Source organism: Onychostruthus taczanowskii, unplaced genomic scaffold (genome assembly GCF_017590055.1).
Source record: "Onychostruthus taczanowskii isolate IOZ18803 unplaced genomic scaffold, ASM1759005v1 scaffold4, whole genome shotgun sequence".
Taxonomy (NCBI): domain Eukaryota; kingdom Metazoa; phylum Chordata; class Aves; order Passeriformes; family Passeridae; genus Onychostruthus; species Onychostruthus taczanowskii.
In genome coordinates, this window is record NW_024501459.1 from 13,679,782 (window position 1) to 13,968,139 (window position 288,358).

The window sequence follows — 288,358 nt, forward strand, 5'->3', positions numbered from 1 at the left end:
CTGTAAACGCAGAAAGCACTACGGCCATTCAGGCACACGAGTGGAGTGAGAAGTGGAAGTGGGTTAGGGTGAAGCTAGGAGTGTCCTCCTAGCAGAATGTGTTCCTTGCTTGTGCAGAAGGGAGGATTTGAGCCTGCCCTCCAGAATCACCCACAGAGTTTCCAACCAAGTGTGGAGGAAAGGCCAAGATGGCAGCAGCCTCCTCCTTCTCCCTCTGCTGAAGATGCATTTCATGCTGCTCTCTGAGCACTCAGCGTTATAATTCCAAGTGCAAATTTTACACCAAGCATGAATTACAATGACTTGAAGTGAATCTGTCATGTTCATTCAAATCTAAGTGAGAAATTTGTCAACTAAGAGATGTGGGCAGCATGCAAAGCAGAATATGATAGAGGAAAATGAAAACTCACTATCTGCTAATGAAGTGGGGTTTGTGTTGTTACCTGAAAATTTTCAGAGCAAAAAAACCCCATTCAAGACTTTCGAAACTCAAGACTCTTACAGGAAAAAAACCCCAAATGTCTGAAAAACAGATGATGAAACAAGTGTCTTCTCAGCTGCATAATCAAAAAAAGGTGAGAGAAGAAATCTGTACAATTTTAGTAATGAACTTTGCTCATCTGGTCTGCGCTTCAGAGTAAGACAAAATTACAAAATGTAGAAGAAAACACAGCATGACATGTAGAGAAGTTCCTGATTTTGGCAGTCAGACAAACAGAGTTGCAGAACTTGGTTCATACTGCCCTCAGGATTCTCAGCAAAATGATGCATTTCCATTTACAGCTGCAATCTTGATATGTATAAGTAGCATTCATTTGGTGCACATTAGTCGTACGTGTAGTATATATAGTGATCACTGAGAGTATTCCAGGAGCTGGCTGGGCTGGGCACAGGGCCACAGGAGCTGCTGGGCTGGCTTTAGCCTTTCTTTATGTTGGCAGGAGCTAACAGAACAGAAATGTTCTTTATGTCATCCTCTTACCTGAAATAAGAATGACCTCCAAACAAAAATTCAGAGTGATACCACTGCCCAAACCAAGACGCATGCAAGGCCACTCAGGGATCTGCAGCATGTGGACAAGATTTCACTGTGCACTCCTGTGCATACATTTGTGCACATTTGACAGCAGAAAATGTAGAGAGAAACAAAAAGGAATGCGGCCATGAAGAAAAAAGGGAATTTCTGGGAATAGGAAGCAACCAGCAGAAAAGAGTACACATTTATTTTTCTGTATAAATGGCCCTAGAAATACTTGCTTACATTATCAATTTCTACTCTGATAAAAGACTGGAGTTAAAAACAAGAATGGTTTTATAGACAGAGGTCATGCAACTGTGGCATTGTGGCTGTTCAGTAATGAATGCTGGTGGTTTCTTACTCTGTGTTAAGGACATGTAGTCTCCACATATTCTTGGTATATGCAGGTATTACAGCTATGAATGCAATTGCAACAGTCCACCACAAATTTCAGAATTCCCTGCTCTGTCTTTGCAACTCTGCCTTTGGGAGTTGTGCAGAACTGAGGCAACGTGCAATGGGCACAGGCTACCCCAAACAGAGACTCCTCCAACAAACTGGGACAACAACTGCTTCACCAGAGGCCACAAAGACTAGCAGCAGCCTAAAGCCGTTGGAGGTTCAACCCTGCAATTTGTGTGACTGGGTCAGTTTATGTCAACCCTTGGGTTTCCAAACAGAACACTAAGCTGGATTTGAAATAGTGACCACTACAGCCTCCAGAAGCTACTTCTCTAAAGGTTATCCAGAGGAAGGTTTGATAAAATCACTCTCTGTTACCCTACTGTGAAATAACTCTTATTCTGCCCCAAAACATTAACACATATACTTCCTCCCAAATCACTCTTATTGAAGTTTGATCAAGTATGTAGCAAGAGTTGCATTCAACAGACAGGATTTCTTTGATATTTTAAATCCCTCCTGGCTTCTTAAATAACGCTAGTGATAGCACAACTCTTTACCTGGAGGCTAACATCCAATGAAATTAATGTTCAAAATCCCCTAATTAAGATCACTGAGATGAATGAGCAAATTATAGCAACAAAATAAGCTCACATTGCTTGTTTCCTTTCTTGCTTGGATCCATACTGATTTCAGAAACAAAATTTCAGTTTGCAAAACTATAAAAGGATCTGCTGAAACATGCCCATTCCTTCAGAATGGTTATGCATTTACCATGTGATTCCTCCTAGCATTTTGGTAAATATAAATTATACTAAAAATATTCTTCTTGACAGATCATGCATCAGATGTATCTTGAAAACTTCCCATATCAGTTGATGTCAGACATTGGAACAGGCTGCCCAGACAAGTGGTGGAACCACTACCTCTGGAAACGTTCAAAAAATTTGTAGATGTGGCACTTAAGGACATGGTTTAGTGGTGAAGATGGCAGCGTTGGGTTAACAGTTGGACACAATGATCATGGAGATCTTTTTCAAACTTAATAATTCTATGATTGTGTCTGAACTGTACCTCTTGTTTCAGAGTTATGAGAGGGCAAGGGTAGGAAATTAGTTTTCTTCTGTTTATTTGGTCAAAGGTTTTCTTTTAGCCAGAGGTGTAAGAAACAATCAAACCACTGTGTGTATGGCTAAAAAGCATACCGATAAAAAGGCATTTCAGCTTTCCTTTTTCTATGTTTAAAAAATACAAAAACCTTTAAAAAAGAAATTACAATGGTTAACCTATAAACAGGTTACAGCTTTTGTATACTGTGCTAAACAAATTTTGTTGGACCATATGAAGACTTGCAGAGCTTGGGTGGCAACCTGGCCCACCAGCCAGCCGTGATCTAACAGAATTGGTCCCCATTTCTGCAGTGATGCACTCTTATCCAAGCACCTCCCATGTGAAGGCAAGGAAAGGCAAGGAAAGGAAAGAGCTGTGGCAGCCTGGAACTGCCTCTCTGGTACCCTGCTTCCTTAGGGATCCCTTTTCTTCCCTCTGGGGACAGACATCTGTGTACCCAGCCACAAGAGGCAGAGGAGCTACAGCAGCCTTCAGTGGCTCCATCACTGCTCACGTGGCCTGCTCCTGCAGAAAGATGAGCTGTCTGTGGGTTTGGGTAATACACGCTTAAGCCAGTGTGTGTTTTGCTGAATTTTGTGCAATCTGCCAAATAACATACATATAAAAGAAACACATTGTCACTAGACAGTCATTGCAGACAAACGAGGTCTATCATTAACTATCTTAACGAATCTCATTTCATTCCAACATTTGGGGAAATATTTTAAGATTAAACAGGCTTTCTTTTGCAATTCAGTGGTAGCAATGGCAAATTTCACTTTCACTCAGCACACCTGCTAGGCACTATGCAGATCACAAATGATTGTGCAGAATTCAGGCTTGGATATATCAGAAATCAAAAGTGTCCTTTGATAACAAAAGCTCCAAAAATATATAGGAAATACCACAGCATGATTCTTTGGTTGTGTGTTCAAACACCCACTATATTTATCTTAAATATATTTACAGAAAACTAAGACCTACACTTGGCCAACTACATTGAAACAGCTTCTTTCCATTTTTATGAACCACCAGAGAAAATTTAGTCACATGCATTGGAAATGGGAGCTCTGATTAAAGCAAAGAATAATCTCTAGTTCCTCATGCAGACGGAGATACAAGCTGGATGTACTGTAACAGATAGTAAACCCAGTATCAGCAGCAAACCAGCCTGCACTGCAACTTGGAAATCAGAAACCCTTGATGTTGTTCTGTATGAAACACCATCCTAAAAGCAGCACCACAACAGCAAGCTTTGGACTTCCTCTGTGGAAAATCAGCATTCCTTTGGCATAGTATGATGGACTCTGAAATTCTTTATACAAGAATATGAACACATTCAGTTAACCTACAGCTCAGTTAACCTTCACCTTTAAATCTAAAGGCAAAGAACTAGATAGATGAGTGAATAAAAATGGAGCAAGAATTAGGTACAATGTGTTTACTGTATTTTATTGATCTCATTTTTTACATGACTAAGTGGACAGAAAATTTTCATTTATTTCCTGAGGAAGCATTTAATTTATGTAATTAGTTTTAGAGCACAAAGTGCATCTCTTTGCAGTAAATTTACTCCTTTTGCTTTGTTTGCTTGCTCTCTACAAGTCCCAAAAGCACTGCATCAGCTTCCAGCAATGTTGTGTCACTGGCTGCCCCCAAAAACCTGGACGTCAGTTCAAGATCCAGCAGTCTCAGGCGTACTCGGGTTCCTCTCTGATATTTTCTGTGAAGAAAAGGGGAGAGGGGGAAGAAGGTAAGTTTTGTTAAACACTGGTCCTGCATTTCCTAAGGCTCTCTCTTCTCTGCAGATCTAAGTAGCAGCCCCACAGAACACCAAGCACTGCAATGAAGTCCAATCCTGTTGTAATGTCATCAGCTCTAAAACTGCTGGGACACACTCCGTACCACCACAGAGCCAGTCTCTGCTGATACAATCCTGCCATCAAAGAACAGACACCACCAGATCCCACTGTGGGAATGCAGACTCTACAAAAAAGCAGTTTATTATATGGGAAACTGTTTGTGTCTTCCATCAAATATTTTACTGTATCATCTGCTATCATGCCAATAATTATCTGCAGGACAACATATCATCAAAGGGGAGGAAAAGTCATCATTACATCACTGGTGAAATAGCTATTATCAAAAAGTACAATGCCAGCTAACCATGGTTTATATTTCCAACCCTAAGCCTCAGGCAAGGAACTTTTCTTGTCTTGTCCCCTCATCCAAAGAGTGGGCATCATCTGCAAGTTTTTTATTACATATAATTAAAAAGAAACCCCACAACTATTGTAATGAAACATTCGGCCTACAGGCTTGGGTTTTATTGTTTTATGCTCTCTTTTTTTCTTTCCTTTTCCTTTTAACTCAGAAGATGTGAGTGTTCAATGTGTTTTTAAAACAGACCCTGTGTTAAGATGGCAATGCCAAATTAGTGAAGATATTTAAAATACAAGCAGGTTTTATAATGCACCTGCAGAGCTACTGATAGAAGTCCAGCAATAAAACTGAGAACTATTTTTCTTTTGAAAGTTCAAGCTGCACTTTTTTTTTTCCCTAGTTAAAGCATAAAGAGCTGAAGATGCAGCAGGCTTGACTACCTTGAGCAAAAGCAAGAGAAAGTTTGAAACATTCTCCAGTTACCAACAGAAAAAAAAAATGTAATAGGGAAGTCTGGTTGCACCATTTCCATCTCTGCATCCACTGCTGCAGTGAAGAGTATGGCACAGCTACCAAAGACAGAAAACAGCTTTTGTTTGGTTGTTACCTAAATAGCTGGAAGGGATCCATTCTGTCCTTTTCTCTGAGAAATATATGCATTTCAAAACAGGATAGTTTCACCACTGATGAGAATTATTTACAAAATCTAACATGCAGCATTTCAGTGTTGCTGAAATCAAAAGAAAATGCACAAGACCTTAAAGTGGATAGATCTTCCAGGATTCATTAGGCTTATTGAGAGGAGAGGTCCCCAAAAAAGTTTTGGGATAAGAAGGAGAATGAAGAGGAAAGCCCCTCATTGAAGTATCTTAAATGAAGATCAGCTGACTAGTAGTTTTAGCCATTTGGGTAAATGGGAGAAATTCCCAGAAAATTCTGTAGCATAAACCAAACCTTCACCTTACTGACAGGTGCTGGCTATGGGTTGCCTTTGCCTTTGCCTCTAACCATAAAGTTATCCTGATCTCTAACAATACCTTCAGCATAAAATAGCAGACTTTACTGCCTTTATCAATGTGGGACGGGGTGGGGGGGGGGGGGGGGGGGGGGGGGGGGGGTGGGAAGGGGCAAAAGAAGAGGGAGAGAAGGAAATCTGAGGGAGAAATGGTCTGTTGAAAATAAGGTGCAGACATCTTTTAATGAAAAAACAGGAGGCTTGGAAAAACAGAAAAGAAGAGATACATGTAAAGCATGTGACAAAAAAGCACTGAAAAGACAGGGAAATTGTGTAGACATCTAGGAAACTATACAATATACAGCAGAGACAAGAAGAGGAAAATATCACTGAAAAGACAGCATAAAACTATTAAAACCTGACACTAAACTCAGATCTTTGAACTACAGAATTCTGTGCTGCTTTAAAAGAATCTTAATATATTTTAAATCTAATAAAACTTAAGACTGACACTAGTGGTTCTGTAACAAATTTTTAAAGACCTGTCATCCCTCTGCCTTTTCTTCTCTCTTTCCTCCTACAGGAAAAGCAGCTCACCGGTAACCTACAGCAGGAAGCTGTTGAGAAAACTACCTTCAGGATCCAACACATTTCTACAGAGATTGAACTGAATGAGGTTTAAATTGAATTAGAAGTCCTTTCTCTATTTGACAGCCCACAGTGGGAGAGATATTCAGCTCCATCTTTGTAAATGAAATACAAAATATTACTTTCATCATGCATCAGTTCCTTTTGGGCAGGTTGCTTGACTACCGTGATGTTCTACAAGTGAACACATGAAACTAATTTTTTCTAATCAGGTCTTTAAAAGTACTGTTTATAACCAGGGAAGTCCATATGGAAAATCTGTGAAGAAACTGTACTTCTCATTATTAATGCATCTAATTTTATAGAAAATGAATAAATAAATAAATAATCTTAAGCACAACTGCCCCAATTTTAGTTCTGCTCACTGAACAGTCTGCAGAGAACTTTGCTGCAATTTCTGGACATGACTTTAGCGTATATTTGTAATGCAAAATCCAAGCAATTGTATTTTTGTAAGAAGAACCACAATCTTCAATGCTGCTTCAGTAACTGGAAGAGATTCCAGATACTTTAATCATTAAAGAAGCTTTTCCAGTCACAGCACATCTGCTTACAAAAAGATCACGATGAACATCTCTTTGAGGAGCTGACACAACTGCCAATTTATATGAATATAAACATTTGGGTTTGTGACAGATGTTCCCTACAGCTAAAACACTTCAAGAGTATGTGGATGATGTAGAAAAAGCAGAAATATGTGCACAACATGCAGTGATGGTCTATCCACCACATTTTAGAGCAAGAGGAAATGATAGGTTGCTCTATGTCTAGCAATCATATTCTGTCCACAAAGGTATTTATCCTTGAAACAGATAAAACTATCCTTTGGTTAAAGCAGAAGCTTGAAGCAGGACCAGAAACAAAGCAGGCATTTTATTATTTTCAGGAACAGTGGCCTAGGAGACACAGGACACCAGTGTAAAAGGAAAGAAACCATCTACTTACTCCACTTTGCAAAAGGACTCACTTTATTTTTAAGTAACAATGCTGGTTTTCAAGATCATCTTATCCAATGACCATCAGCAAGTACCACTGACCTTCACCCAACCCCCAAGCACTGTGTTTCTCAAGGATTCCCGTGTTTTCCTCATACTACTTCCTATTGCCAGGTAAAAGTATTAAATTCACTGAGAAGAGACAAAGGTGTTTAGTTACATTCATAAATGAAGGTGTAAGAATTTCTCTAGAACTTAAAAAAATTATTTTACAAGTAGACTGAAAGCTGGATCCACTTGCACAGAATTTATTTACAATAGCTATGAATTTTAACCCTTTGGGAATCCCAATTTTGAATGGAAGGACCCCACCTAACACCCACATTCAGAGGTGGGAATCCAGCAGCTGCTGTTGCTGAGCCATGACCCCTTCCCAAGCCAGGGTCCAGAGCACCCACTGAAGCATCATCAGAAACTTTGCCTGAACCTAACCAAGGAACAAGGGTCCCAAAAAGCTTTCTCTGTTTTAAATGTGTACCTGCAGGTTTCTCTCCAGCTCTTCTGGCGTGGGCAAAGCACTAGGTACGAGGTGTACCTTCCCTCAAACATCCACTTCCAGATGATGTTTAGTTAAGTTAGAGGCAACCCAAATAACTGCTTCAGTGCTCTTTGTAATTTTTGAACTGTCATGGAGAAGAACTAGAAAGAATCAAAATGAAAATCCTTTTCCTTGTTTGAACCATAAGTCTGTGCAACCACACATCACCAGTGCAACACAGAATATAAGAGCACACAGAAAGCACACAGCACTGCCTTGCTAATGGTGCTAGAGAAATTTTAAAAACAAATCCAAAAATTAAAGTTTATGTCCTGTTGCTACATTAAAAACAGGGCCTATTATCTTTGCATGCAATATTAAACTACTGTGTCTTAACTTACAAAAAGTAGGTCTTCTCTTAGCTAATCATATGAGTAGAACAGTGAGCACTTCCAGACTCAGGCGACTTGGAAGCTTCCTTCTGACTGTCTCTATCACTTTTATTGCAATTTAGTCTCTATGCTGATCCTTTCCCTTTTGCACTGAAGCTTTAAATCTCTCAGAACTTTAATAGTAAATTAAAGGGTTTAGCCAAAACTCCTCAAACTCTTCAGTCAAGATTTTAAACTTGTAATTTTAAAGTAATTTTACTATGTGAAAGATATATGAAAAAACAAAAAACCCCAATATTTTTACATAATAAAACTGGAGGGGGAGGATATGGAATGACATATTTCAGCTCCTGCTAATTAAGAATGCTGGGGGGGGGAAATATTTTTTTAACTTAAAAGTCATTTCAGGTTACAGCAAAAGGTATACAAATGCAGCTGCCTTGGATGAGCATGTTAAAACAAGGAGGCTATAACTAAAAGTGAGGATCCTAATTATACCAATTTTGGCCAAGAAAATGGGACAGCAGCTTTGCAGATGTGCAATTTTACATGCAAAGGAAGCATCCTTATTACTAAATGGCATTAAGAACTTTATTCAAACTCTAAATTATAGTTGTAGACATTAAAGCATTTTGTTAAACTATCCAGTATTAAAAACTGCATGTGATCACAAATTAGCAAGCAGTCCTATTTCTATTAAAACAAATCAAGTTATTAGTTTAAAATTTAAGGCAACAAAGCTTCTATTCTTGGAAACATTGCTACAAAAATAACAATGCAATTACAGAAATGGTTGAGTCTCGCTGGGTCTTGGCTGGCATTTCCCACTCTTTTCAAAAGTGCATTCACAGATACCTCTTATTTCATACTGTAAAAATACAGGACTGATATTTTGAGACAAGAGGAATATTTTGGCTCATATATCCTCTACTTTGTTAAGGATTTTCAGTCTCCATTGCCTCCTTTTGGAAAAATAACACCTGCAATACAAAGATGAATGAACTTGCTAGGGCTGGGTGTGACCATTCTCATCCAATGTCCATTCTTCAATCCCCTCTGTCCCACCCCTCAGGAATGTGAATTTCTATAACACGTAGGAAGGAAACTTTTAAAGCTGGGGTTTAATTCCTACACTGAGGATGTAACTTAGAGAATTTGATTTTTTTTACACTTTTTGCATCATTATATTTTAATATAATCACTGTCCCCCAGCACAGTGATGGCTTTCTGCAATGAAAGGAATCCTTGGATTATCTTCCATAAAAAATCAATTAATATAAAACACTCCAAAGACATGGTTAGAGTCGAGCCATGGTACTCTCAGTGAATGCCATCAGAAGTCTTGATGCCTTTCATTTTTGCACTGAGAATTTCAAAGTGTGTTTTTCAGATCCATTATTCAAGAGGTTTTGTTTCAGTGCCTTAGCACAGTACAGAACAGTTTACAAAATTCAAAACCTTTTCACTTTCCCTTTTTTTTTATTATGTGAAAGACACCACATTATCAACCTCAGAAAAAATACAAGAGCAGCAAAGGTAGTGAAATAATTTGACTATCACTTTCTCTCCAGAGTTTGTATTCACTATTCTTACCACCTTTCAAATTCACTCAAAATCACCCTGTAGCTCCTCATTAGTAATACTGAAATGATAAAGCATCCCCAGAAGCTAACCCACCTCTAACTGCAGCCAGCAGCAAAGCAGTGCAGCTGATGTGGAACAAAGCTGTGTGTGGAACAATTCATTTTGATTCTAAAAAATGTTTTGAAGCATTCCCAGACGCTGCATGAGCCCACACTGGTCTCAACTTTATCAAGAAAGGGATGCCCTACAGCTGGCTTAAGGAGCACAGTTCTGTATGAGTTTTGTACAGCTCACCCTCCGATGCCCCACAGTGAAGGAGCTCTGTGAAAGCACAACACTTCCCAGAAACTTCTCCCTCACTGCCACTATACGCAAAATTCTTGTTCAGAGAAAATATGGATGAAAAAAGCAGACTGCTGTCAAGCTGAAGGCAGCACATTTCTACATGAAAATCTACATCTTGTAAAGTGGCTTTTTGCAGCGAGGCACACATTGCACATGTAATGATGGAGATGGCAATCCTGCATCCAGCAGGTCCAGACAGGAGTCATAACACACACCCTTTCCCCTCTGAATGAGCTCCTAAGCATGGCTGGGGCAAAAAGGCCAAATCCTGGTTTTGTACATAGCAGAGATGGAAGAAAGTGGCAGCAGAAAGGTACCATGAATTTGGCCCAGAGTAGAAGAGACACTGGGAGAGCAGTGTCCTGGGGCAGCATGCTGCTGACTGCCTTTCTTTAAGGCTGTTCAAGAGAGGACAAAGAACATGCATAAAAATGAATAACCATGTAAAGATCTTGATCTGTTATTAAAAAGATTGAGCTGTCTATACAGAAAGAAAATATTGGTATTAAAAGGTGCTTAAATCTGTCTGGGAAAAGCCTGTAATAATCAGGAAAGCAAAGTCCAACTAATGCAGATGAGAATGACAATTTGCAAATAATATTGATGAACTAATAGAAAAAAACTCCAAGCCCTGAGACTTTTCAGCCATTGATGGCTTCAAGTGAAGAGATGTCAAAACAGACATGCTAGTTCAGTTCAGGATAACCTGCTGAAATGTCATGTCTCATGATACAGTGAAGTCCTGAGAGATGACCTGAAGGTCCCTTTTGGCTTAAATTTTATTCATCCATTATTTATTACCACAGCATCCAGTCATTCAAATAAGGGATGGATGCTCAAAATAGGATTTTCAAAGCATCTCTGTTCTCTGCAATCAAACACTTCACAAAAATGCTCCAAGGTTGCTGGCTACATTCTGTTAGAAAATGCAATCTCGCTTCTTGTGACTCATCAACCCATTACCACTTCAGCTGTATTTGTTTCCTACTCCATTTGTTTTCCTCTTTCCTTGAACTAAGAAAGCAAACACGCTGTCATTTCTTCTGAGCTATTCCTGCTTGTGACACCTGCTTAATAATTTTTCAGAATATTTTTGCTCCTTCTGCCAAATCCATACTTCTACAAGGAAACTGGCTACACTCTGCTAGATAGAAGCAAAGATCTAGATTACTCTGCTACATAAAAGCAGATAAAAGCCTCTCATATTCTTGAAAGCATTTAGCAGAATGCTTTAAGAGTGTGTGAAATGATCAACTTAAGCAACTGCCATTGTCACCCACTGTTTTGGACCAACAGTGCATTAGCAGATCCTATGGCAAACATCCTTAAAACAAGCAGGTTTTATTCACCTGAGGAAGTCCAAAGCTAAACCCTGCTTTACACTGACCACCGTCTAAAGCAGAAATTGGAAATGAATACACAAAGAGATTGGGCATACACCGTGAAGCACTTGAATAATCCCCGCAGACAACTGGAGCTTACAGAAGTGCTAATATCAATGCATGTATGGGCACTTGGGGGAAAAAAACCTACTAAACAGATTGGTACAAGCAGCAGAGTTTGAGAGTCTGCCCCATTGTTAGGGGGTAAAATAATATCTCTAGTTATGCTTATGGTGCTGTTCAAAGCCATAATTTGTTGGTCAAGCCTTGGCAGCTTCATTCTCTGGGACTCAAGTGCAGGGACCTTGTCACTCCTCATTGTTGGCTACTGAGATGCCAGATAGCTGACTGAAAGTGGCACATAGCTGAATGAAACATGTACATTTGCACTCCTACTGCTAAAAGAAGGTAAATGCAAAGCCTGACAAGAGTTGTTTTATAATTGTCACAGAAATGCATCAAACAAGCCACTGTGAAGACACTGTCAAGCTCGGCTATTACCATGATATCAATAATCAATGGCATTTGTGTCTGTGACAGCAAAAGAATACAGCCAAAGGTGTCAGATATTTCAATCTAATTCTGTTCCAGTCTGGACATTCAGAGTCTCAGTACAATTTCTTACTTGTAAATCACTTCTAAAAAGTAACATGCTTGTCCTCAATTCAAACAAAACCCAAAGCAGCCAATATTTAATTAGTAAAGCAAGCAAAAAAATTATCTTTTTGTAACTTTTGCTACAGTATGTGCAAGAATCAATTTGCATTCACTAAAACTTCTGGTACGGGATCATTCCCCTTTTTAGGGAAGGAATCAACAGAATAATCTGTATTTTATAATGTACTTCATATCACATCAAAGATGAATGCTGTAACCTTTTCTCCATGGCACAGAGAGGTAAGCTTTGACAAATGAAACTTGAAAGAGGAGGCTCCTGTCATCTAAGAACTTGTATCACACATAGTCATGTCATCATATAGTAATTTATGCCAGTTGCTTTCTCAGCCTATAATGTAAAGCATATCCTTTAACTTGAGAGGAAAACGAAAGAAAAAAGAAATATGAGTCTTTAGTCCAAATTTTTTTATTTTTTCCACTGTTTAAACTACAAAATTAACTATTTTGATTAAAATATTGCTTTGTAACTTACAAAATGTTAAAAAAATAACAACTATATATTTAAATATATATTAAAAATTAGCCAATGATTTTACAAAACACTAAAAAACCCCATAGCCCCTTATGCTTATAGGCACCACAAGCCAGGCAAACTGCTTAAAAGACGAAAGATAAAGGTACCCAAGTGGAAAAGAAACAAAAAACCAAGCTCATGTGAAGTATGCTCTAGCTCACATTCTTCTATCCATCTTTCCACAAGTAATCACTATTGTAATTCCTACCCCTTCTCTTTCCCATGCTGAGACCTTGGCTCAGTCAGATACTTTTCATGTACGTAGTCCTAAACCTTCAGCCCTCCACCGTTCAAATTCACTTTCCACAATACTGTCTTCGTTTTCTTCATAGATGTGGTTCCAATCTTACTCCCTTTCTACGCCTACTCCATTTCCTACATTGTAACTTCTCTGGCCTCTCACTGTCTCCCTGAGATCTCAGACCAGCCATTTTCAGTCTTCTTTTTCTATTCCACAAAAAACTATCATACATATTTTCTGCCCCCTCTTACTTACTGCCTCCTCACTCATCCTAGTCCCAGCCCATTAATCCAACCAACCTCACCTTCTTTTCAGTTTCTTACCCCATCATAATTTTCTCTCTCACCAGTACCAGTTAAGTTCAGTTGTCTTCCTTTTCTGGCAGTGCTTCTCAGTTTTCTCACTCAGCTGATTCCAATCCCCTCACACCAATCATCCTGGCAATTCTCTTATAAGGGATTAAAAATAGTACATTTTGCTAATTCAGACATGGTTCTTACCAAATCAGACTCCCCCTTACTACCTTGGGTAGTGATACTAACTAGGGAACAATGACAATGAATTTAAAAACCTGCCCAGCTTTGGTGCTCAACCCTCAAGCATTTTACAGTTTGGAGCGGCTGTCACACAGGAGAATCCTCAGCAAACCAGGAAAATTCACATACTGTCAGGTTTTTGCAGACACATCATCTAACCCTGCTCTGATGATCCCATCTGCACTGATGGAAAGGACTGTACATGGCCTTTATTTGTATTTAAACCTCATCACAGCCATAAATTTGATTTATTTTTTTCTTGGGACAGCTGGATACTGAAGACATGTAGGGACAGCTAAAATGGCTGTTCCAGGGAAGTGAGTGCTGGTAACCATGTTAATGTCAGGGCTGACATACAAAGACAGACAAAAAATAGAGCTGCTGAACAGCTGAAGCAGATACCTGAATTCTCAGTTCAAGTGAATGCAACAGGAGAGATGCAAAATGTACTAAAGATGTGGGAAGACTGGGCACTAATGGTTTGGGGTCTCAGAGGAAGAATGGGCAGGCAGAGAGGGGTCTGGAGGAGATAGAGGTCAAGGAGTACAACTTTGGAGAATGTGGGTGAGGTCTGTAGAGAGAGTTGATGGGCTTGAGAGAAAAAGGATGAAGAACTGGATGGGTCTCTAAGACAAGAGGAGCAGGACGTACTACGTGGTTCCTCTTTATCATAAGGCCAAGGGAGGACTGCTCCTTCCCAAAGGGCTGCTGAAAAGTACCAGCCTCTTCCCTGAACCTCCTTCTTCCCTAGTTTTTCCCCAACTCAGTCATTCTCTGCTCACTGTGGCAAAAGTCAAGTCATATTTATGTAACAGTTGGTCTGTAAGATGCAGCATATGCAGATTGCTCAGACAACTGCAAGACACTCAGCTAAAGATTTTACCTAAAAATGTCTGACAGTATGGTCTGAAAAAGCTAAAAGAGGATAAAATGGGATCTGGCAGAGAAAAAGTCTCTCTGTAACAACAGATTATAAAGCTAACTATTTCCAGTGCTCTTAAACCATCTTGAAGCATCACGAAGTGTGCACGTCTGGAACAAATGCCTGCATTTCTACACCAGAGAACATTACCCAACATTTTAAAGTATATCAAATAATATCTCTTGACATTTCAATTCTTGTTAGTATCCATTTATATGAATGCCTCAAGAACAATCTCAGCTACTTACATTATAAGTGAACAATACAGACTAACACTGAACAGACTTTTTGATGAAAAAGAGTTAATGGTGCTCCTGTAAAATGAACATTTTCAGATTTGGTCAGGAACATTTCTTTGTAAGCTAACACTTGCCTTATTCATTCCTATGGCTTTCACAGTTAATAAAAGTCTATTCAGAGACAACATGAAAATCTTATTGGGGAATGGTGAACCAAAAATGCAACCAGTTTGACACTGTCAGTTTGATTTTCCAGATCTGGCAAGGAGGAGTGTGAAGCACGGGGAAGGTTCACTTCTCTGCAGAATGCTACGCACTTGCCTTTGAGAGGAGCAAATATTTCATGGTCCACTTTCTGCTAAAAAAACCTAATATATTAATAGATCTTAATCAGTGTTAGGAAAGGGACAGTGTTCAAATGTGTTTTGGATTTTTAAAATATGTCCTTTGTGAAACTGTGAAATGGATGAGGAAAACATATAAAGAATATCCATGAAGAACTTCATGGGTCTAGGCAAGGCATTACCAGTGAGAAAGGTCACCTAACAAGCCACTCACCTGCTGCACACAGTGACTTCAGGAGAGAGCTCAGATTGCCAAGGGCAGCTTTTAGAAATGCTAAATGGAGGGGAAGGGAAAACCACCCAAAAGAACATGAAACAAGGTATTACCAGACTATTAAGATACTAGAAATTACAAAGGTTGACCTAATGCCTATAATGCTTGAGGCTAAGGAAATATGGACTATCAGTGAATATAACTATCATAAGGAAGCTTTAGAAATGAAGTTTTTTGAAGAAAATAAAGAAGAAATGAACAGTTGGATTAATCAAAAGAAACAGGTAGGCAAAAATGGCAGTTGCAGGTTGGAAGTACACAGGGAGGGGCCTCCAGGGAAAGCTGCTGGGTACCACATCAGAATGTGTCCTGGGCTCCTAACACCAAAGACAGCAGAAGGGTAGGAAGGGTTTCTAAAGGGAATTCTCTTTAGAGGACACTGACACTGAAACAGGAGCATACCTACAATTTTAAAGGGGGGAATGAAAGAAGAGGGAAAAGTTTAGAGTAAGTGTAGTCTACACAATTCAGTGAAATTGGAGAGACAAACAAGAAATAGGCCTCAAGGATGAAAAAAGCTTATTTAAAAATAGTAAAAAGTAGGTGTAATCATGATAGCAGGTCTGCATTCAGTATGGGGAATACAGCTGGAAATGAACTAGCAACTACTGTTGTGACACTCTACAAGGACAAGAGCCATCTTCCTGATCTACTTGTTTGGCTTATGCCTTCCTCTATAACCACTTTATTGTCTTCTGCTCAGTTGAGAGAGAACCACTGCTAAGTTCTTATTAAACACAACACACACACATGGACTGAGAAAAAATACCAAATAAGGCTGTGGGGTTTTTTTCCTAGATGTGGAAAGATGAAAGAAACTTAAATTATTACATCTTTCTCCACAATTAGAAAATTAGAGCTAGATAAAGATACTTGGGGGAAAAGAAGAAATAGAGATTCTGTCATTAGAAGAAACAACTGAGAAATAAAAGAATTAATGATTATTATAGAGAGTCAGGTAACTTTCTACTCTACAGTCCCACCTCCAAATTCTTCCTAGAAGCAGCTTCTTTGAGGAATTCTTCCCCTATAAGCTCTTTTTGGACCCCATTTGGTCCACCTTAAACTGTGCAACATTTCAACTGGATCTACATAGGTGGACCTTTCACATCAGAGATTTATTATGGGAGTACAAAACTGTCAACCGAAAGAGTCAAAGTCATGACAAAATGTGTGAATATTTGAAGAATGGAGATTAAAATACCATTATATGAACAAATGGAACTTAATTTACACCCCCAGCTTCCAGGTCTGTGTTCCTCATGCTTGATACCATCACAACAGAAGAGCTGGATTCAGAGCTTTAGGCAGACAATATCATCAACTGCGCCCAAAGAAGCACCATGTTCTGTGGCAGACTTTAGCACAAGAAAGAATTTGAACCCTCTTTTGTATGTGTACAAGCTCAGACAAACACTTAATGCTATTAGTTTCCAATGTTACTTAGAAATCAATTTAAACATTCTAAGCTGTTTTCTTAGACCCTTTATTCAGAAACTCCAGAACAGATGTCCTAAAAATAATTTAGAAGAAGGTCTGTATCATATCAGATCTTCACAACACTAAAAAATGAAGAGCTGAAAGTACAACTGCTCTGTCAGAGCCCTCTCATTAGCTCCCTACATGCGGCTGCTGAGACTTGTACTCAAGGCAGCAGAGCTGCTGCAGATGCCTGGGACAAATCCTGTGACCATCCAAACTATGCCAACCATACCTTGTGTGACTGCTTGCCAAGGAGAGGGTGTTATTAGCCAGGCTTGACTCAAACAATTCACTGCCCACAAAGCTACTTTAATGTACTGTCTCTACTGGGGTAAAAAACACAGTAATCCAACAATACACTACGATACTTTCCCATCACTGCAGCAATTCCCACCACAGGCAACACTTTGTCTCCAACAAAGAAGCCTCACATTCTGTGCCTGCAAAAAACCCCTATCCATACTGTAGGGATGCCAAGAGGAACATCTGTGTGCTCAGAAGGACACAAAATTGGCTTTTTGTGTGCGTGTGTGTGTGTGTGCCTGGCTGAAAGAGATGGGGGCAGGGAGCTCATTGACAATAGCTTGTGTGACTGCATGGTAAGGAAATGTTCTTTCATTCCCTTCCTCCTTCTTTTAATTTATTTTTTAATCTGAACAAGGGAGTCAAACAGCCACAACAGTTATCAGCTACTTCCCCAAGCCCAGTGAGAAGGGTTAAGTTTCTCCCACATGACTAGTTTTGGCCTGGATTTATTTTTACCAGAAATAGTTTCTTTAGGCATTAAACACCTACATTCACATTTCATCAAATAATATGAGGATTCTGGGTCTACTTGTCCCTTTATCATAAATTATTATGACTGTAATAGTGAAATCAATTAAATGCTGAACTACAGATAGTAAAATGTCTCCTACATGATGGATGCATTCATGGGCTTTGATTATTAACAAACTGAAGTTTAAAAAGGAGGGAAAAAAAATCAGACAAAAAAAGTACAAATACTACCGGCTTTCGGAATACTGGGTTTGTCACCTGGAGAGCAGCATAAGAGAATCTAAACCACAAACTTGCACTACCATGAAATTAATGCTGTAAAGCAATGAAAACCAGTCCAGTGGAAGCAAATTATTACAAAAAGCCCCTCTACAGAGAGCAAAGACCATCACTTACCTGTAAGTATTTTTATTTTGTTTTTATAATGCCTACTTTATTTAAAATTTAAACAATCCAACAATTCTTTACTGATGGATTGTCCTGGCCCAGTCTCATTTAAATATGTTCAAGTTCCTGGCTACATTCAAAAGTCAGAAGAAACTGTAAGGATTTTTTCCTGGAGCTGTGCCTGCTAATGTCACATTCTCATTTGCTTCCTGCCCATTCTCCAGCTACTCTTGTTCCAACATGTGTGGTGCCATCTAATCATCTGACAGAGACCATTAACTCAAATCACTTCATGCCTCAGCTTTAATGCCAGCACCTCCAAAACAGGGAGCATGAGGCCAGGGAATCAATTAGCAGTGACTTATCTGTTTCCCCAAATATTTGTAACTCTTTAGCCTCTTTCAAGAGTCTGAAATTACATCCCCTTCCTTCTGAAGGGGAAAATGGAGCCAGGAGATGCAAATCTGGAATAAAACTCAGCCTTTCAATCTTCCTCTCAAACACTCACATTGCTAGGAACATGCTTCAGCAAAATAGGCAGGTTTTGACATACCTGTTGCACATCAGAATAATAATTTTCAGGTAATAGTATGCACTGTTATCTTAGTGTGCCTTCTCCATACAGAAAACTGACTTAAAGGAGCTCCTACAACCCCTGTCCACAAAGCAAGGGAATAACAGTTCTGTCCTCTGGAGAGGTGTCCACAGCATTTTACTCTGGATTTGGAAACACCAGTCTAGCAATTTAGGAAGCTCAATGCAGAGAGGAGTGACTCAGCTGTGCAGAGTTCAGGTCTGGCAGGGCCCCCTGGGTGTGGAATTAGTTCAAACACCTATGACAGCCTCTTGACTACCCAACCACACAGATCTAAACTGCTTCTCTGTGATGCCAGACCTGACAGAGCTGCACTAGACTCCCACTGTCAGGGGCTCCAAAGGGCACAGTGAAAGTAGATTTTCAGAGAGTCAGTTCAGGACAAAGAAAATTTTTTAGCTCTAGTTTAGCTCTGACCCTGCCAAATCAAGAATGATTACACATTTTTGCACTGGGCTGCACTGTCCAGAAGGCTGTATTCACCCAGGTCTAATAACACCTGAATGGGAAGAGTCAGCTCTATGTCAGCCAGTTCATCCTGCTGGAGCTTGGGATGTGAATGGCTGCAACACAGCACTGCAAAAAACCAGCCCACACCTGGAGGGGCTTGAGGTGACTGGGTGCCAGCATCTGCATGGAACCACTTGAGTGTCCTTCCTAAAACATCCTGTGACAGCCATGAGATCCTGGCAAATGGAATGAACTGGATATCTCCATCCCTATCACCTTGGAAAAGAGGTGACTGCAAAGAATGATGTCCAAATTAGGACTCATTTAGATAAAACGCAACTAAATATTTGACTAAAATTGGAGCGCTTGCTTGAGCTTACAATGCGTGAAAGAAAAATGTTTCACTTGTTCTATGCATGAATAAAAATTACCAGAAAATAAAAATAATTGCTTAATACAGAATCTGTGTATGAACAGACAATATTTTTTAATTCTTATTTTGCATTTTTCAGTGAAAGTAGTATGTGCTCATAAAACCAAGATTGAAATGTAAGTCAATTGCAAGAAACTAATTTGATTTTTAGACAATTTTCCTTCTCCCTCTCATAGTTATTGCGAAATCCTCCCAGTTCCAGAGCATGACTGTGTTAGGTATTGCACAAATGTGTACAGACAGCAAATCTTGAAATATTTGCAAACTAGTGCTTGAATTCTGTAAGAGCTGTGGTCCACGTCACTGATATGGATAAACTTACTGATTTCTGTAGGATTACACATACAGCTCTGCAATGTGCCTGCACAAATGGCTGCTGAACTGGGGCTAGAAAAAACCAAAACAAAACTAAACCCCCCCAAACCAAGTAAATAATGAAGAACAAATGAACAAAGTAAGGAGGCAACATCTCTCACTTGATGGACTTTTTTTTCAGAGCAGTAAGTCTTTCTTATGAATGTAATACATTTCCACTTCACTCTGTATTTTCCTCCAAACTTTAGACACTTTAACTGATACTCCCCATATAACTTCCTTCGCTGCCTCCTTCTCCTTATCAGCATTTATTTGATTTTAAAAATGGCACCAAAAGTTTCTCTAGTTGGTCTTGTGGGATACAAGCACTCAGAATTTTTTTCCTAGCTAATGCTCATACCAGCTCCTAGAAGACCAAGCACCTTGGTCTATATCCTACATTCCTGTACTCGAGAATGGAAGCTGTTAAGATTTTCTCTCATTTTCTCTCTGTTACCTGCAACTGCTGTACATTCCGTACATTCTACACACAGCCCTTGATAATACACAAGCAATATTCAAGTCCCCTTCCCATTTTTCTCTGCAAAAGATTCCACTGAACATTTATGTTTATATTCTTAAAAATAATGAAAATATGTTTCAATAATCTAAAGATGTCAAAAACTTGTAAAAATCACGATGCCTTTTTATAGATGCAGGAAACTTTTACAGCAAACTAATTGTGTCTGGTATGTTCACCTTTAGTTTCTCACAAAAATCAGTTTTGTATTTTAATAGGTTTTGAAAATGTTCTGGAATAGTAAACTAAATACATTCTGCCAGTGAATTACAGACTTAGAATGGTGGCATACATGAACTAGAGTGGAAATAATTGTAAAGAAGCCCAGCACATCCACCCATCACCCTTCCATCTACTTCTCCAGATCACACACCCTTTTTGTTTCCCATTTTAAACCTTTTACTCCGATTTTCTTTGCCAAACTGCCTTGAAAATCTCACTGCCTTACCCTACCCCAAAAGATGAGTTTTGCCAGTGTTTCATATTAGAGGGATCTTATTAAAGCAAATGAAAACAAATGGAATATTCAAAGTTCATAAGCCTGGAATAAAAAGGCAACCCAAAATGTTAGAAACTAATCTTGTACTAAAGGCAGTCCTCCTTTCAAATGCCAACTTTATACTAAAGATTCAGTAACACTAATAAAACAAAGAACAGGCTTGTCCCAACCCATTTTCAAGTAAGCTCTGTCACTGAGAAGAGACTTGCTTAACATTTCCATCTATCTCAGAAGATGGACACTGTGGTTACATTTGTTAGGGAAACCAAGGGAGAGCTCAAGACTGCTTCCGTACCTTTCACTTTGTTAGTCTTTTCTTTCCCACTATCGTCCAAGAATTCCATCTCCTGTTATTGCTTATCTACTGGTGGAACACGGTAAAACGCAATTAATCACGATAACAAAATCCTATTCTTGTTTGTGAGTAAAACTAATTGTGGTACAGTATTTCTTTTCCATCACCTTAGAAGGCGCCTTGCAGCTTTCCCACAGTATCAAGTTCCCAATACATGCACACACAGAGAGCACCCTGCTGATGACTCATTCCAGCTTAACCTACCTTTTCAAACAAACTTCTCCAAACAATGTATTATCTGCATTTTAAATGGCAGGTGAAATTCTACCACTCTCCCTATAAAAAGGACAGGGAGGTTTATTGTACTCCACAAAAGATTTAAGGGAAGTATTGAGGGTCCAAACAATTCGTAATACTCTTGGGGTACAAACAATCATTCTGAAAGTTTTCTCACATAGGGAAAAGTAAAAACTACACATAAACGATTTTGCCTATTAATGTGTCAATTCCATGAAAATGTTATCAACTCTGAAAGGATTTACTTGTGCATTTTAAAATACTCTGCCTGTAGTAAATCACATTTGAAGCCAGTGGTGTTAGTTATAACATTAATGACCACACAAAGTAAGAACAGGCATTCAGCCACCCAGGTCAAATTCAGTTTCTCTTATACTTGGGAACAAGTTCAGATTATGTGGGTGATGAAATGCCTGCAGAGCCCAAGCAGGGCTGAGCACCAGGAGGCAGGTACAGGTTTAGGCTGCTACAGGACTGATCATCAGCACCTGCTCAGCCATTTATCACCTGCAGAAATTTTACCTGCAGGCAGGACAAGTGCATCAGTACCTGCACACAGAGATTCACCTCCAGAGCTGTCACCACCACCGCACCACTGCACTGATGGACACAAACCTTAAGCTGAACTCCAGGGAGGCTGACACTGTTTCAGCACCTCCTTTATGGAAAAAGCACACTGCACTCAAAGCACGCTGCACTTGCACCCTTTCAGACCCTGTCCTGGCCACAGGTCACTCTGTCCCGTTTCAGCACTAACCACACTTAGGAAGTTACATGAATCCTCAGAAGAAACTTAGAAGAAAGCATGGTGCTTAAGCTGAGGTTATTCAACCCCAGTGCTGATGGATGCAGACAAATAACACCAAGAAAAATATGACAGTTAAAAGGCCACTACTCATTCCACACTGTAAATAAAAAGTCTTCAATGGAAATTTTTAAATACTTGATTTGACTTTCTTTTTACAAAATCTAATCTATTTGTTTTGCCTTTCATAGGCAGAACAGATTTGATCAAAACTTGCCAGTAATATGATATGACAATACAGGAGTAATTACTGAACCTTAATGTGTCACTTTTTCCATAGGAATATTTTTAATTTATGAAATGTCCTTTGTATGATATATAAATAAAACTTAATATATAAATACACAAAAAAATTAATATCTAAAAAGTCAGTTTTATTTAACATAGGATTTTAGCAACTTGCCACACTTAACACCCAATAAAACAGCAAATAAATTCAAGATTGATGGCTTTGCTTCACCATCTGCAGTAAAAACCAGAAAGAAGCCACAGAAGTTTTAGAGTTCAACTAGCATTGCAATTACTGTAGGGTGGGAACCCAAAATCCCTGGCAGGGGACTTAGGTTTGTCTGTGGATTGGATTCTCTGTCCCAAGAGCAATTTTTGTGGGCAAGAGACACAGCAGCATAATTTCTGAATGGCAGTGGGGGACCAGCCACTGCAGACTGGGGTAATGGTAAGACAGCAGCTGCCATAACCTTGGTGCTGCAACAGACACAGCAAAGTGGCTCTGGGAAGTCCAAGGGTTCCCTTTTGCCACCTGAACAGTTAATGCCCCACACTTGTGTTGTGCAATTATACAGAGAACAGATTTAGCTCCAAATAATTATTTCAGGCATTTTTTTTTCCAGCTTTATCAGGCATAATTTGAATGTTGCAGCCTCACTCAGAAAACCAAATTAGTTTTGCTGGAAGGACTGGAGAAGAGACCAAGGAAGCATATACTGAATGTTCCTGGAATACTGTCATAATAGTCTGGATGTCAAATACATGCTTATCCATCTTGTAACATAAAAAATCAATTCATAACACTTCTGTCATTTGACAATGCAGTATAAGCACCACTCTGATTACAGCTACATTTAAAGTTCATACATAACATAATTGTCAAGGTTCACAATGGACTAAAAATGTTGTATAGAACTAATATTTTGTAGAAATTTGTACAAAGTAAAAAAAAAAAAAAAACCCACCTCATAGAAATTTGTACAAAGTAAAAAAAAAACAAAACCCACCTCATAAAAAGTAGGTCTGGTGAAATTAAAGAACTTCATATTCAAACACCTGGAATTTATCCTTAGTTGATTCTGTGGATGTTGCAAAATAAAAAGTTTCACAGCAAACTGCTTTGCATGATAATTGCACAGGTTGTGCAGCAATATACAGGTTAGCTGTTTGATATCAAACACGGGTAACTAAACTGCATCCTCAAAAAGATTAAAAATATTTAGATTTTTCAGAGTAGCAGTATATTAGCCTGAAAAATGCCATCCTTCAACACATGGGAGTGAGACTGTTCTAACTCAAGCTGCTACAGTGTGTCATACTAAGTAATGGGGGAAAAAGTACCTTAATAGCTCTTCAGCATTTTCAAGACTTATTTTGTGATTCCGATATCTAAAGAGCTTCTATGCAATGACTAATCAACACATTCAATGATGACAATATACCTTCTTAAAAGAGTTTCCCTTTCAGTATTCAACTGGTTTGTGCATGTGTGCATACACAAGTATTAAAGGAGTGACAGATATTAATTAAACTACAACATGTGTGTAGACTCGTACCAGATACTGCTATTTGATTGTGATACTGGATGCTCACATCTTTTTGGGTTTTTTTTCCCTAACATTTCCAAGCTTGAACAGAAAACAGCCCAGGTACAAAGCTGTGAGTAGTGTATCGTTCTTCAATAAAAAACATAGATGAAAAAACAGGAAACTGGACGGCCAGAAGTTGAGAAACCACAACAAAAGCTTATTTCTTGTTAAATAGCACAAGCCTTTGGTGAGCCAGAATATATGTACTGAAGCTGCAGTTTAGCAAAGCCTGACAGCACATTGTTTTAGAGATAAGGTCATATGATTGACCATCTCAGCTTCTTCCAACAATTATCGAGCAAATGGAAAGGAATGAGAGCTGACTGAAACGCACAAAATCAAACTGAGGTGGCAGAATCAATCCCAGGTAGCAGTTGTATCAATAATTCAGCAAAGTACTTCCCCATCTCACTCCTACTTATTTCATGGTCATTTTAAAAAGAAGTTGAGCAGATTACTTTGAGATTTTATTTACGAGCATTTCTCATTCATCTGGATCACTTGCAAGGTAACACAAACTCTTCTAAAAAAGACAGTATTTTACAAGCAGCAGAAAGAAATATTTACTTCAGGAATTTTCAAATGTTTGCTGTACTTACTATATTGAAATGTTGGATTTTCAACTGCACTTACCTCAGAGTGTCTCAAAAGCAAGTCCTCTTTAATGAGCAGCTACTTTCTAAATACTTGACCAAAATCAGAGAAATTAAAGGTGGGATGAGAAATCAAGTCTTACCTTTTACACCAAAGGAATAGCACAATGAAAAATTCACCTAACTTGTTTATAAGAAACTTCTGTGAAGGAAAGGTTTTTTACAACTGGCCCTGGGTAAACCCTCTGACAGTTTCACCATCCTAACAGCTGAACTTGTTTACCAAATATCTAAGCTAATTGTCTGAACCAAGCCATTTTTTTTTGTTCTTCCTCCAGCCAAGATCAAAAGATATGATCGAATCATCTTCTCTACTAGAAATAGGATTTGAATCCATGCACTAATTATTTTCATATTGAAATGATTAAGAAATAAATGTTGAAATAAACTCCCTTTAATACTTTGTTAATTCTGGTATTCATGACTTGAAGGAAAGCTGTAAGAAAGTTAAGATGGCAAAAAAAAAAAAACTTTCAAAAGCTAAAGATAAAAATGAAACATTTTCCCCAACATTCACAATTCAGCCCCTTAGGTAAACATTCAAGTCTAATTCAACACCAGTGGTTTTACGGCTATAGAAGTATAGCATAGAGCAGAAAGAAGAGCCTAACTCTTCTAAATCCCAGTTCAGTTTTCTCTTCTTCCCCTGGGAAGATCAGCACTACTACTAGCTGTTACTCCTGGCACCCCATGCAAACTACCATCTGACACTAAAAATGGTACTTGATTCTCTAATCATACGACTGACAACTGGCACAGTGATCAAGGCACGGTGAAATGCAAATCATTCTTTTTCTGGCCAGAAGAAATAAAACAAGTCTAGGTATCACCTTTTCTTCCTGCTACTATCAATCCTTCCCCACTGGGCTGTAGGACGTGAGATTCTGCTGTTAGTGTCCAGTTGCCTTTGGTCTAGAAGAACCAGTATTCACTAAAGACATCCGTGTATGTGTCCAAATGTCTGCTACCTTAGCTCAGTCTACATGGAAATAAGAAGTAAGTATCAAGCAAGTAGCATGAGGTGCCTCCCTGATGAAGGTCACCCTGTCAAATTTCAAGGTATTGTCCAGAAGCTGGACAGGCTAACACTACACAAAAAAGGCAATATAGATTCAGAAATGCTTGACACTTTCTGCAGCACAGAAAGAAAAATAAACAACCAGGAAGGGAAAATGACAGTGGATAATTTTATTCCAAGTATTCAAAATCTGACAGAATTCAGCAGGACAAGTAACAGGAGATACAGACCACGGGGTATGAGAGAAGCTTACTTAGGGAGCACCACAATCACTTCTGCCTACATGGTACAAACAGATGAATACATTTAACAATTGCTTGCTAATAATGAACTGCCCTGAAGAGTTGCTTTGCTATGGGAACAACTATCCCACATCAAAAGAAACTCATTTGTATATCAAAGGAGAAATTATACTCAATAATAATGTTTCTTTGAATTGGCGCCTAAAAATAGTATTGGACAAACTAAACTTTTGGTCTGAAGACTTTTGAAGAGAGAAGTGATTTTCATTATAACCAAAAAACAAAAAGAAAACACTTTCTCACTCGACATACTGCAAATACCATAGGAAAGAGCAGAAACTAATTTTAACTATGTGGTGTGAGGAGGTGGGTGTGAAAAAGAGGAAGACTACTTCTTACGCGTACTTCAAAACCTCTCAGCAACATCAAAGGAAAAGCATGCCACATTCTTCCAAGAGGTGTTTGTTTACACTCCAAGAGCAGCTTATGGTGCGTAGGACTCCCAATCCCATGGAGGAACGTGCTCCCGTCAACGCTGAGGTCCTCTCACGCTTTCCTATTGACTCCTCAAAGACCTCTTTCATTTCGCTATCCCCGCATGAAAGCTCGATACTCAAGAGGTGCACAGTGCTGCACCACTGATGCCTGCTTTGCCCACTCAACAGAATATTAAATATCGCCTTGCTTATTCTCTCTTCACTGCTTTCCTTTTTCCAGAAGCACTTTGGTGCTCTCTGCAGAATTTTGCTACTCCATTCAACATTGTCCACGAAGTCTGAAGTAGCTTAGTTGTGGGCTTTATGTCACTTACCAATGATGGCATGGCTTTATGTCACACACAGCACTTTCAGGCTTTTCACTAATCCCCATTCTTCTTTTCATCTAAGCCTTATGTTACTTGAGAATTTGACAGGAGGAAGTTTCATATGGACAAGGCATTCTAAAACCAAGCTGCCACTGGCTGTTGATACCCAGATGAAATACAGCAGAGTAGAGCTTTCATCTGTCAAAAGCTGCACCAACCATGATGCAAGTGCTTAGTCTTTTTCTCTAAGTGCAGAAGTAAGAGCTCAAGGTTCAAACTCATTAGAGTCTTTAAACCCCACAGAAGTATCCTGAACAAACAGCCAAGTGCTACAAGCCAGAATAGACATGCACTAGCTCCCATTTTACCTCTGTTTACGAAAATCACAAAAAGATGTTAAAACTTTTCTGAACAGATACTAATTCTACAATTAAAAGAGGTAGGGCAAGCAAGGTTTTAACTTCAGTATAAAACTTCAACTCAATTGGTTAAATTTAAGCAATACAGACATTTCTACTTTTGAAAAAATCAAGTCACATGGTGACTTTTGTCACCAGTCTAAACCCATAAACTGCAGAAGAAAAAAATGGTAGGTAATTTCAAAATATCGAATTACTTCCATTAATTGTATACACTTCCTAATGAAATCACATGGTTTCGCAGCCCTAAGCAATATAGCTTAGAGATGAAAAGCCAGGCCATACCCTCCTTGTTTTGAAGTCTCTCCACTCCTATGAGCTGTTCCTAGTAGGAAACACCCTTCCTCCAGCTGTAAGGGCAGCTGAGCAGCTGCCTTAATAACCAATGCCAGCTCCACATATTAATACATAAAAGCAGCTGCCTGCCTGCCTGTGCAGCTGAAGGAAAAGTGCTGGAGGCACAGGCCAGTATCTAATACTGGCTCTGATTGCAAAGGCAGCTGCTTGGTTCATACAGCTGCAGGAAGAGTGCTAGGTATCAAAGTAAGAGGAGAAATGGAAGATGAAATGGCTCAAGCTGTGTAATCATAATTCCCAGAATTTATAATAGATACTTGCATCCTTAATCTCTGATCCTTAGCTGCCCATTTGTGAACTGGGGTAAATATGGGATAAATACGCCTCTCTGCTCATAGGATCCTGAAAAATTACATCCATTTGTAACCGTGAAGCATATTAATACAGTGATACCCTACCAATGCCAAGAAGAAATAGGGAATTCTATCTTTTTTGTGAACTATTCAAAGCATGGCATAGCTGTTCATTACACAAATACCATTCCTTCTGTACATTAAACATATACTGTGTATGTGTGTGTATATATATATATATATATATTTAGTCCTATATTGGGGACTTAGAAAAATTTAAGATGAAAATGAAGCACTCCTCAGCTCCTGGTGGTTGGTCAGATTTTGAAAACAGCTATAAGGATCTCTTTGATTGCTTTTTGAGCATGCTTGTGCATGAGAAGAAGGGCACAACACACACAAATTAGAGAAACGTGCCCTGTTTCTCTGCTCTGACTCAGTAGGCAGATGTAGCAGTCTGTATTCACTGCATAACATAAATACTGTATGCAGCTTTCACTGCTTTAGGAAAAAGCAATCTCCATCACTATCCTGCAGCTGATGACAAACAGTGGACAAGTTATATCTTCAAACTGGTACAGAAATTGCATGTAGTTACTAGCACAAGGGACTTTCTGATCCCCTTGATTGTTGAAAGTGCAACTACAGGGCTAGCAGAACTGACCAGCTCCTTTGAGCTGGAAAGGAAGAAAGGGCACAGAACTGGAAAATAGATGGAGGCATCTCAGAATCACAAGATCTAAGCTGTACTTCAGTGTATGAGGCACAAGAATCAGAAGTGGAGGCAAATCTGAGAGCAGAACACAGGATGAGAAACTTAGCCCAGAACAGTTTTTTTCTCTTGTGCCACTTCTTAACTTTGGGTCTCATCTCCAGAGTGAGACTAGGGGGATGCTCCTGGGTTAGAAAACTCTGATTCAGGAACAAAGGACCTCTGTGAGAACCAGCCCAGGGCTGACAAAACTGCTAAATTTCCATGCAGTCAGTCACCTCTGACTCAGGCCCACAGTACCATAGTACCAATACCATGTCCCCCACAGCTCTCCAGAACACCCCAAACTTCATTTAGCTTAAGCTGAGATGACTCACCTTTCTATGATTCTGGCTTAGTTTCTGAACAAATGTCCAGGAAACCATTTGGAAATTGACATCTCTACTCTCAAGCAGTCACATACAATTACTGGCTGGAAAATGCATACATGCAACTTAACAGCTCCCAGGGCTGCTGGCAGAATACAGTGACAGCCAATAGTTGTATACTGACTTACTAGAAACTGGGCCTTTCAAATGTTTCCACAAGAAGTACCTGATACACAGTGGAAACTGTCTATCTTCAAATCATCAGAAATATTCCATGTCCCCTTGGATTATTCCACACAGCACTATTAAGAAAAGAAATAAATTGATCAAGAAGTTTTTTAGATAAAGAAGTCCTACACTTTTCTTCACATGATTAAAGAAGACAAGGAGGAAAAAAAACACAAAGAAAATGAAATCTTGTAGTATTACTAACTACCCCTCAATTTTTCTAGGCTTTTGGCGAAGTTTAAAGATCATATACCGAAAATTGCACACCAAGAAAATGAACAAAGCTTCTTTAGAGGTACTTTGTATCCCAGCTTTGGTCACCTGTAACACATTCTTCTTCAACTTTACTGCCGAGTCATTATGAACAATTGAGCACTGCAGGCTGCTGCTGCAGCAACCCATGGCTGTGTGATGACCCATCACATAAAGTACCTCGGGTCTTGCTGTTCATCTGCTCAAAGGAGTTTCCTCAGGTCAGGTCTCACAAGGTGATGGCTTTCTCCCCAGTGCTGACAGCCAAGGTAATACCTCAGAGATGGGCCCTTGCTGAAAGATGTCATATTTCACAGGAAACATTCATATTCATACTTGCCTACGTCCTGCTCAGTAATACTCCTACTGCAGATAAACCAGCAGTAACATAAACATTAACAGCTGTATACCGAACATCAGCCAGCAGATAACACATCATGTTCATGAGTAATGACTGCCCAAATACAACCCATTCCACTGAAAAGCCCTCCCCATCACAATCTCACAAGAGACTGAGACCACAAAGAACTATCACATGGCATAATCAGCACATGGCGTAACCAAAGAAGCTCAGGTGGGCCTTTGTGGTTTCAATCTCCTCCATCCTTCTTTTGGCTTTCCCTCAAACTGAGGATATAACACTACATATTGCACAAAATGTGCATTTAAATAATTGGTACCATTATGCATACCTGCAGTGCACTGTTTTAACACAAAATAAATTTTTGGTATCAAGTCTGGTATCAAATTAAGTGAATTTATGAGGACAGCTCTTCATTGTGCTGCTGGCTGTGTTTTTATGTTTCAAAACTGAAGCACACAGTAAACAAACCACACTCACTTCTCATTATAGGCCCAATTATACATAAAACTGGGGTTGATAATTAGTGCTTCCTACTCAATTCCCAGCCATTCACACAACACACTTAATGAAAGGGAGCACATCAGTGTGTGACATGCCACATTTTTATCAATACCATACATACAAAGGTAAAATTAATTCCCTGCCAATAATATTATCTTCCATTACTCTATTATACAAGAACTCCCTTGACTCTTCTCTCTTAAATGAAAGATTTTTGTAATTTCTTCCCAAAACAGGAATGGCATTACCTTCTTTCTGGAATACATCTGTTGCATTGAATGCTAAAATACTAAAATACACTGAAATAAAAACTGAGGAAACCAAGTAAAAACTTTCAAAATATTTACAAAGCTGAAGATTTAGAGCAGAAAATGAATGACAAGCTACACAAGCTGAAAGACAACATCAACAGGGGCAGCAGGTCGAGGAAGGGGATCCTGTCCCTCTATTCTGCTTCCCTGAGACCCCACCTGGAGTACTGCATCAAGCTCTGGGGATTCCAGCACAAGAGACATGGGCCTGCCAGACCAGGACCAGGGGAGGATCATGAAAATTATCAGAGGGCTGTAACACTCCTACCAAGAAAGGCTCTGAGAACTGGGGCTGTTCAGCCTGGAAAAGAGAAGGCTCCAGGGGAGACCTCATTGCAGCTTTCAACATATAAAGGGGGGCTTATTGGAGACATGGGGACAGACTTTGTAGCTACAGGAAAAGAGTCAAAGGTTTTAAACTGAAAGAGTTTAAGAGTTTTCAGCATGAATATAAGGAAGACATACTTAAGATGACAGTGCTGGAACACTGGAACAGGTTGTCCAGGGCTATGAAACCAAGGCCACTCGGACGCAGCTTTGAGCAACCTGGTCTAGTGGAATGCGTCCCTGCCCATGGCAGCGGGGGGAAACTGGATAGGCTTTAAGGTCCCAACCCAAACCATTCTGTGATTCTATGATTCTCCTAACTGAACACCAGACTCCTAATGTGAGCCAAACCACACCAGCTCTACGAAAAGGATGACTTCCCCCATTCACCCAGAACACCAATGAATGATACGGAGATTTTTAGCACATTTTAGGGTTTTCTCTAGTTTAGTTACATTTAGAGAAATAATGGCTAGAATATCCTGCTGATGGGGACTCTCCTGCTCTGCCAAAGACTCTCCGTTTTATTATCATCAGGCAGGTAGTGAAGTATTGTCTCTATGGTAACAGACAACAAGAAGACTGATGGGGAACTGGAAGATATACAGGATAAGGAAGAAATAAGAACAACACTCTTCTGCCTATCTCTGAAACAACAGCTGTCAGCAAATTACACAATCCTAGGTAGCAAAATCTCATGTAACAAACACTCCCAGGCTCACTGCAGAGAGGGGCCAACTCCCAACATCCCACTACACAGCAATATGCACTCTGTGGAGAAGAGAACAGTCTTAAGGTGCTGCTCCTCCATTCATAGCACATAATTACTGTGCTGCTTCATACAGGTAGTTTTCATTATAGTCTACAAGTGGCAACTCCAGCTTGTACACAGGTTGGGAGAATAATCTTTTTCCATTTTCTTTTCCTTGGTACTGTGTGTTTCTACAGATCTCAGGAGGAGTCAATACCCTATTAAGCTTTTTTATTTTCTGAAATTAGTTTTAATAGGAACCTTTCCCTACAAACAAGTATAAAATAGAAAAAGCCCACTAGTAATTACAATACACAATAGACATTACCTACAGAGTTTATAGCAAAATCTGTATTTTTAAAAGAAGACATGCAATTCTGTATGAATTTGTATCCAAAACATAAGAAAACATCTGTTTACAGGACCATATACAGCATTTCTATCTTAGTATTAAGAAATATTTGTTATATTTGTTAAAACACCAGTCAGTGTTTAGCAACTGACTGAGGGACGATGAAATAACTGCAAACTGTTATCCATGATGTTACACATATTAAAGTATTAACCCTTCTAGCTTATTCTTAAAAACCTTAAGTAACCAAAAAAAAGAATTTAAACAGTAATGAAGACGGCAGTGTTGAGTTCTTCTTGCTGTAACGCAGAGGAGAAGAATCCTGCTGAGATCCTGCATTACATCACAGTTCTGAAAATTGGCACAAGCAAAGGTAGATGCTTCACTTAACTCCAAGCTGCTCCACAGTCTGACCGTGTCTGACTGCCAGAAAACAGATGCTGCAAAGCCATAGCAACATTTATGCCATTTATCAGAAGAGTCCTTTGCAATTATGATGTGAATCAATGAATTTCAGCCAGGAAGAATAATGTCTCCTGGTTAAAACACAGACATTATAAATTCAGTTACTTCCTACTCCTGCCAAAAATGTCCATATTCATGAGCATCTTACAGTTTCCACACTGTAATTTTTTTTTTTCCATAAAATGGAAATAATAGTTTACTATAGCACTGGGAGATTGAAAAACATGTTTCATTAACATTTCAACATTCCTCTTGAGAACTGCAAAGTCAGCGACAGAAATTAGTAATTTGACATGACAGCTTGTACAGAGATACATCTTACTGACAGCTATTTGTACAGCCTAGGATATGCAACAGGCCGTTCCTCCTACAATGTCATCAATCCCTCATATGAGATCACAAATACAAAAAGCCATTTTATTCCACAGAGGAATCAAACAGGCAAGGTGAAATGATTCCTATCCCATAAAGCCTACAAACTTTTAATGAAAAGTTACTTGAGCTTTAAATAGCAGAAGGGAGGACAAATAAAAATAAAAAAACAGGTCACAAAGTTCCACAGGATGTATTTTAAAAAGTACACATTATGTTAATTCAGAACAATTTTTTAAAAATTAATACAGACTGAGGTTCATTGGAATTATCTCCACCATGAGGTAGTTGCAAATAATATGGCAGGAAAAAAACCCCAAATATCTCTAAGACCAGTCAATAAAAGAAAGTAAGAAAAAAGTAGAAGACAAGGATAGAAAAAAAACCCCAATTTGTTCTGCAGTCAGCATAGCTGGGCGTATGTCTTTAGGGTTCCTATAAATGTGTATCCATATATTTCTGTACCACAGGCTCTGCTGGTCTAATGCAACCTAAATATTCAGCAACTCACCCCATAAGCCAGTGAGCTCCTCTCAGGCCCTGGCTCCTTAGCTCTCCTCCTGGTAGGAAAATGCCCTTACAGAAGCAGCACTCTCAGGAGGTTCAGCCCAGTGGAAGCAGTGGCTGCAGGTTGTGTCTCATAGCAGGCTGTGAAACCCAGGGGCTGCTGCCACGTTTCGTCTCCTCTGTCCTGCTCCCACCACAGACCACACAGTTACACATTTCAGTGAAAAAGCTTTTAACCTTTAAATACAGTTTGTTTTCTTACAGAAAGCTTACAAAGGAGGGAATGCTGATCCATTTCATGCATTACAAGCTATTTGGAAAAGAGTTGGGTTTTCAGGAAATATTTCTGGGTGCGATGGAGTCACAATTTACAGTGAGACACTGCCAGTCCCAAGAGGAAGCAGGAGAGATCCAAGGCTTTTATCTATAACAAGCTTGCTCAGCTTGGCTTGTGCTCCCAGTGTGCTGGTGAGGAGGGCTAGCTCTCCTTGCACAACAGCACTTGTGTCTTCCCAAGGCTCCTCAAGTTCCCACCAAGCTCTTACTCCACAGAAGAGAACAGCAATGTACTTGTTTGCTTTACCATACTTTTTATTAGAGAAGAAATGTTGTTTTCAGGGGATGTCTCAAAAATAATTACGTAGAACAAAAGCATCTCTTCACTTAAGGATTATTACCTAAAGAAACTTTAAATTTTAGCAGTGTAACAGCCTATATAAAAAATTGTTCATAATATTTTGGATGTCATCCTTCACCAGCCCCCCTACTCTGTCTTCTCCAATTCCAACATATGTTCATGTCTCTGCTTGAGATAATTTTTGATAGCAGGCAAACTAATTAAACATTCTTTAGAAGCCACAGGGCTGAAGTCACCGTGTGGTGACTAAACATTGCAGCTGTCAGGAGAGGCAAAGTGGGTTCCCATCCTAATCCTGCGCTGACCTCGGAGCCGAGCCTGAGAACCTGTCAGAAAGGTGCTCTCACAGCACAAGACAGCGAGCAGCAGCTGCTTATGCTCAGCAGGCTGCAGCCAGTCTTTTTTTTTTTTCCCTTCTTTTTTTTTTTTTTTTTTTTTTCCCTTTTACTTTTTCACTGTCACTCTGGATATGCAGAGCACAAGCACATCCCTGTTCCTGGTGAGAAGGAGCTGCCCGTGAGCTCAGTTTCTGACATGCATAAGGCCAGACTGAGATGAAACCCAATGTCCCCTAGTCAAACTGTGGGCAAAAATCCATCACCCACCTTGTGCATGGGACAAGAAGCATCAAAGATGCATTTTAAGGTATTTCCCAATCCAATTAAATGTAGGTACTGGAGAGTGTTAACTCTTTTATGCAATTAACAATAGTATTAAGCTTTTTTCCCTTGAAAAATAAAGAAAATTCATTTGAAAAGTATACTGATAATACAAGCAGAATTCTTTAATCATGCTAAATTAGTCACTAAGCATAAATATGTGGCAGAATACCTCACATATTTTAATGTGAAGGAGTGATTTTTTTAAAAATACAAGGCACAGAGAAGGCACAGAGACAGCAATCCTTCTAAAATATTGTAAATATTTGATGCAGATATAATAGTAACTCACAATGAAAAACTTGACAAACAACAGATCTAAGAGCTGGAAAACCTGAACCACAGAATTAGGCATTTGTTCAAATAAACAAACCTCAGCAATTCAGCTAGGTAGAATTACTAAATTGACTTGAGGACAGCTGTGTTCTGGCTGAAGATCAATAAAGGAGGTGGCTATCAGTGGTGATAACACTGGTCACCACACATTTATCTCTCTTTGTGGCACCTTACAGAAGTCTAATTTTCTAAGAATGCAAATGTGATGACTGTTTATGGACAGCTAATTCTAAAAACAAGAGACTGAAAGAGGACTGAAGAGACTGAAAAAGTACACTTTTTTGTAGAAGTTACTAAATACAATTTAAAGAACAACTCAGCAGCTCAGTATTACTCAGCACTGACTCATCAATTTTGCTTCCAGTTCACTGCACAGTCTAGTTCTTGTGAGCTATCCAAGTTATCTAGTTATGTCAGGTATCCAGAATGTTCCTTTGGTACCATGAGCCCATCCTTTCGTCACTAGTTAAGCAACTCAACAATTTGCCTCCAGTTCAGTCATAGAATCAAGAAATGGTTTGGGTTGGAAGGGACCAGAAAGATCATCTGGTTCCAAAACCCCCTGCTGTGAGCAGTGACATCTTTCACTAGACTGCTCAAAGCCCCATCCAATCTGGCCCTGAACACTTCCAGGGACAGGTCATCCACAACCTCCCTGGACACCTGTTCCAGTGCCTCACCACCCTCACAGCAAAGAATTTCTTCCTAATACCAAATCTAAATCTATCCTCCTTGAGTTGAAAGCCATTAGCCCCTGTCCTATTAAGGCCCTTGTAAAACATCCTTCTACAGCCTTCCTGCTGAATACTGGAAAGTGCTATAAGGTCTCCTTGGAACCTGCTCTTCTTCAGGCTGAACAATCCCAATTCTCTCAGTCTGTCTTCACAGAAGAGGTGCTCCAGCACTCTGATCATATTCATAACTCTCCTTTAGACCCTCTGCAACACGTCCATGAAAGCTTGAATACATAAGGCAACAATGAAGAATCTCAACTCTTTCCAACCCAAATTCTGCAAATTTGACCTGTGTATTTCCCGGTTCTGTACTAGTGGGGCATCTTGTAACTGAAGACTCAATGTTGGTTTCAGTGAAGAAAAACTTGATTATGCAGAGTGAATTCCCAACTGCACTAAAGTCTCACACAAAACTTAAAGAACTACCTTGTGATATCCAAGACCAAGATATTGAAAAAAGTGTTATGACTGATACTGGTCTGAGCTCAGAAACAAATGCATCTTAAACTAGCCAAGCAGGGTTACTGCTTTTTTCTAAGGTCGTTTTCAGACTCTCTGCCTTCTTACTGTTTCTCAAAGGCACATGACAAATGTAATTTAGATGACAAAATGGTCAGACCTCCTCTAAGTGCTGGGAATTGAGGAGAGCACTTGAATTCCACCATTGCCTGTGAACAGCATCTTCCTGCTAATTTCTGGGAACACATCAAACCCCCCAAAGACTCAGGCTTCTCAACTGTCAGAGAATAGGAGCAAGGTGAGTAACGAGTGTTTAGCAACAGCTCCATCAGTCTTCCAGGCATTAAGCAACCCTTGAGGAAGGAACAGCTATAAGTGTCTTGGCAAAACAGGTTACCAGAAATTCATAAAGTCTCTCCTGTGATCAGCAGACTGACTTATGAAATACAGCACTGTATTAGAAGATATTCATCCCTTGGACTTAGAGGCATTTCAAGACACAGAGCTTGGATATATAAAAGATCTTCTAGTGGGCAGATATCTATTATTTAAAGGTATTAATCACACTGAAGATCATGGAGTTATTTATTCCCTAATCAAAACTTAAGTTCTCAAGACACAGGCTCTGAAAAGAGTGTCTGCCTACATGAGAACCACCCTGCAGCACACCTCTGTGTTTCAATGCAAACTGCATTCCTTTAGCTGGGGCTCTTTCTAAGAAACATACTTAACAAATGAGATACAAATTAAAATCTGTAAAAACAAAATTCCATATGAAACTTTACCCCTGTGAAAAAGAAAAAGAAACAAGAGCAGACTGCCTGTGACAGATGTTAGCTATTCCTCCCACAACATTATTGGAATGTGCACACGTACATGGTGATTGGTGCAAGAGATGGGACCTGATAAAATAAAACTCCACTGACCCTAATCTACAGAGGGATGTGAGAAAAACTCAGCTTTTAAACTTCACTATTAACTTCCAAGTACAGTTGTTATCATTATCCATCATACTGAACTAATACTCAAAGTGACTAATACCTCAAGACAACAGGTTTATAGACTATGAGCAGCTGAGCCTAGATGCACTGACCATACAACGTAAGGCTCAATGCCATGAACAGCCCACAAAATATCTATTAAAACTGTGAGAGAAGTTTTAGGCTTGATAACATCAGTGTTCGCAGATCAGTTCTTTTAAATAACAAGTGAGATTCCTGAATAAATGCACAGACTTTTCAGCCAGGGATTTTTAACAGGCTCGTTATTATCTGAATTAAAAGATGTTTCTCTCATTAATAAAAACTTTTACTGTAAAAACATATCCTTTTTTCCTTAGAAGTTATCTGATTTATTAAAAAGAATATTACAGAAAGATTTTATACTTCTGTCAGAACATATCACATATGTCACTATATAATAAATGCTTTCTGCTACGATTAAAGTTGGCTACAAAGCAAAACGTTTAAAAGCCGTACTTTCAAATCAAGAAAAAAGGAATACCAGAATAGGAGATAGTCTGTTAGGGAAATGGCTGATTGATAAAATGGGGTATGTAGTATATTGCCAGCTGCTCCAGGTGTTTGCCTTCAGAGGGAGGCTGTGCCACTACCCACATAACTATAATCATTTGCCAACGAATACCTGACAGGTGCCAACTTCAAGTCTGGGTAATACACAAGCATTCTTACGAGCAGCACTGCTGTGATCATATCCTTCTATCAGCTGCAGGATGCAAGAAGCTAAAATAAACTATTCAGGGAGAAGCTTGCCACGCTGCTGGACTGCATTTGTGTGCGCCAACCATCAACTTGTCCAGTCAGAAAGTTCTGTGTACATTTAATATTTTAAGGGGAGAAAAATAACTGATTTGAGGAGGGGGAGAACACAGTATCTGCAGTGGGTCTTTTCAAAATTAAACCTTCTCAAATTTCATTTTCTATTAATGATGTTGATTGACTAATTACATTTTAACCCTATTCCTCCTCAAACAATAGCAGCTCCTTATTTCATTTTCACATAGAAACAGAGCCGCGTTCTTGCTCTCCATCTGCTGGCTCCACAGGAGCAGTTGACCATGACTTCCAGAATACGATAAGGAAGCAAGGAAGAGCAAGGAACAAGATGCAAAAGGTTTATCCTACACCCCTTACTATTAATATTTGATGAAGTTGTGTCTGTAATGAAATGAAAGCAGACATAACAGAACCAGGAATAATCCCAGAATTAATCAGACAGAAAATATGAAGGCGATGACCTGGGTTTTATGACTTCAAAGAATCCACTGTTTTAATCATATTTATTTCTTCTGAATAAATTTACTCCAAACTGGATATCTGTTAAGAATGCTATTTATTTTTATTTACTATAATAATAATTGTGATTATCATTGATTTATATTACTGATATAACATTACTGACCTCACAGGCTATGTTGTGGCATACCCTGGAGACTTTCTACTTGATCCAAGTGTTAATTTAACAGTAGTCTTCAAAATAATCCCACACACGGAGCCTACCACGAGAGCTGCTATCCAATTTCTTACTGACAGTTTCTAATAAGCAGCACACTAAGTTATTTTTCAAAGCTAATAGCAGATTTTAAATTGTACTTACATATTTGCATCTTTGCATGTTTATGAGAGACAAACATACTCCAGCACACAAGCTAACACAGAGTTTTAAAAGATGGACTCACAGACAGGCGGGATGGGCTAAAGGAGCAGACAGTGGTTAAACAAGGTGGTTTCATCTATCCAACAACCTCTGATGTGCAGCATGATCAAACTTCCTGTGGAGTCAATGGGACTACTCCAAAGAAACTGCTTCTCTGGCTTCCTTAAACATTTCTGTATCACACAACATTGCTCAAGCTGTGGGCAGGAGTGGCCCAGGTGGCAAGAAGAAGGTTACTTTTAAAGCACTCTAGCAATGACTGCCAGCATTCCACTGACATTCTTTTAAGTTTACACATATCTCATTTCTCACCCACTGGATTTGCCTTGAATTTCCTTTTCCTCTTCCCTAGCACAGGGCACTAGTTACCTTGTAATAATGGGGCAATCTGTCCAAGTGTTCCAAGAGCCACTCCAGCCTCTACAAGGGAAGGAGAGGCAGTCCTTAGATGCACTTCTGCCTTCTTTTTCAGTGGGAAAACTAAGAGAGACTGTGTAACTCAGATTAGATGGATTGGTGTGAGGCTGAAAGCAGCCAAACTACTGATCTGTACTGCTTCAAAACAGTTCACTTGAATTTGCAGAGGGTTTCACAAGGTCTCTTCCAAGGAGATCGTAAAAAAACCCCACCCCACGCAGAACACCATGCTAAGCTGTAATGGAATAAGAATGATAATGATCACATCAATTAGTGGAAAAATAAAATCAAGCATAAAGTGGTTCATTTTCTCAATAAAGGGAAATCTTCAGTTAAGTCTTACTGAAATTTAATACTTCAATCTGTGTACAAACTCCCCTCCTCTTAAAATCAGTAAGAAACTTAAACTATTTACATTAATAAAAATACTGCTGGTCAGAAGGAGTTACATAAGCTCCTCACAGAGTATATATAGTGATAAGGATATAAAATGGCAAATGAAATTAATCACAGGTAAATGTGAAGCAGGTCACATTGAGGGAAAAATATCTAAACTTCATGTGCACACTTAAATATTTTCTCTTGCTCAGAAAGAGTATTGTGGGGTTACAAGAGAAATTTTAAAGAAAACATTTGCTTCAGACTCTGATGCAGTCAAAACCTAAATCAAGTATTTGGCTTTACCCAAGAAAAAGAATACTAAACTGAAAATATTTTATGCTGCTGCACAAAATAATGGCTTTAAAAAGTATCCCCTTTATTGACCTTCTTGCTTGTGAAAGGATATAGTTAAACTTCCAAGTGTGGAGAGAACAGTGAAAAAAATATCTGTGACTATTCAGCCTCAAAAAGAAAGGACTGAACGGTGTGACCAGTAGCCCCTGACCCTGGGTAAACTTCAATTTTGTGTGAGAAACAGGAATGTATTTGAATCTTGAGTCACGGAAAGCTCCAAGTGGGTAAAATGGTTCATTGTTGCTTCTAATGCAGGAATAAGCAGGCATTAAATAAAACTGGCATAATAAGCTAAGAAAAAAAATAACTTCATTTATCATACAGGCTGTGATACTCTGCCATAAGTTATTGCAGGTGCTGAAACAGTTGACAGAAGTTCAAGGAGTGTTTTACTGGGGCAGGGGAGATCAGTGAGGGGCTATTAACCATGAGAACACTACCTCTTGCTCTGGAAGCCCCTCCAGCTGGAAGCTGAACAAAAGCACTGCACTGTTATTACCCTGTCTATAAACGTTCCCCAGGCACTGGCTGCTGCTGGAGACTGGGTACTGCAAGAGGTATTGCTGTCTTACCCAAAATAGCTGTTTTTGTGTTCTTGTTTCTGCCACAAGAAGCCACAGGCAACCACAGTGAGAGGCTCTGAGGGTAGACAATCAGCTCCCAGGCTGGCTGGAGGGAGCAAATGCAACAGCTCAGCTGGGAAGTTCTTCTTTTTCTCTCAATTCCTTTTTCTGCATCCACTCAAAACACCTTAAAAACCCCAATTATTTTCAAACAGCCCCAGACACGAGTTAAATAGTTGTGATTAAAGGCAACTTTAAAGGTAGTTTCAAAAGCTACCCTTAAACAAAAATATTTAAAGGCCCGGAATCTTATCACTTACCTGAAAGAAAAATTCAGTAATTGAAAAAGAAAAACACAGACAGCCTGGAAACTTTCTGTTGTTCAAACAAAAATGGAAAGTGTCTAAAAATCACTAGGATAAAAATACTGATGTAAAAATTAAGCACAAATCTAAACCACAAGTAATTCAGCAAAATGTTGTTCTTTCTCCTCACCAAGAATGCAACCTTTAATTGGTTTAAAATTTTTAAAACTATTTAAAATCGGTATAGTTGTACAACTTCTTTCATTTGAAGTAATACAAACCTGAAGAAGCAACTTAACAATGCATGACGAACGAACTGTTATTCCTTTCATGTGCTTATATCTATTAAAATGCATGCAACTGACTCAGCATTTGTTTTAACACAATTTAATCAAAACCAAGAGAAACTATGTTTAAAAGGTGCATTTTCACTGAACAGTGTAGATAAGTGCTTGTCCAGAGCTAAGCCTTTATTCTGAGGGAAACCCTCCATACCATACTTTATTCATTGCAAACTCCCTGTGACTGACATTCACCTGCCCTGGCAGGAGGTCATGCACATCATCAGTACTTTAATGAATTAAAACATTCTCACAGAGCAGTGTGAACAGCCACAAGTGTCCTTTGGCTCTGACCTTTACCTCTGTCCCAGCTTGAGGATATCACAGACACACCTGGCAGCTATGGGGCTCCTCCCAAGCAAATGAAGGCAGGCCAATGCCACCTTCCCAACCCATTTTCATGACATCTACAGACCTGAACCACCAGCAGGCCTAAGAAATCCCCTCAACAAAGTGAAAATCATCTTGTCAAAAGGACAGACTCATTGGTTTCTCAAGTGGAGATGGAGAGGAAGGATGGAGTAAGGAGCTGTATGGATCACCATCATGAGAAGGGTGAAAAAAGCCATCATGGATCAAAATAACACTAATCAAAAATACCCTTTATGTTTATCCAAACAAGTTATTCTTTATTACTTTCTTCTTCTTGGGAAGGGGGGAGATGTAGACATATATGATTTTCTTTCTTTATACATAGCTTTTAAACTACAGCAACAGCATGACTTTGCAGAATCACTGTCTACCATTTGATTCCCCTCTCTGCCTATGTCCAACACTTTGCAACTGTACCTTCCGATTGTCAATAGCTTTTTTCAGACTCCTTCTTCAACCTGTCAACTTAATTTTGAAGTCTAAGGCCATATTACAGTTTAAAGGAACCAGAAACTGGATTAGCAGCCACTCTCAGCTGGACATCACCTCCACATTTTAACGAGCACACTCAGGATTCTATCACCCTGGTCAATAATGAAAACAGGCAGCTACCATTAACAAAGACAGCATCCTATGGAAGCAAACTCACTGAATCTTTTCATTCAGACAATGAACGATCCATTGATATTAATGCACTATGGTTTTAACAGAGTTTTGCATGTGTTGTATAGCTCCTGCCTTCCTAGTTTGCTATTAGGCGCCAGGGAGATGGTACAGAAACATTTATTGATATCAAGCTTCTGACATTGACTTTTCCCCTTCTGTCCACAAAATGTGTTGACATTAAACATTGAGAGTCTGAGTGAAACACATGCTACATACCTAATTTTCAAATAATTTAGCTATGGAGTTTTTCACTGTAAATCTTCATTACACATTCCTATTTGTATTTTCTCATGGTAGATCTTATCGATCCTCAGCAGTTCTTTCATAAAGCAACTGCTTTCAGATAACTGGGTCAAATTGCTATTTTTACCAGTGTCTAAATACAAATTTACATAGATCTGCTACATTCCTTAGAATAAAACACACATGCAAACAGTTAGCAGAAATATATTTAAGTACTGCCTTTACTCCTCCATTTTTATTTAAAATAATTGCACAAACATTTGAAAAAGCAGATCAGACCACTGACTGTCCAAATATTTCTCCTAGAAAACATATGCAGAAAATGTAAACACACAACTTCTGCCATAAAATTAACTTGAAAGCAGCTGCATGTACCCAAGACCAGTCTGGTCAGAAGCAAACATCCATGCTCAAGGACACTGTAGGAAGGGATAACCCATATCTTCACCAGGCAGGGAAGAGACACCTGCCATGGCATGCAGCTGAGTGCCCACACAAGAAGAACTGGCTGTCCCAGAATTATCATGCAGGTGGGTAAACCCCTCAATTCCTTAAACTCCAACCACATACTGGAAAATCTTCCACAGGACTCAAAAATCTTTGCTATCTGAGCTTACTGTAAATTGAAAGAGATCATCTTTTTTCAAGCAGAAGGTGACCTTTCTTCATGCAGTAAGACCTAAGCAGGTGATGTTCTTCACAAAGAAGGTCCTTCTCATCTCAAGCAGCCAGGGCTGTGATTGAATGCTACGGGAACAGCTCCTGTTTTTTGCTTTGCAGGGTGGGCTATCACTGCTAGAAAGTTCTGATGGGTTCATCTGAGATGATGCATAATCCCAGGCAAAAAGTCAAACTTGTGAATAGAAAGCATAACAGAGGAGACAGCCTTCCAGAACTATTATAATCTTATTCAAAGTAGATTTTTATCTGGGCAAACTGAAGATTCCAATTCATGGCTGTTTTTCAGATTTCTCTCCACACAGCAAAAACCTACTCACACAGGTCCACAATGGTACCCACCAGCCTGACACATATGGCCAGCACTGGCACTGCCACTCTGCAGTCACTCAATAGGCAAGGGTAGAGTTAGAGACTCCAGAAATGCTCCAATGAGGTGCTAAAATAATAGATTATTATTATGCACATAATTGGCATGAATTAAATGACCATTCAGCTCCTCACTAATTAGCAGGACTTGCACTATGCCGTGACCTGCAAGTCACTGATGTGATTTACTGTGAAATGCAGAGATTTAAAGAGACACACTAGTGTGGTTTCGATTCAACCTTGTTATTTATTGTTAAGTATTAATACCAGTAAAGACTATATTGCACTGTGGTTTTGCACAGTGAGACTGCAATGCATTACTGATGCCATTGTACCTAAAAGGAGATAATTCTCAGGCCTTCACAGACTGGATTTAGGTGTTTAATTTCCACGTAATTTAGAGAGAAATTGAAGAGCTCAATTACTATTTGTACCTCTGGAAAATCCCTCAAACTTACAACACATTTTTCTTCTTTTCTAACACAGGTATGGGAAATTTCAGCATTCACAGAGATACCAAGGTGCAGTCTTATGAATTCTGGGCTTTTTTTACATTGTAAAAAGCCTTTCTATGCACTTTATGGACACACCAGCGAGAGAAGTACCCTACTGCCTTTCTGAATGTGTGTCTCTACAAACACAATGTTATCAGCTCCGTTCTATTCCAAATCTGTATCTTTGTACTTCCCATTGTAAGATCCAGCAACCTAGTCCTGAAATTATAAGTAGGTTTACATTAATTTTTTTAGTAACAGGTTTGGTGTTTTATTTTACATTTAATCTGCATCATCCATCCTATGACAATATGGAATTAATTCAGCAATTTAATACTGTACTTTTCCTACCAGGACTGTAAATAGCCTATAATGCTGGGAAAGAAGTATCTATTAATAATTCTTAAAAGTAAATCATCCTCCTTCTTCAAACACATGCAGTAATTCCAAAATTGAAAAGCATCACCAGAGGTCATCAATGTTTTAAAATCTTCTCAGCCTCAAACTTCAAATTCTTCCATTTTCCTATTTTAAGGCAAGTATGGCACTCATTCCCTTCAGTGTGCAAAACCAGATTTGCTCTGCAGTTTTCACTCATCTCTCCTTCAGCTGCAGGCTACTATGTGCAGCAAGTTGCTGTGAAAGCTATTTTATTGACAGGTATCTCCCCCCTCTCCCCATCTCCACATCCTTTCTTTTAAAGTCTAAAATGGTGAAGCTGGATGGGAAAATGCTTGGCTGCTTTGTTTCAGGTCTGAGCAGTATCTTGCTTTCCCATAACAGGTAGGCAGAGGCAGAGTGTGCTGCTGAATGCAGGAGACTTTGCCAGAGGCTCAAACCACCGGTTACTGCTGCTGTCTCAGGCACTGCATATTTCTACTGACCATGGCTCTTTGCCAAGCTCTAATTAAGACACTTCAGTATGTCAGGGAGTTAACCCTCCACTACACATACCTCCTCCAGAAGCACCAAGGATAAGCATCTTCCTCCTAAAAATCCCTGAGCAGCTCTCCTGTTATCAGTGCTCTGCAGTCTCCAAGCCTTTAACATTTTTACCTCACCAATTCCACAAATGAAGGTGACTTAATGAGGTAGTTGGCATTGTAACTTTTAGCAGCATTTCTAAAAGTGAATATGCATTCCACCTGCACTAATCTGGTGTGTATTGCCATGTATATTTTCATTCAAAGAAAAGTATCTCAATTTCTCAAAAAGCAGAAATTCTTTTTAAAAAAATCAAGCAAGAATAGCCTGGTAAAAATTCTTTACTCTCCAAATAGTTTTTCATTTTATTCTTGAAGGCTGCAGAGCAGCAGCAATGTTCTTATAAGGAAAATGAGGAAATCTGAAGAATCCAGAACTGCATTTTTATTTTACAAGAGATGAAACATAAAGACACTTGCTGATCTACCAATACTATCTATTGGCCTCACACAAAGAACAACTGCCACTGGACTGAATGAGGGGAAGCTGTGACAATAGTCAGAGGGGGTAAAAGGAAACCCATGCCGAGGCTGTTTGCATCTATATTGTTCAAAAACCCTGTTTAAGCCCTGCATCCTGTCTGTACATAGAAATCTTCCCTAATGAAAAGCAATGTGACTGAAAGAAAAACTAAGTCAATTTCATTCTAGTAACTAGGGGGAAAAAATCATCTGAATTTGAATATGGGAAATGTCCACACACAATAAAACACCAGGAAAAAGCAAACTGTATCAACTTCTAGAGAGTTATAAAACCAGAAAATAGAGTTGACTAGCCAGCGGCCCTCATACTGCAGAGTATAAAAGGCATTCGTAATGGAGCCTTTGATTACTTTGCAGAAATAAATCTTGAATTTTACAAAGTCTAAACAAGGTAATTTGTAAGCAAATCCCACTCCTTTGTTCTTACTGTGCATTAGCCCCAGTGGCAGGAAAACCAGAGCTGTCGTCCATAAACCATTACTGATCTGATCTTGGTTGTGTACAAGTTTTTGCTTTTTGAAATTACGTTCTTTGCTTTAGACAGTATGTTAACAACTAAAATATCCAATCCTCCCTATAGCTGTGTTTCTCTAAAGCAGCACTGAGTTCTTAATTTCAACACATCCAGAACCCTACACAGGTTACATGAACATGCTCGTAAGTTTTCCCATTATTAGACAATGCTGAACATCACCTAGTGGCCTTAAGAATTGAGAGGGTTTTTTTATTTAGTAAGAATAATTTCAAATGTTTTGTGCTATTTCAGTTTTCTGCTGAGATTAATGCACTTTTTAAAAACCTGAAAAAAATTGTTGTGTAAGGAAAATGGTTAATATTCAGCTGGACAGAGCTTACACTTTCCTACAGGCTTGTATGAAGACAAATCCTGGAAGGAGCAGTGGTAGAGGAAAGCCTTCATCTATAGGTACTGTACATTCCTATGCTTCTCTGCCATATTTTCTGTATAGCTGTAATCCACAATTGCCATGTATGGGAAAAGGGCTGCCCCACTCGGTGCTATCGGAACATTACTTCTCCTACTCAAAAGGTCTGCCCTCAAATATATTTTTAGAAAGGTCATTTCAGTTTCCATAGAGTCCTTTTGAACTCACAGGGGCAATGTGTGCCAAGAATGCTGGATTTTTTACACATTGGTTATGATATCCTAGGGCCCTTTGTTGAAACAAGCCAACCAATTTCTCATATAAACTTTTTTTCTTTTTAATCACACTTTATTCACCTTCTAAGAGAAACTAAGGCCATTTAAATTATGCCTATATATGCACTATATGTAAATTGCATAAATATGCATCATATTCAAGTTTAACTTTACCAGTAAGCATAACAACTTCACAAAGGACCTGAGAGCCCACACTGAAGTAATTCTCCACCAAGTTCCAGGCCAGAATGTTGAGTACACATATTGCAGGTAATCAGCCTTCAGTGCAAATCCAAGAACTCTGTATTTCTGTTCTCTTATTTTGTCTAGAACTATAAGAATTTTGTCTATGATGTCCTGTTTGCTGAAACAGGAGGTTGAACCATGTATTCTATGCAAGACTTCACTTGATTACATTGATGTTACTACCCTATTGCTCTGAACTACTGAGCACACAATAATTCCTATATCTAAGTTTTCAACTTTTCTTTCATTATATAGCACCACCTTCCAAACATACATGAAGGCTGCAGTGGTTAATGTCTATTTCAGTAAGTTGGGTGAGATATATAAAGCCAAGTCAACTCAGCCTCCTTGGAAAGTGTATTCTTATAACTCATTTTGAATTACATAAAGAGACAGCTGAGAATTACAGCTGAGACATCACAGGATGCACATGACATCAAAACTAGAGTACTCAAATTAAAAGTTTGATCAAGTTTTACTTATTAGGTAAGACAGGGAAAAAGACAGTTTAACCAGGAAGCTTCTTGATCTCTGCTAACAATTCTCATTTCAAATTCATCCTGACTTTTCATATTTGAAAAGGTTTTCATATTTGGAACAGGTTTTCTCTGTTACAGAATTAAAGTATTTTAAGGAGTGTAAGGCATTTACAGACCTCTGCAGGATAAATCTTCAGTCTCATTTATCTCCTCTACAGATAATACAGTTGAAGAGAACACTGATTTAGACAACTGAGTCCTTTAGATTACATCATTCCTTGGTATTCCCTTTATACTGAAAAATAACAGCAGTACTGAAAAGGAAATAGTCTATTTTGAATATTCATTTTTAAACAGAGAATTGGGTAAGACAAAACTACTGAGTTGAAAACAACAAATTCCTACAACTATTTAGTATTTTTATGAACTTAATACATCTTCCAGGGAATGCACAAATAGAACTTTCTATGTATTTGGAAAAAACTGTGCAGAGGCAGCAAAGAGGTTGTATATAGTCCTGGTATAGCCTAGAAATGTTGCTAAGAAAATTTATTCCTTCCTATAGCAGTAAGTATTGAAGAGCCACAGCATCAAATAACTGTGAAGATACAATTTAACTGTCTTCTGCTGGCAGATGGACTCAGTCTTTCCCGACTGTCCCCTGCCTGAAAAACATGGTAATGCCAACACATTTCTACATACACAAGAAATATTTTTGATTTGCACATTTTAAACTTGCTTTTTTTCATAAGAAACTCAGTCCATTCCCTAGAGGTCTGTAAGGACTAGAAGAAGGTAGAAATCAAGTAAAAGTCAACTGACAAAAAAAGAAAGAAAAAGCTAATTACATAACAGATGCCTGCACAAGGCAATTTGAGAGATCCACAATACAAACAAGGTTCCCTTGAAACTGAGCAGACCACATTTCCTTCCTCCCTGCTCCATGAATGAAGAACCAGCTCTCTGATCTCTAACAGTGGATATACCTTTAAAGGAGAACATTTCACTCTTTTGGCAATTACAATCCTCCCATAATGTTAGAAGATCATATATTGGAAGATTACATCCATATATCTGTATCTACATATTTATATCATAACATGTAACACCTACTCTCCCTGTTTCCTGACAGTCCACATTGTAACAGCACTTCAGAATAATTGACTCCTAAGGAGCAGCACTGGGATGCAAATGCAAGGAGAAGCAGATAACCTGCAAGCAAGTGATCCCTTACAGGAGGGATTTATCAGATGGCTGCACTTCTCTCCTGCCCGGCACCCAGGGCTGCCCAGCACTGGCAGTGCTCCGAGCCTTGATGTGCCATGAAAAGTCACCCAGGACCTTGTAACCCTGTCAGCTAATTTCTACAGTGGTTGTTATCTATCCCAGAGCTGAAAGTGGTGCAGGACAGAAAAGCAAGCTGTTTTAATAATTCTGTATGTTATGTTGAGATCTCTTCCCTCAGTAGAAAGGGAGAGAGCAGAGGGGAATGAGAAAGAAGATGTGTCAGACTAATTTACATGCAAATACTATACCCTCAGTTCCAAAGCACATTAAAAGAAAAAACAATTTCCTAAAATAATTTATGGCCAGGACTGTTTTATCACCCTTGTACACTTACCACTAAATTCTGAAATGCTGGCTTATTGATAATGAAGGTCTGTTATCTGGAAATCCTGGAACTCCTCCTATGGAGACCAGAACCACTGTAAGCTGCTTGCAAAACAATAAATGTGGCTGTCTGCAGAATTGTTTTGTACAACAGGATGACAGGAGTATTTGGGTCCTTCTTCTGATCTAAACCCCTTAAATAATAACTGGTTCTAGAGCCCAGCAAAGCCTGCAGCTATGGGAAAAATCTGATGCGTAAGGCAGCAGAAATACCCAAGCAACTGCACTCAGACTTATTTCTGCCTTCTTGGATAAAGTATCCACCTTGTTGACCTGTCAGTCTTGCTAATCCACCTTCTATTTTCAGTTAATATCATTAAAGTTCAGCGTTTGAGATCCTGGAGGGAGAGGCGAGCACTCCATCCCCTTTTTCCACGGGGCGGTAACCAGATGTCAATGGCTGCAGCTGTGACTACATAATTACCTGTTTGCATGAACGCGGACCGCAGTTTAGATTTAATAGGTCAGACGACAATGCAGCAAAACGCATTTAGCCCACGATTACCCCTTTTCAAACATTCTCTCGCTCGCAACTTCGACCCTGGGAACATTGCGGGCACAGACTCGGGTCAATAAGAAACATTGGCCGGCACAATGGGGCTGGCCTCAAACAGCGCTGTTGACAGACACCGGCACAAAGGCGGTGAATAGAGTCCCCCTCAGTTCTCACACAGAGCGAAGAATGACTCAGTGTACTGCCGCTTTAGTGCTCTGTTTGTACAGTGTATACAGCTTTTGTCCCCCGCCACTGTTCCACGCTCAATGGGGGCTAAAGAGCCGAGGAAGTGAAGGCGGAAGAATGGCTGGGCGCTCACCCCGGCCGGCAGCGGAGCTCGCCCCGCGCTGCGCGGCCGCGGCGGGGAGCCCGGCCATGGCGGTCACGCGGCCGCGCCGCTGCCAGCGCTCCCGGGCGCGACAGGCTGCGAGACCGCGCGCTGCTCTGGAGACAGCCCGGCGCTTCCAACAAGAGCATTTCATCTCCTTCCGAAACACAGGAACCTGCCCTCCCGCCCTTCCCTCCCACCCGCACCCAATTCAAGGCTCCCACTTCGACCGAGGCGAAAAACAGCACGGGATTTGGACTTACAGAAGCCCTATGTCCCTTCCAAAGGTACATCAAAGACGGAGCTGTAATTTTACATCCTCACCGCAAAGGCTCAACGGAACTGAGAAGTGGAACAAGACAACCACAGCTGTACATCTGTATTTCACACACATTTAGATTGTGCAAATAATAGGTCAGGGAAAATTTAACACATCTATGAGATTGCACATGCACCTCTATTATTAGCGATCTATTAGCAGAAAAAAAAATGACTTCATGTAGATCATTACTACTCTTCAAATAATGATTTTTGTCAACTTTCCCTTTATGGGAATGGCACTTCTATTATTTACATTACCATGCTTGTGAGCATGTTTAAGAAACCACAGTAGCCCTCTAGCACAACACCAGAAGTGTTACCTTCAGCTGCTTCCTATCACAGAATCATCAAATGGCCTGGGTTGGAAGGGACCTTAAAGATTATCTAGTTCCAAACCCACAGATGTGAGCAGGGACACCATTCACTATACAATATGCAAAATGTGCAGACCTTTTTCTATGGAGTGAAATCTTTTCTTGCAAAGAGTATTAAGGTTTTTGAATTATTAGCATGAAGCTAATAAGAGATTTAGCAATTGCTCTTTAATTCATGCAGACCATACAACAGATAAAGTCATACATAATGAAGTCAAAAAGAAAGAATTGATTAGTAAGGTTTAAAAATGTGAATTGATTTAACAAAAAAATAAGAAGGGAAAAAAAAGAAGAAGAAAATTGTATTCTGAAATAAATAAATCCCTGGATTTCCATGAACAGAACACAAAGAATATTGTTCATTTTATCACTAATAGCAAAGATAGTAACAGCATGTTCTCTACTGCTCCTTCAATTTCAGTTTTTAAGCTCAAAATACTAAAATGTTATTATGTTAAGCAGCTAGAGAAGAAAGCTCCAGAACACTAAAAAAAAAAAAAAAAAAAAAAAGTGTTTAATGCCAGAAAAAAGAATTGAACACACAAATTGGAAGTTTCCTTATGTGTGAGCTAGTCAGCAAGATTTTACGAGTCTTTAAGTTTTGACTTTTAGTCTTGGCAAACAAGTTGAGAGCAAGTAATCTTAAAGACATGTGAAGACTTTATCCTCAGATACTTTATTTTAGAACAGCACAAGAATTTCTAGTATTTATACCTACAGAGAGCCTTATTTAAATACGGCAGGCCTGCCTGCTCTGCACACTAGATGTAAGACATATGACTGCACTTGAGTATCCTGGCACTGACTATGTAAAAGTACTGATGCCAAAGTATGCCTGCAATCTTATCAAGGATCTGATCAATGATGTTACTGAACAGTTTTTAATTCACTTTAAAGAAGGAAAGTCCTCACCTTTCAACTAATATTATGATCCTTAAATATCTTGCCACAGGCAATTCCACTCATATTCATGGATCTAAAAAGGATGATGAGCAAAGCTAGAAGAACTAACATCTAGCATGATTATTTTTTCTTATAATGAATGGAAAATTCTCAGAGAAAGCCCTTTCAAATTTGATCTATGATGTGAAAAAAATGGAGACAAACTCTACCAATTTTAAATGGTAAGGGATGAGGAGCAGACCAAGAGCTTGTGGGTGAGGATTAAACTGACAGCAGGGACATGTGACATTATAGCCTACTACAGGTCACCTGATCAGGAACACCAAGCAGATGCAACATTCACAATCTCTGACCCTCTTGGGGGACTTCAACCACCCCAACACCTGCCGGAGGGACAGGCACAGCAGGGATAAAACAATCCAGGAGGCTCCTGCAATGTGCTGATGGTGATGTCCATCAACAAAGAGGAGCCAAAGAGGAGAGGTCACAGAATCATGGAATGGCTTGGGTTGGAAGGGACATTAAAGATCAGTTCGTTCCAGCCCTGTGCCATAGGCAGGGACATCTTCAACTAGACCAGGTTGCTCAGAGGCCCATCCAATCTGTCCTTGAATGCTTCCAGGCATGGAGCATACACAACTTTCCTGGGCAACCTCAGTTGTGCCTCACCACCTCAGTGCCTTACCACCTTCACAATGCAGAATTTCTCCTGATATCTAATCTAAATCTACTCTCTTTCAATTTGAACATATTCCCCGTTGTCGTGTCACTACATACTCTTGAAAATAGTCTCGCCCCACCTTTCCTGTAAGTTCCCTTCAGGTACTGGAAGGCTGCAATTCAGTCACCCTAAAGCCTTCTCTTTTCCAGGCTGAACAATCCAAATCATTCCCAAGGGGCTGTGCTGGAGAGGCTTGTGGGTAATATGAACCCAAGGGCAGCCTGAGCTGCAGTGGCCATAAAATGGTGAAGTTCAAGGTCCTTAGGGCAGTGGGAAGGGCTCACAGCAAGCTCACTACCCTGGACTTCAGAGAGCTGACTTTGGCCTGTTCAGGGATCTGCTTGGAAAGAACCTTGGGATAAACCCCTAGGGGGAAGAGAAGCTTAAGCAAACTGGTTAATTCTCAAGGATCACTAAGAAGAATTTAGGCAAAAACACCAGAAGGCCTAAGTGCATGACCAAGGAGCTCCTGGACAAACTCAAACACAAAAAGGAAGCTTACAGAGGGTGAAAGCAGTGCACCCTCAGCAAGTTTTCCAATGAATCCAAGCTGTGCAGTGCAGTCAACACACTGGATGCCATCCAGGGAGACCTTGACAAGCTCAAGAGATAAGCCCACGAGAGCAACACAAAGGCCAACAAGGCCAAGTGCAAAGTCCTGCACATGGTCTGGGCAATTCCAAGCATAAGAACCAGCTGGGCAGAAAATGGATTGAGAGCAGCCCTGAGGGGGGAGTATTGGTGGACAAGACACTCAACATGATCCAGCAATGTGACTTGCAGCCCAGAAAGCCAGCTGTGCTCTGGGCTGCATCAAAAGCAGTGTGACCAGCGGGCCAAGGGAGCTGATTCTGCCCCTCTACTCTGCCCTCCTGAAACTCCCACATGGAGTACTGCACACAGCTCTTGGGCCCAAAACACAAGAAGGACGTGGACCTGTTGGACTGAGATCAGAGGAAGGTCACAGAATAATCACAGGATGGTGAAATACTGGACCAGGTTGCCCAGAGAAGCTATGGATGCCCCATCCCTGAAGGTATGCCTCATCCCTTCAAGGCCCAGCTGGATGGGGCTCTGAGCAGCCTGGTCTAGGGAAAGGTGTCCCTGCTCATGGTGGGTGGGTTCAAACTATAGGATCTTTAATGATCCTTCCAACACAAACCATTACATGATTCTATAATAAATCCCCTCCGACTTCCTTTCTCCATTTTTGTTTTTTTAAGCCTAAATCACTGCTTAGCATGTTAGCCTAATCTACTCTTACCATACATTATTCCTTTCCACTCACTATAATTTAGTTTTGGCTAAGTGCACCACTGGTGTGTACTTCAGACCCAAGCTAAGCATACTCCTAATAATAAATCTCGCAGAAGCTACTATAATTTAGTTTTAGCTAGTGCACCACTGGTGTGTACTTCAGACCCAAGCTAAGCATACTCCTAATAATAAATCTCGCAGAAGCAGGCAAGTATTTCACAAACCGCCGCATTACAGCAATGCCTTATTCAAGTCAAAGTCCCAGAAAAGGATATTGTATTTGCTGCCACGCATCAGTGCTGCTCTGCATCCCCTCCCAGGCTGGCAGCAGCAGCAGCTCTGCCTCCTGCCAAGCAGAGGATCACAGCTTGTTTACTGAGCTGTGTCTGGAGGAAGCAGAGCGCGTTTCAGTCTCGTCTCCAGCAGCTCTGTCAAGCCAGCTGCCAAGAACAGTCTTGAAAGGCTTCAGGGGAAACAAAATCTCGTACTTAGGTGGTAATAGGCTGGTCTGGCACCAGCGACCCAAAGATGAGTGAGGTGGCACAGGCACTACTTGATCTGAAAGATTAAAACTTCAAATATATAAAGTCATGGGAAAATAAGTAACTGAACTCTCCAAGTGAAAGGACAGATTAGCAATCAACTTATAATTACCACTGAGATTAGGATCTCTACGTTAATACTTGAAGTTAATGAGTACAAATTGCAGATAAATTAAACTCATATGCTACTTACAATTCCTTATGATGTATGGAAAAGACCTGAAAACTCTGATAGGGTTTTCACATTGCAGATTATAATTTTAAAAAAATTTAAATATTTAAACTAATGCTCCATTACATCCAGAAGATTTCAGACAGGTTAAACATGCATGTTGAGCATTTCCATAAAGAAATGCTGTACATAGTTTTATAGGAATCATGAAACTCATTCAGTAAGATGTCACTGCTTTTGCAAGGCCTGCTAACTACTCGGAAAATAAAGAACATGAAGTTTCAGACGACATGTACACAATCCTTCATTTCTTCTAGTAAGATCATTAATCAAAGAAAAATTGCTTAAGCCTTTTTCCTGTTACCCTACTAACAAAAAGTCACCAAACACTAATAAATGATTGGCATTTTTTCTTGTACCCAATGGTTACTTCTCTGCCTTTAGAGTAATATCTCAGTTTCTTCGTTAAATGGGTACATGCTCATACAGTGTGACCACATTATGTGTACTTTTCCATGTGATCAGAGCCTGCCAAGTCTCAAAGCAGATTATTCAAAATATAGCTTCAGTATTTTTCAGAACAATCCCTTCAGTATTTAAAGAATTGGGGGGCTGTTGTTATTTCTCACCCAAGCTGGGACTGGATTTTAAGTTCTTTAGGCAAAAAAAAAAAAAAAAAAATTGTTAAATGCTAAGACAGGAAAACAGAAAATTTGCCTTTCTTGACAGCTATCACAGAAGGAAAAAGAGCTTTGGTGTTGTATTAAAAAAATGCTCCATGATTGGTTCTCATCATACTTCACATTTCAGTGTCCATAAATCACAGCTACATTCAGCAAGTTCACAAAGCAAAGACATCTGCATCCCTGTTTGGCTGCTATCGTGCCCAAAATGCTGACAGAGCCATGGCAGCAGTGACCACACACAGACTCCAAAATCTATTAAGGCAAGTTTTAACAGCTACTGAATACTCTTAGAACACTTTCTCAAACCCCCTTTTTTCTTTTTAAATATATGGGTCTTTACTTACACTGCAGTTCTTCCAGCACAACAGCAATACCTGCCTAGAATTTTAAATTCTATCTTGAACACTCTATCTTTTTTTAAGAAAAGTCAGGCAAGCAGTCACAACAGCAGGGTTGTCAGCATTATCAGATGCTCCTTACTCAGTAAGGGTATATACATACAACCTAAGTGTTACTTTAGTACTATTGTCTCTGCTTCTTGCTCCAAAACATTGGGTACAAAAATTATACTCATTTGCTATTCCTGTCCTCGCTCCACACAAGTGCATGTGAAAAGACAAGACGCAAGACTGTGGGTTTTGTTAGCATATTAGGGAGCAGAAAAGGAGAATAATTTAGTCTTAAATCACAGACATGTAATAAAATGTTATTTATTTTTGCCTCTAAACACCATGCATTTTTTAATTCAGAATTGCTGTGCTGCCTAGTAGCAGCAAAGCAGCCAAATCCCCTACACAGTCTGGCAACACACAGCCTTAAAAGCCTTACCTTACTTTGTAGGAATTTACCTGGTTTTGTGCCCTGGTTGGATAACAGCATCTAAACAGGCTGACAAGGAGTTACAGAAAGCATCAGGGGAAGAAAAGCATCTGTCATGGGTTTGGTGTGTAGGAGTAACAGAATTAATTTTATCAGTCTTTTGGGCCTATTCCAAGCTGCAGTAAACACCCACTCCTCCCTCTGCTCAACCATCCCTCTGTACCAACTGATGACTTCAAATAAAAATATGTGACTAAATAAATGATGAATGGCCAGAGACAGCTTTTAAGTATCTCCAAGACTAGAGACTCCACAACCTCCCTGGGTAACCTGTGTCAGTGCTCAGTCACCCTCACGGTAAAAAGCTCTTTCCTGATGTTCAGAAGGAACCTCCTGTGTGCTGGTGTGTGCCCACTGCCCCTGGGCCCGTCACTGGGCACTGTGGGTAAGAGCCTGGCTCTGCACTCTCTGCCCACTCACTTGAGGTATTTCTACACATGGATGAAATCCCTCTGAGCCTTCTCTTCTTCAGGCTGAACAGCCCCAGCTCTCTCAGCCTTTGCTGATCAAAGAGATGCTCTTGTTCCTTCAGCATCTTAGGGGCCCTTCACTGCACTGTCTCTTGAACCACTGGACACAGCTCTTCAGGTCTGGCCTCACCAGGGCTAAGTGAAGAAGGACTGCATCCTGCCACCTGCTTGTCTAATGCAGCCCAGGACACTGTTCAGTTTCTTTGCCACAAAGAAACTGCTGCCTCATGTTTAACTTGGATGTCCACCAGGATGCCACAGGCCTTTTCTGGCAAGCTGCTTTGCATCCCGGTGGCCCCAGTATGAACTGGCGCCTGGGGTTGTACCTTCCCAGGGGAAGGACTTCACACTTCTCTTGCTGAACTTGATGAAGATCCCTCACACCATTTTTCCAGTCTGTTGAGGTCGCTCTGCATGGCAGCACAACCGCCCTGTGTAACAACCCCTCCAAGTTTTGCAGTCTGTGCAAACTTGCTGAAGGTACATTCTCATCCCACCATTGAAGTCACGAATGAAGATGTTAAACAGGACTGGACCCATTATTGACCCCTGGGGTACATGGCTAGGTACTAGCCTCCAGCCTGAGTCATCTTCATACTATATAGCAGAATTGAGAAGAATTATCAGTGAAATAATTCTGTTCATCTCCAGCTTTACTAATATCAACAATTTTATTTGTTACAGAAGATCAATTGCCATTTTCAAAAAAGTTAAGTTTAATTAAAAATTCCTAATCTGACAAATTAAAAAAAATTATGTGAACCCAAAAACGAAATAATGCAGAAGACACAAACCAAAAATAAAATAAAAAAAACCATTAAAATCATTATTTGTGGAGCCTTGACTCATGCCTTCTAAGAGCTTGAGGTTGATATATATTACCTGCAGTGTTTCCCTAGCTGTGTTAATTCCCTGCTCAGACTCACTTACTGAAACTCTTCCAGAGGGGTGAATAATTACCACTCCATGGTTATATGATAGCATTAATTTTCCTGAGTAAGATCTTTGTTGTATGAAGTCTTATAATTCACATTTGGTCCCAAACATCATTAATTCAGTTTCTCAACCTAGAAACTAAATAGCTTCTGTCTCTGGGCAAGTCTTCGCCTCTCAGAGGATTGCCATGCAGAGCACGTGAGCCAGTTTAGGCCAAGCTTGTCTCCCAAAATGAAATCAAAGGCCACATCAGCACAGCACTGCAGCTCAACTCACTATGCTGGCAAGAGGGTTTAGTGCACAGTTACACCCAAGCTAATAAAAGCAGTTATACTGCTACAATAACCTGGACTGTTTTTTCATCTAACCCTTACTTCTGTTACAAGGTACAGGTCAAACTGACCAGACTTTAAGCCATAAACATCTGCAGCTTGCTCTGTGGTTTAGTCAAGCACAGTTGCCTGTACCCCTAAAAAGTACCACGTTTTTATAACTGGCAGGAGCCACCCACTTCACCCAGAGCTACTGTGATGAGTGAAATATGCTGGAGAGCATTTTAAGAGTTTTCAATAAAATCCATAATCTTCTGCATCTGGACTGGCTGGGAGTCTGTGAACCTTGTCTAGCTATTGAGAAAATTAATTATACTTTACTAGAGGTATTTAAGTGAAATTGTGTGCTAACAGCAAGGCTTTCTCAAAGGTGAGGGGGGAAAATTCCTAATATGCTGCACACAGAGATTCAAGTAATTTATTCTCATCAATCTCTGAACAAAATACTAGAAACAATTTTAATTCTTCTGCCAAGTCATGAGTTTATAATTCTAGTTTCTGCAGTTCTTGACAGCTAGCACCTGGATTAGGGGAAAAGAGAAAGTTTAACTACTCATCTCCTACAGACAACACTGAAGCCTTCCAGTGCAGGAATAAGCTTCCCAAGACTTTTTTTTCTATTGTGTATGTGTGCACGTCCACATATGAGAAAATGTGTGGCTTAAAGGGTATTTACAGACTTTGACATTGCCAAAAAAGCTCCAGGCCACCTATGGTCTGCTTTGTTCTCCCAAGACATTTTACACAGCATATTCCATCTCTCATTTATCACAATGCCCTGGGAAAACAGAACTGGTAAAACTTTTTTTATCAAAAAATGCTACTAGTTTTGTGAGAGTTTTTCTTACAAAGGTCATTGAATCTCATAAATCACTGCTACTTTAAACTAATGATAGAAGCAAAAGCTAAGGATAAAAATTGATTAGCAAGCTCATGTGCACTGCTGTGGCAATATTCCTAGGTCTGTGTTGTATTTTCTGTATCAAATGCTGCCTAGGGTGCCTCATTAATATGGACTAGTTGTACTGTTGAAAACCAAAACCAACACCTGTCCCATGATATCATTACATTAACTAAACTCTGAAGTACCTCTCTAGGAGGAAAAACTAATAGTGTAGTCCAAAAAAAAAATGTTTACAGACTTTGGGCTCCAGGAACTTTGGAAGCACTGTCCTGTGTATTACAGAACTGCACAAAGCCAACACCTCCATTTGTGGTTGAAAATAACCACTGAAGAATGATATACAATGGGTGGCAAAAACAGTCACAATTGTAAAGTAACCAAGCAAATAATAAGCTGTGTCCATAGGGGATAAAAATGCTATAATTTCCAAAATGCATGCTGCTATAAATAAGTTAGAGGCTATTTGCTGCAGCACACTGACCAAGTTTGCAATCACAGAGCTATTCTTCGTGCCTGTTTTTAAAACAGCAAGCTGAAATTGTTCGACAGCAGACAGAGTGGCACCACGTGCATTGTTTGGGCTCGGAGCGATGGTGAATTGCACTATATGGAAGCTTTGTAGAAAAGGCAGCTCCTGCCACCTCCTCGAATTTAGTCCTCTTCAATATAAATAATAAGGCTTCCTTTTTAAGTTGCAGTGTTGGTATGTGGGAACAGGACAACATCATCAGTCCTGCTTACCATTTCTCCCTGGTATTTGGGCATAGTTGGAGACCAAAGGCTGACCAGAGTGCCAAAACCCAAGTTTGCTGATGACTAGTGAAAACCACCTTGGTCCACAGAGAATTTCAACATGACATTCTCGTAATTTTCATCACAGAAAGAGACTGGTTTTCACAATGTGGAGACCGGCTGTCTGGTTATGTTTTCCACAAAAGATACAAACTGGAAGAGATTCAGGAAAGTGTGTGTGGACTATTCATTTTATACTTCAGCAAATGTGAACAGCTCATAATTATTTAACAATTCAGAAATTATAACATAGTCTAAGTTCATCTTTCAAAATGCAGAGGAATTTTGTCCTCTAATAACAAGATGCTTACCTGATAGGTAGGAGAACTTGGAAGAAGGACCAGGAAAGTACAAAAACTGCTTTGATTTCAGATAGCCATTTAGTGTTACAAATATCAGCATCATGGCACTGATAGACGTAAACCATTTGACCTTATAGGCATAAAAGAAATCTCTGTCACAGAGACTTACAGATTCTCCCAAGTTGCTTACTTATGTCAGTACTTTTTGTTTTTTAATAGGCAAGAAATATTTCCAAACAAATGAAAAAACAAAGCAACATAAAAAAATCTGGTGACAAAAGAATAAAGACAACTTTGTAGGAAAGACCAGGTAAGTGGTCATGTTGACTAAATAAATTATAATACCAGGTATTTTAATAAGTTTTGTAATTTCTGCTTTAATTATGCATAAATGAGCAAAAATTATTTTGAAAACTTTCCAAAAATGTTAGAAGGAACATAGTAGAAGGAACATATCATATACTGCTGAAGTGCAGCAACCTCTAAAACATGGCAACTGCTTAAAAACACACAACAGAACTGTAAATTCTAACATTCAGTAGCATTGGTAGTAAAGTATTGGTATAAAGCTGAGCAATAATTTGCAAGCTGAAAAAAGACTAACTAACTTGCATAATAGATACAGCAATACAAAATTGTAATTAATTAGAAATGCAACTACATTATATTTATATTGGAAATATATATTAACAGTCAGTATTGAAAAAAAGAATACTGAGAATGAGCCTGGATCAGGTGTAAATAGTTACCAATGGAGCACATGAATGAGGGAGGGAGGAAGAGAGGAAATGCATTTCCTGCAGGAGACAAGACAAAATTTTCACAGTAGCTGTCAGGGAGCAGAGCCTGGAGCCATGAGGGCTTGTCTAGGTTGTTATTCTACACCACCACACATCACTGCCAGAGGTGGAGTTATGGGATTCTCGCTTCCAGGAAGAAGGGCATGGCTTGGTCAAGAAAAATCATAGCAGGAGGGGGAAACCCTGTCATGGGATCCTCAGTGAGCATCTGCATATAAACCACCCATTTTTGTACAGTTTTGTTACTAATATTGTTGCTGTTACTGTTGGTGTTCTTATCTCACTGCTACTTCCAGTAAATTGCTCTTATCTCAACCCTTAGTTTTCACCTTTTTTTCAACTCTATCCCGAGAGCAAGAAGTGGAGAGGGAGGAAAGAGTGGAGAGCAAGCAAGAGGCATCTGGTTTGAGAGAGTCTTGGGGCAAGGGGTCACTAAACTGGGGAGTGCAGTTCCTAAACCATGGCAGAGTACTTACACATTCTCTCAGTCTTCTTGTAAGATTTTTTTTACAGTGTGTATACTAATAGACAAACCTGTAAGAAAAAGACTGATCTGTTGGGAATGAAAACTACAACAAAAGGGATGCAGAGAAAGGAAGAAACCACTGACTTAATGCCAATGAGCTAACAGCAATAATCTGAACACCTAAACAGAATGAGATAACTGTCAGAACTGTGTTCATTCCCCTCACATACCAAAACTAGCAATTAAAAATCCCACATTTCTCAGTGGACCTGTTTTTCTAAACAACATCACAGAAATCAAAAGTGATTTTCCACACCAATGCAGCATCCTCTGCTTTTATTAGTAACTTCAACACACATAAATAATTTTAAAGAAATCACTACATTTCTATAGGTTGCCAGTCTCTTTCACATGACCTGTTCTTTCTGCATCGGCGTAAGTTTGAAAATGGTACTTGCAAAAGCATCATTTACTGTATTATTTACACTGCTGGTTAGCAATTTCCTTCTTTCCTGCTGAGAATTACATATTACAGATAAGTGCTATTTTGCTGGCAACAGACAGCAAAAAGGAAGTAGACCACTGTAAAAACAAACATGTAAAACTAAACATAGCATTACTGCAGCAAGTTATGTTTTCTTTATGTATCACATTAATTGCTTTTTTTTTTTTTTTAAAAAGCAGTAATAGTTCCATCAACATTCAAAGCTTGAAAGCCAAAGGATGTGCCAGGCTGGCAGACCAGCACCACTCTAGTCAGCAACAGTACAGGACAGGGAATAAATATATACTCTAGGGAGTAAACATGGTTAAACATGGATTTGATGCCTGTGATTCCCCTGGCAAAGAAGGAGCAAATGCCTTGGGAATGGGAGCTGAATGCTAAGTCTGTCAATCAGTACAGCCTTCTGCCAGTTTTTTGGTCATTACATATGTTAAAGGAAAGAGTTAGAAAGTTATGTTTCCAACATCTCTCTCTAAACCTTTTCACAGTAACGCTGCACCACTGCAGACAGAACAGTCAGGGCAAGGAGGGTTCAGCAAGCAAGGACTCAACCAGACACTGACATGTCCCCTTGTACGAGGGTCCCTGCTGCACCGAGAGCAGGGTGCTTTGTGTGAGGCAGCTCGTTCTGGCTGAGATGCACTCGTTCAAAAAGCACACTCACATGGCATCAAAACAGAGTAGGGAACTCCAAACTTACCCTCCAGCTTAACACATGGTGACTCTCTTTAATACACAAACTGGAACTAAACCAAACAGTGTCTTACTCAAATCCTTTCCCATGAAGAGTGTCTCTCTTCATGCACCTCTTTTTCTTCTCTCAGAAAATTGATTTTTTAATCTTACAAGATCTTTTAAACAGTTTCCCCTGTTACTTGCAACATAAATTTAAGACTGTCTTAATAAAATGAATGTGCTAGAAAACAACCAGCCTTATTCACGTTACCTAATCTAAGAAACCAGATTAGTTTAAACCGGATTCCATTCTGACCTTATCTATAAAATATTTTAAAAATAGAACAAAAAGAGAAGAATTTAAAATGTTTCCCAAATAAAATTCACCCTGGCAGTCATTCAAACAGAGTAAATATTTTGATACAATTTGCAGAAACATTATTAGGTAATATTTTAAGGTGCTCATTAAGCTGTCATGTTCTAAATCACAACCGGCATCAAATGATTTCTCCCTTCTCTGCTATTTAAGTTTGGCAAATATGCACTGTATAAAAGGTGTCAAGTAAAATTGCCACAGGATATACTGGAAATCCCTGCACCAGCTGCATACTCAAGCATAAAGGAAGTGTCTTTCTGATCCTACAGCCTGATAATACTGGAGTTGCTGGAGGGTTACAGCAGTCTTTGAAAATAAAGCTTCATTACACTGGCATGGAGAGGTGCAGTTTAATCCTCTTTGGAAGCTGGTCCTACAATTCCACATTTTAGAAAATTGCTGAAAGCCATTGTGCTTTTGATGGGAATTGGTCATTAACAGTACAGGTGCAGACCATGCAAGAGGCAGTGTCAGCACAATCCCTTCCCATATTTTCTGCTTCTCAGGAATTCCATCTGATAATGACAGAAGCAGGTTTTAACAGCACCTTTTTGTCATGGATTAAGTTGTTGCTTATTTGGAGATGTAAGACAGAAACGTTCTTCTTTAGGACTTCAATTCCTCTGCATATTAAAAGAGAGAAAAAAATATATTTTCTTCCCATTACTGAAAAGGAATCTTACTTTACTACAGACCCTTTCTCATTTGTATAAACTTTGGATATTTAACAGAATTACTGTGCTGTTGGTATAAAATGCAAATTTAATAGAGCATTTAAATCAGACTGTATCAAGAAACTTATTTACTAATTGTAGTATATATTTAATAAGTACAGCACATACTACGTGAGATCTTGAAATCATAAGGGTAATAAATACTCCCGACACAGTAAATAAAACCCAAACAACAAAATTACTGATATTTATAATCAAATACATCCTTCCCTGACTCCAGTGAGATTTTACCAACAATATATTTGATCTGTAACAAAGTCAATGCATTCTTCCAATCTCTATACCATCAATGTTGGTAACAAATTGTATTTTCTATAATTCTATGAAACAGATGTCCAAAAAAAAAGGATCCAAAAAAAAACAATCAACAAAAACCAAACAAAAATAGCTAGAAGGTTCTTCAAATGCTTATTCAATTTAAATTTTGCATTACTGTTCTAAGGTTTCTTTTCCTTAAAGTTTATGGTGTTTTGTTTGGGGTTTTGGTTTAGGTGTTTTAGGTTTTTTTTAAAGCTGAAATTTCTTTTGGTAGAACTGAGGAGAAAAAATTTATTTAGCTACTTCAAAATTTCCAAGTGAGGGACACCTTTTTTTTCCGGTTGCTTTTTTACCCAAGACAGTCTTTAGGGTGAAATCCTTTCTTATGGCCACATGGTGGTAGCACTACAGGGTCTTTCACCTGGACATTCCAAGAAATCACAACTGTTAGGAACAGGACTGAGCAGTTCAAGAGAACAAGTTTTACACTCAAGAACCTTTTGTTTCTTTTTGAGTAAACTGCAGCATTTTCAAACAGCACAGGACATCATATAAGAAAAATAAATCTGTATTATAATATCAGGAAAACAGTTGAGTCCTGGTAAGAAAAAAGCCAAATGACCAAGGAAATATCAAGGAAATATCAAAAGCATATGTCCTCAAGAGATACCTCTTTACATAAATGGCATAAGATTGCTTGCTACTGCAATTTTTTTGCAAATTCAGGTACATTTTAGAAATTCCAATTCCAGAAACACAATGAATTGGAAAAAGTTGGCAAGAATTATTTAAATTATTTGCTTTCTTATTTGATTATTTTTATTTAGAGGATTAGGTCTTCCAAATAGCATTTAAACACTTAAATAGTCTGAGAAAAAAATCAGATTTGTGGTCTGAACTGAGGAGAATAGGGATTTGAATCAGTCACCTACACCTCAAATGAATGCTATAAGTCATTTAAATACAGACTAGCAACACTACTATATCCACTACCACTAAATCCTCAATATGTAAATGCTGTCTCTACTATTTTGGGAACTACCACCTTTAGTACCAAATGTAACTTCATTAAAAATACCCAGGGCTAATAAATTCCATCTCTCCATTCCCATTCAAAAGCACTGAGAAGGAAATATAAACAAGTTTTATAGGGATCTGCTTGTTTTTATCATTATAAAAGGCAGCCAAAAATATAACTGGCTGAGATCTTCTCAGGCCCAGGCTTATGCTCCCAGCGTTCAGTGGACAGCTGACTCCAAAGCACCTGCTCCAACACGAGTTCTCCTGGGCCTCATCTTCCCCTGGACCTCTGCAACGTGCACCACAAAGAAAGGTCTAAGTTACAGGGGCTAAGATGAGAGCAAGGAAGGAGTGGACAGATGCTTGTTTGCCTGTGAGCTTTTTAAGGAAGAGGTCTTTCATTCCTTTCCCCCAGCTTGGTCTTGCCAGCTCAGTATTCCAGACCACCAGGACAAAATAGTAACGGCACACAAGGAAACAGCGAGTGGTGGGTTAAGCATTCACCAGGTGAGCGAATTACAGTTAGGGATTTGAAGATAAACACAAAGCTGCCCCCTCCCCAAACCTGGGAAAACCTGTGCAAGCAAACATGGGTCAAGGCAAAGAGGCTACAGTGGAAGCAAGAAAGGGACATGAGAGCATGGAGCCTTGCTATGAATCATGCAAGGAGGCAGTTCAGGGCCATGGGCCAAAACTGGAGAGAAGACCAACAGAGACTCATGGTGGGTGTCTGCTGTGGGCAGTGTGATCAGAAAGAGAGAGTGGATGGAGCTTCATTCAAACAACCAGAAGCCACCTCAGGATTGCAGGCCTTGATTGTCACAGGGCACTTCAAATGTCCTGATGTGGGAACAAACATGGAGGGGAGCAAGCAATCGGGGCGAGTGCCCTGGTGCCAGACAACCCATGTAGGACAGGTTTTCTGCGGGACATGTTACACACAGGAAGATAAGAGGTGCTTGGGAATGTGATAGCTGATGTCAGTCTCAGCTGCAGAGACCACCAATGAGAGCTTCCATGCTGAAGAAAGTGAGAAAGGAAAGTGGCAGGAGACAGATCTAGGCTTCAGGACAGCAGACTTTGGGTTATTCAGGGTAGAGAAGCTGTCCTGACATGGAAAAGTGCCCAGAAGACGTCAAAGATCTGTAAGGACAAACTCCTCAATGCTTCACCAGGGTCTGTCCCAACGTGCAGAACGAGCAGGCCTGGCAGAAGGCTGGTGCAGCTGAACAGGGAATTTTGGTCTGAACTTGACCACAAACGCAAAGGAATGGTGAGAGATTGAGACTAGTACAGAAACACTCCTCAGGCATGCAAGAATGGCATTGGGAAAGGCAAAGCTAATCTCGATTTGAAATTAGCAAGAGATGCAAACAGCAACAAGGGCTTTATCACCACAGTAGCAGCAACAGACTAGGAAAATCTTTGCCTGCTGCCAAATGGGATGGGCATAAAGGACTCAGTTCATCCTGGGACATCAAACACATTTGCTCTGAAAGTCACAGACCTGTCAAAAAAAGAAGCTGACTATAAAAATGCTCTGATAAAATACTATTGCAGACTTGCACACAAACGTGTGATTATTTCTGTTAAATCTCTTTTTGTTAAATCAACCATTGCAGAACTGATTATCACAGGAATCATATTTCAAGTTTCAAAAACAGTGATGTTGCAAACAGATTAACAAAGATGCACCTCGTCTCTTAGGGGAAACAGAGGGAAAAGAGATGGACTAAAATATTCTGATGCTATGAATTCAAAAAGATGGTGTTTTGCCTATGTATTAAAAAACAAGTATTAAAGCAACCTGGAGACAAATGAAATAGACAAGGGATCTTGAATACATACATAATTATAAGGTGCCAAAGACAGTTTAGAAAGCTTATAAATGCTATTTTCACTAGAATTCATTGCTTTCTTATCCGCTAATTACAGTATTCCCCAGTACAACTGTTTTAGTTCCACCACAGTTGCTCTACTTCAGGACAGAGTGAAACTTGACATCAAAATGTATATAAAATCACCTGCTACAATATGGAATATCTGATCACATTAGCACTGATCATCTGCTAAGAAAAGTGTTATCACAAATAACGTGTAAACTCCCCAGTATATCACCTCATGCATCTATGCTTACCAGAGATAGCTACTGCCTAAGGAGACTACTTAACATGGGATTGAAGTTCCATATCCACAAAACTCTCAAGTATTTTAATAAACAGTGCTTGACAACTTTTTTCCTTTTTTCAGTCACTAAACACCCAGTAACTTCCTTTGCTCGTCATAAGTTGGAATAATATAGGTAGCAATAACGCAAATGTGTAAAGGAATCTGAATTCCAGACAATGATGAGGTATGCAGATCTGTTTATGACTGGATTTTCATTCTGCACAATACATTAACTTCCACAGTTTAAACCCCAGAATTCATACAAACTATCCAAGGTCAGTCCAGAAGATGTTCAAGTCCCTTTAGCTAAGCATTTCAGGATGACACTCACAGATGTCAATCACCTACCGTAAAGTTTATTACTTACTTTCCATCAACTTCTGGTCTTTTGCACACGCAGTGAAACTTGCCACCAAAATCGATGTAAAGATCATCTTCTACAACGTGGAATATTTGACCAATGGCAATTTTATCTTTGGCAGGCCCCATCTGAATTAAAGGAGAGCGTCTCAACATGGATGCAAAGGATTCTGATTTCTCTGAAGGAACCTACAGATGAATAATAAAAAAGAAAAAAACATTTCACAAAACATTCTGTCTGAAGGAGGATTTAGATTAAACTTTCAACATACAAAAAGGCTTCATTCACTGAATAGCAAGTAAAGGTTTTACATGTTCATCACATTATTAGCAAGACTTCTAAGGAAGCATCTGGCACACTTCTCCAGCTCCAAACATTTAACACATTAAAGGTAAAGTTTTCATTAATTCAGTCAAGGAAAGCATAACAGTGTGCATCTCCTGAAAACATCTGCCAGTTCTACTACTGGTTAGGTAAGTTAATTTAAAAATCAATTCCAAATGCAGGAGATATTCCCAAAAAGAACACTGGTCAGCTCTTCATTATCTCCTCAGTGAAAACCAAACCTGAATTAGTACCTTGCACCTATTCATGCAAGTATTTAATAATGAATAATACTTAAGTCTTTATTTTAGAGAACAAAACTACTTTTCAAAGGCAGCAAAAGCAGAAAGGATGCACAGGACAGATCTAACATTCAAAAAAAATTTGAACCATCACTTCCCTAATTTTTCACTCTACAAAATCAAAGTACTAAATAAACAAAGTGTCATTTTTTTCTCATAGACCTTTGGGAAAATCCAAGAACATAAACCTTCCTGCTATGCTTCATGGAGTGAAAGATCTCTGTGCTGTAACCTGAGAAAACTTACCATCATCTGCTGGGTGAAAATATCCAGTGATATTAAAGTGAGACTTAATCTCCCACATGCCATCTCTGATATCCTGAGTATGACCACTTTTTAACATTGTCACCTTTGAAATGCAATTAGTAAGAAAAGCCTGCTTGCTAGGAACAAATGAAAAGGGATAAGAATTTTGGGAGCAACAAATACGCAAAAGTGAACGTAAGGAAATAATTTTATAGATAGCTAAACAGATTTTAAAAATTAGAACCTATTAACTTTCCTCACATTTAGTATAATTACTTGACAATAATTATTTTGTGCAAGATTTCAAACTCTTTTGGAACCAGCAGAAGAACTAAACTGAATAATCAAGCAATTAATGGTTAAGAGCTCTGCTGGCTTCAACAACACACTTTCCCATTGACTGCTTCAAGTGGATGCTGAAATTCCATCTACATTTTATATGAAGAGAGAATAATACCATCATTTTCCACTTGTACTTTTGGAAACTTTTATTCTTAGAGAAGTCAAAACAAGAGATAGTTTTGAATTCCAGCTCTGCTGGAAGACATAAACAGAACGGATTGTTCTGACAGGACAAAGCCTCGGGAATTACAAGCTAGAGATCTGACACCTGGTACATTTGCTGCCTCAGAAACAGGAACTGTTCAATGCAGCATCCCAAGGACAAGGGCTGAAAAACATGTGCATACGTGCACACAAACCACAAACAGAAAGCATCTGGCCATGGTAAACCACAAACAGAGCAGCAGGATCTTACACAGGAAAGCTACTATCATATAGGGTTCTAAACACAGCATTGTTTGAATTTTACTATGTATTCTAAATTCAAATAGATGACAATTAATTACGGGGGATGCATTTGAGAGTGCACCAAGAAAAAGATGCAAAATGCTGGACACACTAAGAGGATGTATTTAAATCAGATGATCCACACCACCAAATGAACTGCCTTTTCTTGCACGTAGATAATTTGAACAAAGCCTGAGCTAGCAGAGAGGATCAAGAGAACTTCTAAGTTTGGTCTGAAGGAGATTTTCCTGTACTATTCACATAGATGTCATTAGCAATGACATCTGAACAGACTGAGCAACACTGAGATTTTTTGCTAAGCGCTCAGTACAATTCACAGTGGATGAGCAATTACACTCACTAAATGGCATTCACCTCATCCATGCTGCCTCCATACAATGGCACACTCGATAGGGCTCTCTACACTAAAAAAATCTCACAGCACTTCATGAAGATGAGTACACTAATATCTTATGGATTTCCGGTTTTCATCGCCTAAAAATGGTCTATTCCACTTAATAACATCTCTCTTCTTTTTTTTTCCCCAGCAAGAAAAAATACAGATGAAAAATTCTCCCATGTGCAAACTTGCCTGTGAAATAATCTCTGTACACAGCAGACAAATAAATGCTATCTTTATACAGTGACAGATGTGCTCATTGCTTACTAGAAACAGATTAAAGTAAAATACAGATGATAATGTACAGAGAAATTTTTTGCCATTCTTCATTGTGGACAGTTTTGCAAGAAGCCACCAGGAATCTGTTAGAATTTTATCAGGAGCCTACAAGTCTGCAGCCTTCTCTATTCTGCATCCTGGAGAGGAACTTCTCAAGAGCACAAATAGCTGATTTATGTATAAAATAATCCTCAAGAGACGCCATTAGTTACTGCCATCAAGGACTCTTCTGTGGACATTCTAGAAATACAGTGAGATAAAATGCAGTATTTTCTCCCATTGTCTGCATAACCTACAGCAGATCTCATTAAAGAGTAATTTATCTCAACCATTTAAAGAGATTTAATGACATTTTGAGTGCTTTCCTCTACAATTTCTAAATCTCCTTAACTGGATTCTCCACAGTAGCATTACAGAAAAAACAGTATGACTGTACAGTAACAGGGCAACACTCTTTATTAAGCACTTTACTTTTCTGATTCTCAAGGAGTGCTGGCCATGCAGCTCTGATAGATGATGCATTGATAACATGGCAAGTCACAAAAAACTGGAGATTATTACAAAATTCAGAAGCACAAATGGTACATTTTTTTTCAAATACCTGAAGTATAAAGGCTTTTTTTTTTACCCTCCTCCTCCTTAAATGCCAAATTTGTTTAATTTTCATTCTAATTTCTGAATTTTAAAGTATTTTTTTGTACATATTTGAATACCAACCACTTTCAGTATGCACAATTCAAAAAAAAGCAGCAGCTCTTTCAGGAACAGAACTCTCCAAGATGATACATATTAACCACAGAGTGGGAAAAGTCATAGACTTAAACCCCAGTAGGATCCAAACAAAAGAAGTAACTCCAATGGAGGAATGCAACATACTATTTGTGGAGCAAAGCCTATGACTGTACAAGCAGGGTGGCCCTATCCCACCCACTGAGCAAAATATCTGAAAACCCAGGCTACATGCTTTATGTCTGCTTGCAAAGGCAAGTAGAATGCACATTGGAATGTGAGAGATACAGATGAGGAGAGATGGGAGATTGGTAATCTGATTGCTACAATTAATGGGTGAATGACATATTAACATCTAGCAGCATGCAAAGAACACAACCCTCTGTAACTATCAAATTGGTTTTCCTCAGCACTGTCATCCCTAGCTAGATGGACCTTTCTGTCCCAACTTAATTACATAAAACAACAAAATGGAAAAACCGACTTGCAGTAATAAGTTACTGTGAATCCTCAATAGCTAAGGGCCCCAATAGCTTAGATATCCAAAATGGGACTGGAAAAGGCCTTGAGCAACCTCAACTACATTTATCCTGCTTGGAACAAGGGGTCTGAACAGATAATCTCCTGAAATCACTTTCAACATGCACTATTTTACTTAGGAAAGATGACTGGAGCCTGCTACAAAGAATATTAAAACAAAACTCAACATATTAAGCTCCCCACTAAACGAGTATATATTGATAATGTACTTATTTGAACAAGCAATCTAAAAAATTCTACTATCTACTAGCCCAGCAAACCTTAATTTTCCATACCTTATAACTATTGGAGGTGTGCACTTTTGCTTAGATAGAAACCTAAATCCAGGAATTCTGTTAAGCATTGAAGGCATTACTAGGGTAACAGGTCATAGAGATTCATGCAGTTTACTTACTAAATTTCTCTCTTTTACTACTTTTTACTTGAAAGCAACAATCTGTATTTAAGTCAGAACTCCATCATGCAGAAGAATATCACCTTAAAGACAGCAGGACCAGCTCAGACACTACACCACAAAATCTGACATCCAACAGTTACCAGCCTTCCATCCAGAAGCAGCCCAAGAAGCGCTGCCTTGAGAACTCTCCTGAATTTCTCAAAGAACAACCATCAAGCTTTGTTTTCACCAACACAGTTTCCCTGATACTGATGTTATCCCAAGAAACAACAATCATGAGGAGCAGGAAGTGAACTGGCATGACTACAGTGACTGAAAATTTAACATATAAGCATACAAGCAATTGCATCTCAAAGTGTTTTCTTTAGGTGCTGACTTCTTTTGATATATTAAACTATTTGTTCTAATGCTGATGAGTCCTTCTTGAGAAGCTCCATGTATATTATTCTCCTCTCAGAATAAAACCACTCAAACTTTAGGCATCATGCCTTTAACTCATTTCAGGGATGAACAGCTCTCAGTCTCGCCTTGACCAAGTAAGTTCATGTAGCTTCTCCACCTTCAACTTTGAACATGTTCACAACTTTGTGCCTAGCAGTAACCAGTGATTCTTAGAGCTTTTCCAAAGAAAAAACTCTGCTTCCCATATCAGTAGGAAAAAAAAGTTTAGGGAAAAATATTTTTAAAGTGTAAGAATGGACATTAACATTTATTACTTACTTACTCAAAATTACAGCCAACATCTAGTACATGCCTGAGCTACATTTCTTTAAAACCAACTAAGCTTTGACTATTCAGGCTCATTTTACTGTACAGCCATTATCTACCAAGACAGCATTTACACTAAATCTCCACACCTCGAGTAGTCACAGACATTTTGTCTCCCTTTCTAAAGCAATTCTGCACTGAGCAAAACATCCTGCACTGCCCACCTTGGGTCTCTACCACCTGTACTTCTACCCAAGGGACAAGGTGACATACAATTGGGTTTTTTTCCCTTCCTACAATTTTTTAAACCCTGTCCCACAGCTTAGATACATCCTGAGATCCAGAAAACCATTAGTGACCACCTCAGTATACAGCACCAACTACAGTATTATACAACCTACTCCTGTGGAGAAGATTTGTGCCTACCATTACTTTTCCACACAACATAAACTATGATTCTGCAGGGGTTCACCTACTTGTTTATTATCAACAGATATAACAATAAATAGTAAACAATAAAGAGGAACAAAATCTGATCAATACTTGTACTTGCAATATACATTACATGACTTGCTTCTGTAGTACATGGAAGTGTGGAGAAGCTGTGAATTCCCCATCCCTGGAAGTGCTTAAGGCCAGCTTGGACAGGGCTCAGAGATACCTGGTGTAGTGGAAGGTGTCCCTACCCATGGAAGGATGGTTGGAACTAGATGATCCTTAAGGTTCCTTCCAACTCAGCTCATCCTATGATTCTATTAAATCAGAAGTCTAAGATGAAATATAACTCAGGAGCATCTTTTGGACTTGAATGTGAAGAGTAATGCAAAGACAGGAACCCTCTCTTCTCCATCTCTATTCTAGTATTTGACAACCACTGGAAAAAGTATCAAATTACTTGTTATTCTCTTATTTGCCAATGACATTCGTCTTATGCAGTATTAAGGAAGACAGTCTGCAAATTGCTCATTAATATATGCTGCTCATATACATAGACAACACATAAAATAAACACCAGCATGATGCCAGTGCTTCAAAAATGTATAAGGCTATTTTAGAATTTTTTTGAAGCCCAATGTTTAATTCTGCAATATGTACCAATGAAAATTTTAAGATACTATTATTTTAAAACTCCACATATTTATGGATAAAACAGGTGAAAACAGACAGGTGAAACTATGAACAGAGTAGAAAATAGGAAGACTGGATTAGTCAAAGCTGTATAAGAATAAACAAGGACACAGAATTTACCTAGCATACACATAAGTAAATATAAAAGCCATAAAATTCACCTACTAATAATAATAATAAATAACAGCACATCATGCCACATACAGCAGAGGCACAAGTATAACCAAAGACAGCATGAACACAGTCCGTTCTTTAAAGTCCACTGTCTGTTTTACATTTATCCTCTCAAGAATACAGCTCTTTTTCCTCCCCAATGAGTGGCCTGAGGTTTTGTTCCAATAAAAAAAAAAAAAATCAAAAAACTGAAGTTTATGCTGTTTCCCCACAGATTCAATTTACAACCCAAAGTGGGCAACCACAAAGGCAGGGAAGACCTCTTCAGTTTCCTTTAAACAAGAGACTTTTCCACTTTATTCTGTACAAAAAGATTAAAGTGAAGAACTGATTTAAACTCCTAGTAAACAAAAGGTTTTGAAGACTAAATACTGAACAAAGCTTAAACAAAAGCAAGATTTAATAAAACTACTGAAGGGAAAGAGTCCAAACAGAAAGCATAAAACAAGGATTTGTGATTCAAAGCAGTAATTTAGGGAAAAATCTAAGTTTAATGACTGCAAAGCCACGAAGAAGAGCTTTGAAAGCAGTCAAGGAAAAAACTGGAAGTGTCCCTGCTAGATATTTACAAGACATACAGACATATATATATATATATATATATATACAAGATATTTATAAAAAACTTCATATTAATCACGTCCTATGCAACAGTTGTTCAAGGCCAAATTTCCATGAAGGCAGCACTTCCACACCGTCTAGCATGTTATGAATTCTATAAGGGAATTATTTTAGTTATAAGGACTCTAGTCTAATATTAATTATTTAATATCTACAGGCCAGTAGAAGAAATAACAGTGTAACTAAGAGTTCCAGCAGACACCATATTCCTTCATTTCTTCTCAGTTTGAGTAAGGATTTGAACTGCACCACCAGTGGTAGAAAACTCCTAATTCTATAGTTTTCAAATAAACACAGATAGTATTTGTACTCAACTTTTTAAAGTAAAGTTTTGAAAAAAGTAGGAGAGGGGAGAAGAAAACAGAACCACTTTTTAATACAATGTGGTACTACAAAAGCGATATTCAAGAAGAACATGGTAAGCATCAGATTTTCCTCCAAAACTGTAGCATTTGGAGGGAAAAAAATCTTTCTGATTTTATGATGAGAAAAAGCAAGGGAAACAGCTCTGTTTTGTCTATAAGAGGATGAGGTAAATTGACTGCTATGTATTCATTCTTTATTAAATTTTTCTTAAATTTCAAAAACTTTGCATACTTCAGGTTTTAATTGTCCAGAGTTATTTCTTATCATAATTTTAAAACTGCAAGTACCCCTAAAGAAGGACCAGAAAGCAAAGCAAACTTCTGCTGTTTCAATCAAAATCCATACATTCTCCTCAGCACAGTGAAGAACTATGGTTTTATTTTAAAATGCAAACCACACAAAAGTTGTCAGCTAAAAAGGTTGGAAGAAGCTGAAGTGAGGCATTGAACCATCCCTTGATGAGGAGAAGTAACTAAGTGTTTTGGCAAAGCATCACTCCAACTTCCCTCCTGATACTAAGATTTTTGGTGGATTTTAGATTTTATTGTCAAAGCCTAATAGTATTTTGTAAAATCCCCCTCATAAAAGCCCTGAGTCCTTGTTTTTGTTCATACTTCAGGATTAGGCTTTAAGGAGCACAGAATTCCACTCTCACTGCTAATGTGAAGGTAAAATCTTGTAGTGCCTGCTGCACACATGTGCTGCAGGTCTCAAAGTCCCAGCATACCTGTGAGCATACTGAACTGAACTCTCTGGAGAAGAGCACCCTCTCCTCTGTGGAGTGTCTCAGACAGCATGATCTACTCCATAACCCTTCTTTGCAACTTGGACAAAACAATCTGACAGTATTTAAAATCTTAGTTGCAAACTTAGAGCTGCTCTTGCCACGCCATTTGAAATCAGCCAAGCTATAAGCACTGGAATATGAAGAATATCCTACTTAGTTATCAATTTAGACCTAAATAAACTACAATAACACTAATTAAAAGCCTCTAGGAAATCCCATTTAGATAGTTACATCAACTGGATATCCAACTGCCCTCAAAGGCTGAAAACACCAAAGGTAACGCTGGAATAGAAACTTGGATGGATGTTGCTTTCTTACACACACACATTATGACTGATATTTTTTCCACAGAATGGTTTGGGCTGGAAGGGACCTTAAAGGCCACCTGGTCCTAATGCCCCCTGCCATGAGCAGGGACATCTGCCACTGGACCTGGTTGCTCGGAGCCCCATCCAATCTGGCCTTGAACACTTCCAGGGAGCGGGCATCCACAGCTTCCTACTCCAGTGCTTCACCACCCCCACCATTCTTCCTTTTGACCAACTCAGGTCCACCCTCTTCCAGTTTAAAACCACTGCACCCATCACTACAGGCCCTACAATAAAGACTGAGAGGGACTTTTTACTTTATGTTGAATGCACACAGAAAGGTCTTCCCAGAGCCTTCTGTTCTGCAGGCTGAACAATCCCAACTCCCTCAGCCTGTTTTCTTCACAGCAGCAGTGCTCCAGCCCTGCTATCATTTTTGTGGCCTCCTCTGGACTTGCTCCATCTTTCAACCCCATAACTGGATGGAGTACTCCAGGTGGGGTCTCACAAGAGCAAAGGGTATTTATCAATTTTCAAATCCACAAATTTACCTGAAAGACACGCTTGCTAGGGTAAATGCAAAAGTCTCTGGCTGAAATTCAGTGCCTTATGTCAGTCAGTCAACCTAGATGGCCCCAGTGATCGTCTCCAGCCTAAAAATCAATAGTCTAAGATTCAGTTACAGAAGTATGTGTTATACTTTCAATAACACAAATACCATGCGAGCCATAAAACCTTCTGGCACATAACTCTTAAAGAAAAAATGTAAGAACTGTACTGCTTCACCGACTTCCACCTAGGAAGAACTAACTAAGAAAGAGGCTACTGCACAAAAATATATACAGGGTTACTTTGAAATTCATGTAATGCAGGAATAAATTATTTTCACAGAAGAGTATCTTGCTTGTATTCAGTTCCTGTTTACCAACCTTTCTTATCCTAAAAAGAAAAAATATGGAGAGTACTAAACTGCAGTTTTACCAAGAACAGGATTATTCATATTTAGTAGCATTGTCCAAAGGGAAGCAAACACAGTTATAGGAAGTTATAAGGGTTGTCATACTTGGCAAAGACCACTGGAAGATTTTGCCTGGCTACAGACACAAATGTTAAGCCAACTTTCCATAGTGAAATTATACATTTTAAAAAAATGTTTAAAATCATATTTTGATTGCAGATTAGGAAAGGATTACACTTCAATTTTAAAAACAACAAAAGTTTCATCATACACTACTGGATATAAATGTATCTTCATTAACAACCTTCCATCAAGGTCCATATTTTCATACTTGCTGCAATGCTGACTGATGAATACAGCATATTCCAAACCTAGTTTAATTTTTGCATACAGAACAACTTCTAATTAAAAATATCTCAGCTGTGTGGAGAACACATGATATGCTTGAACGTATATATTTGTATATATATTGCCTTCATAATAATGAACAACGTAATACTGTGAAGCACATTTTTAAAAGAGATGCAAGTAACAATTAACCAAATACCTGTAGTACTAAACCAGTAAAATACCATGGTGAAGACTACCTTTGTCTCTCACAATTACATTTTTCAAGAAGGATCATGTAGATCTCAAAAGAAAAAGAAAAGATCAGAGGAGTAGGATTTGGGTGCTGTGCCTAATATTCAACAGGTTTTTCCAGAACTGTACTTTCAGTATCAAAACTTCTTTGTTGTCTAGAAATCTCCATTGTTAAAACTATTTTCAGCTTTTTCTCTATTTGAAGATGGGTGCTTCTTAACCTTATCACTGAGATGCAGTATACAAACTGTCCTTCAAGTCATGAAAGAGCATAATTATTCAGAATATTTTGTAAATGTATTTAACTTACCAGTGCCTTACTACATGCTACTAAGTCGAGTGTAGCAGTACTGTTCACAAAACAAATGTAAATTTTTTCAATTAACAGACTCATCTCATCTGTCCTACAAGAAATATTGTGCTACCACAGTAAATGCAAATAAAGGTGATTTTTTTTTAGTCAATTATGGCTATCCCTGACCATTATCAGAAAAGTCAAAAGTTTACACTATTGTGTTTGGGTCTGGGTGTTTTGGTATTTGGTAAACAGTGACACACAACTAAAATTTAAAAACATACTCTTTTTTCCTTTCACTTTCACATGTAACTGGGCATGTGCTTAGGAGGAATAGCATAAAACATTAGAGGACATCTGGGGAGGGGAAGGTCAGTCCAGCTGTATCACAAAAATTAATCATCTGCTACTTCTAGATCCTTTTTTGAAACTTTTTCATCAATCAGCTGCCCATTTAAAACCAGAAAGTCATATTGCTAACACACTATAATGCTACCCAAACCACCAAGGCTTACCCAACATGGCTTATAAATGTACAATCTGCTGCACTGGTTGACTCAATACCAGCTTCTTTGTGTTTGTAGTAAAAGGAAGGTTTTCCATTTATCTTCACATTTTGACTGGATACACAGCAAAGAAACTGCAAAACAAGACTTTCATAAAGAATTTCAAATGCAGCTTTGAAAATATGCTGTTGACTAGCCAGGTGGATCATTTACTAAACAACGCTGAGCTAAGATTTTATTTCACAACACAAAATAGCACAGAATTTAGTCACAATAAAGCAGCTTGTTTTTTCTTGAAATTAAATAACTTCTATATAGAATTTAAAACATGAAGTATTTATCCATATATTTCTTTCAAGGGTAACTTTGTAGCAAACAAATAGAACATTAGCATCTAAATCACAGAAAGTGGGTGAACCTACTGCAATGGATTATGTCAAAAAGAAAATCTAACCAGATGAGCACACACAGTCCTGAGAACAGCCCACGGTGTTTTGAGCCCAGAATCTCCATTTATCACTACCCTGCTCTTCCTGGCACTTCTTTTTTTTCCAGGTTCCCGGGGGACAGTATGCTGTTTCAATAGTTATAATAGGAGAATAACTGGGCTCTCCCACAGCAGCAGGGGATGTAAATATCCTGTTGATAATAGTAACCACTGGAAAGGATTTCAATTCCTATTTAACTGTCACATTATGGTTGCATGCACCTTCTTCCAGATATCTCACACGCAGTCAATCAAGCCCAGGCAGCTGCCATGCACTTCCTTTTCTCCATGATACTGGCAGTCCCAAGACAGTTTAATTTTGGGGATTTCACTCTGAAAGCCAGTCATCAAGGGCACATCACCTACCACGCATGGACCCCCAGCAATGCCAAAGCAACCAACTCACCAACCCAGAGCTATCTGAGGGAGCAAGTTCCAGAGACAACTCCTCCAGAGCTGTGATCTTCATCTTCCTCAAGTCAACCAAGGACTAAGGGCCTTCCCACATGGATTTGTGTCCCTGAGTACACAGCTGTGATAGGCAGCAGTGACAGTGTTACTGTACTATAATTAAGTCCTCCAAAGGGCAGCATGCATCATTCCTTTGTTGCCCAACATCAGAAGTCCTGTCTACTTCCTTCCAGAGAGTGTCACTCCATGTGAGTTTTACAAAATCCTGTCATGCAAAGCAGGTCATCTGACTGACCCAGCCTTCAGCTGGGACAAATCCAAGTCAGAACAGACAAGTTTTGGTGCCTCAGCCAGAGCATTCGCAAGACAGAACTGCTCCTTCACAGAGGTCACAAGAAGGACAAACAGGTTGATTCCTACTGTAATACAAACCAGCATTTCAAGCAGATCCAGCTGAGAGGATGCTGAGAAGGCTGTGACACAGTCCTTATTTAGCACAAACTTGAAAGCACCAGGACGAGTTCGCAGCATAGCATGAGCACACGTAACCCAAGTTTCTCAAACACAGAATTACAATCTGGCAAAGCAAATCAAGAGAAACTTCCAGATCCCACAAACCCCACAACTGGCATGTCCCTCTCTCAGTTAGTCACAGTTTTCAGCACCTGAATGCTGGCCAGAAGATCATCCACCTGAAACAGTGACCTCTGTGCTTGGCATATAGGTTTTATAAAATGCTGTTATATTTGTAATCAAACAAAGAATGTTATTTATTAGTTAGTTATTAGCACTAGCAAAGCGCTCCAGTCACACAAAGATTCTGGGTATACTAAGAAGTATTACACTATGAAAATTACAAGTGAAAATTGCACTAAATATTAATCAGTATTTTTGCTCTCAAATAACTGCAACTTCAGGGAAATCATCTTCTAGATGTTAACCTAGGTGGGAAGACAGATTGAGAGAAATAGTTCCCATCAACTATTAGATTAAAATAATTTAATTTTTTTTTACTATTTTATTTCAAAACATCCAGTGTCACACATTATTTTAACCTGAGGATGCCCAGATACTGCACAAAAAGTCAACTACACATTCTTTATAAAGATACCCATGTAGCTTTCAGAAATGTAATACATTCCTTTTAAATTGTCACTTTTGTGTTTTAGTTTTTAATTTATCCCCTAAAACATAAACAGATGAAACAGCTCTTTACATGACCTATGAAATTTATTTTTTTTTCTTCCTTAATGAGTACTGATATTTTATTTTTTAAAGAGTGACATTTAAATACACAGACAGCTTCCTCAAATTTACTAATCCTTTCAGCAAAGAACCTGTGGCTAAGTTAATTTAAAAACATGCATGTGACCGGAAGAATAATTTCTAATCTCTCTCTTTCACAAATTAGATATTATAATGTGCTGATACCAATCCAATCCCTTCCATCTGAACTTTAGACAAAATCAGTTACGCTTCTTCTTAACAGATGCTTTCCCTTGGAACACGGTATTCAAGGAATTAAATAGGAAATCCCTCAAACGTGCTGCTTTTGCTGCGGCATCTGGAAACAAGCAGTGCCCTCTGCTGTGCCGGGCGGGGATGTTCACCCATCCCTGCCGGCTGGACCCACAGCCTGGCCGAGCCAGGGGCTGCAGACCCCTCCTTCTGAGCAAGGACAACTTGCTGCTCGTGTAAGGGGTCCCTGACACGCACCTGATGGTTGTACCCTGCTACTCTCACGCGAAAAATCCCAACAGAGCAGCTTCACCACCCTGTGTCATACAGAGCGGACTAGCAGCGGGGTTCACTTAACAACAGCCCAATTCTACCTAAAAGGACGCTTGACAAACTTCATCACTCCCACTTGAAACATTTTTAGACTACTTAGTTCCCAGTGAAGAAAAATGTCCATTTATTCTTAATTAGTTTATTCTTACATTTTCTTCAAACTTTGGTAACTGAGCTAACAACACAGCTCAAAAAACATTTCTCTACCTGTGTCAAAAACCATCTCATCCTTCCTAAAGACAAGGTTTCCTATTTCACTAGGCAAGCAACTTTAAACCATTAATGAAGGTAACACTTAAAGCATTTGGTCTTTCTAAAAGATTTCGTCAAGCAATTCCATAGAGGAAAAAAAGAATTTTAAACCTGGCTTTTTTTTCTTTGTTGTTTATAATGCAAAACTTAAATATCAAAGTGCAGAAGGCAAATGCAGCAAGAAGTGAGTTGCCTACTGTACACAAATGTCACATGGGTTTATCAGGACATTTGGCTTACCAAGTTGCTACCTTATCAACAATTTTAATCAACATTTAGATGCTTTGTCTGTAAGTTTCACTATCAATAAAACAGTAACAACAGAACTGTAAACTCAAGGTGAAAGCTAAAACACAAATCTGAACCCCTGTAAAATTACCAACACAGCAGAGACACCACCAGGCAGTTCTGAGGTAAGGGCAGCAGCACACATTGCTGCAAAAAAACCTTAAAGAGGTACCTAGGAAAAGTATCACCCTGTGCTTTTTGAATCATCTGAAGACAAACACGTGTCAACATGCCCATTTATCAAGTTTATTTATATTTGTCTAAACTAAGCCACTGCCACCCAAATATCAGTCAGCTGATCTGGTTTCAAAAATGAAGGAACAGCTGACATAGGAAACCCATACAGGAGCTGTTATCAAGCCTCTTCCCAAAAAAAAAAAAAAATAAAGAGAAAAACAAAGAATCCAAACACCAGCTCTGGCTCTTACTGGATGAAGCACAGCAAAAGACAGGCAGCACTTGTCAGCTGAGATAAGGAACACAAGTTTTCCTGTGACTTTAGCTCAGGTAAGGGATGAGCAAGATCACACTCCTCTTTCTTCAAAAATCAGATCCTGCAGGTGCTGGGACCACAGGAAGGAACTGCAAGTAGAGCCACCACAGCCTCTCCTAAGATGAGTGTGTGCTTCTCTTAGAAGGATCTTATCAAAAGGTCTATTAAATATTTGAGTTTTACCATTAGCATCCAGTGCCTCCTCCCATAAGTACTACCAAAGTAGCATCAGGGTTGCTCCCATCTATAGAAAGTTTATTTACCAAATAACATACTTTCTAGCAATCAAATAGCTGCTAAAGTGGTGATAATGGGATTTCAAGAAAGCTACACTAAATGAACAGATTACACTGCAGTCAGATCCCTTTCATTTCCCTCGTTTCATGCCACCTGCCACTGCTAACTCATTCTCACCAAAACCCACTCCCCTCTTCAGTAAACTACTCCAAGAGCAATCAGTGAATAAACATTAATCACACTCAGACTCACTGAGCACTACCTGGGCTGAGAACAGCATGAAAGTAGACTCATGGTAATCTTCACCTCATTATTGTGCTTTGAACACGACTAGGCACTGCAAAGCAAGCTATTTTCCTTCTTCTGTTTCAAGTGAAAAAGTAGCTCAGCAAAGTGCACAGAAATTCAGAGTTGTGGTCCAGATATTCATTTTAAAACCCTAGTTTGATTTCTAGAAATGCATTATTTGTATTTGTCTATGCAATTCACCTGTTGTGAATAAAATGTAACCTCTGAGTCAGTTAAGAAGCTGTAAAGGCTTGATAACAATCCACTTACAGATAGAAAGATGTTATGTAGATAGAAAATAATGATTCCAGCTACTCACTTCAACAGAAAAACAAAAAGGGCAAAAAATTAAATCCCCAAATACCCAGAGTAGCATTCAGCTACACCAAGTAATTCTGTTCCTAAACTCTTTTGTGGACATCTCCTTGGACACCACCTGAGCCCCTGGGTTAGGCAAACCTCTGATCTTTGCACAGCCAGCCTTGCTAGTGTGGATTTTCAATGGAAAACAGAATGTTATAGATTATGCAGTAACTTGGGATATCAGGTCTTGGATTCAGTGACAGGCATTTCCCGTTCTACACCTGTGGTACCAAATAAGTCCTGACATAATAATTCACAGCCTTAATCTCCATACCCTACCAAACACATTTCAAATAATCTCAGATACAGGTGTAGTCAAAAAGAACTCAAAAAAGTTACAAAAATATGACTGTCAAGGATAAACACCAGCATGGGACCACTTCCACCTGAGGAATAAAGAGAGGTCAGGGGTTTTCAGCTTGGAACAGATATTCTGGAATGTGTCAGTACACACACAGAGCTGTCTTCTGTTTCCTTACCTGTCTGCTAATGGGCACTGTCACAATCTGTGGGAAAAATCAGCATGACAAAACTCAATGCACTGCTAGAGAAAGTGATGGTTATTCACAAAATCTCTAAGTTTATTTTACCACTCCCTCTCTCCCAGGTTCCACCTACTCACATTTTCATACCCTGGATTCCCAACAAGCATCTGGGGAAAACCCATTTGGGTACAACACTGAGGATGAAGACTGCCAGCTATCAAGGCCTCATCACACCTCTGACATTATTCCTGTTTGGCAATGATGAACTAGATTTTGGACAAATCTTTTACACCCTCCAGGAGTCAACAGCTATTGATGGGGTGGTCCTTTGCTCCAGAATTCTACTTACTGCAGCCTCAATAAATAGCAGACTGCTGCTCATTATCTCTCTCTCCATGACTGATTCATGGTGGAGTAACAGGAAAACAAATGGCACGTAAGATGTGAGACACAATCCTGTAACCTTCCTTGTGCTCTTCAGGAGCAGGGTCTGCTCCTGACGAATCATTCATGCTGCAGCTTACCAGAGTGCACACCTTGCCAAGCACACCATCCTAATTTTACAGCCAAGGACAGCTTCCCAGAGAAATGTGGGTTTTCACAATAACATGCAGCATCCCTTCAACCCTCGTCCTGATGTTTCTTATGCTGGCTTCACACACATACAATTCTACAGGTGTTTCATTTATAAAAGCCTTTATATTTCCACTAAAAGTCTCTGGAATACTGGTTTAACAGGTCTTTGATGTGACACAATAAAATCATTAAGAAATTTTCCACATCCTCCCTGCCAGCTTGTAAAAAGCCTGAACACAGCTTTCTCCATGCAGCAGTACCTTGCATTGTACACAACCAAAACTGATTGCATGCTTTCTACATTACATTTTTGTAGGAGCATCTTAAAAATAAATATGAGCTGTCCACGTTTCTGCAGGCTACTTATTATGAAGGGTGAAGTGGTGAGAAGAGAAAATCAGAGTTGTCAGGGATGGAAAAGATCTCTGGACATCACCCAGGCCAACCCTCCTGCCAAGGCAGGGTCACCTGGAGCAGGTGACACTGGAATGTCTGGCTTTCTGGGTTTTGAATGTCTCCAGAGTGGGAGACTCCACAATCTCCCCAGGCAGCCTGTTCCAGTGCTCTGCCACCCTCAGTGCAAAAAAGTTCTTCCTCGTGTTGAGGTGAAACTCCTTGTACTTTAGTTTATGGCCACTGCTCCCTATCCTAGTGGTGTCGCTGGGCACCACTGAAAACAGCCTGGCACCATCCTGTTGGCACCTGCTTTGAGCTATTTATATGCATTGATGAGATCCCCTCTCACTCTTGTCTTCTCCAGACTGAACAGGCCCAGCTCCCGCAGCTTCCCCTCGTGAGAGAGATTCTCCAGACCTCTCTCCATCTTTCTAGCCTTCCGCTGGTCCCTCTCCAGCAGCTCCTCCTCTCTTTTGTACTGCCGAGACCAGAACCGGACACAGCACTCCACATGTGGCCGCATTATGGTCGAGGACGCTGCCCCGGCTCGATCCCCTCCCGCCCTCACCTGCCGGGGACCGAAGCCCGCAGTGCCGCTGCCCGGGCGCTGCTCCGTTCGCGGCGGGGGAGTCTCGGCGGCTCCCGGCGCGGCCCCGCTGGCCCTGCGGACCGCGGGCAGCAGCACCCGCCATGGCCGGGCCGCGCGACCCCACAGCGCCGCCGCCATCACTGAGCGGGGGCGGTACCTCCGCCGCGCGCGCAGGCGCAACGCGCAGGGCTGAGGCGGGCGGCGCCATCTTGGGTGAGGGACGGCGGGGGCCGCGCTGCCCCCCGGCGACAGCGACTGGAAGGGAGGACAGAGCTGAGGCTGCGCCAGGGAACGGGGGATTGGACATCTGGGGGAGTTTCTTCACGGAAAAGGTGATTACGTCTTGCGAAGCTCAGAAAGGGAGTCACCATCCCTGGAGGTATTTAAGGAAAGACTGGACGTGGCACTTGGTAGAATAACCGGAGTTGGACGGGACCCACAAGGATCATGGAGCTCAACACCTGATCCTGCACAGGAGTCACACCATGCGCCTGAGAGCATTGTCCAAACACTTCTTGAATTCTGTAAAGCTTGGTACTGTGACCATTTCCCTGGGGAGCCTGTTCCAGTGCCCAAACACCCTCTGTGGTTTTGAAAAACCTTCTTGTAACACCCAGCCTGAACATTCCCTGACAAAACCTTCTGCCATCCCCTCTGGAGCCCCCCTTAGTGCCATGGTCTAGTCGATAAGGTGCTGTTTGGCCACAGGTTGGACTCCCTGCTCTCAGAGGTATTTTCCAGCCTACCTGATTCTGTGATTACTACACCAGCCCTGAAAGCAGAGCTTCAGTGGTCACAGCAGCCCCAAAGCCACCTGCACACGAGGAAAGGAAGGTGTGGGTGGAGAAAGATACAGCAAATCTCCTGGAGTGTAATCATGTGTTACAATAAAAGGATCACCATGTGGCCTTAAAAAAAAAAAAAAAAAAAAAAAAAAAAATACATCTTAAAAAAAAAAAAAAGCAAGCGTGTTTCAACCCCTCTGGAGCCCCACTTAGTGCCATGGTCTAGTTGACAAGGTGCTGTTTGGCCACAGGTTGGACTCCCTGCTCTCAGAGGTATTTTCCAGCCTACCTGATTCTGTGATTACTACACCAGCCCTGAAAGCAGAGCTTCAGTGGTCACAGCAGCCCCAAAGCCACCTGCACACGAGGAAAGGAAGGTGTGGGTGGAGAAAGATACAGCAAATCTCCTGGAGTGTAATCATGTGTTACAATAAAAGGATCACCATGTGGCCTTAAAAAAAAAAAAAAAAAAAAAAAAAAAAAACTTTCCTTCAGAAAACAGAAAGCTCAGCTCTGGACTAGATTACTTTTCTCTTTGTCAGTTAGATAAATAAATAAAAGACCCATCCAATAAGGATCATGTTCCAGAAGAACCTGCCCTACATGGTACTGACCCAAAAGAGGAAGAGCTCCATTCTCTCTGTACCACACTATTCTCTATCTGTTCCTTTGTTAAGCTGGAGCCGTCAGAGGCTGAGGGAACATGTCAACCTGTTTTCTGAACTTCACAATGTAACCAGGGCAGTTTAATTTTATGTAGTGGCAGAGCACTTGAACAGGCTGCTGAAGAAGGTCCTGGATTCTCACTCTCTGGAGACATTCAAAACCCACCTGGGCACAATCCTGTACAACCTGCTCCAGAGATGACCCTGCCTCAACAGGGAGTTTGGACTAGATGAACTCCAGAGGTCCCTTACAACCCTAACAATGCTGTGATTTGTAATTTTATGTAAGCCACAAGAAGGCAACCTAGGCTCAGTCTTCTCTAGAAATGCCAAGCTCAGCCATGCAGAGTCCCAGCAGTACAGTAGTACATATCAGCACAGCTTTGAACCAAACTTAAAGGACTGCTTCCATTAGAAATGAAATTTCCTTACTTATTTACATTATCCTTCATGTTCACAGGACAATACATTCCTCACATACACTTTTATTAAGCTTCTCACATTGTAATTAAGCACACATTCTACATCTGACATGCTAGCAAGGTTGTCAGGAGCCAACTTTTTTTCCTCCGGACACCTGTGGCAGTTGAAGTTTCATGGATTTCACACAAATGTAGCAAAACTTGTTTCCAGTTCTAAGCAAGGTGACAAAATGTTCTAACCATGTGGCAGAAACACATAGAACACAAGGAATTTGAGGAGTACAGCAGACAAAACAAGATGTAGGAGGACAGGTCTTTAGGAGAGCTACGCTGAGCCATGACACTGTGCACCTCCCAAAACAGGCTTCTGGGGTTGGGAACAGGGCTGTTGCCTTAAATACATAAAAAAAGAGTAAGATGGTGTAGCAGATGTTTCCAGGGTTCAGCCTACAAGAGAAACAACATTAGGCTATCGGAGCAATTATCTTGATGACTACAAAAGAACCACTTCTGGGGTCAGGCTTATTCTTCTATTCCATGCTTTGTTAGTGTGAATATGACACCACCACGTGTGAATGAATATATTTGTGACTGGTCCAATGCTCAGAAGAGTGTTATCTTACCACAGTGACATCCTGTACAAAAAACAAGACTGAAAATGCCATGGTGACTGAACCAAACCAGCACCATGAGGCATCTTGCTTCCATCTGCGTCGGTCAGAAGTTTCTGAGGTGGACAATGCATGGACAGATGGTAAGTTTCGCATGTTCTATCACCTATCCACACCTGCTGTATGAGGAACATGCTCAAAAGACAGTACATTCCTATTCATGTGTGATCCTGCTATAACTTGTGTAAAGCCTGCTGAAACTGAAGTCCTTTCTTTAGCTGGGAGTGATCCTTCCTCCTTGTCCGGCCTCCTAGTCCAGTGTCCCTTGCAGGCAACACCCAACTGAAACAATCACAAGGCAGCGAAGTAACAAGCTTCAGTTTGACAGCAGCAGTAGATTCATAAGGATTAAGTTGAGCAGTAATTACAGATTGAAAAGAAAATACGTATCCACAGTATCTGTACAATATAATTAACTTCTCAAAAGAGTTTTTTTCATTGCTATATTTTAAAGGTTGTCTTCAAATTACAAGTAAGTCCTTTAAATGCTTGAAAGGCATAGAAATTCCCCTTCCCACACAAAACCCCAAACAATGTATTTTAGTTTCAAAAATATTTTGAACCCACAAACAAGCTTGGTATCAGTTAATCGGGTAAAATAACTACGTGCTAAATAAAAGCACATCTGGTGGAAAGAGCGCAGAGAATGTTACAAGTGTGCTTGGTTTTTCCTTGCAGCATCTGGCAGTGGGTAGCAGGACAGAAGCAGAAATCTCAGTGGGTCTCTTCCTCTGTCTGTTCTGCAATAGTTTCTGTGGCACTGGCATTGGCAGCAGAGTTGAGAACTTCTCCAAAGTCTCCCCCAGCAGGTTTGCTTCCTCCAACTTTAGACTAGAACACAGAGAGAGCCCCAACAAAGCATAGTAGTTAGCTGGCATGTCAAACATGCTTAACTGTACAAAACCAGTACGTCTGGTTTAATAACTCTCTTCAACAAAGCAGCTTTTCCAGGTCTAGGAGACCTCCACAATATTCTTACAACAAGTCTGTACATATGTGACAGGAAACACTCACCAGCAGATTAACACAGTGATCTCCCTTTGACTTTGAGGTACTTGAAGCAGCCCTGATTCCAGAGTCCAAAGGTTGATACACCCTCAGTTACAAGTGGATAAAGGCATGAAGCCTTTCAAACCGTGAAGTCTTTAAGAGATTCAGAGTTAAAACTCGCTACTTTATTTCTCAAGAAAGAACTTTGGACAGTTTTGAGTCTCAAGAGCAAGTCCCGAGCTCTTCAGAGCAGCAGAGCAACTATGTTACTTTCTCCATGCAACATGTTTGCCTTTTCACTTCGCTCCGCAGCATTTGCTCTGCAGGACTGCAGCGGAGGTGTAAATGCCAATTAATTGCAAGGGAAGGCCCAGTTCCCCTCGCTATCACTCTCATGCTTCTTATCAAGCCCAGTGTGCCCAGGAGGAGTCAACTCTGGTTCTGATTATACAGATTAGTTATTTTTGAAGTGAGTTTTTACCTGGAGAAGTTATGAATGGTTGTTTCTGGCACTTGAGGTTTTCAGGAGTGAAGTTAAAATTAAGGTGCAAAGGCCTTTTGTCTTTTATGCCAGAAATGAGAGATGTATCCCAAAGTATTTGCATGTGTAGGATACTAGTCCCTAGACAGGCATGAAAGAAAAGCCTGGAAAATTCTGGATACCTAGCATTAGGTATGAATTATTTTGCATACCTAATACTAGCTGTTTGTGCAGGTTAGCTGGCTGTTAGTTCTTCTAAAGGCATCCTCCTGTATGAGGTACAGGCAGCCCATTACTTCATTTACAAATCATTAGGCAGAGAAACTGTTCTCACAGGACTTAAAAAGATGTTCCTCTAAGCACCTCTTCAACAGTTTACCAGTAACTAAAAAATAGGCTGCCCAGAATCCACTTGAGTCTTTTCTCCACATCCACAGCTGCACAATCACCAAGGTGTTTCAGAAATTCTTACCTTGAAGTTTTCAACTTTTTCCTCAAATGATTTGAAAGTAGGAGAATTTCTACAAAAATAAAAATAAGGAACCACAGAATTAAAACCACATCTAATTAACATAAAACATCACAAAACAAGCAGACAGTTCCTTTTTCCCAACAGTAACATGAGATTTGTTTGGGACTCTTTCCCTGTTTTAAACATAGCCCAAAAAGAGTTTACATCTGGATCCCCCCAAGTACTACAAAACTAAAATTCAAACATACTCAAATTGCAGGCTCACTTTCATCTTTGGCAACTAAACATTGCCAGGTCCAGGATCCTTCCTACCAACATGGAAGGGAGAACTAGCAAGTATTTTAGGTTTAGCTTATTATTCCCAGTCATTTCAAACACATTTCTGGCTTAAAGCATTTATTCAGAAAATCTTAGTCATCACTTCTGGTTAGCTTAATACATTAGTGCTGAAGACAGCTCAGAGTTTTTTCACTTTTTATAGGAAAGCTAGTCAGTTTACTTTGCTACATGTTCAATAAATAAAACATGGTTCACAGTGGCATTTTCTGCTAACATGTTAAATTTAAGTGAGACTCCCCCTTGCCTTTAAGTGCCAAAGGCAGCTGTAATTACAAATAGTAAGCTCTGCATACAAAAAGCAGGACAGCTTGGGATTTCCAGTGCTGAGGACTGGTGTATAATTCATTAGGGTCAGAAGAGTGGCTTAATGCTCCAAGTAGTTGTCACTGCCACGTGCAAATTTGTACACCATTTTGTACACTTTTTCTGCCTTTACGTAGGATGGAAAATGCTTGCCTTCAGTGGACCAGAACTAAGGATTACTCAAAAAAGTATTATATAAATATTGAAGACAAGGGTGTTATTCAAAAGAAGCCCACAGCTTCCCTTCTTTCTTTGCTTGACATTTGTGCAGGTCAGCCACACTTAGCTGCACTCTTTTTCCTTGGGAAAGCACACAGTGACACAGTGCCAAGCAAGTGGAGAGAAAAGGCAAGCACCCCAGATCACCATGAGACTTTTTGTGAAAACACAGGGGTTTTTTTACTCACTTTCATTTTCAAAAATATATGCCAAGCTACTGCCTTTCAAACTTGGAATCATTTAGTAACATTACACTCTAACAGACAGGGAAAAGCTGTTGTAGTTTTCCAAACAGTAGGGAAATGTCACTTTCCAGGTGTTTGATAACCACCTCCATTAACCAGAAATAAAACAAATTTTATCCTACATGTTAGTACAGGAAATCCACTACAAAGTTGGTTGGGTTTTTGGTTTTTTATAAAACTATGTTAGTTGACTTAAGTGCAATCTGACTTGATTCCACACATGAAAATAAATAAACCAAACAGCTGGATTATGCATACATTACCTCATAATAGGCATACTAATTGAATGTTGTATGGAGCGTATACTAAATGCCAGCATTAAGAGAAAAGAAAGCGACAAGTTAGTTTAAGTATTACATTGAGAAGAAATTGGCTTAGAGAGCTGACTTCTGTAAACTGTCTTTGGTGAACAGCCAGACAGTCTTACACAGTCTTAGTAACTGCTTGGGTTTGCTTTCTTAAATTGTTTAGCCATGCACACACACACACAAGTACATCAGAGCAAAAGCTGCAGCAACCTTTTTCTCTTTTAGAAAGATTCAAGTGCCATGCTTGTTAGTACTTGTTCTGCTTAGCTGCAACAGTCTGTCTGCTCATTAGGTTTCTCAAGCAACAGGAGTCATGCTGCATTTACAGTTTTGGCAACAGCAAGTAGTAAACACTTGAGAGTCTTATAAATCAGCTAATCTTCCTACTGAAAAAATTATCTACATCCAGAAGGCTTCCATTTACATTCAGTACAAGTTCTTTACACTCATCAGTACAAATTATCTACTCATCAATCAACAAAAGCAGTCACATCAGCCAGTATTCAAGGTCGGGTTTATGCTGGGAGCAGGATAAATCCTGTGCTCTGAAATTCATGCAGGATTTCTATAACCTGCCAGTGTTCTATACAGTTATTGTTTGTCTAGCAAGAAAACACATCTACTCCCAGAAGCTAATTGGATATAGATGAAGGAGCTCCTGCATAGCCTTAACACCACTACTGCACATCTAATTTAGTTCCATACAGGAAATCCCTGTTTACTGCAGATAAGAACAGGCCTTATACGTTAAGTAATTCTTACCAAATACCACAACAGTAACTTAGAATTATTACAAGTGATGATCACAAGTTTTCATGACTATATATAGAATGTCAAAATTTGTCTGGGCTTTATGTCTTTCAAGAGAATACTTTCCAGGCAGTTGCTGGGGAAGGAGAGGAGGGAAGGGAAACAACTCTCATAAAATGTACCTCCAAACTTACAATTAGCATCTCAGCACAATCAATGGAAGATACATTCACAGAAGAAAAAAAGTTCTATGTTTATCACAGAAAAAGTTTTAAGAGATCCTTTATGAGGGCTCATCAGTAAAATACCATAATAGAAAGAAAGGTTGGGATCCCTTAAGGCAGATGCACAACTGCACGTCGATTTGTAGTTACAGCGTACTGGGAATCAGACACACAAGGCCAGATGCTTTCTTGACACTTCAGTAATGCACAGCTATGTTTCATCTATTTCCCCAACCCCATTTCTCCTGTGTTTCATTCTTATGGATGGTCTGGCTTCCACAGGCTTTTCCAGATCACAGACAAGCTGATTGTCTTCTGGACTGTAATATATATTCTTCACTGTGATGTGGATTACTACAAGTTCTGGGCTTGCTACATGGCAGGTTTTATTACAAAGCTACACTGACACTAACTAATTTCAGTCAATGTTCAGCCAATTTCCCTCATGCTGCAAGAAGTTTCTCCCTGCAAGAAGTTTAAGGCTAAAGAGGCTTAAATACATATATTTAGAAACTGTAGAACTGCTCACACTAAAAAACAACAATCTATAGTGAATAACAGACGTTTTAACAGGTGTCTACAAAAGTTTAGTTTCATCTCCACCATCATTTAATAGAAGAACTATTCATATATTCATGAAGACTTTACTTGCTGCTGGACAATACATTTCTGTATACCCTCAGTATCCAGTTTGCAAAATAACACCGTAAGATATTACATAAGTGTTATCATACAATGATCTGGTTTGCAGGAGAACTGAATTAGATAAATGCAGTTGATTTTTTTTTAACATAAACCATCTATTCTTCAGGTAATGCAAGGGGCACAATTAAGCCTTGAACAGCTTTATGAAGAAGAGAACTTGTATCTCTTTCCCAAATGACAGAATGCCACACTAAAGCACTCACTCAACTAGGCCATCAACCTGGGCAGTTTGAAAGACAAGCCCTCTTTGCGATGCTCGAAAGCAAACCCCGAGTTTAAAAAAGACAATAAATAAAAAAGGCACAGTAAGCTGCTCTCCAGTCTTCCATGTATTTTGTATTGTATTAAAGCTTTCTTATCCTCTACACAATAATTTTTAAAGCTACTCCATTGCCTCATATTTTGAAAAGGCACAAGGAGGTATGCCAGAGTCCCAGGCTAGAAAACACAGCTTAACATACACAGTAGCTAGTTACTTTGTAGTTAAATTTCCAGCTGATATGCTGATATCTTATGGTATTTAGGAATCCATGATCATAGATTAGTCTTCTAAAGCAAGCAAAGAAAGTTATTCTGGAATCTCAGAGCAAGGCAAAGATGGACTTTGCTCCGTTATAGGGATGCAGTGCAAGAAGAGCCAAGTGGAAAGTCATGACTGCTCAGAAGCTACATCTTGGTACTACTACTTTGCACAGAATACTGATGTGGCCTACAGAAGGAAGGTTAGCTCATCAAAACTTCAACAAATTCTTATAAAGAGAATAAAGGTATTAAGAGAAACCTAAGATGGAACAAAGTTCATTTTCATCATAACAAAGAGCAGAGGAAACAAATACAAAAAGGAAGCAAAAATACTCCAACATTGCACTACCAGTCCTCCCTTCCTCTCTATTTCAGTAGTTTCCAAAATCACAGCTCCAGCAGCTGCCTCACTCCCTTTTGCAATTCCCTATTACATCACTTTGAAAGTGCCCAAATAAATATCTGTGTGTGATGTTTGCTGCATGGAATATGTAGAAATAGTCCAACATGGAAGAAATCACACCACTACAGGTGAGAAGTCCCTCAACCAAAACAATACAAGGGAAAGTGAAGCCACAATGAAGCCAATGCAAGAGTGTAAGAACAAAAATGAACCTGCATATTCAGTACAAGTTCAAGTATCAGGCCCACCAACTCTAACTTTCAGGAAAAAATTTAGGCATCTAAACCTTTCTGAAGCTCAGACTTACCCTTGAGCAGTCTTATAAGCCTCAGACCTGAATTCACTGGCTGAATTCCAAATGAATTTGGTTCTCACGAAAAACATGTTGAATATTTTGTTTCAAGCGCAACAACAACTAATTCTTCACACTTTTGTTTTCTAAACACAGCTACCCCTGAATTTGTAACAATACCTTGCATTTCCATCATCACAATTCTCCCTGAGAAGCACACCAGCAGACTTCTCTGATACTGTTATATTCTCTCCCAGTAGCCTAGTTTCTGCTAGAGTACTCAACACCCAGAGAGCCACTAACTAGAGTAATTAGGACACTCTTAAGGTATTCCTGAAGTAGAAGACAGCTCTGAGTCTGTGCTTGTGGTCCAATAGTCCAATACTAAGTGGGGAACACCACAGTCTTACAGCAGAAAAGTGACTCCTGTTAAGTGAGCAGCTGAGCTCTGCATTCAGAAGGAGCAGAGAAGTCTTCCAGGTTCCCACTGTCTCACTGATACTGAACAGGACATATTTGAGACTTGCTGCTATTCTTACACCTGATCAAACTGAGCTCACTTCAGAGTCTCAGTTCTCATAGTATCCTGTGCCTCTGCCCATCACCTCCCTTGGGACAACAGCTCCCAGTTAGTATGCTAGGAGCCAAATCCCAACATCTTTACAGAGATCCTACTGCTGTCTTTAGCTCCTTAGTGGGGGAGTACAGAAAAGATTAAGTCAGACTCAGATAGATGGGCTGAGAGGAAATGGACAGAAATTGTTACACAGGAATTTTAACTGCTGAAAACACTGAGTATTTGCTTAGATCAAAGTTAATGTGGATGAAGTAACTAAAATACTGGCATTGCTAAAGTAATCAACTCAAGGATTGTTTCACTGGACAAACTATGACCAAAGAATGTATAAACTATTTTACATTTAGATTCTAGTCATTTAGTTAGAATCACAATGCTAAACAGCATTGTAATAAACACAATTTATAAAAAGGGGAAAATCTCTACTCTGCCACGGCACAAACACTGTACAGACAAAGAAGTACTGCATGCCATTGACCTCAACACCATATTCTGTCTCCTGATAAACAACCTTGCAGAATCATTTTAGTGGGTTTCTTTCTAACAGGAAGAAAGACTAAATAATTAATACGTATACTCAAGATTTCATGTTCTGAGATAGGTACCAGGTGAACATGAAGAAACATCTTCCCTGACATTAAAAGGGCTTCAGTTTCACCCTTACTAACACTGAATAAAAGAAGAAATAACCTTTTACAGACAAAACTTAAATCAAAAACTGTAATGGAGACAATCTGACTACATGCTTAGTTTGAGAAGCAATTCTTGTGCCCACCTTACCTAAAGGAATGTGAAAATGCCTGTAGTCTGCACAATGCCAGAGTAAGCATTAAAGAGAGAAATGAAGTTCTGATAAATCTGAAGAAAAATCTGTAACTGTGTAGCTGTACTCAAAGCATTTTCTCACTAGACTTCAAAAAGCAAGAAGTTAATGGCAGCACTTGAAAATGGCTGATTTTATTACACTGCTGCCAAAGCAGCAATATTCTGTGAGAATGTGTGAATTTTTATTTGCCCAATAACTGAAAAATAAGTTTAACAACAAGTTACCTGTGGGATGAATAATTGTATAGGTTCCAGTACTAAGAATTACATAATCAAGGAATTGTAAGCTAAGCATCTGATTGTACTGCATCCAGCAGAATTTTTGCAAGCAGCTCAAAATATTCTAAAAATTACTTGGCAGACTTACCTAATGTGTATGAAAGACTGTGTCATTTGGCACAAAGACAAAATATATTATATGCCAACAATAGTTCAGAATTAAAAAGTGCCAGAAGTCTCTTAAAAATGTAATAAAATCAAGCCACTTCTATGAGGCAGAACAGCTTAGAAAGAAATAAAATAGACCTGGAAGGAATTGACACACAAAACAAAAACAAACAAACAAAAAACCCAAACAAAAACCAACAACAACAAAAGAGCAAACGAACATAATACAAACAGTTAAAGATAGTAGTTGTTTAAATATAATATTCCACAAGCTGAGAAAGAGAGCAGAAATGACAGTGCTATGTGTACCCCACAGAGGCAGGCAGACAGTGCCACCTGCAATCTCACCAGAAAATAAGAGCAGCAGTGGAGGTGGTAGCACACATTGCTTTTTTTGCCTACATAAAACACACACCACAGAACTCCTCAGCATCAGTGAGGACATACAAGCAGATTCTGCAGTGAGTCTCTTACCTCCCCTACAACAGCTGCTGAAGGCTCTTGATAGATTAGCTTTTAGAAGCACTAGGTATGTCAACAGCATAAATTTATTGATCATCCACTTAAATAAAAAAATGCAATTACTTGCAAAATCCTACCTGACATCTTCAAATTTCTTGGTTATGACTGAACCAACAGAAGAAAAAGCAGCAGAAGCCTTCTGACCAGCCTGAGACAGGGTTTCTGACGTTCTCTTGTATCTGTGTTCAAAAAAACATTTAGGTTTTAGTTATTTTAATAAGGAAACTTTTAGTGTGTGTCTATTTGTATTAAATGCAGCAGTACACTTCAGCTTTGGGGCCAAATGGAGAACCTGCTTAAGATATTATTTTGAGCCTTTGCAGCCCCTTCTGGCTGCAGCATCTCTGCCAGCTCTGACCAGACACAGTTCACCAACATGCACCTACTACCCCACCCCTAGAACAGATGCTATCTGCTATCATAGGATTTATTAAAATACAAAATAAACTCACACAGAAAACATCCCAATCAAGAAAAAAAAAACCCACTCAAAAATACAAAAGAAAATAAAACACAAATAAACAAAACTATGCCCACACACTAAAAAGGTCTATTTTTTTGTGCCAAGTGTCTAAATTCTTGTACCGCACATTTCTGTCAATAAAATTCACCATAACAAGCTTGAGGTACATCTTGTGACATTCTGTGGTTATTAACTGCAGAAGGCAGCTTGCTCTAGACCTTAAGCTAACAATTGTGTTTGGCAAGAACAGTAACTGTGACTTCATACTCTTCCTGCATGGGCTCAGTTTACAAACGCATTTCTGTCAATAAAATTCACCATAAAAATTTTGAGGTAGATCTTGTGACATTCTGTGGTTAACTGCAGAAGGCAACTTGCTCTAGACCTTAAGCTAACAATTGTGTTTGGCAAGAACAGTAACTGTGACTTCATACTCTTCCTGCATGGGCTCAGTTTACAACAATTTTTCAGGGTGGAAAAGAAGGGTATTCTGTTGGACTTAGGACACCTTGGTATCTCAGATGTATCAGACAGACAGAAGTGTGTTAGAATAGCCCATATTTTGGTCAATCATTCTTCTTTCACATGAGATATAGCTTGCAGTGTTCTTCTTTTAAAAATGTCTACGTTGATTTACCCAGAGAAGTATTAATACACCTAAACTTTGTGTTATATATACTCATTTCACAAGAACAGAGTGTTTAGACATGACACAAGATCTCAACAGTTTTCACTTCAACAGTCTAAACAATCATCATGAGCTGGTACATACGCTGTGGTTGATGTAACATCTTGCCAGCTTTTGGTAATGTTCTGCTTTAGTTCCTGTAGTGAGTTAATTCCCAGCTTTCTCTTGATTTCTGCTAGATGCTTCTCTTTGGCAGCTAGCACTTGTGAGAGCGTCTGGATTTCCTCTTCCACCTGTGGCACAAGAGTTGTTAACAAGTGGTTAACAGTTAACAAGGAATATACCCAACCATTTAACTATGTGTTTCTTTAATGCATCTACTAGACATCAGTAATGGGAGGGCAGAGGTTTTTAACGTTGCCTCACAGTCATTCCTAAATACTAAAAGGGAAATCTAACAGATGCTACAAGAGCTAGTGAGAAAGTAATCTACCTGCAGCTTGCTCTGTTACTGGAATATGTACAAGGAAGTTGGTAACTAAAAGACTGCATAGTTAGAAATTATTACCCATGATATGTAAAGGTTGAAGATTAGCCAAACCCGTGACAATTGCCAAGCCTGTATTCTACTTCCACGTCAGAAGATATAGCAATGTGTGACGAGTATCAGGAAGCTCAGAGCATGTCTGTCGTACACAAATTTTGTCCCCTTGCTTCAACAGAAAGGTCTTTTTGTGGCTTAAGCCAGCACCTGTAAACCGGATCCAGCCACAGGAGCACCTTCCCCAGAGCAGGTGTGGAAATTGTGGCAGACTGAGCTGTCAAAACTCACACAAACACACAACACAGCACCTGCTCTGTTAGAAAGCTGTATTTGTGCACTTCCTTCTTTACTCGGATGGCCACTTAAGCCTCTCCTGGAAACATGACCAGAGGTGTCAGCACAGTTCTACGATGCCATTCTGTGAGCTTTATAGAAGTGACAGAGTCACTAAGGCCATACATATAATAAAGGCAAGGGCATCCCTCCCATCCTACTTCCTCATCCAGGCAAGGTGACCCCAGTTTAGACCAGCAGGCTGCCCACTCATTTAAGCTTCCCTACAGGAGTACAGCTCCTTACTGTACTCCTTACAGTATCATCAACGCACTGCTGTTTTGGATATCTGCCTCAAGTCCAGCACGACATACCCTAGCAGGACCAGCCCACCCTCACTATCTTTGGCATGAAATGATACTCAGGACTGCCAAATACAATAATGTATTAAATGTGCTTAATTTAAAGCTAACCTTTGTTTGCTAACCTTGGGCTAAAGTTAGCCTCTTTCATAAGGGTCCTAAAGTCCCATAAAGCTACTAAAGCAAAAAGACTGGCTGCTTAATAGAGCTTGACTTTGGCATGTATCAGGCTTGAATATTTGCCTGTCTGCTCTTCAAAGAATGCTACTTTTTCTCACTCTTAAAAATATTCTGTTATGGACAAGAACAGTAACATGGTCAGACACTAGCAGTACAGTGCCTACACAGATATTACTACAAAGCATTCTTCGTGAAAGAAACAGTTTTAGCTACTCCACACCACTTGAGACAATACTTGGGTTTTGGCTTCCAACCATGTTCTCTCTGCTGATTTACCCCTTCTCACTCAAGGAAAAAAAAATGGTTAGGTATTTATGTATCTTAGTTTAAAATCTGTACATTCAGCACTTTCAGCTTAATTCCCCATCACTAGAATTGGCTGTTCTTTTCTCCTTGACACCCTTCCTTCCTATCTGTGCAACACACAGGAATGCCAGCTTTAGACACTCACTAAATAACTATGCAAAGCATTAACTGTATGTTTAAAGATAACATTATCCCATATTTTCATTATCAAAATAAGTTTAAGAGCTATTTGCAAAATAATTACCTTGGCAAGCTCTTTTCTTAGCTCATCCCGTTCTTCTTCTGAGAGTGTTTCTGCCATACTGACTGCAGCAGCAGCATCCTCTCCAACCTCAGGTATAGAGTCACTCCTCAGCAGCCCTTGAGATGAACAAAAAGCATTAAAAGTCAGATTGTCACAAGTCTGCCAAACAACAGCTAACACTAGCACACAGCTTTTTTTGCCAGTGCACGAAAAACTGATGATAGGACACCAAAGTCATGCTCCCCAACTACAGGAAGGAAACCAAAGGCATTTTATTTTTCATTCTATCAAGGTGTATTAAAGCTCAATATAATGGCAACTGCTGCTATAATAGGAGACTGGAAACCTGTTGAAAACAACACTTCCCACTACTCTGCGCAGAAACCAAGATGCAGAATGCTACATCCTGACCAGTGTTTCCTACGCAACTTTGCCCAGGAGTCTGTGCACATTCTGATCTCTCATTCATCTGGCACAGAAACTCTGGAAGTGCTGGAGATGCTCAAGGCCAGTGCAGAGGCACCCTCCCTTACTACTCTCTGGATCAGATTATAAAGTGTCCATTCTGAGCACACTGGGTGCAGCCACAAGCAAGGTTAACAACAGTGAAAAAACTACTGCACTGCAAGTAGGAACTCTGTACCCTTCTTGAGCTCTCTGTCCCTAGTAATTGGGACCACAGTGCCTAGATATCATGGAACTAAAAGTTGCAGATGTCATGGAACTGGAAGTAAGCTGCTGGTTTGCACCTGGACCTTAAGACAGATGGGAAGCCCAGAAACAGAGCTCGGGAACAAAAGGCTGTTGCTTCAAAGCAGGATAGTACTGAGAAGGGACTGATAAGAATATGCATCCACTCAAACTGCCGCCTCTTCCAAATCCAGAAACCAAAACTCTGCCTAATTTTCCTACATAAACCACAAACATCCCCATGGTCTTCCTCAACTTTTGCTTTCACAGCTTCAGTGCAAGGAAAGAGGATGATATTATTTGTATTACTATGATACAATAACTGTAATGATTCAGTTTTTTACTCCTTAGTGCTTGTAGTAAGACCATTTTAAACACCTTTTATGCAACAAAATTTCCAGCAAAAGATTTCCCATTTTGAGTCTTGGTAGCTGACACTTAAAGTTTGCCAAAATCAAGGAATTCTGTTCTAATTGCAGGGAGACTGCATGCTGGAATGATTGTGGATTCCCAGAAGTAATTCTCTATTCAAGACATAAAACACCCTTACAGATAATAAAAAAAAAAAAAAAGAAGCCAAATAAAAATCTTAAAATACAAGAGGAAAGAGATCAGGATTGTCTGTTAGTAAGGAGCGAGGAAGAGTGTGTGTATGTATACATATATGTGTGTGTGTATATACATATATACATGTGTGTGTATATGTATATGTACATAAATATATCATTAATCTAAGTTGAAGACACATTAAGTAACATTTCCTATTAATCACTATAGAAATTAACCATCTAGCCAATAAAATTCCATTCTCATTTCAACAGCTTCTGATGGCACTTCATACTATCCCTGGGGAATCAAAAATTCATTAATCACCACTATAATTTTGCTGTGAGGTTTCATATCAAACAGCTACATCACAATCAACTGAAAAACCAGGGGGAAAAAAGATTCTGTGAGTCTGTAATTAGTTGCATGCATTCTATGAAACACACTCCTAGCAGCTGTCAAGCTGAAAAAAGAAACCTTGTTCTTGGATCAAATTACTGAACTCAGGTAAAACTCAATTCCACAAATTCTTTCCAAAATGGCATGTTGTCTGCCTGTATCTGTGTCCAGAACACTTGTCCTCTAGAAGCACACTGCTACCTGGACCAGACTTTTGTGTTACTACCGAGTGCACTGAGAAGGAAGCCAACAGGAAGAAAATTAAACCTCATTCTGCATTTATTCATGAGATCTGTGTCATGTTTTCCCAGAGATTAACATGTGTCTTCTACACAAACATAATGTAGGTCCTGTGGGTTTCCCAATACACTACTTTCTGTCAAAAATCTAGGGCAGTAAGAACTTCAAAGTCTAACGCCCAAACTAAAGCATAGCACTATGGCACCTAAAACAAAGGATTATGTTTCACCATCAAATAACTTTTGTTTTATGCATCAACATATTTCCTTAACAGTTAAGAATGCCACACCTTTTTTGTTAAATTGCTATTTAACCTATTAATTACATAAACCTACCCTGAAGGAAAACAATTTGAACTGCATTTCTCTTCCACACCCAACACCCTCTCAGTATGTTCTACTGTGATTCCTGACCTTGCTCTCACCTGCAGCCCTTCAGGGACCACCTGCTTGCCATCACAAAGCCATTTCAGAAAGTTTGCAAGTACCAAAACCACCCTGACTCCAAAGGCATTAGCACAACCAGCTGAAAATCTGTTCAATCTGATTATGAGGAGTCATCTGGATTAAATCACCAAAAATAGATCAAGTGAATCCACCAGTAAGAAAACACGCCAGATTGTCTCCTGCAGCAACAGCTTCCATTTGGGGAATGTAACTTCTCTTTGGAAAACTCATTTTTAAGACTGTTCTGCTTCTTGCCTACCAAATAGAATTTAAGAATTTTAATTTAATACAATGCTAAGAAGCAAGGGAATGATCTCTCCTCCTCTTCACATTCCTAGAATTTTTAGGCAAACAGGAAATCACTGCTATTCAGAGCACTGATTCTGCAGAGTTCTGCACAACTGACCATGCCTTCCTCTTGCCTTCGGAGCTCCTCCCATTTATTATTTTTTTGAGCTCCACATGAAGTATATGAACATCTTCCCACCAATCTTCACTCTGGCACCTCCGCACTCTCTCCTGTCACTGCTCACCCCTCTGTTCCCTTTGCTCCCATTCCTCAGTTCAATACCTGCAGGACACAGGGATCACCCATGCTATGGGAAAGGCTGTGCTGGGCTGTCTGATCAAGGAGCAGTTGTCTACACAGCTAACAACCCACAGACCTCCACAATGGTGTGGCTACAATCCAAATGTATCCCATAAACTAGGGCTGACAGCCAGTAAGATCCTGGCTTTGAAAAAACTTCATAAGGAAACATGCACAGCCCACCTTAGATCTTTCTATGAGGCATGGGGCAAGAAACCAGGAAATCAGCAATCAGCCGACAGATTTAAATGCTTCGGCTCAAACTACTACTAAAAGAGCATTTTTCACTTGTGGTCTTTTTTTTGCCAACAGAACTGTCGCTATTATTATTTTATATTGCTATGTAAAATTATTATTACAGCTTTCAAGTTGTTACCTTTCGTTATGTTAGTTCTCTTGCATCATTAGATTGTGAAGGACTTAAAATTCAGTCATTTGGTACTCTGTTATAACCAAGCTTAACTGAACGTTTCATGTCTCAAACAGAATAAAAAATCTGTTTGGAGGAAAAAATCATAATGACTTAGTATTAGAAAACTTACCTAGCTTTAAGTCAGTTTTTAGGTCTGTATTTCTAAGATTAACATATCTTCCCAGCAGTTTATTAGATCTACTTTAATGAACCAAATAAAGACATGAGCAAGTTAGTTATTAGGACTCCATGGATCACATTCAGGGAAATGACATTTAAGTCCCTATTATTCTGCCAGCGTAGGCAAATCATTAGAGTAATTCAATTAACACTCAGTTTTTCTGATTTGTGGTTTGCTTTGGCCTGTTTCAATCCAAGTTCATGTTCTATTTTGACCAGCAGTCCCTACGTCCCCAGCCTGAATTCAGAGATCAGCAGCAATCAGGAGCATTCCTGAACTTTAGACAGACCAGAGTACGCTTTTAGTGAGGCACTGACAGACACCCAGCCCTCCCAGATCCAGACTGCAGAGCCTGTGGACTCAACTTTTGTGTAGTTATCACTCTACAGTTGGCAAAGCTAAAGAAAAAAGGTGGTTGCTATAGTTCAGGAGAACAAGCTGTTGCAAAGTTATAGAACCACTCTAACATTTGAGTAACATACAGTATTACAGAGCATATTTATTCTGCAGTATAAAAGAAAGATCAGATTTAAGTGCTTCCCGTTTATCTCAGTGAAGCAGCCAAAGTGAGACATATTCCTTCAACATGGGGCAGAAAATTCTTGGGCTTCTCCCAAATGCTAGGTATTCATTCAAAGCAAATGAAAAAGAAAATAAAGCCCAGAAAAAGCTGGTGGTAATAGTGATGCATCATCACCTGACACAAACAGCTGCTTCCCCTGTCCTTTAGAAGAGCTGGGAGAAGCAGTAATTGCAGAAGTGAATGCTGACCACTGTTTCCCAGTAGCCCCTGGCTCAGCAAGTTCACAGAGAGGGGTGTTATAGTTCACACAGAGGTTCCCCAAGGGACGCATGTTTCTTTAAAATTTTAAGCAATAAGCCCTGCGTAACTTTGCTTTGCCACACCGGAAGTAGGTAGAAGCTTTCTATATTTAAAATTACTTTGGAAGATTACATCTGGCAGCAAGGAATAGAAAGGAATGACAACAAACTAGGATTGGGGAGTGTTGGGAGGCACAGCTAGAGGTGTTCTGTACAACAGTCCACCAGCAAGAAACTCATAGGGTTAAGTACTAAAAGGATGCCACTGCAGCACAGCATAGGGCAGTCTCAGTGCAGTTCATATCTGCAGGTGGAAGGTTTGCAGCATTTTAAATGCTAGGTGGAATGAAATAAAGGTTTTAGAGGGAATTTTCATTAATCAGTGAGATTTTCGGTATTAAGGCAAAAGCAGATTTTAGACTATACAGAGCTCTGAAGTCCTGCTAAAAATGCAATTTCTGCGTCCTCCTCAAAAAAAATCTAATAGACAAACTAGGCAAATTATTGCAATCTTGCAGAAGTCTTGTTCCAAATTGTTTTTGCCACTTTGTTTTCCCTCAAACTGCCTTTCTGCTGAATAAATAACAAATAATGTAAAGCATGAGATATTATCTACATGGCACACTGAAGAACACACTGCCAGAATTAACAGGAGGCCAGCTTTTATAGATTTTTTAATTTGAGAAGCTTTACAGGTATTAATTGCTAAGCATTTTGTAGAGATTTTAAGGAAGGAAGAGAAAGGAGTTACCAGACTTTGCCAGTGTAGGTGATCCAGGTGGAGAAAGGTTTATGCCAGGCGACAAGTAAAGATAATTTCTGTTCACTCCAGCATTGAAATCGAAGGGTGATTTGTAATCCTCATATAGATCCATGCCAGACAGCTCAGTGCACGCAGCCATCCTCCTCTTCCACTGAAGCATTCATCTTCACTTTTTGGGGCAACCCAGACAGCAGCATTCAGAAACCCTCCATTTCTCCACATGACACCCACTGTGCCTCCTTGGAGAATCCAGCTCTGCTACATATGACAGAGCCGTCCAGCAAGTGATTTCTTAGCCATCCTGTAGCTGCTGCTGTTTACATGGCACAAAGTTAAGTTCCTGTAAATTTATAACTGAGGCTGTACTTCAACAGACCGTTCCTTTAACAAACATTCACAGTGCACCACTCATGGCTTCTGGAAGAGCCTTGGTCCTCTGCAGAACTGAATCAACTGTGTTCAATCGTTTAAATAAGAAAAGGTCAGCTGACTGCAGCTACACCAGGATATCCTTAATCTTCTAGGACACAAAAGGATTACCAGCCTAATCTATCCTATATACCATCTGTGTTGGACTTTTTTCTCTGATTAATGGAAAATTCTGTGCGCATAGCTATTTCTCCAGCTGCTTCCATCAGTGTAATAACCACTAGTGAGAATTCAGTCTCTGCTGCCCAGGTATCACACCATAGTGCAAGTTCAGAACAGGAGAGAGCAGCACTCCTCTCTGAAGGCTGGCCTATAAACACCACCTAGGCTTACTGATGAACATTCTAATGTGCATTATGACTTTCGCTCATGAGGCTAAACACATCTGGGTCTGAGGGGGTTTTGTTTTGGGGAGGGGGTTGTTAAATATTTATGAAGTACACTTGCTGCTTCAACCAGCATTGTTTACAGCAGCCAGTAACAGCAGTAATGCATCACCTGAAATGTATTTATGTTTTGACACATATGCCATAAAGAAAGATCAACTTACAGAAGCCATCTGACTTCATGCCAGGCCTTCAAGATTCAACTCTGGGAAGCAGAAATGCTTCTTACCTAAAAGAGGCATTCAGCACAGTTTTGCAGCACTTCACTACATTGTTGTATTTTTATTTCAAGGTCAGCTTCTTTCACTGAAAACACAAGGTTACTAGCAATGCAGATCACCTATAGACCTGAGCAACAATTTCCTCCCAAACCCCACACCTTCACCTGGGATCCTCACTGCAGCCTGCACACAGAGAAGCATAATCAAATGGAAGTTAATCTTTGCCTGCACAGTAAGGACAGAGATGATCAGGCATCATTCCAGAGAAGTGAAGGAGCCTTGCAGCATTCCGAAGTCAAGTCCAAGCAAAGTAATCTCAGTGTACATGACTTCTGGAATTTTAACTTCCCATTTCCACTGCAGTCAGTCAGTTGCCAAAGGAACAGACCTTCCAGCTAATTAAAAAGCAGATCCTTTAGGCTAAAGACCTACATTCATTTTTGGTGCAGAGTACCTGCAGGCTCATAACAATGAGAGTGCTGGAGCCTGAAACACAGGTCTATGCTATTTTCCAAGCCCACTGAAAAGAAGAAAATAGAATGCCCCTCTGCATTTCTGACACGTGGCTGTGACATCTGCCAGAAAAACTGCAAAGTTCACCTGGCAAAGGTCAAAGCTTTAGTCACAGATTGTAGTTAAAGCATCCACAGGCAGCAGAGAACTGTAACACAACTACAGTAATAATATACTCTATTAACCAAGTTTGTTAATATGAACAGCTACAGATTGTGCTTCACAACTTTCCCTTGTATAACTCAGCAGTCAGGGGCTGCCTTCTGTGCAAAAGGCTCAGGCAGTAGTTGTGCTGAGTTAGGCAAAATGACAAGTTATCACATGTGGCACACAAAGAGCTGGGCGTTTTCTACCATCACTCTCCCAGCAGTGAGAGAGAGAGAAGGGGAGGTTACACCCTAGGACTTTGCCTAACCCTAAATAATCATTCACTTTAACACTGGTCAGTGCTAGCTGGCTACAACTGCAAGTAGCTACTATAGGAAAAAGAACCCTTTATGAAAAACTGTTGATCCCTGCTAACAATCAAGAATACCATTTCCTAGGCATTTCCTGAAGCAAGCATTACATCCTTGTTTTTATAGGAAATTCCCTACATTCAGATTTACCCATTACCAACCATTCAAAAAAATCTGGTACTCTTCCTATATCTTTGTAGTGCACAAGTTGGTTTCATGTCCCTAGAGACATTTGGATTGCCAATCTCAACCACTGACCTGGCCTGCCACCCCTACTGACGGAAATCTGTGTGGGTCAAACTCTTCAACACCTCCTCAGTGTAGTCAGAGACACATACAGGATGTGGCCCACTGCTGGAACATACATTTGGCTTACAGGGAAGATTTGCTGAATTACAAATGTGAGCCTCCACCTGAGAGGCTGAATTCAGCTTTTGATCCTCCTTATGCATAGCCTGAGCACAAGCCCAGAAGTCACCCAAGACAATCTCTAGTTTTTAGAAATATTACAGATATATTACTGTTCTAAAGTCACTGCCAAGAGAGGGACACCATGCAAGTGCTCCTTATTTCAAGGTCCTCTCTTTGCTCAGTTATAGTGGCCATACAGATGGGTTGCTACAGCACCTATCAAACACATCACCTAAACACATCAGGCTCCTGCTCTCTCACCTGCTGGAGTTTACAGGAGTGTTGCTCCTCACTTTTCTCAGGTACAAATCCTACCTGGTGATGAAGGAAGCTGTTTTGCTGAACAAGCTTCTTCCTCATCACTTAGGGAAATTTAACGGTCTTCTAACTGAAGTATTAAGTCAATCTCTCTGTAGAAAGGACTGCAGTCCACCCTTCCAAATCTCCTGTAGGACAGCTTCTAGGCTGTCATTGCTAACTCATCCACTTCAGGGAAGACAATCTTTAGTTTTGAGAGATCCCCTGCCAGCCATAACAATTGTTTTATCTGCTTCTTCCCCAGAAGTTCCTTAGCACATCCAGGGATTCAGGGCAGACCAAGGCAGCAACTCCCCCATACTGCCTAAAGCCAGTCTAAAGAAGATTGATTCCTCCTCCAAATGCACCACAGGGACAGAACCTATCTCTCTCCAAGGGATTTTCCAAACTCAAGTGATGGCCTAAGGAAACAAAACAGGATGGGGATGACAAACAGCAGCTGCACTGAACCAAAAAGCAAGGTTTTTCTCTGCAGTGTGAAGTTTTCTGACCAGTTTAGCAGCTCTTGACAGCCACAGCAATCAAGATTTCTGTACACTATGAAAACAGGCACATTATGAGGCCTTTCTAAAGGGCCTTCCCCTGACCAAAATATCCTGCTGGACTGGCTTCCTCTCATTCACAATAATTCAAAGCACTTGCAGCTGGCTGGAGGTGGAACTGAGGTTGTAGAGCCATACCCTAATAGATAGATGCTGCCTTCCCAGGACAAGACAGACACACATTTCAGAGCTGAAGCTTAAGTTTAGGCTTCTGTTACATGGCTTAGAGTAATTAACCATGCATCCTCAAGTATCTTTGTTCTTTGCCCTGCACTGCAAATTCAGTTTTACTCTGTACCTTGGTAACAACCTTGGTTGTTACTGCAGATACCAGCTGCAAGGTCTTGATACCTGCAAAGATCTTGAAGCCTAAGGAAGGAGCTGTTCCAGACTGAAGTAGCAGTGGTTCTTTGCTTACTGTGCCAGAGATTAAAACCGAAGATACTGCCGTTCCAGAACAAGCATTCATTTGCCCTTAACACCTCACGATAACTTAGAGGTTAGTACTTAAGTCATCTATGGCATTTTAGAAGCTGGTGTCTGAGAGACTGGCACAAAGGTAGATACCTTCTGTCAAGGATGCTTGAACCAATCACTGACAAGTTCAACTGAATGTCACAAAGTTGACAAGACTCAGCAAAGTATTACCATCACAATTTCTACCATTAACCACGTTGTAATCTCCTCTGTTAAGGTTACAGAGTGTACTTAAAGCTTTCCCCGGTAACTATCTAGCATTAACAGTCAGTACAGATTGTGCACCTCATGAATCACAAGGAAGGGAACTCCCTCCACAGCTAGAAAAGCTGTTAAGTTTGAGCAAACACCGTTCACCAGATATCTGCCTGCTTAGTCTCAGGCGTGGTTCTTTCTTCAGCTAGCACCTGCTACCCAGGTCTGCAGCTTCCACCTTAACCTAAGGCTCTAGCAACAATTTAAGCAATGTAATATAGTATTGAAGCACTTCTACCTTCATGGCAGCTGAGCAGGGATAGGATGTTATGGTAGCCTTGTGGAGAAGCTGCTTTTCCCACACACAGGTCTAACAGAGCAATAGTTTGTTTATGCATGGAAACCTTATATCCCTCTTTCCCTACAGAAAGTAGGATGAAGTATGAATGAGTACTGCTGTTACACAGGCCCTTCACCACACTGAACACGATCCTGTGTTCGTGTCCTGATTGTGCCCAGAGCTGCCAAACTTGCGCACAACTCATACTTTTGGCAAGGCTATCATGTCTCCAGCACTTAACCAAGCAAGCAAAAGAAAATGAGGGAAAATTATGGGAAGACTTTGTTGACAAAGGGAGGAAGAGGTGTGAGAAGCACTTGCTCCTTGGGGGCATAGCAAAAAGATTCAGACTCTTATTTCAAGGTTGCCTATGGAGATTCAATTGCCTTCTCAGCCTATACTTGGTTTGAATTTCAACTTCTGCAGTCTGCTATGACACAAGACTGATAAGAGGCCTTCCAGTAAGTGTGTCTGGGGCAAAGATTTCCAGCCAGGTGGTCTTCCACCACCCCCATCTTTCCCAGGTAGTTCCCAATCAGGCAGCAACAGTCAAGATCCTCTCCCCACTCCAAAGAGTTTTATATGCATAAGCCATTTTAAGAGCCATAAATCTACTTAAGCATCTTAAGCCAGTCTAGATTCTGTGGCATCAATTTGATCTTCAAAGTCTTACCAGTTTACAGACAAGTAAAGCCTTTCAGCACCTGATCTGAGGCCTTAAAATTGCATTAAGAGAAAAGGATGCTGTGAAGCAAGAGGACAGAAGCCCAAAGATTAAACAAGCCTGAAATTTGTACATTAGTGCTCCTATCACATTGTGCTCTCTCCCCTTCCTTTAACAGCAGACGCTTCTTTCAGTCCCCTGAGATTTGTGCATGACATGAATGGAGCTGCACAGCTACAGCAATTCCTGAACAGTACAAGTACAGGCTTCTGCAGGCCCGTTAGAAATGGTCAGCAGAATGTGGCTGAAGGGGTTAAGTATCTGCTGTCTTCTAGCAGGGTACAACTCAACACCATGATATTAATCTCAGTACTTCAGCCTCATCCACATGCTTTCTCTGGACAAGCTCTGCCTGATACAACCACATCATTCAGTACAGTTCTTTGTACGGAGATACCTTCCTCAGTACTTTCTTTAGCCTAAGTGCTGCCTTCACTTACTCTTATTAAAACAAAGAAAAAACCCAAAAAACCACCACCAACAACAACCACCACCTCTTTGAAGATGTATCTCCCTGCAACACAAACACTTCCAAATGTTACAGGTAGGGATCACACGGTTGCCAGTGTTGCTCTTCTCTTAAAGCAAAGCCTCAGCCCACAGTATTTCAGACAGCTGACGCAACATGTCTTGGCGAAGGCAGCAGCTCTCTCTCCTCTCAATCCAATTATAAACTCAGACTAATTTCCTGAGCTCTTGTGAGGGAGTAGATCCACGCTCCAGCATATCCTGCGACTAGACAAGCTGACACTACAGTAAAATACTTAACCCATTCATGTCAGACAAAATTGTCTATATTTGCACATATTCTCTAGCATCTTTCAAGTGTTTCAGCATTTAGATTAAGCAGAAATCCCAGATTTATGACAAAGCTGTGTGTCTCAAACAGTGCTCAAAGCTCACGTTTGTCAGCTCCAACAGTAACAGGTGAAAATCTTTCCAATCTATGGAAAAGGACCAGGCCAAAGGACAGAGTACCACCCCAGAATCAGTGATCAGAGTTTTCACCGACTTTGGAGAAGTCAGATCAAAGCCTGCAAACACAGAGGAACACTTCCAAGTGAGATTAACAGAGTTAAAACACTTTCAGGTAGACTTTAGAGGAATGTATTTAGTTATTTCACTTCAGCCACTTATCCGGGTTATACTGCCATTCTCTATAGACTCTGATCCCTCAGGCAAGAGACTGACCCTGTCAAAAATGTAAAGAAACAGTGCTGAGCTGCAGCTAGATGATAGCTGGAAAAGATTAGGAACACTGCAGTGCAGAAATGGGATTGTCTCAAGCAAAGTTTCACTATGCAACCTTGCAATCTAATTAAAATTTTACTTGAGTGACTCTGGAGTGACTTCCAGCCTCCCTCAGAAGACAAGACTGCTTTTCTGCATTCTTAAAGCAAACCTCCCTCTTTTAACACAGCATCCTAGAGCCTCCATTTCTGAAAAGCAGCTCCAGAAAAGTTCACCATCCCCATTCTAGGTTACCAGGTCTCACCATGAAATTGACACTGAGGTTTTAAGAACAAAGCAAATTCAGTTACACATTAAGCTGAATTACAGATTGTGATATCTAAAATTAAAAAAAAAAAACAACAAACAAACAAACCAAAAAAACCCTGCAGAGAAAGACTTGGGTAGTCTTAGCAGCACCTTAATGATACCAACAAAATCTTCATTGCTTGTGGTACTCAGTAGGTCCTACCATGTAATTACCAAGTCGATGCCCGGATTTGATGTAGCACAGAAATTCCATCATTTACTATCAAGGGCAGAAGTACAGAGGCAACCAAGCAGCACACAATATGATGTAAGCAACAAGGGTTTAGGGTAAGTACTTCCTAAAATCCATTCTTGAAGATATTCAAAAGCCATCTGGACATCAAGGTGGACATGGATATCAAGGACCAGTAGTCTTTAATACCTTTATTGATGACAGTGGCATCAACATTCAGCAAGTTTGTACATGATACAAAGCTGCACTGTGTAGGTGACAGAACAGAAGGACAAGGTGCTGTCCAGAAGGACCTGGAGAAACTCAAAAAGTGGGCCCACGAGAACCTCATCAAGTTCAACAGGTACAAGTGCGAGGTGTTGCACCTGAGTCAGGGCAATCCCAGATACAAGTACAGGCTGGGAGAAGTTCTTGAGAGCAGCCCTGCAGAGAAAGACTTGGGTGGACAAAAAGCCGGACATGAGCTACCAGTGTGTGCTTACAGTCCAGAAAGCCAAACACATCCTGGGCTGCATTGAAAGCAGAATGACTAGCAGGTCAAAGGAGGTGATTCTCCACCTCTACACTGCCCTTGTGAGACACCACCTAAAGCACAGCATCCAGCTCTGAAGTTCTCAGCAAAAAAGAGCATTGGCCTGCTAGAGCTGATCCAGAGAAAGGGCACAAAGATGATCTTTCTACAAGAGATCCTACAAAGACACGCTGAGGAAGTTGCGCTTGTTCAGCCTCAAGAGGACTCCAGAGAGGCCTCACTGCGTACTTACAGTACCTAAATGGGACCTGTAAAAGAGGAAGAACAACTTTTCACACAGGTAGATAGTGACAGGACAAGGAGGAACAGTTTCAAACTAAAAGAGGAGAAATTTACATTAGACATTAGTAAGAAATTATTTTCTCAGAGGGAGGTCAGGCACTGGAACAGGTTGCCCAGATGTGGTAGATGCCCCATCTCTGGAAGTGTTTGAGGCCAGGTTAGATGGGCCCTGAGCAACCTGATCTAGTTAGTGGGTGGCATCCCTGCCCACACCTGGGGGTTGAACTGATGAGTGCTAAGGTCCCTTCCAACTCAAACCATTCTGTGATATGGTCCTGGGCAACGAGCTCCAGGTGGCCCTGCCCTAACAGAGGGGTTGAACCTCCAGAGCTCCTTCCCTCCTTAACCATCCTGTGATTAACACAATGGCTGTACTAAGTTACAGGCTGCTCCTCCGTATTCTCCAAGGATCCTCCAGGAACCTCTCTTTTTCAGGAACACAAGGGGTCCTGGCATCCTGCCTTAGGGGAGGTCTGTGGCCCATCCTTCATCTTGTGAAGTAGATTTACAAATACCTACCTGCTGACAGAATAAAGTTCCATTTTCTCCCACACTCTCTAAACTGAAATATGGACAGAGACTTCATGGGAGACTTTTCACTTCTCCACATCTACCCAGAAGAGAAGTATTATGGAGTACAGGAGTATTATGACAGCTGACGAGTAAAGCAAAAGCATTTGCAGCAGGAGAGACTGTGCTGGTTTCTGTTACGAGGCTGCAGGAAAAAACTGACAGATTCTGGAAGAGGAAAAAAGTCTCCTGTATTTTCATAAAAGGGACAGCTTACACTTCACTCACTAAACGAACAAGCAACTTTTTGTGTCTGACATGTGACTCCAGACACAGAAGCAGCTCTTGGCGACTACAAAAGCCATCTACTTCCCCCTGACACCCCTTCTCCAGGAGGGAAGTGAATGTATGCCTCTGCAGCAGGAAGAGTTCACTCTTGTACAGAAAGAAAAAGTTGCAGTAGACAAATAAACTACCAGTGTCACTGAGCTAAAGCTGCCTTTCAGCAGGAGCCTCTCCTCCTTTTACCCTTTATCAATTGCACAGAACCCAAGGAAATTAGCATTAAGTCTTTAAATTCCCTTCTCAGATTCCTCAATTTATTTTTCATCCACTCCAGTGCAGTTTCCTTTACTCCTCCAGCAACTCTCTCTACTGCATGCTAGGGGAACCTGAGAGCAAAGTTCCTCAGTCCAGAAAAAAGCTGACACAAAAGCTTCCAAACACATGTCAGTTCACCTAGAGATGTCAGCTTGCCCTTTAGAAGCACTGGGAGAGTCACTTCTGCATTCAGGACACAGTCATTTTTAGCACAACCACACAAATCTCCCCAAAATAGTCAGAGCACAGTAATCTCCACGTGAACTTCCACAAAGGATGCACACACAACACCAAAAGGAGTGACATTTTCTAGAAGTACTGCTAATTTTACCTCACACAAGTTACTGGTTGCATGGTTAAGGTGCACTCCTGCTGTAGCCTGGCACCTTATTCTGCTATCCATGATAAAGATCAGCTCTTTGCATAGCAATGACAAACCACCAGATTTTTTCCCTTCTCAGGACTTGACTAAGTAAGTTTACAATTTTGACTTGTACTGTCCAACAAGTGTAATTACATAAAACTTAAAGTACAATTTCTCAAAGGCAAACAACTGCAAGTAGCAAGCTGCATAGAAATCCTATTAACATTTCTGCTCTTAGCTTATCTGAGAGCATAGTATGAAATCTTTGTGAAACTGTAAAACTCTGCCTAGTCAGCAGCAAAGTGCACTAGTACTATAAATTCACAGACAAGTAGCCCCAGAAATGTTTCAGGTCATAAGAACCTGCTCCTGATCTCCCTTCTTCAACCAGTCAATCCACACCTTTAAACCAGTAATGGGTTTTGCTACAATCCCCTCAGTGAACCAGCCTGCTCATGAGGTACCCAAAAGTTGACAATAGACACTGAGCCAGCTTCAGCTTTTCCAAGCAGGTAAGTCCAAAATGAAGACAAGCCCTTATTATTCATTTACATTTCTCACAATGCAGAGTTTCAGTGCACCCTCCTAAACTTAAGGAAGTACGACCTAACAAAGCAGTGCTAATGGCACACCATCAGATTGCTGGTACAAAGTACTTGTGCAGCAGCTCACTGTTACTGGAAATCTCTCACTTGAAAATCCATAATAAGTTGCTCATAATAAATTGTGTTGTTTTCCCTACAGCATCAAACAAGACACATTACCTATTCTTTTACAGTCCAGCACTTTACCAGTCACCCATTCAACTGTGTAGTGCTTGAAGTGTCCTGTTCCAGACGGAGTGTGGCTGCTGCTTGCCCATACTGCTAAATTCCACATCCAGCTGGGAGGCACCAACTCCTACAGTGCTTCCGAACGGATTTGGAGCAATAGCTATCACTGCTTAAAGGACCTTGGACACAGACAAACTCAGGATGTGGGCTTGAATACTTCTGCACTGCTCTTAATCTCATTTAACAGATAAGAGGCAGAATCCTGCAACAGTGCATGCAGCAACCAGCAGCAATTCACTAACAAACCAACTGCACTGACCAGCCTTTTTTTTTCTAATATAATGCAGATAATGCATCTACCTTTAGATTATTATGACCACTGAAGTTGCCATTATATTAATAAGTACTCTGAGATGTTATCCTATTGATATGTCCTTGACTGACTTTTAATGCTGCTTCAGCTGAGTAAATCCTGTTAAGAGACATTTGCCCCTACTCCAAGTCACACTAGGACAGTAAATTAAATGAAACTGTTAGCCTAGAGAGATACTGCTGTCACATAAATCAACAGACAGTCATACAACACTAATCACTCCAAAAGCCGAAGGCGGCAAAGATAAGGGTCAAGCAAGTTTGTCCAGTGATGATTCCACAAAAAGATATAAAGCTTTAAAGGACTTCCAGGTCCTAGAAGACTTGAGCATACCTGCCTCCATCAGGTCAGACTTTGGACATGAGATGATACTTTTTGCTGCTGGGTGACATTACAGGCAACCTGCAGTTCCTTTTTAACAACCTACACAGGTTCAGACCGTGAAATAACTATTCTCTCAAGATCTCCAACCAATATTAATATATTTATGCACCATCTAGGTGTGTTCCAGTCTATTCCATACAAAGGGAAGTTTTCCTAAATACCAGCATGCTTAGATAAGTCCAGGCTCCTCATATTTCACAGCAAAGTAAGTAGAATGAGTTTAACCAATCATTTTACTGAAATTATGATAGTGGACAGAACAGGAAAGACCTATCTAATGCACACAAAGGCAAGCATTTTTCCTGATTCTGGTGCAGTTGATGTGATGAAAACTACAGGGGGAGGAAAGAAGTGCAGGTTTAAAGGAGCAAAGTTTGAAGGATATTGAGCTTCATCTCTAAAAGTAGACAGGAAATGAATGAAAGGAAGGGGAGGGGGTGACTGGGATTCTTTTTTAGTTTTATGTGGGTTTGGTTGTTTGTGGGTTTTTTATGTTGGGATAGATTTGTGGTTGGGGTTTTTTGGTAAAGAAAGCACGCCTCCAGTGATTTTAGTAACCAGCTGCTCCAGAACTGCACTGTTCCACAAGTTGCCTCCTCCTAGTATTTGACCTGAAACAGAACACGAGTGCAAACTCCAAGAATAAAGCTTTACACTGCTACATGAAATCTAAGTTTAGCATCACTCCCTATTGCACAAGCTAATTCACCACAAAGCTCATTTCACAACTGTAAATGTCAAACAAAAAAAATACATCTATTCATAGCCATTCTGAGTACTGGTGATGCCCTAGTTTAATGGATCCATTGTGTTTAACAGATTAGTCTGGTAAACTTTTCAAACTTTATAGTTAAGAACTGCTCTAGCTGGTACCCAGGTTATTGTTACATCAGATTTGGCACAGCACAGCTCGGCCATCAGCACAAAAAACCACTCAGAATAACTCAGAGCTTAAACAGCTATGAATAATGCAATCCACAATTTTTCATTCTGGTAAACACTTGATCGGGATATTGAAGAGGTGGAAGTCGAAACACTGCTTTGCATACTGCTAGTCCTCAGCTGTCAATCCAGAAGTGTGCCTGCAGCAGGGAGCTGTGATACAGCATTATTACTAAGAAGCCATCATATCCCTCAGAAATGCTGCTGGCACCACCTTGCATGAAGGGGAAACAAGGCCTTTCCAGTAATATCACCTTGGAAAAGGAAGACTAGAGAAATTATTTTACTTGGCACTTGTTCTATCCTTAATTTATCAGCTACCCCTTCTAAAAATATTGATAAGTCTTCTCAGCTCCTCTTCACAAAACACAGAGGTCTTGCTTTGACTTTTGTATCCCTCTTCTCATATTTTCACTTTCTCAAAAGTTGCTTTTGAATAGGAAAGTACTCTTCATTGGGGATGGGAGGGAAGTATGTTTCTGGGATTCACCAAAGTAAAGCTTGGTCTTGAATTGTAAACAAGAAACAGAAGCATACTAAAGGCTTCATGTATCAGTGTGCTAACACAGAATGAAAGTCTGTACATTCACCCCAGTAAAGGTCTCCCTTTTGCCATTTATCCCAAAAACACTTCCTCACCAGAGGAAGTACTCAGCACATCACTCCGCTGATTCCATTGACATTCGATTTGTTTTCCTTCTGATACAATTCTTCTTATACAATCTCCAAAAATCTGTCATGCCAAAAACCTTGCCCAGTGACAGGCACAGAAGCCAATCAAAACCACTCAGCTTCAAAGCAGCAACTCCAACAGGTTTCACTTGCTACTGTTCAGAAATGTGCAGAAACTAATTCTCCCTGCTCATCACTGCTCATGAACCATAGTACTCATGTTCATCTGCAATTCACACACAAAGGAAGCAAAGCAGGATGCCCCAAATACTTTAAGGGTGGTGTAAGTTTCCCAGTTAAAGATTTGGTCAGTATCTGTGTTTTACCATACAATGGTTTGGGTTAGAAGGGAGCTCCAGCTTCCCTGCTAGGGACATCTTAAACTCAATCAGGTTGTTCAGAACCTCATCCAGTGTTTCCATTGGACCTTCCAAATGTCCAGTGGACCACTAAAAATCTCCAATGTTTTGAGGAATCAAGCATCCACCACCTCTCTGGGCAACCTGTTCCAGTGTTTCAGCACCCTCATCGTACAAAATTTCTCTATATCTAGTCTGAAGCTGCCCTCCTTCAGCTCAAAACCACTACCCCTTGTCCTATCACAACAGGTGCTGCTAAAAAGTCTGTCACCATCTTTCATATAAGCCTCCTTTAACTACTGAAAGGCTGAAGTAAGATTACCCTGGAACCTTCTTTTCTCCAGGCTGAACAAGCTCATCTCTCTCAGCCTTTCCTCATATAATAGATGTTCCACCCCTCCAATGATTTTTATGGTGCTCCTTTGAACCAGCTTCAACAGATCCAAGTTTTTCCTGTTCTAGGGACCACAGAACTGGACACAATACTCCAGGTGAGATCCAATGAGATCCAAGAAGAGGGGCAGAACCACTTCCCTTGACCAGCTGCCTCTGCTGCTTTTGATAAGGCCCAGGATGTGTTATGGCCTCCTGGGCTGCAAGTGCACACTGCTGACTCATGTCCAGCTTTTCATACACCAGCACCAGCCTAAGGCCCTCTCTGCAGGGCTGCTCTCAATCCCTTTGTTCCCCAGCCTGTAATGATATACCACAGGTTGCCTTAATCCAGAATAATTTACAGGAACAAATTACACACTTAAGAGTGTGAACAGCTTGCAGCTCAGAAGTTGGTGTTTTAAGCAATGCACCCAGAGGGGTGCATTAGGCAGAAGGCTCACCTACCACTGTAGCTGTGCTATGGGATCACCCATCACCTTCCCTGCAGGGTTGCTGGACTGTTAAAACCAAGTCCTCAAAACCACATTTGAACCTGAAGTATCCGCATACACACACCAGCAAAACCATAAAACTCCTGCTTCTTTACAGAAGTGCTCTGTATTGTCCAACCAACTAAATCAGTGGGCAGGTTAGTGCAGCCCAGCACACAGAGGCCACGTCCTGCAATACATGCAGCACCTCTCTGGCCCTTGTTACGTGCCTGGTGACCTGCTGGCTTTTTCCTCCTTTGATATTAAACAGAATTAAACAAGTTTATATTGAATGTCAGCACTGCTGGAAATGAGTAATCAAGAATGTATTTCCAGTAGACTAAATTCTGCAGAAAAAGTCAATTCTTGGAGATACCACACACCAAAACCAAATTCTTCTCCCTACACTAATCAAAGACTCCTCCAGAAAAACAAAAATAAGTTAACTGAGTATTTAAAGATTAAACTGAAGAGCAGGAAAGCAAAATTCGTTTGCATCTAAAAATCAAGACTATATTCAAAAAGAGACATTAAGCCACTGCATTTCACTTTTCCCAAGAAGCATACTACTACCTGCTTAGTGTCCACACTAGTTCTGCTACATCAAGTGCTAACAAGTTTGATATACAAAGCTCAAGTAGCAGTTCACAAAGTACAGACAGGTGTCTCTGTTGTACCTCATCATTTACTAGAAGTGCACTAAGAAAGTCAAATGTATTTTAGGGAAGGCTAGTATTTAAGACTGATTGCTATAAACAGTTACTTAAATGGTAGCTGCAACTGTTTATTTCATCATCAGAGTTTTCAGGCAAGGAGGTTTAGAGTGGGTATCTAAAATACATCTTTATTGCAGTTAAGGACTGCTTCATTGGAGAAAATAACAGTAATGTTTCAGAGTCTTCCCCTCCTTCCAAATTACTGCACTTAAATCATATGACAGTGGCAGCCATCTAGAAGTGCAGTAGAGTTTTTGGCAGTTAAACTACATAAACAACAACTTCCATGATTCACAGGATCCTCCCAACAAGCCTGGGGGTGAGGTCCCCACACACCCCGAACCACGAGCTGGTGGAAAAAGGTACTGTGCAGGGATCCAACCATGGCCTGAGCTGTGGAAGAAGTAGGGAGCCAGACCCACAATGGGCTCGGCATTTCAGAAAATGGGAAGCTGGGGTTGTGACCTTCTTCAGATGTTCAGACAGTTCTCCTTGGGGTCCTCTGCAGGAACTTCTGTTCCTTCAAGTGTCTTCAGAGGTGGTGACAGACCACAGGCAATGTTCTGAACACAGCAGATGGACCCATCCCTTTCTTGAAGGCCCATGACATACTTGGGATATCAAAGCTGCACAGGGGCCCCTACATGACATACTTGGGATACCAGAGCTGCACAGCACCTATAGAGTCTGCCCAGGCAACAGACAAAAAGGCTTGTCAGAACTCAGAGCACAAGAAGGTAAAAACATACCTGCCATGCAAGCACCAGAGCAGGCTTAAGAGAAAGACAAGAAGTCATTTCAGGTCTTTCCTTTTACTCAAGAACAAACTCCCTGTAAAAAAAAAAAAATATACAGTTTTGGAACACAACACTTGCAAGTAGCTTGCTGAGGAGACGAAACAGAGCATGAATGGTGCTTTTAAGAGCTCACAGCTCAAAGCAAAGCACATTGCAGTAAAACAGCCTGTTTTCCTTCTGCCAAGACAGAGACATCTGGCAAGAGGAAAGTCAATATTTAAATCAGGCTCCATTCCCACCCTATGCCTAGGCTGGTACTACTTCTGATGCTCCTCAGTCCTGAATGCACGTCAGCTGCTCAGCAAAGCCTCTTCAGGGACTGCCTGGCGCAGACTTTTTGGTGCTATGGAAACAGCCTGCACAGCGCCGTGTGATCCGCTCACACACTCCGAGGCCCCTGTGTGTGTGCAGGCACAGAACTAACCTCTGCCAGCAGTAATCAAAGCAGCTCTGAGCAGTCAGCAGGTTAAAAACAGTGATTGATCTGGGGGCTTTCTGCTCTGCCTTCACCCTGCTTTTCAAGACTCCTCAGATGCAGGCAAAACACTTCTGAGATGTGCTGAAGGGAATTCTCTTCTACATAGCAGTATAGACACTAGAGAGAAAGGTGCACTCTAGTCAGTGGGAGCTGTACCCATTTCATAACCCAGACCCTTCTTTTGAGTAGGAAGTACTGGTTCCCACTTAAAGGACAGCTTCTTTAAAGATGCTTATAAGCAAGTCCTTGTACAGCCCCATTCCTGGGAACCTGTGTGAGGAAAAGCAAGGGGCATATCAGAACTCTGATGTTCTCCTGCAGAGACTACAGAAGATGCAAGTTCAGAAGATGCATGTTCAGTGAAATGGCCTTCTTCAAAGGCAGCCTGTCCTGGCAGCAGCTGCAAATGTCCACTGCTATGTTATTCCCAGGGACTGGATTGCTGTTGAACACTGCAATAAACATCAGACAGAGAGGACTCAAGTAGAAGCATAAGAGGAATTTCTTTCAAATTCTGCTATCCTGATCAAATTAATCAAGATTTTCTAATGTCATGATGTGATACACATTTAGGCAGAGAACAAAGATAAATGAGTAAGATCACTTCTTGCTCATCTTGGGATCCCTGCTAGTAGTTTAATTAAAATACTTTACGCAAAAAGTAAACAATGCAAAACAGACACAAGCAACATCCCCAATGCTCATAACTGAAATACACAGCTTTGCCAGGCTAAGGAGAAGTTAAAAAACATTACTTACAAAGCTTTGTTTTCAACATTTTTGAGCTTTTTCTCATGAACCAATGCCACTGCCATACATAAGAGTCCAATCATAGCAAAGCACAAGAGGAGCACCTGTCTGAAAACACCAACTCCAGCCCAGGTTGCCTCCCTTGGCACATCTTTTCATCTCTTTACGGGGTTAGGGGGTTCTGATGAAGCACCACTTCCCTCTAGCTGCTAAACAAGGGAAAGCTAAACAGGAAAAAATACCTGTTCTTCTGCCTCTGCTTGCCTAACCCACCACTCCCAGCAAGCTGCAGGTGCTCCCCAGCCTCTTCGTTACTCCACAGTACAACACAGGCATTGCTAGTGACAGAACATAAGCTTTGAGCCAAGCATGCAAGGCCCCAGGACTGGAGACTTGTCAGCCTTGCTCTGTTTCTACCCTTCTTAATTTGCTTGAGGGTTTGTTTTACTTGGTGTGCCTCAGTAGAGACACAGAATGTGAGAATACAGGCATGGTACAAGTAAAGGAGCACAGAGCTGACAATGGAGATCCCATGGCTGTAAGAAAGTCAGTAGTCACCAGTTGAGATATGCAGTTGGACAAAATTATTATAGAGATAACAGAACAAAGGAATAATACCTAGCATATATAAAAGGCACTTTATAGAATAGATTTGGATGAAATACAGAGCCTGAAAAGCCATGAAAGAAATGACAGATGTGTAAAAATCAAACAGAAGGATTCCAGTGAATCCTACAGTGAGGAAGAAACCACCACCATCCTAGTCCTCCCAGAAAAGGAGTCACAATATGATAACTTGCTCTAATGCCCCTGCCACAACTAAAATGATATTACCAGCCTCAGAAGCCAGAGGTAGGATGAGTAAACCACCAAGAAAAAAGGTGCAAAAACTAAGTTTGTACGTTAGCTTTATTATTACTACGACTTCATCTGCATAATAGTATTTTTCTAAATTGAATTATTGATTAGACTATTATTGAATTAGACTGCTAATATTTCAACCACACTAAAAATAATAGGGTTTTCTTTCCATGTACACACACAAAGTGTGCTTCCTCTTTATCTGCAAAGTTTTTAAGCACAGTATACATTTCTTGTTCTGCTGGGAAGCTACAAGCAGAAGAGGGGCAGTTCAGAAGCCTGTCACTCCAAACCACACGTGTCACAGAATGTACCTGTAGACCTCAGTTCTGCAGAAAAGGGAGCGTTCCAGGCTTGGCCAAGGAAGCATTTGCTGGGCCACTTCACTGTCAGTCAGCATCCAAGGACACTTATTGCTCTGCTCTCACACTCTGGAATAGAGAAGTTAGCTTGCAAAACAGGAAAGCTGCTTCTTTCAGTGACAGCATTCACACCACAGCAGTAGTGCTGGTTTCTCTCTAGATAGCATCAATCCACCCCTTTCTGCTCAGGAGCAAGTAACAGCACAGTGAGCATTTTTTCCACACACGAGCATTTGCTGGCAGCCAGTGCTGTCTTGCTCCCCGTACCCCACCCAGGGACAAGTGGCTGCAGACTCCTGCAGCTGTACTTGTACTTGCACTAGCAGAAAATCCATACAGCCATCTACACCTCTGCCAGAAATAAGTGTTTTCATAGCAGATACTACAGACCAGTCAGCCCAAATCATGGTATCATCTTGCCAAACAGCCAAAGCCAACACACAGCTATATATTCTTTCACTTCTGCTCCCTTAACCAGAGGCAGAGGAAAAGGAGGAAGACAAGTAAGAGGAAATGGCAGGAGTGACACTGAACCTTCAGGAGAGATCCAGACTAGAAAGTTCAGGGTAGCTGGTCTGTTACTGCAACCCTTTTCAAAACAGAAGGCTTGCAGTAGAAAGCCTGTCCTCCAATACTAGGTTTTTGAGTGAAGGTTCCCAATCACTCTGGCTAACACACCCAAGTATGAGCAATTTTGAAGACACTCCACCTTTAACAGGAGAGAAAGCCGTCCCTCTGGAGACTTAAATTGAAGCTGATACAGAGTGACTGTGTTGGCTGAACAAGAACATTTCAATTTAGTGCTTAATCTCACTTAATGCCTGCTTTCCCTTTCAGTCACCCTTTGTTTGACATTTTTCTGCTTACTCACTGCAGGATATTAAAAGAACAAGGGTAAACACCTCCCTTCCTCCATATAGGAAATCTCAAATTAGAAGTGCCCATATTACAAAGACTCCAGTGGAGGCAACAGTGGGATCATCATTCTCCTACCTGGAGGGCAGCATCTCATAAAAACACAAAACCCCCACATCTATCAGGTGTCTCCTGCCCAGGGCTCAGCCAACAACACTGCTGCTCTCTCCTATTAAATTAAGAAGGAAGAGTTTGGATTATTTTCTTTTGAAAATTGGTCAAGAAACATTGGGTTTCAAGAACACTCCCTGCACTGTATCTGCTGCCATGGAAACATCACTTTTTGAAGAGATATAGCACATATCATCCCTTACCTGCAGCAATATCCAGCACCCTCAGGAATCAGCAATCCACAAACAGCTCACTGATTTCACATGGCAAATCTAGTCCCTTGTTTTTCTCTATACTGGCTGAGGGACTTCCTGCCAATAAAAACTGCCAGGACATTCTCCTGTTAAAGGAGTAAACAGTTGTGAAGAAACAGGACAAAGCCTTCGCAGCCTTTACAACACTCAGGCAACAAAAGCAGATTTTGGGATGTCCTTACCCAGCAGGGTCAGTGCATGGCAGAAAGCATCAGAAGCCCCAACACCCACTTCCTTTATCACCCAGCTCCTCCTGGGACTATAGTGACATCTGGCTCACAAAGCAGAAGTTGTTAGTCAAAGGCTGCTGTATTCAGCAGCTGTAGAAGACAAGGGGGGAAAAATGTACATAAAAGATAGACAGCAGCATGAACAGAGATATGAATGACATAAAAATGAATAGAGATAACATTCCCAAGGCAGAGGAGTGCAGTATGTGGTTACTGACAGCCCCTGCAGATGGAAGGGGCTGTGCTCTGCAGCCTCCAAGCACAGTTCATAGCAGCTCAACAGCGCTCATGCCCAGGCCAGGAGAGGTGTTAACAGATGGCAGCCAACTTTCAGCCATGAAAACCAGCTGTTCCCACTTTACCCATAAAGCATCCACATCAAGCAGAGCAAGGCACCTGCTCAGCCTCCACCAGCACATTCTTAAACCGAAGCCAAGCTGCAGTGCTTTATTCTAGGCCAGAAATGTCAGCCTGAGCCCCCAAGGCCTCCCATTGCTTTGGCAGGCATTTGCAGTGGGAGCAAGGGGGAACTCGTGGGCTGCTTCAAAGTGTGGGAAGCTGGAATAAAAAGGAATTGCATCAGTTTCATGTAGTTTGGGGATTTTAAAAGCCCCGAGCACTTACAGCTTGGCCTCGTTGGAGGATCAAAGGACACAGATCCTTAGCTAAGCTTTCCCTGCACCAAAAGGTCTGAGAGTAGACCTTACTCTGCATGAGTGAAGGACTGCATTGACTGCTTGGGACAGTGGTCATTGCAGGGAACAGGGAAAAAGATCCATGCATACCACAAGCAACAGATCCTTTCCACAGTTGGAGTACTGGGCTGGCCCCCTTCTCCATACCCTACTGAAGTGGGTGTGAGTATGAATGAAGAGTTCCAGTTACCCTCCAGTGCCCAAGCATTGCAGAAGGCAGGAACAGCTGACACTGGTCCAGCCTCCAGCTGCCCACCCAACAGCTGCGCATCAGCTGCTCCAGCATCCCTCCAACACAGCACACTGATCCCCCACATTTCTGTACCTCATCCATGCACTGGCTGGGAGAGGACAGCAGTGCCATCAAATAACTATGTAATGCCACCTTATCACATCAGGACCCTCAGCCTCAGTCAGAACAAGGTTTTCCCCACCAATAGTTTTTCTTGCAAAAGAAATGAAAGCCTGCTTCTGTTCAAGGGACCGACTAATAAATCTTCTGATACTTCTGTCATCTTCAAGTCACTGCTACAGACACTCAGCTCAGTGAAATCATTCTTTCTTTGCAGTTCCCACAACAGCTGTCCACTTGTATTTACTTACAAGTCTGTTTGATTTCACAATTGCACATTAAGTGAAAAAAAAAAATCATACCTACAGTACTGCAAGTACCTAGTGATAGGAAAACAAATAAAGCAGTAGGAAAAGGTGCAGCTTTGTCCAATAGGACAATGGGGGAAACTTTGCCCTACTGCCAGCAACAAGTTCTTTCTACACAAAAAAGAATATTAAAGTCTACTCTGTCAGCCCCAAAAGTACAAGTCAAGGCTACAGGAAAAGAAAGACTTACATAGTCTCTCAAGAAATCACATGTAGTGTTTTAGGACTACTTTTCAGTACCACAAAAGCCTGAAGATTTTGAAAGACACCAAATTACATAAGTGAAGTGTTGCTGAAGCATAAGAGGAACCCTGAACACAACATTGGAGAGGGATCATTACCAGATATCTGTGCTGTGGTGCATGTGTTTGTGAGACTGCTCAGTGGCACAGTCTCCTCATTCAGAACACTGCTTACACTGTAGGGGCAGCTTCATCCTTATTTTTCCACTGAGAAACTGTACCAGCACCAACAGTAACAGTGGCAAGTCAGAGAGAGAGACTCATTTTGCAAGCAAAATCAGGTGTGGTTGTGGTTTGGTTGTTTTGCTTTCTTTTGGCAGGGGGGAGTAGGGAGGAAGAGGGGACAACAGCATCTTTGTAAAAGCAAAACTGCAGTTATTAATCAATTCAGCAACTAAGTCCATAGAGTGAATCAGATTTTTGTTCATGACAAGTTAAAGAAAAGCAACAGAACAAGGGACTCCTCATCTCAGGATAATATTATAGCCATTTGGCTTGAGCTGCCACTACTGCTTTGGTGCCTGTAATCACAGAGCAAGAGACTGACTGCTTGGAGACCTATTTCCAGAGCTGTTGGAGTACACTGAGAATCACCTGGAGCCATCCAGTCTGTCCAAATATCCCTTCACTGAAAACAAAGACATTTCAAGTGAAAAGTTGCCCAGTGATTCTGATGCTGCTGGTGGTAGGCTAGGAACAACATTTTAAGGACTGCTACCAAACCTGACTGCTCAAGAGAGAGGAGAGACTTAAGCACGTTCTACACCTGGAGCATTAGCCTCATCTAGTTTGGCTGCAGTCTTAACCATAACCTAGATTTTCTTCCTAATTACCGCTATGTGAGAAAGCTGTCACCATAACAACAAAGGGTGCAACCTCTGACTTGCAATTTTACACAAATTAATTTCTGTTTGGAAGTGGTAATCCAGAAGGTTTACGCTGGCACCAGGGACACAGGACCTGATGGCCTGGACTTTAACCATATATGTTGGCTTTAGTGAGTAATAATATTGTATCATCAAGGAGTTTCCAATGCAAGCACTCCAGTTTGCCAAGGTGGTCTTTGAAGTCTAATTGGCAGGGTATTAGAAGCCTTTAATCAACTGGCACAAGTGTGTTGACTATTCTAGATTTTCCCACTGTATCTGCAGATCTCCACCTCACCATGAAGAGAAAACAGCATAATTACTCCAAAAAGAAGGCAGAAGAAGAAGGTGTTGCACCACCTTTGCTCTGTAATAGTCCCTTGCATCACACTAGGTACACTATTCTGATAAACATCCTGAGGTGCAATACCCTCTTAGTACGAAGCAATTTATAACAGAAATGAGTACAACAGCAAAACAAGCCTCAAGGAAGTATCAGGACTGTCACTACAGTTTTTCAAAAGATCATGTTATTTTACTCTCCTTTCCCATCATTACATGTTCAAGACCCTGCAGTTGCAATAAAAACCTTTGCCTTTTTTATAGCCTCAAGAACTTTGAAACAAATACTGAAACCAGTTTTAATGCTCCTGCAGTTGCAATCAGAATTCTGAAGCAACTGACAATTGTGCTATTTGCTGGCACAATTCTGTTTGGTGGTACCCAAGAGTAGGGTTTGGGAGCTGTTTTCTTTCCTTTTTTTGGGGGGTCGTGCTATTTGCTTGCACGATTCTGTTTGGTGGTACCCAAGAATAGGGTTTGGGAGCTGTTTTCTTTCCTTTTTTTGGGGGAGTTTGTTGGGTTTTTTTTTGTTTTTTTCTGTTTTTAATTTATACCTATATTGAAGATAGACACAGGACTTCAAAATGGTTGAAGGAACCTCCCTGAGGTGATTCAGCCCCTCACCAGATTACCTTCTGCTCAGGCAGAGATAGCCTGACCTTTTCTGTAAATACAGAGAAACTCAGAAAGCATTGTTAATTCTACAAGTGTACTACACAATCCTCGAAACACTCAACTGGGAGCAAATCAAGGCTGGCGCCTGCTCAGCTAGCAGAGCACAAAGCTTGACCGTGGCAGAATAAGGGGTACGTTCCCAGCAGCTCCTGCACCTCCAATATCCCAGCCGCCACAAGTGCAGGCCTCCTGCCATCCCCAGCATGCCAAGCAGGAAAACCCTGAATGAAATCAGCCCAAGGGCACAGACACTGAGCTGGGCCAAGCAGCTCTGCCAGCTTGCTGCAGGTAACTTAGTGACCCCAGCCTGCCCTACCTCGTCTAGAGGAGAGCAGCTGGCATGTCGGTCAGTACCACACCATATAAAAGGCTCCACCTGATTCATGAATGGGTTGGATAAATGTAATACACCCCTGTGGGATAAGCTTATACAGCAAGAGAACGTGCTTTGCTTGCATTCATGTCAGTTTTTATCAGGGCACTATTATCTTGGGCAAGCTGTCCCAAGGATTTTGGGTTTCAATAAACCATGAAGTTTTAGGAAGAGTGTTGCAGGCAGGGCAGCCAGGACACCAGTCTTCCCAGGCAAAAGGCACACCAGTGAAGCACCACAGAGGCGCCAGCCCTGCTGCCGCTCAGGGGCCGAGGGACAGCTGCCCTAACAGAGCTGCCAGCTGTGGAGCAACGCCGGGCTGGAGACGACTAAAAGGGAACAAATCCGGCGAACAGCGCTGGTCAATCCAAAGTCGCACACTCTATAATGGAAGAGCTTTACTTTTACTGCAGGGTGAAAGTAGAAAGTTTATTCTGCCCGCGAAGCCCCGCGGGAAGGCCGGGATGCGCTGCCCGTGCAGCCGCGGCTGGGGGCCCGGCAGCCGCCCCGTGCTCCGCCGCCCGGCCCCGGTTCCGCATTTCCCGAGCCGACGGCCGGCGCAGCCTCGCCCAGGCCGCGGGCAGCCCCTTGCGCACGCCCGGCCCCAGCGCTGCCCGGCCCGGCAGGGCTGGGCTGGGCAGGGCAGTTCCGGGCCGAGCAGCGAAGGGCTGCGAGAGCCACTACCACCACCACGGCCCCCGGGGCGCAGCGGCAGCGCCCACCCCGCGCCCTACCTTGGTCCCTCGGGGGCTCCATGGCGACCCCGCGCCCGTCCCGGTGCCCGTCGCGGCTACCTCGGCTCGGCTCGACGCCCGCCCCCGCCAGCGCCTGGGTGGCAGCTGAGGCACCGCCCGTGCCCGCGGGGCGGGGCCGCGCCCGTCACTCAGCGGCGCGTCCCGCCCAGGTGAGCGAGCGCCGCCCGCCCCGCCCCGCCCCGCCCCGCGCAGGTGAGCGCGGCACGGCCCGCAGGGTGAGCCGCCCTGAGCCTGCCCCTCGGTCAGCCCCTCACCGGCTGTATCCTGGCTCCAGGGCAGCGCCTGGCTCCGCAGTGCTGCTGCACCTCGGCTTGTGCTGGCTGACTCCGCGTGGCACCGGCCCCGTGCGGAGAGACACAACCAACGTGCTGCCCGCAGCTGGTGCGACAGGCAGGAGGAAGCTACCACCGAAGAGATCCAGTTCACAGAATCAGTTAGGTTGGATAAAATCTCTGAGGTCACCGAGTCCAACCTGTGACCAAACACCAGCTTGTCAACCAGAGCATAGCACCAAGTGCCAAATCCAATCTTTGCTTAAACACCTCTAGGGACAGGGACTCCATCACCTCCCTGAGTGGCCCGTTCCCACGTCTAATCTCCCTTTCAGTATAAAGTTCTTCCTAATGTCCAACCTAAACCACCCTGAGCATAGCTTAAGACTGTGTCATCTTGTCTAGTTGCTGATTGCCTGGGATAAGAGGCAGATTCCACCTGGCTTTCAGGTGGTTGTAGAGAGCGATCAGATCACCCCTGAACCTCCCTTTCTCCAGGCTAAACAGCCCCAGCTTCCTCAGCCATTCCTCACAAGACTTGTGCTCCAGACCCTTCACCAGCTTTTGTCCTTCTCTGGACATGCCCCAGCACTTTTGTGCGGCTGTGGAATCTTCCTTCTGGTTGTATATCAAAATATACCCATCCACACAAATTGTGCTGCATTATAGAAGTTAAACTGTGATTTTATTCTCACTTTAAAGATTGCCCTGCAAGACTCACTAGCATTTACACCAAGCTGATGGCTGTGGCTGCCTTAAAGAGACTTCAGCAGCTGAAGAGAAAACCAACAACTGTTCTAGCTGTAATCCTCCCTGCAATCACAGCTCTTTCTCTTAAATTATCATTAAGTGCAGAGAAGTTTTCATTATGCATTTTGACCAGCAGTCTGCCTTACCGACAATATTAAGCTACCAAATAGATTTTTGCTTTACCCTTTTCAAATCCCTGGCCTTGACATCTATGGATTTGATTGTTTGAAAAGATCAATGTTTGTGCAGAATGAGCAGCAAGGCCTCCATCTCAGGGCTGTGTGAATAGCCAAATTGTCCCCAGCGTTCAGCGTGCACAGTCACATGCTAAAGCAGAGCACAATAGAGAGTCATGAGGTGCCAACTCAGAATGTCCTTGCTTTGGATAAAAAACAGCAGCAGCAAATCCAGGTAGCTTTCGATCCACAAGGCAGCTGAGGAATGTGAGCTTTTGCTAGGGGAAAGGAGAGCATGTTTATATTCTAGGATATGCATAGTTGCAGCAGGACATTGTTAGAGTGATGCCACGAAAATAGGAAATCAGTCAGAATATGCCCTGCATGTTTATATTTTTTTCCCAGATATATGACTCAACACATATCTCAGATATGTTTTATGATGGTTTCAAAAAATAAATTCAAATAGATATTTGAGAGGGTACATCTGCTTCTATTAAAAAAAAAAAAAAATTCCCCCACAGTACTCCACTTGAAGTCCCAAGCTTTCCCACTGACCAGCAGATATGTTATACATTATCTGTAATGGCAGTGGAAGAATATCAGTAGCAATAAAATTTGCCCTTCTTTGAAGGTACTTTTCACTACCAGAACACCTGGCAGCTCTGAAATGCCTGTCAAGAACCAACTCGCAGAGCAGTGAAGCTGTCAGCATCTCACTGCCTCTTGTAGGGGAAGGGACATTTCACTAGCACATCCATAAAAGCAAGAGTTGGCCATCAGGAAAGGACTACTACCTGGAGAGCTGGTTCAGTACCCTCTGGTAGTGACACTCCCACCAGCCCAGCTGAGTTTGAGTAGAGTAGAGCACTGCTGATTCACTCACCACCCACCCAGCTGAGGAACACCCTGCTAAATGCAAGTACAGCCTGAATGCTCAGTTTTACTCCCAGTTTGCTGAACTCCAAGCTTAGAAAAGCCGCCTTCCTAGTCCTGCTGGATACTGTGCTGTTCAATTTCCCCAGCAGCTGTGGCCCTCTCAAAGTAGCAATGGGGTACCAGATCCCAAACAGGTCCCCAGTTGTCCTGCCCAGAAAATTTTTAGATACAAGAGACACAGCCAAACCTCACCATCTCCAAATACAATGATGTCATTGCCATTTTGCTCATTGCCCTGACTAGCAAGGAGGATGGAATTGTAACAAGCACCTGTTACTCAAATTGAAGCATGTTACAAGTTGTATGAATGTTGTCTACAGGCTCCAATTATGATCACAGGACATAAAACATGAACTGAGAAGAAAAGGTTGCATCTGTCCTTAAGGTCCCATTGTGTCTATGAAAAAGGACAGAAGTATAGGACAATGGATGTACTGAGATCAGTTCCTGCAACTCCTTGTTTTCTTCAATCAGTTATAACAAATGAAAACAAAGCATGTATAGCAACCTGGTCTAGTGGAAGGTGTCCTTGTCCACTTCAGTGGGGTTGGAACTAGATGATCTTTAAGGTCCCTTCCAACCCAAGCCATTCTAGGATTCTATAGAAGGCAAGCCTACTAGAACTTTGAATCACCTAATTACAGGACTTGAAAATACTTTGTCCTGAGTGGTATGGGGCCTGTCCTGTGCAAGGGATGTTTATTGCCAGGGAATATGAGTAGAGCAACACACAGAGAAACACCTGACATTGTGGCTGCATGTCACATTTCATTTCCCACTCATGACCCTGGAGCCTTCCAAGCATTCTGCCATACTGATACTCCCACTGTGGAGTCAGAGCCCAGTTTTAAAATACATTCCCCCTAGATCAGCTGTTTATTGAAAATAACTGGCAAGGTAGTCAGAAGTGAATAAAGGCCAAGGTGTCAAAGATATAATACTGACAAAGTGAATGTATATTGAAGAATATACATTTAAGACTAATTTATTTCCATTTTATTTCAAAATGCAATAAAAGATTACCATTGGCTTGGCTCCTTTCAAAGCCTGGAATGATTTTATTAAGCTAAACCTCTGTTCAACTACCTCTTCTAGGCAGAAAAGTAAGCCCTTAGCTCCCATAAATCTGTCCTAGGCTCAGGGGGAAGTATTCTGGTATGGGTTAGGATCATGTTCACAGCCTCCAATGGAAATGGTTCCAGTGCATACAAAGAAAGTTCACAGGACCAAAAGAGTGTGACATTCAATTTTAGTGAGAGAAGAACCTTGTTGCTCATCTGTGTTCTGCTAGGGACATTTATAAATATTCATTGTGATGTAGCTAAGCACACCATTCGCTGGCTCACCTCATAGCCCCTTCCTCATAACCTCTGGCTTGGACACTCTCTTGCAAAGTAAAAATTCAAAACCCGTTTATCAGAGGACACATACACATTCTGAACCACCAGTATAACAGGTAAATAAAAGCTGTAACAAATCTGTATTTACCATATGCCAGGTGAATATCACTGGGATATTAGTGGAAGGAAAACAGACAAGCAAGCACACTCCCTCCCTCTACATTATTGCCTGATGCACCAAGTATAACCCTGAAAGCACTTAACTGGATCAAAGTCCTGGCAGCCAAAGAGGGGCATATATTGGATCAGAAATGCTATGCAATATGTCCCTCCTGAGGAAGCATTAAAAGTCCCTAAAATCAGATCTGCCTATGCCAAATCAGCTGTACAATCAAAAAGAGATGTTGAATGTGTAAGAGCCTTTTTAGGCTGGTATCGTCTGACTCACAAGTCAAAGAGTTTATAGGTTTTTATTATGTATTTCTTGCTAAAACTCTTTTGTGGAAAATAAATTTTTCATACCTCCTAGTATCTACAGGTCAAGATCATACCATGGTATGAGAGTGGGATAGATAAGCAGATGCCTATTGGCATTCTAAAATCCCATAGGCTCCCACAAGTGAAGAGCAGCACATTGCTGAAAATATCTGTGGCTGCCTTTCCACCTCTTTAAATGCCTGAGTGTCTCCAAGTCCAAGGCCACTTTTGAAACCAATCCTGAACTGGTTAAATGCTGAACACCCTGCAGTTCTAAGTATTTGAGTGAGAACACATTGAGGCCAGGGCTGTTGGAGATTACTCCAAAAGACCTTGGAGGTCTTCAGCTGAGTAGACTATCATAAAGAAGCCTCCACAAGCATTGCACAGTGGTGCTAGCTGTGGGACTTTTATTTGTCCTGGGTCAAATCCCAAAATCCTTACGGGCACTAAACCTTCCATCAAAGGACCAACCTTCAAATGCCTACATTAACTTCTTCCTGTAACTAATCTGACTGGGTGCATGCAAAAGGCTGTTAACTGGGAGTTTGCACCTCCCAAAAACCTATAGCAGCTTTTGGCCCCCTCTGTGTACAGCTGCTAGCAGATGTGGGGTAAAATGGCTTGGGGTGGGAAGTAAACACTTAAAATAAATAAATAAGTAAATCATTCTAATCCCGTGTTAAATCTGCTACAGGGGCACTAGAGGGAGGGCTAGAGCACCGCATGAGTTTGGAATTTGCGTGTCTCTTGGTTATTTCATTATTTCCCAATGAAGGAAGAGTACCTATATGTTTATTTTAATTAAGTGCCCAAATCTCCAAACAGATCTTATTTTGCATGAGATACATACAAGAAATTGAGCATAGATGTGCAAACAGATGCATGAATGCTGTAAATGTGTATCTAGCAATACCTCATATTTATTTTCCCCCCTCTCCCCACCTCTGCTACTTTCATTTGTGAGCAGAAGAAATATTTCTAACTTCTCATTACCTGTTTATCTTGTACCACAACTGTCTTTGACAGCATTTGCTCTATTATAGCTCCAGGAATGATGAGATAAAGTGTTCTCAAGCCTTCTAGCTGTTTCCGGTTATGAAATAAATATATTGATTGGAGTGCACTGTCTTTTCTTTTCACCATGCATCATGATCTACAGCAAGCTTTATTGCTGTAATAAATATACTGTAGATAAAGCCATAGCTAAACTAAGTCCATGTCAATTAACTGCTGCTAATTAGTTAGTCACAATGATTCTATTTCAGAAGTAGAACATTTTACATTCTAAAATGTTAAAATGCAATAGAACTATGAGCCTTGAAATGATAGATGAATAGAACATTTTAACATTCTAAAATTGATACTGGGAATAAAATGAGGTCATGTCTTCAGTAACTCATTACTAAATTATTTTTAAGGCTGCAGCGTTGTACAGTTACTACATGATAATTAAGAACCAGTGGCTCTAGATTTAAATTGTAGTTAACTTTTGGAATGCTCTTGTGAGATGACTATGTACTACCAGGTCCACTTTATTACTGGTAAACCAAAACAGAAGTATTATTTAATATTTTTTAGAAACAGACAAAAAAAAAAAAAAAAGAAAAAAAAAAAAAAAAAAAAAAAAAAAAGAAAAAGAAAAGCAGAAGTGGGGCCAGAAGAAATATGTAGGAGTGCAATTACAAGGTTACAAGGGAGACAAAAAAAAACAATGATCCAATTAACTAAAATTGCTGCAAATTGTTTATGTATTTTACAAGCAGAAGAAGACTAATGGGAAAGCCTGCTTGCTTGCATAACAGAAGCTGTAGGACTCCAGCCTTCTGAATTCCCTCAGACATTTTTTCCTTATCCATTTTACAAACAAGAAGTAAAGGCTCATAGGTCCTTGATAATGTAACATCTAGCCTATTGCAGAGACAAAATCTGTGTTTCAGGCTTCTAAGTATATAGCTGTTTTCACTGAAAAGGCATACCACTGAGCTAGAAAATGTAAAGTGAAAATAAAAGCAACAAATTAGACTATAAACACTGAGATTAAACTTTCATTCATCTCATTAATATTTTACTAGTAACACTGTCTACTCCCTGCTGCCATTATTATAGTGACTAGGCAGTTCCATCACAGTCTCACTTAGAAATGCTTCCAGTAAGAGATACACAAATCAGATGTAACTCATGTAAGTTAGCCTTTCCTCCAGACTGTTGTGAAGCCAACTATGCTTCATGTCTTAACATAGTTCCTACCTGATCTTATAAAGCTCACTTTGAAACTCCTTGCAAAAAACATGCCTTGAAATTTCCCCAGAGAAGACAGACCATACTTCCAATTCCAGTCACAACAAAACAGATAAAACAAGTCTCCTCCCTTCTTTTCCCACTACATATCTATTTTGTTTAAAAGCAGCACAGAGTTTATCCATTTTCTCAGAGAGCCTAAACTGCCACCAGAACTTTTCAAAAATGGGGTTGCCACTTCCCTGCCCATCAGCAACAAGGAAGCACAGATGTGGTTCTGTGAAGTCAGACACCAGTCAGCCCCAGCCCAAGCAGATTTTGGTTTTAGTTTTTTCTCTTCAAAGAGAAAATGACTGTACTCATTTCATTTGCAATAGCCTGTAGGTTTCATGTCTGAATTGTACATTACTGCATGTGCTAAATGCAAGCAGGAGGACATTCTTGTTTGCCTGTGCATTCACTGAGGTTTGTGTATGTAAGCAGTGATAAAGCCACACTGCAGGCTGATGGCAAGCAGCGCACATGCAGTTACCTGCCCACTAACCCAAAGGAGAATTTATGTCCCTTAAAGCAATATCCTGCCCTCCTACAGCACTAGCTGGGCCACATATAGATGTTTATACCTTCATTCTAAATTTGTATCTCTCAGCTCCTTCTTGACCTCAGGATGTGTCCTCAGTTCATGCTTTGAGAATTTCATTCTCAGTCCTCACTTCAGCAGCAGCAGCTCTCCAGATCAATATATAGACGTGAACTGGGTGAATAACTGTGAAGCTCCTGTGTCTGAGAAATTCCCTCTACTGTCCCAAAACTGTATTTTTTCATTACCTATTCTTCATTCACATTACTTCACTAAATAAGTAGTCTGAGTCTCATATTTGACTATTAACTAGACTTGGTTTCAGTGCAGATTCTGTTTCCTTTGTGGTAGCAGAGGCTGTTGACTGTTCCTAGTGTGCACTTGGCAAGACGGCTTTCCTTTGTTACTTTGGAGGACAGTCATTCCAGGCATGTCAATGCCCCTACCCCACTGCAGGGCAGGACCCCACAAAACAACCCAAAATTTGGTCACAGTCTTGTGCTTTTAAATCTCCTACGGGTGGCTCCACTGAGCTCCTGGCTCGAAACAGGGACGTGCTACACATAATGGCACTCTGCACTGCAGTAAGGGGTGCTACAAGGGCAAACTCCTAATCCATCTGTAAAGCCCTGGGAGAATGCAAAACACAACAGGAGGTCTGAGGAAACAGCTGATTGCCTTCTCTTCCTTCTTCTGCTGAAAGCATTTTAATGTACTTCCTTTCACTGAAAACCAGAAATCAATGCATGACATCCTCCCTACACTCACAGACATGTCTAGTTGCTGTAGTTCAAAGGCATAGAAGAGTGTGTAAGTCCAAAAGCTGTAAGGGAGCAGGTCCTGCAATTCACAGGTTCATGACAATTAATCCTTTAATCGAGGTATTCAGAGGAGTTTTATGAGCAATATGTTGGTTTGCTGAAGGAAACAAGCATGTGAAGGGTTTTGTTACTCAGCCTGGAGTCAGACCCTGCTTTTCTGGGTGAAAAACTATTATTTGTGGCTGTTGGCTCAGAACACTAAACTCTCTATTTTTATTTCACTGGTGAAAATGGTACATAATGGTATCTTCAGTGTGCATTCAACTTACTGTTTTATCTACTGCTGTCAGCATAAAACAGCCTATGACAAGGCCATAGTTTCTCTTGCAGCTCTTTATGGCTTATCCTTAAGGTTAATAAAGTAAATCACTATGTAGCTCTCTGTCTCCAGCCAATTTCAGCATTAAGAGGAAATATCACAGATAACAGCTAATTCTCTTCTTCTGTGTACCAAGACACAGTCAGAGTCAACTCACTGGTGTGCAGTTTTCACTGTTATCAAAACAGAAAATGAAAGGGGAGTAGTTCAGCATGCACCCTGAAGGAATTAAAGACATGCTGCACATTCTTTTTCCTTATTGAGTAAAGCAGTAAAAAAGAGGTTTGTCTAATGAAGAAAAAGTAATTAACATTTGAGGATGTGTCCTGCTCCTGTGAGGGAGCTTTTCTGCAGAGTATTTCTGTCAAGCTAGAGTCTCCAAGTGCCTTGCAGTATTAAATACGTTAGCTGAAGAACTAAATAATAAATAAGGGCAGTGGAAGACAGAGCTTTTAGAAAAGCTCTAAGTGGTCATTTCTTTCATATTTAAAGAGCATGTACACTACTTCCGCTCAGCCCTGCCCATTGCCCCCCTCCAAAAATAAAAAACCAAAGCAACAATCCTCTTAAGTTGGCTGATGATAAATACTCCACCTGTTTCTACACTCCATCTCTCTGCACAAAAGTGCACACAATAAGAGAAGGTGTGGATGTTTAGGGAGTCAGTTTCCACATGGATGATTTCTTGGCTTTTACTTGCCTTAGCTGCATGACTCTTACAGCGACCCATTTCTGTGGCAGCTGCCACCTCACTGCCACTGCGCTGTCTCACTGTCCTTGGACATTTGGAAAGTGCCTGTAATTATTTATCAGGTCAGAGAAAATGCCAGCACCCCCCATGTGATGTTTATGAGCTTCCCCCAGAGCACCTCCAGGGGCTGTGCAATGCATTTTCACAGGGGCTGTAGTTCAGCAGTCTGGTTTGCTGACGGAGAATTCCCTCCTTGCTTCTCCATGCATTGCTTGCAGTTTCCCAGCCTGCAAACCCTATGGATCCCTCACCCCCATCTAAACAGGAGGAAAGGAGAGACCAGCAGACCAAAGAGCAAAACCAGCCCTTAAGACAGCAGCTGGAGGAAGACATTCCTAGGAGGCATTGCCAGACACAAAAAAAAGACAAAGCTCCAACAGCCTTCCTTTCTCATGAAGCTTCTTACATGGCTTGTCTTCATTTACCTTGTCTTTTCTTCTTTATAGTCAACAGAAATATAAATACTAAAAGGATTGGGCAAAATTGTACCCTTTCACAACCTTAATGTGAAAGAGTTATAAGCAGTGGTAAGTGACCAGACTCCAGCCTCCAGCCTCCTTTTTGCCACTGCTGGAGATAAGATAAAGTCTTCAAAATCATGTTTTTTTAAATGGCATTTGATATAATTCTGGTTATTTTAACTTTCTTTTCTCATCAAGAACCTTGAGGGAGCTTCATGCCCTCAGACTCACCTTTCTGCCTTCTGGGCAGTTCTAACAACATAGTGCTGTCTTCATCTAGGTCATGTGCAAATTGGGATCAAAACAGCTTAGTTAATGGTACTTCATAAAGAAAAGAAGAAAAATTGAGGTGAATGCCATACATAATCAAGTACTGTGAGACAGTGAAACTTGGGCAAAAAAACCCAGAAATGTTATGTTTACATCAAGCTGCAAGACTTGCTCACCACATATCTGATGTCTTGTGCTCAGGACTCATTTTCCAAACCCATTAATTTCTATTTTTATATCACTCCCACAAGTATATTACTATTATCTCTACTTGCAAAACAATAACAAATTCAAACAGAAATGCATTTTGCAGGCCAGGTTGCTTTTTTTAGTTGTGATGCTGCAACAAATAGAGACATATTTGTTCATTGCTATTAATTTTTTATTAATGTATATATATCTTCTTACACAAAGCTTTAGAGTACAAAGCTCTTATGTGGAGCAGCTGAGGAAACTGAGGTTTTTTAGTCTGGAGAAAAGGAGGCTCAGAAAGCATCTTATCACTCTCTACTCTCATTGCCAGAAAGGAGGTGGTAGTGAGTGTCTTCTCCCAAGTAACAAGTGACAGCAGGAGAGGAAGTGGCCTCAAGATGCACCAGAGGAGGTTTGGATTGGTTATTAAGAAAAATTTTTCACTGGAAGGGTTATAAAGCATCAGAACAGGCTGCCCAGGAAAGTGACTGATTCATTATCCCTGCAGGTATTTAAAAGATGAGTAGATGTAGCACTTGAGAACAGGGTTTAGTGGTGGACTTGGTGATGTTAAGTTAATGATTTGGCTTGATGATCTTAAGGGTCTTTTCCAAGCTAAATGATTCTGTGATCCTTTTCTGTGGTTCTGTGGAGCTCTCTTGCTGTCCCTCACCCTGTTGTGTCAAGGCAGGCAGAAGGACCTGCAGTGCCAATCATGCAGCTACTCCAGGCCAGCTCTGCAGTACCCAACTCTGGGATTTTCAGTAATGTAGCTGTAGAGCAAGAAATTGAATTGCAGGTTGTCATCTAGCCATGGGGCAGGAGCAATATGGACTGCTGGTGAGTCCTGGGCTTGCACAGCTACACACAACCAGATCCTGAACTAGTCAGGGCATACTCCACAAGACATGGCTTTAGTGGTAAGTCCAGTAGGCAAAGAGGTATTTTTGTTTGTTGTAGGGTACACACTGCAATGAGAATAGTCCAAATAATCTCCACAGGGTATATTACAACTGAGTCCAGAGGTGATAATCTCCACAGAGTATATCACAGTTGAGTTCAGAGCTGAGTTTATAACGCAGATCAATCTGACAGCACTTGTTCACATGAAAAATGGAGTTAAAATAGTGGTTCTAAATATTTGTTTCAATTGTAAGGTATCTATCTGGAAGGTAACACCTCTCTCATATTGCTTGAGAATTCATGTGTCCTGTGACCAAGAACTCAGCAATGCTCACAAACCAGGAGGGGTGGATTTGAGCTTCAGGGCCCCCATTCCCTTCTCTTACAGCTGGTGTGGAATTCTTACAGCAAAGGCAGCAGGGGAAACAGAGACCTTTTGCTTATATGACATTGCTTTGCTGGAACATCATGAGGGTATTTACATGTGACATTATGTGACAGCCAAATAATGCTTTTAATAAAAACATAACCCAGTCAGTGTCTTCAGCCTGCTGACTCTGCTTTTCATAACACTCTTTATCAAAGTCAGGAAGCTGTCAAAAGCTATAAATGGTGCTGAAGGAAAGTGCTAATGTCGTTCCTTGAGCCTGTCATCTACATAATGGGGAAATATTAACATGGAGATATTAACACAAGATATTTCTTGTTCTAAAGGTGCAAGGGTTTTAACTCAACTGAAGTGTTTAGAAAATGTGAACTGATTTTTGAACCAGCATGAATCACTATAGTTGATATTGACTTCAGCTTAGACAAGCTGACTTCTACTGAGGATGCAATATAAATATTGACAAATCTGCTATTATTCATTGGAAATAATGAGCTGGGCAGAAACAGCTTCAGCATGTGGCAGCACAAGGCAATTCAACTTCACTTGGGTTTTGAATTGAAGGCAATTTTAGAGAATGTGGTTAAATCGTTCTCTGGAAAGCCCAAAAACAAGTCAGGGCACTGTGAGGAGCACTGTGCTGCTCCCTGGCAGCACAGCCAGCAAAGTTGAGCCCTCACCAAGGAGCTGGGGTGCTGAGAAGCCAGGATAGGATCAGGTGCAGGGCAGCAGCCAGCATCAGACACAGATGGGTGGTCACCAATCAAGTCTGTAGCAACAGGACAGGTACAAGGGCAAGTCAGGAAGCTGATCTGGAGGAGCTGGGTCAGGGTCAGAATCACAGCAGCAGCATCCAGGGTACAGGCACCACTGCAGCACAGCAGCACAGGTGGGCCAGGGGTAAAACCTAAGCTAAAAACATCTCCCAGAAGGGCAGGAGCGCAGGCCTGTGCTTCTGTGTGTCTTCCCAACAGCCCTAATCAGTGGAGCTCGGTTGACCTTGGATATAGCCAGCTATGCTCCAGAAGGGGATTTGCCCAGGGTCCTGGCAAGGAGGTTCCATTTTTCCATCCCTGTTTAGAAATATAATTTTCTCCACCTTCTCCTACTCTCTTTGACAGATATCAGTCAGAACTGCATCTCATTAGTATGAATTGAAATTTTCACAAATCTTCAGCAGGCTAATTGTCGAGTGAGTTCACAATAAAAGAAGAAAGCAAGTATATTTTAATTTTAAGAATACATCTGGGAGATTAGAAGACAGGTTTAGATAGAGGAAGAGCTCCTTAACATACTGCTTGATCTGTGCAGGGAGTATGAAAACCAGGGGGTGGAGTTATCCCTTTAAATAAAATAATCCATTTAGAGGAGCTGGTCCATCCCTGGTGAAAGTCACACAAAATACATGTTATTGCTACTAATGCTCCCACTACTAAGCACATCTACCACTTTGGGGGGATGGTGCTGTAAATGTGGCTTTAATGTCTATTAAAGACAGGTATCTCAGGTAGGCTTCAAGTAGATGTGCAGCTTCCCTTGCCAGGAACAGCTCTGCACACCAGCGCTGGGTCTGGATCCAGCAGCTCCAGACAAAAGTGCATATGGAGCAAGCTCTCCTTCCTCATTCTTCTATACAAATGCTGATGCCTCTGAAAAGAGAAAAAGTCTGATTAATGTGGTTGCTTTCATTTTATTAATTTCATGCTACGTACAGGCATAAATATGTGTGGTGATAAGAAGCAGTAATGGAGAAGGCAATGAGCACATGGAGAGCCAGAGAGGGGACATGTGGACCAATTACAGTATTAAACATACAAACTTTTCAGTTCTTGTTATATTTCTTAAATATCTGGAGGCTAGCAGTCATATGTTGGAGACGGAGCATATGTTAGGTTTAAAGAAAGGGAAACTTAGAGAGCGGGCAGAATCAGACAGGGACCCCCTGACCCAGAGGTTAATTCTGATGTTTCACAGGGCTCCTCACTGGTGGAGTAACATCCCAGTCTGCCATGGGAAGAGGGACCTGCCTGCCTGCCTGTGGAGGCCAGCGATTCCCTGCTGAGCCAGCAGGAATATGATATCACTTATCTGCTTCTGAGGATGGAAAAAGACATTTACAAGGACCAGATCCCACCAGAGAACATCAGTGTTTGAAGTAATCACTGCCAGATAATTTGGACTTGAAATGACTGAATGTCCAGGGCTCTTATTTTCTAGACACAGCAGTGGACATACTGTTTGTGATGGAATGGGAGATCACAAAAACCAGGGACATTTTTCCCCATCTTCATTCAACAAATTGCAAAGATCTAACAAAAGACCCCAAAGAAGCCCTTTCTCAGCAGCAGCTGGTACAGCCTGAAGCCTGGATGCTGCTGGTCAGTGTTCAGGACCTCCAGGGATCCTGCATCTCTGTCAGTCGAGATCAGTATTTGGAATATGCTGACTTTTTCCATGGGGCAGGAGGAAACTGCAAAGTTTTAGCTGTAAAATAATACAACTCAGGAGTATTTCAGGAATAAATATTTGAAAAGTTACATGAAATTATGAATGCAAGAGTGTCCAATCATTCAGCTTTGAACACTTACTGAGTTAGGCCTGTATTTCTAGGTGCAAAGCCTAAAAATCTGACTATGTTTATTTATTGATCTAGCAGTTTTAATTCCATTAATTGGTAAATTGCTGTGGGAAATGAGCAGCTTGAACTTTTCTGAACTCCCACATATTGATTGCTCTAAGCAAGATCCAAATATGGCAAAGAGGCTTGTCACTGCTGCAATATCACATACAGAATATGTGGAGAAAAAGAAAAGGCAAAAATATGTGTGGAGAGAATTTTTTCACAATTAGGAAACCTTGAAATAGACTGAATTTGCCAGAATGGAGAATCAAATGGATTCACTAAAAGGCAAATAATTTGCAGTAATAATGTCCCATGTTTCCATCTTCACCCAGAACAGATGTTTTTCTAGCTCATAGCAGGAAATAATGGTCCTGGAATGAGAGAAAAAAAGGAGAGAGGAAAGCATAGATCTTATAAGTAAAGCTGCTCTGGCTTGCAGGTGGATACTTCTCTCCAAAACTCTCAGAGCTAATCTGGCTAAGAGTTCACTTTGACTAACCCATGAGGAATCCCAAAGAAACCAGCTCTTGATTAAATTCAAGGGGAAAATCTCATGCTTTGAACTTGACCTATTCTAATCTGGGTGTCCTGCATTCCTTACTCTGGGTTACAGGAAGATAAAGTTGCTTCTTCAAGCTCTTGGAAAGAGGATTGACATGGGATGAAGGCAAATCTCATGGAAAGGCTCCAGGGACCAAATGTCAGGCCACCAGCTCTTCAGTTGAAGAGAGCTAAAAGAAGAGGGCATCCTTGGCAAATGATTACTAAGGAGTAATAATTTGTTCAAACCACTGAAAGGATTCCTGACTGCAGGAATCCCTCTCTTTACTTGGCCTGAATACACACGTATTCCTTCTTTGAATATTTTATGCTGTTCTGGCTTGTAGCATGCATTCCACTACTGTGCCCTGGTTTGAGTGTTGTTTTCCTATGTCATTTGGAACAGCCTCAAGAAATAAGAGAAAAATGGTTTTAAAGGAAAGAAAAATTAGCAAAATGTGCATTTCCATCCCTAGTATCTGGGGCAACAGATGGGGTGGTGAAAAATATGCCTGTAGGGCAAAATTCTGCTCAGATCACTCTTGTGCCCACCAGAGACAGTTCCAATTTAAAGCACTGAGGATCATGCTCTGTGGAGCTACACTTTGTTAATTTATTATCCCTCACCTTAATCTGGTGTATAAATAATGACAACAGGCAAGTGTGCAGCAACAGCTGCAGATTGCTCTGTCTTAGCAAGCAAGCAGAGTTAGATCAGGAGGTTCAAATTTGAAAGAACTTTAACATGTCAGTTTAAAAAGCCCCCACATTTTCTTTGTTAAAATATCACATCAGCCCACTAGCAGTCTTTCAGAGAAAAGGTAAAAACAAAACTGAGAGAGAGAAAGTTTGATAAATAAACTATTTTAAGTAGCTATTCTCTAAGAATTTATCAGGATAAGATAAAGGAAGTGGCTCAGAATTTTTGGCCAGCCACTTTGTAAGTGATAACATGGAGTCAAAAAGAGAAAGCTTTTTTCATTTGATTGGTTTCAGTTTTAATAAATCATGCTGCATTGGCATGCAGAGTGATTAAGCCTTCCCATTGCCATTCAACACACAAATGGCCAGAAACCAACATTTGTTTAATTTCTTCCTGGATTAGTTTTCTGACATGTATCAGTTGGCTCACCCCTCTAGGAGCATTAAACGTTTACATTTAGGCAATCTGAATTACCCTTGAGTTGTTCCCTATTTAGGTACTGTCTGTGAGGATTCATACTTTTCATGTCTTGAACAGGAGTTTGTTTTACCTCTGATTTCAAGCGAGGTGTATCTGCAGACATGCCAAACTGGCCCAGAGATCACGTGAGGATTTCAGAAAAGAGTGCCAAACCTGTTCTTCTAGATGCCTGCTCACAGATACCGGAACTGGGGAACGATAAGGTAACGCGTAAATAACCTTCTGGGTCTTCAGATAGAATTATACTGTAAGAAAACCCTGCCTTGCTCGGGAACTGTTCCTGGATGTTTCCTGCAATATGTGAGGAATCAAAAGAAAACACCGAGAGCAGCAGAATCATCTTTGTGCAAGTACAAAATAAGCATACAGAATTTCTTTCAGTTTGTGTAGGGTGTAGGCTGTGTCCACTTGTAGGAGGATAGATCAGCTGCCCACATGGTGCCCAGGGTGGACAAACTATCATATTTAAAAGGCTTTCCTCCTCCTTTGGGGAGGATGAAAACAGGAGCTCCTGCAACACAGTGTGCACAAGGGAAGTATTTCACAGAGATACCAATCAATAAATGATGAATTGCTCTGGGCATATCTCAACCATAGCAACTGTGCTCATCTGATGGGAAGGCTTTGCTTCACATCAGTGAAAGCAGCAGGGACAAAGTGTGTGGGAGCCATGCAGAAAGGCTGGGGGGAGGAATGTAGGAGAGAGCAAAATAAGTAGAGAATGGGAAATAGTCAAGAATGTTTGCCAATAATGATGACGATGATGATCATGATAATAATAATAATAACTAATAATGGTAAAGATAAAAGAACCTGCTTAGTTAGGCTTACTAACTGTTCGTTCAAGAATGTTTGCCAGTAATGATGACGATGATTATCATGATAATAACAATAATAATAACTAATAATAGTAAAGATAAAAGAACCTGCTTAGTTAGGCTTACTAACTGTTCTAGGACAGGTGTGGTAGTGAGTAGAGAGCAGCATAAATTGTCAGAAATACCTAAAAGATGTGGTTTGTTTCTGGGCTTTGGACACCACTGGTATAATGCATACAAAACTATTTCTTTGCCTCCATCAATGTGCTAGAAATCCCAGGCCTAAGGGTTTGAAAAATCACTTATTCACTACTAAAATCTCAGTCCATTACCATTAATTTAATCATCTGCTGGTGTGTAGCTGATGCAGACATTCTTTTATATCCCCACAACGACTTCCTAACTATTCATCTTCAGTTGGTGGGCAATAAACACCTCTTCACAGGTCGCTGACTGATTTAACTAGGTTCTAGGTTAAAAAATTACAAGATTGCATTGCCAGTAAGTCTTCACCCTGCAGTCCCTTGTGCAGATGTTTGGAGCAAGAGTAGCATCCAGTGGTCAAAATGTTAATTACATTATACTGAGGGCATTGCATGCTGGAAGCATCTTATCAACTCCAGCTTTCTTGCAGCAAAAAAGCAGGTGAGCAGAAGCCTTGAAATTTCAGGGTCGTGCTTACATTGCACAAAGGAAACCTATGCAGAGTCTGCAAGGTTGGTGTGTGATTTGCCTGCTCATGCCAAATGAAATCTACTGACTTTAAGTTTGTAAATTCTAAGACTGAGGGATGATGGATGGGTGGATGGATGAATGGGTGGATGGATGGATGGATGGATGGCCTGCAAGGTTGGTGTGTGTTTTGCCTGCTTATGCCAAATGAAATCTACTGACCTTTAAGTTTGTAAATTCTAAGACTGAGGGATGATGGATGGATGGATGGATGGATGGATGGATGTTGCTGCACATGGATACCATGCACACAAGGAAAGCAGGAGGAAAGTGAGCGGGGAGGAAGGTACTGTGACCTTGGTCTGATGTCTGTGGGATGAAGCCTTGAGCACAGTACACTGCAGAGCAGCTGTGCTTGCAGTGCTGTGACTTGTCTTGGCTCAAGGACCTCAGGCACCATGCACAGCTGAAAGCAGCAGACCTCTGTCCTGGAAAAAGGATGCCAGCACTGCCAGGGGGAATGGGTGGAGTTTGACTCATTATCAAGGGAGATAGGAGAAGGGGTGTCCTTAGGGGAGGGCAGCACCTACCTATTTATTGGTGAGGGCTTGTGGTTGGAGCTGTGGAGGTGGAATCTGCTTTCCTCCTCCACAAATGCTCTTTACCTTCACTTGGCCTGGGGAGTGAGAAATAGGGCCAAAAGGTGAGTCCAATCTGCTTTCCTCCTCCACAAATCTTCACTTTATCTTCACTTGGCCTGGGGAGTGAGAAATAGGGCCAAAAGGTGAGTCACAGGACAAGCCTTGCTTGTGCTTTGTGGACTACAAGAAAAAAGTGACCTCAGATAAAAGCCCTGCATGTGCCCAAGGGCATGGAAAAAGGAGGTGAGTTTCTTGGTGTCAGTCAGAAGAGGTTTCATTAATCACACTGCAAGTGAGGGAGCTGCCAGGTGTTCAAGGGGAAGCACAGGGTTTAGTCCTCCTAGAAAAACAGGTACCAGCCAGAGGACAGGGAGCATACTATCCAAAAGGAAAACAAGGAGACTGCTAGGCTAGGATGTCAGAAATTTAGCAAGTGATAACTTAGTTTAGACATCTAGGGCTAATTTTTCCCCTGGAACTGCAATAAATGATAAAAATTAAAATAAAATAATAAATAGCATATAAATAAGAAGCTAGTTTTAGAAAGTCCACCATTCATGTCCTTGTGCTGTGTCATCATCACAGACGAAGGATCCCGGAAGGATCCCAGGAACAAACCTGGATGAAGCTTTATAGGTGTGCACAGAGCTCTGCCTTTCCTGGACAAAATGCTCTGGTCTCCCCAGCACCAAGAGACTTGTTTTGCTGCGTTTCTGTGGCCTTTCAGTGCACCATTACTCTGTGACCTTGAGGCAGTAAAACTTGTCTGGGGCAGTTAATGATTCTCCCTGCTGCCATGAAAACATTAGCCAAGGTAGAGGAGAGCCAGCTGCGAGGGCTGCCTCACTTTCTTCTCCTTCCTCCTTTACTAACAGCAGAAATGTTGCTGCTCTAATGCAGAACCAGACTTGCCCAAAGTGCTGGAGAAAGGAATTCTCCTTCACTGTCTTTCCTGCTGTGTCTGTCTCCCCACAAAAACACTGTGAAACAGTCAGATACTGAGGCATACACAGGGAGAGTTCACCCCAAGGGCAAGAATGTTACTTAATTCCAGGCTACCTTGTGTGCCTGGGTGGATGTATTTTCCAAATTATTTTCTTCAGGTTCACACTATCTGATGTGAAATGGAGCACCCCATTAGAAAAACCTTTTACAGAAGAGCTTCTCAATGCTTTCCTAAGAATGTGTTGTGGATTTTCCATCACGTGTGTGCTTGGTGCAGTGATGTCTCTGTGTTACGCTGAGTTCTGCATGCTGCAGGATTGCTCAGCAAGTTGTGTTGGAGTACGTGGCAGAGGCAACTTCACATCATTTTATGGGACAAATTGAAGGGCTCTCCTCTCCCCACCCCACCTGACTGCTCAGCTGACACTTTCATGCTTTCAGCAGATGGCTGAAAATGGGCATGGCAGCTCTACATGCTGTGATGGTATTAGGGCACTAAATGCCACTGCTTGTGTCTCAAGATCTCAGGTATTTTCTCCAAGGGAGAACGAATGCCATAGAGCAGGTAGATGGTGAGTACAGGGTCATGTGAGCCTCCAACACGTGAGCTTGTCCTCACACTGTGGGAGCCCAAAGCACCATAACCTCTTCTGTCAGATGCCTGGTAACCAAACCAGCCTTCCTGCTCTTATCCTGAGATAAGAGTACACCATCCTTTCCTGCAGAAAGCAATGAAGCCTTCTACTGCCTCACAGGGCAAAACTTGTTTAACTCTCCTCCCTGAAGACAAGACTGAATGCCTGGGAAGATGAGCTGTACACAGCATGTATTAAGAATATTAAGAAAACAGACCAGTACCTGTTTCAGGACATAATTTGCACTGCATCCTGCACTGCACGTAGGAAAGCAAAAGAGAGAACTGTGCCTTGCCTAGGACATGAAGACTCAGTGAATTTCCAGAGGTTTTGGTGTCCCTTCTGAAAACCTGACCATGTGGGACACATTATATGGGGTGCATACACCTCATTGCTGCACCACATTTGATTGTGTTAGGAACTATCAGTGCAACCTGTTGTGCTTTTGGTGGCCTATGAATATTAAGTGCTGGGGTACAAGGCCAAAGTAGGTTCCTAATCCATACAAAAGCTGTCTTGGAAATGCTCTGTGAATTGTCTGTGAGAAACACAAAGTGTTCATAGAAATACTCCTATACATAAAATGCAAATAAAGTATCCCTAAATTGCATATTATAAAAAAAGCAAACAGCAGTAAATATGATAACTTTTACATTGTGGAGATGTTTAAATTACTAAATAAAAGTAATTTACACTGAGAGCATGTAAGTTTGGGAGAGGGCTCACAGTCACAGTGGGCAAATTTTCTCTTTGAGGCTGCACAGAGATCTGTGCCAGGAGCAGCATGGCTCTGAGGGATAGCAAGAGTCAGCTCATTCCAGGTTGCTTAGTTTCTGTGATAACAGTGCTAAAAATCTGATCACACCCCAGTCTGGAAAGCCAAGGACACTGCACACAGATGTAAGGCTCTAGAGGCAGTGATTCCTTTTCAGATATTCCTCTCAGGTTTCATAGTATGCTGATACAGGAAAGCACCCTGGCGTGAGGATCTGGTATCTAATGGGCTGCATATTGGCTGCGGGCTGCTTTGCATTTTATTGATTCTTGGCAGAGGCTGTACTGGTTCTTGGCTAGAGGAATAGAAGTCTGATTAGCAGCATAAGCAAGGCAGGTCTCAGGGATCATCTGGGTGAGAGCTGCTTGCAAAGATGGGCAATAGGGTGCTGGGTGTTTGTACTCTGCAAGCCTTCTTGCCTGTTGACAGCACACTCTGAGCCAGCATGGGAAGTGCACCTGGGAACCACCAGCAGGACCTGGCAGGTGCAGCTCCAGCGCTCCTCACCCTGCAGCCTCCTGCCTGTGCGCCCAGCCAAGGGCAGCACGGGCATCTCTACCCACCTAGCAAAAAGCAAGACCTGGCTGGCAATAAGAGAGCACCTTGCTACAGCCTTCTCTGAATCTGAAATAAATTTTATCTCCCTCGTGAGCATGATCAGATTCCTCATCCAGTTATCAGTCCAGTTTTGCGAGCAGTTGCAGAGTCAGAGGGGTTTGTGGCTTTGCTTTGCAATGCGCTTGTTCCTTGTACTTTGCTTGTTACCAGAATAACACCAGCAGTAAATGTAATGTTACGTAGAAAGGCCCCACTACCAAAAGCCTCTTAGCACAATAATATTTTCGTAGAAAGCAAAGTAACGTGCTAAGATTTATGAAGCTAATAAACTAACCCAGGCTTTCTACACTGATTTCCTACAGTAATTCCCAGCAGAGCTCTTTTGTCTGTAAACACGTTCCAAGGCCATTTGACTAGAATGAGGTGTGGGCATGCAGGCTGATTTGTTTAGTGCTTCCCAGCTGGCCCTTCTCCTTTCTGTCCTTGAGCTTCTTCTCAGCTATGTCTGAGGTAAAGTGTGGTTTCACTCTGGGGTCTCATTCAGAAGTCCTGCTGCAGGGAAGCAAGGACTGGTTTTATCTTACAACCTCTACAAGCCCTTTTTTCCAGAAAGGGAGAAAGGCTTAAGGCTTAAAGATGTAACCAGAGTAAGCTGGGACTGCAAAGTGATGCAGGAAAACACCTGTAGGCGCACCAAATGTTGTAGTTTACAGGTGTAATACAAGTGTTTTTTACTTTCTCCAATGTAAAATTATTCCCAAACCGAAGAGCAATAAAATCTCTTGTCAGGTTCTCAATTCCACTTATGCCAGGACACAGTTTGAGCATACCTCTGCCCCTAAAATGCAGAATTCTTTGGTTCAAACAAAGCAGGTTTAAAGGTAAGCCCCAAGGCCTGCAGGTGGGGCAGTAGAACCATTGCATAATAGCATCAGATCTTCCTCATACATTCAAATTCCTGCATATCCTAAATACAGCTGGAAAACAGAGCCCCCCACCCATACTAGAGAGCAGCTGCAGTTTGATGAGAAATATGGTCAGCTAATATTAAAGAAAGAAGAGCCAGAGAAGAAACACTAGCTGCTAATATTAAAAATACTTTCCCCATATAGATACTCTATGTAAAAAACCTAAAAGTAACATTTTATTTCTCCAAAGCTTATATTTGTCCCTAAAGTAGTCCTGGGAATGCAGTGTGAAAGTTCTGTTGCTCCTTGTGATTCAAAACAAAGTGTAGTTGTTCAAGAGCTTTGAACCAGCCCAGGATTTATAATACTGGTAAAGCTGGTTCAGCTAGACTGGCAGAAGGTCAAGGTCCTGCTTTTAGAACTCAAATTTGAGTGTTACCCTGCACAAAGATGTTCTTCCTTCAAGAAAGACTCTGTGGTGCAGACTAAGGCTGTTGCTTTTGCTTTTACAGGGAGACAGTTTGTGACTGTGTGTTCTGCTAAATGTACCTGGGAGGATTTCACACCCTTCCATTTTCCAGGTCATCTGTCCCTCAGGGAAAAGAAATTAAGGGGGCAGGGGACTTAATGGCAGAGACTGATAAAATCACCATTGATGCAGAAAATAAAAGCAGATAATAACTTTCTCTTAGAACACAAAAAATCATAAGGCATGGAACAAAATAGCTAAAGCAGTGGAAAGTACTTCTTAAAACTGTACATCATTGAGCTGTAAAGCTCCTTGTGACAGGACACCAGGAGTCTGGAAAGCTGTTATAAGTTGAGAGAACAATTGGACAAAAAAGGAAGAAAAAGCCATCAAATACTGTTTAATATTAATCATCCCTTCTATCTAAGGTGGTCCCAAGCTGCAAATGGCTGTAGACCAGAAAAATATTTTATGTAACATCTCATTTTTATCCCTGGGTTTCTATTCTACCTTCTGCACCTGTTGTTCAGTGTTTTGCCTCATGTAAAGAAAGGAGTGAAAGGAGGATCAAAACATCAAACTTTTAAAATTATAGAATTGCAGAGCTTGAACACAAGCACCCTCAACAGTAGCTGCTTCTCTTTCTCAGTGAACAGCAGACAAATACCCCCACCCTGCCCTGGCACTGTTATCAGTTTCCCCATCTAGGATGTCCAGCTCTAAAAACATTAAATGCCCCATTCTCATCTCATTCCACCCAAAAAAGGGAAAAGCTGAATCATGGCAATGCATAGCAGATGACAAACACTGAGAAATATTTTATTTCCTTTCTCTTTTTTATTTTCTAATTGACTGGAATATCCTAATTTCCTGAAATATGCAGCTGTGTCTCCCAATAATTTAAATCATTTAATTGTGCTTTGGGCTTTTTTAGAAGAGAGAGTAAAGACCAATGCTAATTGTCTGCACTCTTCCTCACCCCCCAGCTCTCCCTTGTTGCTGTGATCGTGGAGATCAGGAGCTGAGAAGGAAGGAGAGGAAGGATGGGAGACCAAAGGACAGTGTTCCCAGCTATTGGAGCAGCATCCCCTGATGTTCCTGCAGAGATGGAACACGACCCCACCACAACCTCCCTGTTGTGGTACCTGCTCCCCAGCATGGCTCTGGCAGGGCTTAAGCAGGATGTAGCTCAAGGCAGAATTTGATTCAGGATCTGTTTTTGTCCCTGTTCCTTTTCAAGAATATAATCTGTTAAATTAAATCAAACATTTTCTCCTGAATAAACAAAACACTACATACTTTCCTTTTCTTCCAAACATACCTTTTAATTACAAGAGAAGAGGACTTGGCAACTCCAGCTAAAGAAAACCCCCTGAGCAAACAAACAAACAAACCAGTAAATAAAAGAGCTCCTCAGAAGGCTATCTTTATAGAAAAGACTGCTTTTTAACCTAATTTTGAAATTAAGTTTATGCATAAAGTACCAAAATAGCATAGAAGAGAATAATGACTATTCTGAGGTTAGCAGTACTACACTTGAAAATTGAAATTTATAACTAAAATGCAGCAGGGGAGGAACTTCAAAGGATCTGACAAGCCCCCAGTCTTTGAAATAACACCAGATCAATAGCTGCATGAGAAGAACACCAGAGTTGTTTGAAAAGGCTGGGGTTTTTCCAGGTTCACCCTTCATTTGGTTTCTTTTTCGTTGTTTTTTGTTGGTTTTTAGCTGGAGGTTGGAAGGGTTTAGTTGTTGGGGTTTTTTTCAAGAAATCCCAGATGTAGTTACAGATATTTTTTGCTTTAACTAACTCTTACAAGTCAGTGAGACTTGCTTTGTGTTTTTGAAATTCTATAGAATGTGTTCCCTTGACAAGTGTTTTCTTTAATATTTCCAGGAATTATTTGGTTGTAAGGAATTTAAAACTTTTCTTTGCAATATTTTAAAGAATAGAAATCTTCATATTTGAGAGAGTCTGAAAATGTGAAGTCTCAGCCACTAGAGCTAAAAATTTTCAATAAATACACAGTATCTCATTCTATTTCTCAAAATACATGTACTGATTTTCAGAGCAGTGAGTTTGGGGTTTTAACCATATTTTATTTGAATTTAAAATTACGATATTAGCAATTTCTATTTGAAAATTACTTTACACTTTTCCAACAGAGGAATCTAATAAACATAATAAAAATTAAAAGAATGTTTCACAAAATAATGAAGGAAAATGTACCATTTAAATGTTTGTTGCAGAATCTATGACATAACTCTTGCAATATGTATTCCTACGCACTGAATTATTTTCAAAGGTAATAGAGACTCAGTTGCTCTGCCATTATAGGGAACAACATTTTCCTTCTCTAAAGAACAGTATTCTCAGCTTTTTCATCAGACCTTGTTTGGAAAGCCTTTTAGCAGTTTAAGCTCAATCCTGGACACTACCAACTCAGCCAGGCTCAGTCCCTTTTGGAAAAACATACCAAACCATCACTGCCTCCAGCTGCCACCATTTCCCCAAACTACTTACTGAAGGAAAAGTCTTAAAATTATGGCAGTGGGTTCCAGTTAAGTTGTTTTTTGTTAATTGTTCAAATTAAATGATTTATGTTTATGTGTAAGACTTTCTGTTTTGTAAAATAGGTGAAAGTAACCAAAGAGATGCCAAAGCGCTCCTGATAACAGGTGCAGTAGCAGAGGAGGAGAAAAAGGAAATTATTTTAGGATGTTCCAAAATGCTAGAGCAGAATTGGTACAGCAAACCACAAGATGAACCAAAACACAACACAAGCTAGTTTAAAGCTTGAAACGGTGCTTTAAAGTGCTGAGGTCTGTATGAAAGAGAAATGAGGAGGAAACAGCAGAGAAGCTATTTTTGAAATACTTGCAATAAAGGTAATTCTCTAATTTTTCCTGCCACAGATAAGGAAATATTTAATGACTTAATTAACCCACCCTTTCCATGAAAACCATCACACTGCTAAATTTCCACAGCCACCTATGAAGCATTCCTGAAGGGGGTGGTGGCAGCGGGGCTGGGGAGCCCTGGGACCCTGTCCAGCCCTGCCCGGCCAGGCAGCAGCAGGCAGCCAGAGGCAACACGGGAGGCCAGGCAGGAAAGAGGAGTGAAAGTCCTGCAGGGAGTAAGGGCAGCAGGGAGAAAGGAGAAGGAAATGTAGCAAGTCCAAATGCATAAATCATTTACATGGTTGATGTATTTACATGGGGGTAGTGCCGGCACCACGCTGCGGCTGATGGCGCTCCAGCTCCTTGTTTACACTTCCACTCACCTTAGTTGGTGTATTTACATGGGGGTAGTGCAGGCCATGGCTGATGGCGCTCCAGCTCCTTGTTTACACTTCCACTCACCTTAGGCTGACAGTTTGCATTTGCTTTTATTACAGCACTTGAAATAACTGGAAGAATAAGCAATCTAGTGCTTCAGAACAATCCTTCTCTCCCCCAAATATTGTCCCTGTTATATTTCCACAGTAACAGAGCTCTGACACCTCTACTGCAGGAAGTCCGTGTGTCAATACCTCCTCCATCATTCATCCTCCCTCCATTCCTGCTAACCCTCACACCCTGCTTTTGGGGGGCTCCTCTGTCTCAGGCTGATGCTGGGGGTTGAGCACTGCCTGTACCAAAGGTCTGTTGGCCCTGTACCTCCTTGGAGGCTCCTGGAACAAGGAAAGGAAAGATCCAGTGGGTGCCAGATGAATCCACTGTCTCCAGGTAGATGGGGAGGAACCACCTGCTGATCTGTCATGTACTCATCAGGACTGGAAAAAAAAGTGAAAAATTTCAAGAGGAACGGCAAAATAATTTTAAAATCATAGAGAAGATGAAGGGAAAAAAGCATCAAAACTAAAAGTGCTAGTAAGTACTTCAGATGATCTATTCTAGCTCTCTGTTTTCAGGCTTTTTAACAACAAATTGAAGATAAACAATGATGGTTGTCACCCTAGGAATAACTGGGCTCTCCTCTCCTTATTCTCAATTCTCTGTAAATACATTCAGCTGCAGCAGGATCATGTTTCTATTTGGACACTGTATCCCATTTATCCCCATTGGGATAAATGGAGCAGTGTCCAAATGGAAATATGCTCAGCAGAGCATTCTTCTGAGAGATTTGGGAGACACTATATTGAAGTCTGACAGAGGGTGAAAGAGCAGGGATATCCAAGAGAGCACAAATACCTTCCCAAAGGAGTGACTGGGCACCTCAGAAGAGGTTGCTAAAGGAATGTAAGAATGCTGCTCTGTTCTATCTCTTCTTCCTTGTTTGAATTGTTCTCTTCTTTCATCAGCAGTGTCTTTACTCCAAATATTTTTCTTCTTAACAACAGCCTTTCCATGGGCATTTTTTACCCCAAAACCACAGTATGCTGTGCAAAAGTCCTTAATTTCTCCAGGCAGGACTAGGAAAGATGCAGTTTAAATTATCAAAAGTGCTATTTCATTAGCACAGCTAATACTGGTTTCCCTATTCAAATACACCACAAGATAACTTTCATTATCCCTTTAAATAAACATAGTTTTCAGAGATGCAAGTATGTAAATAAATTTGTGTCTGTTCTTGTTTTACACTCAGCCATGGCTATGACACTGTGCTGCTGATCATTTCATGTCACGTTTAGCATGGCCTTGCTACTCTATCCCATTAATGATTTTTTTAAAAATTTCCTGTTTCCCAGGAGAATGCAGAGACTGACTCTCTAGCCTTCCCTGCAGTGTAAAGTGAAGTTCTTTCCCTCCCATGTTGATGTGCTCTAAAAGCAAACTTTTGCAATATTTACAGCGAAGTCTCAGGGAACAGAGCGCAGCCTCCTCACCAGCTGTAATTACTCCCTGAAGCTGGGTACAACATCCTGCACAACCACAGAGATGATACCACTGAAGACCACACCTGGTGAGCACAAAGGAGCCTCAGTTAAGAATGAACAAGCAATGGAAAGGTGGGGGGGTGTCTTTTATGACATCCAGAGCTGGAGGGAATGTGCACAGTTCTGCCAGAGGGCTTCCAGCTGTACCTTTAGGACTGACTTAAATGTTTTCCCTTCGTGTATCTATAGGCATTTTACCATTTCCCTTTGGTGCCCAAGCTCTAAAAAGTAACTCCACAGCAAACTGTAGGGTGTAGTGGAGACATGGCCTTCATCAGTGCCTGCTGCCCAGCTTTCTCAGCAGCTTGGTAGTGTGTGGTTTCCCGCTGTAGCTGATGTCTCAACACAGCTAAAGCTTCACCATGCTCTGTCTCAGGCAGCTTTGTTGCTTTCATGCTCTCAAGCACGTTTCAATCTGCTTTTCCCTTCCCATTTCACCGTGCTCCTTTTCAAAGTGGCGCTTGTGGATAGAGAAGCCTTGAAAAGGATGAGCCCAGAGCATCAGGTTCCCTGCAGAAATCGGAGGCAAAGGCTAAAAAAAAGGTAATCTATACCCTATGTCTCGTTCAGCCACAGTGTATTCATATCTCAGAAAGACTGTTTTTGAAGTGGCACACAGTTTAAAAGTTCACCTGCTCAGCCACAGGACTTGCAAGCAACAAGAGATGTAGGTGAATTTGAGCTGTACATGCTATGAGAACTTCCCCACCACTTCTAATTTTCTGAAGCTGGATAAATCCTCTCAGAATTCTGTGTTTGCAGAGACTTTTGGCTTTGCACAATGATTTAACTGTATTTGCCCCTGTAAGTTTTATCTTCTGTTTGTTTGTGCAATATTTTAATGGCTTTGACTTTGTGACTTTCAGGCATCTAAAGTGCTACAGCAGAGAGGAACAATAACATTTTCATTAGAAGGCAGTGCCAATCTGGGTTTTAATTCAGACTTTTCCAGCTGCTGATCTGTGGTCCAGTGACTGAAATGTATGTCCAAAGCATTTTCTTTTCAGATTTTTTTTTTCTTGGGCAAAAATAAGAAGACAAATCCTACACTTTCATTTCGTGTCCATCCTTGACCTTAGAGAGCCCACGTACAACAACAATAATGTCCCTTTAGAAAGGTAGCTCCTGTGTAAGGGCACACCATGGGCCCACCAGTGTGCCTGCTTCCTAAAGGATGTGAACACTCAAGCTTTGAAATCTGCCACTTTGCTGGCAGAGCAATGAGACATGCAGCATCACTGATATAAAGCTCCCCAGCCCAAGTCTGAAGCCTGCAAAGATATTGTACTGAAGGGAAGAGCTGCAAAAACCGGACGAACAAATTACACTTTATCTCTTTGTGCTTAATCTGGGTACCAGTCAACATATTTTCTTTCTTTTTTTTTTTTCTTTTTTTTTTTTTTTTAAGCTCCCAGCTAATACTCTCACACAAGCAGATAACTTGGTAAATTTTTCTCAGGTGATAATAAATAATATTTTGCATTTATTTATTATTTATTTAGTGGCTTTTTTGGCAAACAGTTGCTTTATAGCAACTCATCTTTTTAGCACAGGTTAACATTTCATAAATGTAGAAGTGCAGAGATTCTCCTTTAAAATTCTACCTGAAAGAAAGCAGTTTAAAATTATTCAACTACAGGCAATAGGAAGTCTGAGACTAAAGCTAAAGTAACAACTGCAAATAAATTAACAACTGCAAATAAATTAATCAGCATATTCTTCAGCATTTTTGTACCAGTAACACAGTTGTAGTAAACCTGGCCCTGGCATTCATCTGTGTTCTTGTTCCATATTCTGTGGCAGTATCTGCTAGTAATGCATTAACAAAAATCACCTTCCTAAGGCATGGAAATACTTTTTTTAGCTCCTGACATTATTAAGGTATCTTGAATCAATAGAGTTGGCCACTTACTGCGAGAATCGGAAATACTCTGGGAGGTAATTGCTTCACAGCAAATGACTTCACATAATTTGATAGTCGCTAGGTCTCATGCATTATTCTTGCTGTTAATCCATTGTGATTTATTATCCATTTCTACTCCATTTATCATCACTTTGCTGTTCAAGGTTTTTCCTGATCTTTGCTTCCCAGAGCCCAGTCTCACATTTCATTGCTGGCAGTTCAAATTGAGAACAAAATAGATTAAACAATTGAAATGCTGCTCCCAACAAATATGTTTCACTTGTACTGTGTCTGGAGAGTGTCCTGGGCAGTCCAATCTTTCCATTTTTCTTTTCTTGTGGTAAGTCAGAAAGAGTATGTCAATAAGACTCCCCTTTATGGAGTAACAATTACTAGGTTTCACTTCACTTCCCAATCTAGCTACAAATACATAGCACTGTGCCTTTTCATTGTGCAGCTGACATTTTTGAGCGTGTGTTGGAATGTTTTGAAAATATAAATTATCCATTACTTGTGTTTTCCATGTTTTTAAGGGTAGTCTGACTCAACCCCTTTTGGACAGTAGATAAAAACAGTCCTGGCTGATCTGCATTCCCTTCCACTCTGTTTTAACCTTTTCATTCTGTTAATATTTCTCTAGGATTACTCTGCTGGAAGGAGGCTGGGCAGATGACTCCCTGTGCTTCCTTCCAACCTCATCCATTACGTGATTCTGTGATTCCCAAGTGAGATATGTGGGTGAGAGCCCTCAGGAGTGGGAAGAGTGGCCAGAGTTCCCTGCAGATTTTCCAGAGCTGTAAGTGGGCTCAATTCTACCCATAGGGAGCAGGCAGGACAGCCTCAAAATGTCTCTTTGCTTGGAGCTGTCTGTCCAGAATTCCAGCACAATATTTTCATAATTGTCAGTGCTGTGTGTGAAATAAAACTTTGTCAAAACAGAAAGGAGAGAGGACTTCTCTGTGCCAAGACAGCAAGGATCAGCAGCAGAACCTGGAATAATGTGCTTTTTTTTGCCTCAAATCCTACAGTGCTTGTGTTGGATTGTTTTATGGGCAGTAAGGCAGGAGTTGCAGGTGACAGCTCAGAGCTAAGTAACCTCTGATGAGGTTCCTCTTGTTTGCCTCTAAATAAAACTGGAATATTTGGAGTTGAGCTACATGAAGGCTAAGAACAGAAGGAGGCAGCATTTCCACCAGGATGGACTAAATGACTCAAGGCTGTAGGATTATGCTCTGCATCACTACCAAAGCACAAGCAGGATTCCAGCCTATGAGTGACTTGACTAGTGAGGATTATTTACTGTCCTGGGTGATCATATGATAGTTGGACTACTCACCAGGTTCCTCAGTCAGTGGATTACCTGTAAAGTTACAGGAGGAGAAGGCATCTTCTCTCTTGGTCCTGCAGCATGACAAAAGGTTTGTCAAATTGATGCTTCACTCCCTTTCTGGTGAACACAGTTCTCCTTGCGCTATTCACAGGTTCCTGGCCTGTGTTTAGAAATCCAAGGCCATTAAAGATGCCCAGGAAGATAGGTAACACTGTGGGTGTTTGTTCTGACAGAAATTCTTTCTGCCTAAATGAGACCTTTGTTTCAGCCTAGAGTTCAACAGAAGGCTTGCCTGTGCTTTGCACGCTTGACATTTTTTGTGGCTTAAGCCCATTTTATGTGGTAGTAATACATCATCAGGAAAGTACTGAGCTTTTTTGCTTGACCTTCTGTAGTTCCTGCTCCCATTTTTAGAAGCCACTACAAATGTTGCTGTTGGTCATGTTCCATTTATATTCAGTCTGTTCCTCATGTCACTGTTGTCACTTATAGTGCTAACTATGGAACTGAGAATTAATGTTTGTTTTCAATGAAAGTGCATTTTCAGTCTCCTTACCTGTCACTTATTAATGGGAATTCAGCATTACTTGCAACACACAGGGGGTTTTTTGGGTCTTTACTCATTACATGGTTATATGCAAGTTGCAACCTACTGCTCAAAAAGGGATTTTCCTATAATGAAGCCAATAATAATTTGTGACCTCTGGATTTGGGGTAAAGTTTATATCTCTTTCTGGTAAAACTGTGATGTAACAATCACCAACAATGATGGAGTTGCATCCACAAAGTCAGATATCCCTATGATTTTGCTTTCTATCCCTTTTTTGAAGCAAATGGTGTCAGCCATGACATCAGCACTCTCTGTTAGGATGGGCAGATTTCCTCTCTCTTTCTCCTCTCATTCCTAAGCCAGCGATGTGAAGCTGATGGAAGAACTCTTTATCTAGACCTGCCCGGCAAGAGCTGGTCTTGTCACCACTTCTTGTCTGCAGGCTTGGTACAGCTGCCCATTTTCCTGAGGGATGAGGGTCTAAGGTGACAGATTCATTATTTAGAGACCTCCAAATGACAGGCAAGTCTGTCTTTAAATATAGCATTTTGTATCCTCTGCTATAGTCATTCTTTTGCCATAAATGTACCATTAAGCAGGGTGTTAAAAATGGGTTCCATTTATGTTAAAAACAAGAGATTCATTGCTACACACACCAGAGGTCTTCATGGAGCAGCAAACACTATCACTGTCCTTGTGTACACACCTGAATGGTCAGTGGGTCTCCATAGAGGACCCTGTAGAAAATAGGACCTCTTCCAACTAAATTCAAATAGATCTGCTTCCTCAGGGGTCATTTATATCAAAGAACTTATTAAAATGCGTGTGTCCTGGCTCCTTCTCCAACCCCCCTTTTATTTGTCTGCCTTCCAGGTGGTGAGCAGGCTTGGACAGTTGTGCTGCTGGTATAAGAGTCCATCCCACTTCCAGCAGACAAGAGATTGTTACTAAGAACTCTTCCCTGTTGGACTTCCAGGGGGTGAGTAAAGCACGAAGTTGAAAGTCATTATGGCAATGTCTGACCATAGGAATTAGACCCGCCTGGCTTTTACAGCTCTAACTACATGAATACAGTTAAGGAAAGATAGATCTGGAAACAGCTGCCTTGGAGACATCTGTGGGGAAAAGGACATCTGGTCTTGAGACAGACTAGCCTGGGCAAGACCCAGGTAAAACTTCCCAGGTTCAATCTTTCTGAAAGTCATTATATCATGTGGGCATGACTTTTAGTTTTCTTTTAAACATCTGGGGTTTTCCCAAGATAACCTGCTCATGGCCAAATGACAAGGGGTGTTACCCTGAAAGGGAGCAGGCAGTGATATTCCTTTAGATCATGTTGTATTTTGACTGAATTATGTCAGTAACAGTTTGCTGAGCCTGAAACTAAAATACATTCTGCTGGGGCTTGTCAAGAGAACTTATACCCAGCATATGGCTTGCACAGTCACCCCTGAAACAGCCTGAGCCATGTGAATATTCAGCATGCGTAGTTTGGCCTGTATGTTTGAACAAAGCTTTAAATTTCTTCAGGTTTTCTGAGTGCCAAGACCTTGGTAGTTCTGCAGAGCAGTAACTTGGCACAGCAAATGAAAGTACACCTAAGGAATCCCCCTGCTGATGACTGGTTGTTGTGAGCAATCATGAGTCATATCTGTAGTGCTCTGAGAGGTCAACCAGAGGGTGCCACTGGAGAAGCACTGAACTGCAGCTCCTGGGCAAATCCCATGCTCTTTAGCGTGATACTTTTCTCATAAGTCTTTGCAAGTTACCCTGCAAGGCCCTTCAGGTATCATCTCCTCCAAGGCTCTGACTTATTCATACCAACACATGGAGCACAGGTGGGCACTGTACACCAAGATCTTACAGAAGGTCAGGGGGATAAAGATGATGCCCCACACTGGCAAGGAGCTCCACTGGAGTTCCAGTGCAGTGACCACAAAACCTGAGTGCATTTGTGCTGACCTACATGTCAGCTACAGAGGTCATCCACCTCAGAGGTTCAGCCTAAACTGGAGTCTGTACAGATCAGGATGCTCCAGATTTCCCACATGGGACAAGATCTTATCTCAGGCATTCAAAGGAATGTGGTACAGGTATGAGCAGGACAAAGTATGTTTGCAGTATAGTTTTGGTATGGCATAGTTCCCTTCACCATCTCTAGTTCTGGATAGATGATCCCAGGGTTGCTCAAAGAATTCGTTGGGTATTTATTTTCTAAGCACAGAAGACTTTGACCAAAGAGACCAGAGTGTGAGCATATTACATACAGTTCCATAAAGAGTGAGTGAATATGTAGCAAGGAGTGGGTGCCCTGTGGCAGTAACACTGGCTGGGCTGTCAGTGACAGGGGGTTGACAGCAGGCTGGCAGGCACTGTGCCACCTTGGCAGGCATGAGGACAACAGAGCAGGCAGGAAAACATTCTGCAAGGGCTGTCCCAGCTGGTCTCTTGATGCCTTGATCACTTGCTTGGCAGACCATGCTCAAGCTGCAGCCCCTGAAATTCCCTGACAGCCCACCCAAAAGGCTGCAATACCAGCCTTGTTACCTGCTTTCAAAAGCTGCTTGTGCAGAAATGCAGGATCAGGCTTTGCAGGGTCTAAGGCTGGGAAGTAGCCAAAGACAGCCAGCCCCTGGTGGGAGGCAGGGACTTTTGAGTGGATGTAGCATGGCTGATTGTGGACCCCAAAGGGTCCTGCTTTGTTTGTCTCCAAGACTTTAATTTGTCATCCTAATGCAACCCATCCTGAACTGTATTTCTGACGTGTGCTCACAGCCCCAGTTGGGAGTTCTCAGCCTGGGAGTGACATAGCTCCATGTGGATCCTGTGGGAATTATCCAGCATCACATCTTGGGATGGAGGACAGAGCCATGGGGCAAACACTTGGATTGGAGCACCAGGAGTAGGCAGGGTCCACATCCCACAGCCAGGTGCCCTTCTGCTGTTTCCTTTGCTTGTGCACAGTGCCCTTGGGAATGTGCATTCACAGCTGTGCTGGTGCCTGTACAAAAACAAGGGGCAAGCCAGACCTGCCTCCCACACTGGGTAGGGAATAGGCAGAGCCAGTGGTGGGAGCTGCTGTGCAGGCACAAGCCCCAGTACCTGTGGTAGATGCAGAGGGATCAAATGGTGCTAAACTTCTGTAAACACACACAGAGCTCATCATCTAGGGAGCCAGGTGGTTGGTGTCAACACCAAGCAGTAACACAGCCCAAATCTGCACAGCAGCTATCTCTCAGGAAAACAACATTTTGGGGTTCAGTTATCAGTGTTGGAGTTTATAAGCAAGGGAAGAGCTGCAGTGTTTGATAACCATGGAGGAGGCATGAGCTACAGGGATTACAGAAGATGCAGTTTATTGCTCACCGGACAGTTTTCTGCTTCTCAGGGCACAGGACTGAGGTAAGTTTGAGGGGGGCAAGTTCTACAGCTGTTCCAAGATGACCTCAGTGTGAGGTTCTCCTCCAATGCTCAGGAAACCCCCCCTTAAGTCCCTACCATACTTTCAGTGGGTTCTATTTCTTGTGAGGTAACAAGATTATTTATGCCTGTGTGAGAGCCCAGCCTCCTGCCTGTGCCATGAAGTTGTATTACACAACATGTGTATTGTGGCACCTGAAAATAGTGATCTCCAAGTGATATTAAAGGTCAAGATCATGTAAACTGCCAGAAAGTTTAGCCTCAAAGGCACTGCAGCAGGAGGACCATGGGGGTGCTTTAAACAGGCTGAGGCCAGTCCTTTGCTATTACAGCAACCACATCATCCAAGTCCCTGCACAAATGCAGCAAGCTTACTCCTAAACTAGCTAGATTTCTGTTCTCATCCTACTGTTGTAAAAGACCATTGTAAAATATGTTAAATGCCATTCAGCCTAACAAACCAACCCAAACAACCTCAATCTTCCACAGGAAATTCTGTGTTTCTGCCATGGTTTGCTGAAAGTAATGTTTAGGACTACACCCTACACCTCCAGCATCCTCCCTGCCCAGGGAAATGTGTCATCTGTCAGGAGCTACAGGAGGATCATTGTCACAGAAAGATTCCCTGTTGGCTGCACTCCAAGGCTTTAAAACCGAGCTCTTCCTTTAGATCAGTGACACTGTAGGAATACACACTTGGCTTCAGGAGCACTGCCAGAGTGCTCAGCTCACCCTGTAACAGCAGTGCAGCTTCTCACACTTTGCTGCTTTGCTACTTTGCTGCTTCCTGCTCACTGGAGACAGTCCTGGGCTGGATTGTCTGACTGCATGTCCAATATGCAATCAGGAGCCACCATTTTCAGAGCTAAGATGTTGGTCAGAGGTGGGTTGGCTCACCAGATATGTCACTTCCCAGGGACATGAGACCCTCCTCCATCTGCATTCCTGTGCATGAAGGGCCAGGTACCACAAAAGAGCTGATGCAGCAGGAGCTGGCTGTCCAGACCTGCTCATGTTATATGACTGTTTTGTTTCAAACCTGCTCATTTTATATGACTGCTTTGTTTCAGTCAGACAATACTCAATGGCACTGTGGGTTTATTTCTAGCAAGATGAGAAGATTATATGAGTAAGGTTATTCTTGGTTATGCAGTCCTGTTTATTTACAGGGAAGTGCATGCATGCCTTTGTCCCCAAAACAACCTGGAAATGAACAGCACACAGTTGTGTTGCTCACTCTTTTCAAGACAGCTTTTCCTCTCAGCTCTGCTTGCCCAAATTTTCTGTCTCCAGGAGATCTGTCCCAGGACAACTCTCTCCATTACTTTTACTTATTCTTTCCTGGCTTCCAGCCTCTAATATGCTTTCAGCAGCCAGTGTGCTTTCCTCAGCGTTCACAACTCATCCCATCAGGCCAAGTTTTAGCTCCTGATATACTTATATGCAATGTATTACGTAAGTTCCTACCATTTTGAGCTGTCATGGCCTTCAGAGGCTGTTTTTCTCTTTCCATTTGGCTTGGAGAAACCCTACATAGATTACCCACTGTTCTTAACGAGGCCCCTGTCTTTTGCCTATAGAAGGTTATTTGATTTCAAATGTAAATAGCCTCTACTAGAGCAGTAAGATAGGCTTTAAATCACTTGTGTGAATGGTAATTAAAGGACAGTACTCATGAAAATTTTACAATGGAAAATTATTTGAAATAAGCAGAAGCTTGTATTGCTGCACACTGATTATTCTGTACTTCCCCCTGTGTTGCTAAAATGCAGTGAGTTCAAAGCGGTTTCAGTTCAGAAACTTCAGGTGCCCTGAAATTATGTTCATTGCAACCTGTTCCACAGCTCTGCTTATGTGAGGAAATTCCTGACTTCAGGAGCTGCTGCCATTTCCTTGCCTATTTATCCTGTTGCAAACACCTGAAGTGTTTCCTCAGAGCAGATTGTGGTGCAGCTCTGCCTTGGCAGCGGAGAGCAGATCAGCCTAACACCGAAGTTCCCGAGCCTGAGAGGTCAGGTTGTGCACTGTGGCTCCTGCACAAGGGACACCCTCTGCTCTGAGCACGCCCTGCACACCCACGGCGTGGGCTCCCAACAAAGGCTCTCCCTCTCCATCCCACTGAGCGTGATTCTTCACACGGGAAATGATAGCTGGGACACAGAGGGGAGGACCCGCCAGACTGGCAATAGGAGTGCTCTGGGACACAAATCCCCTGCACGCCTGATCCACTGAGCCAGGCAGGCATTCAGCTATGGAGCATATTCACAGTGCTAATCACATAGTGGACAATCATATCCAGATATCTCAGAAATGCCTGCCTGGACTGATGCAGGGTATTTGCCAGAAATCTGCTCTCACATGCAGCTGTGTTACCAGGTTTTCAGGAGAGGTCAAAATATGAGTGATTATGCCCCTAAGGAGATGTGAAGCAGACATGCATTGAACTTTTAAAGATGTTTTTCTTGCAAATCAATGAAGTGCTGGTTCTCACTTTTATTTCCATAACCATATGACTTGTTTTCACTATGTGTCAGCTGCCTGCTAATATTGGATTTGCACTTTATAGAGAGATATTTTTTCATATGATTTCCAGAGAGTCAACTGAATGCTGGTGGGTGAGAACTAGCTGTAGGCCAGTGGTAAATGGGAAGCAGAAAAACATTTCAGTCCAAGCAGCCTGCAGTGACCTGAGAGAAGGTCTCTGTTTGCACCACAAGTAATGCAGCATTATAGGAAGGAACAGCAGAATGGAACAGCTCATGCTGAAAGCCTGATTCTACATTAGGTGCTTTTTAGGAGGGTTACTTAAGAGCAGCTCATCTGGTCCAGTGGGCTGAACATGCACTAGTGTTTCACACACCTCAAATGTGCTCCTGGAGAATCTCATGGCTTAATTTAATCTGAAAGGGATCTAGTTTACAGACTCCAAGCATGCAATGCCAGATGCAGTAGGTGAGGACAACTGGACAATCTGTTTCAAAAGCACATCCCTTAACTAAAACACTAATGTTGGCAAGGAAAAGAACTGCTTGAAATAGATTAAATTTAGACTAGAAGTTTACCCTCTGTGATGTGTAGGAACAAAGAAGCTGCAGGTTCACAATAAATTGCAGCTGACAAAAAAGCCCAGCAAATAAGTATGCAGTTTCTTCTTCTTTCTGCATCCCTCTCCTTCTTCCCTGGTACACCACAAAGGAAGCTGGGGTGCTTAGCTCTGCATTCCGTATGCAGAAGAAAGAAAACAGCCATCTAGAAATTAGATATTGCAATACAACCCTACAGGATCTAATAATAACCATTTTTAGTTTAAATTAGCTATTACTCACCTCATAATTTAAACAAGGGAAAGCCACATTTTGCCTTCAGTAGAATGCATACTGGAGCAAAATTTTTTTCTATAAATATTTAAATAAACTGCATTCATTAAATTAGTTTTCCTCTCAGTCATTCTATTTGCTTTTATTTGCTATCAAAAGTTGCATTATGGTTTCAGCTCAGTTCTTCCCTGGAGGCCATAGCCACAATAATATTGTTTGATGTAAATAGGCTGTGGTGACTGAATTTTTTACTCCAGTAAGCATATTGCTTGGAACATGCTGCTCACTCCCATGCTCCAAAAAACTGTGAGGGGATGACTCATAGCTAACAACTGTTACTGATCTCATTTCCCTTACTCAAACTCCACAGTTTATGTACAGTTCTGTGCGTGAATGTGTCTCCAGTCTTGCCTTAGTCAGTCTTAGGAGCAAAGAAGGGAGTTTCTTTCCTTTCTTTTAGTGGACTGGTGCTCATCTCACTAATTTAATGTTCATCTACAGGAACATAATGGAAGTTTAAAGTTCAGTTTATCCCACAACAACTGCACGTGATATTTTTAGAACTACTTTCTAAGCATTTTTAGGATAGATGGCCAGGTGAACTTGCATCAGCCTAGACTTTAAGGAGCTATTTATACTATGCATTACCCACTCTGAACTGCTTGTCTGTGCATAAAGATCTCTGCATGTGACACACTTCCTTCCTGGATGTAACTAGACTGCTGTTGTGGTCTTCCACTGCTAAAATCAGCCACAAAGATTTTTTTATGCTACAATAATCCCTCTCTGCTCGTGTTTATTTTAGCGGTTCTCCCGTGGCCTCCTCCCATGGCATGTGTGCAGCACTGCCGCGGGGTCACGGCGGTGGAAGCCAGGGCACCGTGCCAAGGTCAGCACAAACGCTGACACAAATGCAAGTGCACTCTTCTGCCTCGGGGATGGGCATACCCGAGCTCGTAGTCTCCCTTTTCCTGCGTTTCTGCTTTGTGTTTCCCCCAGAGCACCTCAGGAAAGAGGTGGTGCAGGGAGCTGCACGATCCCCACTGCAGGTGCTGGGACTTTTGAGAGAAGCAGTGGAGCCTGGCCAAGGAAGACTGCAAGTGGGCTAATAACCCCAGTGACCCAAGGCTACAAAGATGGCTGGGGAACCTGCAGGGGAGACTGCTTATGGTTGAGCCCACACTAAACACCGGGCTAGATTTATTGCCATGAGTCACACACACTAATCCTCTCCTCAAGGCTTTCATCTGGCACTGAGCTCTTACTTTTCAGTCTCCACTGTCATCCTCTAGCTAAGCAGTTATTTTTAATCAAGAGCTCAGTACAGTCTTTACCAAAAGCTTGCCTTATCTAAGTAAAAGAGAGGGTGAACAAGTTCTCTTAGAATAAGACAATTAGCCAGTGCTCCTTCTACCACATTGTACACCATACTAGCAAGGCCAGCCAGTAGGAGAAGGAAATGAAAATTCATACATCTTTTTAGGCAAGCTGCATAAATATTATTAAATCCACTACAGAACTAACTAGACTTTAATAAAAAGCACCAATTTTTACCAATGAAGTCCACGGTTTTGTACAGGAGGGAAGTTATCAAAATATAGTTTCAACAAGCTATTCCACCCAAGCAATCTCATGAGAAGGTCAGAGACATTAATCATGCAATGACATTTGTCATTTCATAGAATCACAGAACATTTTGGGTTAGAAGTGAGCTTTAAAGGTCATCTAGTCCAAACCCTCCTGCAATGTTCAGGGAAATCTTCAAACAGACCAGGTTGCTCAGAGCCCCATCCAGTGTGGCCTTGAATATTTCCAGGGATGGGTCATCCACAACTTCTCCGGGCAACCTGTTCCAGTGCCTCACCACTCGCATTACCAAAAAAACCCACAAAAAACTCCCTTATATTTGGTCTAAATCTACTGCCTTTTATTTTAAAATCATTATTCTTGTCCTATCACAACAGGCCATGCTAAAAAGTCTGTCCCCATCTTCCTTAAAAGCTTCCTTTAAGTACTGAAAGGCTGCAATGAGCTCTCCCTGGAGTATTGTCTTGTCCAAGCTGAACTACCTCAACTCTCCCAGCCTTTCCTCATAGGAAAGTTGTTCAAGCCTTCCAGTCATTTTTGGGACCCTCCTCTAGACTTGCTCCAACAAGCCCATGGGGTTTTTGTGCAGATGACCCCACAGGCGGATGCAGCACTGGAGGTGGGGTCCCACCAGGCTGCAGTAGAGGGGCACAGTCACCTCCCTTGACCTGCTGGCCGGGGTTCTTTGGATGCAGCCCAGGACATGGCTGGCTTTCTGGGCTGTGAGTGCACACACACGGCTCACACCCAGCTTTCCATCCACCAGCACATTCTTCTCAGCAGGGCTGCCCTCAATCTGTTCATCCCCCAGCCTGTGTTGACACCAGGGGCTGCCCTGACCCAGATTCAGCCTTGTGCTTGGCCTGGTTTTCTCTTACCAGTTTCACATGGGCCCACTCCTCATGCTCATTCAGGTCCCTCTGGATGATGTCCTGGCTCTCAGGTGTGTCATATAGTGCATAACTCATTACAGTAGCTCCAAGAGTTGACCCACCCCCCTAGGTTTGTGAGTAGCAGCTGGCATTTCCACAGGGCAGGGGTCACACACCTGATCATGCTGCGTGCTGACCCTGTGGTACTTATGCAGGTTTGCAGAAAAATGGTGCCATTGCTGCCTTCCATACCAAGGCTTCACCAGAAACATCTCACCACATCTGCCTTCTTCTGCTTCAGGATTAACTTGGTAGTGAAACATGCAGAAAGTTGTCAGCAAGGGAACACAGAGGGAATATTTCAGGGGAAGGAGAAGACAGAAAAAGCCATGCTGTATTCTGCAATAGTCCCAAGCTGGCATTGAGTCCAAGCTCATCTTCTGTCCATGCTGATGGAGACAAACCTATTACTTACACAGAAGCTAACACAGGCCCAGCTCAGGAGCAAAAGCTAAATGCATACCCATGTCAGTGGCATCCTAAACTGGGAATGCTGTTTGCAAATGTATTAGTAAATTAAAGGTGCCAGGAACTGTCTCGAGGAGAGGAGAGGAGAGGAGAGGAGAGGAGAGGAGAGGAGGTAGCAAGGGGGACCTAAAAAGACATGATGTACTAAAAAATGTGCTACCAGCAATGTTTAAAAGATTAAAGAGAGCTGGCATGAAGTTCGTGCTTTAGACAAATACTTCCACAGGCTGTGGTGAAAGCTCATTGCAGGAGATGGAGCAGGGGAAGCTGCACTTTAAAGATTCAAGATGCTATTAGAAGAGATTTCCCTGTCTCATGATGTTTATTAAATATCCAATTTTAGATTAATGATAAGGTCAAACATTAATACCCATGTCCTATGTTAATATTTAATATTATTGCCCCCCATTCTCATGCTTCAGGGGAACATGCTGGAAACTGTCTCAAAAATTACATGGGGATGTGGTACATAAATATAGGGAAAATCCAGCTGTAGCACTAATTTCTTTGTCACCTGAAACTAGATTACTTTTTTTTTTTTTTCATCTGCAGCTTTGTAGGACCTGTAGGGTATGACAAATATTTATTCTCAGCGTAGCATTTTGCTGCACATACAGAAAGGTTGTGGCTGTTTCTCGATGCTCCCTGGCTGCTGCTTCTGTGGTGGTGCCATTCAGTGCAAACAAAGAGAGGAGCAGGGGGATCATTCATTTCAGTCAGCACCACCAGTTTACAGCATCAACTTTTTCTCCTGAGCTACAGTATCCCAATGCCAAACATGGACCTAAATGTTAAACTGTTTTATAGCCAAAAAAGAGAATGTTATCTGGCAGCACAGCTCCATTTACCAATGAACTAATGAATACAGAATTACAGATATCCGTTTAGTGTTGGATAAATGTGATAGTGACAATACATTATACACATAATCTGTCCCATGCTACTGCCATTTACTGAAGTTAGTCTCAAAATGTGGACACTAAATGATCACTGATCACTGCATCTGCTGATGGTTAAAATCCAAACCTTCTGAAAACATGTAAAAGAGAGTTCAATATCTATGCTTAAAGGGGAGGGGAGAGGCACACTTGAAGATCATGGACACCAGCTGGGAAGAAGTGGATAGCTTGTGAGTCAAGACCTCTGTCAGCCACATCTGAAAAAAAACCTATGAAGATGAGAGCACCAAGAAACTATAGAGATGAGGAAAAAACTCAAAGGCAGAACAAAGAATAAGTAGTGAGCTTTAGCATGACAAAATTATCTTGGAGGTTACATGCGTTATCAGTGATCTGCAGTAGGTCATTTACAATAGCTGAGGTGCCAACATCTGCCAAGTAGCTAATTTTGTAGATAGGCTGACAGAAATCAGATAGGACTGATTTCTAAATGAGCTGGGACACCTGCATGAATCACAGGATGGGGAGAAGCTGGAAAGGCTTACTTGAACAAATTCCAGAGATGTAATAAAATAATGTGCAAGTATTCAGCTGAATATGGCATTTAGAATCAAGGCATAGTGGTAGCTTTCCAAAATTACGTCCTCTCTCTGCAGGACAGATGCTTTATACACAGGTTATAGACACTTCTAGGGTGAGACTGTTTCTTTTTAATTTTTATTTTGTACAGGACTGAGGGATATTTGAAGTTCCAAATTATTATTATGAGATAGCATACAACAGAAGGGAGGACATTTTCTCTGCATGCCTTCAGCATTTCTCCCAGTACTTGGATGTGAAGTCACCATTCTCAGGAGAGGAAGTTTTTTCAGGCATATAGTTTTTCTGCATAATACTGTTAATAATTGTAATAATTATTTATTATTATATCTTATTATGTAATAACGATCAACAAATATAATAGCTATTATATATGTTAATGCTATATGATAATTATACTATTAATTTGTTGAAATACTACTGAGAATAATACTAATGAGAATAAATATAACAAGAACAAAGAAGGAAAAATAGCTTTTCTCTCATCTATGCTGATTCATTCCATCTTCATTGCTCTTGACAGAGGAACAGTGTTACCTGAGCCCTGTATCCTTATTCTCCCTTCTGCCTTTCAAACCATGGAGGAAGTTGAAGTCAGCTCTTATAAAATGCAAATGGAGCTTAGGGAAATGCTGCTGCTCCTACTGCAGCTGCCCTGCAGCTCCAGGCAGATGCCATGAGATCACAAGGAGCAGTCAGAGCACTTATGGTTTGTCCTGATTTCTTGAGCGTCGGGTCATCAGCACCAGCACAGAGGAGCAGATGTGCGGTCCCAGTGGCACGTCACTAACCAGGAGATGCTGCTCGTCTGGGAGCATCTCCCATCTCCAGCTTCTGGAGGAAATCTTGGTGGCTGTTTCCAGGATTGCTGAGACAGAAACAGCAGCTACTTTGGGATCAGCAATTCCCTGGCTTAGCAGAGCAGCTGCCTGCATCCCGTGCCCTCCTGTGGGTCAGAGCCACAGGCTTCCCCACTCTGGGATACAAGCACGCACCTCTGTTCCTACCTTGGAAATCCCTGGTACTTAAGGAAATATTCAGCTCTGGTGTCCCCAGCCTATGATTTTACACCCCCGCCCTCTTTTTACTTTTTTAACAGTTATCTTGAAAGTAGCTGATAAGATGGAAATCTCAGCTTCCGCTGAATCACGGAATCTTTTTGTCTTTGTCTTCACTTCATGCATGGAGTGTGAAACATGGTCTCAAAAGGCTTTTAAAAAAACAAATAAGCTCAAAAGGTCTTTACATTTTCCAGAGCCTGAGCGAGTGCAGAGCTGGGTCTAGCTAGACCCACGTGTGTGCATGTGTGTGTGAGTGTGTGAGCCCTGTTCACAGGCCAGGAGCCCCAGCCAGCTTTAAAGAAGGGTCCCTGGCACCCCCGAGGCTCTGCGGAGCGCTCCAGGACTCGCCCTCTGTGCCCGCTCCCTGCAGAACTGCAGCTCCTGGCTCCTTCTCGCCCAGGTGGGTGCTGATAACACCTCCTGGGGAGCTGCAAGTCAAACACACATAAGAGAAAAAGACAAAGCCTACCGCTGATAGCAGATAAAATCGCCACAAACACTTAACCGGGCTAACCTTATCTTGTTATCTTAAATTAGCAGAGCTCAATCTAATTAAGTGCTCACATGGAAGAAACCCAAGTTGTGGTGTGACTAGTCAGCCTGGAGGCTCTTCTAACCGCAGCACTGATAGGCTCTGCTCTTATGGGGTCTGAGACAAGGGACAATTCATGCTCCAAACGCTTTGCAAGCTAAAGCCTGATCTCCTCTCAGAAAGGCGGGCGGGCACTCATTTTATAGATGCGGTTTGCATCTTGAAAAATTAATATCTGATGGGTTATTTCAACTCTTACAGCAAGATCGGCATATGCTTGCGCTTTTTTTGCTGTTATCAACTGCATTAACTATGCCGGGGCTATTGCCTAATACACTTACACTGATAAGTTTTATTACACCTAAACCAGAAATGCCTATAGAAGATAAGATCTCGGGAATCAAACTGCATTGAGGTTTATACCTTGAGGTTTATCAGCAGCAGAGTAGTTGATAAATTGCTGTTGTGAATTTGTCAGATATGCTTAAGAACCAGTACAAATTGCAATATTAGAAGATCTGGATCCCAAAGCTGTGACGCAGTAAATTCAACAGCCAAAAATACCCAGGAGACCATTGTCTCTAGCTTTTGCATCTGCTGATATTACTTCCCACTCCATATATCTGGATGCCCCCTTATATCCAGATGCTGTTTTATGCACATCTGCAGCACAGCCTTGAAGTTACACAGCTGGATCTCACTGGAAATTGGGAGCACCATCACCATGCTCCAGCCAGTAGATTTATCCCTGCACAGATGGACATAGCAAGCCTATTGTATGCAGCAATTTCTGGCATCAGTGAAGCTACCTGTCCCTTACTATTTTTCATCTAAAATTTAACTGACCCGTCTTGAACGCAGTGCACCCCTCAGTTACTTGCGTCCAGGTCTGAAGACGGCATAGATAAATTAGAGAATTACAGAATTAGCATAAACTGCGAGAGAGTGTGTCCCGAGTAGGCCGGTGAGTTGCAGTCTGTGCTGGCGAGGTCGTGTGCAGGGCAGCAGCAGAGCTCAGCTGACAGATTGCTGGCCCTTGCTGTCAGCTCCATGCAGAGCACAAGCCCCAGGGAGCCTGGGAACTCAGCTGGAAGGACAGCAAGCCGGGCACGCGAAAAAGCTTTGTATTTTGCTCCGTTTGCCTGGGAGGGGAGACCTGCAAATGAAATATCAACCGGCTCCTTCATTCCTTCATTTGAACAAACCTCAAAAAAGGAACAAAAAATGGCTTGGATAGCAGGTACAGCCTCCCACGCTGGCTCATCTCATCTGCCAGGGGAGGGGGGAGTGGGGGAGCACAAACAGGCATCTGGTCTTCCCGATTGTCATCTGACCCATGAATTTAAAACCCTGTGAAATTCAAAGGTGGGAGGGTTTCTCCCAGGGAGCTGAACAGCATTCCTGAGAACAAAGAACAGCTCAACACCCAAAGTGGCTCACCTGCAGAACTTCTCAGCTATTCATTCCCTAAGGAGACCTGAACATGACACTTCCTGCACCTTTTCTCCACCATTTGGGGTGACACAGCCCAGAGGCTCAAAGCTCTCTCCCTCAAGTCCAGCTTATAAATCCTCTTCCTACCCACCCTGTCATGCCTGGCTGCTGTCCTGCTGCCAAGCCTCGTGTGCTGTCAGAGAGGATTTTGGTGCCTGTGGGCTGCTGAAGATCCTCAGGGCTCCGAGCACCTCCTGCACTCAAAGGCAGCAGGGTTGCTTCAAGGCCAGGCACGCACAGCCACACACAGCCCTACAGAAGTGGGCTCCAGGCAGGGACAACGAGCTGCTGGAGTGTCCACTCCAGGTCTCCAGTGGGCTCCAGCCAGGGACAATGAGCTGCTGGATGTCCACTCCCGGTCTCCAGTGGGCTACAGGCAGGGACAACGAGCTGCTGGATGTCCACTCCCAGTCTCCAGTGGGCTTCAGCACCCACATTGAGCTGCAGGAAAGAGGGAAAGGAACAGTGAGAGATGCAGCAGACAGAGGTAGTGATGCCTGGTCACAGTTAGAGCTGAGTTTAAGATTTACCACACCATGATTAAAAGAAACAGCTATTTCAATACATTGAAATCCATTATGGTCTGTTTTCAAACAGGTTTTGAAACCTAAGTTGTTGGCCACAGTCATAAGCTGGTCCACAGTCCTGACAGATTACAATTCAGCATTCTGTAAAGAGGAAAGGCACAACCCAGGAGCTCTTTGGCCCTTGGCCCTGACACATGGCTGTGAGCATAGGCCTGGGCTCCTGGCAGGGCTTCCAGCTGATTTCATGTTGTGTGACAGGCTGCCTCCAGCCGTGTGCTCTCAGTCTCCCCACTGCCCTCCATCTTCTGACATCACAGGGACCTGGAGATCCCCAGTGCGTCCAAGAGCTGCCCATTTATCATGGATGAGCACTGTTACTGTCATGAGAAGCTCTTGTTGCTTATCAAACATGTGAAGCTGAGGAGGATCATGCCCTGGCAGAGCAGTAAATGTGTGAGAAGGAAAGAGATGGAGACCCAGCCAGGGATATCTCACAGTGTGCTGCAGACCAGCTGCTCTGTTTGGCAAAGGATAACTGGGATAAACCCTTAGAAACTGTAGCATCACAGAGAAGATCCAAGGTAGAGTCAGAACCTAGATAAATCAGGCTTACATTAAGCAGACTGACCTCCAAACACAGGCAAATTAAGCTCTTGCAGAGAGCTGGGGACTACCTATGCCAGTTTTCAGAAAGCCAGATGCTTTTGGCAGATGTAGCCTGACTCTGGTTCCAGAAACAAGAGCAGTAATACTTAGTGGTGTGTGTAATGCTGCAAAGCCTGAACTGATTCCAATGATTAATTATTTCCTCTCCCATCAACAAAAGAGTGACAAAAATTATCAACCCAGAACACACAGGTAGGTAGCTCTCAGTGTAGCTTTACTGAAAAGTAGAAACCAAGACCAAACCCAACAATCATATTACAGGCAAATAAGAAATAAAAGCCCAGTAGGAGAATGTCATGTACTGTAAGTGGATTCAACTGAAACTGGAGATCTGCAGTCTAACTCCAGTCATGCTAATGAAGTTTTCTTTGAAAAGGTGTTGCAATTAGATGCAAAATCACGTGGGCTGCTCCACTGCCTTCCCCAGGGCAGATAAGCAATCAAAATAAACACATTTATATGAGCAATCTGTTAATCCCCTGCATAAATAACATTTCACCATGCAAGTTATATTTGGCTTAGTGTTCCTTGAGCATTGAGAAGCTTAGCAAAGTAGTTCAGTCCTTATCCTATGAGCACAACCACAAAATCCAATCCATGTTTGCACGTCCTAAGGTTACCCAGCAGACAGGGATAAGGGCCATCTTTGGTCTCTCTCTGCACAAAACGAAGCTCTCCACTCCACCTGAATCTCTGCTTGGTGGTAGAAGGGAGTAGGTGAAGAGGGGCTGGCACGAGTTTAGAGGCAGACAAAGGTACACAATCACTTTTCCTTAGGTTAGCAGGAATATTCATGAGGATTTCTGTCTTTCAAAGCCAAGGAGCTCCTTAGTTTGTTCTTTCAGCATTCTGAGCCTGGCATGGCAGATCCCTGCACAGCTGCTGGTTAGAGGAGGCTGAAGGCTGGCTCAAGGAAAGCACCTGCCCTTAAGGGCTCTGTGTGGCTCAGGGAGGCTGAGCTTTGCTGGGGAAAGGTAAGCAGAACCTTTCAGAAATGCTGCCAAACCTGAAAGCTCAGGGGATACTTTACAGAGCACACCTGCGGGCACAAGGTGCTGCTCAGGCTGGCTGAAGCCTTTGGAAGGTGAATGAAGAGGGTGGTCCTGCTGGGATGTGAAGGCATCTGCCCCCCACAGCCTTCCCAAGGGATTTCTGTGACCTGTGCACCTTGCAACTATAGACCTCCCTGGCCCTTGGCATGACCTTTACTGCAGGGGCACAGGGTCTGAAACAAAGAGCTTTAAATCTAACAGCAAAAAGCTGCTAGACAAACAATAAAAATTTTGAGTCAAAATTTGGAACATATCGAGAATTCATTCACCATAGACATGTTCAAAGAAACAACAATTTTCAGACATTTATATACACTATAACATCCAAGATTTTTTTATAGACACTCCCAAAAGTTCACCCAGTTTATTGCATCATGGCATAGGTGGTTTCTTTTAATTACTACCAGGACACCTCATCTATCTTTGTTTAATGGATAACTTAAGTTTTATCCAGCTAAACAGTGCTTTGTTAAATTTGCTGTCCTGGCTAGACAATTACTATTGATTAAGTTTTCTGGGGTGCACAAGCCTCCAGGGTGGTTCCCTCACTGCACCTGCAATGTATTAATCAAGTTTTCTGCGGTGTACAGACCTTTAACTACTTAATTTCCTCATGGTATCTTTCTTGTTCTATAACACCTAATTTATCTCTAGTTATATGATATCAAACAATTCTTTATTAAATTTTGTTCTTCATCTATTGATTAAGTTCTCTAAGGGGTAGGTGTCCATGGGGTTCCTTTCTGCAGGCGCAATGAGCTAATTTCTTAGAGTTTTCTACTGACACTCAACTGACACTTATCTAAATCAAAACCAGCAAAGTAAAACATTCAAACATTCCTTAAATAATTAAACATAATTCATTACAAAATTTTTAAAGAATCACAAAACTCATGGCTAACTGAGATATAACTCGCTGTCAGTTCCTTCTGGACACAGGACTTCACCAGGAAAGAAAAGGTCACTGGTTGAATCTGAGGCCATCCAGAAACACAAAGGTCTTATTTGGAAGCACGTTTCTCCTCCCTGACCCTCACAGCCTGTTGGTCATTTTTGAACTTTGTCTTGGAGGGCCCTGGTTTTGCAAGGTAAGCTGCAAAGCCCTGGAAGGAAAAGAAACTACCAGAATATAGAAGTGCTCTGACATGTGCTCCCTCAAATGCTGAGCTCTTAATTCTGGAAGAGGAATTTGGTGAATGAGCCTGGTAGAGAAGCTGGGGAAAAAACGTAAAAGAGTTTTCCCCTCTAAGCCACATTGTGCGGTAAGAAAGTCATTGCCTCGGGTGTTCTCCATAAAGGAGGAGATGAAATCTGACAGCCGCTCGTGGTGTCCCAAATATGAATTTAAAGAAGCCATCCAGAGTAAGGCTGACTGGCAACACTCACAGCTGGGGACAGGGGCGAGGCACAGACTGAGCCTTGGCTGAAAGCACGGGGTGTATCCTGTCCCACACACACACAACACACACCCTTTCTGAGAGGAGCATCTCGCACAGAAAGAACCGAGCTGAAAAAGGAAGAGCCTGGTGGCTGTGAGAACTCATCTCCAGAGTTGCGTGTGATGCCCCTGAAAGGCTGAATGAGTTTTAGGCAGCTGTGTGGTAAATCTGTTCTCCCCTGAGGGCACACTCAGTGGGGTGCCTCAGGCAATTAGGGGCTGAGGACCTTATCATCAGCATCTCAGTAGGGAGTGAGTGGGTCTTCCTCTGAAGAAAGAAGAAGACTTGGCTTTGATAGTATGGTCTGGACTAATTTTCCTCTGTCAGGCAACAGTTTGTAAACAGCTGCCTTCTTAAAGACCATTACCTGTATCACAGTTTTATACGTCATTGTTTTAAATACTTGTACAAAAAGGCAGATTATTTTCTAAAAGTCAGAATCTGATACCAAGTTTATGAAAATATGTAGTCAAAATCTTGTGAGATACTGTACATCTGGCACTGATTAAGAAATGTTATTTGGAACTACTAAAGGTAATTGGTGATAAAAGTAATCTTTATTCCAGTTTTACAAATGAGGTAACTGAGGGATGGAAAAATTAAGTGCCTTGTTCAGGGCTGTATGGAAAGCCTTGGCCATGGCTAGGAGCAGCTTACTAACCTCCAGTTCCAAGGCTTTTAGCTGTGTGTCTTCACTACTCTTTCCTGACAAAAACCTCAACCTCCACTGCGGATGAGAAAACTCTGTGAGAACAACTCCAGGAGGTTTCTTGTAAGCAGCAAATTAATGAATATTATTTTTCCAGTGGATTTGCATCCTGAAAGCTCAAATTCTCATCCTCAGCAGACTCCCATGGTACCAACACCTTCCGTCACAGCTCCCCCCAACACCTGCTTGTCTCCCTGGACTGAGCCACAGCTCCAGCACTGCTGCTGATGTAGGAGAGCTGCTGGTGATGACCATCCCCTTGGAGAAGGAGGTGACTTTGTGTCTCTCTTATTCATACAGTAGCTGACCTTCATGGAAAGCCTACAAGGTCAGCAGTACCCTTTGAAGTCGTTCTTTGAAATGCAGTTGGACAGGTTCAACAGTCACTGGGAGATCAGTTTCCCCAGGCAAGCAGGCTAAAGCTGGAGCTGAAGCACCTGCCACTGTCCGGAGCTGTGGGAAACACTGTGAATTTTCCTGTTCAGCAAGCTGGCAAGGAGGACATTTTGGAAATAATAATGGAAACACAGAATGCCTTGGCTGGAAGATACATTTAAGATCACCCAGTTCCAACCCCACTGCCATGGGCAAGGACACCTTTCACTAGACCAGGTTGCTCAGAGCCCCGTCCAACCTGGCCTTGAAGACTTCCAGGGATGTGAAATAATCTAGTTGCTTAGTACTTACCCTGCTATCTTCCAGGAAATCACAGCAAGGATTACCATGCTGCTTTGTGGATGTTCCTCAGCTTGCCATCTCCCCAGTGAGCATGTCACTGCTGGAGGCAGCGTGCCCTGACTGGTGTGAAAGAAACAGAACATTTAAACCAAGCCATACAGCCTGAGCAAGAAACCTCAGAGTCCATCTTAGGGCCTCAGCACCACTGCCTCTTTCTGACCTCATCAGACTGAAAACAGTGCACTATCTAGTGCTGTCCAACAGTACAGACTACGACAACGCTTCAGACATGTTTTCTAAAAAGCTTCTTTCCATAGCAAAAATTCACATTTTCTTCCTTTGTGCACTTCAGTAATGACAGTGATTGCGAGAGCTGAGGGTGGGGATGGGGGAAGTCAGCTGCCAAAAGCTTGTAAAACTTTAAAACAGAAAACTGTGACCTGGCGTGTGTGAAGCTGGGAGCAATGGAGCAAAATCCATACACAGATGTCAATTGCAGAACAACCCTGAGACATTTGTCAGTATTATCTATACTTACAATCACGTACTCTGATATCTTTTTTCTCTGTGAAAATATATAATGACCATGGAAAAGGAAACCATGACCTCAGGATGCATCTCCTGAGGAGTATTTGTGAGACAAAAGGGAATGTGAACATGAAACTGCAAGGTTTTGCCTAGGCATCCTCTGAAATCTCAAATATTACTCTTTTCACCTATACAGCCTGCCAGGTTTTATCTCTTCATCTTCTTTTTTATCTCTTCATCTGACTTTTACTACTTTTCATTGTGTCCTGATTTATTCTCCCTCTGTGCACTCTTGCCCCTCCTCTTCCATCCTCATGGCCCCAGTGCACTGCAGACTGTCATCCCCAGCAAATGGTGCTGATCCCCACCTCCCACTCTACCTGCAATTATTGCCCAGGAGGAAGCAGGACACCCAAATGGAAGAGAGACCTCCATCACACAAAGAGACAGGTTTAAAAATGAGATTCAGAGAGCAGAAGCTCAGAGGAAGCCTCTGCTTTGGGCTAAGTGTGATCCTTGACCTAGGAGAGCATTGTACAGCGCAGCAGTGCTGTTGTACTGCGATAAGGCAATGAAACTGCATAGGCTCCTCCTTTTGAGCAGCTCCTTTCTGAGGGAACATCATAGGGTTGCCTGTGACAGAAGGGGTTAGATGAGAGACTAAGGTAATCCCTTCCAGATGGAAGTTTCTTTGCTACTTCTCACGTATCATCAGCACACACAGATTTGCAGTCTGGGACTTCATCGTGACAAAATTGAAAGCTTAGGTGTCATTACTCTTCTAGAGCTTCAAACTAACCTCTTGAATTTTACCCATCAGTACAGCAGAATTCCAAGCCCTATACAGCCATCCTAAACTGTGCTATCATAGCTGAGAAGGGAGAAGTAATCTGGATCTGACCTCTTTTCAAGGTGCACTTGAACAACATTCAAAATTGAAGACACTGTACCATCTAGACCCACAGAGAACTAAATTGTGGTTGAATACAGTCAAGTCTGCCCTGCTGGAGATGGCTACAGTCCCTTACCCAACCATAGCATCTTCAAGTGATCCTGATGGATTCAGCAGGATCCATTATCTGTCATCTATTTCAAGGGTAATCTCAGTGGATGTCTTTGAAAGACACTTCATACAGAATCAGCTTCATTGCATGACTCCCTTTTTAGTTGCTGTGGGTCACTTGTAGTTCACAGTCATCCCTGTCATCCATATGTCTGTCTCAGCCATGTGCATGCCAATAGATGGAAAGACAACGCTGGAATGATTATCTTCTGCATGATGGTGTCACACACCCTGTCAGCCTCACTGCCTCCCTTTAGATCACAAACAGGCTCAGCAGCCACTTACATGTGTCAGGCAGATAAACAGCTGTATCTGCCTGGGCAGAGGAAGAAAACCATGGAGGCTCATTCCTTACTATTGGCAAACGGCACTCAGTGCTTCACTCTGAGCTTTTTCCAGCACGGTGTTCATTACTGAGGAACTCTTACCCCTCCTGGGAATGCCCAGAAGGACCCATGGAATTTGCCAGTCACCTCTGGCACACCTTAGCATGGGTTGTTAATGGCCTGCACTGCTGTCCAGCTCACTGACCTGGAGATTTTCATCTCAGAAACAGATGAATCTAGGATGTCTTCCTGCTTTGAAAAATAGCCTCTACTAGAAGTAGAAGAAAACTCTTAGGATGCGCTTTCTAATTGCTGCTTCAACATGCTATTGTTTGGGTTTTTCATAAAACTTTTACCAGATGTGGCTTTTTTCTTAGACAGTCCTTTCTCATATTTCCTTTTTAGAAAATTAGGTGTTATTTAGCCACAGTTTGTGGTAAAACATTTGTTTCCATTTCCTTTTATTTCATAAATATATTCATTTGTAATCCAGTTTGGAGGTTTTTGTTCTCTTTTTTATGAAAGAGAGTGAAAAGAAGCAGAATGACATCAAAATGCATCTCTTTATGACTGTTTCTTTTATTCCTATTTACTTACCTTCCTCAGTATTAAAAAAACCCTGAGATAAAGTGGTTTTTTGCATACCATTTGCCTTTGCTGTTCCTTTCTTTTTGTTTTCTTTTTTTTTTCCCCTTCAGTTTTATGCTTCTTCACCACCCACAAGAGATACATGAATTAGGCATCACCAAAAAGCTTCTTTTTGCTTAGGCAGCTTGAACCCTTTCAGACTGAATTTAGCATGGTTTTTGCTAAAAAAAAGTGTTGGTTCTACTGACACAAAATTTAAGGGCAAGATGTTTTGGAGGGTTAACAAGCATGGAAACTGCACACCTCTCCTTCCACTTGCACCCTCTGTAGTCATGTACAGAAATCCATGACTTTTGTTCATTCACTGGTCGAAGACTCTCTAGATAACAATTTACTGTTCAGTAATCTTTAAGCCATTTGCTGCCACTTACTGGATAACTAGACATCCTGCTTCAAAAAAAGGGGGGAAAAAAATAATCAGAAGTGGGCTTACAATGAAATTCAATGTAGGCATCACCTTAAGCCTGAGCCAGTGTAAGAAAAATGTCAAGGGCAAAATGAACATTAAAGTTGTTCCACTCACTGGAGACGGGTTCTTCGTTAATGAGTTACAGCCATAAAATGCCTGTAAACTGCACCACTCCTCTCCACTTCCTCCTCCTCTGCCCTGTGTGAATCCCTTGGGAATGGGAGAAGGCAATTGGAATGCCAAAGCAAAAGGAGATTTAATGCATTTGCAGAAGAGTTGGAGATAAAATAACACCTGCCAGGAAGAGAGGACACCTTTTCCTACCTTTTTCATTTTATTTCGATGTGCTTTTATTTTCTGAGGATACTAGTACTGATAACATTGCTATTTCCTCAATGAAATGAGATGTTAATTTTGTTTAGATTAATTTGGAGGGCTTTAATACTAGTTGCCATTAAAAAAGAGAGGCTAAAAGAACATTAGAATCTGCAAAGTGAAATATTTACAAACAATAGATAGGACTAAAAGGATAGAAATAAGATATTGCATTTACATTATGGCTATTTAGTCACACTAGACCATACTATTTTGCTGGAATTGCTGCCCAGCTGGGAATGGGAAGGTGAGGTATATGAACTGTTGGTCTGGCCCCAGTTTCAAGTCTCTCTTCCCTTGCCTACTACACACTACTGAGACCCTTATCTGAAGGAAGAATTATTAATGTGTTCCCAAGCTGTCCTGAAGAAGCGTTATCCTATTATCCAAATACAACACAACCCCAAATTAATTCATTTTTCACATTGCCTCTAAGAGAATTGCTGTGAATTTCTCATTTCACAGCTGACAGCTGAGATGCAGTTAGAGATGTCCACAATATTTTCATGAAGGAAGCAGCCAGCTCTCAAGCAGGCAGCCTGGCAGAATGAAATACTATCAGTAGCCACTTTGGAAAAGCCTGATTTTAGCAGCTTGTCCAAAATTTCTGTGACAGAGCCAAGGGCAGAGCACAGTTCTGAATTGCAACACCTGTTTTCTTGGCTATGCCTCTTTTAGCTCCCTGGATAACATGGCCAGGGTCCAAGCACTTCCATCAGTCAATAAACCTGATCCAGCCCCAAAACAAGCCTATGATGTCCGTCAGTTGAGATGGGAACTCATGACAATACCAAGTGATCAAGTATTTAACACTTCCAGACTGGATATCACTTGCCAGATTTTGAGGTTGGAACAGAAAACCTTCAGCTGCCTGGAAACCTTCCTGACAGGTCAGGAGATGCCAGATCCTGCTTTCTGGAGAAACAAACCAGTTCAACTGGGTGAACAGGGAAGATCTTAGGCCAGTTCAATTTCCCCAAGTCGTTCACGTTTATGACCACCTTTTAATGAACTACAAAGTACAAAGGCTGCAATATCAAAAAAAGATGACTTTGCTGTTCAGTGTTTCCTGTTGCACAGAGGGACTTAAGGTACAGAAAAAAGATAAAACTCAAAAATGCAAATTAGGCAGAAGAAGGCTGTTTTGAGAACCAATAACTTCTATTTCATGGTGTGACCACTAACCAACCCATTCCTCTATACTGCTTTCTGACTTTCTCACTGATTCTCCCAGCATTTCTAATAATTATGTTTTGCTGTTTTTAGCAGCAGAAATGTTGAGAACTGGATAAATAAGAAATCTTGCTTGTCATCAGGGTCATCCTGTAACACCAAAGCTGTCTTTAGTTCTATAAACACTCAATTTACCTAAGCACAGTGTTAAGAAACTGCAAAAAGCAAAGCCTTCTGAAGCTGAAGGAAGTGTAAGCTAACACAAGCTAGACTCCTCTCAGCCTGGTTTAGATCCCTCACCTCCATAAAGAGGAAAAGCATTCAGAAGTGGGGCATAACCAGGCAGGTAGCCTCCAGGGAAATCATACTGAACTTATTCATTAATTGTTTCATTTATTCATTGTATGGCCTTTTTCTAAAGAAAAGCAAACCCATCCACGTGGTGTTGGTGCTGTGCACACAGTGGCCATGGACCAGCTAAGGAGGGATGCCCCAGCTCTCTTCCACTGCCTTCACAGCTCCAGGAAAAAGGTTCTCCAAGGAGCAGGGAGGTGACTGCTACCTTGCCTGCAGTGCCTGCACAGGCAGGAAGGCAGGAGAAATGCTGCACTGTGGCTTGGGAACAGGAGATGGGGAGATAGCAGCAGCTGCCCGTGGGTATGTGGGGTGAGGGAGCTCCCTTTTCCTCAGTCTTTGGCATCTAAGTGAGGACAGCCTGGGCTTTGAATACACCTTACTCAGGGTGGCTGTTTGGATTCAAAAAATTCCATGTTCACTGAGGATAGAAGAGGTTTTTGAGCTTTTCCTGAAGACACAGCTGTTTCTGACATAGCTGCTCTCCTGTTTCTGGTAATAAAATGGACTAGGTCTTAACAATATGACAAATTTTGTTGTCTGTTGTCTGCAAAGAATGTGGCACACTTTGTACTCACTGCATGGGATGCTGCATTTCATGCCTTACTTTACACGGACCTCACTCACAGTATGATCAGAGCACTATGAAAAAAATTTAAAAAATCCAAACACTCAGCTCTCTTAAATAATCTTCTATTTACATTTTTTGTTACTGTTAAAAGTAAATCTTGAGTGAAAATACTGCAGCTCTACTGAGCTTTAGCTTTTCCTTCTGCCAAGGATGTAGCAGAAAAATTACTCCCAGTGAGAAGAGGCCACGGAGTGTGAGGGGAACAATATGTCCATTGCAACTCCCCCTCTGACATTTCCTTAGGAAGTGAGTTCTGCCAGCAGATGCCAAAGGTAAACCCTACCATATGCCTGACACCACATCCACCTGGTTAACATATTAGGATCAAAACAGAAGAGTCAGCACATACTAATGTACAGACATCCAAAGACAGAAAAAACCTAACTTCTCAGGAGGATCTCTGTGCATCAGCTATGTTTAAATTTCAGATTAATATGCAACTGCAGTAGCACAGAGGCTCAGGGAGCACAGGGAGGATGCTTTACCTACAGAAATCACATGCAGTACTGGTGTTTAGAAGCCCGAGGGAGCTGGTTTCTGCAGCGCTATCACACATGCCACAAGAAACTATTTCAAAACCGCATGAGGTCTGACACCACAGCCTGTCCTCCTGCAGCTCAGGCACCAGTGTGAGTGCCTGGCTTTATTAAAACTGCAGACATCAAACTGGCTGCCACGTCTGTCCAACTGTGTTTAAAAACCCCCTGACAGAAGAAGGTCAGCACAAACTAGGTTGGATACACTCTGGCTGTGGATGTGCTATGAGCACCGGATGCCAGTTGCTCTAGAGCCAGAAGCAGATGCATTCAGCCTTTCCCAAGGCTGAGCTTAAAAGCCCTATGAAAAGGTGGATTCAGCCTTTTAGCTGCTCCATCTCAGTGTGCAGCCAACAGGACTTGAACTCGAAGCTGTGGTCTGAAAGAGGGGCACATCTGGTCTGTGCACAGCAGCACATCTGTTCAGCCAGAGCTGGCAGAGGGCTCTGCTGTGGATATTGGGAGTCAGGACCCAATGGTTTAAAATCATCTCTACAGTCTGATTCATACTGATGAACATACCTTTTTCCTCTGCATCTATAGTCTTTAATCATATTTACACTGGGTGTCAGCAAAGTAAGCTTTCTACATGGACCACCTTCAGTGTTTGGTGGAATGGCTGGCCAAGCTCTGTCTCCACAGATGAAAAGCATCCCCCGTGGTAATTGTAATGGGGTACAACTAGGTGCTGAAAACAGAACTGAGGTATAATTACACCAAGAATCCACATCTTTATACGCAGGGTGATAGGGAGTGACATCTGAAATTTGGTCTTTGTTCTGTTCAAGCCCAAAAACGCTGAATTTGATACAAAACTTCATTTTCATAGAACCAAGGATTTCCAGTTCTAGGGGTTCAAAGGATGCTTCAGCAAGGAATTTTGTCCAAATACATCAGAGAGATTTATAATAAATCATCAAAGATGTGGAGGAATGGTTTTTGGTATTGGCCAAGTATCTACTGGCAAACCAACGAAACAAGTTGAAAATGGCTTTTCAGGGCTTGAATGAGTTAAACAGACACCTGCCATCCCCAAGACCTCTAGACCTCTGAACTTGGCCCTGGGTTTCTCTGTACCTGGGACATTAGGTGAAGGAGAAATTTCACAGAAACAGGGCAGCAACGTGTTTTGTTAACCTGCATGTCTGAGAACAGGCTGTTTGTCTTGGGTTTTCTACTTGAGATCACAGCTTTCCTCCAGCAACTGCCTTCCTTTAGTTCTAGGTGTATTGGTTTGACTGGTTTTATTGGTAACAAGCAAAATAGAAACAGAAGTTACTGGTTCTCAAAACAGTCTCCTTCTGCCTAATTTGCACTTCTGGGTTTTGCCTTTTAAAAACTTTTTCCACCACAACTTGTGTGTATTCTATTTTTTAAAAATACTTGTGCATATATGTGTATACATGTCCAAACACACAAATACTCACACACAGATTCCCTACAGCATTCACTAAACTGCAAATGCCAGTTCTTTAATAATTGTGTATATAATGTTCTGTTACAACTCATTATCAATGGCATATTAATCTTAATTTTCTCAGATTAGATTTTTAAATTCCTCTTCTTTGTAATTTCTGATTCATTTTAAAATACCAATAAGTAACCAAAATGCAGTGGGAACATTGCATGTGTCTTCCTCTATTCCTTTCAGCCTGTTTAGAGGAGTAAAATATCTTTGAAATGCTTGAAATGTTTTCGATTTTGATTGCTATTTGTTGCTCTCTCCTTTTTTTTTTTATTTTGCCCTAGACTAATTCTATTTTGATTGTCTTCCATAAAAAAGTAGACTCATCACAATTAAATTTTTAAAAAAAGTATAATTATACATATTTCCTCTATGAATTAATTCATATGAAATAATGAATTGATTATTTCTACAAGTCAGCAATTAAAGAAAAATTTTGATAGCTTTACAAATCTGAGAATTAATATATTGATTGACCAACAGGTCACACACCATTTCAGTATTCTTCTACCTGAGCCTTTACATTAAGAATCAGAGTTCTACTCTGAGAATCGGATTTCTACTGTAGATTTGTGTGTTACACTTTTTGCAAACATTCTTGTCAGGATAGATCTACTTCTTCAGTTATTTACAGGCCTCAGATTTCAAAGGAAAACATGCAAGACAAATATGCAGCTATTAATTGAGGAATTGCCTTCTCTGCGAATGTTGGTCAGTCATTTTTCTTTTACAAGAATTTGTGTTTTAAAATGGAAGCAAAATAACAAACTAAATTTATATCAGAACTCAGATATATATATAAAATGCTTTGTAATTTATTTTAATTCTTAGGGCAAGAATATGATCATGGTGATTTTTTGTAGGTTTGTGTCTCTAAACCTTTTTTTATGAACATGTTTTAACACAGAACATTCAGCTGATCACCAGTGACTTGCACTCCCTCGTGTCCTTGATCTTTGCGTTTCCTATTGATAAATCATTTCCACTGTGGTACTCTGAAAGCACCTCTGGGTGCTCCAGCTCATTCAGAGTGTCTGGGGCCACATCAGTGCACAAAGATGGGGTGTCCTCAGCCCTTGGCCAGTCCCAGCTGCCTTGCTCCGTGCCAGGCAGCCCCCAGACCCTGGCTAAGTGCATGTTTGCACAAGGACTCCTTGAACTCCTCCTTCTATGGGTGACTCAGATGACAGGAATTCAGCCTTACAGTAATTCATGCTCAGTTGCCTTTATAATTTGTCCCTTAATTAACTGATGCATGCAAGAAACCTGTTCTCCTGGCTGTTCAAATAGTGGCTATGCAACATTAATCCCTGGACTTTTACTGTATCAACAGTCACCAGCACAAATTATTTCAGCTACCTGACTTGGATTATTTTCGATAGAAGTGAAGTCCCTCTGCATAAAGAAACATTGTTTCAGGCCAGTCTCTCCTATGAGCATAAATAGAGATTTAAGGCAAATTTAAGAGAGTTCCCAAAATGTCATGGGACACTGAAGTTTCTGCATCCCAAGACAGTGAGCAGTTATCTCAAAGAACAAACAGCTCTATCTTCTGAGCTGAACTCGTGGGACTATTTACTAAAACGAGTAGCCCAACCCAAAACAGTGAGTATCAATACAGCCAGACAATAAACCTGGGTCTCTTCCTTCAGGACTAGATTCTTCCTCTCCTCCCAACCTCTGTTTTTGTACAGTGTCAATGAATACTGTTAACCACACATCATAGTTAATTCTAGAAAGGACTGCATTTCACTTATGAAAATCATAAAATGTAATGGTTTTATGTTCTCTTTTATTCTCTGACAAAGCCTGACAGGCCTGTCTGCCCACCCATACACTCTCCCTGCTGCCCTGGCAGTTGTGCCAACAGTGACTGTGTGCCCGGCAAACTGGATCAGTGAGCCCATCTTTTCACTGGCTTAAAAAAATCTCCAAAAAAAAAAATCAAAACAAAACACACCCAGAGCTGCACTGCTCACAAAGAAAATGTAACATGAAACTACAGCCTCTCTCAACCCCTCCCTCAAAATAGTCTCAGTTCTTTGATGAATAAAATACACAAGTTTTCTCACTGCAGCTGTTTTAATTCTAGTTCAGGATGGAAAATGCCAGCATACTGAGTTCTTATAAAAGAATAGAAAATCCATGTCCTTTTTGGGGTCAATTAAACAATTGGTGTTTTCTCAAAGAAGCAAAACAATATTTTAAATGGCAAAAAAAAGAAAGAAAATAGTGACTCTTAGTGGTATTCTTCAACCCTATACGTTTTTGGGTTTTTTCTCAAGACTTTCCTTTTTCCTTTCTTTTGTTTGTCTTGTGGAGGCAAAGGAAAATCTGAAAACACGCAAGCTCCCTATCAGACCTGCCTTATCTCATCTTGAGGGTTTCCTTGTCTTGGGCAGAGCAGAAGCTGGGCGGAAGCCACGTGCCTCCAGCCACTCCCTTGCTGCCTCCTGAGCAGCCAGGGACAGGAATGCTGGCATCACACAAGGAACCAAGCACAGAAAGACCTGAAAATCTTCTCAGCTGCCATCAGTGACTCCTTGCATCAGTGGAGCAGCACTCTCCTGTTTTGGATGAAAAAGCTCCTTCTGCCCTCTTGTTCTCCTGAACTAATCACAGGTTAACTCCACACCTCTGTCCTACAGAGTGTCCTGGTTACAGCCCCTCTCTCCCAGCCTCCAGTACATTTTACTGTCTCCACAGAACTGTATCTCTATTTACTCATTCACCAGAGACCACCAGGCACCAGGATATCCATTTTTCCACTCCACCTACCCTTGAAAATAACTGCAAACCCTGGTCAATCTTCACTGAGCCACTAGACAGAGAACAGAAAGCACAGAAATGGCAGATGCTGCACATACCCACTCCCTCCATCCATCCACTGGTCACTCAGGGTGTCCAGCATCCCTGATTGGAGCCCATTCCCATCTGCTCCCCCAAACTTCATGACTTTGGGCAGCCAGTTGCCTGTCATGGTTCTGAAAAGATACACTGCAAGCAGAGGCAGAGATTCATATGAGTAGTTTGCAAATCTGCACATTAGTTGATTCCAAAAGGTTTGTAAGACATCACAAGTGGAGCTGTGAAGGATTTAGCAGCCAGATAAGCAATGACAGCCTGCCTACACGGACAGCTGAAGCAACAGGACCAAAGAAACTGCTTTGGCCATCTTCACTCTAAACCTGATGCCTCCCCAGGTGTGGACAAAGATTTTGGGTGGGAGTGAAGCCCAGCATAGGCAAGGGGCAATTAGGATACACCAAAGTCTCAAGCAGGGAGTGCACTGGGCTTTGTTTTGCTTTAATTCAGGCATGCTGAACTTGGTTTTCCATGGTCCTGAGCCTTCAAACATGCCTTTGCTCCTCCTGGTTCTGTGTAAGGAAAAAAAGAGACCTAAAGGTTAAGCTTTTCAATGTGTATCCCAGAACAAGGATTTCTGCATGAAAATGATGTAGTCTGGAAGTACATCAACATGGAAATGAGGACCTTTTACCTTCCAGCAAGACAAAAACATCTTCCAGAGAAATATTTAACTGCCTTTGCCTTCAGACAGTCATTCCAATGAGAATGTGCTTATTTTGGCAAGCCTCTCCTGAACTGAGCTGTTTTGTGTGTGGTTAGGAGTGTCGGGTGAAGGCTCAGTAATTTGCCAGTGGATGCTTGAGGTAAGCAGCTCTTGGGAAGAGGCTGATTAGACAGCCAAAATGTAGGTCACCAGTGGGTGGAGTTCACAACCTCCCAGCTCTCCTGCAGTCAGGATACAGAAGTTACATCTCCCACCGATTTTGAAATTATTGAAAACTGGGCCATTAACTATAAGTCCTTAGGATGATAATTTAATTGGTTACTCATTTATGTAAGATGAGGTTTCATGTCCAGTCTGTTCATCTGCCAGCTAACTTGCCAGAGAACTTCCATGTGCAAGGACATAGGTGTTACCCTACAGTGTCTAAATGTAAATGCAACTATTGATAACACAGTTGAAGACCATTAGTCTCATTTTCAGTGTCTCCTTCCTATCACACTCAAGGCAGTCCAGAGCAATCTTTGGGCTCCTCAGTCCCAGTGGCCATTCAGCTGGCAGGGCTTTGCAGCAATGATGGGTGAAAGCCCTGGGGTCTCAGTTGTCTGGCCAAGCATTCAGTGAGAGCAGTCAGGGGAGAGCACTAGTTTCTCAAATGACCCTTTAAAATCAGCTCCATATAGCATTGTGCCAGCTTTTATTCTTCTTGCTGCGTGTGTTTCAGAAAAACCCCAACCCTCAGACCTTAATAACTGTTCTAAACAAGAAGCCAGAACAACACACCCTTTTATGTTTGCACACACTCCATAGCTGCCTTAACTCCAGGCTAAACCACTGCTGTATATCTGCATAATCTTAAACCTTAGCAAATTAGAAAATAAATATATGTGCATGCATTTGAAATAGCACTCCAGGCTTTATCTCTCTGTAACTGCTGAAATTGTCTGACAGGGATATTGTTTGCAGTCTTATCACACAAATCTGTGGTAAAAAGGTTTCAGCAGTTTGCAGTGCAGATGTACCATCAGGACTGTCACCAGGATACTTTGGAGGCATTTGTAAAACCCAGCTGTCCCTGGAGGAGATTGCTGCAGGAGCAGAGGCCTCCTCTGCAAGTACTATCTGCCCAGACATTGGGTTACTGCATATGGACCTCTGATACATCCAATATCAGAATTACTGCCTAAAATCCAATAGCTAGTTGGAAAGTGGTCTGAGTGATGTGTCTGGGAGGTGTAATGGTACAACTCATGAAGCAAAGCTAGTGAGGATATCTGGTGCTGGAAGTTTAAACAAGCAAGACTCTAATTCTGACCAAGTCATGTAAACAAAAGCTTTTGCCATACTACTTCATGTTTGTGGTTTTCTACCTTGTGGGAAAAGGGTTAAGGATTGTAGAAAAAGATACTTCATATAAAGAAAGCATTGCTGGCACCACCAGCAGCCCTACATCAGGATACATTCTGATGTGCATGCCTGTCCTTGCTGCTGACTGTGAATGGTCCGAGTAAGGCACAATCATCTATCAGAACAGTCCCTTTGAAGGGCAGGGATGCACAGTTTGTGAGACCAAAGATGGAAATAAAATAGCAACAATGTGCCCAGCATAGGCTAGGCAAAGAGGCCACCTAAGAAATTTTACAGGTAAAAAACTTCTTCAGGTGTCCCAGAAGAGCAGATTCTGTGGGACAAAGAAGGTTTGCTGTCACTTACAGCCAGGTGGCCAAATTCCACCCGGGTTGCACATTAGGCACCTGGTTGCTTTTCTGGACTGGGCTGTATAGAGAATTTACACAGGAAATCTGAGGTAGAGTAGTAGATCTGCCTCTGATTTTGCAACTCCCAGTTCAGTGCCTTAAGCACAGGTGCCAGATCCTGCAGAGGCCCTGAGCTCATAGGGATGCTGGAGTTCTTCCAAACGAGCAGCGATACCAGAACGGAAATAAGCCCTTTCAGCACAGAACAAACAAGAATAGTCCATAAAGGCTAATGATACAATTTAAGGGTTGCTGTGTTCAGTGAACTCAGCTTCTCACCTCCAAGTGCTGGCAGCTGAAGTTTCTTTTGTCTGAGATCAAACATTGATTACTTTAATGGACTTTGTCTCAGTAATCTATTTTAACACTATGGTTAATATCTGACAATTATGCTAGATTAGCATCAAAGACTAATGGAAAGACAGGTAAATATATTCACAACAGTCACTGTGTGGTTCAACATAAAGATGTTTGCTGTCAAAGAAAGGTTTTCTATTATAAACAAGTATGTTACTATTAACACTGCCATATAACATCTAGGAGTAGCAAGTGAGCCCTTTGTTACTTCCAATGTCAAGGAACTAAACCACACAAAAGGTTTTAAATGTAAAAAGTCTTGGGGGAAAAAAAAAAAGTGGATTAAAAAAAAGAGGAAAAACCTGCAAATTTTTGCCTCTTCTTGCTTCCCCATCAGGACCTCAGCCTCTGTAGCTGCCCTGCCTGTCCATTCAGTACATAAATGGCCAGCCAAAGATTAAAGCCAGCAGGATCAGATTTCATAGGATGCTCTGGTACCTAAGGAATGGAGCAAGTGTGAGACAAGATACAGAAAGGAATTTAAACCTCATTGAAATATTACAAGAAAGAAGATCTTCAGCCTGAAAAAACACAGTGTGAAAAAAGAGGATATACAGATTTTATTCATATATGCATGCTCCATTAACACTACCATCATTGAAATACATAATTAAAAATTACCCCAAAAGTTCAAGGTTCCTGAAGTCACTGTGCCCAAGAAGTCACTGTGACAGTACACACGTAATATTTTAAGCACAATATTCCACAGCAGCATTTGTTTAAAAAGTGTTTTCTGCTGTTTCCACTGCTTGTATTTCATGAAAAGCTAAGCAGGAATCATAGCTGTGTGTACAGACACTGAAGCCCAGAACCGTGGCCAAAGCATGGATTTCCACTTCTGTCTTATGATGTTTTGATCAGGACACAGACCTATTGTTTTTCTGTGTTACTTACTAGTGAGCAAATCCCACAGTTCAGGGACAGATCTTTGGCCTGTTATTTACCACAATTCTTCATAAGCTATTTAATGAATGCATTATATCACATCACTAGTGCAGGATTTCCAGTGTGCACTGATGGCTTTCAGCATCCAGCCTGTAGCTTCTAGACTCTCAGTGTGATGATTTAGCTGTTACTGGGGACAGTGCTGCTAAGGCTGCCACATTTCACCTGCTTTGTAAGTGGATTTCACAGAGACACAGAATCACAGAGGCCTTCTATTCCAACCCCCTGCCCAAAGCAGTCACCTAGAACTGGTTTGCTAAGACAACGTCTCTTTGGGGTTTGAATACCTCCAAGAAAAGACTACAGACCTCTCTTGGCAGCCTGTGCCAGGGTTTGAACAGTAAAGAAAGTTCTTTATTATATTTAAAAAGATTTTTTTGTATTTCAATTTGTGCCTATCTCCTCTTGTCCTTTCACTGAATGCTACTCATGAGAGTCTAACTCTGTTATTTACTCTTATGTCTTTTTATTATGTTTTATGTCGTAATACAACATGTCATAATGTTATGATGTGAATATTAGACATATTACTATCTTTCATGTCATATTATTGGTCTTGTTATATTTCCTCTTCAGATATTTCTCTGCACTGATAAGCCTCACCCATTTATTTACACAGTTTGTTTGCTTTCTCTCTAGGGCCTTGGTGGTTTCCTCAATGCTGGCCCTAACTCCAGAATGCATTTGACCTTAAGGCCCACCCTTTTTCCTTAAAGTTACTTGAATGCACTAATGCTTCATGGAACAGCAGTACTGTCCTTACAAATACATTGCAAGACCAAATTTCAGGAATGACATGGTGAATAAGAAAACACTGTTTTAGCTAAGTTTCTTCTTCTGCTCACACTGAAGCCCATATGCCTTTTAAGTGCAGGAAAGGAAACTGTCTTCTCCTTTTGGCAAGTCCTGTAAGAAAGGTTCTGTGGGAAGGAAAAAAACAAGAGGTGGAATATAGATGCCACTTCATCATACTTTGGAGCACTTGGCCCTGGGAAGCAATCCAATGCATGTGACATAATTGCTCTGTACAATCACTGCAGAGTAATCACGTTCAGACACTTCCCCCTCTCCTCTGAACCTCATGTCAGAAAGGAGCTTTAACCAGCTCTTTAACTGGTTCCCTCTGGGGAACACACTCATGGCTGATCTTTGGAAGCCAGACAGCAACTGAAACCTGTGGGACCAGTAGAAGCTGGTCAGAGGGATGCTTGTGATAGCCTGGAAGTTGGGTTGCTTTGCTTATGGCAAAGCAGAACTGATGTTCAGGTGCTGCTTTCTGCATCAGACTCCTTACTGTGGGATAAAAGATTGCTTTTTTTCTGCCACTAACATGATGTCCTGCTCTGCAAACACATCAATCTTTTAAAAACTGACAGCAGCCTCCGATTCCCACCTCCAGCTGTCACTGCTTTGGCTGTGAAGCTTTCTGGCACGGTACTTGAGAGGATTCTCTGCCTTCTTCTGATCCCAAGAGCTTTATAAACTGCATTGACTCAGTAAACTCAAGCTATTTAAAACTACTGATGCCTGGATGGTAAATTCAGGCACTTAGAAGTCAGAAAATAATAGATCGGTCCAATTGCAGTTTTGTTCTCATTAAATTCATTTTATGCTGCCCTATCAGTGAGAGCATGAGGTATTTGCTTTAATTGTGGTTATGACATTAAAATCAGCACCATCCTAAGCATGCACAGAGGAGAAATAATTACAGTGGCACAAGCAGTAGAATTATTTCCTTGTCTAAGCACTTGTCTTTGTAATCTAATAACAGTGAACCAGTTATTATCCTCCTACCCTTCCTCTGCCACTCCTCTAATTTTTCGCTTCCTTCCTTTCTCCCTCTCTGCCTTCCCATCCATAGTACCTCTCCCCACTGAAATATCAGCAGCATTTGCAGCTCTGAACCTTGTATATTGTATATTGAACTGAGATTAAAGACTGACAGCAACTACCAAGAAGGAAAGCTACACCCTTAAAGCCGTGGAGAGTTTGCAGAGCCCTGGATCAAGACCAAAGCAGTGTCATTGTAAAGGCTGCTCTGATTGTCCTTCTGCCTTGTGCAAACATCAGAAAACTTCTGCTGGATGTGTTGCTGCTGACACACTGTAATTAGGTAGCAGGGCCATATCCATGGTTAGTCTGTCCACTTCCTTCTGCTTAGGAGTTGAAGAAAGAAAGAAGGATTGGTGTCTCCACTATCATTTTATTCCTGGAGAAACTAAAATAGGAGCATGTGTGCTGAGTGAAGGAGGTAACCTAAAATATCTTTATCAAACTTCAGGGTTTTCTCTCCAAAGCACATTCTGAGTGTCTTTGTTCTACCTTAAAAAATTTCAATACTTTATGCTTGGAAAAGGAACACATATTCAGTTAACAATATGTGATTTTCATCAGTAAAGACATTCCTAAACACTTATTTTCCTGAGTAAACAGGTTAGCTAGTATGACTTACAATTAAGTACATACAGATGGACTCTTTAGCACCTTTCTATCTCAAAATCTGTGAGGATATGACAATGTAAACCCTAAGATCCATGGAACAGCTTGGAAAAAAATCATAATCACAACATTATAAAACCCAAATATTGATTTAAAAAAATAATGAGGACCTTAAATCCACTCTTCATTACATAAATTGCCTCATTTCTTCCCCAACAGGTTCCATTTGTAGCATACTAATGAGGTCTTTATCTTGAGGATTTGTGTTTATTGTTTGGCTGTCTTTTATGGATAAAATCTTAACTCAGTTCATGGTACACATGGTTGTCAGCTTTGTGCTCTCCACCAAGCTCACCTGTTTGATTCAACCATCAGAAGTCACTAGGGAGGATCTCATGCCCACTCAAATTCAGTTCTCTCCTCTTCCTGGTAATTTATTTATACTGGGTTGTGCAGGAAAATAATTTTGTATTGAGACATATATCCTTGTATCAAGTGTGCTCAAAGCAGGCAGTAAGCTGAAGGAAGGTGACGGCAGGGACACATAGACATAGAGAGGATCACACAAATTTGCTTCCCTTGAAATGGTGGCAAGTTTCCTGTTGCATGCTGGTAGAGAAACAGATGGAAAAAACCATCAGATAGGCTTGGCATTTGATTGCTCCTTAGCTTCCAGGGCTGTCACACCCAGCAGTGACTCCATGGGGTGCCATTTCCTCTGGGAGGGCTCCTGATGCCAGCTGAAATGCCTCACAGCTATCTGACAAAAGGTGTTGAAGTGGTGCAAAATCCTTCTGCCAGTTCAAGTATGCTCAAAAGAGGTTTGAAGGAGAAGTTTTGTCCCTAAAGGCTTTCTTTTCCTTTTTCTTTTTTTTTTTTTCTTTTTTTTTTTCTTTTTTTTTTTTTTTTTCCCTGATCAGCTGTAATCTGTCCTTATCAGCCAGCATTAACATTACTGGGAAATTCAACAGAAAAACAATCATGATTTCACAGCAGACCTGCAAGAGGGCCATTAGTGGGTGGTTATCCACAGTCTTAACCAGAGCAGATCCATATCCTGACATGCTCTGTGATGTCTCCATGTGCAGTGAACTCAGAAGGCACAAGAAATAAAACCTTATTTCAGGCTCTTCCAACAATTGTCACCTTCACCTTCGTTAGGTTGCTGAATCACATTGTGTCCCTCTTCTAACCAGAAAAATGGGAATAATGTTTACTTTTCCATGTAATGAGGTAGGAAGCATTGCTACATGAACATGTACAAACTCTTAGCTCCTCGGTATTAATTCACATCTATTATTCTGTTCAGGAGCATTTTGTCAGTCTCAAAAGTTGCAAAAAATTTTGCTTCTGCTGTTACCTGTATAGGAGTAAATCAGGATTAACTCTCCTGAAGTTAATAATAAAACCAGGATGATTAAATGCAGAATGAAATACTCCCAGTAGTGAAACACCCCAGACTCACTCTCACAGGAGCTGAACTTTCTTGCGCCGTTTTCAGAATCTTTACAAACTCCAAAAGATAAGTGGTTTATGTTTTCAGTCCTTTGGGAACCTGTACAGACCTAACACTGCTGAATCTAGGTGTTCAGGTTTCCAATTTGGGGTTTTACTCCCCTGCACAGACACTTGAACCTCATTAAAGAATATGGAATCTACAGCAATAAATGTGAATAACAAATGTTACACAGTGAGTTCAGACAAAGCCAGAAAATGACAGTGAAACTGATATTAATGGGCTTTTATGTTTTCCCCAACAAGTTCTGGAACCTGTGCCCTGGGTGCATCAGGCACAGCATCACCAGCAGGGCACCCGAGGGGATTGTCCTGCTCTGCTCTGGTGTGGCCTCACCCTGAATATTGTGTGCAGTTTTGGGCACCACAACATAACAGTATAAGGCTATTGGAGAGTGTCCAAAGGAGGGCCATGAAGATGGTGAGGGGCCTTGGGGGGAAGCTGAATGAGGAGGGGCTGAGGTCACTTGGGCTGTTCAGCCTGGAGAAGAGGAGAGAGCTCATTGCAATCTGCAACTTCTTTGTCAGGGCAAAAGGAAGGGCAGGCACTGATCTCTTCTCTCTGGTGCCCAGCGACAAGATCCAAGGGAATGGCCTGAAGTTGTGTCAGGGGATCTTTAGGTCGGGTATTAGTAAAAAATTCTTCCCCCAAAGGGTGGTTGGGCACTGGAACAGGCCCCCCAGGGAAGTGATCACAGCACCAAGTTGGCAGAGTCTTGTTTGGACAGAGAAGTGTTTGGACAATGCTGTCAGGCACATGTTGTAATGTGCAGGGGATGGAGCTGTGCAGGGCCAGGAGCTGGGCTTGGTAATCCTTGTGGGTCCTTTCCCACTCAGTTTATTCTGTGTTCCTATGAAGAATCTTTCACACCATTTCCCACTCACGAAGACCACACACTGAATGCATCCAGCCACTTCATCTCTACCACATCTACCTGACTCAGCTACTGCTGAGTGACAGGGACAGTTCCAAACACAGAGTCCTTCCTTCACTGTACAAAGCACCAGCTCCAACATCTTCTCTGTCCATGTAACTGTGCTGTCTGAGGTCAAGCAGTCCTGTGGCACTTCCCAGGTTTCATATGCTGCTTTTATCATCCAAAACATGCCTGGCAGAATATTGTTATTGTGCATTCAGCCTCTCAACATGAGGAAGATATGAAAATTCAGATTTAGCTGTGTCTCCGTCTCTCTGGGTGCCTCCCAGTGAACCCCGGCCAGCCCCGGGTCGGCAAACAGCGGGGGGGCAGCCCCGAAGTGACCGACAGCGGGGGGACACTCTCTGGTGCCCCGAGGGTACTGAGGGCAGCTAGGCTAGTCACCTTTGCAGCAGAAGAGACGCTAGAGACATCGGTGGAGGGTAAAAGGCCGACTCTGAACAGGGGGCCAGTCCAAGGTTTATTCGGAGCTCCCCAGGGAGCCCCTCTCCTCAGGGTGCGCCGTGCTCAGAGCAAGACAAAGGAGTCTCGAGGTTACATTTAAAGGGGGGGAGGAAACCGAGGGTAGATACATTTGCTGACCAATAAAGACCCTCCAGGGATACAGCCTTAGGGGATGGACATTTGGGATAGCGTATAACATCATCCTTGGGGGGCTGACCCCTGGCTTCGGGCTAATCACTCGACAGCTTTGACCGAAAGATCTAGATAGAAGGGATGGGATGCTGAGTGACTGACAGAGAGCCAGGGCGGGGATTTGGGGGATGATCTCAACACAGGAGAATGGTTACATAGGTAGAGGAAGGGGGTACAAAAACGGGTACATCATCTGGGGAGAATAAGGGAGTACTAAATCCAACTATTACAAAGTATTACAAAGTATAAAAACGCGCTGCAACATAGCTGCAGATATATTACATTGCCTCAGCGAGCTGAAACATAATAAGTAAATCTCATATACATTGTTCCCACTGCTTACAGATCTTGAATAGTTTGTTGGGTTTTGTTGCACTTAAATGTGTATTAAATTCTCTCTGTAACATTCTTCTGTCTTTTGTAGACTTCCAGGACAGCCTGAAGTTCAGTAAAAATGTCTGTTTTGGTCTAAGGTGGATTTCCTTTCAAAGCATGCATTATCTTCTGGGAAAAAAACACAGGTAGTCTGTAGCCCTGGACTCTGCATGTCAGAAAGAAGAGCTCCAGACATGCAAGAGGAGGGAGGCAGCTCCAGAGCATGGGTACATGCACAGCAACCATGGCCACACAACAAGGACAGCAAACTTTGAGGATGACTAATACCAAATAGCTTTGAGAAAAGACTGTAGCCTCTGGTTACTGAGACCAAGCCAAACCTGTCAGGGACAAAAAACGGTTCCAGCAGAGCCCTATATTGTCCTTCTGTATAAGTGGCCACAGCACAGGCTAAGGGCAGAAGACAGCGAGCCAGTCATGTAGGAAGGATTTAGCTCCAAATGCAGTGGGGATCCTGGCTTCTATGCAGCTCAGAGACCACTGGTGTAGCAACACTGACAGCATTTCATTCAGCTTCTGCTGCTGCCAAGAATTTAGGTTGCAAACTACTTTTCTCCCACCCTCCCTCAGCTACAATCCAGTCTTGGCTCCTTCTGCACCGTGGCTGCCAGGATGCTGACCTGCAGGACCCTGAGCTCCCCGTCCACTCAAACACCACCACCTTGCTGCAGTGCCTTTGCACAGGCTCCCACTGCAGCCACCCCAGCCAGCCCCCTTTTCACCCAGGAGGGAAATGAGTGCAGGGCAGCGCCAGGTTCCTCCAGCCAGCTGCGGCTGCGCTGCGTCAGAGCACGGAGCATCCCCTTAGTGCTGCCCCAGACACCCCAGAATCGTTGCCTTATAAAGACCATTTTGTCTGTGGCTCATGCTCATGCCCTGTATACACAAAGAGAAATTGAAATGTTCCAGGCTCCGCTGTCATCTTCTGAGCAAAGCAGTAATATATGGCCTTGCAACTCCTCACCAAATCCACTGCAGAGGTCGAGTTCCTCTCTTCAGCCACCACACTGGCCAGGGTGGCACCAGCCTGGTGAGCCAGCTGCCATGGTGAGCTGCCACCAGCCTGGTGAGCCAGCATCCCAGGGACTCCCTGGGATGGCTTTGCTCAGCCTCAATTGCTGCCATTGATACTTTTCCATAAGACAACGGTTGGCTGAGGGTCTTCATAAGAAAAGGTCTCAAATTCCTGGTACCATATTGCCTTTACAACACACAGACCATTTTTACAGCCCTGTTAACCTCCACTTTGTCAGCTACTTGGTGCTAAAACTGTACAGTTTGCTGAAGGGAACTGTAGTGGAAGATTACCTCAAAATCTCAGCCAGGACAGTTCACGTCTTTGCACTTAAAAAACTGCAAGAGTTTTCCAGAAACCAGAGTTTCACCCTCAGCAACTCAGTATGTATTTCATGGCAAGAGAAGGGCAGCACAGCAGGAGGTTGGATATGCTGGACCTCAAATTGTAACTCACTAAAACAGCTCTGAGCAGCAAAATGGCCCCTGCTACTGAGAGAAATGAATTGGGCATAATTTCTTTTCAAAAGTGTCACAACTGAGGCTGTGGCACACAGAGGTGGGATTGGATAACTCTCACTCTCCTGACATTACAGGGGAAAATCAAGCTCAAGGGCCTTATGTTTTTCCAGTGACAAATATCATGAAACTCTTACTTTATTTACAGGAACTCTGGGCAACACCTGTTTTGTACACAAGAATGTGTGTCTACTGGTGGTAAAGGAATCCCGCTGTCCTATCGATCTGTTGCCATTCACTCCAGATAAGAAAACCTTAGAAGTGTGACTTAAACCTCTCTCTAAGCAGAGATTTAGACTAAATATGTATTATTCCTTTAGACTTATTATTACATCCTACATTCAGTTCAAATTATACAAGTAGTGACCTCTTCTATTATAGAAGGGGAAGCTGATCAGGAAAACATTTCTCTTTTTTTCCCCTTTTTGGCTACAGTAGCCCTTCTGACAAAAATATGCTAAAAGTTTTATATCAGCTGAAAATGTTGAAAGCCCAGCTTTAGCTACAGGTTTATATTAACAGATTCTTCTTGAAGTCATTTTTCTTAGTCCACCAACACTGTATTTCCTCAGCAAAGATGATTGACGGTATACACTGCTGTAACATCCCATATGATCTCTTCTCTCATTCCCAGGCAAGGCTGGGACAGATACCTGCCATACACAGAAATGTGGAACCAAAGGCCATCACAGCTCACCACACTTTCCTGTTTTGCCTTTGTTTTACCAGACTAGTGGGGGCTTTTCATGCCTGTCCTAAGTCAGGCTGAGATTTGGCCATCAATGACTTAAGAAAGTATGTAGTGACAAGACAGGGGGAATTGATTCAAACTGAAAGGGAGTAGGTTTAGATTAGAGATTAGGAAGAAATTCTTTACTGTGAGGGTGGTGAAGCACTGGAACAGTTGTCCAGAGAAGTTGTGGATGCCCCCCCCCTGGAAGAACAAGTTTGGACTGGGCTCTGAACATCCTGGTCTAGGGGAAGGTGCCCCTGCACATGGCAGGGGTTTGGAACCAGATGATCCCTATGGTGCCTTCCAACACAAGTGATTCTTTGATTCTGTGATCTCCCACCCATTCCCTAGTGTGCAAGAGAGGTGAACAGGACAGTCCTTTAGGGACTCCTGTTGGATGGCAGACAGAGAGGAGAGAGAATAGACCTGCAATGCAGATGTAGGGCGATGCTCTTGACATGGCATACCCTAAATGTACTGCAGAACTACAAATACTGAATTTGGGATAAAAACATATATTTTATATATATTATATTTCTTTAAGCTATTTGTGTGTATATATATATATATACACACATATATACACACACACACATAAACATAGAAGAGTCAACACTTTAAAGCCACTTACCACAGATTAACTGCTTGGTTCAGTGCCCTCAGAATATCTATGTCATCTGTAGCAACATGAAGGAGAGAATCAAGACAAAAAAAAAAGCCCTTGACTTAAACCTGGATTTAAATTTTTTTTTCTCTGCAAAGCAGTCATATGTGCTCTGCTGCCTGGCAAAAGACCCAAAGCAAATTCTGAAGGACAAAGGAGATAAACAAACAGCAGTTTAAATTAGCAAACCACAGACTGATACACAGCATATGCAGCTAGAGCAAAAGTGAAAGCTCAGGGAGAGGCTTCACAAGGCAAGAAGATTGTTTTGCCAGAAGATAAGCATAAAGACTTGCCTGCAGCCTAGAAACAGGCTCAGATCAGCAGTACCCAGCTCCTCACAGCTGCTGTATTTACAAAACTAAAATTATTTTCTGCAAAAACTTCAGGCAGGTTGTTCTGGTATCTGCAGTTACCATCCAGACTTTGTGAAGAAAATCCAGGTGTACGGCTATAGATCACCAATACAGAGTGTGAGGAACAGTTATTTTGGGAAAGAAATGCTTGTAGTCATTTCAGCAAGTGGGAAGGGTTGAAAAACATGTATTTAGTAAGAGGGACTCCAGTTGCATAAATAAGTAATTTATTTCCTTCAGAGTGTCCTACAGAGTTCTGCCTGACTCCATCTACTTCTCCCATAGGGCATGGCTGTCCTGTAGACCCTGTGCTTTATCCATCAGTGCAACTGGATTTCTCACATGCCAGTTAGGACATCCTGGGTACCAGCAAAATAATCCTGATCCCTTGGTATCAGGAGCAGAGCACTCACCATAGCCAGACAGGCCCATGAGGACAAGAAAAAACAATACTAAATACAAGCATAGAAGTTATGGGGGAAAACCTCACAAATTTACAAGAAGGAGATGAATAGCAAATGGATAAAATTTTGCTACTACCAATTGTGACTTGAAAAATGTTAGAGCAAGGACCAGAATCCAATGTTGTGTACATTACTGTTCTAGATAAAGTATTTGCACTGAGGTATGCAGATTTGTCCCTTGGCCACGACCTGGGCTCAGAGAGAGCTGGGATGGAAGGCACAAGCCCCAGCTGGAGACCAGTCTGGGGGTACCCCAGGGGTCCTGTGGTACCTGCTCCAGCTGACCCCACAGTTTGCAAGAGGCTGTCTGGTCTGTGATTGCATGTGGAAAAAATTTACTTGCTGTCTCTAAGTTATGATTTCTTCTATCCAGAAATATGACACAGCTGATGAGCATATAACCAACGTCATAGTCAAGGTATTTGCCAGAAATAGCATACTGATAATGGCAGGGGTAGACAATGGTCCATAGCTTACAAGTGTAAAAGTCAAAGCCTTTGCAAATCATGCAAACATTTTACTCCAAATGCAAGATATTCACTATGCAAGTATGCTGGGGATAGTAGTGCTACAACAGCTAACTATTTAAACAGGTTATAGCATGCAGATTTTAGGGAAGACAGATGTTTTGTGAAAAATAACTAAAAATATGTAGAAGAGCTCATGTGAATGATAGAAAATAAAAGAAGACTCAAGCGCCAACAGCCTATAAAACAGCCTTAAGAAAATCTGGAGTGAGTTATATCAGAGGAATGTCTGTGAAGAGAGGAAAAGAGAGGGAACATAACCACACAGAGAAAGCTTCATCAGTGCAGGTCATGGAGATGGTCTAGCTAAAAATGTAATATAGGATATATTAATAAAAGACATTATCTAGCTAAGGGAAAGGTGGGGAGGGAGGGAGGGAGGGAGGGAAGGAAGGAAGGAAGGAAGGAAGGAAGGAAGGAAGGAAGGAAGGAAGGAAGGAAGGGTTACACAATGATTGTCCAGCCTATGACAGATTCTTGGAAAAGCAAAGAACTCACCTTCCCACTGGGTGAAGAAGATAATACTCAGATTCACATTCAAAAATAAAGTGGGGTTTTTCAATGGCAAGACTCTGAAACAGGAAAGATGCTGAAGAACTTGTCCATGCCGAAGAAAACATTTCACAGGACACATGCCAGGTTCATCTTTGCATTTGAACTGAGATGGCCACAAAACTGAGAAGGTGTCTGGGGAGTCTCTCAATCATTGGAGGAGCAGGGACACAGGAATCTCTTCCTGACAAAGATCTTTTAGCAAGGATCCCTTGCTGGGGACAGACTGAGACTGTTACACTGACTCTGCCTACTGAAGACTTTATTAGAATTTTGCTGGATATGGTACCAGGACAACCCACTAAAACATAAAGGGCAAAATATTTGACATATTACAAACAGAACAGGAGATCAGACAGTAAAGAAAAAATAACAGCTAAAAATGCAGCAAAATGCATGTGTATAACAGAAGACTGAAAACAAAAGAAAGACCTTGGAAAAGAGAGGAAGGAAGGCAGAAACAATTTTGTGAAGATAACAAACATCATTGTTAGCAATGTAAGTATCACTATCTTCATTAACCAAAAATAAAAGCCTAACCAAACCTGTGAAGATGGATTTGATTTGAAGAACTAGGCACCAGTGTGAAGCCTGGACTTTCTCCAGCTCCATTCAACAGCCAAAGGTGTCAGCAAGATGAAAAACAGGAACCAGTCAATGCTAAGGAGTGTCACAGATGCCAGAATGTGAAACAAGAAGACTGAAGACAAAGAATCACAACAAGACACACAAAGTCTATAACCAGCTACTCTGCCTACTCAAGGTCACCATGTTATTTGCAGGAAATTCTAGGACAAACATGTTGAGGGAGAATTCTATACAGAAATTTTTCTAGTCTGTGGTATCATCTAAAAGGAGTTGAACCACAAGTGGCCTGATTCAATGGCCAAAACTCTTCTTGAGAGGCATGGCATTCTGCTTGTGGCCACACATCCCCAGTGGAGACCAGATGCTGGATGCCACAGATAAAATATTATTTGCCAGCTTTGCTGAAGACATTCTGCAAGAGCCCACAGCAAAAACCAAAAAACAAAAACAAAAAAGGCAAAAAACCCAACCAAGACAAAACAAACAAAAAAAAAAAAAACAAAAAAAACAAACCAACAAAACAAAACAAAAAGATGGCAGGGGAAGATATTACAGCAGCTAAAGTGTAGTTAGTTGTTGTGAGAGATCTTGTCTGCCCTTGCTCATCCCAGGGCAGAAGGTTCCAAGTGCACCAGTGTTTGCTGAGACACTCTGCAGGCTCATCACACCTCTACTCTCCCTGCTGTCCTACATGCATCCAGACAGGAACCAGACCTGTTCCTGCATGTAACTACCCTGGTATCTCATAAGGATTTAAATCTGACATCCAGGACAAGAAGGGGATGTGTCAGCAGTGATACCTGACCTCTGAAAGAAAGTCACATGGGTTTGCTGGTGATGTGACAGACTGAAGACATCTGATGCAGGCTGTAGCATTTTTGTCCATACTAATTCCCAGCTTTGGTGTAGGGTTATAACCTCTGAGAAGTGCAGTTCCACTGTCCTGAAAATTTGACAGAGTTAACAGCACCCTCAGAACTCCCAGGCAAACCATGTAGTTCCATCATGTAATGTTGCAGGAGGCTACTAGGAGCACCTTCCCAGCTCAGGAGCAGGTTGCTGCTGCTGCCTGGAGGGTTGGCAAGTCAGATGTGGGTATAACAGTAAAACATAAGTCACTTTTTAAAGATATGGAGCTGAAAACTTGCTGTAAACTGTGTAAACAGCAGCATGTGTGCTTTAACCAGCGATACAGAGTGGGACATTGAGTGATAACATCACAGTAACTTTGTGAGTCCACATGCTGACTGGTGAAGGTGCTTCACATTCAGTGGGATCAATGGGCAGCTGAGATATTGCCTAAAACTTTGCCTGTTTTCAGTAACATGAATATCTACCCATACTTCCTGCCTTTGAATTCACAATTGAAACAGAACACTCAAATTTGCAATTTTATTCTTCCTAAACATAACAGTAGGACCATTGTAAGAGCTATTTGTTATCATCAACAACAATGCCCAAGGGTTTGTGTATTTGGAGGAGAAGAAGAGCAGGGCCTAGCTAAGAGGTCAGCACTCCTCTTCTCCCCATGAGCACTACCTGGTTTAACACACTCTCTAGGCCATGTAACACTAGAATGTTCTGTACCTGAGCTTCCAGCTCCAACAAGAGCTGTGCTTAGCTGCAGGTCAAGGTACTCAGTCTGCATCTGTGTCTCTTGGGTTGCACACATCAGCCAAAAAGCCTTCTGGTATTAAGTGCAAAACCACCTTTGCTGATAGACAAAGGAACAAGAGTAGGAAACTTTGTATGTTCTTATTGCCTGTATAACTTGACAATATGACTTTTTTTTTTTTTTAAGATGAGGGTAAAGGCCAAATTGATATTAGATTTGCAGGAACATTCAGCAATGACTCTTCCAGAAGTCTGAGACAACATTTGCACTGTGTAAAATCCAACTATTACTGAGGCTCATTTGCAGATTAGTTATGAAAAATACAATTTAGATTAGATTTTAAGTAGCAGTCATGAGTTACTGTAGTTCATTGTAGGTAGTTCTGTCTTGAAAACATGGCACAAACATCAATTAACTAATTCACTTGAAAGAGTAGAAAAAATTCACAAGCAAATCTGTAAATTGAGAAATATAACCAAATAAGGCTAGTGGTGATGTTTTGGCCAAGAATTTCAGGAAAAAAAAAAAGAAGAAGACATGTTTCTGTAACAGCCCTTTGAGCAATATGGTAACTCTCAATAATATTCACTGATTTCTTTAGGCACGCTTCTAGAAATACTAGAAAGTCATACTATTTCTAATCACAAATCCTTCAGTCTATTTGCCTACATACTACAGCTTATTTTTTTCTTTAACCTTTTACTTGCAAAGTTAACAAGTTGCTCACAAATAAGGTTTAATATATTCAAGATTCAAATAGTTCATACCAACAGAGTTAATCCTGCATTTTTGTTTTCCCACATGAACATTTGTTTGTGCCTTCCATGTCTGTTGTAGATTTAAAATATTGGCTTTGATACAAAACATGCATTATTTATAAATGAGTGGACAAGAGGCAAGTTGCTAGCATACTTCCTGAGCTATTACACACCATATTATGGAAATATTACTAAAATGCCCTATTTCACACTCAGATCAGCTTCAGAAGCATTTAATACCTGAGAAAAGTTAAGTGATAGGTTTATGCAAAACTTGTCAAGGTAGATTTGTTCTACACAAAGCTAAATTCAGACTTCCTTCAGGAAACTGGGAAGTGTCATTATTCCTTTGCATCCTGTTTTATGATCCCAAAGCCAGTTGATATTCCTGCATTTGTTTCATTATAAAAGCACTTAGTAATCACCAAGGAAAAGACTTCAGCAAAAGGCAAGACACAAATTTGTTAAAGTGGGTTTAGAGGAGGCTACAAAGATGATCAGAGGGCTGGGGCACCTGTCCTATGCAGACAGACTGAGAGCTGGCATTGTTCAGTCTGCAAAAGAGAAGGTTCTGGGGAGACCTTAATGTGGCCTTTCCGTATTCAGAAGTGGCTTATAAAAAACTTGGTGAGATACTCTTTAACAATGCCTATGAGTGACAGGACAAGAGGCAGCATTTTTAAACTGAAAGAGGTCTAGGCTGGATACCATCAAATGCTTTATGATGAGCACTGTGAGACACTTGAAAGGGTTGCTAGAGAAGTTGTGAACACCCTGTCTCTGGAAGTGTTCAAGGCCAGGGTGGATGGGCCTTTGAGCAATCTGGTCTAGTGGAAGATGTCCCTGACCATGGCAGGGGGGTTGGAACTGGGCAATCTTTTAAGGTCCTTTCAGCCCAAACCATTCTGTGATTCTCTGAATCTATTAACAGATATAAATTCGGCTGCAGTTTTATTTGTTGTTATACTAGTCAAACAAGTGTGTATTTTTCACCAATTGTTATTCTTCTGTACTCAAACATATCAATAGCTGTACTCAACTTTTTACAGGTTCTGTTTCAAGGTACTGGAGAAGTTTCAAGGTACCTCCTCTTGGTACAGAACACAAGTTCCAAAGCTTTTGATTGGGAAACATCAGGGTAGAAAATCACATTGAAACCAGGCTAAAAATCTTTGCTTCAAGTCATCTCAGCATTAGACTTCCATTTTCCATTGCCATCTATCTCCATAGTTAGAAAGAGTTTGTTGTTTCCAGTAGAGATGCCCCATTCTTTCCCACTTTTTGGCAGGACAAACTAGATCTTTTATAACATATCAGCCATGGCAGTCAGAGGGAAACTGCAGTAAAAGGTGTCGTTTCTGTCATGATAGAGTTATCATGACAAAGTAAAAGATTGCCTATAAAATTTCAATTTTTATTTCCAGAAAGTACAGTTTCCAATGTAGAATGGAAGTTTCTAGCCAGCTCTAATCACTTCAAAAACCTAGCCTGCTTTCTTGTCATCATCAGGAAAGCATTGGATGAAGCACAGAGTTAGTCTCTTCTCATTCCTAAATGCATCTGGAAAACAGGTCCTGGCTGAATTACTTGTATATAGATGAGGTGGGAGCATGCAACCTGTGTTTTCTGGTACTTTTACTTGTGCAAAGGACTCAGGAGCAGAGAAATTCTTGATTCCAGCTTCATCCCACCCCATGCAGCAGCTAGGGGAGTTTGCCAGGCACCAATGATGAAATAAATGTCACCCTTAGGTAAGACAGTACTGTACCTCCAGGAAGCTGGGATTCACTGTCCTGTGTATTAACACAATTTACAACTCAGAATAGTTTTTTGAACCAATTTTGAAAGCAAGCAATTTAAAAGTTGATCTATATTTAGAGCTGTGCCAATAAAGCAATCCAGCTGTACTGAAATATTACCCAAGAAAGACTCTTGAAGTGAATTCAGGAAATTAGGCTATTTTACAGACAGACACAGCTAGAGTCCATGATTTACAGTAATTTACTCATGGTTCTACAGTCAGGATGCCACTGTGGAAGGAGTAGAAGCAATAGAAAAATCCAAAACAAGTAGTACCTAATTAAAAAATGGATATATAATGCCTGTTGACCTGAAATGAACATTTAATTCACACTGGTGCCCGTTTTTTAATTGAGTACAACAGTAACAGATTCGGTTTTCTATCACACACTAGTCTATCCACGTTCTCACCCCATTGCAGCAACACCCAATTGCTTTCCAGTAGTGCATTAAGCAACACCTCCTTTGTTCTCTCTTCCTCTGCCCCAGGGAAGACGTTTGTAGGAGGATTTGCTTTGATAATTTGGATGCTTCTCTTTAATGTATATGTTGCAATGTATTTATGTCATAAAGGCAGGTTAAATAACCTTGTTTACATTTGGATGATGATGTTTGCAATTGTCTTAGCTCCTGAGGGAATTAATTCCATACTCTTGGACCAGGCTTTAAAAGTTTTTAACCACCTGCATTAAGGAGATACTTTAAGGCCAAGGGGGAAATTTTTTTTTTCATTTTTGTTATGCTTTTTCATCTTGAATTTTAGTCCATCTTCTAGATAACTGGTTTTGAAAACAAGGTGTGTGGACTCAAGGGGTATGAAAGATAATCCACTGGGATGCACAAAGAAAATACATTCTGTACCATTAATAAATAATTAATTTTATCTTTAGCTCATCCTTCTTTAGTTTTAATTTTTCTATGTTTTCTAACACACATCATATATCATTATGACATTAGATATATATATAATTTAGAAATAAAAAATACAAATATATTTGGAATGATGCTCAAAGGTTTTTTTAGTGATACGAGTACACTACCTAAACCTTTTGAAACCACTGTTCTAGAGAGCCCTATCTATCTCCTAATGATAGTGCACCCCAATAACATTGAGATCCCAAATTTCGATCAGTATTTATAAACCAATGCAAAAAAACCCCAATATAACCATCAAGCATGCTTTTAACACTGCTGCTGTTGTGGAGAGTTGCTACAACCTTCCTATTCCACATGGATTTCCCTGGTGCCAAGAATCCCCAGCAGAAATAGCATGTAGCTGTGCTCTAACCAAGAGGTGTAAGAAATATGAGAATGGAGCACATCAGATCTGCGAACACAGGAGTCTCCTGTCCAGGAATGATTAAATATCGCTGCCCTCATGAGCTGCTTCTAGGGTACCAGCACAAACCCCAGAATTGCTCCCAAACTGTAGACTGAACTGACTGTGGGTTTGTGCATTCCCACCAAGGAAACTGCAGTGGACAGTTAATTCTTCAAAGGTAATTTCTCTGAGAACCACTTCTGCCTTCCAGAGTCTTCTGGTTCAAGAGCTGATACCTTTATGTCCTGTCCTTGAAAGCACAATGGAACTGTTGATGTGAGTGTTGATTTGACACAGGTTGGGTGACCTGTGCTAAGTGCATTAGCATTAGCACCTGGTTTTGAATATGTAGCCTCCCTAGATTAAACCAAATTATTACAAAGGTGCTAGCTTTGAAAATACACACACACAGACGTGTCTGCAAGACTTTTCTTGAAGTAGCCACTTTGATTTAATCTCAACAGTACTATACCTTAACCCATTCTCTGCCACACAAAAACAATTAGATATTTTCCAGTTTATTCACACCTTCCAGAAAAGCCTTGTATTATACTGAGGTAAGTCTGAAGTTTTCCCGACTAACCAGGTTTTCACAAAGCATCAGAGTTCACACTTTAGCAGTACTATAAAAATGGGGGGATGTGGGAGGGGAGGAGTTCCTAGAGAAAACAAGAGATGCCTTTTTGAAAGGCCAATTTAGCAGCAATGTTCCCCACAGAACATTAAGATGTAGCAGATTAGGACAACTGCTTGTCCATACCACAAAGAAGAGGAAGAGGAGGGAAAAAAAGGATGTTGAGCAAGAACACTTCAGGGTGGCACCCGAAGTGCTGATGCTTCTGAGACACACTTCAGGTCGATGCCACAGAGAAGGGAACAGCGTCCAATATTTCAGCAACATTTTCCCAGGCCTTAAAGGGAGTGTCCAAGATAACAATGGGCATTCCTACTAGGATTCTGATTCAGATTGGGGAATGCATTAGGTGTAAGGTCACCAACACTGAATGTGGGAACCCCTTGTAGCACCGTGTGTGGAGAGAAATGTTTTGGCACAGCTGAGAGCTTTGATGGCTTGGCTTTAGAAAAATCTATGTCAGGGAGATGGATGGATGGCACGAGGACAGTGCAGAGGCAGGCAGCATTGCTGTGGAGTCCTTCCCTTGCTTGCACTAGCCTGCTTTGTGAAAACAGAAAGAAAAGGGAGCATTAGCTCAGGGAATTGCGGGTGAAGTTGGCAGGGGATATTTCCAAGGACAAAAGGGAGTGTCAGGGTCTTGAGCCCACTTCCATCTTCCTGAGGGTTTGGCTGTCTGGGCTCTGGGCCAGCTCAGAGACACTGCAGGTGGTGACCTTGAGGAAAGCTCTTACTGAAAGCAGAGCAGGGTGGCATCAGCCAGGGCTGCCCCTCCTTCTCCTGAAACCTGCATCAAAGTTGATTCTCTTCACTTTCCTCTTCCCTTTGGACTCTGCCTGTGTTTTGCTGCAGTGGTACTGCAGCCATGCCTGTGCATTGCTTGCCAGACTGTCAGAGAAAAATATTTGCACAACTTTGTCTGGCATTGGCAACAGCAGAAATTGCAACATCTATACTGTGTTCAGCAGTATTAACATTTGAGAGTGCTAGCCCTGTTCCTTACCGGCCTGGCATTAGCATTTTTCCTGGTAGATTTCACTCAGTCTTAGGAAATTTGATTTAAATTTGATTTTCTGAGTGAATAAAGCTAACCGATATACAATATTCTAAGGAATCATTTTAATTTCCTCCAGCAAATACAGTTATAATTATGGCTGCTGTATAGAATTGCAAGATTAGCAAAGTATGCCAATAATTAATTGGCTTGTATAGTTTCTTTATCTCCTCCCAAGAAAGGAATCCACATTGTCCTACAAGAAGGACATTTCCATAAGAAGAATTTTCAAATTCACTCCTGTTTAACACTGTGTGGACTAACTCCACCCAGCTGAGATTCTGCAGCCCCTGATAAGTGTTAATAACTGCTCAGTAATTAATATAAGGCAGGCTGAATGGAGATATATGCCTTCTGTGAACTTTGGTAATTTAAGATAGAGAGTACCATTGGCCCACTAACAGATTTTGAAGTAGGAAAAGTGTGTAAGATTATCCAGAAAACCAAGAATTGGATAGTTGGATAAAAAGAGAGGGATCCATTGGATTACCCAAAGTCAGCAGTCAGAGTGTTAGGAGGAGGCTGTAACCTGACTGAAGGGGCACTGATCAAAGGCACAGGGAAAATGCAGTTGTTTAAGTACCCAGAAGGACTTCATTCCCTTCCTGATTAGAGAGTATCTTTGACAGCTCATTCACTGCCTGATAAAGCACATCCATCCAAGATGCAGACTGAAAAATACAGGACTACTATGGAGGCCCACCAAAGAAACAGAAGACACGAAAGAACAAAGATGTACTATTTTTTTCAGTCGGGCAAAGGCTGAAAACCAAATGTTTTCAGAACTGACCACTGTTCAGAAGAAACACCTAACCCAGACAGACAAAAGGATCAGAAACCTGTGAATCAGAAGTAATAACAAATCTTAGGTATAAACATGCTAAATTACTCTAAAAGAGCTTGAAGCTAAGTGGAAATACCCTGCATTTGTGAAGACTAAACTGGTCATAGCTGTAGCCATAGGAATTAAAAAAATAAAAAAATTTAAAAAAAAAAATCAATCCGTTCATCATTTGAGCAGTTGGCCACAATGAGTGAGCAGATTTCAGCCTCCTGTAGCACACTTCAGGTCAGGTCTTTCAGTTCTACTTCAGAAAAATATTTTTTTAGCAAAATCTCATGTTCTTTCTTCATGGAAGCACACGAGAATATCTAGAGGTTCAATTACTTCATGTTCAAGTACTTCACTGGAAAAGAAAATAATTTAGACTGCAGGTGACTAACTGAAACAAATAGCAAGGCTGTCCTTGTGTAGAATAAAAGAATGGGGAAAAAAAAAACAAACAACAAAAACCAGTTATGTGAAGCTACAACATTAAGATCAGACTAAGCAGAATTTTCCAAAAGAAGAGTTAGTTAGTAGTCATAACAACAACAGTGGCAGATAAAGCACAATCACTTCATAAGGATGTTTAGGAACTCCAACATGAAAATACAAGAAAATGTAATCTAAAGAGATTAGGAAAAGATGATGCAGAGGATCCATGAAAGAAGGGAAAGCACTATGCATCCCATGGGCCTTGCAGGCAAGCCGATGATGCAGCCAGAGGAGAAGGCTCTGCAACAGGAAGGGCACATCTGGAAAGAAGGTGGCAAGGACAGCTCTTCACAGCCAGGCAGACAAACCCCTTTCAGAGGCCTGTGGGCAACTGGACCCCTCTCGGTTTAAGAGTAACAGGAGGTCATTCACACCACCACGAGAAAATGTACAAACTGGGAATGAAGTCTGGAGCCCCCTCCCTGGATGTGAACTTTCATCAGTAGTGTAAAATCAGTGTGACACAGCCCCAGACTGTCCCTGGGCCGAGGGGCAGCACTGCCACCCTGCATCCAGGTGCTGCCGGTGCATCTGGCATCCTTGACAGGAACAGCTCAAGTTCAGGATAAGGAAATTATGCATTTAATTTTGCAAGACTAATAGTTGAAATTCACCTATTAGACCTTCTGAAATATTTTGTTGAATAAGGCTGCTTTTACATCTCTGGATGCTCTCAAATTGTTTTTTATCGCCAGAGTGGTATAAAAGTACTTAGTATGAAGGAGATTTAAGCCAGGAATGTGTAACAGGAAAGGCACAGACCTGTCTGGAAGAGCTACAAAACCCATGGTGCAGACAGGAGTAAGTCATGCGCTGGCACTCAGCTCGCAGACAGGTGTCATTCTTCCAGTTGTTCCTTACCACTCCTCTGCCGAGAGATTCCACCCCCGCAGCTCTGTTGGCAGAAGGAATTAAGTGAGCACTCCCTCGTGTGCTTCCAACAAGTCAGATGGATTAGTCAACAAAGAGGGTTTAAACCAACCTGCTCGCTTTGCCTGAAGCAAATGAAAGTGCTCCTAAACAAACCATTTTACCAGCTGAGCTACGGCTGCAGTAACGGCAGCATCGGAGGGGAAGCGTGAAGGTACAAACTGGCAAAACCTTCAAGTGGCACATTTACATCTGGTACACGCTGGTACGCACTGTTATCCAGAGATTTATAAGTAAGCACAAGTTATACAATCTTACACAAACAACACCTGTCCACGTGTATATGTTATTCTTCAGGAAACACGAAGTTGACGCAATTACACTGAAAATTCTTCCACCATGGGCTAAATTAAGGCACATTATCTCATATTTGTTGTACGCTAAGAGCATGCAAGGGAACAGGTATCAAACAATGGATTGTTAGCTTTCATTCATAATACCTTTGTAACCTAAGGTCACAGCATGTGATTGTGCAAAACTAAGTAATTGACCTGAAAAGATTGTAATTTACTTTTCGGAATATCATTTACAAGGTAATTCCAAGATGAATTATTGCACAAGCTCAATTTGAGTTCAATTTACCTCAGAAACAGCTGCTGATTTAGTCCAAACATTCTGCTGACACAACAAATGTGAGAGTTTCTACTCATAGGAATTACACTTTCAAGTCTTCTCCAATTGTAATCTGGAAACAAGGATTGTGAAATGACCAGATATGCCCGTGCCAGGCTGGGAAGCAATGAAATTCCAGCACACACAAGTCTCCCAATGGCATTCAGTGCTCCCCAGGCAGATGAACACGTGCCACCAAAATCTACTTTGGTATGTGTACTTTAGTGACACCTGAGCATAAGGAGAACTGCAAACTAAGGATGGCATCAAGGTTTCTGAGTTCTTCCTTATTAGCTTCAATTGTATCCTCTTCCTGGTACTTGTGCTGTGGAATAGCAGAGTTCAAACTACAAAGTGACAGCTTATACTATTCATTTTCTGCCATGATCTATTTTTCCACTTCTGGGGTATCAGGAAAAATGAGCACTTGTTCCTGCCATGGTAATAAAGCTCCAGTTCCAATCCATTCACTTTCCTGGTTGATTCCCACAGCAGAGAAATGTTTTGAGAGATAGGAGCGCCTTCTCTCCTATGAGTCAACTTCCAGTTTCCGAAATCCCTCAATACACAGAAGTATTTGAAGTGAAACTTTCACATGCCCAGGAATATAGATTTCATAACACAAAAAAAAAAAAAAAAATCATATTAGTGAGCCTTGAAAGTTCTTAAAAAGAAATCTTGAATCTTCCTTACTGAACACCCAATGCAGAGATACAGACTCTAGGGACAGAACAACAATCCATCAGTTTCAGAAGCTATCTTGGAAGAGTCAGCCTCATCATGAAAATGTTTCCTGGGTCACAGCAGGAATTGCAGGACACAAATCATTCCAGTTATAACATGCTATTAGTATCAGTGCATTTTTTTGGAAAGTGCTTATGATTGGTATGGCATGATGTTTCTCATGGCTTGATCTATTTCTCACTCATTTCTGTAAGAGTTCAATCAGACTTTAAATACTCTCCTCAGCTGCAACAAAAGGAGACACTGGATGTGTGTAACAAAGGCACTGGCCATGGTGGGGGGCTTGGAATTATGTGATACTTAAGGTCCCTTTCAACAAAACCATTCTATGATTCTATGGATAACACACAGGCATCAGCCATGCAAGTATGAGAATTTAATCCTCAGAGTCTTGCACAACAGATTTTGTCATCTAAAAGCAGAATATCCTACGCTTTTGTGTGGGAGCTTGCAATTTGTTCACTGAAAACCTAATTCAGCAGTATATACAAACACAAATTTAAAAGTTTTGGTAGAGTGGGCTTTAAGTAGTATTAAATATTAAATGCATTATGAAATGCAAGTGATTATATTCATCTACAAAGGCGTTTTGTAAACCATTCTACCCAGATATATATACAGCTGGAGTGATGAACAAGATTTATGATTCTCACTCCCTTTTCACAGCATTATGACCATTTATTTTTAAATATCAGACAAAACAAAAATAAGTAACAAGTAATGACTTCCTGGATGGTGTCCCCTGCACGAAGTACTACCAGTGACTGGCAGATGCATAGTTATATTAGGATTTCTCCAGATTTGGAGCAAAATGCCACACTGCAATAGTGTATGTAGCATTGAGGTATCAATTATTAATTCTGTTGTCTTGTGTGAGGCACTGACTTTTCATTTGCAGGAAGCTGAATCAGTTTATGTTTCTTCCCAACTGAACAGTGGAAGATTTCTACATCTTTCTGTAACACAGGAGAAAGAAGCAAAGCAACAGCAAACCACACAACCAAAGGACTATCAGAGACAGAAGGCAAGGAAGCTCCATGTTGCATCCGGAGAACTAGATTTCCGGCTGAATAACACTGCATTTTCCATCTACGGTACTAGAATAGTTAACCTCTAAAGATTTCTTACCTACACTCCTATCAAAGAGTGTAAAAGCAAAGATATCCTGGCTGTTGTCCAAATGAATGAACTTTGGCAGTAAACACTACTGACTCTCAAGAGACTGTGAAAAATATATGTTAAAAAATACCAGCAGGTGTATATCAATGGCTATTTTTTAATTATGAGCCTCAGCAGCATGTGGGTTTGTCAAGGGAACTGAAAAGCTGAAGAAGAAACTGCAATGTTGTTACAAAATAAATGTATTTTTGCTACAGCATCTCAGGATGTTTTTGGAAATATTTTGTCCTAGTATGAACACAGTAGAAAACTGCATTTGCAACAAAGTAGTCTGAAAATTTCAGACTGTTTTGAGAATTTCTCAATTCGGCGAGAATTTCTGCTGTGAAGATTAAGTGGTTTGCAAATTTTTGCAAATTACTCAGCAACAAAGAGCACCATGCAAAAGTTAAGATTACCTAGGGAGACCTGTGTCTGTGAAGATGCAGTTAATAAGCAAACCAATGCAATCTTGATTCTAGCATGGCAGAGCCATTATAGAACAATTAAATTAGCAACCATGATTCAGTTATGTTCCCTTTTCTGAGAGCACTGCTCAGTGGTGGAATCCCTCACAGAGAGCTGACAACAAAGGCATGATGAGACCATTTGGGAGGAGCTGCTGCAAGAGCTCAACACCCGGGGAGAGTCTGAGAGGGTGTCTCTGAGAAACTTACTGCAGCTCTAGAGTTGGCCCTGCTTCGAACTGAGTGAACTCCAGAGGCTTCCTCCAATCTAAATCATTTTATGATTCTGTATTGATCTGTTACCACTGGAGATTACCTGTTGCAATTAAGTAAAACCTACTTCCACTTCAGAACAGAAGCCGTACAGCTCCTCATCCTCCCATTCCTCCTGTGTGTTTGGCAGCTCGTTCCCAGATGCCCACGGAATAGGTTTTTAACAGACCAGTCCAGGGTGCACTTAATGTTCCAGGAGATGACAAGCAGCCTACTCTGTAAATGTGAATCCCAGCAGGGATTCTTCCTGCAAACTTTCTGTATACACTCACTGCCATCTGCGCTGATTTGAACATATAGTGAGAAAGAATCTACACCACAAAATACTTCTTTAAAAACAATACAATTGGATAAGAAATTCTAACATAGGTTAAGGGCTGAGTAAGCAACAAATGCTGACAGGTGAGAATCAAGCCACAGGAATGCAAAATTATGGATACATCACAAACCCTAAAACTTTATGAAGTACAGGTTTGTTTTGTATAGAGGCTGTATCATCAGAACCTTTTGCTTCAATGGACCCAGACCTGTATCATTACCTTCACCCTGTGCCCCAGCGAGGAACAGCAAAGCTAAAAATTCTTTTACTCCCATCATTCATCTGACTCTTTGCTTAGATTTAGACCATTTTTGCTCCTCTCCTGGAAATCCGATACTGCCTTTTATAGTCACTCTGTTTCTCCATGACTGACTCTCCTCCCCTCTCCCCCGAGAATTTTAGAAATATTTTTCCCATAATACAAATTAATTTTCCACCAAATATCTCCATTTCACAAGCAACTATTTGGAAGGAGGAAATCATTCTGGTTTATAGATTTTTTTATAGTATTCTTGCAAAGTTTTCGCAAAAGCTTAAGGCCAGCTGTTCCAGACCCCTGCCTATTTCCAGGCCAAGACAGGGGGTTGTGGTTTGTCACTACTGAATATATGTATGAGCATTACCTGACCATCAACACCGCACTTCTTCAGCTGGAAGGCTCCTTCATCCTCCCTCCCTACGATATTTTGTAATCTGTAGTACTGGACCTGACTAATTGCTCTTCACAGGGCTGGATGGGCTGTCACTGCTGAACCGCACTGGCACCAAGGCCTTTTCTGTTTCTCACTCTGTTGTCACAGTGAACAGACCGGGGGTGCCGAACGGGGGAGCAGGTGACACCACTAAAGCAAGGACAGCAGTACTCCATGCTGTGTAACATCGTGCTCCCGGGCAGAGAGAAATCAACCATCTTTTTCTTGGGAACTGGCATACCCCTGAGGAGTGGACAGTGACTGCCTCAGCGCTTCTTCTGGTTTCCCTCTCTCTCATTTTTATTCTGTACCTTGCCCTATGAGTTTCCTCGCTTTTCCTTTTCCGTTTCCCCCCACACTGGGCATGGAGCAGAAGCGAGCAAGTGGCGTAGTGAACAGGCTGCCCAGAGAGGTGATGGAGTCTCCCTGTTCAGGAACCGTCTGGAAGCAATCCCGAGCCATGCGCTCTAGGCTGACCCTGCTTGAGCCGGGATTTTGGCCCCGATGACCACAGTGGCGCCTCCCAGCTTTTGCCACCCCACGATTCCGGGCAGCCCGCCGAGGTTGGGGCGCAGCGCCTGCCCACGGTGCCCGCGGCGCCCCGGCCATTCCCGCCCCGCGGCGGCGCCTCGCGCCTCACGCGCGGCACAGGGACCCGCCCCGCCGGCACGTGCGGGAGGCGCTCGCGCCGCCCCGCGCGCCTATAACGGTACCGCCGCTCCGGGGCCCCGGGGAGGCTCGGCCGCTGCTCCGCGGCCGCCGCCGCTCACCCCTCGGGACCCGCGGTGTCCCACTCCCCTCCCTGCTTCCGGCAGCGGAGGGGGCGGGCTGCGGCCCCTCGGCGCGGGTAGATGTGGGGGGAAGGAAAGGAGGGACCAAGAGGGTCGACCCCGTTCCCCCCCCCCCCCCCCCCACCCCCAGCCCCCTCCTGGACCCTTTCCCAGATCCTACCTGGATCCACCGTTGTTCATTTGCCACCCGACCCGATCCGGGGCCTGTCGGGACGGAAGCGCCGCCGCCGCCGCCGAGCGATCGAGCGGGATCCATTGTGGGCAGCCCCGCGCCCGCCGCGATCCAGGCCGGACCCGGGGGAGCGGGGAGCGAGCGGCCAGACTTCGCTTCTCTCGGCCGCCGCCCCCGCACGGCAGCCGGGCGCCTCCTTCCCCCGCCCCGTTCCCGCGGCGGACGGAGCGCTCGGCCGGGCGGGGGGCGCGGGGCGCGCCCGCCATGTTCGCGGAGATAAACCGGCGGACGCTCGCGTTCCGCGGCGGCGGCCTCGTCACCTCCACGGCGGCCGCCTCGGCGGCGGGGGCTGAGGCCTGGGAGCGGCAGGACCCCGAGGCGCTGAACGGGCGCGGGGCGGACGAGGAGGCGGAGCTGGAGGGGCTGGAGGCCGAGGAGCTGGAGGCCACCGCCGCCGAGGAGAAGGAGCTGCTGCTGCCCCAGGACGCGGCGTCGCCCCCCGCCGCCGCCGGCCCCATGTTCGCCGAGAGGAACCGCCGGACTCTGGCCTTCCGCGGCGGCGGGGGGCTTCTGGCCGCCCACCCCGCCGCCAACAATGGCTGCGAGGCCGCGGCCTGGCCGCGGAAGCACTTCAATGGGCGGGGGGCGGACGAGGAGATGGAGCTGGAGGGAGCGGAGGGACTGGAGACGGAGGGGCTGCTGGAGGGCAAGGAGCTGGTCCAGGACGGGGGTTCGCTGAGTGACAGCAGCGACGACGAGGAGGACGGCGAAGGGGGCAGCCTGGGCGACGGCAGCGGCGCCGAGGGCGGCAGCTGCAGCAGCAGCCGGCGGTCGGGGGGCGACGGCGGGGACGAGGCGGAGGGCAGTGGCGAGGGGGAGAGCATCCGGCACTTCCCGCTGGCCAGGCCCAAGTCCCTGCTGCAGAAGCTGCACATCTCCTTCCAGGGCTCCTGGCTCAAGGAGTTCCCGTGGCTCTACTACTGCCAGGAGACCGGCCTCATGTCGTGCGCCTGGTGCACCGCGGCCGTCGCCGCTGCTGCGCCCCCCGAGGTGATCATGTCCGGCGCGCCCCTGCCCGGGGGGCACGACGAGCTCTGCAAGGGCACCCGCAACTACAAGCGCACCCTGCTCCTGCGGCACCACCTCTCCGCCGAGCATCGCCTCAACGAGCCCGGCAGCGCCGAGCAGGTACGGCACGGGACGGGGAGGGGGCGGCGGGGAGTGAGGGAGGGAGGGAGGGAGGGGCAATCCCGGCCTCCCCTTTGCATAGGTGAGGATTTCCTGTGCTCACGTGTGTGAACTTCTTTAAATGGCTGCTCGTGGTTGTTGCTGCCCGACGGGCTGGCCGCGCCGCGCTGCTCTCGCTCGCCGCGTCCGGAGCGGGAGACGAGCCCCCTCTGGGATTTGGGGTGACTCTCCCGCTGGGTGTGGGCAGGCGCGCAAACACAGCACGAGCTGTTGTTTGTGGCTGTATTCCGTTCCCGTTATCCGTCCGGCCCTGGCTGGTGCCGCTTTCATTAGTTCATCTATTTATCTCGTGGAGATAAACCGGCGATGTGGGAAAAAAGTTGCGTACGAATCCCAGTGTCACAGCACTGATTTAAACACGCTCGTTACAACTTCCTCCTGCGGTGCAGGCGGAGGGAGGGCAGTGTCCGGCCGGCGACCGCTTGTGAAATGGGGACTCGGCGGCGTGAAATTGGAATCGCTCTGCCGTGCTTAGCGGTGTGGCCCCGGTGCACTAATCGGATAACTCCGTGTATTTAAGTTCTTCGCGCTGAAATCTTTTCTTTCCCGATTGCGTTGCCTTAGATTGAGTTGCTGAGCAAGAAGTCTGCAATCGCTTGGTGTGTGTTTGAGATAAACATGTGGTTTCCTGAAAGCCGTGTTACTATGCCAGCGCTCCTCTAACGCTGTAGGAGTAGTGAAACTCCTCACGTTCCCCGCTGAACTTGAAATCACTGTGTTTCTTGGCTGCTTTCACGAATGAGGCAGGGCTTGCCCTAGAATATATGTGGATGAAAAGCCCCTAAAGAATACTTGTGTTGAATCCTCAGCCTTCTGCAGCCTTTTCTCCTAGGGATGCCTCCGCTGCTGAAGGTCGCTCCATCGCTTCACTGGCGTTAAACTTGCCTGCGGGCAGTAGCTAAGTAAGTGTTGCTTCAGGTTAGGCTGGTCCTTGAACTGTTAGGCTGTTAGCCGGAATTAATTGATTAGTCACTCAGTTTTTCTGCATTTATAATTCAGTTTTAATTAAAACACCCACCTTGGCTGGGTAGCTTTAGTTGGAGTCTGAAAGGTAATGCGGTTCTTAAATTGAGGTTATTGCTTGAGCACTCTTAAGGAGCTCGGGGTACCTTGGACAAGAGCTGCTAGTCAAATGTTAGGGCAGGATATCAGGATTACAGGATGACTTATAAAACATTAGGTGAACGATAGTTTTCTTAGAACTACTTGGAAAGCGTATGCAAATTTTTTGTGAAGCTATTGCAGGACTGCAAGGGAAACCTCATGGTGTACAAATACCAGTTATCCAAAATATTATTTTTGGATTTACAAATGCAACATTCACCTTCAAGATGATTAATACTGCCTTTTCAGTGAGTGTAGTTTTATAGCAGCTACTGTTACACATATTATTTGGTAGTAGGTCATCTTATCAGTTTTCATTAGCCTTCTGGGGTTTGCTGTTCTCTCTGCAGTGTTTTAGCCAAACTTGCTTTCAATTAGTTGTTTCTAATTAAGAGACTTATTTTCTTAGTTTCTTTTACTTCTTCATATCTTTGAAAACGTTCCATTTTGCATAATGCTGTTGCAGCGTGTTCCTTACAGTCTTGTTGCCTAGTTTCTAACTTTGAGGTGTGAATAATTACTCTGTAGAAGTATGTTCTGTCGCTTTGTAGCCTCCTGTGTTCGTGGATGCTGCTAATCCCTGCCACACTTGGAAACTTCTCTCACTCTGTTTTAACTGTATTTAAATAAAAGCTATTCCAAGCATTTTTTCTCTACTCAGATAACTGTTCTTTTTCTTTCTGTCCTCTTACCCTGAGTCTGTTTTCAAACTGTTAAATATTGGGAGAGTGGAAGGGAGGACAGAATATTGGCTTGTTATCAAAGTAGCCTACAAGTTAATGTAAGTATGTATTTCCAGATTGTAAGTGTTTATTTGAAGACTTTTCATTGCCATGGGAATATTTGTAAAAATGAATCTCTGCTTTTATACCACTGATAGTTTAAGAAAAAATATTTGTACTAACTGTGATAATAAATGAAACAGTAGGATAGATGAGTCAGTGGTTCTCTGCACTGCACAAAAGATAAGGTTGGGACAAAGGTAGCTGTAAAGAGATTTTTTTTTTTTACTGGAAAACAGTGCTTTGTGCATCCTTCTGCAGTTACATTTCAGTTAAGAACTTCTCACAAGGGAAGGAGTTGCAGATTTTCAGGAGTCAGTGTAGTTTTCTTTGTGGCGCACTTTCACGTTACAGTTGCTTTATCAAAAACCTGATTAAGAATCTCTGTTTTCTTTCCCTTCTATGTTTAATTTCCGTATCCTTTCATACTCTTAATGGCACTTGAATTTCTTTTGATACATATGTTTAAATTAATAGCAAAACAATAGCCCTATTTTTTTTCTAAATGCCATGATACCAGATACTTGGAACAAAAGTAGGTAATTTGTACCCTGATCGTATTTCCAACATACATAATGAGGCAGCAAAGCCGTTTAGATTTAATGAAACTTGGGAGAGATCTTTCAGCCTTTGTGTTAGAGACAGCACACATGTATTATGGACTTGACAAGCCTCCACTGCAGGGCATGTTTAGCAGCTGCTAATAAACATATGGCATAGTGCCACCACTCAAGCGCAGAAAGGAAATTGTAGGTGTTAAGACAGTAAAGCAGTAGAAATTTCTATAGGTCTGTTGGATATTACACTCATGAAGAAATGAGTGATGATTTCAGTTTATTTTTGGGATACATTTAATTTGGAATGCCAAAATACATCACAAGTGGTTGCAGCTGCTGTAATTCAAGGGTATTGAGCTGTCAACCGATGCTTCTTTCTAAGACCAAATTCTTGAGTCTTTTTCTATTCTAATTTTTAAAATATTTTTTCTCCACATTAAAGCTTAAGGAAATCTGTCATCATCTTGAAACTACCTGTGTTTTTGTAGTGAACAGACTATTGTGTTGAATCTCAAGAAATGGATGCTTAGTGAGAAATCATGGCAAAATATTTTCATTCTTTGATGAATTTGGGTCCATAAGATGCAGATTTATTGGCTGCTGGGGATTCCTCTCCTCAAACCATCTTCTTAAAACATTTTCTTTCTGGACATAATTTAAAGCTAAGCTTTGGAAATACTGCCAGAAAAGCTTTCTCCAGTCTAACAGGCATGTTGGTTTAAAGCAGAAGCTCTCCAAAAGGAGGAAGGCCTTTGATGTGTTATTTTTTCCATGTGAACTGGAATTGTTTGCATTATGTGAGCAGTGATGAATGGAAGTCATGCTTCAGATGTTAGAGTTACATTACAGTGTTCAAAGTTAACTTCTTGACTTACTCTTAGCAGAGCGAAGAAGTTGAGGAGGAAGTCAGGCCTTAGAGTAAACACTATCACTTAGTGAATTTTCATGTAGTGTTTTTATCAAACCTGAAACTACTCAATTTGATACTAGGCAATTATTGAAATAATTTGAAATTGCTGAGTTTTGTGTACAGCACACAGTGGAGCATCGTGTGCAGCTGATGGGACCATATTTTGAGCTAATTTTCCTCTGCACGTGGTTAAGAAGCTACTGATAGCTTACTTTTTTAGAAGATACATTTATGAGAATAAGGATTAGTTTGGGGGCACAGGGAACTGCGGTAGAGCAAGATGTGGTAGTGGGGAAAGGAGTAAAAAATGTGGAATAATTACTTCTCGTATACATGCAGCTGAGATGGAATCTGTGGTTAGGTTGGTTTGGGTTTTTCTTAATTCTTCCTGCTCTCACTGTTCTTCCTTCCAGGGACAGAGTATGCTGATGGAACAGTAGGAGAAAGAAAACTAAACTCCTAGTAGCAATTTTTCGTCATCTGTTTCTGCTCCTGTTAGCTTTTGGGCAAGTTTAATTAATGAATTATACATATAAAATAGTAATTTGTCTTTGTGTGTATTCTATTGAAACTGAGCACAATATTAGTTTCCTTAAGCAGTCTCTGTTCTGTTACAGCTCTTCTTAATCTCACCCACAGAGAGAAGTCTTTGACTTAGAGCACTGAAGGTTCCATAAATTGAAATGAAATTGTGCTGATTTTTATCTTTTATTCCTTACTAGTGTTTAATAAAGGATGATGTGGTTTGGTGTTGGGGTAACAGTAGATGAGAATATGGGGTCTGTATTCTGAAAATATAGTTGACGTCTAAGCAAATATCATTAGGTTGTTGTTCTTATGAGAAAAACAACCCTTATGATGATATGTCATGTAAGTTACAGAAGTTTGCAAATACATCTTTTCCTGTAATTATTTTCTGCATCTTGCCTCCTGTTGAACTGTATTGTATTTTTTCTGTATCAATGTCTAAATCTCTCGAAGTAATATTATTTTGTTCATTTTTCTCATAATAAATATCAGTTCTACTTGTCATACTTGGTGTACATAGACTTGGTAACTGCTCAGATGTCAGGACTTCATTTGAGTTGAGGCACTAGGGTTAACTGTTGTACCATACCAGCAGTAAAACAGTTGGTTTTAGTACTGCAGTTAGGTTTAGAAATGTTTATGCACCCACTTCTGTAAAGCTATAATACTAATTAAAGCTGTAATACTGATTGATCTCTTTCTTCAACACACACCCCTAATAGCTTGGACACAGGTTGCATAATAGCTCATTTTTCCACTCAGCCTTCTGGTCTTGTCACGATGAAGATTTCAGTCTTGTTTTTCTGTAGCACATTTGTGATCTGCAGCTCCTCTTCACCATGCTGGCTTGTCCTGTTCTCAGGAAACAAAAACCCCATATTGTAAATAGAAATTTATTTTTTTGTCCCAGCTTAATTGGGTACATATACTTGCTTTGTTAAAATGTACTCTCTCTTTATTATTTAATCAGACATTTGTCAGAAGAAAAGAACTGCTGCAAGTCGTTTTTTAAATTTTATGCGATGTTTAATGTGTTCTCAGAGAACGAAATTGGCAGCTATCACAGCATCTACCTAACATTTACTGTGTGAGGCGCAAGTCACTGGTGATTGACGAGCGTGACAACACTTTAGGGTACTGTCATTTTCATCTTAATCTGATCCAGTGTCAGTGTAATTGGTGTTTCGAAACTGTGCCGTGCTCCATTGCTAAAGTGACAGGAAGCTAGTCCAGAACCAAAATCTGCTGAGAGCTTAGCGTGACAGCCTTAGCTGTCCCACATCTGGAACAAACTGTTTCACAGTCTTGATCTGAGGTAGTACTTGGGGTGTGCCATAAAGTACACAAAAAATTTGAGGTGAGCAAAGATCTACTGCTTGTTTTCGCATAAAAGGCTAATTGCTTTTATTCCTTCCTCTTCAATGAAGTGTTTTTCTGAGAAGAGTAGAGATTCAGAAGCAACTTGAATATGTCAGCAAACTGAAATTTCTCTGCAGGAGATGCTGAAATGGCACAGTTTGTTTTGGTTATACCAGGTCTTATTTGCTGCTTATATATGTAAACACTGGTTCAGATGTAGTTACAGCCTCAGTTGTCATTCCAGTTGTCCACACTGGGATTATAAATTGAGATGAGTACTGATTTAATCCACTAAGGTCTGTGGGGTGGAAAGTGACTTCTAAAATATATGTAGCTGGTTTCTGCAGTAGTCCCAAATTAAGAGTAGTACTTTCCTGCAACGTGTATTTTACCTGCAGCATCGCTTATGGGCTCATGACAGTGCTAACATTACCTTCTTAATACTGATTTTGACCAGTAATGTTGAGGCAGGTGAGCTTTAACACCACTTCTAGTTCCCTAATCAGTGAGGTGTTTTAGGAGATGAGAGAGGAAAGTAATGCTTTGGCTTGGAGCTGTCCAGTTTTGGGCTTTCCTCCTTTGCTAGGAAAGAAGAGAGAATCTTGGAGATCTAGTATGAAACAGACTGTCATTGTTGCTGCTCTTGATGGCAGCATATGTCAACCCATATAAGTATGGTCTCAAATATGCCAGTCTGTGTTTTCTGCTTTCTCCTAGCTGCTGCTTTGTAGCATCTCTGAATCATCTTTATCTAAACATTAGTTAAAAGTCTTCTATGTGCTCAAAAATCCAGTTCAGATCTCTTGATCTCTCCCTGTCTGAACTAATCTTTAATAATGAATTATGCCTTGGTGTTGGATTTTCTGAAAATATCAGGTTTTGGCAAAATTTTGGAGCTGTGTTTGAGATCACACCTAAAAAAGGTTTTGTGTGTGTGTAATAAGTGTTGTGCCAGTGTTGCCACTGGAAAGTTTGGGAGGCTTATTTGAAGAAAGTCTGAGGCAAGTATTGGAGTGAAAGCTTAAGTTGGGAGATTTTTTGTCATCTGCAGTATTTTGTCTGCTTGTCGTGTGATACTCTGTTTAATCGTAAAACTGCTGCAGTTAAAAAGCAAAGGATAAATACTTAATTTGTAAAACTGTGTAAGATATACTTTTGCTGTTATATCTACTTTAGCAATATGTTTTCTTTAAAACATTCAAGACAGATTGGGACATACAGACCTAATTTGTGTCTGTTAGTATCTCAGCATGAAGAAAATGTTGAATCACTTAGCCGGATTCTGCTTAATTGTTTAAGTGAAGATTTCTGGGGAAGTACAAGGGATTGGATATGTAAGAATCATCTAGTTAATCTTTGGAAAGAGAGGCTCCTGAATCTTTAATATATGTGGGTTAGGAATAACAAGTACTTCACACTCAACTATATATTTCCTTACTTTTGGCTGAAATTTCCGTTCCTTTGCCCTCGAGGTGAATCTAGTTCTGTTTGTTTTAAACTTGGGGGTGGAAGTTGCAGAATGAGAGCATGATTTTTAGTTTTCAGAAATGCCTTGTTATTTATATATTCCTGTCTGCCTTTGTGACAAAGAACATAAATAACAAAAAAAAAAAAAATAGTTTGATTAAAATAATCTTCTTTAGTTTATTTTAATATCCTTATTATTGTGTTGAAGAACTAAGGAGGGCATTTATTAAGAGCTAATTATGTTTGTGTGGTTTTTTTAATTGCAGGAGGCAGAGTTACCATCAGAACTGAATAATGAAGGATACTGTGATTTTAACAGCAGGCCAAATGAGAACTCTTACTGCTATCAGCTCCTGCAAGAGCTCAACGAGCAGAGGAAGAAAGGCATTCTTTGTGATGTTAATATTGTTGTGAGTGGGAGGGTCTTCAGAGCTCACAAGAACATCCTGGTTGCAGGCAGCCGATTCTTTAAGACTCTGTATTGCTTTACAAACAAAGAAAGCCGTAACCAAACCACTGTTACCTATTTAGACGTTGTTGCTGTTCAAGGTTTTTCTGTCATCTTGGACTTCTTGTATTCTGGTAACCTCGTGCTCACGAGCCAAAACGCCATTGAAGTGATGTCAGTGGCCAGCTACCTTCAGATGACGGAGGTTGTCCAGTCCTGCCGCAACTTCATTAAAGATGCCTTAAACATAAGTATAAAATCAGAAGCTCCAGAGACTGTTGTAGTGGATTACAACAGAAGATCTGTTAGTAGGGATGGTTTATCTCCAAGGGATCAAAAAGTTGCCAGTTTCTGGGCAACACGAAACCTTACCAACTTGGCAAGTAGTATAAAAACTGAGAATGATCCCTACCCTATTGATGAGGGCCAAATGGAAAGCTACCAAATGAATGACTGCAGTTGGGTCCAGGACAGCTCACCTGAAATGGCTGAAAATGAATCTCAAGGTGAGGGAAAAGTTTTCGTGTGGAATGACATGGGTACACAGGGACAATCAGTTCCAGAACCTGGAAAAGCAAGAAGGAAAAACCAAACTGCAAAGAGATTTATTTATAATATACCACCTAATACTGAAGAGAATTCTGAAGATTGCTCAGTGTTGCAACCGTCAGTCCCATATCCAGAAGAAGATTTGTCATTTATTAAAGAAGAAGCAGGTAAATATTGCTTAGTGTCAATTATGTCATTTGAAAATTAAAGTGCTGACTGCAGTACCTGACTACAGAACTTTTGTTTTTTTATTTTTTAAATTATTATGCTGTATGAATAGTTAATGTATGTGTTTAAAGTACTGTCATTTGCCTGCCTCACTTTTTGATGAATTGATAGTTTTGAAAACTTACTACAATTTAGGAGCAAGTTAGGGTGAATTTGAGACACAACTGGAACAAAGTTCTTTAGATGTCTGTTGTTTCTAAAGCAGTTTAAAATGTATGCCTGCTTCAAACATCAAGGAACTGTGGATGTCTCCTCCAGGGGCCCTGCTCTGCTCCTGCTGCAGGGCTGGAGGACACAGACGAGCAGTAGTCCCGCAGGGGACACGTGGGGACCCACGGTTGTTCTCTGTGGTTCCAGCAGTGCTTGAGTACTCTGGTGACACGTGCCAGTGCAGAGCAGTGTGGAATGGGACTGGGGATGTGTTTCTCCAGTACAAGAGACTTTCGTGTGCTTAAGTGAATAGTGTGACACAACAGAGCAGCTCTGGAGAAGCAGCTGTGCTGAGGAGCACTTCTGCAAATGCTTGTTACTTATCTCTGGTCTTCATCTCTGAACTCTGGGTATGTCTGCTTTAGCTTTACTTGGGAGTTGTGCTTGTGAAGTGAATTTCCTGTACTTCTCTTACTGGCTAAGCTTTGTTAGACTGCACAGGATTCCTTCTGGCTGAGCTGGCATGGTTTCAGGAACATGACAGTCGCTAGTATGCCTCAGATCCACAGCATCAGGTTAGATTTAGCCTAGGCGAGGCACCTTTAGCTGCAGATAGTGGGGGATGTTGAGTCCTCAGCACCCACACAACAGTTCTGCCTGTGCTGCTATACTGCTTGTCCTAGTTGCAGTGCCACAAAAAAAGACAACAGAGGGTCTGAAACAGGAGCTGAGGATGTGTGTATTTGTGTCAGAAATACAAAATTTCTGACACAATTTAGCATGTGATTTCTATTGACGATTTATAGGGGTTAACTATTCAGTGTCTTTTACTGATGGAAATACAGAGAGTGTCTTCTGTATGATGGCATCAACAACAGATATAAATAGTTGTTTGGATTGTGTGGGATTTTGTATGTGTGCTGTGAAGATTTCTTAGAGAAATAATGGAGGGCACAGGCAGTGCAGTATGTTTAGTCCTTGGTTTTTTGGGTGGTTTTTTTTTTTTTTTTGTTGGTTGGTGGGGTTTTTTGACAGAAGCACCAATGTTTCCAGTAACTTGTTATGCTAAAGAATTAAATTACAAAATACATCCATGTAGCATTTTTATGAAATGAGCTGTATTGAAGGCAGAGCATATTGAATATGCTTGTGATAGCTGTCCAAAACCATTGAAAGTTCTGTGACTGCAGGGGAAAGGTTATTTTACTGAGTTCTAAAATACTAGTCAACTAGTGATCTCCTTGGTATTTTCAGAGCACACCATATATGTTCCTAAGTACATAATTTTCTGTCAGTGTCAGAGTTCTTTTGGAAACCATATCTAATATTTTTGTAATATCTTTGCTTATACTAAGTTCTTGAGTGCATATTGTGTGAAACAAGAAGAGTGACTGAAGTAGGGCTTAGTCTAACTTACTTTTCACCCATAGTCCGTTCTTCAGCTTTTGGTATTCTTTCTCTTCTACTTGTGGCTCTTTTTCTTTGCTTTGCAGGTAGATTCCACTCTTAAACACTCATCTTTTAACTGCTCCCTCTATGCCAAAGAAAAGGTGGGAGAGGGAGGAGTGGAGAGTTGGAAGAATGTCAAGAATGAGTTGTAGAGTAACCTGCAGGTTATACAATAACTTTTTAGTTTTGGATTAAATTTCTTGTGGGGATGGAAAAGCTACAAAAAATAATAGGCACTGAGAGGTAAAAATCCATAAGAAAATGTCATCTGGAATAGATATAAGATAATTCTATAAGAAGAAAAATAAAGAGTAGTGAATTCTTATATTCAGAGCTAAGGAATGCACTCTCCTGTTGATTGCTAAAATGGAAACAACGAGCTTCTACTATTAGCTTTGTCATGTTCTGATGAGGATAACACCAGTGGTTATGAACTGTCAGTTGCATGCAGGGTGAGTTTCTGTGCCCTTGATTTAGGTTTGGGTTGGTCTGGTGGTTTTGTGATGATATTGTAGATATGGTGGAAGAGAAGCATACTTAAGATCACTGCTCTCACTACAAAAATTTATCCCTGAAGCCACTTCCTTGAATTCTTTAATAAATGAATTTTCCAGTTGGGTACAGTTGGTAAGTATTAGATAATAAACAGTAAAAGCTTTCTGAAGCATCTGCTACCCCTCTTGTTCCAGTAAAGCAAATATGTTAAACTGCTCTTTGCTGAACAGGAGTTTTTCTACTTGTATCCAATAAGGATATGTCAGCCGCTGCTTCTTCCCACCCTGTGTTTCTCATTCATTTCTGATGCCTTGTGAAGGCTGACCTAGAATAGAGGCTAGATGGAGTAAAAGAATAAAGTAGGTATTTATTAAAGGGCCTCAGTGGGTCCACCTTGGGCAACACAAGCACCCAGCCAGGGCTACACCCAAGATAAATCCAAAATGGTCACAAAATAGACGACCGGGGTCTCACAGTTTTATAAGTTCTGGTCCATTTGCATATTGGAGTTAATTGTCCAATTGTACCTTTAGCTTATGAAGTCCCGTCCTTCTTGTTTTTCTCTCTTCCTTCCACTGTTGTGTATTCTTTTGGGCCTGAAACTTAGATCATTTGTCCTTAGTACCCAGCAAGAGAAGGAATTGTTTTGTCTACTTACTCTGTGAAGAGAGTTTACTATCCCCTAATATGAAGCTCAGAACTACACATTAAAGCAGTGCAGAATCTGAAAAATATAAAAGCTAAAACCTGAGGCATCATTGCCAGTGAGTTTATTTAACACCTTCCCTGTAAAAGTAGCATGTTGGTGAGCTTTAAAGAAGCTTTAAAAAGGTTAAGATGGATTTGAAATTTCTTGTACTGTCTTACATGTACTTAGATTTTACTTAAGTTTTCAAGACTTTTCCAGTTTTAGCTATATTAATTAAAGCAGCTGTTTAACTAAAACATGGAATGTTACCGCCTATATCAGTATTTTCTCCTAGTTGATAATCTGCTAAAATAGTCTTTTACTGTTTACAGCCATCATTCATCCTACAATTAACCATTTACCATAGTGAAAATAACCATGCAGACAGCATGGTTATTACAGTCAGTGTTACAGTGTCACAAAAGGTCAAAAGCCCAGTGAGCATAATTCATCATATGTTTAATATCTGTTCATGGGGTGATTTTTTATCAATTTTCATCACTTCTTTGGTATGTCTTTCATCTGGACGTGGTGTTTTTGTTTTTTTTTTGGTAAAGTGTCCTATCCTCAGACTTCAGAACACAGCTATGAAGTATTGCTTATGCTTTCTGGAACTGACTGTTGACTTTTAGGAGACTTGCATGCAATATCCCAGTAGCTTTATGAAGCTACAAGTGTATAATTTGTTACTGTGATTTTCAGGCTATATAATGCTGTACTCTGGTGGGGGTGAGGGAAGGAATAACAAGTGCAGGATTAAAACAGTCCTTGGTGGAACAAGAGGGTTCCTGACTGATTTTGTAGGGGTTCTTAAAGAATTTAATTCACCTTGCTGTGGAAACAACTACTTTTCAGAAGGATACAGACAGCAGCTAAACCTGCTTAAAAACATGCAGTGCTGGTCTCAGCTTTTGTCGTGATGCAAGGGAGGAGCATAACACAACTTGATTAGGGCTTTACAATAAAGCAGGTATCTTTGTATTTGAAGAAATCAAGATTTATGGACTTACCAGGACGCACGTATATTTCTTGTAGGGATAAACCCCACTTGGCTGACTGTGTTACAAAAGAAAAAATTGTATATTTTTCCTACTTCTCCATGCTACTATAACTCTCAGTCTTATTTTCTTTAGACTTTAAGCTGATACCCTGATTAAAAGGTGTAAGTTCCTTGATGGACCTTTAACCACTTTATTTGCCCCATTCCCTGTGTAATCCAGTATTGAAGGTGTCAAAGGTTTTTAGAAGTCATCTGAAAACACTGCAATATCTGAGGGTCAACCTCTTCCCCATTCATTCAGTTTACCTCTCCCAGGGATCATCCCAAAGACAAGCAGGTTCCCTCCTCACATTCTCACAGTATGGTCTGTCCCTAAGCCTACAACTCCGGTCAGTGTTTTGTATATTACTGGTGTCAATATGCAGGGTTTTTTTGGTTTGGGTCTTTTGGTTTTTGGAGGTTTTTTTTTTTTTTTTTTTGTTTGGGGGTGGGGTTGTGAATGGGTTGTGGAAGAAGGTTTTGTGGTGTCTACAGATCTTCTCTGTCTGAAAATCACTTTGACTCACAGTGTAATGCATTGACTTACTAAAAAGGGTCCATGAGAGCAATTAACTTCCCCACAAATAAATGGTCTGCATGAGGAAAGTTCCTTACTTTCTTGTGTTTCACTGGTATAGTTGTTGGGTGAGATCAGCAAAATAGCTTTCACTTTCTTGGGAAGGAATTTTTCAGGGAAGGTGTGATAATCAAGTTGAAAAGCAAGTGCATAATATATTTGGCATCAGTTAGTGGTCTTCTGTCTGGGGTAGTTCATGCTGGATCTGACTCCATAGTCACAGCAATATACCACTTTTTCATGAATGAAAAATAGTAAAAATTGAGAGCAATTTGTAGCAATAGATAGAGTATGAATAAGACTGCATTGGCAAAATGTCTTAAGTATATCTGAGCCCTCTGTTGCAAGAGGCAGTTGAGCAGTAATGTGCTTCCAGAATAAGCCTTTTCAGGGGAAGCAAGGTTAAAGATGTGAGGAATACACTGGGAACAAAGGGAGCTCAAGATACTTTGTTTTCCCCACCTTCCTAGTATGTCAGTCTTGGCAGTGCTGTTTCCTCTGTCATGTTACCTAATATAAGCAACAAATCCAGCTCTCTAATAGCAATCCAGATTGTATCAGTAGATTACCACTGCTTTCTTCGCAATCCTTGAAAGCTATGGCCTAATTGCTTATCCAGTCTACTTTGTCTTTTTTAATTGATTAGATGAGCAGTCAGTGTCAAAAATACAGTGGAAAAATAGTATTAATTTTTCTCTTATTTTGGCACTGTTTCCAGTGCTAATATATGTAGAGAAAACAGAAGTTCACTACAAACAGCTGTATCTAATGCAAAGTTTTGTATCTTTTCCCTCAGTGCACCATATGTGTGTCCTTTTCTGTAATGCCTTGTTCATGGCTTCTGTCAGTGCACTTTTCATTATTTCCCATATCATCACCTACTCAGTAATGTATTGTTTTCTGGCCCCCAAATCAGTATATTTTCTGATATAAATCAGCAGAGTGAAATTTGTCAAACTGAGGATGCTTCTGGCTTAGACATGTTCTCTCTTTCTGGTGGTGCATGCCTACCTCTTGCCTTCAAAACTGAAAATCAGTGTATCTGGCTTCTGGTTATCCTTTTTTCCTGAGAACAAATGCAGTAAAACATAATCCTTTCACCATGTTTTTAATAGCTTTTTTAATGGCGTAAAAGCCACACAACCATTTAATTTTATTTCCCACTGTCCTTATCTCTTCTTAAATCAACATAGTGTGAATTTTAGTGCTGATGGTTAATCAGCTTCTTTGTATTCTGGGGTTTTTGTATTATTTTGGCTTTGCTTGTTGTTGGCTTTTATTAAAGATCAGATTACTGATAACCTTTTATCCATGCAGGCTAGATGAATGGGTAAATGTTTGAGGTTAATTGACATTTGGATTGTTAACTTACAACTCTTAGAAATCAACTAAAGTGTAAAAAGGTAACTTTAGATCAGAGAAGAGTTGTGATCAGGTGGTTTAGTCTGGAGACACAGAATATTATTGCTTCTAATTAACTTTTGTTTTTTTCCCTAAAAGATCTGCCTTACCTGTGTATACTTTCCCCCTGTGCACCCTCTCCCCAGTATACCAGTATGACTGCATCCATACTTGCTTTCAGCCTCTTATCAAGAGGCTATCATGTGGCTTTAAATTGACCAGAACAGGTCAGATGATAATTGTGTCTAGTTTTGCAAGCAGGTTCCAGGGGCAGTAGCCTGGGTAAGAGGAGAAATGGGAGAAGATCCTATGAGCCACAGGGGTCTGTAAATATTGCATTCTGGAAGCTTACCTGACTGTAGGCTCTATATCCAGCTGGGGAAGGTAGTAGAGGCTGGGTATTGCACTTGCACCTTCCAGTCTGTATGTAATTCAAGTCTGTCTTGTTTGGATGAGCAATTAGACACTAAAGATGCCTTTTGCATGGTTTTGTTTTGAACACATTAAATGTGTGCTTAATCTAGAAAGCAGATTTTTCTAGGTCAACGAATTATTCTAAGAATAAGCATTAGGTTTAATTATTATCTACTTAGTCATGTATACTGAAGCATGTGTAGCAACCTCTTATCTCTTGTGCTATCTGTGCTGGTGTTCTTTCATGTTATAGTGGGTCTTCTCTTCCAGTGGGAGATTGAAAGATTTAGTAGCTACTACCTACACTAGATGACAGCTTTTAAATTTATTTGGCTCTATGATGAGTCTTGTGCTAAGATCTCGAATTATGCAGGGGTTTGACCTCCTAAGTTCCCTCAAACTTAAATAGCAGCTGTGTACATAAATGTTCCTAGTGATATTTAGTTTGTGTTCTCTTAAATACAGAAGAATTGTCAAAGTGACAGTGTTATAAAATGTGCTCAGCTTGGTCCAGCTCTTACCTATGGTCAGTCTTTGGTGTACGCTTATTCTGAAGGAAGCTATACAATAGTGCCTGTACACAGCATAATGTTACATCTGTGTGCAGTGAAGACTTGGGTCTGTTGTTCTTAAAGATATTCATCTTATAAGGGAAGGAAAAGTGATTAAAATATTTTATTACTGAGTGACCTTTCACTGTTCAGCTACAGTTCTAGTACAGGGAGAAAAATCTACAAAAGGATCTAATACTTTAAATATTATAAAAGTGGGTTTGTTTTTTCCCCCTCTGCTGTTATTTGGAGGCTTTTAGCCTTAAGATCAAGACACCTTTGCTTTTACCCAGACTGTGCAACACTGCTTCCTCTCTAATCCTTTCTGGTGTATTACAGAAGGAAGTCTTCCTCCTCACCTCAAAGGAATGTGTAGTTGGCATGTCTGTAGGGTATCTGTGTTCTATTCCTTGAGCTGTTGAGATGCCATTGCTGGAGTCCATCACTCCAAATTAGTATAAGGAGTTCTTGCCTCTTTTGGACATAACAGAAGTTATGTCAGTAATTAGAGTCAGTAATTTAAAAAAATTTCCTCACTGCTTTGTGTTTTTTAAGGGAGAGGGAGGTTTATTCCCCTCCCTCTTCTTCCTTTTATAGCAAAACAGGTAGTTAGATGAGCTAAAATAGTGCTATTTCTCGTCTTCATTCACTCAAGCTCTGCTTTTAAAAGCTCTGGTGGAATGCCTAGTTTGGCAGTCATGATGCAACTTTGCTTGTTGTTTGCCATTGTCTAATGGATAAGATAGAATTCTAAGCTTCCGACTTGTTAAATGATATCCTTCTGAAGTGTTGTCTTATGTTGCAGACCAAATCACTGCTGCCAGTGGTAATACTGCCTGAGCAGTAAATGAAACTACTGTATGTGTCTCATGCTGTGAGAATTTGTAATCTGTACTTTTTTCCAGTAAAACTGCAAGTTGGAAGTGTTTAAATATGCAGCTTGCCACTAGCTGTGTGAAATTCCAGTTTAGCCCAAGAGAATTTCCTTTCCCAAAAAATCCTCAGAATGAACAGTATAGAGATAAAAAGAAGTCTTTGGACTAATGTATAGTTTCAGGCTTGAAAGCAAGAATACATCTCCTCAAGACTTTTCACAGTGGTGACATTGGGAATCCAGTGTGAGTACTCAACTACCATCCAGAGAAATAAAAGGAAATCTGCCAGTTACCACTGCAGTTTATTTAACAACTGTTTGCCTGTGAGGCAAGTAATGGATTTATAAGTTCATGATTTCCAACAAACTCCTGTCTTGGGGATTGGGGGGAACATTGATTTGCACTATTGCCAGAAGAGCTTTTGCCCAACAAATATGATTTTGTTAAATTCTTAGTGCAGCTTTATTGTGTACTATTTATAGTTCTCTGTGCTCTGTAATAATGACTCCATGTTCACTGATGCAGTTCTTGTTACAAAGTATGGAATTAAACAAGCAAAGATATTTTTAAGGCATTGTTCACTTCTGAATGGTTTTATTTTTTCAAGAGGAAAAAGGATACAAAGAAAACATAAACTGCAGAAGATCTTGTCTTAAGAGCAAATGTAAATATGCAAACTAGTTTTTTAAGCTGTTACATTCCGAGTAGTTAGTCTCTTGAATTGATGTGGTTATAGAGTAATGGAAATGATAATTCAGAAAAGGATTTAGACATAGCTGTAGGATCCTTTATATAAATAAATGTATTTAAAGCACTGTATATGTATACCATGAAGATATTTTAAAGCAATTAAAAAAACCCATGCCTCTAAGTAAAAAATACTTTTGTACCAGCTAGACTACTGTGGCAGTCCAGGTGAAGTCACTGCACAAAGCAGTTCTGAAGAGAGAGGTTTTCTGATGGAAAACCTTTCAGCCCCCTCATGATGATAGTGAAGGAATACATATCCTTACCATCAAAGTCCCTGTAGTATGAAAAAGGCTTTCAGTTTTTCTCAGGATGGGGAGAAGAAATGGTGCTCTGCGGAGTAGCTCAACAGTCTCATTTCATTGAAATTAGGAATACAGTTATTTCTTGTTTTAGTATTGAGTATTATGTGACAACATGCTATAATTACTATTGTAAGGTTAGAAACTTTTTGTCACAGTTTAAAAGGGATATATATATTGCTAAACAGATTAGATTGATGACTGATTAGAACTCAGGAAGCTAAAGAAAGAATGTGTCTTTAATAGCTACTTCAAGTGACTTCAAGTACGGACTGTTGCCGGGTACTTCAAATGACTTCAAGTACGGATTGCTGCCGGGTACTTCAAGTGACTTCAAGTATGGGCTGCTACCGGGTACTTCAAGTGATTTCAAGTATGGATTGCTGCCAGAATCTTGGCCAAAAGAAGCTTGGGAAAATGGTAAGTGTATCTGATGGAGAGTAGGTAGAGGGTTAGGAAATTATTTAATCAGTCTTCTTCCATATCATTTGCCTTTCTGGATAATGTACTTCTTTGGAGGGAGGAAAAGGAATTCAAGTGTATGGAAGAGTAAAACCAGAATGTGATTTATATCAGTTCTAGTATTGTGACTGAGTGTGAAGGTACCTGAGGTCTTTAATAACTTGATAGCTGCCTGTCCCCTTACTAAGCTAAATACAGATAAATGGCCTTTGAAATTGAAGACTTGGATGGTGAAGATATGGAAATAAATATAATTTTAAAATGAGATCCCAGCATATGTCTTGCTATTAAAAATAAAAAAATTCGTTGCAATAAATGTTTTTAGTCCTGTGCAGCTGTAATTAAGCCTTTTTCTGTCAGTTCAAGCTAGTAGTTATCTGTAATTATTTTTCTCTCTGAAAACATACTGAAAATACCACCATGTCTAAAACAATTGTTGCTAATTCCTTACAATACATAAAGTTTTCAGTAAAAAGAAGATATCAAGTACTTGGTATCAAGTATGGGTAATAGTAATGCTTACCTCTTCTCTTTAACTGAGATGTTACTAGGATGTGGCTTATGGTTTATTTTAAATATTTTGGGGTTTTCAGTAGAAGAAATGTGGTCATGAGAAGGTGAAATTTGCTGGCAGTCAAGAAATTAGAAGCTGGGTCTTAGGAGGTCTGCCTGTTCTTAAACCATTAAATTCCTATATATCTTACAGCTCTGATGTCTGTCTGTATAGGACTTACTTTTCTTCATGCAAGCCATTATGTGACGTTATGTGGACACGCAGCTCACATGAGTGCTGCAATATGCAAACTTGTGAATATTAGCAAAACGTAACTTCCATCTTTGGATGAATTTAAAAGCTCAAAGAAGGCAATTCTAGAGACAGGCCTATGAGCATGTGCACATCATATGCAATTACTCATGTTTTCTTCCTACTAGCGTGAATGTTAGAAACTCTTGCACATAATCATGTAGCCTTAGGCAGTGCTTTTTGGATGCTTCTAGATGGTTATGATTATGTTCATAAGTTCTCACCTGTAGTGAGTCAGTATGCTATTATCAAAATCTTGTATTTCTCTGTGGCCTTGTTCCCGTCATAGAATCCTGTGTTGTTCTTTTTCACACAGTAATAGGCAGCTGCATTAAACCTGTTTTGCATATATCCGTGGGCAAACTATATAAAAAGTTCTCCTCCATCATAAGGAAGAAGTTGGATATTGCTACTTCCAGAAGTTTTTTCTGCTCTTTTTATTTTTTTGTGCTGTTAGATCAAAGTAGAAAATAGGTAAAATCTGAACCATTAACTTCCTTTTTGAGAATTTCAGAATTTTGCTACCTCTTAGTATCCTACTCCTCTTGTCAATATTCATTCTTACTTATACTTTTTTTAAAGTCACGTCTTGGTAGATGGTTCCTGCATGTAATTCTAAATAGAATATTAGAAGAGAAGATTGCGACTGTTGAAATGCTGCAGAGTTACAGGGTTTCTAATCCAGAAGAAAATGTTTTCTGGTATAACTGACATCTAGGAAAATGGAGCATTGGTAAATTGTATTTAACTTACTTCAATTAATGAAATAAGACTCCTGTGGTAAAAATGCCTTTGTTACAAGTAGGTATTTTTCTAGTAGAATTGTACATGTAGAACTTAGCAGCGTTTTTGATTTCTGCAGCAGACATTGTCCTGATTTTGCTGATGAAAAGAAATGTGGTTTTTTTTTAATTGTTTTGGCACCTGTTTATTTTTGTTTACCAGACATAACATATTTAGATGATTTTTTGTGTGTTTCATTATCTTTTCTCTTGATGCTTCTTTTAGGTGATTCCTCTGCTTTAATCATGAACAAGCTGAAGTGTCCACATTGTAATTATGTAGCCAAATACAGAAGAACACTAAAGAGACACTTGCTCATTCACACCGGCGTGAGATCTTTCAGTTGTGACATCTGTGGGAAGCTGTTTACACGAAGAGAGCATGTAAAGAGACATTCCTTGGTAGGTAGTCTCAAGTGTTCATGTATATGTATGCACACGTATGAGTGGGGTTTTTGGGGTTTTTCAGGTGTTTTGGTAGTTGGATCAAACTGTTCTCTGATTTGACGTAATGTAAATTGTCTTACCTTGATCTGAAATGCATGAAGATAAACATTTCTTGGATAACTGTGCCTCTTGTTTTCTTAATGGAAAATACAATGTCAATGAAGACAGTAATTTCAAGATTATTTTGAAAGTGATGTGATAAAGGGATAGTGTATATAAGTATTCTGTAGATAATGAAAAGCAGTTTTGGCTTAGCTTTACTGCAGTAGAACAGCACATCTTGGTCTATAATACTGAATCATCGTTTTCTGTGAGGGCACCCTGTTAATTCAGGAATTGCACAATATCTTGAGGTAGTTCTGAAATGTTTATTTCACAACCAGACAAAGCTATAGTATAGTATCTGCTTTAAGATTAGGAAAGAATGAAAAATATCTGATGCAGAAAGTAAACATCTGTCTGACTTGCATTCTGCCAGTACCATAGCCAGCAGTTCAGCTTACCCTCTCCTATGCACATTGCATAACTCAGGATTTGACTTGAGTACTTGTTTATCTGAGGATCCAGAAAAAGTTTTATCTGTCTTGGGTATTTTGTAGGTACTTTGTATCTAGTCTATAAGGAAACTAAGACTTCATTATAATATATACTGTATGAAATCCAGGGTGTATTTTAGTGCAGTAATAAAAGCAAGATCATGTTGGTGGTGAGAAAATAATAACATTTCTCCAACCTGTGATTTTAAAAATTACCCTCATTTTGCAAGATGTTTTGTAGGTAGACAGAAAAGGTTAGTTAGTACATGGGGTGGGGTAAATTGAACTTCTCCAAGGTGCTGCACCTGGGATGGGACAACTCTTGGTATCTATACAGGCTGTTGGATGAACATGTCAAGAGCAGCTCTGCTGGGAAGGATTGGGGATGCTGGTGGGTGAGAGGTGGGACATGAGCCACCAGTGTGCTCTTTCATCCCAGAAAGCCAAATGTATCCTGGGCGGCATCAAAAGCAGTGTGGCCAGCAGGGCGGGGAAGGGCATTCTGCCCTTCATGAGACCCCACCTGGAGCATTGCATCCAGCTCTGGGGTTCCCAAAACAGGAAGGACATGGAACTCTTGGAGCTACTCCAGAGGAGGGCTATGAAGATGATTGGAGGGATGGAGCATCTGTCGTATGCAGAAAGGCTGAGAGAATTGGGGCATTATTGCCTCTTTGATGGCCATCCTCCTTCCTTTGTGGCTCACCAGAGAAGGTGGCAGCAGTGGGAGTTAGTTGGTCTACCAGGAAGAGTAGAGTGGGACTTCAGTTTTCTGTCTTGCATTGTCTGCAGGACTTGTAGCTGAAGATTTTTTTTCCTTCAGGAAAGGAGATGAAGTCAGACAATGTGAAAACAGCTGTGGAGTGAGCTCAGTGCAGTTCTGTGCTTTAACTGAAGTGTTCTTTCTGTGACGAAGTCAGAACACTTTTTTTTTTGCTGGGCTTTTTTTCCTCCCTCCCTTCCCCTTTCAGCTCAACAAACCTCAAACGTTCTGCCTTGTGTGAAGTATTATAACGAGCCTAGAGGCTGAGGAAAGCACATGTATCAGCTGTACAGACTATACAGCAGAACTGAAGTAACTATTTGTATCATGACCTAATTTATTTTTCCCCTCATCTGGGTGGTAATTTCTTTTTTATCTAAAATTGCAACTTTTCAGTGGGACTTCAAATGAGATATTTAAGCACATAATTGTAATCTGTTGTGGGAACACCAGATAGAAGGAAGTCTTCAACTTAATTTTTTCATAGATAATAACTAATATACATGGTTGCTGAATTCAGTTACTTGTATAAGCAACATACTTCCAAATTCAAAATCAAAATCTATGGTTAGTCAACAGCAGGCTTCTGATTTTATACACAGACACAAATATAGGACAAAAAAATTACCTAAGGGACCTGAAAAGTTGATGTTAGTTTTAATTGTTGGGAAGGAGAAGTCATGGAAGAATTTTGCTGTTTGAATTCTTGAATTTAATAACTCTTGCTTGTTTCTTAATGTTTATAGGATTTAGAATTGTAAACAGCAATTTTCTAAACGAGTTATCTTGTGTGCAGTGGAAGGGTTTGTGCTGCTCTCATTGCTTCTGAGTCTTGCTCTGTACCCTGAGGAGATGTGACCTGAACACTCACCTGTGTACAGAACAGGCAACCTGCTGAGCAAACAAAGTGGTTTGCTTGTGGGTAGTAGCTCATATCGTACATGAATAGATCTCCAGTAATCCTTCCTTACTCTGAATAGTGTTAAGTATATTTTGGAAAAGTTAAAAATATTAATTTTTATATTAATAATTATTATTATTAATAGTTTTCTAGTACTATATGCAAATATAGCCTAATATGCATATATTCAGCTTCCATATTTCTCTTCCATAGGTGCATAAAAAGGATAAAAAGTATAAGTGTATGGTGTGTAAGAAGATTTTCATGCTAGCAGCCAGCGTTGGAATAAGACATGGATCACGACGTTATGGAGTTTGTGTAGACTGTGCAGATAAATCCCAGCCTGGAGGGCAAGAGGGAGCAGACCAGGTGCAGGACACAGATTTCCCTAGGGATGAAGAATATGAAGAAAATGAAGTGGGAGAAGGCGATGAGGAGCTTGGTGATGATGTCGAAGAACAGAATGACCAATCTCGGTGGGATGAAGGCGGGGAAGTTTGTATGCCTTTAGATGACTGACAGAGCATGAGACTTCAGGGTGCTGCAAATGGACACTGTATGGATTGACTGTTTGAATTTTTGGACTGAAGGCTTGCGAAATATGGTACAGGCTGGATGGTAGTTATGTTGCTGTGAAAATGTAGGGTCAAAGCCTTATAGCAAAAAAAGGATTATTAATTTTTTTATGATATTTGCACAGGACTGTACAGCATACAACCGTTTGGTTGAATTATACAGAGTCCTCACATCTACAGTCAGTTATCAAAAGAAAAATGTATTTTTTATTATTTATAGGCTATAGCTACTTGGGTCCTATTCAGACATAGTAGTAACTGTAATTATGTTACACATTCATGTACCTGTTTACATGAATGAAGAAAATTGCAATTTGGTATGGAAATACAAAGACAGCTTTCCCAAATCCACTCGTACTTTTGTCAGCGAGTCAGTGAAGCTAATTTGGGCTAGTGGCTCATTTTCCACAAGCATGTCTTTGCCATACAAACCTTACCTCTCCTGTAATATGATAGGTGAAAGCCAATCATTTAAATATGTGTCACAGATATTGCCAACATCGTATTGAAATTTGGGTTGAAAACTTTTGGCTCTGTGCTGGCAGGTGCTATGGGTGATAAGCACTGGAGAAGTTTTTAATGGCATTAATTTAGTGTCTGTTTTTAAAGAAGGTTGTTGTTGATTCATCAGTTTTAAAATGATAAGGCAGAAGAAATGACCAGTAATGAAAATAATAGACTGATCAGAGCATGGGTAACTCTTGTGCCACTTAGTCAAAAGAGACAGTCATGCTTTTTAAAAGGTATCTGATGTAATAATGTTTCTTCTTTCTTTTAAGGCCCCCGTTCTCTCAAAATTTTTTTGTTTCCCTGGTGTATACCTCAGTCCCACAGAATAAAAATACAAGAAATGGAGAAAGTGTCATATTAAAACAACTTTTTGGTCAATAATTTCTTACTTGTCCGTTTTTTGGCTAATTTATGTGATGTGAATTGGACACTAGGCTATTGTGCCCATCGTTCATCATCGAACACAAACTATTTTTTATTCTTTTGTACTTCATGGGTTGTTGTTAGTATTTAATATAAACAAACTACATTTAACTTGCTCATTTGCTGGATTTTTTTTAAAGAAAAACAAGAAGTCCAAAGCAAAATAATGCTCTTTGAGTTGTCTACTTTTCAGGAGGATATGCTCCCTATGCTCTTTGTTTCAGATTTTCTAGGAGGCATTGAAACTTGAATTTTCATAGCCACGTAGGGTTTTTTTGGTTGATTTTTTTTTCCTAAGCTTGTAATATTGTACCAATGATTTCAGGCCCCTTTCATAGGGAGGCAAGGGCATTACACCTTCACCTTAAACTCCTCTATGTTGTCTAGCCTAAGGCAAGTTAATTCAGGCAATCATTGGAACAATAAGTCTGATGTACTATTATGTCACAGGGAGTAAATATGCAGAGCATTTGTCATGACACATAGCTAGGCCAGTGTGACAGTACTGTATAAAAAACAATTGAGGGTCACCATATTTTTCAATTTTGTTTAATTTTAAAATGAGTATATTTTTTCCTATTTTATGTCAGGTAACTAAATTATGGTAGTTGTGTGGATAACTTTGAATTATGCTTTGATGGACAAAATCTTACTGGTGCTCCATCTGATCAAAGTTGGTATGTATTTAAAGAGACAAGCTTTATGTTGTCCATAGAACAGTAACATAATGTTAAGACATTGTTTTTGCTGATTGAAACTGAGATGATAAGTTTGAACTACAGTTATATGGGAATTAAAATGCTTTTTTTTTATCATCCACTTGTTTCATTGGTAGTTTCCACAACATTGTAAACCTGACATGAATAGTTTTTTGGGGAGGGTGGGGAGGGGGGTACCTTTTTTTACACTGAAGATTACATTTTATTCTCATTGTTCTAGACTGAAATGAGTAATGTGTAATTCTGGTGGGGTCCAAAGTAGAAATTAGTTAGGCAAAGATGATATGAATGAAAAAGTATTTTAAACGTTAAAGTAATGTTCTGCTTTGTGAATATGTAAGTATAGCATAAAGATTTTTCCATCCCATTTATCCCTTTTAAAACCATAGTTTACAATTGGTAGATCTGTCTATATATATAAATATATATATATATCTGAAATTCACCTAGATCTGCTTTATTAGAATACTGCTCACTTAATGCATAGAAACTGGACCTGGCTCTACATTCTTAATGTATTTTCCTTTTTTTTTCCCCCTTTTGTTTTCTTGGGATTTTTTCCTCAAGGTATGAACTTATTCTCTTGGAACTGAATCTTCTTTTACTACTTAAATCATTTATGTATATCTGGTAAATTATGACCAAATTTGTTGTTAGACTGCATTACAGTAAATTGAAATATACACTTGGTACACTACAGAATCGTTGTGCTTTTGTTCTGGTTCTGTTTGGAAAAGCAGGCCTTAGTAAACATTTGTGTTATTTATAACTCTTCAGTTATTATTCACTGGCCTTAATATTCTGTTGCATTGTGACAATCATAATTTCCTTGGTAAAGCTTAACTGCTTGCTTTTAGAAGTTGCTTGTAAGTGCCCATGGTAGGTTGGAGAGAAAGGGTGACTGTCTCTAGCAAATGGTGTGAAATACTTCAATCAAGGGCCACTGTTCTTGTCTTGGAGGACCTTAAGAATTCAGATGCTCTCTCCAGTCTGGCTTTTCTGAGTTGTTTTATTTAGAAGTTATTTAAAATATGTTAGCTTGATCTGGTATAGTTCTAAATTAATAAAACAAAACTTCTGAAGAATTACTTCTTGCAAGACAGCTCAAGTTTCTTCACTGTTACAAGAATTAGGAAGAGATTTCTCTTTGTGTAAGAAATTCTTTCTCTCAAGAAATGCTGAAGTTATGCTGCAGTAACACAGCAATGGATTTTGTCTGTTGAGATTATTTTTGGTTTAAAAGCAGACTAATGCCCTTAAAATGTCGTATTTATCAAACAAAAAGACATTCAGTCTTTCATTTTGTCTTCTGATGAAGACAAACCAATTCTCAACCCAAATGTCTGCAATTTGTGTATTTGGGCAATGCCACACAAGTAGTTTTATTAAAAGAATCATGTCTGTTATTAAAACAAACAAAGTTTGTCTGATGTTGGGATTCCCCCTTTCTCTGAGGGTTTTTTTTTGCTTTCTGCTCTCTTCAAGCAGTAGTGGGTATCTTTTAGAGGTAATCATACAGGGCAGATTCTGGCAGGATACTGTGATGCAGGACAAAATTTAAAATAGTAAGTAAATTCACTTATGATTCACAAGTAGAAGTTCTGGTCAAAGTAGGTCAAATGATGTAAGGAAGACACACAACATAAAATGTATTTGTCTTATGTCAGTGTTACTATGCTTCATTAGAAAGCATTTTCCAATTGCAACGACAGATGCATCTTGCAGGGAGAATGGGATTTTCCAATTACTCAGATAAATTTTTTAGTTCAGCTTCCAAACAATCCTCTAGTAAAGTAATTTTTGCCATGAAACCAGTTTTGAAAACCAGAAGTCGTATTTACTTGTCAGTATGCATCCTAAGAAGTATGAGTTGAAGTTACTTGTTCCCATAGTGCACACCTGGTTTTTAAGATGCGTAGCCTTCTGCAAGTGCAGTTTTCAGGTATCACTACCTGTCTCTACTCTTTCTTCTGACAAGAATAAGCATTATCAAGTGAAGAAAAGTTGGGGGCCAGGACACCTGGCATGAAGTATGCTCTTAGTTGTGGGTCACAGCAGTAATGCTGTTAGCAGATGATGCTTTCCTTGCCTAGCTTTAAGTTGGTAAGGCTTTTAATAGGATTTGCTTTAATGAGGCCAATCTCAGTTGTTAGCTTGCTTTTAAGTTTTGTTTCACTTGATTTTTCTTGCTCTTGCCACCCAGTAACACAGGTCTCCCACCTGTTCCAAAATATTTTTGTAGTCTGCTGATTTCACATAGATGCAAAATTCACTTTTGGAAGTACTGTACCTTGTTTGCTGTTCCTTTTTTACTTTGTTGTGTTTAAATGGCTTTAGAAATTGAAATGAAAGCAAGACAATTGATGCCACCACCATCCCAAAAAACTTGTGCCAAAAGAGAGTGAAAAAGGAGCAAAACGTGGAGTGCAATGTGATAAGAAAAAGGCTGTTGCATTTGCATTGTTACAACTCCTCTGGTTTGTTACTTGAATGTTTTGGACAATTCACTGTACTTTTCTCTAGCACTAGTTGGTGACAACCTTCTGATGAAGAAGCTATGCAAGCCCAGTTTTGAGTTTATTCAGTGTCTTCAGAATGTGGTTCAGGCTCTGCAGAGGTAGTAGCACTGAGTAGCTTTCTGTAGATATTTTACTGTAGATCCTTCTGTTAGCATCCCTCTTCACTGTGTGATCTGTTACCCATTTTTTATTTGATAAATGTTTGCTCCTTTGCCTTTTTATACATTTTAATAGCACGTTACTGTGCATTGCTGAACAGTATGGTAAAGGTTAAATATTGACACAATGGATAAAGAGAAATAACTTGGTTTTCATCTAGTATCTTTTAACAAACCTGTAATAAAATAATTCCTATGTAATAAAGAAAATACAGGTTTGAAATCCAGGGGAAGGGGTGTTGCTGAGCAGAACCCTTTAACATTAAAGATTCCATGTATAATTCACCATGGGTTGTAAAAATCATTTTATGTGGGAAAAACCTTAAAACTACACTAGAAAGATCCTATGACTTAAACTTGAAAATAAAATTGGCTTATCAAGTACTTTGTATTTGGCATGATTGCAATTTGAAGTGAATGTTTTAAATAAGTTGTACATGTTTCTTACCTGAATCAGTTGGGTTAGCCGCTTCAGGATACACATAAAAGTAACTTCTCACTAACATTTTGGTGTGTAAACATAACTTCAAGACTTCTAATACTCTGTGCACCAGTTTTTAAGTTACCATGCTGCAAATAAATGAAGAAATAACCATTTTATTCTATTTTTTTTTCTCTGCCTTGCCTCCTCACCCTCCACAAGTAGATGAGAGATTTCTTTGAATGGCTAAGTGTTAACATTTAATACTAAAAAAAAAACCCAACAACTTGCTGCAAATAATTTCCGCTTCTGACATAGAATACAGTTTGTAGAAAATAGCTGTTATTTTGAGCTGTATTTTTAAACTTCTCTCACAATAACGCAGGTTTAGACATACATTATTATGCCAACTTAAAGATGACTAGTTTCCAAAAAGCAGAATCCAGATAAGGTGGTTATACCTAAAACTGGATTTTAGACAAACTAATGCAAAGCTGAGCAGGTCACAGATGGGGCATTTCAGCCCTGGTCTAGTGTCTGGCAGAAGGTTTGGATCCGCTCAGAAATGCAGTAATTATGTGTGTTCCCAAAGGCTTTCTCTTGCTGTTTGTTCCCTCCCTCCAGCTCCACCAACCTAAACCTTTTGAAGCAAGTGCTTTCAGCTGGGTTTATCAAAAGCTTCTTGTCTGAACAATGCTGGATATGTGTGTGCTTTGGCTTCTAAAGGTGGGTTATTTTTGGTAGATTGTACACTAGTGGGTTTCTTCAGTTAGATATGATCCCTTTGGGTCTTTAAAGGGTTTGAACACTTAGAAATTTTCTGTTTGCCCTACAGAGAAAGATTTAGGTTTGATATCCTGCACAGGCAAATCTGCCTGTGTGTCTTGACGGGGATACCAGGGGTTACTGAAGACCAAAGGCCTCTGTCCAACTTGCAACAATTACCATTGGCATTTCAGTCATAGTTTTTTCAGAACTATTGGATTTTTCTCTAAGTAATCTTTCCTGTGATAGCTCTAAGATAATTTGCAACTACAGAGGATCTACTCGCTTTCTAGAAACAGTAAGATACAGTTTTATAATGTTTACAAAGGAGTTGTCAATAGCTTTCTGTTGAAAATTATGCTGCTTTGGATTCCTCCTTGAATGGTGGTTTTTGTCTGGAAGATGTGGAAAGCAGCATGGTGACCACTATAAACTGATAGGGCTAAAAAACTCCTTGCAATCTACAAAAAAAGATGTGTGTATATATTTTCATACTGGAAGCAGACTTCCCTTGGAGTTTCTTACACATTTGCTCTGAAGCATTTTAGTTTTGAAAACAGCACGGTAGTGTGAAGAAGCTGCTAGTCAGTCTGAACATGTAATTGTTGATGCTCATGCACCATTTAAATGAATAAAAGTATGATCTGATAATGCTGAACTCTTAAGTGCAGTTGTCACTATTTGTGCTGCTTTAATAACCGTGGCTATTGCAATGGTGTACGTGATTGCAGCATCTGACAGGACTCTTAAAGCTGTTTGTTGCCTTTTGTGCTGTGGCATGCTAGGTAATGTGTGGGGGGTTATTTTGCCCTGTGTGTGTCATTTCCCAAAGTAGATAATTGTCTTTTCTCTGAGATATTTCATAAAGCTGTCCTAAAGCACTGAGAAAATTGTTTTTCAAGAGCCAAAGTACTGGAGTACCTGTGTAAATCTGTGGTGTTTAATGAGAATTATTGGAAGTTCCTGTTCTTTGATGTAGCTTTAGAAAAGAATCTAAAACTGAATGTGGTTTTAAGTTACCACATCAAATGATTTAACTTTAGAGTTTATTCATAGTGATGGATGATGACTCATTTCTTTATCATCACAGGATAACATCTCAAACAACTGTTCTCTCAGACACACTTCTACCTGTTTGTCTTGTACCAGATACTCTTTTTTTCTCTCCTCATTCGCTGGATTGCTTCAATTAAGCACATACTTACCTTTTCTGCACTTCTACCAGCTGGCTCTGAAGTGATTGTCTCTCTCAACCTATTGCCTTATTTCCTTGCTGGTGATGCAAAAATGCTGGAAATGAGTTTCTGTATGAAAGAACCTCAGTGGAGTTAGGGAGATCTGGGCCTGTTCAGTGCTCATAGCTGGAAAACCTACTTGATGGAAAAAGAATAATGAAAATATTTAACATAAGTATCTTTTCTGCATTTTGTTGTGGTGCTGCCTTGCTTTTACTGATGTTAATGAAGACCACTGGCTTTCCCCACACCTCCTGCAGGAGGTAGAACAGTTGCAGTAAATCCTTAGTGACTGCATCATGGACATTGGCCAAACAATTCTACCTGTAAATTGTCTGCAAATTTGGACTGTCCTGCATATTGCTAGCATTCTAGAACATTTCTTTGTAAGTGAAGTATTTGTAAGAACAAACAGTAACTTCTTAATTTTGCATTTGGTGCCACTGTTCTACAATGTTTTAGGTTATGCATCTTAAAATGCAGTTAGGGGTGGTTTCTGGTCACCAGTTTTTGGAGCTATGTTGCACTAACTGTAAATTACTGCACCAGGTCATTTGTATTTCTATAACTTGATACTGGGCTTGCAAAACAACGTGTTTAATATCAACAAGAAACCTCCTGATTGCTGGATCCGACATGGAGCCTGCCAGTCAGTTCTGGCATGAAGAATGGCAGGGAACAATTGAAAATATAGGAGAGGGAATCCTCAGCTTTGACACAGCAGGGAGGAGGACCCCTGCTTTTTAGAGTTCCTTTCACAGTAAAACTACATGGAATTAGATTTATGTACTTTGGAAGGCGGAAGGACTGAGTCAGTCCAGTTGGAATTTGAACTTTTGTGCTCGGGCGCTCCGATGATTCCAACTCTGAGCTTACCCTGCATCCCTTTAAACAGTGTACAAGAGCTTAGTGCATTGGAGCAATAAGTCTGCAACCTGTTGTTGCTATCTGCAGGCCAGATTTTGGGTTTAGTGTGACTTCAATTCCCAATTTAAAGGTTAATTATATTTTTCTAAGGGTGTTTTTAATTGAGCATTTCAGAATCCACTGTTTGATACTCTGTATGTATTCAGTATTGAATGAAATTGATACATAAAAGATTATATATATGCAGTACATTTTCACATGCAACAGGGCTTTGTTTTTCATCTTGCAGTTATTAGATAAGCAAGCTGGAACTCAGATTGTGTCTCTTTGTTCCTTTGAGTACCCTAGATCAGAATTTCTCTTTGAAATGCAGCTGCTCTCCACCTCTCTCAGCTGCTTTTCCTGTACCAAATCAAACATCAAACTTCTCATACCGTGTTTAGCTTTATTTGGCAAGCACACAGTTTGAAACTTGGTATTTTTTACACTCTACATAGCTTCTGTCGAGAAAAGAAAAAAGCAAGCTCTGTATTGTTTTTCAGGTGCTAAAATACAGATTGTTCTTGAACATTTGACCTCTCTGTGTTCAGAATGGCCAAAGGAATATCTTATTAATGCATGTAATATTAATTTAATGCCAACTTTGCCTTAAAGTAATGTCTTGTGGTTCCATGCTGAGGTGTGTGCCCTCAGGTGCAGCTGTAATTATGAATAAAATGCGGTACAGAATGTAGCTGAATTTAAAAAGTGCAGCAGATTTTAGGCAAGTGAAGTGGGAGAAATTGAGGTGTTCCTAAAACTTGGGCTGCTGGGACACAAATACCACCAGCCTTGTGACATGGAAAGCTTCTCTGAAAGCTTGGTCAGGTCTGTGTTTGCTCTCTGCCCAGAAGGAACACTCCTCCTCCTCTGTAGTGTGTGGCTTTCTCCTGGGCATCATCCTGAGGGACAAAAGGCAAGTGCACCAGGCATCCAGTGTTCTCCCCAGAGAAAATGGTTATTTGAACTTGCTGTTATTTGTTTTGCACCCTTCTTTGACTATTGTGGGGCAGGGTATGACAGAGTTGAGGCTTAGATATTTAGTAAACTGTGTCATGAGTAGTGGTTTATGTTCAGCTTTTCAAATCTGACACCAAGCGCTCCCTTGCCTTTTAATAGAGATGACCCCTTATATGGGTGATAGGGATAATAGGCTCAGTATTGACAGATTTTGTGTCAGGTCTGCATTATCTTGCTCCTTGACAGTTTTAGCAGTTGGTGATTGATGTGGTTGATTTGCTGGTATCCTTTATTTTGCTGTTATCAGCCAAAAGCAAGGGGCACAGATGCAATTTCTGATTTAAGTCCTTTTTATGATGTTTGCTGGCTAAGCTGCCAGTGCTAATAAGCTACTTTACTCTTAAGCTTTATCAGTTTGCTACTATTGTTGTTAAAGCCAAGGAAAGTACAAATCAGCCTTGTCACATCATTACGATGTAAAACAAATACTGGAGTTGGCACAGATACTGTAAAAAGGGCAACTCTGCTGTTACTTGGGTCTAGCTTGTTTAGAAGTTACCGTACTCAGACCTCTGTTTTCAGAATAACAAAAAATGTTTGCTGAAAATTTATCTATGCCAAGTTTCTTGTGCAGTTGTAACCTTTTTTTGTTTGTTTGTTTCCAACAAACTGTAAAACAATTACAACCACTTTTTCTAGTCTTCTTTCCCCACCCCCTTATTTTCTTTGACCTTTTTTCAGAACTTTTTTGGCTTCCTTACTAGGTGTATAAATTCAAATTATGTATTGTTCTGAAATACTGCTTGAACCACATCCTCACTGAACTTGAAAACTGACATTTGGATCTAATTTTTTCACCTTGCAAAAGGGAACTGCAAATAATTGCTCAGTTTAAAAAAAAAAACAAACAAACCAAACCCAACAACAAAAACACCCACAATACAACAACCACACCCTACAGTTGGGAATTTGTGCTCATGTTCTTGAATATCTTGGGCACAATCTGCCTGTTAATAGTTCCTATCCAAAGGGATGAGGAGGCAAAGAAGATTGTTTTTTCAGATCATTTCTGCAGCTGAAGAAAACTTGACTGTCTAAAACTGGTGCTGGGAGATACAATGAAGATTTTCCATCCACATCCAGTTAGAACTTCACACAGCCCCAGTGCTTATTGTCATTTCCCTGGGCTTTTTCTAGGATGACAAGACAGACCAGAGGACTTGAACTGTCCTGTAGCTCTTTGCAGGGTCAAGGTGCAGACATTTCAACTTGTTCAGTGTATGTTTAGACAAAGAAAAAGTGCTGCTTTCCAGTCAAAACCAAAGTAACTGCATCCAGGTCTTGAATTTGTTTGGATCAGGAGGTCACTCCTGAAGCTCTCCATCACCCCCACTTACCCACTGCAGTTTTTATTCACTTCATTGAATTCCTTTTGGACAAAACTAAATGAAAACATACTTCAGGAGTGTTCCTGATATGGTCCAACCACAAATGCTTCCCTGTCTGTAGGACTAAATTAAAGCTAATTAAAGGAAAATTTCATTGAAATGTGCATAGACTGGACAACTGTTGACATGTCTGCTTTTACAGGATAGCAGAACTAACAGGCATAGGCAAATGGTGCTACCTTTGCTTACAATGACTCTACCAAAGACCAAAATGAGGACACAGAATTTCTTAACTTCCAAAATAATTACTGAAAAAAAGCAATTTTCAAACCATGACAACTACTGGCAGATTTTCCTACCCACGTTTGTTAGCAGTGTGATGCTGCACAGGCTGGGAGTGAGACAAGTATTTATCTTCCTGCTGAGGAAGCAGTACCTGCAATCTTGCACATCCTTACTTATTTTGTCTTCCTTCAGTATCCCGCTGTGGCTTAGAGTTTTGTTTTTTTTTGTTTTTTTTTTTTTTTTTTTTTTAATGAAGCTGAAACCAACAAAATGTCTTGAAATGTTGTAATCTTTGCATTTCATTTTAGAGCTGTTCTGGTGCAGCACAGTGTCTTTACTGGAAGTAGTGACTGAGGTGGGGGAAGTCACAGTGGTGATGGCAGGATTAGTTCTAAGTTGTGGATGTGGTTTTTTGTGGCTGCTTCTAACATGGTGCAGGGAAAGAACTCACAACCAGTCTGTTGTAGAGCTTTTCAGGAAACAATTCATGGGGTGTTGTAATGCCTCTGCTCTCACAGGGACTTCCAATATCCCTCTGAAAAACGTTAGGGATAAATTGTTTGCTTATGCTTTGTTTGCTGAGCATATTGCTGAAGAAGGCTGAAGGCTGTCTGGGCAATGGCTATTGCCACAATGGAAGCCCTCACTTAGCCCTTTTCTGTGGCTGTATGGTGAATACTTCTTGGACTTGCACTGACTGAACATGGGGTCCAATAGTGACACTTCCTTGTGCCCTGCATTGTAACTTTCATTGACAGAGAGCAGCACAAGCCACGTCCAGGTGAGTCACACACGCACAAGGAGCTGCCTGAGTGCCTGTTCTGTCTATAACAGACCAGTTTGGGGAAGGTGGACAGAAACAATTGCAAAATTATTTGCAAGCAGAGAACTGAAGCTGATGAGACTCAGCAGCTCTTTAGGCACCTGACTGGACTTGCTTAGAATCCTTTATTTTTTAAATAAATCTCTTGAAGAAAAGCTGAGTAACCATTGGCTTTTATGTTCTGCCCCTTGGTGAAAGTACCATTTCTAAAATTAAGTCATTTCCTTCTTATTCTGGGAGTTGCAAGGTTGGGTCCTAGAAAGGACAACAAATTACTTAAGGTCTTTTGGCAAGTTATCACTTAAGGGAGTGCATTTATATAGTGCAGAATTTGTTCAGAAACCTTCCACTGTCTCTCTGTCACATTAAGTGCTCACAATAACACTGATTGTAATCTTTCTTCAGATTAAATCTTCATCAGACTTGTAGAAGCTACATTTTGACAGGCAGTCATTAATGTTTATGAAGCATGTTGAGAATGAAAAAGATGACTGGTAATGTGAGAAGCTAAGCTGTACTTGATTGTTCTTGTGCCCAGTTGCTCAAAGTACAATTGTGTGTACTCATAACAAGGGTTAGCTTGGAAACCAGCCATCTAATTTTTCTGATGTCACAAACATGACTAATCAAACTCTCATTGATCATGCAAATTGGAAAACTTCATCAAGCAGGTTTCATAGACATATTTTAAACAAGTTGGGCACCTTCCAGAGATCAGACTGATTGTCCTGTGATAATGCCAGCAGGCAGCAATCACACCTCCCTGCTGGAGGGTGGAATGCCTACACCTCTAGGGAGCAAGTTGCCACCTCTGCCAGGCAAAGACAGTGACGCTGGCACGGAGCAGGGGGAAAGGGATGGCTTTGTGGTGCGGGATTCAAAACAGAGTCTGGGTTTGTTCCTACCTGCACAGTATTAATGGATACAATTTAAAGATAACATCCTCCCCTACAGCTGTCTTCCTTCCTTTTTAATAGCCATTTGCAATATGTCACAAAGTGTTTCAGTCAGGCAACTGATGAGGTGCCCTTTCCATTTAGTTTTTTTTCCTTCCCAGCTGATGTGGCCCATCTGTTAGGTGTGACTCAGAGTGGTGAACAGATGTTGAATTAATTGTGGAAGTGTCTGTTACCCGCCAGGATTAAAAGTGTTTGCCCTCCAAAGATGCTGGGTGAGGGTGAAACTTGGATTAAGCAGGACAAATAGTATTTTTGCTTCTCTCAAATGGACCTGATGCAAATACAGGTGATTAATTTCAATTCCATATTTAATTGTGGCAGTTGGTGAGTGTCCTCCTGCTGCTTTATTTTCAGGGAAGAGTGGTCTGGGGTTTTTTTAGGTTCTGAGTTCTATGTCACAGCCCCTGCCCTTCAGCCTACTCCAGCAAAAGAGGCACACTCAGCTAAGCCTCAGTGGCTTAGTTTAGTTACACAGCTCTGGATGTGACAGTGGTGGATCTTTCTTTATGCCTGCATGAAAAATAATTTCAGTTATCACCATCTTTTTGAACCTATATAAGTTGTTCTGCGATTCCTATGTAAGCCAGTGAAGGGTGGCTGTCACTGTAAAGCAGCAACAGCCAGGGCAGCATGTACAAAAAGACATTCTGCAGACAGTCACCCCAGTTTTGAGAGGCTTCACTTTGTAATGGAATTGGAACACTCCAGTTTGTCTGGTCATGCACAGTCTCACACAGATTTACTGTTCTTATCAGTTGCTCTTAATAATTGGCAAGTCCAAAGCAAATATTTAATTCTGAATCATTAATTTCAACTTCTTAAAATGCAAGTTATTTAATTTGAAGAGGCTTAGCACAATGTTTCATTAAATCTGACAAGTTTATAGGCCCTGATTTTTCAAAGCACTTGAGTTTTACCTTAAGTGTCTTCAAACATCCAGGTCTTAATTTATGTAAGTATCTGAGGGGCTGGCGAGTGATACTGATCACTGAGGATGCTAAGACAGTGGTCAGTCTGAAAGGAATTTACTGCTTAGCCTTAAATGCTGAATATTGAAATATTTACTACGTCAAGTAGTCTTGGGGAGTTGCTTGATGGTCCTAAGAGTTTGCAAACACTTGAATACAGTACAGAGAAAAAAAATCTAGTCTAAAAGATAGTTATAGGAATCAGTCAAAGGATGCAGGGAAGACCTTTTCTCTCCAAATGCTTTCTAACTGGGCTGGCTGGTAGATCTCAGATTGAGCATCCTATTTCCAGCTCATAACAATCCATGAAAATTAATTTAGGAATTGTGGTGAAGAAATTATCTAACTTATGCCATGTCCTTTAGTTTGATAGTTGATGGTTTTGTGTAGTTCTTGCTGGTATTTTCTTTATTTGTGAAATGTCTTGAATGGAAACTTCAACCATCTTCAGCCATGTAGCACCTTTCATTAGAAAGAGCTTGTCTGTTTGCATTTGTGCAAAATATTCAGTCATTCAGATAGCTTTTGCATAGATTCTAATCTGTATTGTTTCGATTGGCACAAAGAATTCTCAAATTAAATTTTCATTAAATTGCTGTATTGGATAGTCTTTTGGAAAATGAGATGGAGGGGAAAAAAACAGTGTTGGCGATTAAACTAGAATGTGCTAAGAATGATAGAGAACCTTCTTTTTAAGTCACTTTTAGAGTTAATTTTAATTGAACGATTAGTTCTTTTTTCAGAGATATCTTCCTGAAATCCCACTCTATTCCCTTATAAGCATCTCCTCAGAGCTGATTTGTTTTAGACCTCATCAAGAAGTGAAGTAGGAACAGTAGCGTTGATTTGCAGGAATCTGCATAGACCCAGCTATACATGTCTAAATGAAGAAGAAGCAAGAGCCCGTCCTTTGTCCTTCACCTTTTATAAATGACCATGGCGAAATTACAAAAAAGTTCATTTATCTTCACTTTTTACCAAATGCTAGTATTGATTTTAAAGCTCCCCACATTGTGGAATCACACTGTTGTGATCCTCTGTGCAGTGCTGTCTCATACTCTCCAGTCCCTGAGCTGCTTTTGCTTCCAAGGAAATGTGGCATATCCAGTGTTGCTCCCATGCTTGTATCCATGCAACTGCCTTTGGCTACTGCTGAAGAGTGTGACACTCCTTCAGCTGCTCCTCTCAGGACTTGTGCTCCAGACCCCTCACCAGCTTTACTGCCAGCTAGTTCAAACAGTGTCTCTTCTCTGTATTTAATTATCTTACTTAATATACACATTCATATTCTTAAATAAAAGTGATTCTCTGATAAACTAAACACATTTTTGGTGTCCCCAGGTCTGTCTCTAGAATGGTGTTTATATTCTTGACAGACATTTTCACACAGTTTGATTTTTCTGTCCCTAAAACCTTTGTGTGGCTGTCATTCTTTCTAAGTGTTAGCCGGACACTTGTTACTGACTGCTGCTGCTAAGATGGAAATGAAAAAAATTCCATGTGTTTCTCTGAGTTGTGCCAGCAGGAGAGTCATCAAAGCTTCTTCCTTCTGGAAAGAGGCCAGACGTTCTAACAAACAATAAACTTAAGTAAAAAGAAGAAAGAGAAAGCAATGTTTTTTAGCTAAAGGAAAAATAATCTGTTTGCATGTGCTGGGAAGACTGGAAGAGTTACATTTAATTAGCTTTGGAGAATGTGGCTGCTACTCTTAATTTATGATGATGTATATGAAGCATTCACAATCTCTCCCCCTAACACAGGCATGCTTTTCCATGAAATCAAAGGCACGTGCAAGATTTATGTCAGTACTTGATTGCATCTCAGCCAGGTTCATTTCATATGTCTGCTTTAAAACTTGATAAACTTAACCCAGGAGCCGATTGTGCTTTCATAATCCTTACAAAAGAAGCCCCTTTCACAAGAAGGGAGCTAGGGCTCAATCCAGATGCTTGATTTCAGATGTTTGAGGGCACCTCCCTTGGCCTTCATCTGCTGGTCAGGTGGGTGGGTGACTTACAGCTCCTGCATGGTCCCAGCCAGGCCCATCTGGGTGTTTGAAGAACTGAAATACTGAATTGATTCCATAGGATGGAGCTTGGCTTGATGGCCAGGAACTCAGAGCAACAGGCCCCTGAGAAAGGCCTGGGAAAGGTTTTTTGCCAGCTAAGTGCTGGTATGTACAGTGGTGTTCCCTCCTGCTCTCTGCTGAGGCAAGCAGGGTTTGTTAGTATACGTGCATGGAAAAGCCATTCCACTGTTGCCTTCACAAATCCAGAGAACTCCAGGGGGTTTTAGCTACTTGGGCCAAAGAGTAAGACTTGCCCTTTATCCTTATTCTTCATTTCACAAAACAATGTGGTATAACAACTCCTGGGTGTGTATGAATTAGACAGTGCCACCAAAAACCAGCCAATGCTGCATCTGCCAAGGAAATCCTCAGATTGGAATCCAATTCTTTAGATCAGAACTTCTTTAGAAGTGGCTGGTGCTTATGATAAGATTCTTAACACTGATGTACAGAAAATATCATAGTATCTTCTTGTGGGCAAAGCTGTATTATTTACCTTTGATAGATCCATAGAGTATGAAAATTAAAGAGAGTCAGGAGTTAAGCAAAAGCTTAGTGATACAAACTGGTGCTGACATACACAGATAATGTTAACTGATAGCTTTTTGGCATTATGTATTGTTTTATAATTAGGTAATTAAAGCAAGTCTGTACAAACTTCAGCTTTCAGGAAGCTGAAAAAATACATGTAAAGCTATATTTAGCCATTAATTTCTTGTCAAATCTGTCATACTTTCTCATAAAATGTCTAATAAAGAAGCTTAAACATGCACAGTCTCATGCATTTCTTCTATAAACTGAAGTATGTATGAGTGCAGCCCTAGAACACCAAAGTACAATAGTAAATATATAACTTTTTACTCTTCATTCTTTTCAAATTGAAGATGTTATTACAGCTTTAATCTTTTAAAGGCAGGAGAGCACTTAAGTCCCACCAGAAGCCAGTCCCACTGACTTGGCTGAAGTTGTGCAAAAATGTCAAGCTTTTTAAGCAGGTTCTCTAGACTGAGAACTAAAGCTGCTGGTTACTGTTCCGTTGCCAGAAAATAAATCTTAAGACTTCACAGGGAAAGATGTTATTTGAACCAGCACAGGGTCTTTCTTCTGGGTCTTGTAGGTCCAAGTATTGTGTACATTGTATTGTACACAATATAAAGGCAGCTCATGACAGACATGGAGGAGCTGAGGATGAATGCAGGCACAACAGCAGATTCATAGTAAAAAATAATCAGAATAAAAGCATATAGAACAGGCTTAAACTTAGGATATCAGTTAAACTCTCAGTTGTACTTAGAAGTCAATAAAACTTTGTATCTGTAGCCTGAAGGCTAATTTTGGTCCTGTACATCTGAATTTTTAATAATTTGTCCAGTGGACCCAGGTTCTTTAAAAAATATGCAAACTGACTTGCAAAAAGCTTTCTGCATTTTTTCAGGGACTAATGGTGAGGGGTTCTTTGCACACTACTTTTAGTTTCCATAGACTGACATTTTTTCACAGAATCAGGCACCACAAGCTATACAGAACAGACAGAAATCTATCGTGGGCATCTTTTGTGCTGGGTATTTCCTTCCAACATTGAATAAACTAAATCGACGAATTAATGTAAAACTAAACTGCATTAAAACAAACCAACAAATCATGGATGCAAAAAGGGCTGAACTGACTGATATGAAAATTTCCTCAGTTCTGAGTTGTGGGCTTTTTCGGGGGGTGAAGACTGTTGCTGAGCAGTCCATACTGCAACAATCAGACCCTTTCACAAAGATGTAGGTTGCTGCAGCTACCTGCTTAGTCTATTAAAAGTGCTTAACTATCCAACACATGTTTGATCACAATGCATTTGACTGCTCACAGCAGTAAAACCTGTAGAATTTCTAAGGGCATGTTCATTACTAATTTAACCTGAATTTATCCTGTTTGCAGCTGCTAATATCCAAAAAAATACAGATAAATGAAACAAAATGGGTAAGACAGAGGCAAACTGAATGCTGCCAATGTCGATTGCTTTGCATCTTGCTTTACACAAGCAGTTTCCCTTCACTGGGAAAATACTTCTGGCAATTAAATGAACCTTAAGGTGCTCTGGGGGCTGGCACAATTTTACTTCCTTTGTTTCTCTCATGCTTTATTTATGACCTGCCAAGTGCTTGTAAAAGAAAAGCCAGGGCGGGCTCTCTCAGCATTTCACAAGGCTTTTTAATTATTGGAGCAAAGCTTGAACCTCAATAGCATGTTTTCTCTTTAAATTTTAGGTAGAGTACCATTAAAAAAGCAAAATAAGCTGAGATACTGGTATCTGAAATGTTTTTATCTTCCTAACTGTGTTGTTATAAAGATATATCAACAGTGATGAGGGGCTGTGGTCATCACCAAATCTGGATGAAAGTCACAGTTTTCCCAGTGCACGTGTGAAAAAAGGACTAGTCATAGTAGTTCCACTGCAAACTCCATCAAGACTTCAATTTTATAACTCATTCTCTAAATTAGACAACACAACAGCGAGTTTAAAACACTTTGCCTTTTGCATGCACCTCTGTTGTCTGTTAACCATGTTGTCCCCATCCCAAAGGACAGTATGTGTTCTGCTGAGAAGCTAAAAATTTGGTTTTAAGAAGGTTTAAATTGTCTTTTGTCAAAAGGAGATGTGAAGAGATTTGGAAAACAGTGCCATTATAGGCAACAGAAATCATAAATTGCCTTAACGTTTGTCTTGATACTTCAGCTTTTAGGTAGCCAGAACTGGAATTGTTTGCCTACCAGCTTCCATCTCCCAGTGATGGAACAGATTTGCTGTAGCTGCTGGAAGGAAAGAACTTGAGGTTTATCATGTACTTTAACACTGGTACTGGCCTGCTCTGCAGAACAAATACCAAACAAAAGTGCATTTGGAGATCCAAGCCCTTACCTGTGTCTTTTCTCTGTTTTAATTCACTCACCAGAGGTAGTTAAAACAGCAACCTGGTCTAGTGAAAGCTCCAAACCTTCCCATGACAGGGGGTTTGGAATGAGATGATCTTTAAGGTCTCTTGCAATCCAGACAATTCAGAGATTCTGTGATTTTCTGTGTATGGGCCCACTGACACCCCACAGGAAGGAGAATCAGCCACGCTGGTTTTAGCTAACTCTGTAGAATGGCACTGAGACCCAAATGCAGCACCAGCCTGGCGCCTCCTGCAATGAATTTATGGGACTCCTGAGCACACTCATTTCCTCCTCATGAGACATTTCTAGCACATTCTCTGTCCCCATTGCAAAGTAAATACAGTATGTTGCTTGTGACTGCTGATTTGCAATAAGATTTTAGTATTGTGCCTGGGAGGCTCCAGAAGGTGGGCCAAATCAAGGCTAGGGTTTTTTTGCAGTCAGATTTTCAGTATTTTATTTCTGGTTTTTGTGGTTTTGCATGCAGACACAGACATATTTACTTTCCTCAAGCATAGGGAATTACAATCCAGCTTTAAATTCAAAGAAACATACGGGCTCATATGCCTAATGCCACAGCTCTATAGCATATTACATGCAGACCAGTCCATATAGGTTTTTTTCTTCCTTTAAGGTGGTTTATGCAGGAGGAGGACAAATGATATCTGAAATTACCTGGAATTAGACCAATGTAGCAAATTGTGAGCTATGTAGCAAATTGTAAGCAGAACTGATTTAGCAATGACAGTTACATCTCCAAACTTTCCCTTCTAATGGATTTGTAATTGTTTAATGCTTTGGTTTCAGGCTTTTAGGCTCTCAGTGTCCAACATGAAGGAAAAACTGGGCCAATATATGCGACTGACAGAACCACAAAATGGAGTTGGGACACACAAAGCTCTGTTTGGGACCACAGCAGAGCACTCTAGCATTGAAACTGCTATAAACACACTAGGTCATGTCTAAAGTAGAAAATAAATGTAACTGGGACCAGACTGAGGGAAAATCTCTACATCCTCCAACAATTTTTCTTAATGTGATAGACTGCAATATATTTTTCCTACCTTCATCTCAGGAAAAGGGAAGGAATGAATTCTACTAGGCTGTTGCATCTGAGGGAGTGGAAATTCACTGTGTACACTTGGATGAAAGTTTTTACTCCCAGATTTTTTGCAGAATAATAGCTTTGTAGCCAGAACTATAACAGTTCTTTGAATAAATGAGGCCGGTCAGGCTGGAGGGACTGGAGGCGACTGTAAAGCCTTGTCAAAGTGGATGGAGGGAGGGTGCAGTGCAGCAGGGGCAGACATCAGAGAACCAACATCTCAAGGGGAAAGAGGCCCCTATCAGTGAGCTGTGGAGTCACACTTCAGAGATTTAATACAACAGGGAGTTGTAAGTACTTAGAATTAAAAAATTACCTTCATCTTCTGCAAGTCTTGTTCTGCATGAGTGGTGGGTCTTGGCTGGATGCTGGTAGCCTTTCTGGCCTGCTTTCATTATAAATTACTGTTTAGGAATTGTCCATAAAGCAGTATGGGTTTGTTTTTAACAAAGATCTCGTGATAACTGGAATCATGTACCAGCTGTAATTTTCTTACTTCTGCCTAGAACATAATATTTTGACACAGCAAATAATATGGATAACTACTGTTCTCATCTTGCAACAAACAGACCACCATGCACTGTTTCTGAGCTCTCTGTCTTGTTTAAGCAATGCTCAACAGTAAGATGCCAGCTTCTGGGGTTTGCTGCACCTCATTTTATAGTAGGTTTTCTTTCTCAAGATTTAGCTTGCAGGAATAGGGAGACTGCAGTAGAACAGAACTCTGCTAAAGAAAAAAAAAACCCCAAACAATCCCTCCTAGCACTTGCACAGAGCTTGGAAAATGTGAGTCAGGTCCACTCTCAAGCTCAGAAACCAGAAAGCAAATAAAAGAACCTAACAATGTTGCCCAAAATAAATAACCACAGTGTGGAGGCACCTAACTGGGGGACGTGTGGAGGAGAAGTTATTCATTTTTTTAATCCTCAAGCTTGGCACATCTGCCACAAACTAAACAAACAAATTGTTATTGGAGTCAGGAAGGGACAACTAATGTAAAACAGGCTGAGACATAAATTAGTAGTCATGGTAATCTGTCACAGGTGAGTGCTCCTCAAAGAAGTGACTTGAAATGCCAAACAAACCTTCTACTGATATCCTGGGAATCTGTTTATGCAGCCACTTTATTTTAATCTAAGACTTAGCTACAGCTACTATGAAAAATGCATATAGAGAAATATAAGCACTTCAAACTGCTGTAAAATTATTAATAAACTTCTTCCATAGCTTCCCTGCCATCGTAGCACCTGTGCAGCCATGTGCAGTACCCAGTCACAGTAAGTCAGTCCTCCCTAAATCAGAAACCATGAAAACTTTAAACACTGCTTTTTTTCTTTCTAAATTCCAATGTTTTATGGAATACAATTATTTTTCTTTGCAGCCATTAGGATTATCAACGGCAAAGAAAATAAAAGGCTAAATTCCTGCATAATCTTAGCTCCAGTGATGGAGTTTGTGGTTTTATGGGGAAAAAACCCACTCATGGTGCAAGACTAAGGATAAAACAATGACAGCTGGTAACAAGTAAATGGCCTCATCTTCTAAATGCTTTCATACTCACAGCAACTGCTTGAGCAACTTTGCCAAAATTTGTCAGGAAACGTCATATTATTTCTTTATATTTATTCCATGGGTTAGTGCTTGTCTTGTAACATTTCAGTATCAAGACAGTACATTAGGCTAAAGAAGGTGATCATATGAACACTGAGCAAACTGTTAAGTAGCTGTCAGAATGACTGGCTCAAACCAACAAAAGATTAACACTCCTAACTTAGACCAAATGGGTCGACTAATAGAGACACAAATATGCGCTCTGAAAATAACTGAGCGGGGGCTATTTCCGGAGGACTTGAGGAACACTATGACAGTAAGTTTGTTCTTACAGTTCAGCCAGCCTCAATCATCACCTCCCATTTCTCACTTCAGATTACAACTGTATGAAAAAATTACTTCTGTCTAAAGTGCTGATAAACTCGGAAAACAATGTGGAGGGTTGACCCTGGCTGGATGCCAGTTGCCCACCAAGGCTGCTCCAATACTCCACTCCTCAGCTGGACAGGGAAGAAAAAAGTATAACAAAAGTCTCGTGGGTTGAGAGAAGGACAGGGGGAGATCACTCACCAGTCACCATCATGGGCAGAACAGACCCACCTTGGGGACATTTGTTTAATTTATTGTAAATCAAATCAAAGTACGATAATGGGAAATAGAAACTAAATCTTAACACACCTTAAACTGCCCACACACACTCACACCCCCCTTCCTGGGCTTAACTTTGCTCCCAGTTTCCTCTCCCTCCTCTCTCCCAGCAGTGCAGAGGGATGGGAATGGGGGTTGAGGTCAGTCCATCAAACACTGTCTCTGCCACTTACTCCTCAGGGAGAAGACTCCTCTCATTCTTCCCCTGCCCTCCCATGGGAGACAGTCTTCCACCAGCTTCTTCAATATGGGTCCTTCCCATGGACTGCAATTTTTCATTAGCTGCTCCAGCGTCGGTGCCCTCCAGGGCCACAAGCCCTTCCAGGAAACCTGCTCTAGCATGGGCTCCTCTCTCCATGGGATCACAGATCCTGCCAGGAGTCCACTCCAGTGCAGGTCATGGGGTCACAGCCCGTGGGGTCACAGCCTCCTTCGGGCATCTGGCTTGGAGGACCCCAGCTCTGGCTTGGGGTCCTCGGTGGCTGTGGGTGCATCTCTGCATCCCCATGGTCCTCCACGGGCTGCAGGGGCACAGCTGCTTCACCATGGGCTGCAAAGAAATCCCATCTCCAGAGGTTGGAGCACCTCCTGCCCCTCCTTCTGCACTGACCTTGATGTCTGCAAAGATGCTTATCTCACATATTCTCACTCCTCTCTCCCTACCAAACTTGATATTTGGCTTTTTTTCACTTTCTAAAATACATTAGCCCAGAGGTGCTACCACCATTGCTGATGGGCTCAGCCTTGGGCCTGTGGTAGGTCCATCTTGGAGCCAGCTGGCACCGGCTCAGCTGGACAAGGGGAAGCTTCTGGGCTCTTCTCATAGAAGCCACCCCTGTAGCCTCCCTGCAATTAAAAACTTGCTGCAAAAACCTAAAGCCCTTATTTTTTGAGAAGTACTGTCTGCTCAGGCCCACATGGATTTGATCAGAACTCGATGAACTTTACATTTCTTTCTTAGGGGTGAAGCTGAAACAACAGTCCTAGAGGCTTTTTTGAATCTTTGTGACCTGTGCTGTTTGGGTATAAGAACAAAGCACATTTATTTGATGCCTGAACAGTCTTAACAGAGCTAAATATCTTAGGAAATCTTTATTTAGATTTAATGACAGCAGAATCTAATTAACAGTTGTATATTAAAGACTTGAAAGTCTCTGATCTCTTAGAAAATCACCAATATTGCCAAAACTGCAAACTCATAAAAATAAAAAAAAAGGAGACTGATTTACATTGAGAGATCTTTGCACTGAAGTAGTTTATACAATTTTTTCGAAAGGAAAATAATAGCTGTAATGAAAAACTAGCAGAAACACAAAAGTGATTAGAGGGCCAAATCTCTGTGAAAGCATGAAATATTGGAAGAACTAGTAATGAAGGCACTTGCCAAGTGTAAGCAGCAGAATACTTCAGTATCAGTTAGATACTGCAAAGTTTCAGGTATCTTCATGCTATCATAAGGAGGAATCTAGGAAACATATTTATACTTTAACTACAGAGTTCTAAAGGCAAAACTGTGCCCCTAGCATGGGTGGGTACAGCCCTGCTCTGCCTGGCTGCCAAGTGATGAGGGAAGCCTGTGGATGCCAGGTAATGTGAGGCTGTAGCATATTTTTCACATTTCTCTGCCGCAGTACAGACACTCTTCGGTTCACTTGATCTGATGCGCAGAAATGAAAAAAGAAATTGCAATACTCTACTGAAGAGGAGAGCAGAAAGAGCAAAGGACACCTACAATTATCATAGAATCACAGAATCAGATAGTAATTTTAGCTGTTTATCTGAAAATGTTTGGAGAGGTTCTCCAAGTCCTTCAAGTTAATTAAGTCACCAAATGCCACCATGCCAACTAAACCATAGCACTAAGTGACAGTCTTTTTTTTTAAACATTTCCAGGGATGTGACTCCACCAATTCCCTGGGCTGCCTGATCCAGTGCTTAAACCACTCTGTCAGTGAAGAAATTCCTCCTGATGGCAAACCTAAACCTCTCTGGTTATGACTGAGGTTATGCCCTCTTGCCCTGTTGCTGGTTGCCTGAGAGAAGAGACCAACCCCCACTTGGCTACACCCTCCTTTCAGGCAGCTGTAGAGCGTAATAAGGTCTCCCCTGAGCCTCCTTTTCTTCAGGCTAAACAATCCCCATTTCCTCAGCTGAATCCCTTAGGACTTGTGTTCCAGACCCTTCCCCAGCTCCGCTGCCCTTCTCTGGAAACACTCCAGCATCTCAATGTCCTTCTTGTAGTGAGGGCACAGTTCAGCGCAGCCTCACCAGGGCTGAGTACAGGAGGATGATCACTGCCCTGATCCTGCTGGCCACACCTTTGCTGACACAAGCCAGGATGCCATTGGCCTTCTTGGCCACCTGGGCACACAGTGCTTCATTTTCTGCTGGGCTCTCAATAAGCACGCCCACGTCCTTTTCCACTGGGCTGCTTTCCAGCCACTCTTTCCCAAGCCTGTAGCGCTGCCTGAGGTTGTCATGATCCAAGCGCAGGACCCAGCATTTGGCCTTGTTGAACCTTTTACAGGTGGGCTCAGCCCATAGATCCAGCCTGTCCAGATCCCTGTGCAGAGCTTTCCTGCCCTCCAGCAGATCAACACTCCCAACCAACTTGGAGTTCTCTGCCAACTTACTAAGGCGGCTCTCAATCCCCTCCTCTAGGTCATCAGTAAAGATATTAAACAGGATGATTTTGTACCTCGCCTTCCTTCAGAATCCTTGGCTTCTGACTCTCTTACCAGAAGAAAGTACAGGTTTAGAAATAAAAACAAACAAACAAAAATTCACGTGACTTTGCTTTTGTTTATCATCTTTTTGTTCCTATTGCTCCATGGTAGATGACTAATTTCCCCTTCAGTCCTCAGGGGGGACTGACAGTACAGCATGACCCCCAGCTGTTTCAGGAATAGCTCTTCATTTTGCAAGGAGAAACTTCTCTGGATGCAGAATGCGCAGCCCATGTGCAATCTCCATACTGTGTCTTTCTTAAATGCAGCTACCAACCACACACAGAACATGAAAATAAGGCCTATGGCTACCTTTCACCAGGCAAAATGGTTCCAGAATAGGACGAAGACCAGTAACTTCTCTTCTTCTGTCCCACAAGCTCTTTACAGTTGGAGAAGATATCTGACCATGACTGTCGTACAAGAAAGAGAAACCCTGCACTTATCTACCTACCTGAATGAGTTCCCTCTAATCTTGCAACCTGTAGCATTTGCCCACGTCACATCACCCAGCTCTTGGGCTTGTAGATCTGCTCCAAGGAATGTCACAGCCACACAAGGAGAAAATATAGCGATCAAAGCAGTAACAGGCAAATATTGAATGCAATTCTGACAAAGTCAAACAGTTGTTTTATATTTGATCCCAGCCCCCAGCAATTTTTTGGTGAGATGCAGCTGTACTCTGACACTGCAGAAATGGAGAAATCAGAAGTACCTACAGGCTAATTAAACCATGAAGATTGCAAACTTAGCTTTTTGCCTTCTGCATGGAGCTCTGATGTGTTTTCTATAGCTTTTCTCTGAATTTCTTTTTTTTTTTTTTTTTTTTGACCCCGAGCAGTTGGGAATATTAGCCCCTCCAGAAACAAGTTTTGCAGGAAAATCTAATTACATACACTATATTTCAACTCAGAGCACATTTTACAGCATACTTTGAAAACAAAGCTACTAGTTATGGTCCTATAATGTTATTACTGATGTTATAATAGGGATTTTGTGTCTGACCTGACTCCCATCTCAATACTCTATCAGACTGGTTGACTTTCGCAAAGTCTGATTAAGCATTAAGTCAAAACATAAATCCTAAGGAATTTTCCCAGTCACACTGACATTTACTAGTTTTCTGCCATGCATAAAAACACCATTCTGCAAAATCCCATGCTGTTGCTTTAGTGAATGAATGCGAAACACTCTTGGAGCCATGGTAAATACAGACTTTTACATGGAGACATGTAATTTATTCCAGCTGCATAATCTCTTGTCTATTTCTACGTCCTGTACTTTCCTAATGAAACCACCTGTTGTTTCAGATAAATGGCTAAAATTACTATCTCTTTAAAGTTTACAGTCCAAAGAGGACACAGCAACAAGATGATCATTCAATCTGTATTCTCCAAACAGATAACTAAATTCAATATTCAGATGAAAGACAACTGTTCAATTGGACAGAGAAGCAGCTGAAGCAGCTTGGTAGCCTGCATTCCTAGCAGGAAGAAAGTCCTCTGCTTTTTAAATCTAGGCTGTTCTCACAGTTAGAAACACACCCTTAGGAAACAGCAATCAGATTCTCCCAAACATGGGGAACTGCACAGTTCCCAAATAAGGAATTCTCCACTGAGTCTTAAACAAAGGAAATCATCTGCTTTTCCTACTGTAAGTCAAATGAATCATTTTTCTACTAGAAGAGACTTAACTATGCTTTCCTAGATGAACACATTCACTTCAGCATTTTGAAAGTCCTGTGCTTTCAGTTTTGTTTTTGCAAAAGGATATGGAAACGAAGTCTCAAGTCCCAGTAGGCAGACTTGTTTCTCTAGCTTCTTTGTATTGTCTGCCACAATTGATTTGGGAGAACCCGTTTGTCTGCAGCAACAAGCTGAAAAGCACTTTAAAAAAATACAAACTGCCTGAAGTTTGTAGAGAGTATGTTCACATGGCAAATATTTGCTACTGCTCCCAGAACAAAGGGACCAAACCCAGATGTGTACAACTCATCTAGGAAAGGGGGGGAAAAAAGTCTTAACCACTGTCTAATCTGCTTTTGCTACATTAGCCTTTTGCTGAGTAACAGGCTTTATAAGCCTACAACCAAGATCAAAGATTTTTACACTCACATGAATGAGAAAAACTGCCTTAGACCCCATAGCTGACACGATCTTACACTCCAGTTCCAGCAGAGACAGCTCTATCTCTATGTTATATAATGCCAGCTTGGGAGCACCTGGACACAGCTGAAAATGTGCAAGTCTACAGTTCCCACCTGGAGTTAGGATTTTTCTCCTATAGAAGTGCTTTGTGTCAAGTTCTTACTTGCAACTTTCTAAGAGCTGTTTTAGCCCACAGGCAGACCTCTCAATTACTGTTGCAAGATCTCCCAATGAAATCAGGACCAAATTATTAGTGATTTTTTTCTCCCTTGGAAAAGTTGGTAAGCAATCAGATTTAGTGGGAGCATGGCCTCTGACCAGCCTACATCTTAAACATCCTCTTGACCCTCAAAGACAGCAGTGGCTTCTAGGTGCCTCAGCCCACTCAGTTCTTGGAAGATGCCAGCAGCCTCCTAGTCATGCTTCCTCAGAGTTGCCTTCAAGAACAAACACAGTTAGGCTTTATAAAGAAGGCAACACAGCTGGAATTTCCATGAATGTCATCTGACACTCACTTTCCATTTCTAAACTTGAGGGCTAGGTCTCAGTTCAGAACATTTTTCAGCTCCAGCAGAGACTGGAGTTCCTCAGACTTTTTTTTTTTGCTGGTAACAACAGCACAACTGATTAACAATGCCAAAAGAATACTGGCAGGAGTGAAAAGGTAGTTTTTCGTTTTAAGGAAATAATGCCCTCATTCCATAAGGTTTCCTCTTCTACTTGCAGAGAGCAGAAAGGTGGAGAGGTAAATCAGGACATTGACATTTCTGTTTCACTTCTCTACAAGGCAGTGGAGGGAGTTGTGTTCCACATCTGGTCTTAAAGCAAGCACTGGACAAAGCCCATCCTTGCTACACAGTTCAGCTCTCTCAATAACTTTCTCCCAGCTGTGTTCTTCCCTGGGAAGGCGCTCTACTGCCAGGATGTTCTTGCCTCCTCCCACCCACTCACCCACCCGAGTTTCCCTGGCAGCTGTGTCTTAGCCTTGCTCCAGCCCTTAGGATATCTCCACCTACCACTTCCTGCCATGAAAACCTTTTAGATTTATACCACATCTGCTCACTTGGATAACGAGACACCAAATGCTGAGCTATATCATCTCTCAAAGGCACAGATGGGGGATGGGATGCAGAAGTGGCTTAATGTACCAAGGCAGCTCTTTTTCTGCTTGGGTTCTAGGGGATCAGCACACATTGAGAACTGACTGTGTTTCAGCAGCCCTTGAATTCCTTTGATTCGTTCCAGCAGCCCCAATAGTACACAAGCATCACCAGAGTGAACACTCCCTGCACAACAGCTACAGGTGGGGGAGTGTTTATGACTGTGCTATACAGCGCTCAAGATGTGACAGTTCTCTGCTCCCGCTGTGATCCTCCACAATTCTTCAGCTGCTGTGGCCTGGCCTTGATGTGATCCTTAGTCACTGACAGGGCTCCTATGCTGTTCCCTGGTGCAGAGCAGGAGGACAAATACACAGCTCTACTACAACCAGGAGTGGAGGTTGCAAAGGCTTGTAAGACAGAAAGAAGCTGGGAGAAGGGGCAGGAAGAGGTGAGCTGCCTAGCTGTGTGGAGATCAGGAAAGGAGCTGCAAAAGGCTGCAGTCCTTTGGGAGGAGATGCTGCACAGGAAGCTCTGCAAGAAAGAAGAGTGTTCTTCAGACTCCTTGACACCTTTTTTTGTGGAAAAAGGAGTGAATTGGTTCAATGCATTGTTATTCAGGAGGCGACTTGTTCCATTTTCTGTATTCCAACTTATTAAAAATGGAAATACGAAAAACTAAATCAATTTTCCAGACTCATTCCATCAGCGGCTGAAAGGAAACAAATATTTTCACATTCTATTTCTAGCAGGTGTGTAATTTAATGTTGCAACACAGTAATGTCTGGGCTATAAATGCTTCAGGGAACGTCAAAGAAAACTATTTCCATTGGATTTTAAATCACATAAACCTATTACTATGAATTTCTCACATGGTACAAAAACGAGCTCTGATGCTTTTAAATTTAGCTCTTCTTTATTTACCTCATAACAGCAGGAAAGAGTTCAAAAATACTGATTATTACACCACAAATAATGTCAAAACAATGAATGTTGAGATTTCTAAAGAGAAAAACTGTAGGTTTATGACAGCAGACAACAGGGACAGAAGAGAGAGACAAAGAGAGAAGATAATTTATTAAAAGCTGAACATTACACAGAAGCAAATATATGATTGTTTCTAATGTAGCTCTCAGAATCCTGTTGAATCCCTTAAGACTTGTGTGTGGAATGCAATATATGCCAGAGGCCCAAACCAAAGAACACATACAAATACTTCAAGGAATTAATTATAAATGCTATAAGATTCCTGTGTGTAGTGTAAATTATCGTTACTGCAATTTCAAGGCTCTTTATGCCTGAGATGAATAAAAGCAAGGTTGCTGTGTTCCCAGAATATAGGAATATAGCTGTGAAATGAGCGATGTCCATCAAAATAAATGGGCTGTGAGAATGCTGAGATTCTGCTCCATGGCATGATAAATTAGGACTTTTTCTCCTTACTTATACTGCGTTTCTTATACTAAGAAAATCTCATTGCTGACCAAAAGCCATGTAGGTTTTTTTTTTCCTCCGCAAGAGACCAGTGATTATACATTTCCTAACCGCCCTACATTTCTATCTCTTGTTTCCTGGAGAGTATTTGTCCCCACCACGCTGGCCTAGCTGTCATCATAAAACTATGCCCTGTTCACTTTCTGCAAAACAAAACAAGATCTAAATCCAGGAAAGGGTTCACGCCTGTGAATCCATTAAGGAGACTTCCTCCAGTCCAGAGTTAGTTAAGTAAGACCCTGAGCCTCAAAGATTTAGATGTCTAACTTGTATTTAAAGGTACCTAATTACCTTTAAGAATCTGAACCTAAGCCCCTTAGCCCCTTGGGGTTAACTTGTGGCTCTCTCCTTAGCATTTCCTACAGCTATTTTGGAGAGATCCCTGTTCAATTTGCTGACATTTGGCATTTCAGGAGCGAACAGGGTTCATTTCAAATCTGTGGTTGCTATATGTAAAAAGCTAAGGTGATTCAAAGGGGTGCTGGCATCTTTTAAATCCCCAGTGTGAATTTACCTTCTCATTTCTACTGTCTTTGCACACACCTGAAACCCTTCTACTGCTCCTTCTTATGCTTTCCTCCTTTAATACACTTCAATACAACAACTTCTTCCATGAGGCCTACACAACATGCTGCTTTCCTCTAAGAAGCAGCAGGCTTTTTTCTTCCCTCTCCTCCTTTGCAACATCCTTGCTTTGGAATCCCTCCAGTAAGCTCCTTAAGCACAGGGAGTCACAAGTACTTAGCACAGAAGAGAATTACATAAATAATAATAATAATTAATAGCCCATAAATGGAACCTTAAGGGGCTTCTAATCTTCACATGTGCTTGGAAAGCAACTCTCTGAAGCTATTTAATTTGGGTGAGAGTTCTTAGCAGCAATATAATAATCAAAATATCAAACAAGTTTATACAGTTACATAGCCAAGTAGGCTTCTGAACAAGGCAATATCTGTATAGAGCTTGGCTGTGGCAGAGCATTGCCCATCCCAGATTCCTGAAGTTGACTTTTAAACAAAGTTTGCAGGGAATGTGTAGGATGTGTTACTCTTCTGTACTACTCACTTGAAACCGGGTGCCAGGTTGGAGGAGTGAATCATTTGGAAGCAATGGATTTCCTTGAGTTTCCTAGAATAAGACACTACATAATGCATGCAGTTACACAGCACTAGCAAAGCACTGTTGATGGTTATATTTAATGCTCTTTAATTTTTTAAAGTTAAATTATTTCAATAACCCTAGTGTTTGTAAAAACATTTTGTTCTCCATTTTCATGGAAGATTTCAGTACCAAAATTGCGAACAAAATGAAGAGAAATAACTGTGCTGCTGTGGCGTCTGTTCTTTCTTGTGACTGAAACATTTTTTATGTGCAGAAAAATGGAGATACCCTTGAATGAATAATGATTTTTGTTTCAGACCAATTTGACCACAACCTCATCCCCCTCACTGATCAGCAGTGGGACCTTCGAGGAGATACTAATCGCTGAGTTTTCCATTGAATATGTTACTTTAGCAAAATCCTGAACGGCTGAGAGTGGAGTATTGAACTGCATCTGGAGAAGAGCTGTCCTGGAAGCACACGTTCCCAGCGGCACAGGGACAGGCCACAGACCCTTTCCCTGGCATGGTGTGCTGCCCACGACTTTCCACTTCTGGCCCCGGGAAGCCACCAGTGTGCTTTCCACAGGGACACAGAATTATCCTGGGGAAAACCAGCCTCCCCCTGGAATAAACAAGCTGCTGTTACTAGTCCACCAAGGATGGGGAAAACTGCTGGCTTGGAAAGGGCTGCACTGAGGCGCTCAGCCCCTCTCACAGGCCATTCCCTGAACTCGCGTAATCCTCTGGGGTGAAAAACAAAGATTTACCCCTATAATCTCTCTGTTTCTCTTAAGTTTTCCCTCCCGGCTCGCTAGAGAGGCCCCCGGGGGATGTCAGGGCCGGGCCGGGCCGGGCCGCTGCCGCCTCTCCCGCCCAGCAGCGGGCGGGAGGCGCCGGGCCGGCTCAGCGACCGCCGCCGCCATGGAAACGCGATCCCGCCCGGCGGCTGCCGGGGCACGGCGTGCCCGGCCCGGGGCTGGGAGAACCGGGAGAACTCAGCGGAGAGAACCAAACTGAAAGAAAGCAGCGCCACGCAGTGCTGGCGTGTCTGCGGGGTTTTTTTGCTTGGTGAGATTTTCCTGTTGTTTTGTCCAAGGTATTTTTATTTGTTTAGAGGTGTTTTTGTTTTTTTTTTTTGGGGGTTTTTTGCTTGGTGGGATTTTCCTGTTGTTTTGTCCGAGGTATTTTTATTTGAGGTGGTTTTGTTTTTTTTTTTTTGGGGGGGGGGGGGGTTCCGGGATGGGGAGGAATAGTCCAAATGTAGTCAGCATTTAGTCACCATTTGTTATATTTATTGAATTTAATTAACATAGGAAAGCGGCAGCGGGCCGGGCTGGCAAGTTTTTCCCCCGAGGGTGAAAGAGGAGGAATTGAGGGAGGAAAGGGAGGTGAGAGGGAAAGGGACAGAGGATGAGGCGGGACAGGGGTGGCTGGAAGGGGCGGGCGGGAGCCCGTGGAGGCAGACGGGGCTGCGAGTCTCCTCCTCCAGGGTCTGAGGGGCGAGAGCGGCGTGTGGCGGCTGCTGCTCCGTGCAGGGGGTGGCAGGCACGGACGCCGGAATGTAAAATCAGGGTTACTGAGCAAGGTAGAGATACCCAGTGGGTTGAAGGGGGGAATCTAAAGTGTGCCTGGGAAGTACAAAGGCAGCAGGAGTACTCTTCATCAGCTCCTCCCGAGCCCATTACCCCTCTGGGGCCGACTGACCACAGCCGGTGTGGCCGCAGGGACACTGCAGCGCACACCTCTGCCTCCGTCCCTCTTCATGCCGTGCACTGCCCTCTGCTCATCCTGCCCACAGCAGGGCAAGGAAGCAGAGGGGCAGGGGTCCATCGCTGCTGAAGAGCTGAGGGCGGTGGGGTGTCCTCTGCTGATGGAACAGCTGGGCTGGAAACGTGGAGCTGCGCCCACAATTTGCTATTCCTCTGTTGTCAACAAATACAGTGAGAAACCATCAAGCTCTTGCACTGCTCATCTGTGTAAAAGATGGCAATTTGCCACTGACAGAGGTTAATCCTCCAGCTCAAATGGCAGAAGGCCATGCTGTGGAGTTACAGCATTCATCAAGCCTGCTAATGATCTTGTGGTGACATACATGAATTCTGATGATGGTTGTCCTCTCTTTGCTTTAAATATGATCTGAAAAATTATGCTGCAGGCCTTGTTCTTAATTTATCCTCCTCCTGCATATATTCAGCATGTTGCAGGTTGTAATGGTAGATTGTGTGTTGTTTTCCACAGGGTGCCTCTGCTCCTCAGTGCTTGAGGTGGATGGTGATCTGGGGATGAATTGTAGCTGGCACTTAGAGGGATGTTATTTGGGTAGCTCCTGCTCTTGTTTTGCAAAAACTGGACCATGTACAGTGAGTGATATGGGGGAGGCATAATGGAGATGGGATGGTTCAGGAGCAAGACAGTTAAATGCCACTTAGCATGCATGACAGAGCTAATTACACAACTCTGGGCAGCAGCTTAAACTCCAGCTTGCTGGCCACTGCAGGTGTGTGCCCCATTCTCAGATATCCAGCCTGCATTGTCACGGCTGCAGCTGAGATCACCAGACTTCTAGTCCCCCCTCAAAAAAAAGATAAATACTTTGAAAAAGTAAGCAAAAAAAAAGTTGGAGGTGTCTCAGACTGAGAATCCAAAGTACCATGTCCTTTGTTCATGTTCTCTGTCAGCCAAAAGGTTTAGTTAAATGCAGATTTTCTATGAAAGTTCGGTTCCTTCAGGTCACATATGCCCTTACGCTGTTCCTGGCTCTGTGTGGCAGCTACCAGCTCCACAAATGCACCAGTGAAACTGTCTGTGGGCTTGCCATGCAGATGGTTTACAGGCCAGCCTTGTAAATTATTTTGTCAGTGCTACTATGGAGGCAGCAAACTGTGCTGCCAGAGTGGCAATGGGAAGCTGGAGACAGGAACCAAGAAAGAGAGGATGTCTTCATCTGCTTTTGCTATGGGGGGAAATTTTCCTGTAACAACATCATGAGTCCATCATCACTCAAGTAGTAACACTGGTGTGAAAACTTGCCCCTCTGCTCCTGAAGGTGTCTAACAACATCTGCATTAGTGTTGGTGAGGGACTGTGCTCTCTGAGCCCCCGAGGAACACCACTCCTGCACCAATCCTCTGTGCAGAACACAGTTGGGACAACATTTGGCTTAGGAAGATGCACAAACACAGGCAGAACAGAAGAGAAATCAAATTACTGAGCAGGCACTCACCAAGTGGTCACTGGCTGTTCTGCTTACCAATGATGCTAGAATCCCACAGGAAAAAAAACACCTTAGAACATCTCATGTAATTACAGACTGCATCTTCACATAGTTGTGCAAGAGGCACAGTTCCAAACCAGCATTCGACTAAAATAGTAATATCCTTTGAGATATTGTGTTTATCCAAAAATACCTCTCTTCCCATTTAGGCGTGGTCAGGGTGGCTGTTTTTCCATTTCAACGGAAGTGAGGCACCTGGGAGGGTGCTGCAGGCTGTGAGAAGCATCCTGGAGCCCGAGGAGTGACAGTGAGCTGATTTGGCATTCCAAGTCCTACCTGTTGCTGGGGCAACCCAGCCCAGCCCATTGCTTTAGCCAGCCCCGGCTGCTGCCTTCATTTCCTTCCCCTGAGCTGCACGGGTGGAGAGAGGCAGGCTGCGTTCCCCGGGAAAAGGCTTCCTCTGGGATACGCTATTGATTTGCTGGGGGAGGCTCTTGCTGGAGGGCAGTGAGAGAACAGGGCAGCTGGGCCCTGTGAGAGGATGGCTTGCCCAGCCAGAGATCAATATGCTTCAGCAAACCAGGGAGCAGGAGCTGGCAAAGCCAGAAGTTTCCTTTGTTCTGTTTGTCTTGTGGAAAAAATAGACAAGCAAATAGGCTTAAGGATTCTGGATACAGAGAAGGGGAAAACCTCCTTATTTACAGAGTAGCACAACCCATCCAGCAGTGGCAGTTTTAAACCAGACTGTTTTAAGTTTGTGTATAGCTGAGGAAATGGTGACTAGTAAGGGTGGGGAATCTAGAGAGTTTAGTGCATGTCTGTTGGGTTCCTTTTGGTTTGAAATAAGGGCAGCTTCAGGGACAAGTGACCAAGTTCCCAAGTCAGTATTTTGTAGTTTTACAATCACACTTTCAAAAATGTTTTCTCATTCCTGTTGCTGGTTGGAAGATCCACCAAAATAGCTCTGAAAATTGCCAACAAACCAGGCGAAAGAATAAAATACTACTAATAGCATCTGTTTTGAAGTTTGTGTGACATACAATACCAGGAGACAAATAGATTTGAAATGCAAGTGTGTTTTCTATTGTTTTTAATTTGACAGTGACTCCTTAAGAACATAACATTGCCTCCAGAGTTTATTTTACAGTTCACAATAAGTAAGAGTTAGGCTGCCAGGCATGATTACTTTGTTTTGGGGTTCTTTCTTTCTTTCTTTCTTTCTTTCTTTCTTTCCTTTCTTCTTTTTTCCAGTTGGTCCTAAATTCATGGTCTAAAAACTCCTAAAATGCAGATTTGAACTGCTGCATGGTTTTGGAAGGACAGGGTCATTGTGTCCCCATAGCACCCCATACTCTGCTTCCCTGTTGCACAGTTGCCTGTAAGTCTGTATTCAAATGAATTGTTTTCATAACTACTTTGTTCTCTTCTGAAGAGCACTTCCCTTTTTTAATAACTACGATATAAAAATAATGAGCTAAACAGGGCACAAGTGGTGACTGATGAGTTCATGCCGACAGCATGCTTCTTGGGATGGCTTTGGTCCATGCAGCCCATACTTCTCAGTCAGTGCCCAGACACAAGCCAGAAACTGTTCCCAGGAGACATCATGGAGACTTGTTTTAGGAGACAGGGAAAATACTGCCACATGGACACAAGCTGGGCAGTGCCACTGGCCTTTAGAGTCAGAGGACAGGCACTAAACCTGTTCAGGTAATACAGATGTAACTGTGATCAGGTAACTAGAAGAGAAACCAACACAAATTTCAGCTTCATTAAGTACTTAGCTGTCCTGTGTAATGATCTTGGTCCTCTGCAGAATCTGCTAGGAGGGTCTCAAGCTGGAAGAACATGTAGGGTGCATGGAGCTACTTGCTTGGATTCTTTATAGAGTATATAGTGATTTAAGTTAAAAAATACAGATTTCAGCAGCACCAGATATATCTGAGGAGTCTTCTTTTTATTAAAAAATGTGTGTTTCTTCTAGGCTGTGAAATATAAACTACAAGGTGAAGGGAGAAATAAGATGGATGTAATTTGTGTTTTCTTCTCCTACTACAGGTCTGTAACCTCTGGCAGTGAGTGTGATGTCAGCTGGGCACTTTGATGCCTCAGACGTTACTGCTAAACCTTCCAGCATTTCTCTGTGAGAGACCAATTGGAAGGAGAAAGGAGATGTCAGGAGCCTATCTCCTTCAGCACATCACTTCAGCTGTTCAGCCACTAAACTTAGGGATTTAGCTGTAAAACAACAAAATAAATTCCAGCTTCCCTTCCTGTCCCTCCCCAAGCCCCCTGGGTTCTCCCTAAATAATGTCTGTGGTCACCCATTTAGGTTATTTGCAAAGTTTCCACTTACCACAGTAATTTCGTAGGAATGACTGTGTTCCTTCAGTGCTTTGTGATAATAAGAACAGAAATAGGGAATGGAAAAAAAGAGCAGAGGAGAGCAGAGGCCTCACCTAGAGCTGCCCTTTTACTAAGCAGCCTGAGCAGAGTGCCAGGGAAAAGCCAGGCAGTACTCCATCCTGAGCTATCACATCACATCACTTAAGACTGAAAGCAATTACTGACATTTACACAGGGCTAAGACCACATTTAGGGTTGAATATGTTTGTTCAGGCATAAAGTCTGCCCATGCAGTTAACTTCAAGACATTTAGTTAGTCTGATTCATGGATTGTCACATCTGAAAACAGTAAAGTCCAGTTGAACTGGGAAACAGAATATGAGGACCCGTGTGCACCTTTAAAACAGCCTTCCTTAAAAACGAGATGGTGAATGCAAGCCCTCACTTATAAAATAGTTGTGCCTTAAAATCCCTAAGGTTTTGCTCCTCGCTCCTCCTGTTAGGCTGTATGAATACCTGGGGAATTTAAATGACAGAATTTCCCTGGATAAGTGTGTTGATGACCTGAGGCTTCATCAGAGCAGTATCCTTATACCCTGCAGCAGCTGTCTGTAGAAGACCAGGTGGGTCGTGCAGTTGACAAGCCTTTAAAATCAAGTAACAAGCTCGCCTGCTACATACTTAAGATAGGTCTTTTTTAAGGCAGAAAAAATACAAATGTTAAAGAAAAGGTAATATGCATGAAGTATTGTGTGCAGTTCGGGGCACCACAATATAAAGAAGCTGTTCCAGAGCATCCAGAAGAGATCTGTGATGATGGTGAAGGGCCTTGAGGGCCATGAGAAGCTGAGGACACTTGGTCTGTTCAGCCTGGAGAAGAGGAGACTGAGGGGACACCTCATTTCAGTTTAGAGCTTCGCTGTGAGGGTAAGAGGAGGGATGGACACTGATCTATTCTCTGTGGTTACCAGTGACAGGACCCAAGGAAATGGCCTGAAGCTGTGCCAGGGGGTTAGATTGGATGTTAGAAAAGGATTCTTCAGCCAGAGGGAGTTTGGGCACTGGTACAGGACCTCCAGGGAAGTGGTCACAGCACCAAGCTTGACAGAATTCAAGAAGTGTTTGGACAATGCTGTCAGGTACATGGTGTGACTCTTGAGGATGGTTTTGTGCAGGGCCAGGAATTGGACTGATCCAGGAATTGGATGATCCCTGTGAATCCCTTCCAACTGAGGATACTCTATGACTCTGTGCACACAATAGGGAAGGACAGCTTCCAGCACAAAGTTGGATGTGTGTGGAATCAGGATGTAGCAGTCCAGATTTGCAGAGATAATGTGCTGAATTCATATACACCTTTTTCTTGGGAGTTTCAAAAGGGTGAAGGTGCCTCTTGGATTTAGGTATTCAATCTGCAGTGGTACCAGGGTGCTTAAAAGCAGTAATTAGAAATACAGATTTTGAAGCCTCTCTTCCTACATTTCCCTCAACTGTACATTGGCAGATCAAAGGAGAAATTGTTGCCAGTTTAAAACATCTCCGCTGCATCTAAGCACAGCTCTTGATGAGCACAGACTGTCCTATCATTTTTCTGTTCCTCCCTGTGGCTGCTGTCACTACAAGCCCGTTTTTCAATTTTCTTCCTCATCTTGTGCCAAAAACAGGATCCAGCTATTAAGGTATAATGAAGTGCATTAGGACTCAGAAGTTTATCTTTACAGCAGGCCAACAAGCACCAGCCTTTCAAAAAGCAGGGCCAACAAAAGGGTGCCTCCTGCTCCTCCTAAGCAAACTGAGAATTGTAAATTGTACTAAGATGTGAATTACATTCGTATGAATGGTATGAATAATGAAGAGAAGTGTTCTCAGAGTAATAATTGTGATTACCTGAACAAACAAGATAGGCACCTTGGACATGTAACCCTAGTCCTCTTTATCTGCACCACCACTTTCTCCCTAACACCATGCATTGCCTCCCATCTAGACTTAATTCAACACCTTGAATTGTGTTTGATCGGGGACAGATCAAAGAAGTTGCCACCAGACATCTTTGACAGATTTTAGAAAGACCTATTTTTTTATTTAGAAACAGAAACTTAAAATGTCTGGTGGCTTGTCCTCAGAGATAGTAGTTTGCTCAGTTTAAAACACAAAATTCTCTGCTTGCTGTAACCTGCCAGGCCAGGATTCTGATATCCTCAGAAATGGTTTACATGCACGCTGGCCTTTGCTGTGCTGAACAACTAGCTGGAACACTTTCAGTTCTAGTATTTCAACACAATGTTTTTGTCTCATGTTCAGGATGAAAACTGAAGAAAAAAAATTACCCCCACCCCTCAGTGAAATATGTAGAAATGTTCTCATGTGGAAAGTTTCATTTTGAAATCTTCCAATTTGAAGTAGTTCATTTTGGCTTTGTTTCACATGGAGATGTATCCTTACAGGTGGTTTTACTGCTTTTCAGTCCTTGGGATCTATATCCACTCAACATTGTCACAGTTCTCCTCATGCTCCACTCCAGCCAGAAAACAGAATGCAGTGAGGAGAAAAAAAACCCACCTTGATAAGAGCCACCATACCAAACTTGTTTCTTTTATGTTCCAACAAGGCATGTTTGAATTAAGATGATAGAGTCATTGATCAAATAGTTCATTCTTCTAGGAAAAAAAAAAAAAAAAGTCAACTTCTTCCCAGTTTCATTTTCCTATAAAAATTTGTTTTGGTGCAAGTTTTAAAGCAGCTGTAAAATGTGATATATTTAACAATTATCCTCTTATTTATAGACCTTAATGTAGACTAAAGAAACCCAGATTCAACTCTTCGAAGTTTTGGTTAGGAAAGAATGTATTCAGATATTTACTGAACTGTACTACTATAAATTGGATTAATCTCTACCATATTTTTCCTAGACGGAAATGTCACTTCCAACTTGATTCTCCCCCAGTGCTGATAATCCCCTCCAGTCAGTGAGTACTGCCTGCAGTACAAGCAAAAGAGCTCTGTTGTGAAAGAACAAAATCAGCTTGGCCACAAATTGTCAGCTCAGAATAAAAATATAGTCCCAGAAGAAGGGCTGAGGTTGAAGGACACCATTCAGAAGATGCAAGGAGCCAAATTAGTCAAAAATAGACCAAATGGCAGGGAAATGCTGGGTGAAATCGAAGCAGAAATCCTCAATACTGCGGCTTTCACTACATAAAACCTGCATTTTCACTTTGTGTCACAAGTCATTAGACATGTCAATTCCTGTTCAGAGAACCTCACTGCTGACTGTACCTCAGTTGGAGGTAACGCTTTTCTAGTTTGATTTGTCTTTGTCTGTGCCTTAAGACAGCTGCTTTGAATTTCCCAGTAACACCTGCAGTTAAGATCCCCACAATGAGAATTCAAAAATTCTTCCCATCTGTCTGTCTGAAGAGCTGTGGTAGTGAAGTGTTTCCTCTGAAGTCCATGTGCATCCTTCTCCCCCACAGCCTTTGTACCTGTGCTCTGACACAGTGTTTGAAGTCAGCAAGTGAACAGTACACACTGCAGAGCCTCCTTTCTGGACTGAGGGATTGCTGTTGCCTGCACACTCTCCCCTTCTCCCTGATGAAATCTGGAGTAACAAGGAGGAGTCACGGACTCCAGCTCTGTCCAGCTTCCACTTTGGAATCTAATCTAATTACACTAGATTTGTCTGTGTCTCCTCTGCAGATTTAACTAGACACAGTGCACAATTCACTTCCTGCTAGAGCTTACCATGTAGTTTCTTGGGTGATTGAGATACAGTTGAGCAAGAAGATAGTGGATAACTTTGTGTATCTGTTGAAAAATAAACAGCATCTGAACAGACTGAGAATAGCCATGAGTCTTTAGTCTATGAAAAAAGAAAAGCTCTTACATCTGCTCCTGAAACCTGATTCCTGGTGAAACATGCACCCCACACTCAGGATCACACCTTAAGATCAGAGGAGAAAAACATCAAAACCCGAGTCAGACCTCTGCAGCTAATGGTTCACAACTTGGGGCTCCTGGTGGCAGGAGGCTGCTCAGGAAGTTCTGACACCCCAGGAAATTCAAGCTGCCAGGATGGCTTGAGAGAGAGAGCCCTTCTGCTTTGTGCTGGTAACACGGTGCAGGCTAAGCAGAGAACCCCAGAGCCCATGTCTCAGGAACAAAAGCAGAAAGTAACTCCTAACCTATCACATCACCACACAGACAATGAGCACACTTGCACACACATTTCATCAGTGCTCTGCAAATTCTGGGTCCAGCTCCACCATCTGTCCACATCTTGTTCATGCTGTGAACTAGCAGACTGACTGCTCAACACATCTCTCAGCAGCCCACTGAGGTAACTGTTACCACTGTTATTTCAGTAGCCATACACATAAAACACCATTTCCCTCTTAAAGCCTAGGAAATTAGAACACCATTACCCAGGAAAAAAAACCAAAAAAACAAAAAAACTCCCAAACAAACAAAAAACCCCAAATCCAACCAAATCAGAGTCAGTCAGGCTTTCTTTCTCTTTCTCTCTGGTGAATCATAAGAAACTTGAATCCCCAAGACAACGAATATATTCCTCTCCCAAACTAGAAGCTTTTGAAGTCTTTGAGGCTGGGACATGCAGCCCTGTGAGTCAATTCATGTCAGCTGTGCCCATCCACAGCCCCCAGGAGGGCAGCTGCCCTTTGGAGGTCTCAAAGAGCCTCCCCAGTCTGTGATACATCCCCAGCACATAACGCTCTCCAACACTTGGTAGCCATTTGTTGGCTTGCTGATGCTAATGCTCTGTGAACTCTTATCAGATGTATTTATTACCACAGTTGTTAATGTTTTGAGAAGGCACTGGCTGGCTTGAGTTCAAAGAAGAACCACAAGAACAGAAAATAAGCCCTGAAGGTGCTTATTTCAGGAGTCTGACTAATGCACCTTACTAAAGAGAAGGTTGAAAATGCAACGTGGTGAGTGGGTGTTGATACTCACAGCTGCAAAAGGTGTTTTAGTGCAGGGCTTTTCAGTTCTTCAGAGCAAGATACAGTTTCTTGCTCTCAATCTTAGAATCTTCAGTAATATATGAAGTATATTCCTGAGAGGAAAATATAATTAATCACTGGGGCTGGAGAGTGGAGCTTTTGTGATTAATTGTAATTGATCAGCAGGGAGCAGAGGGGGCATCAATTAACTCACTGTTAAAGATTTTTAAAGAGAGAGAGAAGGCTGAGCTGCATCACATGAGATGTGATAGTGTGTTGAGGACAGTAGTGCAGATGAAGAATGTGAAGTAGCAACAACCTGAGGTCTCATTTGTGTGTCTGCAGTGTAGCCTGTAAGGGTGGCAGTGGAAACATGTTCAAGGTCATGTTGTGGTCTAAGAATACAAAACAATGAAGTGCTGCATCTTATACTGTTCTGTATTCAAATAAATCCATCTTACTAATGGATTCATTTGAATACAGAACAGTATAAAAAACAACCACGGTCCCACTTAATTCCAGAGAGGCAGTGCTGCATGTGCAAGAGCTTAAAGCTAAAAAACTTAGATGCATTTTGTCACTCTTACCTCTGCAGATGCTTTGTTCAGTGCTTGTTAGCACAAAACTCATGTGAAGGAAAACAAAATGAAATCACTTGTTGCTCTTCTGGAATCTCAAATAACTCCCTTCCCAAGGAAGGGAATAGTGAGGACAGCATGGGTCTGGTACTCTGGAGGACATGAAGCCACAGAGAATACAAGCTTGATTTTTCTAGAAGATGTGTTGCTTCATAGAAGATTAATGTAGATTAGGATGAAAATTACAGTTTAGATTCTGTCCTAGTTCCTTTCTGTGGCTCCTTTCAGTGGCTCTTTTTTTCCCCTGAGCTCTTGGGGTGCTTATTTGTAGGTGCTTGTCAGGAATTCAGTGATGAATGGAAAGAAGAATTTTTCCATCATGTTTTATTTTTCTTTTAAAATCAAGAGGTTTAATTAACAATATTCGTGCTACAAGCTTCTTAAATATTTTGTGGAGTTTGGTGTTTTTTGGTACTCCTTATCACATTCATAAGTATAGAATACATACATGCAGTTGATTACTTCAGACTATCCAGGCCATTCCTTTAATGTTTCTTTTAGAGAAGAATGAAGACAGGATTTTCTTGCCATCCAGGGCCAGTGTGTTTCATACACTCAAAAGGGTTTACCACAGCTAAAATAATATTACTTAAAACCAGCGAGAAGGAGAGAAAATGTGCACAGGGCTCCAGGTGTTCTTGCCTCCTGCTCTCAAAGCTCTGCTTTGCCTCCTGCTTCCCGCCAGAGAAGGCAGCCCCAGCTTGTCCTTGGGGGAAGGAGCATCTTCCCTATTGAGTTTCCAGCTGACTCTGCTCCATTCTGACATTTCCGACTATTCTGCTCAACTGTTCAGCTCAGGGAATGCTTCAGCCCTGCCAGCAAGCCCGGTCTGCAGGGACAGGGAAAGCAGGGGTCCCAGGAGAGGGTGGTAGAAAGGAGGCAAGGGATGAACAGAAAAAAGAGGTGAGGTTTTTTTTTTTTTCAGAAGTTAAAAAAATAGAAAGAATCAAGAGGCTGCCAGTCACAGGTTTGTTTCTTTATTTTTTCTGCTTAGCCTTGCCATGAAGAGCATACTTAGGCGTTCCTCTCTGTAGATTGTGTTCTTTTATTGTATAAAATTGTAACTGTAACTTATACAAAAATAAAATGAAGACATTAGAAGGACCTTTCCATTTGCTACATTTTTACTGAGAGTGATGCCTTAAGTTTTAGCTTTCATGTTTTTCAGATGCTGGACTGCATTAATATGTAACTCTAAACTTCATAGAAAGTGTTAGCAAGTTCTCTTCCCAGCTTAGTCAGACAAAGCAATCCTTTTCCAGTCTGAGAACCAAGGACATCGTTGCACCTTCAGGCCCAAGAGTATAAACAACAGTGAATTGACAAGAGCAATCTAGGAAGATAGGACTTCATAACTGAAGCTGCAATTAGACATTAACCCCAGTATATAAATGGACCAAAACTTATAAAAGTGTGAAAACTCGCGTCTCGGGGTCCATCTTAGCTGGAGCCATGGCTGGGCTCTTGTATTGCACAAGGTGCATCCTTTGAAACCTTTTAAACAAATACTTACTTTATTCCTTTAATAAATACCTACTTTATTCCTTTAACTCTGCCTAGCCTTTGTTCTAGGCAGCCTCTTTAGGCATCAGGAGCTGAATCAAGCCTGACTGAGATAAGCAGAAAGCATTGTGGAAGGACACACAGCTTAACTGGAGACACTATGGGGAAATGAAATCAATGTACATTTTTACATATATATGCAGGAGTCACACAATCACTCATATGGCAAGAAGGCATGGATCAAAGAGGAAGAGCCTAGCACGAGATTAAAGGGGGGATAATTGCAAGCAACCAGAAAGTTTTATAATAGAGGTGATAATAATATACAGCAGAGGAAGGAAATGGTAAGGAACAGAAATGAGGATAAAATGCAAATATAAGAGATCCTTTGATCCTTCTGGCTTGCTCCTATAACACAGAATTATTTTATCACCCACTTACTTCATTTCCCTTCCACTTTCATCTTGCTTTCCTCTGATAGCTTTCTAGTTCCCCTGCCCTGACACCATACCCACCCTGCCTCTCTCCATGTCTGGTCGCAGTGCAGCGCAGGATATGTCTTTATCATAAAGTGCCAGCTCTAAACACGAACCATCTTCAGTGAGGGATTGTACTTCTCATTTTGCTGCTGACTTTGGGAAGGAACAAAGCTGGCAGGGGGAGGAACGCAGAAAATGAGCACATGTAGTGAGCCAAATGGTCTAAGTTCAGCCTGAAATGCCAAAACCCCTCACCACCGTTCTGGGGGAAAACACAAATATTTAAAGAAAAAAGAACCCAAGAAAGAAGCGGCCTGGGAGTGGATTTCGTGAATATTTTTGAAAATTTCTGGTTTCTAACAAAGCTGCGGAAGTAAAAAACATTTTCCTTCCTCCTTCCTTCCCTTTTTCTGTATCCTGTTTAGTTTCATAGGTCAAGAGGTCTGTGACCAGAAGGAAGGAACCAGCCCTTTTCTAAAGAGGATGTCATTTAAGTCTCCAAACAGAAATCTCTGCCCTACAGCACTGTAGAAAGCCTGGTCAGCCCTGGCTGAAAACTCAGGCTAAACTTGGTTCCGTGAGTCACCACTTCACTGACTTCATACCGCAGGCACGACGGGAAGCAGCGGCGGTGATGCTGATAGACACCAGAGCTTAGAAGAGAGGACAAATAATAGAAGCAAAAATAAAGTGCCAGTTTCTCCTCTGTGATGGCTAGAAGGTGTGTTGATGCCTGAAAAAGACTTAAAAGCATATCTGGCAGTGATTTCTGGAGGTGGCTTGCTCACTGTGCGGGGGTGGGACTTGAAAGCACAGGATCTGCAGCTAGAAGGATTTTGTGTTTGTGTTTGAGTAGCAGTTCCAGCTGTGTGGTAAGATGAAGGCATCCTCGGAGTGCTCTGGTTTCAGAGGGTGCCCTGGGAAGGCCTGCTTTGTACACATTGCTGCTTCTGCCAGTGACAAAGGAGCGAGGCTGCAGGAATAAATTTGTTCCCTCTTCTGAGGTAGGACTCAGAGCTCCCTTTTTACTGAGCACTTGTATGGGCACTGTTGGTCGGAGCCTTGTGTCTTTGGGGGTAGGGAATGCCCTGCATCCTTTGGAGAGTAGGTGAGGTGTATTCCAGGGACAGGGAAGCAGGCCTAGTGGGACGGGTATAGGTGGACCAAAATGAAAGAGTACCTAGTGCAACTGGACTTCAGAGTGGGGTAAGAACGTGATAATCCTGGTCTTGTCCCAGCCTAAGGCTCTGACAGTTCACTCCTGGCAGAGCTAGTAGTGTCTGCTTCCTGTGACCTTAAATGGGCTCACTGCTGGGGGATGGTGTTAAATATATTTGGGTTCCCACTTACTGACTCATTTTCTGATCCTCTGGAGCCTAAATGGAATGAGTGATTTGAATGATGTGAGCAAGCCCTTGGAGGAGTGAATAATGAGATGCAGAGCATGTGTGTCACCTCCCTTGGACAGCTGTGGTGTGCAGCGTGCTGGTGGGGAATGGAACAACAGCAGAGGTATCAGAAGTGAGACAAAAGACTTGGCCTTCCACAGGTTAATTAGTCAAATGTTCTCAGCCACAAGTAGTGAGAGAAGGATGCTCCATGCCTTGGAGATAACTCAGCGTTAGAGATGACACAAACACAGCTCTGCAAGGATGAAGGACAAGATTCCAAGCTAAAGCTGCTTGGATTTCTTTGCAAGGAATTTAGATCAACCCTTCTGAAATTTAGGAACTGTTTGTACCTGAGCAATTCACCATGTTTAAGTATTGGGTAAGATGTAGGATTTTGTGTGCCTAGGAGTTAAACACCAAAGTTTAAAGGGGTGTGGGCTGTGTGTGCTCTGGGGCGCGCTCATTGTGCTCCCTGCGTTCCCATCCTGGGGCTGGAGGACCAGCCTGTCGGCATTTCTCCGGCCTCGCCGTGCTCTTGACTTCTGGCTACTATTTTTGGCGACTGCAGATTCCTTACTTACCACAGGAGGTCAGCACGGGATAAGTTTTTACTTCCACTGAAAGCGTGGAAAAAAAGGGTCTCGATTTCGAGACTGTGCAGTTCCCACCTGCTTCAACAAGCGTGGTGTTGCTTTTGGTATCAGTTGTATGTAATATAGTTGTAGGCTGTGCATATTTTTATTCTCATATTTTCTAAGAAGAGCTAGCCTATAGTTTCACCCCCCCCTCCCCCTTTTTCTGGATGTTGTTGCTATGAAAACTAATTTAGTGAAGAGCATCTCTGAAATATATATACACACACATATTATCACATGTATCTTTTATATATATATATATACATACTTCTTATAGTATTTAGGAGGAAAGCTAAAAAGCCTGCAAAACTAACAGTTTGAAAGCTTGGGAAGGATGGGTAAGTTTGCTTCTAGCGAATGGCCAAATGGGAATGTTCACATATTACTGAAAAATACTGAAATTAATGCTTGGGGATTAGTGATTGTCAGAGTCAGACAAGACACTTGGAGCTGTGGCCCTTGCTTGGTTAAAAACAACCTTGGTGGTTTAATCCAATCCTTGGTTCCTCCCTTTCTCACCACCTGTAACTTCTGGCTTTTTACAACTTGGGAAAAAATCCAGTGAAGTCTTGTCTCAGAGCAAGGCTTTACAATAGGTATCACAAGGCAAAGCTGAGACAGAGCAATGAGAAATTTGCTTGTCATTTGCCTTGCATTGAAATAAATTGGTTGAAAACTCTTCTCCTTCCCCAGAAATTATAAAAGAAAAAAAAAAAAAAAGAAGAACTGTGTCTGTTCACAGTGGTATCTTCTGGGGATAAACAGGCAAAATATAATTCAGGAAGGTGAAAGTTCTTTTTCCTCTCCAAAGTTAATTTTAGAACATAAATCTTAGCATAGTCTTTGCTTTTTATTTTGTAAGCCAGAAAGAGAAGTGTATCTTAGTCTTCAAACAATTTTTGTAGTATAAATATTTTTCTTGGCATCATAGAGATGAGTGTGTGGGAGAGGGAGAAAAAAGTTGGCAGTTTAAGCAAATAAACTGGAAAATAATATGTTCGGTTAAGGGCACCAACATAATATTATTGTTCTCTGAGTGATATTTGCATTGCTAAAAAGTTGTTTCTGGTGCAGCAGATTTCCATTAGGACCTCACATCAGAAGTAATATTATAACATAATGATTCTGTAAGGCCACGTTTGGAGAACAGGTCTCAGATGTAATAGCATAAAGCATGATGATGGCAGCATGCACAGTACAAAATGCACAGGTCATTGAAACAGAAATTGTTTTCTTGCAGCTAAGATTATTTGAAGTCTAAATTTGAATCTAGTGAATTATTTTACAACGTGGAATGAGGTTAGAGGAAGTTACTGATGCAGGTAGAGACTGAATCATTCTGTCTCAAAATTTTCTCTGGGAAGTACATGAGTTGTGAAGTATGAACCAAATGCACCTAAGCTAGTCATGTCTTAGTGCAGAACTGGATCAAAAAGAGACAAAGCTGGGCAGAAGTGGAGGGAGGGAGGGAAGCACAAGTATTGAATTTTGGTCTAAAATGGAATCCCTTTAATGTAGAAAACATGATGAGAGCTCTAATTCTGAAGACAGCCCATCTGTCTTCAGAAACATCAATTACATCAGAGATTATTATCTCTTAAAGTGGCATTTAATTAGCGGAATTTAGTCTGAAATATCACTTAAATGCTTCTTTGGTAATTATACGACTTCGAATCCCTTCCTTTCTATATCTACAGGAATCAGCCATAGGATTCCCCACTCTGATGATCCAAGTCAGACAGCTCTGAGTCCCTGCGTGGCAGGAGCGGGGCTGTGGAGAGAGCTGGCTGTTCCAGCTCCAGCTACATGGAGCAGCGCCGGATCTCCTGACACAGTGGTGGGACACACCTGGCTACCGGCACCGGCACCGGGACAGGGACCGGGACCGGGACCTCTTGTTGGGCAGCAGGGCGCGGCCTTTTAGCCAGAGCTGCTTCGCCTCTGGCTCAGAGAACAGGTTTGTTCACGGATTTCCTTTGCTGGAGAGGTGACCGAGTGCGCACGTGTGTGGTGGGGAGGTGCTGCTTGAAGGGAGGAAAATGCGAGCACGAGAAGCGTGATTAAACCACTCATTAAGTTTAATGGCCTTGCTATTTATATTGGACTTGGCATTGCAGCAGTAGGCAGGAACGCATTAGCCAAAGGAAAATCTAAATATGGCCTAACAAAGCTGGAAGGGGAGTCAAGAATTTGGACAGAAATTGTATTAGTTTCCTCTTTTTTCTTTTTTTCTTTCCCCAAAAAACTACTCCTTTTTTTCAGGGATGCCTCTCCAGCTTGCAAGCTTCAAGCAGTAGCTTCATCAGCTTTACCAGGGCAGAGGCATATCCTGGCCAAACGATCCTTTGCTATAGGATTGCTCCTTGCTGTGCACAGGGAGGCTGCAGGCACGAGCAGGACAGGGGAAGTCTTGCTTGCAGAATGCATCAGGAGGAGCAGCATGAGCCTGGAAGTGGGAAACCACAGTCACCAGCTAAAGGCTGAACTTCAAACTGACAGGGGCAAAACTTAGAATTCAACATCCCTGTCCTGTGTGTCTCAGCTCACAGTGTGTAAACATCAGCCCTCTGATGAAAGGGAAGGGAATCAGCCCTGTTGTTCGTAACAAAGTCGATGCAAAGGTTATCACTGACTGACTGCAGCTGGTCCTTTGTTCTTGCACAGGCATTCATGGCTGTGAAAGAAGTGAGGTTCACATAAACAACTAACAAAAGTTATGCACAAGGGATTTATTACATGAATAATTTGACATACTCCATGGTAGTCAGATACAAGTGCATTTAATTAATGTTTTGTGGACATCATAACAGTCGGAATATTTCAGCTGAACAGTCAGTATTTGGCTGAATTCAAGCCAGTGCAATTCATGACATAACCAGAAACAGGGAGTTACAGGTCTACAATGAGGTTAGACTAGATAGCAACAGCATATTTATTGTCACATCAAAGCATTACAAAGTATGAAAGCCCAATATTTAAACTATCTCTAAAATGGTATTTGTACAAAGCTGTTGTAGATACTTAAATGTAAGGATTTGTCACATCAGTAATGGACCATGACTTTATTTTTGGAAGTTATTTGAATATTCAAAACTATTTGGGGCAACAAGAAGAAATGTAAACATCTGACAGTCCTTTGAAGGTCCCTTCTGAGAAAATACATTGTGTGCCTCAGGAAAAGTGCATTCTAACTGGTGTATCTGCTATGGCCAGTTTGACTCACATTCACTTAGCACCAGGTATTTATCCATTTCTGCAGTAAAAAGTTAGAAAATCTTTGTATTAACTCAGAAAAGAGAAAACAAAGTCAAAAGTTTTTTTTCTTCTTCTTTCTTTAGAGGAACAACAGGTAAATTAAAAAAAACCCCACCCAACATTTAAACAGTTACCTCTTATGTACAAAGGAACCAGGAGCTAGCAAAGCGCATAGCCCCTGAACAGTCTTTATTATTTTTTCTTCAGGTTCATGTACCTGAATATATGAGTTTATTTACAGGTGGACAGGTATCCACAGAAGTAATAATCAGAATTTTTCTATTTGGCTAAAAGTTGTATAAAAAAAGACAAAACACTGTTCAAATACTTTCCAAATATATATATATATATTAAAAGTATTCAGTATTTCCATCAGTGCCAGAGTTGGAAGCTCTTCCTCGTTGTAAAAAGTTAACTTTGTGATAGTAAGTGACAGCAAAGGACTGACAGGGTCAGTCAGAGCTTTGATTTGAGGGACTGCAGCTGGAGCTACCCCAGGCCCACATGCAGTTGCAGATTGCAGGGAAATGGATCCATGTGTGTCTGTTGCAGTGACAGGCCACGTCCTGGCAAGGGTGACCTGCTGCTCCAGAGAGCCTCCCACTCACGCTGGACAATCC

The 288,358-nt window shown here is 41.3% G+C and overlaps 3 protein-coding genes across 15 annotated transcripts in view; 1 reads left to right on the forward strand and 2 right to left on the reverse strand.

The window, feature by feature from the left end:
* Nucleotides 1-3,961: 3,961 nt before the first annotated feature.
* TPD52 (tumor protein D52) lies at nt 3,962-126,570 on the reverse strand. Of its 5 annotated transcripts, XM_041412951.1 has the most exons (8): nt 102,991-103,162; nt 97,915-98,030; nt 96,150-96,298; nt 94,992-95,093; nt 93,961-93,987; nt 89,663-89,704; nt 88,294-88,342; nt 85,673-87,181 (listed from the first exon to the last, which is right to left on the reverse strand). In XM_041412951.1, exons 1-8 carry the CDS (start codon nt 103,160-103,162, stop codon nt 87,065-87,067), a joined length of 774 nt encoding a protein of 257 aa, XP_041268885.1. In that variant the 3' UTR covers nt 85,673-87,064. The 5 variants fall into 5 exon arrangements, with proteins under 5 accessions (XP_041268889.1, XP_041268885.1, XP_041268887.1 ...); XM_041412955.1 differs by lacking the exons at nt 85,673-87,181; nt 89,663-89,704; nt 93,961-93,987 and adding exons at nt 3,962-4,253; nt 66,719-66,900 and having other exon boundaries at nt 102,991-103,114; XM_041412953.1 differs by lacking the exons at nt 89,663-89,704; nt 93,961-93,987; nt 102,991-103,162 and adding an exon at nt 126,467-126,570.
* An 89,831-nt stretch (nt 126,571-216,401) lies between these two features.
* Nucleotides 216,402-241,759, forward strand: ZBTB10 (zinc finger and BTB domain containing 10). Its single transcript, XM_041412907.1, has 5 exons — nt 216,402-217,459; nt 224,493-225,390; nt 234,386-234,559; nt 236,415-236,590; nt 239,049-241,759. Exons 1-5 carry the CDS (start codon nt 216,536-216,538, stop codon nt 239,352-239,354), a joined length of 2,478 nt encoding a protein of 825 aa, XP_041268841.1. The 5' UTR covers nt 216,402-216,535; the 3' UTR covers nt 239,355-241,759.
* Nucleotides 241,760-287,199: 45,440 nt separating this feature from the next.
* Nucleotides 287,200-288,358, reverse strand: part of ZNF704 (zinc finger protein 704) — a 102,896-nt gene continuing 101,737 nt past the window's right edge. For all 9 annotated transcript variants that reach the window (XM_041412495.1, XM_041412494.1, XM_041412489.1 and 6 more), the window contains one exon: nt 287,200-288,358. This exon is cut by the window's right edge. The gene's annotated coding sequence lies outside the window, so the exon portion shown is untranslated.

Bases quoted from the DNA above. Each gene is read 5' to 3' on its own strand.
- TPD52 (XM_041412955.1), bottom strand. From the start codon at position 103,114: ATGGATCTATATGAGGATTACAAATCACCCTTCGATTTCAATGCTGGA. The intron at 98,031-102,990 runs GTAACTCCTTTC...GTTCATCTCAAG, and splicing joins ACCTACACTGGCAAAGTCTG to GGCTGCTGAGGAGTGACTCT. The intron at 4,254-66,718 runs GTAAGTAATAAA...TTTTCTTCACAG, and splicing joins AGACCAGAAGTTGATGGAAA to AAAATATCAGAGAGGAACCC.
- ZBTB10 (XM_041412907.1), top strand. From the start codon at position 216,536: ATGTTCGCGGAGATAAACCGGCGGACGCTCGCGTTCCGCGGCGGCGGC. The intron at 217,460-224,492 runs GTACGGCACGGG...TTTTAATTGCAG, and splicing joins AGCCCGGCAGCGCCGAGCAG to GAGGCAGAGTTACCATCAGA. The intron at 225,391-234,385 runs GTAAATATTGCT...TGTCTTTAATAG, and splicing joins ATTTATTAAAGAAGAAGCAG to CTACTTCAAGTGACTTCAAG.